This window comes from Puma concolor, chromosome C1, assembly GCF_028749965.1.
Source record: "Puma concolor isolate L17-30 chromosome C1, mPumCon1.1.hap2, whole genome shotgun sequence".
In the NCBI taxonomy this organism is placed as follows: Eukaryota; Metazoa; Chordata; class Mammalia; order Carnivora; family Felidae; genus Puma; species Puma concolor.
The window spans coordinates 16,766,944-17,010,736 of record NC_141674.1 but is presented as its reverse complement, the minus strand read 5'-3'; the positions used below and the strand labels follow the sequence as shown (position 1 = coordinate 17,010,736).

The window sequence follows — 243,793 nt, the reverse complement described above, 5'->3', positions numbered from 1 at the left end:
AGCTCAGTCTGAACACATTCCTGAGGGTCAGCTCAGCCCCCACTTCATGGGTCCTAATCCATGTCTGAGTTGGGGCATCTTATCTGACGATGTCTTGCTTTTTCCTAATCCCTGTCTACGCCAGAACCTCCCTCCCTGCAGACATCAGGGCATAGGTCATTGTGGGGGAAGTGAAGAGATTTCAGTGTCTGGAGGAGTCTCCTAGAGGAGTTTATTAAAAATAGAGGCTGGCCTCAGGGGTTCTGACTTACGGGGTCATGGTGCAGCCCAGGAATCTGCAAGATGAACGGCCCAGAAGATTCTAATACAGGTGGCTGATGGCAAAAGTTTTGAAAGATCCTATGAGGCAGGAAGGAGGGAACACTAAAGGCAGATGGCTTGCTTGGGATGGTCTGGGAATCACCTCTGGGAATCGCTTTCCTCACCAGCAGAGAGGGGATGATAACACCAGTAAGAGCCCCACACAGTGTACCAGCAATTAGTACCCTGCCCGTGGCATCAGCCTCCTGAGGTGAGCCTCCCAGGGCAGCATCCCTGAGCCTTCCTGTGTCCCAGAACAAAGGACAAGTCACTGTCTTTGGTTTCCCTGAAGGGGAAACTGGCCAGCTCCAAGGTCATTCTTCATGCTAAATTATATGGCAGGAGCCATTTCATGGGAGTCTGTCAAGGCCAGCCAGTGGTATAGGCGTGTGCAGTGTGGCTCCCCAACTTCTTTCTGGGTTTCCCCAGCACAACACGCTACTGAAAACGGCAGGACCCCAGACAGACCCTTCCAACGCGTCTGGGCAATCTCGGCAGGGCCAGGCCTCCCGGGGCAGAGACAGGCTTCCTTGGGCAGTGTGCGAGCCACCCACCCAAGCCCGAGCCCCTGCACTCTGCTCTGTGCCCCCAGGGCTCTGCCAGCATGCTGGCCTGCCTTCCCACGCCACCACCGCCATCCGCAGCCACGCAACTCTGGTCCCGAGTGGCAGCTCCCTCAGTGCCCGGCAGCTCTCAGCGGGGCCTGGCGGAAATGGGGTGAGGGTCAAGTGAGTGCAGCTGAATTAGGAACCAGGTAGCACAAAACCCACCCTGCTGTTCCAAGCAGCTGAAATGACTCTTTGGATTATCTGCCTCAGTGAGTGAGGATGGACAATGAAGCAGCAGGGCTTGGATTCTCCTGGAAGAAATGAGGGCTTTTCCAGGGGGCTCTTCCTCCAGGAGGAGAGGGGGAGCTATGAGGCATCCTGCCATCCATCTGATGGCTGGACGGACTCTTTCTGCTAGAACCCAATGCTCCTTCTGCTGCTCTTCTGCTCAAGACCCTGCTGTGGCTGGACTGGGCATCACGCTCAAGCTACTTCACCTTCCTCTTCGGTCAACCCCCACCTCCCACCACTCCTTTGGCTCATCCAGACCTGACTCCTCATGGCTGGACAATTCTGGCCTCTGCATCTCTGGTTATACTGTACCTCCCACCTGGAGTGACCTTCCTCTCAACCTCTGTCATTTTCAAGACAGCCTCCTCCACGAAGTCCTCCCTGACAACCCCAGTGGTTTGAGCATTCTCTTCTCTTACCAACCAGCGTCATCAGACACTGACAGTGTGCTTCATGTCACCCGAGTGTGGTGGGGTGGGCATTGGGAACAGATGACCACAGCCCTGCTCTGTCCCTTCCTGGCTGTGTAATCCTGAGGAAGCTACTTCCCCTCTCTGAGCCTCAGTCTCCCCTCCCCCCCGTCCACCTATGGGAGAAAATAGTCCCTCCTCACAGGATGGTGGCGTAGAAAGTGTTTCGCATGCCTGGCTCGCCCAGTCCCATCTTCTCACTTTACAGATGGGAGACTGAGGTTCAGTGAAGGCAAATGACTTATCCAGATTCATGTCTCCAGTTAGTCATAGGACCGAGGCTGCCACTCTGGGGTCAGGGTGTGTTTCCCCTAGCATCATGGGGCATCCTGTCCTTTGAATGCATTTACCCTATTTGGCAAGAGTCTTCCAGCCTTTTAGTACCATCTTGGAACCCCGGGGGCCCAGGAGAGAGCCAGGAGTGCCCGAGGGCTAGCACTGGGGTGGGTGGTGGTCTGGATCCTGGGTCCTTCCTGTGCTTCTGCCAGGCAGAGGAAGGGCTGGCTGGGCACGGTTGGGAGCTCCCTGTCTTCTGGGATGAGCCCCCGATTTGAGAGGGTGCAAGGCTAGTGACTGCACACAAGGGGGTAGCAGAGAGCTCCCTGAGAGGTGGCAGCATGGGGACCAACCAGAAATGATGGACAAAGTCCAGCTGATGCCATCTGAGCAGGAGGCACCACTGGTTAGTAAACAGCACTGCCCCAGTCCCTTAAGTGTCCCCGACTGCCCTCACATCCCAGCCCCTACTCTGAGGCCTTTTGGTCTAGCACGAAGGCCATCATCTATTCTGATTGATCCGTCCACATTTTACCAGTTGATAGGAATTTTGAATATCATCCCCCAGGAAGAGACCTGCTGATCAACAACAACCCATTCTGGGGGCTTCTGGGGCAGTAGGAGTGGAGTAGGAGTACCAGCCTGGCCCTACACACGTCTGCTTGTCACACCCTCCGAGAGCAGCTGGTCCCCATTTCCATGGTGCCCTGGCCCGTGTTTACAAGGCGGCTTTCTTTCCTCCAGTACCAACTGTGTGCAGAGCAGCCGGAAAGTCCTCTGACACTGCGGGGCAGGTGGGGGCTGGCACTTGGGGAGGTTGAGCCAGGAAAGGATTAGTAACCAGGCAGCGGGAGGCTCGGAGCCGTGTGCCCAGGCGAGTGGGTATTATCAGCGGAAGGCGCTTGGCAGAATGGCCTGCTGCTCCCCGCCGAGAAGCAAGCAAGAGGTGGTGGGGACAGAGCTGCCCCAGCAGCAGGGAGAGGTGGGCTTCTGCCCACACCCGAGGCAGTCACAGTGATACCTGTTACCCTGAAGTGGGGACACAGAGGGTCTGGGTGGCATCCTCACTCTGAGAAGCAGGCACAGGGGGGCCCAGGACCCCTTAAGACTCGGCACTCAAGGGTGGATGGGCAAATGAGTTGGCGAGCAGGCACCAGCCTAGCAGCTTAGGACAGGAAGCCATCTGACAGGAAGCACTGAGTGCCAGCCCTGTGTGGGGCCCCAGAGTAGTGGGGGGCGGGCTGGGGAGACGGAGTTAATCTGAAGAGCATCAAGGCAGCTCCCTCCAGAAGGTGACCTTGTGTGTTAGGACAGCTGCCACCCGTGCTGGGCAGCTTTGGGGCACAAAGGGCAGCTGGCTGGGCCAAGGCTGGCCAGTTCGTGGGCAGCAAGCCAATGCCTTCCCTGTGGCTCACTCTGTTGTTCCCCCCAGGGGCCCATGCTCCCCTCTTAATCCCTTCCTTCCCTTTACATCTCGGGCTCTGAGAACAGGTGAGTGACAGACGACAGGCTGGGCCAGGCTGCCCCATGGGCCACCTGCGGCTGGGATCCCTCCTCCTGGTCAGTCTCCCATGGACAAAGGGGAAGGTCCTGAGATGTGGTGTCTCTGCCTCTCCCTCCTCAGCCAGACTTGATATCCACAGCACACTCGCCTCCCTGCCTCCTCCTTCCACAGAAAGATTTCTGATTACATGTAAATAGGAGCCCAACTGCACAGAGATTGGTGTTGACCAGGATAAGGGGATCTTACCTGTGGCTTTGACGGGGGACGCGTGGCTACTCCAGGACCCTCGCACTACCACTATCACAGCTTACCTGACACCCGGACCCCCTTCCTTTGGCCCAGGAGAACCGAGTGCACCCCTGTCAACCTCCTGCTCCCGATGCCTCCCGGAGCGGCTCATCCTGATTTGCAGGGCATTGAACGTGAATTCCGAGCCACTTCCAACTTGCTTCTTCTGTTGCCCGTGCTTTTGACAAGCCCGAGCCGCAAAGGCCACGTGGACCTTTGGTGTCCTCCATGTGTTTTCTCAGCCCTGGGCCTTCTAGAACCCCGGGGAAGGAAGCATCCCTTAAAAGAGCACCATGGGTCACTTGACATGCCCCAGGGTGCCAGAGTCTCTCTTGGAACTTACAGAGAACAGGGGTCATTTTATAACTAAAGTGTTTATTTCCATTCAGTTCACTAACCGATTGTTCTGCTCAAGTGCCTGCATTTGCTCACAGGAGGGAGTTTGTAGCCAGACCTCGTGGCTGATGGTTTTCCCACGGCCAAGACCTTCAGACCTGGGTGAAGGTCTGGGCTGGGGGTGGGGGGAGGGGCTGGGAGAGAAACCATACGCTTTCCCCCCAGTGGAGGGAAGGAGCGCCTGCACACATCTCTGAGGGTGACACTCTGGAGGGCTGGGATATCACAGTGAATGATCTGGGGCCCAGTCTAGGCTCCCAGAGGCGAAACTGGGTTCTGGCCATCCGAGGGCACTCAGGAACCTCGAAGGGGCCTATTTGTCTAGAAAGTACTGGACAGACTGGGGCAGAGGGCGGGTGGAGAAGTGGGCAAAGTCGTGTGATTCTGCAGCCCTAGGGCTCACTTCTTTCTCAATCTGGTGCTTTCAAAAACAGTCCTGGGTGGGGTGCCCCTCCACCTTGGCCCCTCATCCTCCCAAATCTCACTTGGTCTCTGAACGGCCCAGATGGCCCCGTGGCAGTTGGCTTTGGTGAGGCCTGGCAGCAGGGGGGACCTCTCTGCAGGGGGAGGAGGGAATAGTGTCAATGAAAACCATATAAAAAATCCAGAAATGTGCATATAAAATCTCGCCCTTGGTGTATTGCCTAAGTCAGTAAGCAGAAAGCACCTTCTTCTTGGAGAAGGATCAAGTCCTCAAAAGGTAGGAAATGTCAAAGTGTCACTTCATTGTCATTAAAAAAAAAAAAAAAAAAAACAACCCAACAAACAAACCCCCCAAACCAAATCCACCCCTGACCAAAATACCCCCGAGTCCACGAATTGCTGTAAACAAACCCAAATGCAGGAGCAATCCTTCTCAGTGGCAGTCGTCACTGCAGCATCGGGCCTGCAGGCAGGGCTATGCATCCTCAGGAAGGTTGACCTTGCCGGTGTCCCCGTGGTTTCCCCGACCGAGGAAGACAACAGCCCCCTTTCGGCCCCATGAGCCGACAGGAGAAACAAGTCTTTTTCATTGGAGTTTCTAAAATATTCTCCAAAGACAGAAAAATTCTTCTGTTTGCCCAGTGGCGGCGGGAGCGGAGTTTCCCCGAGTGGTTCTCGTGGCGGCTGTCCGCCCGCCTGCCCCGTCTGCCTGCCGTGTGGTTGCTGAGTGAGGCCTGGAAGAACAGCCCAGGGACAGGAGAGAAGGGTGGCCCCTGTCTCCCCCTTCACATTGGTTTTCCTGAAAGTGTTTCTTGGCTCTGGCCAGGTCGCCTTCCCAGAGGGAGTTGGAGAGAAACTGCTTTTGGTCTCCAATTGGGACAAATCGCGTGGATCTCCCAAGCCCTTTTTTTTTTTTTTTTTTTCTTTTCTTTTCTTTTCTTTTTTTTCCCTAAGAACAATGATCACTTTCCTTATGAGAATCCTCTTTAAAAAATATTCCTTGTATTTCCCGCCCCCTCCCTGGATCTATTTTCTTTTGTCCCCGTTCCCTTTTTTCCATCATCTGAGTTGCACATATTCTTGGTGACGTCTCGTGGCTGGGGCGCTGCTCGGTTCTTCCTGCTGCCCGTGGCCTCCTGGCAGGTGGCTGACCCTGCGGTGGACGTGGACGGAGAACCAGGGGGCTGGCGTGTGGGGCGGAGTGGGGGGGGGGGGGCTGGAGGAAGAGGTGAGCCGAGGCGGATGAATGTCAAACCTCCACAGACTGGATCTGGTTCATCTGTGCCCGCATCACCTGGATACTGTTCAGGATTTTTTTCTGGTGGCCAGCCAAGGTGACCCCAACCCGGAGAATGTCCCTTTAGGAGAGAAGCATGTGCGTTAGGAAATGTGGGGATGGAGGGGACTTTGGGCCAGGTAGAGAGCTGTCTGGGCTTCTCCAGGGGTGTCCTGCTGAAGAGAGCAAGGGAGGGGGGTGAGTGGGTGGATGTCTGGAGCAGGAGTGATGGGCTGGGGGGTGGAAGGAGCGTGTGACTGGGAGTCAGGACACTCAGGGGGCACTGGTCTCCCCTGCTACGGGGAGGGAGGAGGGAACTTGCACTTATGAAGCGCCCGCTCACTTTATATCCCTTTGATCGTCCTACCAATCTCCCGTTTACAGAAGAAAACTGGGGCTGAGGGAGGTTCTGATTGGCCCATGGTCACAGGCAGACCTGGGTGGTGTTCTGAATATGACCCCAAGCTGGCCATCTTGTCCCACACATCCCTACTGGACACTGTCTGTCCCTCACCCTCCAGAGCCCCCTACTTAGTGGGATGGGTGGGGAGGGGTATTGATGATGGTGGGTGGAGGCAGCCGGGCACTTACTCCATCATCATCTGCGACACGACGTCGAAGGAGGTGAAGCCGGCGTTGGCGAAGCTCTCCTTGTACTGCCCCATCTTGATGGCTTCCAGCCACTCATCCACGGTGTTAAAGCTGGTGTAGTCGGGGATCGTGCGGTCCAGCAGCGGCAGGTTGATTCTGGGGGTGGCGTGGGCAACAGAGATGGTCAGGGCATGAGCTGGGAGGGGGGGCGGGGGTAAGCATGGGCGTGGGCACACCCGTGGGCTGCGTACCTGCCCCTGTGTATCCATCTGCGTGAACAAAGGTGAATGAATGTATACGTATGCGAGTATTTCTGTGTGAGAGTGGATGTGAATTTGCACCTATGTAAATGAGCACACGTATATGTGTGGCCATGTGAGAGTGAGTGTGTGTGCAGGACTCCACGCTGAGGCCACCTGGAAAACCCAGGGAAGCCTCTGTGGGGACCCCTGGAAGGCTGGACCACCACGGTGAGGAGGGAGATGCTTCTCCAAGCCTCCTATTTGCAGGAGGAAGGAGTCTAAGTGTGCAGGACTAAGTGTGGCGGGACTAAGTGTGCTACTATTCCGTATTTCCTCCATCCTTCTCCACGCTGGAGAATTTTAATAAATATTTAATAAATATTAAAAAAAAAAAAGTGCTTCCTTTACCACCTTTACCGCTTCCTTCTCCTTTTCTGTGTCCTGGGCTTCTCCACACCCCCAAGGCAGGGCAAATGCCCAGTGAACATTAGTGCTGGCCTTCCCTGACCCCAAGCTGCAGTGTAGATCATCTGCCCGCGGCAGGTGGAGCTTGAGGGAGTGGCGATTTGGAGACAGGAAGGGCTGGCTGGGGATGGGGTGGAGATATACTGGGAGGAGGGAGTGGGGCCAGACCAGAGCCGTACCCGGAGGAGAGGGGTGCCATGGCTTTGAGGCTGTTGGGGTTTCGGATCATCTTGTCCAGCGTGTTGACGATCTGGCCAAACTTAGGCCGGTGGTTTCGGTCCTTCTGCCAGCAGTCTAGCATGAGCTGATGTAGGGCGCTTGGGCAGTCCATGGGTGGCGGCAGCCGATAGTCCTGCTCTATGGCATTGATTACCTGGAAACAACACAGGGGCAGCGTTGGTGGGGTGGGTGGGGTAAGAGCATCTGCCTCTAACCTGTCCTGTCTTTCCACCCCCCACTCTGTATTGCAGGAAAGACCTATTTGGTTGCCATGGCAACTGCTTTCACCTCCTGGATACAGCCCCAAGGACGGGCCTCACCTGAGTTCCCACCGCCTATGGCCTCAGTCTGACCTGCAACCTGGGTGCCTACCCCCTCTCTCCAATCTGTCCTGCCACTAGGCCCAGAATCACTTTCCCTAGCTGGACCGTGAGTCACCCTCCATGCTCAAGAAGCTTCTTCAAGTCCTTCCCGTTTTGTGTTGTTGCAGATCAGAATTTGCTGGCTTGATTTTCAAACACCCCATTTTTGAACCTTATCAACCTTTCTGATCATCTTTCCTCTCTACCGATCCCCAATATGATCCCTCAGTTCCCACCTCGGGGCCTTTGCACGGGTTAACGTTCCCATTTGAAGTCCTCATGTCTCCCAAGTCCTACTACTGTGAGCATCCCACCTGTCCTGTGAAGACTTCCTGATTTTGTTCATGCTGCCCTTGCCTCAACACCTACAGGACTTGACACCTGCCTTCTCCCATTTAACAGCTGATCATAAAGTTCCTGACGACAACATCTTGTTCCTGGAATAAGCGTCCTGTCCCCCAGTTATGTGGAAAACACCTGAGATAGTCTCACTCAGGGCTGACCACAAAGTGAAGGCATCTTGAAGATTTGCTGAATTGTGGATGTGTAGGCCTTTCCTGTTCTTGACCTCTGGAGAGTCCAGGGTCCTGTGTAGACATCTGAATCAGCCACCATTGGGCTGGGAGCTGCCTTGGCCTGGTATCTCAGAGACCTTGCTCCCATTCCCTGGGAGCTCAGAAAAAGGCCAGGAATTCTGGATCTTCCCCTCCCATCTGGCTGGCCACAGAGGCTCTGCCCAGCCCCCTTGGATACTCACATCCTGGTTGGTCATGTCCCAGTAGGGCCGTTCCCCGTAGGACATCACCTCCCACATGACGATACCATAGCTCCACACGTCACTGGCTGAGGTGAACTTCCGGTACTGGATGGCTTCTGGGGCCGTCCAGCGGATGGGGATCTTCCCACCCTGGGGAACACAATGAGGAAAGTTAATGGGTGAGAGGCTGATCCATGTGGTCTCTGCTCTCAATATTCCTCACCCTATGCCCTGTGCGTACCAGTCACACGAAGCCCCTCATTCTTTCTCAAACTCACCATGCTACTTTAGGCCTTGAGAATTTGCACATGCTGTTCCCTCTGCATGAAATGCCTTTCCTCACTCTGCTGTCTGAAAACCCCTTCTTATCCTTTAAGTATCTCTGAAAGTCTCTCCCTAAGTCCCAAGTGCCAAGGAGTTGCTCACTCTTTTTAATCCTCCAACTGGGTCCTCGATCTCTGTCAGGGAGGCACTTGTCATACAGAGCAGTACTGAAATCATTTGCCTGTGTGCTTGCCTCTTCTTATGCTATAGATTCTGGGTTCTTCGGGCAGGGGCTTCGTCTTGCTCCTTTCTGTTTAAAACTCTTCAGCAGGGGACAGTCCTGAGTTTAGGCATTCCAGGTCTCCAAAATCAGCCCTGCCTGCCTCTCCAGTCTCACTGCCCACCACCTCCCCTCTTAGGGTCTGTGTTCCAGTCACAGCTTGGCTTGAGAACATGGCATCTGACAAACTTTTACTGGCCCTTCAGCTTTCAGCTCACATCTCACCCCCTCTTAGCAAGCCTTCCTGGGCCTCCCAAGACTGGTGTCCTGACTTAGAGCTCTGTTACCCCATGTTTCTCTGCACATCTGTGTCCCCTGCCAGCCTGTGAGCTCCAAGCGGGCAGAAACTGTGATTTATGCCTCTATGTCTCTTGGGTCCGGCACACTGCTTGGCATGAGCAGGTGTCAGTGAAAAGGTATTGTAGGGAGAGATGGACACCTATGTCCTCTTTCCTGGCACCATGACCCCGCTGTTCTCTGCCTCCATCTTACCAGTGCGCTGGTGTAGGTGGGGTCTGAGGTATCATCCTCCAGAAAGCGGGAGAGCCCAAAGTCAGACACCTTGCAGACCAGGTTGCTGTTGACGAGGATGTTGCGGGCGGCCAGGTCGCGGTGGACGTAGTTCATGTCTGCCAGGTACTTCATGCCAGCCGCGATGCCCCGGAGCATGCCCACCAGCTGGATGACTGTGAACTGCCCATCGTTTTGCTTTGGGAGAAGTGGAGAAAACACAGTGAATGGGAGGGCATCAATCAGAGCTCTGGATCATCGGCACAACAGGAAACCAGAGCAGGACCCTGCTACCCTGGCCTCATGCTCCCTGTGGGAAGAATTCAGATGCTTGGGGGTCTTAGAGAGGCCCACGAGAGGCCAATTTCACGGTGGGGGAAAGAACATGGGCTTTGGAGTAGACGCAGCTGGTTTGACTCTGGCTCTGCCCTTTGCTGGCCGTGCAACCTTGGACAAGTGACCTAACCTCTTGAGTCTGTTTCTTCATCTGTGTATTAAATGGGGATAAATGATATCCACCTCCCAGGGCTGTCTGAGTTAAATAAGAAGGCGCACAGAGGTATGTGCATGGCACATAGGAGGTGCTTAAAAACGTTTGTTAAATGGCAACTAGTCTAGCAGCACGTTTCTATGCTTTTTGTCTAGCTGGTTAACTGTGATCTCCTGGGGGGTCTGAAAACTCTCCTCTCTTGGCCTTGTGCTCTGGACTCCTCCCACTAGCCCATATGGCTTTGGAGAAATCCAAAATCTGGTGAAAATCCTGGACTAGGGTTCAAGAGACCTGGTTCCAGTCCTGGCTCTCACCCTGACCCCCTAGGTAATCCTGGGCAAACCGTACCCATCTTTGAACCTCACTTTTCTCTCCTGCATAATGAGAAGGTTGGCTAAAAGCATAGATGATAACGGATTTCAGGCTGCGTGCTGACTTTGACGGACTGGTTGTGGTTTCCTAGATTGAAAGGATTCTGAGACTGCTACCTGGTTCGGGGGACAGAGTCCTGGGGTCATTAGCAATGTCTGCCACTGGTAAGAGGATGGAAAGAGGCAGCATACGAGCCCCTCCTGACACAGGTTTTCCCCAAGACCCCGTCAGGCTCTGACAACGTCCACCACTCCTTTTCCTCCCCACCCATGGGCCCCTGGAACTCTTGGCCTTCCCTACCCGGAGGAAGGAGTCCAGGGAGCCATTCTCCATGAACTCAGTGATGATCATCACAGGCGTGCTCTTGGTGACAACACCCTCCAGGTGGATGACGTTGGGGTGGTCGAACTGGCCCATGATGGAGGCCTCGCTCAGGAAGTCCCGGCGCTGCTTCTCAGTATAGCCTGACTTGAGCGTCTTGATGGCCACAAAGATCTCTCTCTTGCCTGGCAGTTTTAGGTGGCCACTGCATACCTCACCAAACTCCCCTGGGACACACACACCAAGAAAGGCAGGATGTCACTTGCCAGCTGGAAATGTCACCTTCCCACTCCCTGTAACCTCTATTCCTGGGTCCTGAATGAACTTTTTCTCCCCAGTGGTCAGCTCATCCTCTTGACAAAGAACCCCTTTGTAGAATGTGGGGGCCCCTAAGGTCTCAGTAAAGTCTCCACAGCTGCCCCATGGTATTTGGCTGGGTATGGGGTGAGGCTGTAGGGGAACCTGGGGGGATGGAGAGAGGGACAGGAAGGACACAGCACTAGACCGAGTCCAGAGAATTGGGTTCTAGACCTAGCTCAATCTCTGACATGACATGCAAGCTCCTTCCCAGCCCTGTGCCTCAGTTTCCTCATCTATCGATGAGGTAGTTTTCCTGGATGACCCTTGAGGGCTTTTCCACCTTGGCTATTCTGAACCTTCAGGCCTTGGAGGGTCCTCTGAGGCTCCTACCCCACATGCTCCCCTCTGCCCCCAGAGTACTCCCCCCTCATGGCTGAGGCCATGGTACCTGGGAGAGCACCCACCACCTACCTGCTCCAATCACCTGCTCAATTTTGACACAGGAGATGTCAATTTCCTTGGCAAACTCCCGCACTGCCTCATTGGGGTCCTCATAGGTGAAAGGGTCGATGTAGATCTTCATGCCTGGGGTCACTGGGGGACAAGACCAGGCTTGGTCACATGCACAGAATCAAGATGCGGACAAATGGAAAGGCTACAGTTAGTCCCTCTGTAGAGGGAAATACACTCCCATATGGCCCCATAGGAACTGGGCAACCCTTTGCAGGTTACTTGACCTCTCTGAGTCTTGGTGAGCAGATGGGCACTGAGCTGAGTAGAAGGGTGAGGAGAACAGAGAGCTCGGCAGAGAGAGCAAATAGGTTCTAGCTCTTGTTCCAACTCTAATTGATTAGTAATGTCTTCCCGAAGGAGCTAAAAGACTGTCAGGGTTGTTTAGCAATGTCTACTATGGGTGTGGGCATAAAAGGATAGATAGGTTTGTCACTCTTGTGTTAGAGAATCAGGGGGTGCAAAGAAAAGGAAGAGGAAGTCAAGAATGAAGAGAGAGATTTGGAAGATATAGAGAAAGAGGAGGCAGGAGTCCATGTTCTTGGGCAGCTGCTAAGGAGCCTTCCCTGTCTTTTAAGGCTTAATTTAAGCATCCTCTCCCTTCAGGGAACTTCCTGGCTGCCTCAGCTCTCCCAGGCAGGCCCCAGAGCCTGGAGGGGCTGCCTACTCACTAGGGTCGGAGGACCCATCACTCGGCCCACTTCCCAGGTCCCCCACTAGTTAGTCTTAAACCACGCCGGATCTCAAATTTCCTGGTGATCAGCATGTGGCTGGACATGGGGCATATTAATTTGATTCTTGATTTGGATGTACTTTTTTATTTGATGCAGAAATTAAGGATGTAACTTGGATATCAAAGACCTAATTCTGATCCTAGCACTGAGCCAACAAAACACTTGGAAGGAAGGGAAAGGTGATCAATCTCATATTCTCCCTCCCAGATAACTCGTCTTCTGCTGCCCAGGCCTCCCTCTGGCTTCCCCATCTCCCTGCCCACATTCTCCATTGCCCCAGGGGCAGCGACTTTGGAGGCAGCAACTCGAGGAGGAGGGAGCTGGAGTCCCTGGACCATAGTAAGGCTTGGCTGGTTGGTGAATGGGGGCATCAATGCTGCTCAGCTGTGTGACCTTGGACATGTTAGTTGATCACTCTGTTTCTGTTGCAGATATTCCAGGAATCTAAAATTGGAACCTCTAACACACAGGTTGGCAAACTGGCCCACTGACCGTTTTGTAAATAAAGTTTTATTGGAACATAGCTGCGTGCATTCCTTTGCCTGGCGCTGCTTTCAGCTACAGTGACCAAGTTGAGTAGTTAACAATAGAGACCCTATGGTATTTTTACTCTCTGGTCCATTACAGAAAAGTTTGCCAACTACGGTTCTAATACATTAGCTGTTTTTTGGATTATTTATGTAGGTGTTTGTCTAGCCCTTTAATTAACTAATTAACTTATTTATTTATTTAGATTTTATTTTTAAGTAATTTCCACACTCAACATGGGGCTCAAACTCACAACCCCGAGATCAAGAATTACATGTTTTACCAATTGAGCCAGCCAGGGCTCCCTGTCTAGCGCTTTAGGTGAAGCTTTCTTAATTTGGGTCTGTGAACCACTTGACAGACCCAGGATGAGTTTGGTGGGACAGGGGAGTCTGGTAACCTCCCAAATGGAATGCATGTATGCATGTATGCATGTATGTATTTATTTATTTATTTTAGAGAGAGAGCACAAGTGGGGAGGGGGGCAGAGACAGAGAGAAGGAAAGAGAGGAGAATCTTACTGGCTCCATGGCTCCATGCCCAGAGTGGGGCTCAACGTGGGGCTCGATCCCACAACTGTGAGATCATAACCTGAGCCAAAGTCAAGAGTGGGACGCTTAACCAACTGGGCTATCCAGGCACCCCTATTATTACCATTTTGAATTAGAAAAGTGACTCATACTCTTTATTTATAGTCTAAAAATTATGGAAATAAATATTGTGAAAGTTGAAGTTCTCCCCAAATCTATCCCCGAGTTTAGATTTTTCTGTTTTATAATTTTATATACACACGTGTATGCATATTTGTGTTTTTCTGGCCATAGGATCCAAAATTTTCAGCTGACTCAGAGGAGCCTGAGACCCCAAAAGAAATTAAGAACCACCACCTATAACTGTGGGAGCCTGGGTGGAGGGGGTGGGTGGGTGCATGGTCTTTCCTCGTTTTTCTCTCCCCTAGAATAATGCATAAAGTTCTACATGGAATATACACTCAGTGTCTATAGAGCTGAGCAGAATCCATGTGACAGAGATAAAAGACCCTTTGCGTCCAGCACTGGGCAGGCTCTTTATATGGATTATCTCATTTTCTGCACCCAACAACTCTTGGAGGAAAGGATCACTATTTTCATTTCATGCATGAGGGAACTGCAGCTCAGAGAGCCTAAGTAACCTACCGAAGGCCACACAGCTAGAAAATGGTATAGCCAGGACTTGAATCCAGGCCTGTCAGATTTGAGCCAAGGGCCACTACTCTTAATCATCATGCCCGTGGCCTCCCAGATGCAATCCAACCAGATCTGGTCCATGCCTTCTCCTCCTCCTGGACTGTTCAGCCATGACCCCTTCTCTGAGTCAGCCCTCCTCAGACTGGGGACATCAGCTCCTGGGAGATGCGCCCTTTCTTGCTCAAACTCTGAGCCTGGCCTGTGGTTCTTGGTGACTGACTTTCAACCTCCCTCCGACAGAACTGGGGGAAGCCCTTTCCGCCAGGCCAGCTGTGGAGGGAGGACAGGAATGGATCAGCTCAGGGAGCTAAGGAGAAGCAGAGCAGGAGCTCAAAGCTGACTTGGGCACTGTCAACCGATCACATGCCATCCCCAAGCCTTGGCCAGGAGTGTTGGTCAGGAGGGCTCTCTATTGCTTGCAGAACAAAGGCAAGTGCCTTCATCTGGCCTTCCAAACTCTCTGGGTTGGGCTCCAACTTCAGCTCCCTGATCCTCTACAGCAAAAAGGAAGTATTTACCCAGAGGTCCCACACACCTGATCATTTCTGTACTCTGTGCTTTTGTTCATGTGGTTACCTCCACCAGGAATGCACTTCTCTTCCTCTGTGTGTCTAGATCAAATGCCACCTCCTCCGTGAAGGCTGCCTGGATCCTTCTAGTGGAGATCCATGCTTTCTCTTCAGGTTCCCGAAGCCCTGTCTCTGCACCCACTCCTATGGCCGTGACATCTGTATGGCTCTCCTCTTTTATGGGGTCTGCCGGATATGCATGTCTACAGCTTCCTGCCACCCCTTTCTGGAACACTCTGCTGCCTGTGAGGGCTCGCTTTACCCTCTCTCCCTCAGGGGGACAGGGGTCATGTCTGTCTAGCTCATGCTAAATGCCAGAGCCTGACCCATAGAGCAGGCTCGAGAAATGCTTACTGAAAGAATAATAGCATTACCTATTGAAATGTCCTTTTTTCTCTTTCCGCCTGTTTCCGGTCATGAATACCTTTGAGAAAAGGTATGGATCTGCTCCTTGGAAAATTATTCACGTGTGTGTCACACTCCCATACCCAGCATACAGTTTTGGAATGCTCACCGGCCCTTGAAGCTCTTGGGGTTTGTGAACCCCCAATTACGAGCCCTCGCTCTAGAATGTTTTCTCTACAGTACACAAGTGAAGGAGCATTCAGTAGATGCTTAATAAACGCTTATTGATTGTATGGCTCTGAGTAAAACTGTCTCTGCTTCTGTGACCCTTTGGTTTCATCTCACCATTAATAACACAATCTACTCACAGTTCAGCGTGGATTCACCAGGCACTAGGCCCCGTTCTGGGTACTTTACAGGCATCTATCCAATTAATCCTCCTGACAACTCTGCCAGGTAAATGCTATTATTAGGCTGAGCCGTATGAAATTGTTAGTATTTGGCTGTTTACGACCTACAAACATGGCAATTTCATTGGGTCCAACCTAATATTATCCCCATTGTTTGGATGCGGACATTGAGGCATAAGAAAGTTTAGATGGCCTGCCCAAGGCGACAGCCCGTTGGGGGCTGAATCCAGGTCGTCTGGCTGTGAGTTGACACTTGTAACTGCCAGCCTACTATTTTCTTCCGGGTGCTTCCCCATCCTGTCTCCTGGAATGGAAGGTGATTATTCAAGGCCTGGCTCCCAGGACAGGTATTTGCTGAACTGAAGTTGGATAAGGATCTCTGCAGTCAGAGTCTTCAGAAAATACTGGTTTGCTGTTTGGATGACTTATGACTGTCAGGACCTGCTGTCCTGGACCCAAATGGGAAATTCAAGTGGAAGGAGGAAGAACCAGACATTCAGAGACCAGGTTTGAGTTCTGGATCTGCCAGTAATAATAGTCACAAAAAAGCTGTGTTATGAGTTTGAACGGAGGATCAACCACTGTATTGATACAGCTGTGTGCCCTTTGGCAAGTTACTTAACCTCTCTGTGCCTCACTTTTTTTTCACATATAAAACGGAGATCATAAATAGCACCTACCTCATAAGGGGACTGCAAGGGTTAAACGAGAATCTTTTTAAGGGGCTAAGTATCGTAGTTGGCAAATAGAAAGCGCCGAATAATTGTTACCTGCTATAGAGAAGAGTTGGCTATTATTAAATATTATTAGGAAGCACTTTAATATCCATTAATTCATTTAATCCTCACAATTCTGTGAAAGAAGCATCATTCTTGCTACTTCCCATATAAAGATGCCAAGGTTCAGAGAGGTTCGATGGCTTTCCCAAGGTCACACAGCTGGCCAGTGGTAGAGCAGGGAAGAGAAACCAGGTTGGTCCCCCTGGTCCACATCCAGGTACCATGGACCTTGGTCCTCACTCAGCACCTGCTGGACGAGGGAACACATGAGCCGGTGAGGGTGACTTCAAGCCAGTCACACACATCTCCGGGCCTCAGCTTCCTCCTCTGTCCCGGCGACACACGGTTGCCGGCGGGGGGGGGGGGGGGGGGGGGGGGTGGGACCCCAAGGCTGGCAGGGCTTTGAAAAAAACAAAGTCCTTTTTCGATTCAGGGAGCAGGAGTCTGAGCTTTAGAACATGTTGATCCATGAACAAATCCTGGGCTCTATTTTAAAAATAAATCCCTGCTGTCACCTGTTTCCTTGTTACCCACTCACACTCTAAATAGTGAGGCTTCCACGTGGCTCCAGGTGACAAAGCATGTGAGCCACCTTCGTCCAGCTTCGGCCACCTTAGTCCACATTTAGTCAGGCGTGGACAGCATGGTGTGGTGAGGAGTGTGGACCTCCGTTCTGGCCCTGAGCTGCTTTGTGATCCTCAATTCCCTCATGCTCAAAGTTGGCAGTTATAAGGATTAAATGAACAAATATATGTACCGCATGAAAACAATTCCTGGGCATACTGTATGCATTTAGCTATATCTACAACCATGATTTTATTACTTGGGGAAGAGGAGGGGGTGATGTAACTTATGACTTTTATTTTTAATGTACAGGTGAATTTTTTATTTCGGTGTAGCTAAATTTGCTTTTTTTTTTTTTTTTTTTTTGAGAGCTTTCCATTGCTTTTATGCTTAGAAAGTCCTTTTCTTTTTATAATTTTTTTCATGTTATTTATTTTAGAGAGAGAGTGTGCAAGCAGGGGAGTGGAGCAGAGAAAGAGAGAGAATGTTAAGCAGGCTCCACACTCAGTGCGGAGCCCTGGATGTGGGGCTCGATCCCATGACCCTGGGATCATGAGCTGAGCGGAAATCAGGAGTCAGATGCTCAACTGACTGAGCCACCCAGGTGCCCTGAAACTCCTTTTCTATCCACATATCCATTACATAGTTACCAAAATTGTCTTCCGGAAATTTTAATGGTTTAATTATTTTTTACATTTATGTCTAAAATGATTTTTTAAGCTCAGGAACTTTTCCTTTAAATTGACTGTTACCCAGAGGCTTAATATCTAGAACTGCTCGACTCGGCTCTTTCTTGCATGCTCCACACATCCAAACCTGCAGGAAACCCAGTGCATCTACTTTTTGGAAAATGTCAGAATCCAACCGCCAACTGCTTCCACTCTGGTCTAGGCACCACATATCTTCCCTGGATTATTCCAGCAGCCACCTCTCAGGTCTCCCTGCTTCTGTCCTGCTTGGCACCCTCCAGCCCCCTCAGTCCATTCTCCACACAGCAGCTAGAGAGGTCCTGTCAAAACTGTAACTCAGAGCACGTCAGTCTTTGGTTCCGACCCTCCTAGAGGTTCCCTATTTCACTCAGAATAAAAACCAAGGCCCTGCAATGGCGGACAAGAATCTGCATGTTGCAACCCCTCATACCTGCCCTTCCTGCCTCCTCACTCTGCTCCAGTCACACTAACCTCCTGAAACCTGCCAGGCACATTCCAGCCTCAGGGCCTTTGCACTGACTGTTCCTTCTGCCTGGGAGGCCCTTCCCTCAGGTATATCCACGCAGCTCACGCCCCTAGCTTGTTCGTGTCTTTGCTTACCTGAAACCCTCTTGAGGCCAACTCTGACTGCCCTGTTTGAAAAGGTAGCCTTGACCCTGAAACTCTGGATCCATCGCCCTGTTCTACTTTGCCTTTTGTTCTAGTGCTTTTTCGTCTCTAGGACACCATGCGCTTTTCTCATTTATTACCTGTGTTTTTTGTTGTTGTTGTTCCCTGTCCCTTCACCAGAGTATAAGTTCCACAAGGGTAGGGATATGTGGTTTGCTTACTTGTGTATCCCCAGCACCTAAAACAGTGCCTGAAGTGGCTACCAGAAGAGTCACCTCTTGGGCCAGAGCCTGGGGTCCTCATCATCTCATTTAACTCATGTGTTTATTGTGCAAATATGTATCTAGTGTCTTCTATGTGCTGGGCAGTGTGCTGGTGTTGGGGGGCAGCAGTGAGTGTCAGACACACTTTCCGGTCTCCAGATGTTCCCGCTATACTGTTGGGGAGACAAGGAAACGGCCATCACGGTGCGGCCAGGTAAGGGAGCGCTGTGCAAACACAGATGGGGCCCTGAAGCCAGGGCGGGATGGGGGGGTGGGGTCCGGGGAGGCCACTCAGAGCGGTTTGTATGTGCCGCGGCTGAGGAAGAGGGGAGAGTTACACAGGTTAAGAGAAGGTGGGGGATGCCCCAGGCAGAGGGGGCAGCATGTGCAGAGGCTAAGAGGGAAGAGTGAGCTTGGCCCATTCGGAGAACAGCCTAACGTTCAGTCTGGCTGTGGCATGGTGGGAGGCAGCGGAAGGAGGCTGGGGAGGCTGCTGGGAACTAAGAGTGAGGGGCCCAAGGGCGCCGGCCCAGCTGGGGTGTACGTACTGTGGCCACTGGTATAGTGCTGCAGCTTGTCCGTGTACTCCGAGTCAGCACGTTCAAACCCCCGTCTTCTGGAACAAGAGCAAAGGGCTGGAGCCACCTGGAAGCCCCCGGGGAGCTGGGAGCCACAGTAGGTGATAGGGAGAGGGAGGGCAGGCCCTCAAAACCACACCCCTGCCAGGGGACTCCCTGCCTGCCCCTGGCCTAGCAGCCTCACCCCTCCTGGCCGCCCTCATCCCTTCCCACCTCTCCCACCTCAAATCCAGGCTCACCATTTCCCCATCCCCTCTCCAGCCAAGCCCTTTGAAAGTTATCGCCCGTGGCCCCAGACATCCCAGGGGCTTCTGTCCATCTGACCTTACAGCCCAGTCTGTTATAAAGTGGGGATCTAAGGAGGAAGAGAGTGTCTTTGCATGATGCCCTGCAGAAGTCAGGAACAAGTCCCACCTCCTGCCTGGGCACATGTTGTGCCGGCCACCTGGGATGTCCCTTCCCCTTCCCCCACCTCCTCCCATCTACATCCTTTCTGTCTTTCCTGCCACCAAAGCCAGTGGGCCTTATCTGAGCTCCTCAACCTCCCCTCTGACACCCCACTTGTGGCCCTAGTCATGTAGGGGCCTCAACATGTAGTCATGTTCTGAGCCCAGAGGGATGTAGCCAATGGCAGCCGTTTAGGTAGCAGGGAGGGTATCCAGGCTTGTGCGAGCCTCTCCCTGGCCCTGGGGATGATGGGAATATCTCCTTGGCTCACAGACGCTATTCAGGAATGGTTGAATAGATGCTCAGCCAGCCCTGAAAGGGGCTGGAGACACCCACCCACCTGTTACACACAATGGCAATGACGACCACAGCAATGAGGAAGACCAGGCCGGCCGCCGAGGAGCCGATGATGAGTGGCAGCTTCTCCTGGATGCTTGTCTGGTACTCGGCTGGGGGAGAAAGCACGTTGTTGTCAGCCTGGCTCTGGGTGTCCTAATGTTCCCCACCTGGCTGGGTCTCCTAGGATCCCCAGATTCTGTTCCTGCTCCTGATAGAGCACCTGTCACATGCCCAGATGGAGAACTGGCTGGTACTCACTCAGAGGTAACCTTGGACAAGTCCATGGACTGCTCCAACCCTCAGTTTCTCATCTATAAAATGGGCATTATACCTCAATGTTGACATGAAAATCAACAATGATAAGAAGCTGACTTATAACTACAGAGAGGCAGTTATAAGCACGGACTCTGAGGCCAGACTCCCTGGGTGAAGTGGCAGTACCACTTACTATCTGTGACTTCTGGTAAAGTGACTTACCTCTCTGTGGCTTAGTTTCCTCATCTGTAAAGTGGGGAGATTAACAGTTCCTAGCTCATAGGATTGTTGTGTAAAGTACTTAGAAGGACATGTGGCAGGTAGCAACCACTCAGTAAATATTAACTATTATTGTTATTGAGTATTTTATGTTTTAGTCACTGTGCTAAGTATGTTATGTATCTTGTTTGATTTTCAGAACAATCTTGTGATTCGGTGCCTAAGATCACCCCATTTACAGATGTGGGAAGCGACACTTAGCGATGCCATGACCTGCATGTGATCACACAGTTACAAAGTGGCCAAAGCCAGCATTTGAACCGAGGTCTTTTTGACCCAAGGCCACGGGCTTATATGAGATAATGCATAAAATGCACTCAGCATTGGTCTGGCTTTTGGAAACCACTCAGTACATTTTCAATGCCATCAACACCATCATTGTTTTTAATTTTATTATTATTACTTCTCATGTACTTCCATGACCAGACAGGAGCTCATTAAAGTCAGGGACCAGATAAGTCCTGGGTCCTTAGCACCAGCACATATTTGTTGAGTTAGTAAGGAAAGCATCTCGGGACAGTCCTCCAAGGCTCCAGGTCAATGACACTCATCCAACATGCAAGAGGTCTACAAAGGTGAAAATGCTGGCCACGAGGAAGTGGGGCTTTATAGAGGAGGTACCATTAGCGTCCTGGAAGAGATGGTAAAGCCATTAGGGAGAATTTTTGTGATAAAACAAGAATTCATGGGTCTAAGCCTCTGAGACATTCAGCTAGGCAAAGGCCAAGGCCCATGGCCAGTGATTGAGGCTGATGCTAAGAAGGGATGCTGGAGTCTGGTTATAAGGAAAGCTGCCTTGGGGCTTCATTGGTTGGTGAAAGGGCTCCCAGACTCACAGCAGTGACAACTATGACATTAACTATGATTTGGCAAGCGCTAACTACATGTGAGAGCTACGGCCAACCCTGTGCCAGGTTCCAGATATTTATCCCCCATCTTTACACTAATTTGATAATGATGATGATGTTGACAATGAGATAGCTGTTATCATCCCCATTTATAGACGAGAAAACGGAGACTCAGAGAGGTAAGGCGAGTTGCTCAGGGACACACAGTTAGGGCTGAATCAGCACTGTGATTTCTCTGTCTGGCTGGCATCAGAGCCCATACTCTTAACTCTGCTGTTCCTCAAAGACTATTCGAATAGGAAGGGTACTTAGAGACCATGTGGTCCCACAATGGGAGACACACAGCACATGGGCTGCAACCTCCCGTTTTCTTGTCCAGGGCAGACATCACTAATCCATCCCAGCACTTCTTGCTGCTGAACTTTAGAATTCTTCTCAATCCAACTGCAAGTCATTGGAGGAGTGTACGGATGAAATAGGCGTGCTCGCAAAGACTGAATATGATGCTTTCATTTTGTGGATGAGAAAAATTTGGACCAGAAAAGGGAAGTGACTTGTTCAGAGTGTGTCTGCAAGTTAGGGCTGAGCTCCTGAGAGTCCTGTGAAAGGGAGTGGCTGACACGATAGCAATGGAGGAGCCCCTATGCTTTCCAAATCACAGAAAATAGCACCTCTGTATGACTGGTTCCCAACCAGCAGGGAAGGTTGACATCTAGAAGAGGGGGCGCCTTTTCTAATTTGTGCAAAGGCACGTTGAAGGAGCAGTTGCCTTTACATGTATTCTGTTTGTGGAGTCAGTGCCCGCCTCTTGCCCTTGGGATGCTGCTTACCTTCTGTCATGGTCTGGAAGTACATCTTGCCACTGTAGCGCCCGTAGCCTGCCACAGTGCGTGCCCGCACCTGGAAGACATAGATGGCGCCGGCTTTGAGGCCCTGCACAGTGACCGTGTTGGTGGGGCTTTTTATGGCTGTGGCGTTGTACTCACTGAGCTCCTGCCGAGGAACAGAGAAGACCATTAGCAAGGTTGTTGCCCACGGTGGGCCCAGAGCCCAGTGCCCACTCCTGCCACTTGTGGTGGGGGGGGGTTGGTCACTGGATAAACATCTGTGGTTTCCAATTCTTCATTCTCTCCCTGTGACTAAATTGCACACCCACACTTTTTGCATGTGACTTCCCAACACCTCCCACAAAAGAAGGCAGAGTGTATTTCTCTTCCTTGTGGATGCCAAATTTGTCCATGGTCTTGTTTTGGCCCATGGAACATTCTAGGGGACATGATGCAAGCAGAGGTTTTATATGTGTTTGTTGAGTTGGCTTGGCCTCTTGTGCTCCTGCCTTCTGCCATGATGGGACTTAACCTGGGTAGCAGCTGGTTCCAGAATGAGAAACATGTAAGGAAGAGCTTGACCTAATTCCTATGCTGAAACAGGGCCACCTCAGTTGACTTGCAGACTCCAACCAATGACCAAGAAAAATAGCCATTTGGAAGCCATCGTATTTAGGGGATTGTGTATTTTGCAGCATTATCCTCAGTGATAGCTGACTGATACACAGATGCTGAGGGGTCACTATGTGCAGACTCTGAGGTCTAGGTTGTGAGTTCTTGGGAGACAGCAGGAAGAGGGCCTCCCTTACCCACTTCTGCAGCTACTTCCCTGCCCCATGCCTTGATAGGTTAAGTGCAAGGACCCCTGTTCGGCCATAGCACACTCGAGTGAGGCAAGATTTAAGGCCCAGACAGGGAAAATGATGCTCAAAGTCACATATTAGTTGGTGGCTGCTTTGGGACTCAAAAGCAGGTTCGTAGGGGTGCCTGTGTGGCTCAGTCAGTTAAGCATCTGAGTCTTGATTTTGGCTTAGGTCATGATCTCACAGTTTGTAAGCTTGAGCCCTGTGTCAGGCTCTGCATTTATAGTGCGGAACCTACTTAGGATTCTCTCTCTCCCTCTCTTTCTCTGCCCCTACATCCCTCCTGAAAATAAATAAATAAGCTTAAAAAAAAAAAAAAAAAGAAAACAGTGGAGTACATGGAGCTACCTCTTATGTCCAAGGCTTTGAGTACCCAGGACCTAATGTTCTTTCCTTTGAGAGATGCAGAATACCAATTCTTTTTTTTTTTTTTTAAGTTTGTTTGTTTGTTTATCTATTTATAAAAAAATCTTTAGTTTGTTTGTTTGTTTATCTATTTATAAAAAAATCTTTATTTATTTTTGAGAGAGAGACAGACTGCAAGCAGGGGGGGAACAGAGAGAGAGGGAGACACAGAATCCAAAGTAGGCTCCAAGCTGTCAGCACAGAGCCCAACGCGAGGCTCGAACCCACAAACAGTGAGATCATGACCTGAGCTCAAGTCGGTCACTTAACCAACTGAGCCACCCAGGTGCCCCCCCCTTTTTAAATGTTTATTTATTCTTTGAGAGAGAGAGAGACAGACAGAGTGTGAGGGAGGAAGGGGCAGAGAGACAGGGAGACACAGAATCGGAAGGAGGCTCCAGGCTCTGAGCTGTCAGCACAGAGCCAGACGCGGGGCTGGAACCCACGAACTGTGAGATCATGACCTGAGCCGAAGTCGGACACTTAACTTACTGAGCCCCCCAGGCACCCTGCAGAATGCCAGTTCTGACCTCAGCACTGCTCAGGGTGACCCAAGGAGCACAGGACAAGGCACAGATTAGCTGCTGTGGGAATGGGGATGTGGTTGAGTTGGATGCAGCTGTCTGCCAATCTAGATGATGCTCATTCGGGCATCTGTCAGCTACCCTTCAAACTTTCCCCAAACACCCTCTTTGCACTTGGCCCTGGGGACTCCAAGGGACTAAGGCACAGGCACTGGGTTCACAGAGCTTAGTTCAGGAAAACAGTGTGGAGACTTCAACCTTGAGGATCATGAACCCCTCTGAGAAGTTGATGGAAGCTAGGAGCCTTTGTGCAGAAAAATGCCCACCTGATTGTACGTGCCAATCATACACACGTGCAATGCACAGAGCCCTTGCAAAAACTCTCTCAAAACAATTAAATTCAGTGGGCGCAATGTTATTACAGGAATCATAGCATGGAAGTTAAGATCACAAACTGGGGGGCGCCTGGGTGGCTCATTCGGTTGAGCATCCAACTCTCGCTTTCAGCTCAGGTCATGATCTCATGGGTGGTGAGACTGAGCCCCGCATCGGGCTCTGTGCTGACAGTGTGGAGCCTGCTTGGGGTTCTCTCTCTCCCTCTCTTGCTGCCCCTCCCTGGCTCATGCTCTCTTTCCTTCTCTCAGAATAAATAAACTTAAAACAAATGTTAAAAAAAAGATCACAAACTGGAGCCAGACTTCCTGGGTTCAAGTCCTAACTCTATTACTTATTATCTTTGTGACCTTGGGCAAGTTTCTCAACCTCTCTTGCCTCCTTTTCTTCATCTGTAAAATGGGGACAATGATAATGGCAGCTACCTCAGAGGATTGTTTAGAGAATAAAATGAATCCGTATGTATAAAATGTGGATATTGGCAGTGTGAGCACAATGAGCACGGGGCCTCACCTGGGTGGGGACAACAGGTGAAGTCCAGGAAAGCTATCTGCAGAGTGGGGCTTATGTAATGGAATTTTAAAGAACAAACAGAAGTCACCCACGTCAAAAAGCGGGAGGGCATTCTTGGCCAGGAGCACCAGGTGCAAAGGCAAGGAGGTGAGAAATGGGATGTGGGGGCTGGACAAGGGCTGATCTGCAAGTGCCTCCTCCCAACCCCCTCACCCTTCCCAGAGGGCAGCAGCACCTAGGAAGCCTCTTTTCCTGAGTCCGCTCCTCTGCCCCCTCCTCCAGGAAGCCTGTTTGACCTCTCAGCCAGATGTGCCTCCCCTCCTCTGAGCCCTGGAGCACTTGCTGTGGACGCCCCAGGAGGGGTTTCTGTTCCACCCCCTTATCCTGGGCTCAGGCTGATCTCACAATCTTGACTGTAAACTCTTGAAGGAAGTGGCTGTGTTTTGTTTCCCTGTACTGAGCACAGAGGCCTGCACAAAGAGACCTGTTCCAATGCCCCCAGGGTAAAGGCTGTACTCCTTGGCTTGGCTTTCCAGACCCTTCATGACTTGCCCTTTGCCAGTCTTGCCTGCCACCCCCCCCCCCCCCCCCACAAGGGTCCTCCAGGCTCCAGTCATACCCAAATGCTTCCCTTCCCTTTCTTGGTAGGACTGCCAGATTTAGCAAATAAAAATACAAGATGCTCAGTTAAATCTGAATTTCAGATAAACAATGAATAGGGTGTTTTTTTTGTATAAGTTTCCCCCATGCAATATTTAAAACATACTTATACTAAAAAATTATTTAAAAAAATTTAAATGTAATTGGTGTCCTATATTTTATTTGGCAACCCTACCTTCCCTGGACACTCTGATACTTTGCAAGTGCTGTTTCTTCTATCTGAAATATCCATTCTCCATCTGCCTGGCAGTTCCCTATTCATCAAGACTCAGTACAAGTACCACATTTGCTGCAGAGACTTCCCAGATGTCCCAGAAAAGATTTGCAGGTCCGTTTTCTCCTCTCCCACCTGTTGTTCCGATATGCACGTGTCTTCTCTAAGGACTGTGGGTTTCCTGAGGGCAGACACCTTGTCCCATCCATCTCCGGGACCCCCAGGCTCAGCACACAGTAGGTGCTCACTAACTACCGCCAGCGACAAATGAAAAACAGGATAGACCATTCAACACCTACGAACCCAGGTTGCAGTACCAAGATTGCCCACTAGGTGCCACCAGCCAACACGGAATCTGCTCGAATTCTGCAGCCTGAGTGGGTGGGTGTCCACTCAGAGAGGATGGAAGTTTTAAGTTCCAGATTGTAGGATGGCGATGCGAGGTAACTGCCAGTGGCACAGGTGCCTCAGATTGAGGAAAGAAACTAGCAGATCCCTTCTCTAAAGCGGGAACAGGACAGAGCGGGGGATTGGGAAGTCATTTCAAAGGCAGATTCTTCCACTTGCTTGCATTGTGACCTTGGGAAAGACTCTTCCCTCCCCTGAGCCCCTGTTTTCTACTTCAGGAAAGGAACACTAAATGCCAACCTCCCAGGGCTGTTGTAAAGATGAAATGTGATCAGGCAGTGTCTGGCACAAAGGAGCTGCTCTAGAGCCCCCTACCTCCTCCCTCGTGGCTGGAACACCTTTACCTGAATAAGGACTAAGGACTGACAGGTTAGGAGAAGACATCTAGTATGAAATCTACCAGTCCTCAGCTCAAAAATCCTTACCCCAAGACTATGGGCCAATGAGGCACTGGGAGCATTTCTTAAGCCCTATGAGACTCGGTCTTCTCATCTTTAAAATGGGATAAAATACTATAGGCCACACAGAGTGGGTATGGAGATTCAACAGGAAAAAAAAACGGGCAAAGCTTTTAGTATCGTTTCTGGTACACATAAGGACTTCACAAACATTTACCATCATAGTTATCGATGCCATGACAGAGCAAGCCTTCCTCAATGGTCATTAAATGGATGAATGAATGCAAGAATAAATGAGTGAGTGAATGGATCTCTCCATGTAGGTACCACTCCACGTACACTGGGCAGAGACCTATGCAGCCTGGACTTTCACTGTTCATCCCCGCCTCCCCCACCTTCTCTTCCCCTTTGCTCTGCCAGCTAAAAATTTCTGTTGAATAAACACCAATCGATGAGGCCTATAGGGACCTGTCTGCCATTGGTGGCCTCACAAATGAATCTTCTCCCGGAGCTCTGGGGGAGCCAAAGGGAGCACGAACCTGTGTGCTTTGGTGCAGCTGCCAAAGGAGGCCACCTCCCCCAGGACGCTGGAACCGATGGAAACAGCCAGCCCTGGTCTGGCCAACACATTTGTCAGTGGCATCCAGGAGCCTTCCAGCAAAGTGGTTTTTTAGCTCCGGGCTCCGGGCAGGCTGGGAAATCCCAGTGGAGCTGGGGAAAGGCCAAATGGAGAGCCCGCTCCAAAAAGAGCCCTTTCTAAAGAAGGAAAAGATAGTGGCGGTGGGGCCCACACGGGACTGCAAGGCTCAGTGCCTAACTTCCCTACCTGGGAAGATTTGGAGCATTCATTAAAGAAATCAATTGCAGGCATCAGGAGGATTCCCAAGTGTTAGGTAAGAGCCGGCTGTGGACTTGTCAGAAGCCATCTTGCATCCTGGAGGTCCCTCCCTGATGGGACAGCCAGGTTGACCTAGGAAGCCTGAGAGGTTGGGGACCGAGACTGCTCCTACCCCTGTGCTGGCATCTCCTCTGACATTTTCATCAACTCCTTTTTCCTTCTCCCCTTAATTCTGCCACACTCTCCTGATTCTATCAGTCCATTTCTTTTTCCTCTGCACACTCCCCTGTCTGTTCTTGGCTATACCTTTCCACTCCTGGCGAGCACCATACCTACACCTGCAAATCGCGAACCCACACTGGCCCCAGGAAAAGGCACCACCATCCACTGGGAGTTGTCCTTCACACTTCCCTGGTCCCCTGAATCTGTAGGCCTCTCACCATCTGTGCTGCCGGCCCTTACTCCATCATGCCACTATCATTTCTCACTCGGTGTCCCACGAGAGCCCTCAAAAGGGTCTGTGTCTCCAGGACTCCCTTATACTCTGTTTTCCACACAGCAAGATACAGGGATCTTAAACGTAATCTGAGTCAGATCACATCATTCCAGAACCTTCCACCGGCTTCCCATAGTACTTTAAATTGAATCCAGACTCCAAAGGCATGGAAGGCCCACCACAACCCAGCCCTGCCTCCCTCTCCAACTCTTTCCCCGCTAATCTCTCCCTTGGTCATATTGCTCCTCCACACTTGCCTTCTCCTGCCCCAGGGCCTTTGCGTGTCTTGTTTCTGCTGTCTGGAATGACTTTGCTCTCATCACTTGTCTGTCTGGTGAACTCCTAGCAACTTTTGAGGCTCAGCTCAAATGTCACTGGAATGAAGACTTCCCCTCACTTATACTCAGACCATGGGTCCCTCCTTGGTGCCTTGACAGATCTTTGCCTGCCCTTCTGTGACTGTGTCACACCCGTCTCATGGCTATTTGTGTCTGGAGGTGTCTTTTCCCCTGGACGGTGAAGGCCCTGAGGCCTCTGGGCATGTCTGGCTAATCTCAGTACTCCCAGCACCCAGCCCAGGGCCCAGCCCAGAGTTGGTGACAGCAAATATTGAATGAACCAGTGTCCATTTCTCCCATTGGCAGATTCCAGGCTGCCCCTCACTGCACCCCAGGCCCAGCAGGAGGGGCTGACAGGGTAGCGCCATGTCTCATCACAGCTGTACCTGAGGCTTGTCCCTCTCTCGCCATTTGTATCTAAGATCCCCCCCTCAGAGCCTGGCCCCGTCCACCCTTTAACAGTCATCCCAGAAGCACCCCTGGGAGGGTGAAAGGGGAGGGAGGAAGCCGGAGAGCCAGGCGAAGAGTGAGAACGCAGGCCCAAATCCTGTTTTCTCTGCCACTTAGCAGCTGGGTGGTCTTGAACAGGTCACACACCTTCTCCGTGCCTCAGTTTCCACTCCCGTCCAGGGGGGTGAATGGCCTTGCTGGAAGGAGGAACGAGACGACGGAGGTGGCGTGCTTGGCACGTGCTCTGTGCTCATGAAACATGAACAGGTGGTGGCCGCGGCCGCTTTAGGGCTTGCTGGGCCTGCCACCTCGGCAGGGGCCTGGGGATGCAGGGCAGCGGCAGAAAGTAGGGCAGAGCCGCCTCCTGGTTCACACCTCCATCAGCCTCCACAGCCCCTCCCGCCTCGGTAGGAAATGGGTCGTAGGCAGGACCCGCGCCGGGATTCCTCATTTCCGCTCTAGTCTTTGGGGACAAACACTTTCAGTTTCGTTTAATCATAAAGCTTCTTAATTAGTTTTTTTTTCCCCCCTTTCTTTCTTGAATTCTGAGGTGCTGAACTGCCCCCGCCAGAGGGGGTGGAAATGCTGGCTTCTGTAGGGCCTGGGGCTTCCTGGGCCTGGGAGCAGCTGGTCTGGCTAAGGCTACAGGATGCCTGGCTCCTTCAAGGCCCTCCAGGGCCCAGTGAGGGGTGGGGCTGCTTCCCTCACATTGTCCTCACCTTGGGCCATCCAGCAGCACCTCGTGAGCACCTACTGTGTGCCAGGCTGGGGAAATGGCAGAGGTAAGGCAAGGTCCCCACTCTGGAGGAACAGGCCGTGGGAGGGGATTCATTCACTTATCCATTCAACCAATATTTCTCAAGTGTCTCTTTGGTGCTGGGCCCAGGGTATCGGGGAGAAGATGGTGAATGGGACAGATGTGGTCCCTGGCTTCTCAGAATGCACTGCCTAGAGCAAAGGATGAGCGAGGAAACAAGCAATCACAGACCGGCTGGGTGAGGCTGGATAGGTGTTTGAAAACGTCTTGAGGCTCACCAGAGTTTGGCTGAGCCTGCAGTTAACAGAGTGGAAGGGCGGGGCTGGGCCTCCGAAGGCTGGGCTCCAGCAGTGGTGGCTGGTACTGTTTCCACCTCTTTTCCTCTCAACCCTTACGAGAGACTTTCTATTCATTTCCAGTTCCCAACCCTCAACTAAAGCACTTTCTGTAGTCATTTACACTTTAGTCTGAATGAGATCCAAGTGACACCTTTCCCAGGGGCTCTTCCAGCCTCTGTGGCTGCTTGATGCTTTAGGCTGCAGGTAAGAAAAGTCTCCACTCAAAAAGAGAGAGTTTTCTGAGCCTCTGATGTCCAGCTGCTCCATCCACCCCCTGGCCCCTACACCATGCAGGCCCCATGTTCAAATGTACTGGCCTCGCCTGGCCTCATGTTGTGTAGCTTTTGCCCACCATGCAAAAGGCAGGGCAGAAGGGAGGAAGGAAAGTACACTCTGTTAGGGCCGGGAGCCATTCTGGGTACTGTCCCTGCCTTTTCTCCTTGACCTGTGCAGCCCCCAGTCTTGCCAACAAGAGAGGCAATCTTGTTTGCATTTGACACAGGAGGCAACTGAGGTTCAGAGAGAGAAAGATGGCTGCCCAAGGTCACACAGCTGTTGTGGTTGGAGCTGGGACCTGAACCTATGGCTTCTCACTCCCAGTCCAATGCTCCTTCTACAACACCAGCGGCTTCTAACCCTTGGTCCCTGGGTCCTAGGGGTCCCTGAGAGAGAATTAAAGGTCTGAATTAAAAGCTCAAAGAGGGGCGCCTGGGTGGCGCAGTCGGTTAAGCGTCCGACTTCAGCCAGGTCACGATCTCGCGAGGTCTCGCGTGATCTCGCGTGACTTCGAGCCCCGCGTCAGGCTCTGGGCTGATGGCTCGGAGCCTGGAGCCTGTTTCCGATTCTGTGTCTCCCTCTCTCTCTGCCCCTCCCCCGTTCATGCTCTGTCTCTCTCTGTCCCAAAAATAAATAAAAACGTTGAAAAAAAAATTAAAAATAAATAAATAAATAAATAAAAGCTCAAAGAGAAACTGCCCACTACAAATGGCACCCAGGCAAATGGAAACAAGTGTTTTAGCTGGAATCAGAGCAACACGGGGAGGAGGCTCCACTCCTGCCCTGTACAGAGCTGTCTGGAGCACTTTCAAATCTCTGCTTCAGAATGGGGGAAGCTTTCTGGGAAACCAGCTCTTTCAGAACATCAGGCCCACTGAAGTCAAGAGGAAGGGGGTCCTGGTGAGGAAAGGGCCCTGACCATTTTACTGAGATTGCTGGCCTGATGCCCCAGACCAGAAAAGCGCAACTCGGAGAGGTCAAGGCACCTGCCTGAGGTCTCCCAGCTGGGGAGGACTGGAGTCAGAATTGAGCCAGGCAGCTTGACTCTGAGGCCAGTGCTCTTTCTGCTGTACCAGGGTGCCCAGTCTCGGAGGAGGGTAGAACCGCAGGCCCAGGGATGTGGAGGTGGGGAGTGGGCCCAGGAGCACAGGTACCTTCTCATAGTACTGCAGCTCATAGTCCAGGATGACGCCGTTGGGCTGGTCAGGCTGGGACCACGACAGGGTGATGCTGTCCACCGTGCGGCTCACCGGATGCATGATGGACACAGCCGACGGAGCTGGAAGACAGGTCAGAGGCCAAGGGTCAGGAGCAGCAGTGAGAGGGTACATACAGATTCTGTCCCAACTCTAGAGGTGCCCAGACAGAGTGTGGGATCAGAGAGGGGAAGGCATCTGGCTGAGGTCACACAGCCTGCCTAGGGGACTGACGGGGCCAGCAGGACTTGTGCAGGGCCGTGGGTGCTGCACCTTCAGATTTCAGACACTGACAATACTGGCCATCCCTGGGGAGCTCAAGCCGCACCAAGTGAGAGACAGATGCACTGGGCCCTTCTCTGGCCTGGCTCAAAGTGTTTGGATGAAAGGTGTTCATTCTCTCTTGCAACTTACAGTTTACTGGACTAGGGAACTTATAGACCTAAGACATGGTGATGGGGCTCTGGGAGAGGGGAGCAGAGAGAGTGGAAGATTCATTTGTTCCTCCAGCGAATGTGCACTGAGGGCCTGCTATGTGCCCTCAGCATTGAAGAAAAATGACTGCCAAAAATAAATACATAAAAATAAATCCATAGCTACTATGGAAAACAGTTCGGCAGTTACTTAAAAAATTAAATGTAGGGGTGCCTGGTGGCTCAGTTGGTTAAGCGTCCGACTCTTGTTTTCAGCTCAGACCACGATCTCACGGTTTGTAGGTCTGAGCCATGGAGCCTGCTTGGGATTCTCTCTCTCCCTCTCTCTGCCCCTCCCCCATGCTCGTGTACGCTCTCTCTCTCTCTCTCTCTCTCTCAAAATAAATAAATAAGCTTAAAAAAAAAGTTAATGGGGCACCTGGGTGGCTCAGTCGGTTAAGCGTCCGACTTTGGCTCAGGTCATGATCTCGCGGTCTGTGAGTTCGAGCCCCGTGTTGGGCTCTGTGCTGACAGCTCAGAGCCTGGAGCCTGTTTCAGATTCTGTGTCTCCCTCTCTCTCTGACCCTCCCCCATTCATGCTCTGTCTCTCTCTGTCTCAAAAATAAATAAATATTAAAAAAAAAATAGCTAAATGTAGAATTACCCAGCATTTGCACTCCTAATTCTACTGAACTGAAATCAGGTACTCAAATGAATACTTACACATGTCAGTACCCATAACGGCAGTATTATTCACAACAGCCCAAGGAGGGGAACAACCCAAATGCCCACCGACAGACAAATGGACACATACACAATGGTATACACATACCATAGAAGAGTATTTAGCCATAAAAACGAAGCAAGTACTAACACGTGCTACAACGCGGATGAAGTTCAAAAACATGCAAAGTGAAAGACAGGCACAGAGGTCACATATTTTATGATTCCATTTATGTGAAATAATTCAGAACAGGTAAATCCAGAGAGCAAGCCGCTGGCAGTTGCCAGGGCTGAGGGTAGGGGAGAAACAGAGAATGTTGAGCGTAGGTTTTCCTCTGGGGCGATGAGAATGTTTTGGGCCTAGATCGAGGCGGTGGTCACACAATCCTGTGAATGTACTAAACGCCATGGAATTGTACACATTAAAATGGTTAATTGCAGGCGGGCCTGGGGGGTTCAGTCGGTGAAGCATCCAACTGTTGATTTTGGTTCAGGTCATGATCTCGTGGGGCATGAGTTCGAGTCCCGTATCGGGCTCTGCGAGGACAGTGCAGAGCCTGCTTGGGATTTTCTCTCCCTCCCTCTCTCTATGCCCCTCCCCTGCTTACACTTTGTCTCTCTCTCAAGATAACAAACTTAAAAAAAAAAATAAAATGGTTAACTGTATGTAAACCTCAATAAGATCAATCCCTCCCTCCCTCCCCCTAGTGTTGCTAGAGCCATCACGGAGGGTGGTTAAACGAAGGAGACAGGAAGTCAGGGGTGGCTTGTTTAGTGCTGGAGGCTTCTGAGAAATAACTTAACCCCATTCCTGCATCTTACTGATGTGGAAACTGAGGTCCGGAGAAGGGTTGTGAGCTGCCCAAGATCACATGGGGAGCTCACAACACACAGCCCTTTTATTGATTCCTGACTTCATGAGGCACCCAGGCCCGTGTCTCTTGCCTCCTTCTCAAATAGACCAAACCTACTATGTGTCAACCACAGCCCTGGGCCCTTTACATGTGTTTCCTGAGCTGACCGTTGGTGAGGGAGCAGTATTAGCCCCACTGACAGGGGAAGAAACCGAAGTTCAGAGGGGCAAGGGGCTCCTGAGATCCCAGCGCCCCCACACCCTCAGTAGGGGAGCTGGGATTTGAACCCAGGTCTGCTAATGCAGTGTTTGCCCCATGATTGGACAGAGCAGGGGTGGATTCCTGACACAGCCCCTCCCTAGGCGGTCACTCCTCATTGCAGTGAGCCTCCCTGCCTTTCCGGGCTCAATGTTTTCATGGTCTCGGGAGGGGCTGAGGACTCACCAGGGTGAAGGGAGCATCTTGGGCAAGTGTGTGACCAGCAGATGCCCTGTCTCGGCCCACACCAGGGTGTCTGAAGGGTGAGAGGGACCCTTTTCCCCCCCACCCCAATCTTGCTTCTCAGCGGCTTTGTCCCAATCTGAGTGTGGAGGAGCAGCCGGTAGGAGCTCATCGGGACCCGAAGCTCACCCAGTCGCTGCTCTGTTTCTGTCCCTTCCTCCCCAGGGTGTTGGTTAGAAGACCCAGGCTCTGCTGTCTGGCCTGCTGCTCACTGAGTGTGTGACCTTAGGCAAGCTGTCTCCCACCTCTGGACCTGGCCTCTTCCTCTGGACCATGAACAGGCTGGAAGGTCCCTGGGGTCCTGCAGCTCGAACGCTCCTTGCCTGCCTGTTCTTCCTGGGCAGCCCTCCGCCTGGAGTTGGATCAGCCCAGAGGCCAGCGTGAGTCTGAGCGGGTCTGGCTTCCCTCCAGCGCCAAGTACCTGTGGGAAACTGGCCCAAGACACCCGAGACAGGGTGGCAGCACTGTGACCTTTGACTTGGAGCTTGGTCCAGGCATCGCTGACAAGCCTCTGTTCTTTCTGCACCACAAGAGTGCTGTCTGGCTCTCAGCTTGGCTCTCAGCTTGGCCCTAGCCTTGCCGGGGCAGCAGGCCTCTTGGGAAGATCAGGCCCCGGCTCCCTGCAGTTTCTCCCTCAGTCAAACAGGGTACTCTGTCTTCCTTATTGCTTCCCAGAGAATCAGGAGACCCCAACGTGAGCTAAGGGGCCCTACTACACGCTGGGCCCTGTGCTATGCCCATGTGGACGTGCATATTACCTCATTTAATCCTCACAACAGCCTAGGAAGCAGACCTCCTTCGGCCCATTTTGCAGATGGGAAGCCTGAGAACCAGAGTAAAGGGTCTTGCCCAAGGCTATCCAGATAGTAAGTGGCTGCGCAAAGCAACGCATTCCTACCAGATGCCTGGGGACGGGAAGTGATGTTTCTCCTGCTCCACGAAGTCGCTTGAAGGGCTTTCAGGGCTGTGCAGATGTGTATAATAATAGCAATGATAAAGCCACTAACCTAACACTTATTGAGCCCTTACTCTGTTCCCAGCGCTGTTCCAGGCTCTTTACGCCTATGAACATAGGTGAAGCAGAGAATTCTCACAACTGCCCCATTAGCTAGGGGCTATTAGTATCCCCAGTTTACAGAGGGGGAAACTGAGGCTCAGAGCTATTGCATAGTCTGCTCAACGGTCATGAAGCAAGGCAGTGGAGGCTAGACTTGAACCCGAAACGTCAGGCTCTTCACTGGTACAGCACTTGCTACTGAGCCGTCAGCCCGGCTCCGGCCAAATGCTCACCAGAAATTGATGAGGTTAATTGTCAGAGCACAAAGGAGGGGCAGTCAGAGCTCTCAGTGTCCCAGTTTCCTCATCTGTAAAATGGGCCTGAGGGCAATGTGCCCCCTGAGGGCTGTCGTGGGGAGCGGGTGTTTGAGATCCCGTCCAAAGCTCAGCGTGGCTGTGACCGTTCACCAGGGTCACTGGGGTGTTGCCACTGTGCACTGAGCAGCTGCCCCGTGTCACCTGATTCGGTTCTCTGGACAACAATGTGGGATGGGGGTTAAGATCCACAATCTGCAGAAGGGGAGACTGAGGCTAGAGAAGCATGGTGACTTCCCCAAGGTCACACAGCTAGTGACGAGCTCAGTTGGGCCTGGAGCTGAGCTATCCTGCCCCCAGCTATGCTCCCTGCTGGCCCTCAGAGCAGTCCCTGCAACTGTGCCCTCATTCTCTGACCCCGTGTCCAGCCCAGCCCCGTCTCTCCCTTCGGAGCTGCCTCTGTGTGGAGCTGAGCACTCTGTTCTTCTGGACTGCTGGAGGCCCCGGCCCCCCTGTGAGGCCAGGCTGTCCACCCTCCTCTCCCGCCTGCTGCAGCCTGCTTCCACTGACAGAGTGTGCCGTCATCGCACGTCCGTCGTATCTGTGGAGCATCGGACACACACAGCACCCACAAGCCTGGGTGAGCAGTATTGCCATTAAGCCACAACTACGTGAACTCAGTCACCTGGCGCTTTCCAAGGAGACACGTAGAATCTTCCCTGGTGGGAAGAGTCCAATCCAGCCCCAGGAAGGGGGTCCAACTTAGTGGTTGGGAGCCGGAGGGTGGAATCAGACCGCCGGCAAATCCTCATCCCTCCCCGCCCCTGTGCTGTGGCCTTCAGCAAGCTCTCTCAACCTCTCTGAGCCTCAGTTTCCACACCTGTCACATGGGGACCCTTACCTGGCAATGATGCTATGAGCATAAAAGGAGAAATACGTGTACAGAGTTCACCACGGTGCCTGGCACCAGCAGGAGGGAGATATCATTAAAAACATTTCCAGGGGCACTTGGCTGGCTCAGTCAGTGGAGCACGCGACTCTTGATCTTGGGGTTGTGAGTTTGAGCCCCACACCGGGCGTAAAACTTCCTTAACAAACAAACAAATAGAAACAAACAAGTGAACATCTCAACTGGGTAGGATGGTACCAGGGGCTGTGGGCCAGGACATGCTGGTCAAAGGGTATAAACTTCTAGCTCTAAGAAGTTCTGGGGAGCTCACGGATAGCTTGGTGATTATAATAAACAATACTGTAGTGCGTAACAGTTAAGTCGTAAAGAGAGCAGATCTTAAGTGTTATAACCACACACCCGAAGATGGCAGTTACGTGAGCGGTCGGATGGAGGTGCTAACTAACCTTACTGTGGTAATCGTTTTGCAATATATACATGTATCAAGACATCACATCATATACCTTAAACTTTCACATGTTATATGTCAATAATATCTCAATAAAGCTGGAAAAAAGATGTCAATTCACAGAATTGCTATGATGCCAGCATGACGCCGGGTTCTGGGGCCCAAGAGAGGAACCTCTCAGGGTCCCTGCCTTCCAGGCGCTCTCAGCCTAAGGGGAGAAAGCATATTTGTTTCACACAACGAGTGTCTGCTCCAGGCTGGAGCTCCTGGGTCCCAGCCCCGGTGTCAGGACTCGGCCAAGGTGATGCAGGCCTGAGAAGGGGCAAGGCTGTTCCCTTCCCCTCTTTCCCTGTGATTTCACCTCTCATCCCTAAAGATGATTGCACTTTTCAAACTTGAGGGGGGATAAGGAGATAACCAGACTTTGTTAAAACCCACATTGCTGGGCACCGCCCCCCCCCAACCAAGATACATGGTGGGGCCTGAGGATTCACGGTTCTAACAAGCTCCTCGGGAAGTTGATGCTGCTGGTTTGTGGACCACACTTTGAGGAGTAGTAGATGTAGGACCAGAGAAGGAAAGTGACTTATCCAAGATCACACAGCAGGTAGGGGCTGGCATAAGATCTCAGACCATCTGAATCCCGGTTGAGTAGATCTTCCATCCACCAAATTACTTCTCACGGCCTGGCATCTGCAGAGACTGCCCCTCTCATCAGCCCAGGCTAACTCCCTCTGGAGCCTGCAGCTCTGTTGGGTCTTAAAGCAGGGGGACAAGAAGTTGTAGGCTGCCCAGGAGCCTGCCTTGTCCTGAAGGCACTGGGGAGCCACAGAAGGGCTGCAGAAGGAGTGGCAACCTGCTCCTCAAATGACATACGAGCTTGTTATCTCGACAATGCCTGTATGCCCCATGACGCCCAGTGGAAAAACGTAAGGAAGGCCCACACCTGACTCTCACCTGTTCACTCTATGCCAGGTGCTTTTCCAAATGCATTACATAGTGAACTCCTTTAACACTCATACTAACCCCATGAGGCTGGTATTCTTACTATACCCATTTTATAGAAGAGGAAATGGAGGCATTGCGGTAGGAAGTAACTTGCTTGCCCAAAGTCACACGGTTATCAGGCGGTGACGCTGGGATTTGAACCCAGGCCCACCCAAGTCCAACACACCCTTCCCTTCTATTGGCTGCAGCTGATGCAGGCTGAGCAGGGGGGTCTGGAAACCAGGGGACTTCAGAGGGCCTCTGAGGACATCCTGGGCCGGCTCCCATCCTGTTGCTGCAAAGCTAACTCCACTCGGCTCCCGCTGACTCACCTTACCCACCACTGCCCGGCCCTCCTCGGCTCCGGGAGCTCAGCTGTTATGGGGGCGGGTCCCACACAGCCATGGGGGTCTGGGCTTGGGGGGCTTAGCCGGCAGGCTTGGGTTACAGGCAGCTAACCCGGGCTCTGATCCCATAAGTCCCGTAACCCTGGGCGTGGCAAGGAGGCGGCATTTGCTGGGAAGATGATCAAGGCGGGCCAGTGGGGGCCAAGCAGGGCTGGCCTTTCTCCTGGAATCCAGGGGGATTAATGGCGGAGAAGAGGGAACAGCTGGATGTTCTCCCATCCCTCCTGCTGTCCACCGCCCACCCTGGGGTATCAGGTTTCCCTGTAAGTTGGTCTTCAGGGAATTCTGGTATTTTTCAATTACCAGCAGGGCACACCGGCAGGGCCCTGGGGTCAGTGGTGCCCTGTGACCCCTGCAAGGAGATGGAGCCCCAGGGAGTAAGCACAAAAGAGGCTTGTGGCCGAGAGGGGAAGAGGGGAGCCTGGCCAGGCAGGGCCTGCTTGGCTGGAGCAGGTGGTCAGGGGCCCTGCTGTCCCCAGCGAGCCCTGGGGGAGTGTCCAGTCCCTTCGTCAGTTGAGACTTGAGGAAGTGCTTTCCGCATGTGCCCCGTCTCCCTCTCAGGGCACGAGGGGGGTTGAGTCAGGTGGCCTCTCAGAGCCTTCTGGGACCAGGAGCCTTTGATGGTCAGGAAGACAGGAGGCCTGTGACCCTGGCTACTTCAAGAGGGAGTGGGTTTGGACCTTGCCCAGCTTGACCTCCGCAGCCCTGAGCTCTGAGGCAGGAAGGAGACCCCCGAGTGTGTTTGGCCTTTCCCCTTTCACCAGTAAGGAGACGCCGGGAGCTTAGAGCAGTGGGGAGAAGGCGCTGAGCACTGGCAGTGTGAGACCCCACCCCAAGCCCCAGTAGCAGATCCCGCTGCATCTGTGACGTCTTCACTGCACCTGACTTCCCACCACCCCCTGAATGACGCACGGATGTCCCACGTGGCCTCAGGGCCCACCTGCCCGGCACCTGCCAGCTACCTGCAACTTGCTCCTTTACTCCCAAGTGCCATCCAGACTGGCCGCCTTTCTGTTTCCAATCACACCAAGGTCATCATTTTTCTGACGATGTGTGCGTTGGCCCCACAGTGTTTCTGCCTGGACACCTCGTCCCCCAGATCTCCATGGCCTCCTCACTCACATCTCAGCTAAACCGCCCCTCCTCAGAGAGCACTCCCGGTCCACCCACCCTGCCCCCCCCCCCGTCACTTGCCTTCCCCCCCAGCTTTCTTTACTTTGTCGCACTAACACTATCTGAGGGCAGGGATCTCATCTCTCTTATTCAACCCTTTATCCCTCGTGCCTGGAACAGTGTGTGGCTCAGAAGAAGCATTCATCAATATACTGGAGGAAGGAAGGAGAAAAAGAAGGGCAGCCTCTCACCTTTCCTGGCACCCTCAGGAGGCTGTCTGAGTCACTGACCTTGGGGGTTGGGACCTGGAGCAATGTCTTCCGGCAGCGGCCGGGGGAAGGCAGCGCAGCTTCTATGATGGGCGTGACAGTTGGCTCTCCCTCAGAGCCCCTGCCCACTTGCGATGTCACACGGAGCCTCCTGCCAACCAGGCAGCCAACAATGCCACAACACTCAATTATTACTGTGCTTGCATTCTCCAGGGTCTCTAGCAGGAACACCTTCCCCGTGACAAGACTCCTAGAATTTCCGGTGGATAATGGGAGAGCTGTTTTGACTGTAGCAATACAGTAAACTCCTGACAATCCAACTGCAATTCTGGGTGGCCTGATCATAACTGTCACAACAGAATTTCCACAAATAAAACACGTCCAGAAAATGGGCCTCGTTTCTTTCTGATGGGACCAAACAGGGCTGTGGACAGAAAAGAAGGAATAGTTGGGAACTGGTGCCAAGGTGGCACTTTTCTACGAAGCAAAGGAGCTCTGTGGCCAAGAAAGAGAAACACGGAGTTCTAGACCCCTGCTACATTCATACTGCACACTCCTTTGTTCAAGGCTCTGAGAAGTCCTGCAGGGGAGAGACCCGGTTAACCGGGTGGTTGAGGTCTCATTTGGCTTTAGAGCCTCTTTTTCACATAACAGCTATTAATGTGTTTTGGAAGTAGTAGTTTGTGAAATATATTTTTGGGAAAAAAAACCCCATAACAACAAAAATCAGGTCCAGGAGATAATATCTCTTTCCTTGAACCTGAGAAAGGCTCCTGTCTAGGGTGGCTGTTCATCTGCACATTCATTCTTCCCTTGATTCGGCATAGATTTAACAGCACCTGCTGGGTGCTACCCAATCAGATGGAGTGGGGTTCATCACATCCACTTCACAGATGAGGAAAGCGAGAATCAGGTCAAGTCTCCTGTCCATGGTACCTCAGCTGGTGGGATCAGGACCCAGGTGGGATCAGGTGGGATCAGAACCCAGGCCTGCCTGACTCTACAGCCCAGGTTGGTTTTTTTCTCCCTGAGTACTTGGCGGGAGCCATAAGCACGATCCGAGGAGGCTAAGGCCACGCCTTGGGCTTGGTATGGTGGAAACATCCAATGGCCCACCTCCTAGGGGGCTGCTGAACAGCCTTGATCTTACCTCTGGCTGCTGAGTGGGACCCAGTCCTACCCCAGCACCTGGACTAGCAAGATGGTGACAGCCCAAGCTTCAAATCCGGTAGCCAAGGCAGCATATCTCACCCCTCAGTGCCTCAGTTTCTCCTCTATAGAATGGGGACAATGGCATGGATGTTGGGAGGTTAAATGAAAACCAGCATGTAAAGTGCTTAGCATAGGACTTGGTCCAGAGTAAGGGGCCGCGGGACGTCGGCCATATGTCGCTGTCTGGGCTGCTCAGACTCTTTTTTTTTTTTTTTTTTTAATTTTTATTTATTTAATTTAAGTAAGCTCTACACCTAACGTGGGGCTCGATCTCACCACCCTGAGATTGAGAGCCGCCTGATCCTCCAACTGAGCAAGCCAGGTGCCCCTGGGCTGTTCAGACTCTTAAGCAGCCCTGTGAGTAGCTGAGAGCTCAGAAAGGCTCTTGAATGGTGGTGACGGTGGTCGAAGGGGGAAGAGGCAGCATTCAGGGTTCAGATCCTAGCTCTCTAATGCCCAGGTGACTGTGTGACCTCAGGCAAGGTACTTTTCACTCTGAGTCCAGCTTCCTCACTTGTAAAATGGGACGTGGCAGATATGACTTACTGCCTACCAAATACCCATTCTTTCTTTGTCAAATTAACAAAACTTGGTTCTTAGCTAGGCACATTGTGCCCAAATAAAAGACTACATATTCCTAAACTCTCTAGTAGCTATAAGTGGCCATGTGACAATATGTGTGCCAATGAGACATAAAGCTAATGTAGTATGTGGGACCTCTAGGAAGTTTTTTTCAAAGGGAAGAGCCTTCTCACTCTCTTTCTTCCATCCTGCTGCCTGGAACATGGATGTGATAGCGGGAGCTCTTGTAACCATTTTGGCCTATAAAGGACAAGAGGCTGTGTGCTGGGGGGCCTGGATCCATCATGATTCCACGGAGTTGCCCAAACTCCTATCTTCTGACATCCCTTACATATAAGAAAAATAAACCTCCGTTTTGTCTAAGCCACAATGGTAGATTGGTTGTATTATTAACCACCTCATTGTATCTATACTCTTTGCCCTATAACTTGTGTAATCCTGCCCCCCAACTCTAGGCTTAGCCATGTGACTTGCTTTGGCCAATGGGATATAAACAAACATAATATAGGCAGAGCTTGAAAAGCCCTTGCATATATCTGCTGGCTGTCTTGGTTCCCTGTGATTGCCATAAGAACATGCCCAGGCCGACCTGATGAAGAAGAGACACAGAGAACAGAGTTATTGCCCTTGTTGTCTCAGCCAGGACCATCCTGACAGTCTGACAGCAGTCAACCTCAAACATGCCATAAGGCCCTGAAAATATCCCAAGAGCTGCCAAATACCCCGGAGTAGAGGGCGTGCAAACGTATGAATATGCCTGCCCACCACCCCCCCACACCCCGCAACCCACCTGGCCAATCTGGAGACCTGTGAGCTAGGTGAACGCTTGTTTTTATGCCGTTGGTGTTGTGGTTGATTGTCAAACAGCATCTCTTACTTTTCTTCCTGTTATATGCAGCCAAACTCAATCTTAACTGCTACTCTAGACCAGCAGTGCCTTCCCCGCAGAAAGCTTGGGGGGATCAAAGAGGCCGATGCGTGCAGAGGGCTCGGCCTGGGGAGGGAAGTGCCCTCTCCCTCTCTCTTCATTTCCCCAGGACTGGGCCTCACTGGGGGCTCTCTTGGCCCATATCTCCTTCTGATCCTCTTGGCCCCCAGGAAGAGAAGTAGGTGAGTACACGCTTGTGCCAGTTCTAGAGACGAAGCCACTGTATGCCCGCCTCCCAGGAGGGCGGGAGGATCAGAGGAGAACACGCTGGCAGAAGGGGCTTTGGAAAGTTGAAAGTCTTTCCATGAGAAAGCCATGTGGAGTGGTGTCACGGGCAGGGGCCGTGACACCGGGCCAGGGTCTGGAGACTGGCTCTGCCACGGACCTGCTGTGTCATCCTGGACAGCTACTTAGGAACCTCTCTGGGCTTCGGTCTTCCTCTCTCTAAAAAAAAAAAAGGTTTGACCTGCAGGGCCCCTGCCGATGCTGATGTGCTTTAATTTGGCTTATGTTACCTTCGATGACAGGCGGACCCCCGAAGATATCCACATCCTAATCCCAGAATCTGTGAATATGTTACCTTACGTGGCAACAGGGACTTTGCCGATGCGATTAAGGTTATGGCCCTTGAGATGGGGAGATTATCCTGGATTATCCAGGTAGACCCAATCTAATCTATTGAGCCCTTAAAGGAGGAGAACGTTTCCCAGCGGAGAGTCAGAGAACCGGAGAGCTGGGGCGTGAAGACACTTGACTCCCTGTTGAAGCTTTTGAATTGGGGGGGCCACGTGCAGGGGCTGGAGAGAGGGTCTTGCGGGCTAAGGGCAGCTGCCAGCCGGCAAGGAAAGGGAGGCCTCGCTCCTACCGTCCCGGGGCACTGAGTTCTGCTGACACCTGACCGAGCAAGGAAACAGATCATCCCTTAGAGCCGTCAGAAAGGAATGTGGCCCTGCCGACAGCTTGATTTGGGCCTGAAGGGATCCAGACTAGTCTTCTGCCTACAGAGCTGTGAGACAGGAGCTGCGTCTCATTCTAAGCTGCTGAGTTTGTGGTATTTTGTCATAGCACCAGTAGGAAACTGAGACACCTTCCGATTTTGTTTGAGGCCTAGCTGACATGTCTTATCCACGTACTTACCGTGTGCTAGGCGCTCTGTCTACACGATTGCTAATCCGGACACCATCTGGCAAAGCTGCAGTGATAGATCAATACCCATTTTGAAGGTGAGGACACTGAGGCTCGGAGAAGAGACGTCTCCCATGCAGCCTGGTCACACAACTGGGAAAGCGCGGTGTGGGACGAGGGCCGAGCTCAGCACCCAGGACGCATTTTTGCCCACACGACCCGCTAGGATGTGACAACAGGGGAGCTTCCTAACTGGCCAACCTACTGTTGAGTATAGGAGATGCCAAAGACTGCATTTGCCAGCCAGGCTGTGGTATGAATGGGCCCACGCGCACAGCCTGCCCCACTTCTGCAGAAGCTTCGGTCCAGCCAGCACGGGGCCCCAAATATGCGGTGATGTTACTCACTCTGCCGCTGCCTGCCTGGTGACTGCGGGCAAGTCCCTATATTCCCGATGCCTTACTGTCCTCACCCATGAGACAGGATAAGAAGAGGACCCACCTCATGGAGTCGATGTGAAGATTCACCGCCAAGGACTTGGGCCCGTGTCTGGCACACAGTAAACACTCGATAGATGCGAGCCATTATTATGACCCGGGTGAATAAAAGACGAGCTCTGCTTTCTGCCTGCTGCAGGCAGGCAGCCTGGGAGGCAGCCTGGGAGGCACCTTGAGACATGACCTCAGAACATCCCAGCCATCCCGCAAGGAGGGGCGGTGACACTCACGAGGAGATGCGTTCAGATGTGGGCTAAGTGACTCGGCTAAGGCTTTGCGCCAGCGAGCATCCAGGCTTGATCCTAAGCCAGGTTTGTGTGCCAGACTCCCAAACCCAGACCCTTCCCGGCCCATCTCAAACTGGGCAGGGGCACGGCTGCCCGGAGCTTGCTCCGGGTGAGGTGGTATCCATCACAGCCCCGGAAGGCGGCCAAGAGTACTGGACGCTGTCCCTGAGGATGAGCCCCACGTTACAGAAGTGCCACACGCGCCCCGGGTCTGCAAGGCCATCACCGCCTTGTGATTTGGATCTCCGCTTAAATACCACCTCCGCAGAGTGGCTCTCTTCGATCCCCTGGGTTGTCTTGCTTGTTTGTGTCGAGGGCCACAGACTCTGGACAGCAGGCTGCATCCTGCATCTGCCCCTTCCCAGCTGAGTGGCCCTGGGCACATGCTTGGCCTCTCCTCGTGCCTGTTTCTTCCTCCTTCAAGTGGGGATGTGTGGCCCAGCCTGGCCTCCTTTCTCCAGGGGGGGCCTGAGAGCACGCGAGAAAACAGGGTGGAAAGGCGTTCCAGGATGACGGAGCGTGGTTCGAAGGTGGCATGACGGCTTTATGAAGTCAGAAGGCAGCTCTGGCCCCAGTGAATGCCAAGGGAGTGTGAGCAAGGCCCAGTCACTTGCCCAAAAAGAATACTTTTTCCTTTTAAGGCAATGAGTTAGATATTTATATGTTGAATTTTAGGGTCTGATTAAAACCGACCACTGAATGCATTTGTCTGGAAATCAAGTCCCCAGCCTTGCTTTCCAGCCTATCGTAATTCTCTACACCCCACCTCACTCCATGCTTCCCTGAGCCCTTCTGCAAATGTTCACTGAGCATTCACTGTGGTGTGCCCCTGGCCAGGTGCCGGGAAAACCGTGGTGAGGAAAAGCAGACCCATTGTGTACCCTCACGTGCTGATGGCGGGGGAGACAGACAGGAACGCCACGATCAAAGGCATAAGGCTAAAATCTCAACCAGGGAAGCTTGAGGGCCATGGTGCTGGGGGTGTGACCAAGTCAGGAAGGCCAATAAAGATGAGCTAAAGTCTGAAAGAAGAGTGAGGAGAAAAGCAATCCAGGCAGAGGGAACATGTGCAGAGGAACAAAAAGAACTCTCCCTTGCTTGCCTCCCGCACTTCCCTCCCCTGGGACACCTTCCTCCCTGCAGGATTCCATCTCTTCTTCTTATAAGCTTCTCCATTCTCCAAAGCCAAGCTCAAATGCCTCTTCTTCCAGGAAGCCTTCCATGACTTGCCCTCCTCCCGTTCTCCAGGAGGAAATGATCTTTCCTGCCTGCGATCTCTCTCACCTCCCCATATATATCCTTGGGCCCTTATTCATTCCATCTTTAATGTAGATGCTGTATCCATGTCTTTCCAACCAGGGCATCGATCCCCAAGGGCAGGAATTCTGTCTTCTCTAGTATAGATTTGCAGTCACATAGTTCTGAGTTTATATCCTAGTTGAGGCTACTTACTCGTGGGACTTTTGCATAAATGGCTCTATCTCTCCGGGTCTCTGTTTCCTTATCTGGCAAATGGGGATAATGTGCTGAGGGCGTGGTGTGGCTGCACAGGCCCCAGCTGGGCTCTGACCATCCTGAGAGAGTCAGCTTGTCAAGGGGCTTGAAACAAAGAGGAGGGAGATAGGGTGTTTGTGATCTAGAAAGCCCCAGGGCTTTGAGGGCATACAGGGGCTTAGACTCGCTTAGACCCGGGTTTCCCGAGTTTGTCTCATGGTAAGGAATACTTGAGCCACTTGTTACAAATGCAGATTCCTAGAGCCCACTCCAGGAATTCTGATTTAGCAGGTCTGAGGTAGGGCCAAGAACTTGTGTTCTGGAAAAGCTCTCGTATAGTTCTGATGCACAATTTGGTGGAAAAATGGAAGCCCTGAGGGAGGCAGTGATTTTCACGAGTGTGATGGGTTGGATCAGTTATCTCAGCTCTGCCTCTTGGAACAGGATTGTGCACCCACACCCTTTGCCAAGTAACTCTGCAGGGCTCATTTGCTGTTGGTGACTGTGTCCCAAGCAGAGGCATGTGTTTGTGTGGCATGGCTTGGCCCGGCCACTTGTGCTCCCAGCATTCACCGTAAGAGAAACAAGCCTGGGTGGCTGCCGGTCCAAGGGGAATGGGAGACATATGGAACAGACTGAATCCAACCCACATTCTGGAGTCCTGCCCAGAATAGAGAGCCCTGCTGCAGAGTAGCTAAACTCTAGCTGCCCCACAGACTAGTGAGTGAGAAAATAAATGTTCATTGTTGTAAAGTACTAAGTTTTGGGGTGGTTTTGTTACGCAGCATTGTTACAGCAATAGCTGACTGACACACCGAGGCCATGCAGTAAATCAATGGCAAAGCTGGGATTCAAACTCAGGTTTGAATCCAGTGCTTGTTTCTCACTGCATCTGTCTTTCAATCCTGAGGGCTCCCCCTTGCTCCTTCTCCTCTGGAAGCCTCTCACTTCCACTCTGTTCCATCTCTAATCTCTGGGAACTAGGGTCCAGCTCAAGCAGCCAGACTCTACTCCTTGCAGCTAATAAGCTGAGGCTTCTTGAGTAGGCCTCCCTCAGGGCTCCCAAATAGGTCCAAGGGAGGCTGCTACAGCCAGGGAAAGAACTCCCTCTCCTCTACCTCCATTCCCCCCGCTACCAGGAGCCTGGGCTTCCCTACCTCAGAGCTTTGTCCAGTTGGACAGCCTCACAGCTGAGGCTTCATAATCTGTGAGGTGTCTTTACCAACAGCTGTTGGTTCTCTCAGATTGCCTGCCTTGAGTCAGCTCCATCCGGATCCCCAATCTGAGTGGGGCTTAAATGCACCCATGACCCCACAAGAACTGCAGGCACGTGCTCACAAATATGCCCTGTTGGCCACAGCGAGACCGCAACCATTCACAAACAAAACCACACTCCTTCTCATACACAAACACACAGAGAGGCAGGGCCACATTCATACGTATAAACTCGTGCTCAAACACACCCCCCTCCAAGCCCCTCACATTCAGACACACTCATGCTCATGAATGCATGTATAAATAAGAAGCCACATGGCCACAGAACATGTAATCACAATCATAAACACATGGTCGCCCAAACACATACAGTGACGCACCCACGCATTCTTACACATGCACTCGCTCTCACACGCCATCAAACCCAATGTCCTCGGACATACCCTGGATTGTGCCCAAGCACAATCTGTTTGTCCTAGTTAATTCCTGTCTCTTACCCTTCCTGCTTTGTGACTCAACTTCTCTGACCATCATCTGTCAAATGGGGGCATGGATGTCTCCTACTCAAGGAAGCTGGGGATATGCAGTGAGGTCATGTATAGAAAGTACCCCTCAGCCAGGTGGAGCTGGTTGGCCCCTTTCCTTCCATGTCCTTGTTCATGCCTTTCCTCATTCTTTTTTTTTTTTTAATGTTTTTATTTATTTTTGAGAGAGAGACAGAGCACAAGCATGGGAGGGGCAGAGAGAGAGAGGGAGACACAGAATCCGAAGCAGGCTCCAGGCTCCGAGCTGTTAGCACAGAGCCTGATGTGGGGCTTGAACTCACAAACCACGAGATCATGACCTGAGCCAAAGCTGGACGCTTAACTGACTGAGCCACCCAGGTGCCCCGTAAGACATTTCTTTCTATCACTCCCTTAAAATTTTTTTTGGTCCTTTAAACTACAGGTCAAATCCTGCCTCTTACAGGAAGCCTCCCTAGACCTATATCTCTGGATCCCCTGTGCACTTACTGTGTGGGTCTCACTTGACATCAGAAGGATAAGGTGGGTAGCCCACTCACCTTTTCTCCTGGAGCCTGGCCTCCCTTGGCTCTTCCTTGGACAGGGCCCCCCAGACCATGCTCACGGCAGAAGCTGGGCAAGGGTTGTTGACTGAATAACTGAGGGGCACACTCAGTTTTCAGCCTATAGGTCCCATGAAGTCCTTGAAAATCTCATGTGGCCCTTGGTTGGGGGATGAGGCTGGAAAGTGTCTCCTGGACCTGGGCACATGGGGGTCACTGGCGACCCAGAGGACAGTGGTCTTGGTGGAGTGGACTGAGGAAGGAATGGCAGCAGTGGTGAGACTGCCTTTTGGCAACTTTTTTTTGCCACGAGGGAAGTAGGGCAGAAGGTGGAGTGACGTGGGGTCCCGGAAAGGATTATGAAAGGTGAGCTGAGGGAGGAAAGTTTGCCTGAGTTGAACTGGAGGGTGCGGGAGGCTCACAGAAGACACCTGTGGAAACTGCTAGATGTCTCCTGGCTGTGTCCCCACCGCCCACTGTGAGAGGTCTAAGGTAGGCTTCGAGGGGTCACATCCCCTGGCCTCCTCCGTGGTTCGGTGAGGCCACATGACCAAGCTCTTTCCGGGGGAAGGTGCACAGAAGTGACAGGTGCCACTCCTGCTTACCCGGCTTGGAACATTACTGTGGCCCTGCGTCCTCTCTCTCCCACCCTCCCCGCAGGCCGGAGCACAGACAGGCCTAGCACCTCAGCGTCGGTCGTGCACACAGGCAGGGGGCATGGGGGGCGCTGACGCACACGGAAGAACCCGGGCCCCCGAGTCTCCAAGTGGATCCGATCTACCCACTAGCCTGGATTGCTCACCTGTGGACTCTCACAGGGGAGAAGCCTGAATTTCTGTGTTAACTTCAAGCCACTGAACCCTTTTTGTTATAGCAGCTTCACACTTACCTTCAACGACACACATTCACCAAACGACAGCGGTTATTATGAACACCATGACAACGGACAGGTAAACGCTTACCCTCCCAGGTGAGTACAGCCTTGGAAAAGCAGAAGCCACTCCACAGGGGCGAGAGGGTCTTTGATGAGGGCTGGCGGGATACTGGTTTGCACAGCAGGGCGTGGCCCCGCCCCCGGGGTGTGCATTTGAAGTGCTTACCTGCCTGGTTGGTGGTGATGTTCACGGAGGCAAACTGAGGCGAGAAGGGGCTCTGGTCGGTGACACCGTTCACGGCCTGGATCTCGAAGGTGTACTGGGTGTGAGCCAGCAGGTCACTGATGTAAATGCGCGGCTCGGTCAGGCCCAGCTGGCGGGGCGCATACTGCACGTTGTCCCCACAGCGGGTGCAGGCGCCCCGGCCTGAACCACAGCTCTTGCAGATGATGTTGTAGACGAGATCCTCACGGCCTCCTGAATCGCGGGGCGGGGTCCACTCTAGCATGAGGGAGGTCTCATTGACACTGGAGATCACCGCCTGGGGTGCGGAGGGGATGGCTGAGGGTGGGGAGAGGTTTCGGTCAGTGGGGGGCTGTGGAGGTACTTTCCCCAAGGGACGGCTCTCTGCCCACTGCCCTGGCTCCAGCCCAGGCCCCCAAAGGCTTCCTTCGCATCCTTTCTCCCCTCCACCCATCAGAGAGATGCTTCTAGAATATAACTCTCATCTTGCTGCACATCTGCTTAACCCTTTCTCCCTGGACTCCAACCTCCTTGGTGTTTGTTACCGGGACCAGGACCGGTCTTTTTGTGTTGGGGATTACACCCACCTGATATCTATTTCCCCTTCTTCCTTCTAATAGCACCCCGATTTTATTTGGGGGGGGCAATATGTCCAGCCAGAAGACTATATTTCCCAGCCTCCTGTGATTAAGTGCTGACCACTGACATACGGCAGAGGTTTTTTGGTTAGGATCTTTCCTTAAAAGGGCACAGCTATAAAATGTGCCTTTGTCCCTTTCCTCCTTCCTCCGTCTAGAATGTGTGTGATGGCTGGAGCTTCAGCAGCAATGCTGGACTAGGAAGTGACCCAAAGGAGAGGAACCACATGCCGAGGGTGGCAGAGCAGAAAGAGTGAGCCGGGTCCCAGAGAACTTCACGGATTTGCCACAATTATCCCAGGGGTACCTATCTTTGGGGTTCTGCGAAGCGAGAGAATAAATCCTTATGGTTTAAGTCACTGGGGTCAGCTCTCTCTCTTGTCGCCTGCAGCTGAATGCCATTCTTGTCTGATCCAGGGGTGGGAGATTGCCCCCGTAGTCACCCCTTTCTTTGAGAACGCTGGCCTGTGATTCAGGCGGCCGCCACCAGGTTAGAACACCGGGCAGCCTCTTCTGTCACAGACACCAGGTTGGCTCTCCTTCTGCCAAGCCTCCCATTTACTCTCCCTTTGTGAATCGAGACCTTGACTTTATCCTCCATGTGACTGGCAGGAGGAGGTAAGGAGCCAGATGCCAGCTCCATGGTAGCTGCTTGTTGGCAATACAACCACCCCAGGATGGTCCTTTTCCAAACAGCTTTTCATTTCCCCTCCCATCAGGTGATTGGCTGCTCCCCTCTCGGGAAAGGCTGGCTGCAGCCCGACGGCTGTCCAGCCCTTGCTCTGAGCTTTCTGCACGTGGACTCGGGACTCGGTCCGGCATTGCTCCCGAGAGGCCCCGAACGTACTTGTGCAGGGCATGTCCAGGGGGTCCAGGTCTGCTCTGTAGTAGCCGTTGCGGCAGACGCAGTTGGTCGCCCCTTCGGAAGTGGTCCGGCTGTTGATGGGGCAGTGGGTGCAGGCCTCGTCCCCTTGGTTGGCCTTGAAGGTTCCAGATGGGCAACCTGGGACAGAAGACAAGGAGAATTGCTGGAGAAACCGGAGGAGGGCTCAGAGGTCGCAAGGCATGGAGAGGCCCTGTAGTTTCTCGTAGATGCCACACGGCATCACGGAGGGGCCGCGAAGTGCAGTTGTTGGGAAGTCCCATCTCCTAAAGCTCCTGGGGGCCTCCAGGCTCCAACCTGGCAGTCCCTTCTGTGCCCAGAAGGTTCCAGGCTACCTGGCGTCTTGTCTCTGAAGCTGTCTATGGGTTCAGCTGGGGCTCCTAGCAATCCTGCTTCAAATACTCCAGGTTGGCTGAGCCACAGCTTCCAGGGTCAATCCTGACTTATTCCGAAGACCCTGAAGGGGTCTGGGGAAGCGCCCATGGCCCAGTCTTGCTCACTAATGTCTGGCCGAACCCTGATTCTTGTAACTAGATTCCTGGCTTCCCGATGATTGAGGATGATTACATTACAGTAGCAAAGTGCGGGGCATGTAGAAAGATGACGTGGGTATAGCAGGAAAGAACACTGACTTTGGAAGTGGACAGGACTGGGTTTGAGTCCCAGATGGGCCTTTTACTAGCTGTGTGGCCATAGACAAGCGGCTTACGCTTTCTGAGACTCAGTTTCCTTATTTGTAAAATCATGATCCCAAGACCTATTTCTGAAAGCCATTGGGGGAATCCCTTGCACAGTGTGGGCGCCCAATGAGTACTAGCTGTTAGTGCAGCAGGTGTTTGATCAACTTATTTCGCTACACGGAGCCTGCAATACCAGGGACAGCCTGAGGAGGGAAGTGTCTGCACTTGATGGGCATGTTCATCTAAGAGGGCTCTTCCAGAGGCTTCGGCCTTCTTCCCTGCTCTGGGGGGGACTGCTCAGGATCTGGGTTCAGGCCCTGCAGCTCAGGGCTCAGGTTCTACAAGAAATGACCAGTCCTATGTGGCCCAGTGTGCAAATCCACCCTACCCTCTTCCTCCTAGCCCTGGGCTGGGAATCGGGAGGCCTGGGGTCCAGGCCCTGTCCCTCTCCTGGCCTGTTTCTTCTCCTGCTTACTGGGGTTCATAATCCCAGCTCTGCTGTGATCTTGGGAGGGAGGATCACGGAAGGGGTAACTGAGAAGGCGGATGGGGAAGAGCTTTGCAACAGGCAAGTTCCTCCTTGGAATGAAATGCGGCTACACTGTCCCCGGGCCAGGGACGCTCACATTCCATGCCTGTGTGCTGTGTGACCTTTGGCAAGCCATCTCTGCCTCTCAGAGCATCACTTTCCTCATATGTAAATGGCTAACATAAATTTCCCTCAATTATTTTTCCAGCCCCAGTTTCCAAGCTTATCCTCCAAGTTCACATCTTAGCAAACTGCCCTCCTCTCAAGTCTTCAACCAGCTCCAGCCTCGGAGACCCCACCCTCTTTGGCGCTTCTGTTACTTGAGATCGGAAAGCTTTACTCCCCTGCCATAATTATTCATCAAGAGGTCCCCTGGCCGTGCTCTTGGCTCCCTCAGGATCGGAGCCCTGTCTGATTCACGGCTCCTTCCCCTGTGCCCAGCACAGAACCCAGCACTCAGCAGATGCTCCATTAACACCGCTTGAAGTTGCCTTGCCTAAGCGGGAAGAGCTTGGGCTTCGGGGATCGTGCGAGTAGGAAGGCAGTGAAGAACGGTGGCTGGTGTGCAGGCTGCTTGGCCAATCCCCAGCAGTATGACCTCGGGCCAGTCGCTTAAGCTATTTCCTTCCTGCAAAATGGGGACAACAGCATCTATGTTCTATAATTGCTGTGAGGATTACACTGGTTAATTTAGGCGAAAATGCCCGGAATAATTCCTGGCATTATTGAACGGTATCTGGTTCAAATACCAATCTGCTGGGTGACCTCAGACAAGTAGTTCACCTTCTGTGAGCTAAAGTTTTCTCATTGCTGAGAGAGCATCTACCCCACAAAGTGGACTCCATGCGATGGCCAGTGTCTGGCATGGGGGTGGGGAAAGGTTGTGGTTACAATCTCAGGGCTTTGCTGGATGACACAAGTGTGCAGTAAATAAGCCACACACAAGTCCCCCTGGGACACTAGGAAGCAGCACCCTCCCCCTGGGGTCCTAGTTTACCTGCCATTTGGAGGGGGCTTCCAGAAGGTGGCAACCGACTTAACAGACAACTACACTGGCTGATGTCAACTGGACCAGGCCCTGTGGGGATCCTGAAGAGCCAGCTCCAGTCCAGTCCTTAAGAAACTGCCAGGCAAGGGCCAAGTCAGGACTTTGACATAACCATTCAGGCCAAGGTGACACTAAGGAGGATGACACTGAGTGCTCTGGGGAGTTATTAGGGCTTCTGCTGTACAGCTGGGGATACCAGGCCTTCAGAGTGTAAATACGAAACAGCCAACATTTACCGAGTAGTTTTTGAAAATGTTTATTTATTTTGAGAGAGAGAGAGAGAGAGAGAGCAAGCCAGGGTGGGGGTGGGGGGGCAGAGAGAGAGGGAAAGAGAAAGGGAGAGAGAATCCTGAGCAGGCTCCGTGCTCTCAGCACAGTGCCTGATGTGGGGGGCTCGATCCCACAAACCACAAGATCAGGACCTGAGCGGAAATCAAGAGTTGGATGCTTAGCTGACTGAGCCACCCAGGCAGCCCTTACTGAGTACTTACTAAATATTGGCACTGTTCTAAGTACTTAACCCATAGTAACTCATCCAGTCCTTACCCAGCCCTGTGATGGAGGGAGTGTTATCACCTGCATTTTCAGATGGAGGCATGAAGGCACAGAGGTGAAGTAATTTGCTAGGATGTGAGCTTACCGTGGCACAGTTGAGATTCAATCTTGGGTGGTCTGACTCTAGAGGCTTCCCTAACCACCACACTACACTGCCCTTATGCAACTTGCATTGTTGTCAAAGGTCTGTGAGTGCTGGGCAGGGATTGGCAGCTCCTGGGCGGGTGCCCAGAGCTCTCTCCACTTGACTGCACTGGCTTTGGGGTCCTGAGTCCTCCTGCCCTCCTTCCTTCTTACTTTCCTCTCAGGCACCAGAGTTTCCCTGCTGTCTGGATAAAGAGTGCCATCTTGGCACTATCCAGTCAGCTCTGGCTCTAGTTAAGTGATTGATCTCTCTGAGCCTCAGTTTCCTCTGCTGTAAAGTGGGGGTACAGGGCTTCTGTGAAGGGGGGATCTAGGACCATCCTAATAGATGCCAAAAGGTTTTGATCCCAAGATCAGGACCCTCCTGGCTCCCTTTCGGGCAAGAGCCGGCCCAGCTTAGCACATCTCTCCCATCTGCTGGTAGTTCCCGGGGCCTGGCTGGTGAGTGGCTGCCCACAGTCTCCTCTGTGCCGCGCCAGCCCCTCCATCTGGGCCACCTTCCTGGCTGTCCTTCCCAGTCACCACATCCTGGTCCCATCTCAGACTCCCCAGGCTGCCTCCTTCAGAAGCCTTCCCTCTTTTAGGTGTCCGGCTGGATACCCCTCCGCCTTCTCACTGGGCGGCTATGGTTTCTGTATCTCTCGGCACCGTGCTTCACAAAACCCACTCTTTCGTCTTGCAAGGTGACGTCACTCTCCACCCAGTCCCCCGGAACCCTGGATGCCTCCTCCCTCCCCTCACCCCCTGCGGCCAATTATCAGGTCTTCCCCCCACTCAGCAGTGCCCCGTCCTGGCTCTTCCCTCCTACTGTTCCACCCATGCGGGCATCCAGAAAGCTCTTCTTACCTACTCCTTAGCCTCTCATGGCCATCTGGCCTCCTCCTGCCCACCCTCTAGAGCCAGCTATCTAAAGTACAAACCTTTTTGTGCCACTTAAAAATCCACAATGGCACACAATGGAATATTATTTGGCCGTAAAAAGGAATAAAACACTGATACGTGCTACAACGTGGATGAACCCTGAAAACACTGTGCTTAGTGAAAGAAGCCAGTCACAAAAGGCTACATGTTGTATGCTTCCCTTTATCTAAAAGTGTCCAGAACAGCGATCTCTAGAGACAGAAGTAGCTTAGTGGTTGCCAGGGACAGGGGAGAGCAGAGAATGGAGAGTGACCGCTAATGGGCAAGAGGGTTTCTTTCTGAGGTGATGAACATGTTCTAAAATTGACTGCGGTGACAGTTGCACAATTCTATGAATACACCAAAAATCACTGAATTGTACAATTTAGCTGAATTCTATGGTATGTGCATCACGTCACAATAAAACTGCTATTAAAAAAAAATCCACAACAGCTCCCCAAACTGTTCAGGGCCCCCAGGCCCCCAGGGCTGGCACCTGCCCGCCTCTCAGTGCCCACCACCCTGAGCTTTGTGCTGTTCTGCACAGTCCGCTACATGTGGTGCCTGCCCCAGGCCTGCCTCCACACCTCCGGCCTCTGTCCACCCTGCCCTCATTCCCTGCAATGCCTTCCCCTTGTCATCAAACTCCTACACCCCTTTAAGACCTGGCTTAGGTACCCCTCTTCCAGGAAGCCTTTCCTGGAGGGAAGGCTTCTTTCTCTCTCTTTTTTTTTTAATGTTTATTTATTTATTTTGAGAGCGAGAGGGTGTGTGGTGTGGGTGTGTGAGTGGCAAAGGGAAAGGGAGAAAGAGAATCCCTAGCAGGCTCCGCACCGTCAGCACAGAGTGTGTGATGCAGGGCTCGAGCTCATGAACTGGGAGATCATGACCTGAGCTGAAACCAAAAGTCGGAGGCTTAACCAACGGGTGTCCCAGAAGTGCCTGTTTTGCTTACTTAGGCATGAATCTGTAAGTGCCTGGCTGGATTGTGAATTCCCAGTCCGATGCCGGGTGCCTAGCAGGTGACGGGTGGGCGAAGTGACAAAGCTGCAAAAGCGTCCAGTGCAACCCCCTTATCCGACGTTGGAGGAAACTGAGGCCCAAAGAGGGGCAGACACACCGGCAGCAGAGGCAGATTCTGATACCAGGTATAGTGTGTGAGCGGGGGGAGGCCCTCAGCTCTGGTCTGCCACCTCTTTGCCCACAGAGAGGTCAGGAACCGCAGCCCGCCCTCAGTGCCCAGTGCCCTAGGGGCCGTGCCACTCCTAGCTTCTCAGCTGGGAAGGCATTCTGTCCTGCCAACATCCGGGTTTCACGCACAGAACTGGGAAGAAAATGGACCTGGAGGCCGTGCGTCTGACAGGTGCCTTCTCTGAGACTCAGTCCCCTCCTCCGGAAAGGGGGCTGATGTTACGTGCAAGGTATGGATGCAGTCAGAGTCTCTGCGTGGCTCTCCCTGACCCACTTCTGCCTCCCCTCTAATCCCCCACACTCACTGGAGAGATCTGAATGAATCGGACCCACCACACTCTGCTTATTCTAAACTCACAGGTGGCTCCCCGTGGCACTGAGAACTATCCCACACCCAGCCCTGGTCTGAGAAGCCCGCCAGGCTGGCTCTGTGGTCTTCCTGGCATTTCTGGACACTTCTCTCACTCAATTGCACTCCAGCCCCTCGGTTGGCAAGAGTGCCCCTGCCTCAGGGCCTTTGGCCATGCTGTCTCTCTGCCTGGAGCACTGTCTCTGCTTCCTATGGTTGACCTGCTTCTTTCAGGCCCCAGCTTTCTTTTTTTTTTTAATTTTTAAAAAATCTTTATTTATTTTTGAGAGAGAGAGAGAGAGAGAGAGAGAGAGAGAGAGTGCATGCAAGTGGGGGAGGAACAGGGAGACACAGAATCCAAAGCAGGCTCCAGGCTCTGAGCTGTCAGCACAGAGCCTGACATGGGGCTTGAACTCACCAACTATGAGTTCATGACCTGAGGTGTAGTTGGATGCTTAACTGACTGAGCCACCCAGGCACCTCTCAGGCCCCAGCTTTTTTTTTTTTTTTTTTAATTTTTTTTTTTTAATGTTTTATTTATTTTTGAGACAGAGAGAGACAGAGCATGAACGGGGCAGGGGCAGAGAGAGAGGGAGACACAGAATCGGAAGCAGGCTCCAGGCTCTGAGCCATCAGCCCAGAGCCCGACGCGGGGCTCGAACTCACGGACCGCGAGATCGTGACCTGAGCTGAAGTCGGACGCTTAACTGACTGAGCCACCCAGGCGCCTCTCAGGCCCCAGCTGTAATGTCACTTCCCAGAGAGGCCCTCCCTGACCACCCTGGCCAGAGTGAGTCTCTCATTACACTCTGTCTCAGTCTGTTTCCTTTGTTGACACTCATCTCGAATTGTAATTATATTAGAAAACAGCTTATAAACATGTGTGATGTCTTTTCCCTGCCTGGGAAGTGCCTGCAGAGGGGAAGAGGAACTAGGTTTGTCTGGCTCTCTCGTTGGTTCCCTAACTCCTGGCAAAGTGGTGGGAGCATAGTAGCTGCTCAGTACATGTACTTGTCGCATAAACGAATATGCCCCTTACAGGGTGTCATGAGAAAATACTTGGCCAAGCAAATGCCAGGCTCAGTGCCACCGTCAGCATGTCAATTTCACCTGGCTCCGTGGCTGCTCAGATCCCACTCCACTTCCCATCTTCTGTCCCCATGGGTCATCCCAGGGGGCTGTCCACTTATGGTGACAACTCATCCTGCTTTTCAAACGGGAAGTCCCGTGGCCCAGAAACGTCCTCGGTCTCTGGTAACCTCTGGTACACTTCTCTGGCCCCATCTGGTCACCTCTCTCGCCTGTTTGCTGTTCCCTAGATGCCCTGGCTGCACGTGCAAGGGCCCCTTTGCTTGAATGTCCTTCTGCCCATCAGGGATGGGGTTCTGACATGGACGCCTCTGGGAGGCCGGCCTCCACTCTCTACAGCAGACACTTCAGACCCCTACTGTGGCACATCAGACACACTCTCTGGGCAGTGGTGTCCTGCTCAATAGCCCTCTGGGGCGGGGAAGGGGGGCGGGAAGCCCTGATTGGTCACCTTTGTCAATTTCGGTGGCAAAGCTCCCACTAGGACAAATTTCAAGCTACCAGTCTGAGATAACTAAACGTGGAGTTGGGAAGAAATGTGCATGGCTGGCTCTTGGAAGCCAGGCTCGTACCAACCAGCTCCATCCTACCACGGACCTCACCCCTCCACCACTTATCTGTGTGCTGCTCCCCGGTGGATGGACCCTGGTTGGGGGAGGGGCTGGGTCTTCAGTCTCCCCAGTGCCAGGTCTGGCACATAATTGGTGCTCAGTCAGCTCAGTTTGCTAGCTGAGGGCAGGTCTGTCTCCCCGAGTGGACGGTGGGGGGCTCAACAGCAGGGGCTATGGGTTTGGTGGGCTAATATCCACACAGAACACACAGCAAGTTCTGTATCATATACGTGTTAGCTATTATTATTCACCCAGGGTGCAAGGGTGGTAATAATTCTCATTTATCATGTGCTTTCCAGGTGCTGAGGCCGGTGCAAGTGATTGGCACGGAATCTCTCGTTAAATCCACCTGCCCACCCACTGAAGCGGTACCATTATCACTCCACCCCCCCTCCCCCTTTTTACTCACGAGGAAACTGAGGCTTGGCAAGGGGGAAGGTGAAATGACGATGCCGAGGTCACATAGCTACTAAATGACAGAGCTGAGGTTTGACCCCAGGTCTGTGGGATTCCAAAAACCTTGCGCTCAGGTATTCCTGGACGGAGAAATTATCGCGCGGCTTGAACGTCATTACTGGAGACCCTGTCGTCAGGCCTAAGAGGGGACAGGGCTTGCCGGGTCACTCAGCAAGACAGAGGCGAAGCCTGGCCCCCCACACCTGGGGACTTGGGACCAAAGCAGCCAGTCAGCGCCTACTTTCTGCAGACGCCCAGATCCCTTGGCCAGGCAACCCCAGGCAGGGATGGCAGCTGGCCGGGAGAGGGAGGGAGGATTATGGGGAAACAGATTTTCTCCCCACCTGCCCCCTGGGCTCCGGGATAGGTGATAATTGACCGAGTGAGCCCTGAGTCAGGCCGAGGCAGGGCTCCATCTGGACCTGGCACGGCGGGGCCGCTAATTGGCACTGGGTGATCTTTGCAGCCTCCCTGCCAGGCTTGCAGCTCCTTTGCTGTCTTCCCAGAGACTCCGGTTTAATCCCCAGACGACTGATGCCACGGTGGAGTCAAACGCTCGGTCAGGCCCAGAGTGCCAGGCCTTGGGGGTGGGGAAGGAGCTTCTCTGCCTCCCTGGGGGTCCCGTAGAGCAGAGGGCTCTGTCCGGGCAGAGGCGGCCTCGCCTTCTAGCTCCCGAGCGCCCGAGCAGGAGGTCTGATGAAACGGAACCTGGGTGTGGACCGTGGAGCCGGCTGCCCGGGCTGAATCCCAGGCCTGCCTCTGGCTAACGGTGTGACCAGGGACAACGTACCTCACTCTCAGCACCCTTGTCTGTATAATGGGGAGAATGATAACACCGACCTTCTATTTGGTGGGGAGAGTACGTGGGTTAATCTAGAAAAAGCACGGGCAGCAGTGCCTGCCTAGGGCGCACTGAGCCCTCCACAAGTGTCTGCTGTTACTATCTCCGTTCATTCTTGGCCCCCCACTTGCTGTGTGCCAGGCCTTGGGGGTACAGAGACAAAAAAGATGTGGTGGTCCCTGCCCTCAGGAGTCTGTGTCCAGTCAGAGAGATGCTGAGTTACGAATTGATTCAATAGGCATGTATTAAGTCCCTGTTATGTGCCAGGCACGTGACACGGAGACAAAGGCCCAGGCCCTGCCTGTAAGAGGCCATGACTGAGCAGGGGGCCGGCACACCTTCCCCTGACCAGACCTGACTGCTGGCCACTCTGGGCAGAGGGCGTGGGCTCCAGGCTCAGCAGTGCCAGGTTGGAAGGGCAGCCGGCTCACTTTCCTGCCTTGGGGTCTCCAAGAAGTTCTGGGTTTGGGTTGGGGAGAGGAGTTTGAGTGGGCGGTGGAGAGTTCTGGGCCCAGAGAGGGGAGGCTGGGCTAGGCTGCCCCTGTGGCTCCCTGTTCCCCTTGCTCTGTGAGCCCGGGCCACTTCCTGCCCACTCTGGGCTGGCCTCTATGGCCTCTCCCAGGTGTGGGACTCCGGCTATGGCCAGGCTCAGGCACCCAGTCCTGGGGTCCTATGTTCTTCAACTGTGGATCAACCGATCTGCGTATTTTCAGGGCGTTGTGCTGTGACTATGTCTGAGCGGAGCTTGCGGTATTCCCATGGTGGAGCAAGGGAGGTTTGGGGGGTTCTTCCTCATGCAAAGTGGCTTTTGCATTTTGCACGCTTCTTCCTCTTGCTACTGAGGTTAAACCAGTGGAGTCAGTCCCCCTGGACTGAACTGGGCAGGGTGCCTGATCCTTTGTGCCATGGGCACAGCCACGCTGGAAGCCGGTGGCAAGCTTCTGGGCTAGGAGGGACTTCCCACCACTGTGTACCTACCAGGCACCTGCCTGGTGCTGGGCCAGCAGCTTCCTCAGTTCCTAACCTCACTCAGTCTGCACAGTCACCCTGTGCAGTAGGAGGTGTTGTCTCCATTTTAGAGATAAGGAAACTGAGGCTCACAGAGAGGAATGCCTCGTCCAAAGTCAGTCAGAGGCTGTGACCCACCGTTCTTCCTAACTCCTGTCTCCGAGGCTCTCAGTGTTCCAGCTTGACGAAGGGTGCCCCCCCCCCCAATCTTCTACCTTTCTCCCTGTCTCCTCCCCTGAGAAGGGGGGCCCTGCCTGGCCAGGTTAAGTCCAGGGAGCGCCTCAGGCTCATTCCCCTGCTGTGGTAGCTCCTACTGGGACCACCCAGGGGATGTCAGTCATCCTGCCTCCGCCGCCCCCCCCCCCCTCAACTCCCCCACATGCCCAGGCTACCCCGGCCTGCCCCTGCTGGGACCTGGGCTCTGTGGATCCCTGCCAGCAGCTGGCAGGACGACAGAAGTCAGAAGGCAGCGGCAGGAACTGTGTTAACACGTCTCCTCTTTCCCTGAGGGGGGGATCCCAGGGCCTCCCCAAGCCAGCCTCCACACCGGCCATCTGTGGCGTCCCTCCTCTGCTCGAGACCCTTCAATGCATCCCTGTGCCTGTGGCGAGCTCAGCCTGCTTTGGCCTCCCCTCCATGGTCCACCTTGCCAGCCGGAGCTCCTGGCACCTCTTAGCCACACCTTGGGCCCCAGTTGCAGCCAGCGGCTTCCAGCTCCCCCGCCAGCTGTGTTCTGTCCTCCTTCTGGGCCTTTGCTCAGGCCGTTCCCTCTGCCCCAGCGCCAGCCTGGCTAACTCCTTTTTATCCTTCTAGCTCGGCTCTACCCAAATCACCTTTTGGCCTTCTTCTAGGATACCATCCCGGACCAGGCCTGGGTTTGGGACTTCTCTCCCATGCTCCTGAAGCACTGTCACTTTGCCTCTGCTGCTGCATGATTAAATGGTTGTAAGTGTCTGCCTCCTGCACTTGGCCCTGAGCCTGGTGACAGCAGGTACCCACAATGTCTGGAACCCCCCAGCACCAGTGGCCGAGAGGTGACGGACAGAAGGCCTCAGGAAGCGTTGTGTATTGACTGACTGACTGAGGTTCAGAAATACAGAATCTTATGCTCAAGCTCACTCAGCTGGTGTGCGGACTGGAGACTTTGTTCTAGGCCTCCAGAGCTCTCCAGACCATGTCAGAGCCCCCAGAGCTCTTTCCTGTGCCCCAGGGATGGGGTCTCAAGCCATCCCACCTTCCTCCTTCTTGGCACTTGGTTAATACCTGTCTCTACCTCCCACCTTTCCACCTGCCCAACTGTGAGCATCATGAGGCAGCCACACCGTGCCTGCCCTGCTCGCTGCCTGGCACAGAGCAGGCCCTCTGGACACCTCATTGAATGACAGGCTAGAAGGCCTGTAGGTCCCACAGCCCCAAAGCCAGAGTAATCAGAACTTCCATGACCATTGTGTCTTTTGACCTCTCCGCCCTAGTTGTATTTGTGTGTATGTGTGGAGTAGGAGTGGAGCTCACGGTCTCCTGGGGAGCCACGCCCTGAACCCCACATCCTGCAAAGGCAGGTTTCACGCCTGGCCTGTCCGGGCCCTGGATCCTATGTTAGGGCCACAGGTCCCGGCTCTGGCCGCCTCCCTTCGTGCCGTCCCCACACCGGGGCTGAGAGCTCCTGCATGCCCCGCAGGCAGCCCCATTCCTCCAATTTCCTCCCAATTAATCAAGCTCTGAACTTTTTAATTATCTGCCTGCAGGGTGACTCCCCACTCTGGTGAAGCAATTAAGGACATTTTCAAGTGCTGAGTGGCTGCAGGCAGGCAGCTTTGACCAGGCCCTGATGGAGGAGGTGAGCGGAGGGACTGGCTGGTGACAGGAAGGGTGGACAGGAATGCCCCTGAGTCGTGGGGCTGCTGGGAGGCTGTCCTGGAGTCCTGGCCGGGGCCATTCCAGGAATCTGGGGCCACACTGTCCAGGGCCACCCCCATCTTCATTCGACAGCCCAGTCTCTGCAGCTAGAATCTGGCTTCACAGGTCCTGGACAGTGACTACGTGCTGGGCACTGGGTTAGGGGCTTTACATTCTTACTGAATCCTCACCTTGACCTTGGGAGTAGGAAATATAATCTCTGTTTTAAAGATGAGGAAGGGCACCTGGGTGGCTCAGTCGGTTGAGCGTCCGACTTCGGCTCAGGTCACGATCTCCCAGTTCGTGGGTTCGAGCCCCGCATCAGGCTCTGTGCTGACCGCTTGCTCAGAGCCTGGAGCCTGCTTCAGATTCAGTGTCTCTTCTCTCTCTGCCCCTCCCCCGCTCACGCTTTTCTCACTCTGTTTCTCAAAAATAAATAAATGTAAAAAAAGAAATTAAAAAAAAATAAAGATGAGGAAACAGAGGTTCAATAACATTAGGTGATTTCGGAGACGCAGGTGGCATTTGAAGCCAGTTCTGAGTCCACATCCACTCTATTCTAATGTCTCTCGGAGATCAGGATGGCCCTTCCAAGTGCCCAGGGTCACTGACAAAGGCGGGGGTGGGTGGGTCAGGGGAAGCCTTTGGAGATGCCACCTGAGCTTGAGATCTGCTGAAGAACATGGCTCTCCACGTGCAGGGTGGATGGCGGGAAAGGGCATTGCAGGCAGAGGGGACAGCCTGTGCACGGGCACGGAGGCATGAAATGGCATGGTGTGTGTGTGTGGGGGGACTACAAATATTTCAGGGTCACTGAAGCATGAAGTTCGAGGCTGGGAGAGGTGGGAGATGAGGCTGGAGAGGCAGGTTGGGGTCTGGGTCACTGGAAATCAGGAGAACCTTCACGATCTTCTGGTCCAAGCTCCTCATTTTATGACTACAGGATACACAACCTAGACGGCACCAGTGACTTGCCTAAAGTCACCCAGCAAATTAGTGGCTGACGGAGACTGGGCTGCAGCCCAGGAATCCTGACACCGAGATTGGAAGGGAAGAGAGAGGGGTGGACGGGTGGTGGCCGTGAGATCACTGCAGGAGCCTCCCGCCTGGTTTCCTGGCCTTCCCCCTTGCCCTCTTACCTCTCTACTCGCCTCTGGCTGCAGTCTGTTCTTGACATATCAGCCAGAGGGATCCTGCAGAGCAGGAATCAACTGTGTGTTGCTCCTCTGCTCAAAGATCTTCGACAGCTCCCACCTCACTCTGACTGAAAACCAATAGCCTACCAAAGCCCCCTTTACCTCTCTGGTTTAATTTATCCATGGTATTTTATGCCGTGTGATGTCATTGTATCCCTCTCACCTCTCTGAACTTACCTCCCACTACTTTCCCTCCTGTCTACTCCACTCTAGCTGCCCTGGCCTCCTGGCTATCCTGGAAACATCAGGCCTCCTCTGGACTCAGGGCCTTTGCACATGCTGTTTCCTCTGCCTGGTTCAAGTCCTAGCTCAGCTACTTCTTCACTGTGTCCCTCTCTGAGCCCCATATCCCTCATCTATAAATGGGGTTAATGCTGCACACCTCACTTTCCTCCCCAGGCTAACAGGGGATCCTAATGAGAAAGTGGGGAACAGATAGAGCTCCACAAAAGCCCTCCCTCCAGCTCTAGGCTATCACTGCAAGAGGGCTTGTAAAGGTCCTCACTGGGTCCTTGAGGAAACAGGCCCTTCGATGAGCAGTGGACTCCAGGCCCCCAGACCTTAAGCTGGATCGGCACGCTGGAGCCTCCCAGCCTGTAATCCTCGGGACTCACAGATGCTGGAGAAGCAAGTGTTAAATAATAATCACGATGTGCCGGAGGGGAAGCCGGATGTGTTGGAAAGCTTGACACATCTGGCAGGGCCAGCCCCAAGTCCCCCAGCACATCTGGCTGCTGTATTGACAGGTGGTGTAGCGGGTCACTGAGGAAGGGCCTTGTGGGCCCAGTCCTGGTACCATGAGGGGCTGATGGCCGGATGGAGCTGGAGAGCATCTCCCAAGCTGCCCACGGACCACAGCCCCCTTGTGGGTCCCCTTCAGGCCTTCCACTGTACTTCAGTGGCTGTGTTCTAAGAGGCCAACTTAGGTCCCCGAACCTGGTCTGCCAGATTCCAAAACCCCTGCCTCGTTTTGTGGGCCCAGCCGCCCCTGCTGGGGCTTGGGGAGCCAGGAAAGCCCCCTCCCCTCTCCAGCCTGGGGGGGTGTATTTTCAGGGTCACCTCATGTAGCACTTCCCTTTCTATGGGATCCAGAAATGCGGTCATCAGCTCCACCTGAGGGAGCCCCCTGGGTTGAGACTGGCCTCCTCCCTCCGCCCACCTGCCCCAAGAAAGCCATGGTCATTAATAAAGGACACAATTAGCTGTCAGCGGAGAACATGTCTGGAATTTTTTACCTGCTCTGTGCGCCCGGTTAAGGCAACAAACCCTGGACCCCCCGGGGAAGCAGCTACCACACACCTTTCGGGGGCCCCCTCGCCTGGGCCCATGGCAGGAGGGGCCTGTGACTTTTCCAGTGTGGGCTCCACAGGCCTGGGCCTGCACGGGGCAGTTTTTTTCCAGGCCAGTGGAGAAAGTGACACAGTGAGAGAGATTTCCTGGCACAAGTTGGTTTTTTCAACCCAACAGGCAATACGACTCAATACAATCTTCTCCCCCTTTCTGTGCTCACTTAGAGTCTTTAGGGCTAGAAGGACTTTAGAGAAAAGCTAGTTCAATCTCTCATTTCACACCTCATTTTACAGCTCGGGAAACAGAGGCCCAGGGAGGGGAAGTGACCTTGTTTGTGGCGCAGGGAAATAAATACGCTTCTCTTTAACGCAACTTGGGTTTGTAGCCAAAGTCCAAAGGCATGTTCCAGAGACTCTCACAGTCACTCTCCACACACCGCCAAGTCCCGGCCGTGCTGAGGCCGGGGAGGAAGAGCGGCGAACGAGGAAGACGGGGGCCCTGCCCTCGTGATGCTGAGGGTCTAGGACAGCAAGGGGGAAAGAAGCACCAGACAAACATAAACACCGTACACGGTTTGTGATGGCCGCGAACGTGACAGCCATGGGCTGAGGCAGGTGTGGGGCGTCTCGGTAGGGAGTGTGGCCTTTCTGAAAAGTGGCATTTAAAAAGACAGTCCCTGGGGAGACAAGCACACTTGGCTGAGCGGGAGCAAAATTTGCAAAGGTGGTACAAGCCCAGTGCCTCAGTTTCTCATTCATTGTAATGGGGGGAAGAGCCGGGTGTTATCGGGCACTTGGTGCCCACTCGGCCCCAGCTATCTATGACCCCACACAGACACTACTATGCCTGTGAAGGCACTTCCTGCTTGGGCACCTCTGCCCTAACAATGCCACGGGGTTGGGATTTGTCACCCCTATTCCGCAGATCAGCAACAGAGGCTCAGAGCAACGAGGGGCCTTCCCTGGGGCATATGGACATCCGGCTCAGGAGCCTGAGCCTCTGATACCTGCCCCTCTCTCCCTGACCTTCTGGGTGTTTTCCCCAGTAACCCAAAGGTTGGTCTGCATGCGCCCTGGTGGCCTGTGACTTGAATGCTAATGAAAATCCCCTTCAAGAGGTCCCGGCATTTGATGCCTCAAGGAAAAGGGCTTAGAAACACAAACAGGGAGAGGGGTAGCTTGCCCACGCTCACACTGAGGCTCTTGGGTTGGGGGCCTGCAATCGCTCTCCTTCCTAGGGGTACAGAAACCGTCGCCTCCTCCTGTTGGCTTCTGGGGAGCAGGAGTGGGCCTCAGCTAACCCAAGCCATAAATCAAATGCACAAGATGTGGCTTGGCAGCCATCCCAGTGAAAAAGATCTGGGGGTTTGAGTTGACCACAAGCCAAAAGCTGCTGAAAAAGCCAATGTGGTCTTACACTGTAAGAGTAGAAGTAGAGTGATAGCCCAGCATCCTCCCTGTTGCTCAGGGAGGGTCAGTCCTGAGTTCCACGTTTTATGGAGGTCCATTGAGTGATAGTGGACACGTTTCCGGCTTGTTTTCCGACTGCAGCCATCTCTGGGTTGTGCTGGAGGGGTTTGGAGTGGGGTCCCAGGCATGAATTCTCCCAAGCAACATTTTCTAGGCCCACAGCAGAGTTCCTGAGCCCCACTTGCCCCAGAACATTCTCTTGTCTGGATCCCTGGGAAGGATGAGTTCTCTCCCTAATGCTCTAGCTCTCCTGGACACTGGAGATTTGAGATCATGTGTGTGGTTTCACTAGGGTCCGTCCTTGATTTGAGGATGGATTTACTCAGTAAAAAAAGCCCAACAATTTTTTTCTAAGCAGTGACTTTGGGTCCTGCTCTGTGTTGGGCAATAGACACAGTCCCTAGCCTTGAAGTCCACTTCAAGAAGGGAAGAGTGAATATGATCAGCGAGGGGTATTGACGAGGGTTTTTCCGGCCATTTGAACTGGGTATTAAAGGATGAGTAGGAGTCCATCAGGGCCAGGAGAAGTGAAGGGCATTTCAGGCAGATGAATAGTGTGTGCAAAGGTATGGAGGAGTGAAGGGCAGGGCAGGGTGGCTAGGGCATGGGATGTGTTGGGGAAAAGGCAAAATATAAGACAAGAAAGGTGATCTGGGGTTACACCACAATGGGCTTTGCGTGCTCGGTGATGGGAGTTTGGGCTTTTATTTTCCAAGAGCAGGAAAGCCAGTGGCAGTCTTGTGTTACCGTTCAGATGGCCACACCAGTGCCCTGGGCTCCTTCCTCCCAGCAGCCTGCCGAGGCCCTCGCCAACTCATGCCCCAGCCCTGCTGCTCTGGCCTCTGTTGGCCCACCCCCCAGTCTCCACTCTTTCCCCATCTCCTCTCCTTGTTTCCCCCTAATGTTCCCCTCCCCCAGCTCTCCAGCCCTTCTTCCTGTGTTGTGACCAGTCCCACCTCTTCCATGTAAAAATCAACTAAAAACTGAATGGAGCTATTAGCAACTCTTAAGTGACAACAGCAGCCACTCTCTGTATTGAGTACCTACTGTGTGCCAGGCTGAGGGCTTCATGTAAGTTTTTAGGGGGCCATGCATCATAGTGGTCATGGGTACGGGCTCTGGAGTCAGGGTCCATCTGGCCTTGAACTCTGGCTTTCCCACTGACCTTAGGCAAGTTACTGACCTTCTCTTTGTGCTTCAGTTTCCCATCTGGAAAATGGGTCTGCCAATAGGACTTAACTTGTGAAGATTCAGAGTTAATACCATAGAGTGTATTAGTGTTCATCAACAGTTCTTTTTTTTTTTTTTAATTTTATTTTTTTCAGTAATCTCTATACCCAACATGGGGCTCAAATGCATGATCCCAAGATCAAGAGTCACATGCTGTAACAACTGAGTCTGCCAGGTTCCCCCAACAACAATTCTTAGAGTAATTCTATGAGGTAGGTAAGTACCACTGATAGTCCCATTTATAGAAATAATTAACGTTCAGTAAGGATACATAACCAGCCCACAGGCAGTGTCAGGGCTGGGGGGCGGTGGGGGGACAGCAGTGGAGAACTCCACGTGAGTCCAAAGGCGGGGTCTTAACTATCACATGGCCTCACGTCTTCCAGGCTCATGCCTGGGCTGGGCCTAGGGACCCAAAGCTCAATGGGCTCCCAGCCTGGTGGGGAAGGTGCCCAAGTAGACAGGCAGTTTCCACACGGTGTGTGATTAGTGCCAAGGCATGCATGGCGGGGAAGAGGTGCTGGGCCCGAGAGCCCAGAGAAGGGACCTTAACATTGTTTCCTGGAGGTGCTAACACTCGAGCTATCTTAGAAGACAAAGAAGGACAAAAGAGTGAAAAGAGAGGCATGTTGGGCAGAGAAACAGTCTGCAAAAGAGTAGAGATGAGAAACTGCAGAGCAAGACTCAGGGCCGTAGGTGGAGCCCTGAATTTGTGAGCACAGGGGTGCAGGAAATGAGGCTGGAGAGACAAGCAGGGGCAGACAGTGACAAGCCTCCCGCCCAGAACTATGTGTCCATGCCTCCGGGACCACCTGCAGGTCAAGTAGTCCTGCGTGTGGCATGACGGTTTGTGAACCCTCAGAGAATCGGGAAGAAGCCTGCCCAGTCCCTGGACTAGAACATTCTTGGGTTGTAAAGGCCCCCATGGCAGCACAGGGACCCGGGGATCCTACCTCCTCTGCAGGGTTCCTTCGAGTCTAATCCCAGAGTTTCCGGGGGATAGATGGCTTCTTAAAAAGTTATTATTATTATTTTTTTAAGGATTTTAGTTTTAAGTAATCTCCATACCCGACATGAGGCTCGAACCTAAAACCCTGAGACCAAGAGTCGCACGTTCCACTGACTTGAGCCAGGCAGGCGCCCCTTAAAAAGTAATTTTAAAACCACCGCATCCCCAAAGCTTACAAAAATCCCACACCTCAGTTTTAAAAGGTCAAAAGTTGAAAATGATGAGCCAACAGCAAGAGTTGCAGGAAAAAATGATCTCTGGCAACAGCCAGAATACTTCATGACAAATTGCCCAGACGTGGTCATTTTAGAGTGATCACCTTTAAATGATGCTCCATCCTCCCCTAAATATGTCCTTTATTCGAACAGTGTGTTTATAGGGCCTGGGGCTGCTGTTCCCAGCTTGCACTTTGGATTTTTAAAAGAGGAGGAAACTGAGAGAGAGAGACAGACAGACAGACAGACACCAAAGCAGAGGATGATGACAAACCTCTAATCTCATAAACTCTTCGCTCAGTCTTTATAAAAATGGGGAGACCTGGTTGTCTCTGAAAGCTCATAAATTTGACAAACAGCTCTAGCACCCACAGGGAAGGAGTCTCATCCTTGGTAAAGACTGGAGATGTAGAGCGGGGAGGCGACTTCTGCTGAAGGGCAGCCTGCAGAGATAGCCCACGCCGTCACCAAGGGAGGGCTTGAGAGCACAGTTTCCTACCTTAATTTCTCTGACCTCATGGCAACCCTGTTGGAGAGAGTCTCCTTGGTTACAAGAGAGGCCAGAACTAATATTTTAACATTTGTAAGCTTCTGATAAATAACAGCTCACACTTAGAGCTTATTCTAGGCCAGGCACTGTTTTAAGTACCTTATGTGGATTAATTTATGTAATCTCAAATTATACTATAATTATCCTCATTTACGGGGGAGTATAGGCACAGAGAGGTAAATCGCTTGCCCAGCACCACTGGTTCAGCGAGTGGTGGCGCAGAGATTTAAGCCGAGGTGGAAATCATGTGCTCTCCTTCGCCCACTGCTTGTTCACTACTTGAGGGGTCGGGCTCCAGACTGGGTGGGGGGCTTTACTCGGCTCTGTCATCTCCTCTCATTACAACAGGCTGACGAACTCCTGGCCCTGTTTTACAGCCAAGAGAATCCACAGCTCTGGGCTGCAGGCTTTGTTTACTTGACCAGGCTTGGAGTGCTCTTCTTAGCCTTGGAGGGCTCTGGGGTCCTATCCCGCTTTGTCTCCTCGGAGAGGCAGTACCATGCAGTGGTTAGCTGCAACACCTCCTAGCTGAGTGACCCTGGGTAAGTTGCATAACCTCTCTGTGCCTTAGTTGTGTCATCTGCAAAATGGGGGCAATAGAGCTATCTCCCTCCTAAGGTTGTCAGGAAGATGGGTGACACTCCTGAAGCTTTTGCAATGCTTGCACCCCAGCAGTAAATGCTCCATATGTGTTAGATATTGCTTTACTGTCCTCCCCTCCCTAACGGGGTGCTCTGTGCCCTGGATCCTGCTGCCAAACCAGGTGGCTCCCGCCTAGTCCAAAAGCCCCTATGTAACAGACAGCGAGTCGGCTGGGTCCGGCCGTCTCTGTCCCTGTAGAGAAGGCAGCACTGGAGTTCAAATCCTAACCTCACTTCTTTCTGGCTGAGGCCTTTAGGTACCATGGGGACAACTCTCAGAGTCTCCATTATTTTGTCTGTAAAACAGGGGTAATAGCATCTGTTTTATTATTTAAAAAATGTTTTAAGGGGCGCCTGGGTGGCTCAGTCGGTTGAACGACCGACTTCGGCTCAGGTGCTGATCTCACCGTCTGTGAGTTCGAGCCCCACGTCGGGCTCTGTGCTGACAGCTCAGGGCCTGGAGCCTGCTTCGGACTCTGTGTCTCGCTCTTTCTCTGCCCCTCCCCCACTCATGCTCTGTCTTTGTCTCAGAAATAAACATGAAAAAAAATTTTTTTTTTAGATTAAAAGTTTTTTTAAGTTATTTATTTATTTACTTTGAGAGACAGAGAGCACGAGCAAGGGTGGAGCAGAGACAGAGAGAGAGAAAGAGAGAGAGAGAGAGAGAGACGGGGAATCCCAGGCAGGCTCCATGCTGTCATTGCAGAGCCTGATGACGTGGGGCTCGAACTCACAAACCATGAAATCACGACCTGAGCTGAAATCAACAGCCACTTACCTGACTAAGCCTCCCAGGTGCCCCACACCTGTTTTAATACCACAGTGGTAAAAGCAGAGACTTAGGCAGATCTGGGCCTCTGCTTCTTGCTCTCTGCATGACCTTGGGACAGTTGCTTAAACCCCTGGGCTCTCAGTTTCCTCAGCTGTAAAATGGGGACACACCCTTGCAGGGTTTTATACTGTGAGGACAAAATGAAGTTACAGCCGGATGACGCCATAGGCCCGGCAGGACTTGTCAAGTGGCTGTTAGTGTGTCTCCTCTAGGGAATCATTCAACAGGCCTGAAGCCCTACTATGTGCCAGGCACTGTTCTGGCCGCTGGGGACACGACAGCAAACAAGGCAAGCTAGTTCCCTACTCGCAGAGCGTCTAATCAAGTGAGGAAGATGGACAATAAACAGCAAATAAATACAGGGTGACGTGCTAGAGGGTGCTGAGCAGGGACTGCTCTAGCCGGGGTGGTAAGGGAGGGCTTCTCTGAGAAGGTGACACATGAGGTGAGACCCAAAGGCAGAGAAGATTTGGTAGTGGGAGTCCATGGGGAAGAGGATTCCAGGCAGACAGCACGTGCAAAGGCCCTTCCTCGGGAGGGACTAAAAAGGCCCTTGTGTCAAGAGCCTCAAGGACGCCTGTGTGGCTGGAAAGGGGAGCGAAGGGCATGGTGGGAGGAGGGAGCTGAACCACAGGAGATGAAGCCAGACTCCGAGTCAACGGAAAGCCATTGCGCCGGGCTCTAAAGGGACCTGTTGTGTGAACAGGTCCCTGCCTGCTGGGTGGAGAGGGGGCCGTGCAGAGAGCGGGGAGTCTGTGCTGTGGTCCAGGCAGAGGTGACACAGGATGGACAGGGTGATGACAGTGTGGGTGGAGGCGTGGTCAGGTGTCATGAGGGCCCACGAGCAACCTCTTCTGCCCCCCGGAGAACACCCCATGCGAATGAGAGGGGCGAGGGGGAGACACCAGGCTCCGCTTCTGTGAAGGAATATGGTGTTTCCTCCATCATTTCAGCAGTGCCTTCTCCCCAAGGACTCTCAATCAGCGAGCTGACTGCCCACTGAGAGCCAGTAATTAGGCTTCTGGGACAGGTGCCCGGGGGGCTGGCAGAACCTCCTCTCTGGGCCACACTGCTCCTTGGCAGAAAGTTGAAAGGGAAGCAAAACAGCTCCCAGCAGTTCCTTGCCCCATTTTAAGGGTCCTCCTGTCGCCTCTCACCTAGCCCCAGGCATGTGACTCCCCAGGCTGCCCCAAGGCCCCAGAGGACCCCTGCTCAAGGTCTCAGGTCTCAGCACACCCCAGTGTGTGCCCTCTGCCCCCAGCTGTGTCTCATTCCCACTCAACTTGGCCCAGGCCGAGAGAGGATGCGTCTTCGCCAGGGAATCAGAAAGTTACACTGTGTGCATTCAAACAGGATCCCTCCCGGAGACACCAGGCCTCCATCCCAGGAGTTAGTCAAATGGTGGACATTTCAGGCATCGTGACAGGTACGGGAGGGGTGACCTTGGGGCTGACAGGGCCCCGGGGACGGCCATTCATATTTCCTATGGTTCCCTACTGCTCCCACCTTCAAGACTGACCCACTCGCTCCTGAAACCAGACGATAAATCACAACTTTCCAGAACAACCCCACCTCCTGTCTCCATGGTTCCTGAGCGTGGCCACAGGTGCGCCTCACAAGGACCTGCGAGAGGGACGTTATTTCTATTCCCCCTGGGACTGAGGAGGACAGTGGGGCTCAGAGACAGAAGTGACTGCCTAAGGTCACACGGATGGTGGGGGCAGAAAGTGGGCCAGGATGTCCACCTCTGGCTTCGATTTGAGCCTGGTCTCCTTGGCACAAGGCCATCTGCCAGCCAGGCTCCCCGCTGCTCTCTAAAGACTGACATGATGGCAGGAGGCTCTGGCTGGGATCAGAGGAATAACCGACAAGGCCACACATGGGCAGCGACAGACAGGAATGGGCAGCAGAGTACGTGTCCTAAGCAAGCTTTAAAACGGACCATGGCCTTCACTTAGATATGACATAGCCATCTCAGATGATTTAGGCACTAGCCACTGCCCTTTGTCTACTGATCAATAGCACTATGAGAGCCTGTCACAATGCTCTAAGGGTGGGTTGAGTGCAGATTCGTTCATTGTTTTGTTCATTCATTCACTCCATAGACAATGATTGAGAACCTGCCACTGAGACAGAAAGAAGTCAGACACAATGCCTGTTCTTAGGTACTGCTACCTAGTGTATTGCTCTGTTTCTTCCACTGGACTGAGAGCTTCTCAAGTGGTTAAGAAAGTGGCCTTAGGAGTCAGACCATGTCCTGGCCATGTGACTTTGGCTAACTTACTCTCTGTGTCTCAGTTTACCCATATGAGAAATGGAGATAATAACAAGGCCTACCACGTAAGGTCATTGCGGGGGTTAAATGAGTTACTATGAGTAAAGCACTTAGAACAGTGTGTCTGCACAGAGTACGTGCTTAGGTCTGTTCTTCCATGTTCTCAGGGACTTGTACGATTTCCCAGCCAAGGTCTTACTGTCCCGATGGGAATCAACGAATTTTATTTCTAACAACTGTTACAAATAATAACTTCAGGCACCCTCCTTTTTTTTTTAAAGCATCCTGGCAGAGAGCACATGCAAAATTCATCAGTCAGGATCTATCTGCTGAGATTACCTTTAAAAGCTAATCATTATCCCTTCAATAAATATTTTTTTTGAACACCAAGCACTATTATAAGGGTTTTAGCTGCATTGTCTTATTGAGTCCTAACAATATCCCTGTGAGGTTGGCACTGTTTCCCCTATTTTGCAGAGGAGAAAACAGGCTTAGAGAGGTTCCATGGTCATCCATCCATTTATCCATCAACCCATCCACCCACCCACTCATCCATCCATTCCATCCATCCGCCCACACACTCATCCATCCGTCCATCCATCCAACCATCTACCCACCCACACACCCACCCACTCATTCATCCATCCACCCACTCATCCATCCATCCATCCATCCATCCATCCATCCATCCATCCATCCATCCAAGATTTATTGAGTACTCATTATGAGCCAGGCACGCACTATGCCAGGGCTAGATTCAAGTCTCAGCTAGTAAGAAATGAGACCCAGTCTTTGTCCTATTAAGGCTCCAGTATAGCCAGGAAAGACCTACCTCCATTAAATAACAGGCAGTCTGATCAGGGCCCCAAGTTAAGGAGTGCACAGGTGAGTTCAATAGGGGCTTGACAGTATATGTTGTTGGCTTTCAGCCTAACTAAGAAAGCAACCTAGAAACTTCCCCTTCTCCCCACTAAGCCACTCCTCCTAAGCTCCATCTTTGCCCCTTGTCAACATTGCAAACTCCTGTTCATTGGGTCAGTGGCTCCTCCTGCAACACTTTCTTACGATCTCTTAGGCCACAGATGTCACTGATCCCCTAGGAAGCCAAATGTATCTGGACTCTATATTGGACCTCATATTTGTCATGTGTTTGCTGGCTGAGTGCTGCTTACCACGTCCCCACTTTGGGAAGTATTCCTCAATCACCACCCAGCCCCCCAACCCTGTCCCTGGGCCATCAGGTTGCTCTCTTCTCTGAGTTCCCACAGGAATATGTGTGTATCTCAACTATCCCCCCATAATTATTTTCCCTTCAGCTTTCTTCCACACGAGACTATGAGCCTGTAAGCAGACCTTACTCGTCTTTGAGTCCAGCACAAAGCTGGGTACATGGTGGGCACTCAATACAAGCTGGTTTCTGGAATAGATGGAGAGGCAGAGTGGGTGAGAACACCTAGGTCTGAGTCCCTACATGGATGATTCTGGTCAAATGGCCTCAGACCAGTGCAAGATGAGGATTTAGGGTTGGTATGCAAATGATTTGGTCTTGACCTCCAACTTCATCCCGTTGATCAGTAGCTTTCTAGAGTGTTGTGTTGAGAAAGATCCTGAAGTAGCCCTGGATTTAGTGGGAAGAGTATAATGATTGAGTCTCAATGTCTGGCTTGGAATCAGGTAGGAATGGCAATGGCACTCCCCGGTTCTGATATCCTGGGAAAGCCATTTTCTACTTTAAGGCTTTGTTTGTTTTTGTTTTTTTTTTCCTGTCTGCAAAATGAGGGGACTAGACTCAATTATATCTGACACTTTATTTTTTTTTTTTTAATTTTTTTTTTCCAACGTTTATTTATTTTTTTGGGGACAGAGAGAGACAGAGCATGAATGGGGGAGGGGCAGAGAGAGAGGGAGACACAGAATCGGAAACAGGCTCCAGGCTCTGAGCCATCAAACCCAGAGCCTGATGCGGGGCTCGAACTCACGGACCGTGAGATCGTGACCTGGCTGAAGTCGGACGCTTAACCGACTGCGCCACCCAGGCGCCCCTATCTGACACTTTAGATCTGAGCCCCACGTCTTCTTCTAGAGTTATTTTTCTTCGGGGACAAGAGCCACATGCCAGCCTAGCCCAGGATTGGTACATAGCAGGTGCTCAGTAAATGCTGGTCGGATGAATAGTCCTCCTTGGTCATTGTGAGACTGTAGGGAGAACAGCCTTTCCACGCAAATATGAGGAAGGTGGGGCTAACAGAGAAGTGAAGTGAAGGTTCATGCCCAGAGTCAACTAGAGCCTACTCTAGTCCCTGGGTCTTCTGACTCCCAGGCCTGTTGTTCCTGCCCCTGGTTGGCTGCAGGTACCTATCTGAACAGATACTTCCCCTGACGCCCATCAAGTAAGGGTCCCAGTCTCGAGCTGTGTTGCATTTTGACTCCACAAAGCATTTTCACGATCATTATTAGGCTCGAGCTGCATAAGGACCCTGGCAAGAGGGAGGGCTGACCCTCACCCTCAGTCGACAGATGGGGACACTGATGCTCAGAGAGGACATGTGATTTGCTAGGGTCACACAGAGCTGGGTCTCAAACCCAGGTCTTCTGTTGTAAATCTCATGCTCTATCCACCTGCCCCTTCCTAACCAGCTCCTCTGTTCCACAGCACTTCTTCCCTCAAGGCCACCTCTGTGTTTTCAGTAAAAACGAAAGAGCAGAGACGTAAAGGCGATGTAGCAGGAGCCAAGCTCTCCTCTCCATGAGGCCAAGCCCCACCTTGGGTCACATCTTTGAGGGAGAGGCCTTGGAGGGGAGAGAGGGGTCATAAGACCTGAGCAGCGGGGCGCCAGCTGGACGACAAGGCCTCCCGGGTCTTCCCTGCGACCCCGGCCTGGGCTCACACCAGCTGGGTAAACAGGAGTCAGCCTGTCCAAGGGCGGGGGGGCATTCCTGCCCCTCTCACGCTGCCTGTCTGTTGCTAAGGATTCTGGGAAGGAGGCGGGGAAGGCTAAGGTGAAAAGCTGCCCGGGAGCAGCCACAGGGAGGGACTGATCTGGAATTGTCCTCAGGAAGACAGTGATGACCCGGGAGCAGACGGGAAAATGGCTAGACCTGATCTGGCATCTACACTCTCCCCTCTCTTGCTGCTCCCTACAAGCTTGGTTTTACCTTATTCTAAATACTCTACAACTCTGGCTATGTTACTTGGCCTCTACTTTCCCATCTGTAAAATAGGCCTAGGGATCAATACTTCAGGACCAGAGATACTTTTTTCTCTCCCATTCCCACCTTCTTGTCAGAGACCCAGACTCTCCAGGTGGAGCAGCTCCTATAAACTTATGGCTCTGTAAACATCACATCGTCCCCATCCCACATAGCAGCCGACCAGACCAGGGAAAGTAGGTGTCTCTGTGTGTGTCTTCCTACCTCCTGCACCCCTTTAGGATTCTGTCTGTATCTCTGAGAACATGAAAAACCTTCTGCCTTTCTCATCAGTGCCCTGGACTACCCACCTCCTGGGACTGTTGGCGTTTAAAGGCAGGGCTCTGTCTTATCCTTCTTAGTGTTCAGCACAGGGCCTAGAGCTTAACAGGTACCCACCACGGGGTAGTTCACTGGACAGAAGAAATCAGAAAGAGGGCTCAACACACCCCCTCCCGGGCCCTGAGTGTAATCTACAAGCTGGCACCAGCTCTGAAATCCCCTCATTTTCTTGAAACATACAGAAATGGTGAGACAAAATGTGAGCCCAGGCAGAGAGGGCTCAGGGCAAGGCAGCCTTCACTCCGTGTCTGGTTCATCCTTGTGCCTCGAGTGCCCGGTGCAGAGCAGGACTTGACCGAGCTTGGGAACGAGTGGCTGACCCCCACACTGGTATGTGAGCCGAGCACTCAGCATGCCTCCCCTCGGACAACACACGCTCTGTGAGTGTAGACGATCAGAAGGCTTCGGGGAAATCAAAAGCAGCTACTCAGGAAAGGCCAGGGCTCCGCTGGAGAGACCGCTCTCTGCGGGGCTGCTGGGCCCCCGGGCCGGTGATTCATGTCTCGCTTGCTCGGGGTGGGAGCACAGGCCGAGTATGAGCTGAATTCATAAGACCTTCTCTGTTTTATCTCACAGATGTTTCTGGGATGGATGTGTCAAGGAAAAAAAAAAGGCTGAAGTTGAAAAATTCCAACTCAGCACATGTCCTCCAGCCCCTGGAGACGTGACAAGGGATTAAAACGCCTTTCTCCTCATTTGCCCAACATCTCAGGAGAAAGCTAAATTGCATCCCCGTCAGGGCTGTTCTGGGCACCTGCTGGCTACGAAGACGACCTCCTCATTAGCCCAGTTTTCCTCTGGAAACAAGCTCACAAAAACGGCGTTATGGGTACATGTGTGAATGTGTGTGAGTGGGCACGGCGTCACGTACCCGTTTCTCCAGAACCTGTTCCCATGCACAATAAAAGCTAACTTCTGAATGCCTACTACGTGCCAGGCAGCCTCTCATTTTATCCTTACTGCCCAATGAGATTTATGTTATTTTCCCATTTTATTTTTTTAATGCTTATTCGTTTTTGAGAGAGAGAGAGAGAGAGAGAGAGAGAGAGAGAGAGAGAGAGACCGAGCGTGAGCAGGGGAGGGCCAGTGAGAGAGAGGGAGATACAGAATCTGAAGCAGGCTCCAGACTCCAAGCTGTCAGCACAGAGCCCGATGCGGGGCTCGAACCCCTGACCCGTGAGATCATGACCTGAGCCAAAGCTGGACGCTTAGCCGACTGAGCCACCCAGGCGCCCTTTATTTTTCCATTTTATAAAAGTCTTGCCTACACGTAAAAACACATGTTCGTGCACATACACGTCTACTTGTGCACAAAATGTGTTCGTACGTGCCTCACTTTTTATATATCCATATGCAAACAGATCTACACACGGCCATGTGCCTTTGTACACACATGTATATGTGTGCACACACCCTCATGTGATGTCCCTCTGAGAGGCTGTCTATTGAGCTCATTCTATAGAAGTTGCTTTGCTTCTATTACTATTCTTTACGTCATCCCTGATCCTGGCAAGGCAAATGGTTTCATCTACATCGAGGGTGGACAAACTACGGCCCGCTGGCCAAATTCACCCTGCCACCTGTTTTTGAAAATAAAATTTGTTGGAACCCAGTCATGCGCATTTGGTTATGTATCGTCTACGGACGCTTTTATGCTGCAATGGCAGAGTTCGGTTATATATTAACTCTCTGGATCTTTACTATTTGCTGATGGCTAATCTACATTTTTCACATAAGGAAACAGACCCAGCTAGGGTGTTTAACTGTCCAAGGTCATGGACCAGGTAAGTGTTTGGCTGGCTAAATACCTGACCATACACCCTCCCTCCCACTTTTGGGTGTCTTTGTTGGCGTGAGCTGCAATTGTGCCTGTGTACTTGTCACTTTCTGTCCCTGTGGGCCTATACATCCAGGGAGAGGTCCATGGGTCTGCATGGCCCTATGTGTGTGTGTCAGGAATAAATGTGCAGTGTTTATTTGTTGGATTCAAGGTTCTTATATTTAGGTCCTTTGAGCCTAATAATTTGTGTCTACTTAATTTCTGAAAAAGCTATGCTACAATATCTTCCTAAGAATGTGAACTCGACAATTGCTTCTTGCAAATACAACATTTCGTGTGTTTTTAAAAAACCGTTTTGATACTGGGGCACCTGGGTGGCTCAATCGGTTAAGCCTCCGACTCTTGATTCAGCTCAGGTCATGATCTCACGGTTCATGAGTTTGAGCTCCACATCAGGCTCTGTGCTGACAGTGTGGAGCCTGCTTGGGATTCTCTCTCTCCCCCTCTCTCTCTACGCTCCTCTGTTCATGCTCTCTTTCAAACAAAAAATAAACATTAAAAAAATATATTAAAAACTGTTTTGAAACTATGTTGGGAGTACACGCAAATTCAGGGTTATTACATTTTCCTAGTGAATTATTCATTTTGTCATTAGTAATGACTCTCTGTGTCCCAATAATGCTTCTTAAAGTCTTTTTATTCCCTAATATTTACTTGCTATCAGTTTTATTACAGAGAAAAATTTCTGATGTGTTGTTTTATATCCCTTTACTTATAACCTTTGTGCATCATTATCTTTTGGGTATGTCTCTTATAAACAGAGATAGAATTTTTCTTCAACTAAACTAAGAATTTCTGGTTTTAAACAATTGAGTTTAATCCATTTTTATTCATTGTGATTACAAATATACAGTTGACCCTTGAACGACACAGGTTGGAATGTGTGGGGCCCACTTATATGTGTATTTGTTTTAAATACAGTGCAGTACTTTAAATGAATTTTCTCTTCCTTGTGATTTCCTTAATAATATTTTCCTTTCTCCAGCTTACTTTATTGTAAGAATACAGTATATATTATGTATAACGTACAAAGTATGTGTTAATTGACTATGCTATAGATGAGGTTTCGGGTCAACAGCAGGCTATTAATAGCAGTTAAGTTTTGGGGGAGTCAAAAGTTATGTGCAGATTTCTGACTGTGTGTCAGGAGGCAGGGTCAGTGCCCCTAACCCTGGTGTTGTTCAAGGGCCAATTGTATTTGACTTTATTTATACTATTTTATGTGTTTTATTCATCATAAATGATGAAATCATTTAAATCTTTTTAAAATCTTTTTAAATTTTTTTAAATCAGTTTTAATCTTTAAATCAGTTTAAATCTTTTAAAAAATATATTTTATTTATTTATTTTTAGAGGGGGTGGAATCCCAAGCAGGCTCCGTGCTGTCAGTGCAGAGCCCAAGGAGGGGCTCAATCCCACAAACCGTGAGATCATGATCTGAGCCGAAATCAAGAGTTGGCCGCTTAACCAACTGAACCACCCAGGCACCCCTGTGTATCATCAGTTTAAAACCTTTTTTCCTTTCTTGCTTTCTGTGGAATTGCTTGAATTTCCTTTAGGTCTTTTAATTTCCTCTACTGGTTCAGCGGTTATATATTCTAGTCTTTTATGGCTGCCCTTACATTTTTAACATGCACATTTATCTCAACAAGGTCAAAAGTTACTTGATATCCCTGTCTACTTCCCAAACAATCTTAGCATGTTTTAATTCCAATCTTATTCCTCCTATCTTCCATTTTATGGTTGTATTTTTGTTCTACCTATTATTTAAAAAAAACAAACAAACCTAAATTAAAAAAAAAAAAAAAGTCACCCAAGGTTTTCCTTTTTTTCCAAGCTTGTATCAATATCATCTCCGGTACTGTTGTGTGTTTGTATGCATGTGGGGAGACGGGAAGCATCCACATCAGCTCAATCTACCACATTCCAGAAAGTTAATCTTTTATCTGTGCACATGTGTACTCACCAACCCACATGCATGTAACTGTGTACATGCAGGACTGAATACTTCTATGTGACTCTACGTAGACCTGTGTGCCCCTCAGCGTGGGAGCAGCTGCAGTCATTAACAAAATATTTATTGCGGCCCCTTCCCTTCTATAAAAAGCATGGGCTGGGCCCTCAGAGTCTTAGGTGGGAGTACCTAACAACTGTGATAAAACAATGTCTGATAAATGCTCGAATAGAAGAAGCCTGGAAGGCTGTAGGAGGAGTACTTACCCAGGCTGTGTGGTCAAGGAAGACTTCCTGAAGGAAGAGGCACCTGACCTCACTCCCGAGAGGAGTGGCCTGGTGGGGGTGGCCCACTCTATGAACATCAGTGTGTTGCATCCCAGCCCAAGAGTTACAAACTATGTGATTCTGACCAAGTCCCTTAACCTGTCTGGTAAGAATCCTTGCCCGCTTTGAAGAAATAATGTGACTCCAATGAGAAAATGGATGTGAATGTGCCAGACAAGCTGAGAAGAACTATACTGGGGTCACAATTTTAAAGTCATGGCAATGGTAACAGCCACCATTTCTTGAGTACCTACTATGTGTCTGGCATGGAGCTGCTTCTGCCCAGCATAAAGAGGTGACACTGGTTTGCCCTTACTACTAAGGAAGTACCTAAAGATCAGAGAGGTGATATGACTTATCCAAGGCCACACAGGAGGCAGGACAGGCATGGCGACTCAGGGCTCTGTGCTTGGACGGCCTCTCCCCTGCCCCTGCTGCTATACCCTAGCCTAGATTCTCTTATCCCTAATTTCTAGCACTTCAACCCTCTCCCCACTCTCTGTTCAAAGAGCCAGGGGCCTCGAAGGTCCTCCCGGACCGCAAGAGAGGAAACTAATGCCATTGGCTGCCTCATTCAGGGCCTGGGGAAGCCCAATTCTTCCCCTCCCTAGTTCCCCACCCTCCTGGGGCTCCCTCTGCAGGTTTATGTGGGGCAGAGAATCAGGTTAATGGAATCCTGGCTGCCTCTGGCTAGGGGGGGTGGATAGCCCCCCTCCGGAACCCATCATGGTCAGCCCTCAGTCTCCAGCCCAGACATAGACAGCTCCTCCTGAGTCCCTGAAGAGCCCAGGGGATGGTGTCAACATTCCACACCTTCCTGAGGGAGCCCAGATCAGCACCTCCCATCAATAGCTACCATGGGGATTTGATTTCAGCGTTCATTTTGGACATTCCCTTTAAACCTCTCAGTCAGCAATTCTTGGTATCTGTGCCAGCACAGCGTGGTGTAGGGTTAAGGCTCTGGATTTGGAAAGCCTTGGATTCCTGCCTTGCTTTTTGTGACATCAGGCAACACCCTTGCTGAACCTCAGTTTCTTCATCTGTGAAGTGGAAATAATAGCGGGCTTGTTCATAAGGTTGTTGGGTTTAAATGAGAGGATTCATGCAGAAGGCCCAGTAGGTTTCCTGGCACACAGTAGGAGCTCAGTTAACTATTCGGTGAATAGATAAATGTCATTACTCTAAAGAGCGTGCAAAGTGCCTGCAGCTGAGTTTTCGTGCAGAATGCTGCCATTTAGAAGGGGTAGGGTTAGCAGGGGGCAGTCACTCCATCTCAGTTTGGGTTTGTAACTAGTGCTCACTTACCCTGACGATAATCCCTCCCAGGGCCTGAACACCTACCATGTGCAGGACATTCTGGAAGGTGCTTTACAGAAATCGCCTCACTTAATGCCCCTCACTCGCCCTGCAGTGCCCCCCTCTGCCGGCCCGTGGGACTGCTGGACAGAATGGAGACGCTGTCAGTGTGGACCTGTAAAGGCATGGTCAGTGCCTGCTGAGCTCATCCGCGGAGCCCTGGGGTTTTTGCCTCTCTTGTCATCCTGAGTTCAGATTTTGGGCTCACACTACCCCTCTTCACTCACCTAGCTCCCCTGCTCTGGGCAACCAAATGATTGGCCATTCTACCTCTGAGATGTCTGCTACAGTTTTCCAACCTGTAAAATGGGGCGGTTGGATTAAACGTTTCTTGCCGATTCTAGGACTGCTGGCATAAAGGGAACAGACATGAATCACAAGCCTTTTGGGGGCCAGGCATCCATTCATTCCTGGTAACCCTGTGGGTGAGGTTCGGTCATCAGCCCTGCACTACAGTCTGGGAAACTGAGGCTTGGGAAGGTAATGTCACTCGCTCAACTAACTCAGCGATGTGAGGCCAGCCTGAGACTTGAGCACAGGGCTGTCTGGCCCTTTTCTGTGTGTGCATGGCCTCCTGCTCGGAGAAAACAACTGCAGAGACTGCCAAGAACTGGAAGAAATCGTGCGGTCCCCGAGTGGGACCTGTTCAATGGCTGAGCACCTCCCCCCCACCCCCCCTCAGAGTATGGTGTCTGCGGCCGGCCTCCGTGGACAAAAGCTACATAGCCAGCACCCCTCAGCACAGCCCTAGAATTCCCGCTAAAGCCCTTTCTCTGTGTTTTTGGAGCCCAGCCCAGGGTTGGCCCACCAGTCCTGGGAAGGAATTTGTAGTCTCTCATTTCTAAAGAAAGGAAAAGCAAACTGTAAGCTCTGGTCCTCCTTCCCACCAGCCAAACTCAAGCACTGTCATGAACCTGCACAGCCATTCACCATTTACAAGTCCCAAACTCCCTTAGCCCAGCACTCAAAGCCTCCACCCAGTGCCTCAACCTACTTCTCCTGCTGCATTTCCATCATCTGGCACCTTTCAGACTGCCTGAGCAAAAGCTCCCCGATGATTCTTGAACACATCCCACACACAGCTGTCTCTGGGCCTTTGTTCCTTCTGTTTCCTCTGCTTGGAATGCCCTCACCACCATCCCTATATATCCAAATTCTGCCTATTTCTAAGACCCAGCCCCGCCCCCAGGAAGGCCTCCACGATGCCCTGGCCATTTCTCCCGCCTCTGACGCCGCAGCGCTTTCTCTGTTTTTCTAAACAGCCTCCACCATTCTGTTCCTTAGGGCAAGGGGCTATTTTGACTCACATCCATCTCCCCAGTGTCCCAGAATAGGGCCTGGCCCTTAGAAGGTTATTTGAGAAAGGTTATTCGAATGTATGAAAGATGGAGGAAGGGTGTCGGGTGAAGATCAATCTGATCACCTGTGGGCCAGACAGGAAGGTGAGGGTCAGGGCAGGTGGCAGAAGGCCTTTGGGAATCACGCACCCATGGCTCCTCACACCCTGGCCAGGAATCTGGGTGGGGCCTGCAGAGCTGACCCCACGAGGCTTCAGGCTCCCTGCCCACACACAGGAAGCGGACCCAGCAGGCCTAGACTCTTTAACGAAAGGAGAAACACCGTCCTATGCTCCCCTGCTCTGGGTATGCATTGGGGGTTGCGAGGGGCCAAGCACGGGCCCAGGCAACTGCTTCCCCCCCTCCCTGCCAAGACTCTGCGCCCGGGAGGCTGGCCCAGCCAGGCTCCTGCCTCCCAGCCCGGCTCTGCCTGTCCTGGAGCTGCTGCTTCATGGCTGCCGTCAGGGGTAATGAGTTAGTGGGTGTCATGTGCTCTGCATGGGATCTGGCACGATACACGTAAGATGTTCTCCCAGCTCTCACATTCCCTAATTCTTGAGTGTGACACTTTAACACCTGAAGATTGACATATTCTGCGATTCTCGACCATGCCCTTCTACTACTCTAGCATTCTAGAATTCCTAAGACTACAAGTGAATGTTCTACGTGTGTGTGTGTGTGTGTGTGTGTGTGTGTGTGTGTGTTTACTGTAACAGGCCACAGTTCCATGACTGTAACATTCTAAAAATTCCTGCTTGTAAAGCTGAATTTTTAATATTCTACAGTTGTAAAATTCTATCATTCTAGGATTATGACCTTTTTTATGCCTGCAACGTTCTAAAACTCTTGCCTCTTAGTGTTTTATATGCTTAATTAGTCTTCTTGGTGCTTCTATGATTACATGATTGTAACATTCTATAATGCTATGATTATAACCTTTCCAGGCCTGGAACATTCTAAAATTCTTGCTTGACTGTGCTTTTAACACCGCACAATTCTGCAGCCGTAGTGGGCAGTGACAGAAACATCCTGGGGGCTTGTGACCCTGGGTTGCCTGACCTCCTACACTCCCCAACTGCCAGCCCCTGGCTGTTTGCATTTCCAGCAGCACTCACGGTCCCTCCGCAAGGTCTCCTGCTTTCTTCCAGAGTCTGGACCCTCTGGCCTCTTGCTGCCAGAACAAGGATCAGGTCAACTAGAAGTTCATCAGTGCAAATGTGAAAGAGTCCTCAGGGGCTCCTGAGGTGGGGTGGGCAGGGCTTGGAGGGTTCTGGAGTAGGCCTGGGTGTCTGGGCTGTTTCCCCGTCCCTGTCTTTGGGAGGGTCCTGGAGCACTGCAGGCCCTGCTGTCACGTCCCACGAGGGTCCACACACAGGCTTGTGTACCCCCTAGAAGCCCCAAGTCAGAAACAGCCAAGCTACCATGCAGACCCCCAAATCCCTGTGGAGCTAAGACCCTGGTGGCCTTTCCTCTCCAGGTGCCGAGAGGAGATCTCAACAGCCATGACCCCCTGGGGGCTGGCTCAACCTAGAGAGAACTGAGCAGGTGTGGCTGAAACCCACCTGGGGAGCCAGGGGAAACGGCAGGATGGAGTTGTCTGCCCCCAGCTCCTGCTGTGAAATGTTTGTCTTCGCCTGGCGGTCGTCAAAAGTGGCCTCCTTCTCCTTATTCTGGGTATGTGTGTGCACATGCACACACGATGGTGGGTGCTTATGTGTGGAGCTCTGATCCATCTCTGTGGGTATCTCTGTGCATGTCCCTGGCATGGAGGTCTCATGCTACAGCGCCATAGGCCAAGGCCAAGGCCAAGGCCAAGGGTATGGTCACCTTTTGGTGGGTTTATGCCCACGGTAGCCTGAGCCCTGGCCCAGCTGTTTCCTGGTGAGTGAGAGAGGGAAAACGAGGGTAGCAGCTCTCACCCAGGGCCAGCCCCTAAACTGAGAACTAGGCTTCTTCTAACTCCACACTGGGTCTATGGGAACCACCGTGCCCCCACATATGGGGGTGCCGGGGCTCCGGCTTGGAGCTATAGTGCTTCCTCATGCCACCACGTCACGAGCTAGTTTTAATGAACACTTACGACGTCCCGGGCCCTTACGTGGATTTCCTCCATGAAGTCCTCACAGAGACGCCAGGAGTGAGTGTTACCATTACCCGTGTTCCGGATGAGAAAACAGAGACTTCAAGAGATGCAGCCCAAACTTGCCAGCACACCGTGGGGAGAGCTGCAGTTGAAACCCGGGCCTGATGGACAACAAAGCCACCCCCATGACCACCACACTATCAGCCAGGCTGGTGGCCACCTGTCCCTCTGCCAAGAATACGGTTCACAGAGCACGTCTGTCTGCCAGCCTGGGGGTGGGGGATCAGTCTTCCACCTGCTCCGCAGGGCCCTTGCTGTGAGCCAGGTACTGGGTGGGGGAGGGGTGGGGGTCAGGAGGGAGTAAGGGACACAGAGATGTGAGCAATTCCATTCCTGGACACGAATGCAGACAACATAGGACAGGAACGGCGGCCCAGGGAGTAGCACGTGCTCCAAGGAGCTCTAAGATCTGACTGACACCTTTGTCTGGGGAAACCAGGGAGGGCTCTCTGGAGGTGGCATGGTCTGAATTGGACCTGAAGAAATGTGCAGGGTTGCCATGGGGCGGGGGGCAGGAGTAGAGAAAGGTGAGGGTTTTTTTCTCCTTTCATGGGAGTTTTGTGCACCAGTGTGTAGGTGGGGGTAGGCGCAGGAACTCTGAATTCCACACTAATTTACTGAGAATTTCAGGAAAAACTGGTTTAGCTCCACTGGACTGAAAACAAAGATCAACTGGAGGTCAAAGGCAGGGGGAGGGGACCTGTGGGGCATCCAGAGAGAGAATTCACCTCAATTCACAGACCCTCCCTAGGTTCAGACCTGTGTTGGGCCATGGGGACGCAGAGTTAAGCCAGAAATAGGTTCGGTGTTGGAAGAGCTCGCTGTCCTGAGGGAAACGCTCTGACAGCATTTCTCAGAGCTGGACAAGGCTCAGGCCCTTTGGAAAGGGGAATGTTCTTTTGTGGACCTTGGAGACCATCTCTCCAGACCTCAGATGCCAGGCTGGGTCACAAGGATGCCTTCCCATTGTGCGAGACCACTGGGAAATTATCGCTGCTTTACAAGTGGTCAAAAACAGGAAAAAAAAAATTTTTTTTGGAACAGCATTAAAATCTAAACACAAACTTTAAGTTCTTTTACAATTCCTAGACCCCTGGAAATACATGTGGGGCACCCCATCCTGGGCTCTGCAGACCCAGTGTGAGAAAGCGTGAGATCCAACCTCTGCCACAAAGAAACTCAGAACATATTCATTAAGCCCAAGGCCATAGGGAGAGGGAGGTGCTCTTTTCTAAAGAGCACACACTTTACATACATTAGCTAGCTGCTTCTGGAAGTCTTGAGCCTGCTCGACCCCCTGCAAGACTGCACTGCCTGGTGCAAGACAGCAGTCCCATAGCAGCCCTCTCTGCCTCCTGTCCCCTTATTCTCTCCCCTTCACTCACCCCCTGCCAGCAGCTAATCTCCTGATCATGCCACACTCCTGCTCAAAACACTGCCATGGCTCCCCAGTACCCTCAGGGTTACAGCTGAACTCCTTAGCTGGCATACCTGCCTCAGAGAGAGCCTCCTCACTCCTTGAGCCTCAGTCCCCACTTCCTGCCCTGCACTCTTAGCTCCTTAGACAAGGTGGATGAGGGGTCCTGACTCAGCTTCTCACTCTTCTCCATATCCTCTGCCACCTGCCAGCCTCCCCTCAGACGATCCTCATTTGTTTAACTATCTTGGCAGATGCTTCTCTGGCTCCCATCACGGGGCAGGCGTGTTGATTTGTTTCCCACCTGCAGCAGGACCTCGTAACCAAGGCAGACACATCCTCCCTGGTGGTGCCTATTTTGCAAGGCAAAGTTCAGAGGCCTCACCCGACCCCCAGGCTGGCCCTAGCACCCAGTTCCCGCCTAGATCTCCTGCTCCAGATTTGGGTTCCCTGAGCCAGCTGCACGGCCATTCTTCAACCCTCATCAGGGCATGAGGGGGCTCAGAGCATCCTATTCTCCCCTCCCCTGCCTCTACCAACTTATGGATGGGAGCGGGGCAGAAGCCCAGAGGTTGAAGGATTAGTAGCAGAGCTGGGACTGGGACCCGGGCCGCCTGACTCCTGCCCCGGTGCTCTCCTCACCCGATGTGGGCTCTAAGTCCCCTCCATTTCTGCTAATGGGTGGCTCTGCCTGGACCACGAGGGTGTTAGGCGTGCAGCTCACCCCCGAAAAACTGCAACCTTGTGGGGAACAGGGTGCGGCAGCTAGGTGATCAGCTCAATTTCACAGAGGCTCAGAGAGGTCAGGTGCTTTTCCCAAGGCCACACAGCTAAAAAGTACCAGAACTAAGATAAGAATCCAGGTCTTTCTGAACGCAGAGCCCATGTCCGGAAAGTGTGGTCAGTTTATGGAGTCTGCCTGAGACTGAGGTATGGTCACAGGCTGTGCTCCTGACTTATGCATGTTCTGGGAGCCACTGGTGACCTGAGAACACTCCCTTGACATGGGGAGGAAAGTGTCCAGTCCTCAGGTTCTCTGCCCCCAGGGCCAGGCTCTCTCTCTTCCCAGCTCAGCCCAACCCTGGGCCGCCTAGCAATGCCCCCGGGAACCTGGCTTTGGCTAGCCCACCCTGCCCTGGCCAGAGGAGCCCTGGGACAGAATGCTCACCGGGCTGCCATTCTGGGCAGGAGCTGAAAATTAAATTAAAACCACGACAGGGACAGTTAATTAAAGCAGATTAGCGCGAGACTAATTAGGGACACTGACACTGGAACTATCGCACTCCAAGATGTTAATTAGCTGTTCATTAATGTCAGCTCCCCGTTCAAGAGAGAAATATGAACAGCCCTTCTCCGGGGCTTCATTCGGGAGCTGAGTAAATGGGCGGCTGCCCATTGGCGGCTCAAGCCCCAACCCATGTTCCCTCCCTCCCTCCCTCTGGCCCTGGTGTCTGCCCACTCCCTTTGTCTCCGTCCTCCATCAGCTTGGGTATTGGTGCTGCCGGCGACCCTGAACCCACGGGAAGGAAGAGCTCAGCGGGGGCCCAACATGGAGGCTCTGGAAGAAAGGTGGCTTATGTGTTTCGCAAGCCAGCCTGGAGCACAGGGAACCCCGTGTCCCTGCCTCATCACTCTCTGGTCTCAGTTATGTGGAGGCCGTTCCCCCTTCCTCCCTCCCTCCTCACCTCCCTTCCTTCCTTCCACACACCGACCCACCCTTTAGGCCCTCCACCAAACATTACCTCCCAGACACACAAATGCACACACATATTCTGTGTACAATTTCCACCCATCTGTCCTTTAGTTTTTCCAATCGTCAGTCTGTCCATCCAACTATCCATCAGTTCTCCCATAATCTCCTATTTGCACACATCAACATTTGGTTACAATTTCCATCCACCCATGTGTGAATCCACTCATCTGTCCATTTGTCTACCATCCACCCTCCCTCCCTCCCTTCCTTCCATCCATCCATCCTTCTACCTATCCATGCACAAATGCATCTGTGAGCCACTGAGTCACATATTCATCCTTTTCACCCATGCACTGATCCCCTCATCGAAAACCCACCCACTTGTCCTACCCACCCCCAAATATCTAGCCTTCTCTCCACTGATCCATTCATCTAGATCCATTGATCCATCCACTCACTCTGTTAACCCATCAACCAGCCAACCTTCCAACCACTGATGCAGCCATCTATCCAACAAACGTACCAGGACATCTGCTGAATGTTCACGTAGAGCAGCCACTGCCCCATTCACTCACTCACCACAATTCATTCGTCTAAATACTGATGCCTCTACCCGCCTACCAAATCACCCACCATCCATTCCTCTCATACATGTCCACTGAACACCTACTGTGTGCCAGGTACTATGCTACACAGTAGGACAAGAGAAGGAATATAGAAATGAGGAAAAGCTGAAACAGTGGGATCCCTACCCTTATCTCCACTTCGCAGATGAGAAAACCAAGGCAGAAAGAGGCCATCCATCAAATTATTCATCCCCCCCCTAGCAATTACTGTATTGTCTGCCTATTACAGACCACTTGAGGATACAGTGACAGACACGGTTCGTAACTATAAGAGCACACAGTCTAGAGCAGTGATTCCCCAGATAACACGGTGAAAGCTGTTACTTCTGCTCCCAGAAATGCACCTAAGCGCACACAGAAAACATTCTGTGGACAATTCTAGTGAGTCCACAAACCTCCTGAAAGCCCATCCACACTCCTCAGGTCAAGATCCACGGTGCTGGTTGGGGTTAGGGGCGCCAATCCTCCGCACAATAGAAAAATCCACGTACAACTTTTGACTCCCCAGAAACTACTAACAGCCTACTGTTGACCGGAAGACTTACTGGTAACATAAACAGTCGAATAACACGTATCTTGTATGTTGTAAGTATCATAGACTGTATTCTTCCAATGAAGTAAGCTAGAGAAAAGAAAATGTTCTTAGGAAAATCATAAGGAGGAGAGAGTATAAATACTGTACTGTATTTATCAGAAAAAAAAAATCTGCATATATGTGGACCTGCATGGTTCAAACCCATGTTGTTTAAGGGTCTACTATAATACAGGAGTGAGGAGGGGTCGTTGAGGGCTTCCTGGAGGAGGTGATACCCACGTTGAGCTGGGACAGACGGGCAGGGTTAGCTGAGTGGAGGCTAGCCCAACTCCGTTCGCATGTTCTGTGCACGTGCCAAGCCTGAAGGAGAGAGGCAGTGGAGAGTGCTGTCCAGGACTGGTGGGGGTGCCAGCTGGGGTGTGACTGCACCCTGCCTTGTGCAACCCAGGTCCCCTGCCCAGTTCTCCCCAGGAAACAGTGAGGACCTGCCTCTGGCCCCACTTTCAGCCTTGCTCTGGGACTGGCTGGACTATATACGGGGCTCAGGGGCTTTCATCGGGGGGGATGAGCCTTGACTGTTCCCAGACTGTCTCTCGGAGGCTCCCGGGCCTGCTGTCCTCTGCCAGGCAGAGGGAGCTCTGTTCCAGGCATCCCTACCAGCATCTGAAGGTAGGAATTGGGAAGCAGGGGTGGGAGTCTCTGTGGCCCTGGGCCTGGAACTGTGCTGGAACCGGCTGACAGCGGGCCAGAGCAGGGCATGGCGGGCACTCCGGGAGTCAGTCCAGGCTCTGGCCCCGAGGCCACTGCATGTTCTGCCCAGGGCTGGTCCCTCCGGGCCAACTCAGCCTTCCCTTCACTCTTGCCTGCTCCAGCCTTTCTCTGTAATGGCAGGCACTTCCAGATCAGTATCCCATCAGGTCAAGGTCACGACACTGGTCGGCTTTATTGGAGGCAACTAGATGTTCCCAAGGAAGCAGGAATTTAGGAGACAGAAAGACCCAGGTTCACATCATACCTCTGCCATGTAGGGGAGACCTGACTCCAAGTGAGTCACCTTACTGTTCTGAGCCTTCACTGTGAAAGAGGGATGATAATGATATTGCGACTCCTGCTTTCTTTTCCTGTCTTGATTTTTAATTTGTTGTTGGCATTTGTTTTTGCTTGGGAGGCCTTTTTTCCATCCTTTCACTTTTGATCCTTCATCATTTTGCTTTAGATGTCTTTCCAAAAGAACACGTAGCTGGGTTTATTCTATTTTTAGCCCTATGGAACAGTCATTGTCTATTATTAGGAGATATAACCCATTTGCATTTATTGCAGCACTGTATTGGTGTCCAGTAAATGCCTAACAAAGATTATTCTTTCCTCCCAGCATCATCTGAGGACCTCATCCATTACCCCTCATCCCTCATCTGCTGCCCCTTCCACAAGCACCCCCCCACACACACACACACAAATACTGCCTCTGGAGCCTCACATGCTGAGGAATATACAGTTCTACTGTCACTAGATTTACATTTGCTAAGCAAAAGCTGCCGTTAGCTTCTGACTATCTCATAAACTGACTGTCAGAGCGGGAAAGATCTTCAAGATCCTCAGACCACAATACCAAGGGCCAAGGTCAGTCATCTTTGGTTCAGATGTTGGGAACAGAATAAAGTTCTTTGTTACTCAATCCAGGGGTTAAAAGAGGTCCCAAAGTGCCACTGACCAAAGGCCCCAGAAAGGGAGAGGGGAAAATGGGAAAATGAGAAGAACAATCCAAGAACCAGAAGAAAGGTCCCGGAATGTTGACAGACACAGGGTGTTGTGCCAAGAGCATGGGTTCTGTTACTAGGACAGGCTTCTGAATTTGGTTCTGCCACAATTTTCCGCTCAATCCTGGGCAAGTCACACCCCCTCTCTGAGCTTAGACTCCTTTTTGGGGCTACCAGGAAGTTAGGTTTGGTGGCTTTCCAGACTGTGCTATAAAATTCTGTTTATATATCTAGAGGGGCAGTTAGAGTGATGCTAATGGACGTCACTAATAATTGTCCCAAATCTGATCTCCTCTCATTCCTTAATCACAAACCCTGATTGTCATCTGGGCACATGGTCTCCTGGAATCGAGTTTACATTTCCTGCCCGTCTTGCACCTGAGTGTGATCTAGTGCTAGCCAATGAGACGAAACAAAAATGGTAGGTGCAATTTCTAGGAAATGTCCTTAAAAGAAATACGCATGTCTGTCATTACCCTCTCCTCTTTCTTGCTGCCTGGGATGTGGATGTGATGGCTGGAGCTCTAGCAGCCAACTCAGATCATGAGACCAAGACAGAGGGAGCATGGGACCCTCATGATGGTAGAACAGCCATTCCAGCTTTGAGCTACTTACCGGGGACTTCATTTAGTAGAGAGAGGAATAAACACCTATCTTGTTTAAGTCACTGTTATTTCTTTTTCTGTCATTCACAATCCAAACTGAAACAGCTGGTTAAAAGCACATGTTGTAGATTCCAACAAACCTAGTTTGAATCCTAGTTCTAACACCAACAATCTGAGTGATCTGACGCGAGTCACTTAACCTCTGAGTCTCAGTTTCCCAGTCTGAAATGGTTATAGTGATGCATACTTCTCAGGAGGAAATGAAATACAGATGCCTAGTCTCTGTTTCATAAATAGGGGCTCAGTACGTAACAGCTGCTTGTGTCGTTGCCAGTATTATCCTCATCAGCCAGTCTCTTCCGTAGGAATCCCACGAGAGCCGTAACTCCTGTATCTCTGGCTTTCACGGGAACCCTCATCTCTGTATACGTGACACGATGGAAAGGTACAAGTAAGAATGGCAAGATGAAGGCTTTGAGTCCAGAAAGCGCTGGGTTCAAACCTCAACTTTACCATTAGTAGCTGTGTGATCTTAGGCGAGCCTCATCTTTTCCTGGGGATGGTGATGCAGGTCACAGTAGCATCGTGGTGAAGTCCCAGCTGGCAACCCAGCAGGCCTATGGTGGGGATCACTCCCGGAGAAGTGGGACCTGCGGCTGAGGCTTTAGGAAGTGCCGGATGGACGAGCCACCAGCAGTGTGGGTATGATCAGCCCTGTGCCTGGCTCTTCTGGAGAGTAAAGTCATGCCATTACTCATCTTTTGGCCTAACTAGCCCTGAGGGGGTGGTTAGGATGCAGGGAGAAAAACCAAAGCTCCATTAAAAAAAAAACAAAAAACAAAAAACAATCAATTTGCAGCAATCCAAATAAAAGCCATTAGATGTGGCTTCCCCACTGGAGACACCCAGGGGCCTCTTCCCCACCAGGATCCCAGGAAATTGATTGGCAATTACTGACACTAATGGGGGCCGGAGAGGCCTGGTGACTTCCCCATCACTCTCTGGGGACAGTGATGACACGCGAAGATCTGTCAGGCCGAGTCCGTCCTGGGGCAGTCGGACCCCAGATCTGGCCAGAGATGGGGCAGCCAGCTGGGCTTGAGACCCCTTGGGAACCTCACCCCTTTACTTATTTATGGCTTCGTTTGACTCCTAGTGAGTTAATGGCCCTACTGGGGCTGTGCAGATGGCAGGTCCCACGACGGGAGGCTGGTAGGGGGATCGGGGAGGCTTCCAGGTCTGCCCTTCGACCCGGACCTGGGGTTGCATGAAGGAGGCCTCAGTCCTCACAGGAAGTCTGGGGGCAGAGAGGGAGAGAAAGGGTCACCAGAGAGGCCGAAACAGAAGTTGTGAGAGGCGGTGGCCAGAGACCAAATGAAAAGGCACACAGAGCAGTGGAGCCAGGAGCATCATGGGAGACCACACTGTGGAACTGTAGAGGAGGCAGGGCCCTGAGCGGACATCTAGTTGAGCCTCACCTTTTTAGTTCCTCAGTGGTGGTCAGGGGAAGGCACTGGCCCCAGGTCTCCCAGCACAGCCCTGGAGGAACTGGGAGGCGAGACTTCCCTGGGACAGGACGCTTGGGGTGAGGAGGACATTCACACTCACTCACTGGGGCCACCTCTGAGCCTGGGGATGGGCGTCCTGTCTAGTGGGCAGAGAGACGTGTCAACAGACGATGACAATTCAGAGGGACAGCGGTTATGACGGGGGTGTGGGAGCTCGGGATGGCCTACTATCCCAGTCTTGGGGAGGGGTGGTTAAGGAAGGTTCCTGGAGGAGGTGAGGATAAGTGGGTGTTAAACGAGTGGGGAGGAGGAGGGAGGAAAAAGAAGAAAATTCTAGGCCAAGAGAACAGCATGTGCGCGCAAAGCCTCAGGGGTAGACCAAAGCACAGCCAGCCGCACAGTGTGGCTGGAGGCAGAGGGGCGCGAAGAGAAGAGGTCAGCGAGGGGGCTGGGGCCAGGACGGTGACAGGCCTTCCGTCTAGGATGGGAAGGAGTTTGAGCTTTATTCTGTGTGCAGTCAGGATGCGTTAGGTAGACACGTAACACAACCAGCTTTCCATTTTAAGAAGATGGTTCTGGAACTGCCGGAGGGGAGGTAGGGGGAGGCAGGGAACAGTCAGAAGGCTGCTTGCTGCGGCACAAATCCAGGGGAAAAGACAACCAGGCCTGGACCACAGCAGGGAGGTAGAGGGATCTGAAGGGGAGGGAGCTACGCCAATATTCAGTAGGGAAAATGGACAGGATTTGGTATCGACTGCATGGCAGGGGTAGTGGTGAGGGAGGGCTGGAGGAGGACTCGGGTGTGGCCGAGGGAGGAGGCAATGGGGGCTGGCCAAGGGCACTGGGCTTGAGGGACAGAAGGGGTGAGCACACTGACGCTGAGTGGGGAGGAGCCATGTGGTCTGGGGGAAAGCTGAAAGGGAGGTGACATGAGGCTCAGAGAGGTTAAGTGTATTATCCAAGGTCACACAGCCAGGAGGCGCCCAGCCGGGTTTAACCCAGAAGCCTACAACGTTTCCTACCACTCAGGGAGAAGACTGAAGGGCCAGGCCCTTTCCACTCAGCAGCCCCACATCTCGTGCCCTGACCATCTATCTGTCCCCGCTCCCCGCCTAACCCCAGGAAGCCTAGGGCTGCATTTTCTCCTGCTTCACCTGTGAGGTATGGAGCTGGCAAGCCTCAGGCTGGCCCCTCCTTGGCTACAGGCATGCCCTCCTGGGGCAGATGGGCAGTGAGGCTGAAGTCACTGCAGTTCAAGGGGTTAGGCCTCTGAGAATCCATGTCGGCCACAGGACCTCTCACGTCCAGAGTGACCTTGGGGGCCAGGCCTACCTTTAACCCGCCTGCTGTGAGCTCTGGCAGCATGAGGCTGACTATGGGCATCGGCGGGGTAGGCGTGTCCCTCAACCTGTCAAGGGGAACCTGGCCAAAGCACATTCCAAGCCCTGAAAATGTAGCTCAGGAGCCTAAGTCCCAGTGCCCAGAGTACAGAGGGGGCTGGAGATGAGGCCCCAAGCGGGCATTCTGAGTGAGCAGGGGCCTGGGGTGGGGGGGGTTGGAGGGTGTGGCCACAGAGTGCTCTGTATGACTAAAGAGGCAGAATACCCTCGCAACAGCATGGACTTTGAGCCAAGCAGGTATGGGTTCTGATCCTGACCAGGATACTTGCGTGCTGTGTGACCCTGGGTAAGTCACTAAATCTTTCTGTGTCACATTATGTCTCTAAAATAGGGATATTAGTACCTGCCACAGAGGGCGGTTGTGAGGGTGATGAGTTAACACACGTTAAACGCAAACAAGCTGAGAAAACACCGTGTGGCACAGTCACTTGCTTGCTGTGACAACGCTGACAATGCCACAGGTAGCACCTCAAATCCACACCCTTCCGGTCTGGCCTGGACTGACCCTGTGGAGGGGAGGGCTGGCCCTATTTATTCTTGGCCCATTCTCCCCCTCGGGGGCTGGCTGTGGCATCGAGCGAGGCGGCCCGTCCTCCGCAGTATCGATTTTCCCGTCTCCCAGGAAGGCACGATGCATTTCGTGCATCAGTCAGCTGCGAGCGGATCGTCCCAGCTGGGAGCCAGCCTGTCCACTCGCAGCTCCGCAAGTGGGTCAGGGAGTTGGAGAGAAGTAAAGCTTCTCAGAGGGGCCCCGAGGACGGCCCGGGACTCCAGTGGGTAGAAGCTCCCATCGACGTCCTTACAGGAGCCCCAGACTGCGGTTCTGGGTTGGCACCTACCTCCCCAGGATGACTTTAGGCAAATCACTCAGCCCCCACCAGCCGCATCACTTCCGGGTTTATAAATTCCGTTCTATCAGTCACCTCAAGTGACCGGCATAACAACCCTGGGAGTTGAGCAGAGGACGACTTACCATCCCCACTTTACAGAGGGGGAAACTGAGGCTCAGCAGGGCTCAGCCACTAGCTTGCCCAAGGTCACACCGCACCTAAGAGGCCTACTCAGACCTTGGGCCACACCAGGCTTACCCCACATGGGTGTAGTGGGGAGTCACCGGCAGTAGGGATTTTAGCCAAGGAGGTGACAGACTCAGAGAGTGGACTGCACCATTGTGGTCAGTGACATGACAGAGGCCATGGGTGCTACTGGGGAAGGAACCAGGGGATCCAGGAGGGCCATGGGGTATGCATGTGTATGTGCACATGTGTCAGGGTGGAAACAGGCATTCGGGGCAGAGGGAATGGCATGAACAAAGTCCTGGACGAAGGTGAAAGCATATCTGAGACATCAGGTACAGGTGGGTGGGGATGGGATCATTGGGCCAACGATAACAATTAGAAGGAAGGGGGAGCCTGGGGGGCTCAGCCGGTTGAGCCTCCGACTTCAGCTCAGGTCATGATCTCGCAGTTTGTGGGTTCGAGCCCCGTGTCAGGCTCTGTGCTAACGGCTCAGAGCCTGGAGCCTGCTTCGGATTCTGTGTCTTCCTCTCTCTCTCTCTGCCCCTCCCCACTTGTGCTCTGTCTCTGTCTGTCTCTCTCTCTCAAGAATAAATGAACAATACAAAAAATTTTGTTTTAAAAAGGAAGGAGGAACACGAGGGCTGGCAGTGTGGTATGGAGAGGCCAAGAAGCAGGACGGGGGCTGTGACCAGAGAGAACCTTCCATGGGGACACGGGCAGGTAGGAGCATTCTGGTCAACCAGGGCCTTCGGCTCAGCCCATGGCCCCTCCCCTGTGGCCGGGCACAGGTGGGCCGGGCCTCAGGGTCAGGAAGGCCTGGTTTGAGGAGGGCTGGTGGTGCAGTTACTTCACATCAGGCTCCCACCCTGGTAGGGACCAGTAAATCCACATCCAGGAGCAAGTGTTAACCAGCCCTGGAGGGGGCTGTGCTCCGACTAATCCCACAAATGCCTGAGACGGGATGGGAGGGGGATAGCCGGGCCTGCAGAACAAGCGGCCTGACCCCCATTTTACAGATGGGAGAAAGGGGGGCCCAGAGAGGTTAAGTAATTGGCCCCAGGTCACACAGCCTGTGAGTGGCAAAGCTGGATTTGAAACTCCGGCTCCCTGCTGCCAACACCCACACTCCTTCTGTTCCTCAGAACAGCAGATGCTCCAGCGGACTCAGTGGTTTCACGGGATGGTTTCCGGGAGAGAACGCCGGGGGCTCATGCTGCCAGGGGCTCCACCCCCAGTGCCCACCAGGGCTCACGGCATGCCTGCGGCCCCAGACCCCCACACTGTGTCGGGGACCTTCGCCCAGGACCTCAAACCGCACCGCAAACCATGAACAACAGCCTTTGTAAACACAACAGATTCTGGAAACTTTAAATAGTTTTTGGAGCCTCCAAACAGCTTCCAGGACTGACAAATTGCTTCCAAAATGTTCAAATGCCTTTGGAATCTTTGAACAGCCCCTGAGACTTGGACCAAAATTGAGAGCCAAGAAGGGCCCAGGGCCAAGGCAGGACTCCGGCCGTCTTCCCAGCCATCAAGCCCTCCTCCAAATGTGAGCTGGCTGCACCCTGGCCTTGGCCCGCAGCGGGGCCCGGCCACACCTTAGGTCTGACTGAGCAGCTTCATGGTGGCCCGGAACGAGCACTGGACTCAGAGGAAGGGGCGACAAGGCTTCATGTGGCGTCTACCTTGCCGGGTGACCTCAATCAAATCACTTCTCTCTGGGCCTTGGTTTCCCCACTTACGGAACAGGGGTGCTGTGGGAGAGTTTTAGGGTGTATAGAAGTGCGGGCCATCTTTGGGATTCGAACCCAGTTCCCTCCCCTCCCCAGCTTTAGCCTGTCCAGAGTCCAAGGGCGGTGGGCTGGGGAAAAAGCACTGCTTCACCAGGGAGAGGAGGCACATGGAACCCGAGAGAGGCATCCCCCACCCCCCGGCTTCTCCCCCAGCCCACGGGGCTCTACTGCCAATAGAGGGGACCCGACCTTTTCGTTTTTCGTGGGAGCTGGATTCAAACCCCCGCTTCTGGCCCTCAACAAACATGTCTCAGGAAGGCCTCTGTGGGTGCCCCACCCAGCATGGCGCCGACCCCGGCACCTGGCAGGCAGCCTTTCCGTGCGGCCACAGAGGGCGGCCAGTTTCAGCCACCCAGAGCCGTCTCCATGGTGACGGGCATGGAACCGAGCTGGGCTTTTGAAGAACACTCATAAAGACGCAAACTTACCCCAGATGAGCCGACGTCGCGCATCTGCGAGGCAACACATCTCGGGCCAGCCCTGTGCCTTGTAAACCGCGGCTGGCCAGTGGCCGCGGCGGGCCTGGCGAGGACACAGCTTCTGATCTGCCAGGCTTCGGAGTTCCTGTTTCCTCACAGTGCCCTTGGGCCCTGTCTCGGGCCCACCCACCCCACCTTGGTAGGTCTGGAGGCAGATACGCCTCAGCTGCGGTCAGCTTCTTGGCTGTGTGACTCAGAGCAAGTGCCTTCACCTCTCTGAGCCTCCGTGTCCTCATCTGGAAAATGGGCCTGAGGAGGCTATAATGATGCACCGTAAAGGGCACTGACTGCGAGATGGATAGAACAGGCACAGCATGGTACAAAGTAGGTGCTGGCTTCCCTCCATGTCCCCCTTCCTTTTCGGCGTCCCCCCTGCAGAGGTGCACGGGGCCCCCTCCTCCTGCTCCAGCGGCACTCTGTATGTCTACCTGCATCAGCACTCCGCACAGTCCACAATAGTCCATTTACTTGCCCCCCAGACGAGCCAGAGTAACTGGCATTGGTGCCCTGCTATGTTCGCCGGGCCACGCTCGAGGTTGGCACTCAACAGGTCTTCACTTACTATTATAACAGCAAATGAATCAACAGGGTGACTATGGGTTCTGAACCCCAGATCTAGGGGTGTGGTCTGGGGAGTGACCGGGGGGGCATATCTTACGGTGGAGGCTGGAGGTGATGGCAGTGGAATTTATACTGGTAACTGATGGGGATACAGCCAGGGTGCCCTGAGCGCTTCTGTGCAAAGGGCTCTTGGATGCTAAGCTCCCTGACTTCTGCCGTAGCTTCCATCTTGCCGAGAAAGAAGCCATGTTTCAGAGGGGTGAAGGCACTTGCTGGGGTCACGTGGCCAGTGGACAGTGATGTTGGCACCCATGTACTTTGTCCAGCAAAATGTGGGCGTGCCCGCCCATCTCCTGCGGCCTGTAGGGTCTGCTGCTGGCCCACCACCACTCTTTCCCCTCCCTCCACCAACATGCCCTCAAACGGCAGCCTCAGGTCGACCTCCTGCGGCACAGGCCCCTCTTGCCCTCACAGAGACAGATCACACCCTGGAACAGGCCTTGAGCTGCCCCCATCCCCTCAGCCTCTGACCTGTGTTACCTAACTTCACCCCTTTTTTCTTGACCCTGCCCCCAGTGGCTCCCTCTCCCTCCTTTAACTCCTTCATGTCAGATCCACACTGCCTGGAATGTCCCATCCAGAATGATCCACTCCAGTAGACAGTGTCCATGAAGACAAAAGACCCAGAGTTTGAATTCTGGCCCTGCCACTTATGAGCTGTGTGACCTGTGACAAGTTACTGAACCTCTCTGAGCCTGGATTTCTCTCCTGGAAAAAGGTGGAGAAGAGGACCTGCCCGATAGGTTGTTGTGAGGGTAAGGTGAGTTCGTGGGTGTGGACATGCTTTATGAACAGAAAGGTACTAGGTGGGTGGGGGGCTTTAATTAAAGAAATACAATGGATTATAATATTGAACCAAGACATAAATACATAATATGCCTAATTATAATTAATTACACATGATCACTTAAAAGGGTAGAGATGTCAGCAGCTGGCTAGGGGGTTGTGGGGGAAATAAAAGAAACATACAATGCAGATTTAAGCTCCTACGCCTGCCCAGTAAGTCCGATCTGCAGTCATTCCTTCCTCTCTTTGTCTGTTCATCAGCCTGTCCATCCACCAATCCAGCATCCAACAATCTGGCCATTCTACCAACACTCATCGAACGCTTACTTGCAAAGCTTCACACTGGGTTAGCATCACAAGCTCTCCCACCCACAAAGAAGATCAATACCAGCTGCTGATCATGGAGTCCAGTGACACCAGGCATGTTCCCTTTAATCTGCACGCCCATTTTACAGATGAGGACACCGAGGCTCAAAGAGGCTGAGGCCAGGATCCAGCGATTTGGGAGGCCCTTCTCATCTCCGTGCCACATCCCTCTCCCTCACTGGCTGGCCCTGTCTTCATTGGCAATGCCATTTCATTGTGACTTACAAGCACCTCACTCTCCACAGCCCCCACTCCCAACTCCCCTCATTCTGAAAGAGCCCCCCCCAACTTAACTGGGTGGGTTTGGCACCTCTGAGTACCAACCCCGTACCCCTTTCCCCTTGGTTTCCAAGGGCTCATAATTTCCATCCCCTCTGTTCCTTATTAGTTTTCTTACAAAATCTGTTCCATGATTTCATTGACATTACTGCTGCCCACTCTGAGTGGAAGACTTGCAGAAAATCCCCAAGTAGGCCCAAGAGGGCCCCCCAGTGACCCCTCCCTCAGCAGAGTTGCTGCTTCCCAGCTTTCTACAAGGCTGTCCACTCTCCTCTGCCAGGCAGGACATCTGGGGCCAGGAGGCAAGGTGGCGCCTAAATTCGCTGTTATTTCTTGCTCCTCCCGATATCCAGAGAGGCAGGTGCCATGCCTGCATTATGACAAATGTCCAGGGGTGTGGAGATGGGAGAGCTGGTTGGCCCAGGGCTGTACAGTTAAGCAGGGCCGGGGTGGAGCCTAAGCCCAGGCCCGACTCTGCAGGCTTATCCTCCTTGGCCTGGCAGACATGGTTTCTTGGTTTTGTTTTGTTTTAGTGTTTGTGTAGTTTTGAGAGAGCGTGAGTGGGGGAGGGGCAGCGAGAGGGGGACGGAGGATCTGAAGTAGGCTCTGTGCTGATAGGCTGACAGCAGCAAGCCTGATCCGGGACTCGAACTCACCAACCGCGAGATCTTGACCTGAGCTGAAGTCGGATACTCAACTGACTGAGCCCCCCAGGTGCTCCAGAGTATACAGGGTTTTTGCCCTCCACTCCCAGTGCCCGGGCAGGGTTATTTTTAGCTCCTTATCTTGGCCAGGCTACTCCTGAGGACAGACTGGCTGGGGGACCAGCCGTACTGAGAGGGAAAGTGAGGCAAAAGACGGCATTCTAGCCTGGACACCCGGAGTGTGGTGGGACTGACGCCACCTTCTCTGTGGTCCTGGTCATCAGGGTGCGAGGGGTCAAAGCTAGGTCAAACGGAGAAGCAGAGTTCCCAAGTGTCCAAGCTGGATTTGGCCCTTCTCCTAGGGAAGCAGTGCACAAAGCACAGGACAGCCGGGCCCTCCCTCAGACCAAGGGCAGCAGAGATGGGCTTGGGGCCTGGGGGGTTCTCACACTCGCTTGGGGCTAAGGACCATTCATTGATCCAACCCGCATCATTATATGCATGAGAAAACGGAGGCTCAGAGAGGACAAGGAACTCACCCAGCGTCACACAGCAAGTGGGCTATCAAGCTAAGACCGGACCCTGTTTCTTCGGACTCCCCACTATAGGCCCTTGACCCCTCACCCCAAAGACAGGAAATAGGACATTTTAAAAAAGAAGCCACTCAGGGCTGGGTGGGCCTGGGTGGGACTGGGGAGGGGGACTTGAGGCTGCCAGGCCTCTGCCTAAATATATACCTTCTTTGGTGTGTCAGGATGTCTGAAAGTCCCTCATTTGAGCTTATCCAGCTTTGGGGTGGGATGACAGCGGCTAAGTGACACCTCAGGGGAGATTAGGTGACAAGGAAGAAGATGGGGCCCAGATGGGGTAGGTCAGGGAGGCAGGGAGTTTGGAGGACAAACCTCCTGCCTTGACAGGTCTGCTGGAGACGGTTGTCACGGGAAGTCCCTAAACTCCCTGCCCCCTTCCCCGCCCACTGGGAAACTCCCAAGAGGCAGAATTTTCTACCCATTTTCTCCAAGAACTCTGGGATCCAGAGGTGTAAGGGTCTCTGGAGACCTCTGGGTCAGTTCCTTCTTTGGCTTTTGGGGAGACTATGGGCCAGAGAGAAGTGACCTGTCCAGGGTCAGAGTGAGTTAGTAGTGGCCTGATTTGGGGAATGAGGGAGGACAGGTGGATCTGTAGCTCCTGGAAGACAGCAAGGAGGAGGTGGCTCAGTGGCCAAGCAGCCAGCTTGTTCCTCCCCCTGGCCACCGTGAGGCCCAGGGAACAGGAGAAAGGCCAGCAGCCCGGGGAAGCAGCTGTGTGGGGAAGTGGGCCCGTCCTGTTGGAGGATGTATCAGCAGCAGCGGGGTTCCTACTCCCAGCCCTGTGCCTCTTCTCTTAGGCTAGTGCCCAGTTCAAACTGCTTAGCCAGGCCTTCAAGGTCCTTAACCACCTGTCCCGCCATCCTCTCTGCTCGCTCGCTCTCTCTCTCTCTCTCTCTCTCCTCCTACCCACCCCCCACTCCCACCAAGTGATCTCACCAGACACCAGACCAAACTGGGCGCCACTTTCCCAGCACACGGCCCACCGGAGAGTTCATGCTGAATTCTGTGCCTGGAATGCTTGTGGCCCATCTTCACCTGGCAGATTGCTATTCAGCCTTCCCAGTCAAAAACAAGGTTTCCTCAGTGAGGCCCTGCCCACCTTCAGGATCCTATTCGAACTGACCAGACCTTCCTGGGCTCATGTATTGTAGAGCATATACTGTATTTCTAACATGGCACTTCCCAGGGTTGGGAAGCGATCTCATATTCATATTCTTCTCTGCACCTGGTGCATATTACTCAAAGGCTGGGAAGGAGACCCACTCTACAGTAAGAAGCAGAACCTTGGAGTCAGATGGATCCAGGTTCAAGTTCCAGCTCCCCTGTGGGACCTGGAAGATGTCTCCTAACCTTGCTGGGCCTCAAGTTTTCTTATCTGTAAAATGGGAACAATTCTGTCCACCTTGCAGAAAACAGGCAAGGGTTGAATAAAGTAACCCAGGTGAGGAGCCTGGCACATAGAGAATGCTAAGTGAATGAATGTATGTGTGTGCACACACACACACACATAAAATATGTTATATGTATTAATACATCATATACTAGGAAGAACGAATAAAGGCCCCAGTTCCCTGGAAACTTGTTCTCAGCACTGATCCCTTGGAAAAACATCTTAGAAGGGTTTTGGTCTGATCTGTAGACATCTCTGCACCCCAGCCTAAGCTCTGCTTAATTGTCTTGCTCTGAGGGTGCCGAGTAAATACTCCAGGCCAGCTGGTGCCTGGAAACCGCCAACTGCCGGGGAGCAGCTCGTTAATTCTCCCGTCTCTGCATACAGAGCCCGCAGCTTCTGCAACTCATCTTGGGAAATTGAGTGAAGCGGGTCAGGCCCGGGCCAGGGGTCGCAGGAAGTGGGGCTGGAGGTGCCAGGGGACTTGAAAGGGCCTGCAAGAGGCACCGCTGGGAAGCAGTCCAGGCTGGAGGAAGTGGGCCTGGAGCTGGCGAAAGGCGGATGGATCCCAGGCCCGGCCTGGCCCTGCCGGCTCTGACTCAGCTTTCGGGTCTCGACTTGGAGGGGTGGGAAGCCGGGGGCTCACAGTGAGGCTGGACACGCAGCGGCCCTCAGGGTGGCGAGCTCTGGGGTCCAGGAGGTCCCACTGCCAAGAGAGGCAGTGTGGTGTCGTGGTTGAGTGGGGGGGCCCTGCAGCAAGGCTCCTTGGGTTTGAACCCTGGCCCTGCAAATTAGTGACGTGTACTCTTAGGTTGGTTATTCAATGGCTTTGTGCCTCAGCTTCCCCCTCTGCAAAATGAGGAGGAGGATGACGACGAGGACTCAGGTCACTGGGGGCTGTGGGAATCAAATACACCCTAAGAGCTTAGAACTATGTCCAGCATGTGGGAATCACTCTGTAAATGCTAAGCTCTTAGTATTATTATCATCATCCCTTCCGCCCCATCTGAAATCATCCTACCTGGAAGTTCTCATCTGCAGACTGTGAGCCTGGACTTGATTCTGCGGTAACACGGGCATGTTACCACTTGAGCCAGCGCTGAGGGGTCCGCCTGCGGCCCTTCTGGACAGGGTGGAGGAGTGAGGTGATAGATTTGTGATGTCTGTCCTGCACCCGAAAGGGAGAGTGGAAGCCCACAGACCCATCACACGCTTTCACTGGGACATTTCATTTACTCAGCAGATACTAAACTGAGCTCCGGCTCGGTGCCAGGACTGGGTTAAGCCCTGGGATTCAAAGGTGAGCAAAAACAGACATGGTTTCCCACTGGCATCAAAAATCTAGTGGGGACGACCCTCATTAAATACTCTCAAAAGTACATGTCAATTCAGAACTTTGGAAAGCGCCGAGAAAGAGAGGTGGGTGCAGCATTGCATGGGGGCGGGGGACAGGTTCCCCTTCTCGCACTAGTTTTCTGTATGATCTTAGACCAGTCACTCAGCCCCCCTGGGCCTCCGACCCCTCGGCCACAATGGGCGAAGTGACCCCTTTCCGGCCTGAATGGCTCATCTTTCTGGCAGTTTGCTTTTCTTTTATGGCCCTGCCCCTTGGCTAGGATGCTTTTGCCCACTGTTCTCTTTTTTGGGGGGAGAATAACTATTTATCCCTGAGCATCAGTTCAAATATTCCCACCTCTCCCTGCAAACGGTCAGTCCTACCTCTGTGCTGCCAGAGAATTCTGCAGAGTCCTCTGCTATTACAGGGCAACACCGTGGCACGGGTCTCTCCTCCATGGCATTTTCCCTTCGACTAAGAGCTCCTGGAGGGTACAGCCATGTCTGTGCCCGCTTCAATACCCAGAAAAACCATAGATTGCCTGGCACAAGGCACAGGCTCAGTCCGTGGGGGCCGAGGCAGGTGGGGAGCAGGACCAGATGACCCTTTGACCCCCAAGAGGTTGGGCCTCTAAGTATGCTTAGATCTAACTGGTACACTCAGGTCAGAAGGCCTGGCCTTGCATTCCTGGTTCTGCTACTTCCTTCCAGCTGTGTCTGAGTTACCGAGCCATTTGGAGCCTTGGCATCTCTGCCTATAAAATGGGGATACCTCAGAATTATGCTGTGCTGGCTCAGAGTCCTAGCATACAGCAGGTGTTCCACAGAAGCCACTTCTCCCTTTCCCTTCCTTCTTTAGGTGGCACTCAGGGCCAACATTTGTGCCCTGCAGTGCCCAGATCAGAGACAAGGTTCTGGAAGAAAACACATGGGGAGCTTGTATTCTAAGAAGCAGGGCCCAGAGGACCAAGGAGATTGAGGGGGACAAAGGAAGGTGGCAGGTCCCTGGAAGGCACCCAGCTGGAGTTGGCACCCATAGGCTGTTCCTCATAGAGTAGGCCCATGGCCCACGTGTGACAGGCCACCCCGGGATCCTCAGCAATTCCCGCTGCCCAGCCTCTCTAGAAAGTGTTCACATCCTTTCCTTGCGTGAGGCGCCCGCCTCTTGGTGCTGCAGCCCGAGTGCTGATAATAAAGGCACCTCTGTGTGTCTCTGGGGAAGCGGGGCTAGGGGCGGTGGTGAGGGGGGGCCCCACAAAGCTCCCGCAGCTGTGTGTTTGCAAACAGGGGAGCTGAGCTGTGCAGAGGGGCTGAAAGCACTGATTGTCTTTAATTAAAGGAGGTTGGAGGCAGTGCAGGCTTTGACAAAAGAGGTTTCCAGCCTGTTAGCAGCTTCAGCCTACGCAGAGGCTGGGCCGCCCAGGCGCGCCCCCGGCTTTGTCCCCATGGGGCCTGGCCCCGTGGAGGGCACAGCCAACACCTGCCTGGTGGGGGTGGGGGTGGGAGCCAAGCACACGCAGTAGGGCCGTGATGAGAGGGCTGGGCTCCGGGGCCTGGGAAGATGTCCCTGTGGCGAAGCTGGCTCTCACTCATTCATTCATTCATTCATTCACTCACTCTCTCACTCAACAAGCATCACTGAGTACTTGCCATGTGCTGGGCCGCTGCTCAGAACTGGGGGCACAGAGATGGACAGTCCCTGCATTTCAAGGACTTCACACTCTAAGAGGCTGCGTGGTACAGGGACTGCAAAGAACAGACTCTGGCACCAGTCGGCCTGGCTTTGAACGCTGGCTCTGCTGCCTACGAGCTGTATGATATTGAGCAAGTCACTTCATCTCTCTTTGCCTCAATTTTCCCATCTGTAGAAGGGGGGTGATAAAAACAGCACAGACTTTATGGGCTGTGCGAGGATTACCGAGGCATCACAAAATGCCCACCAGTGTGCTTTATAAACATCAACTGTCATCATTCGCTCCTTCATTTATCCAACTCTTTACCTAGTTGGAGTCCCCGGAGGCAGTCAGCGAAATGAGGAGAACTGTGGTCTAGGAGGCTGGCTGGGTTCTAGTCCCAGCTCTGCCAGGCACTTGCTGTGTGGCTTCCCTGCCTCAGTTTCCCCACCTGGGCAATTGCGGCTGGGCAGGATGCTGTGTGAGGGAGGCTCTGCAGACATAGACGTCTCAGTGATCCCTCCAGTGCCCTGGGAATTGAGACTCCTCTGAAGAGCCCGCCTCGTTGGGCTCCTGCTCCTGCTGCATACAAATGGGTTCAGCTTCCCAGCCCAGCGGCTTCTTCAGCTCACTCCATTCTTTTGTCTTCTCTCTCCCAGGCTTGCCTTCCCGGGTCCTCAGACACATCTGCAGCCCCCTCCCCAGCAGGCACACGTGCACTGGCGATCTCTTGCTCTCACACACGCACATGCACACACCTGCCTGATTCTCGCCCTCACCCCCACCCCCACCCGATAGAATCACAGTCTCTGTCCTCCTCCCACACTCCAAGGCTTGCTGATTCCCTGGGTCCAGGGTGGGTGCGGTGGGGTGGGGGGAGGGTTGCTCACAGCCTCTGATGGCCTCCAGCCCAGCTGGCTGGGCTGGGTGGTCGCAGGGAGGTGGAGGGAGGGGGCGGAGGGCGCCAGCGTCCTGGGGCCAGACTCTTCAGGCAGTGGGAGGGGAGGTCAGTTCCTGAAAGACAGGGGGCCCAAGTCGGGCCACAAGGGGAGGGCAGGTCTGGAATCTGCACACGACGGGCACTGCTGGAGGTTGGGGGTTTACCCAACACCCACTCTGGGCCTGCGGCCCCTTGTTTAATCTATTCAAAGGCCTTGATGAGGAAACTAAGGCTCAGAGAGGATGGATGTGACTCAAGGACCCACAAATGGGGCGTCATGCCAAACCAGGACACTACTCTGACCCTTCAGAACCCAATTTCTGAAGTACCTTCAGAATGAACGGGCCAGCCCCCCAACACACGTCAGATGATGTGGACTCTCTGGGCAGGGCGACTCATCCCATACCTGTAGGCGACACCAATCCAAACCGGCGGGAATCTAGCCTTGGTGGGAAGGAGAAGAGCAGACGGATAAACTCCATGCCGACCAGGCCTTAGTCTGCATCCTCAGCAATGGCTCCCACTGAAGCCCCCACCGCAGCATCCCTCAGGACTGAGGCTGACCTCTTCCCTGTGACCCCCGACCCCCACCTCTCAACCTGCTCTCCCATGTTGACCTCAGGGGCAGAGGGCTGTCCCAGCTTTTCAGAGCCCAAAGGGGTGAATTCTCCCGGTTATCTGCCTTCCACGGGGCTGTGAGAGCCCAGAACTTCTCGCTTGTCTTCCAAGGCCACCCTAGAGCACCTCCTGTGTGTCAGGCAGAGACACGGAGTGCTGCGAGCTTCACACAGCCCTTCCAGGCCGACTCTCTTGTCCTCATCTCACAGACAAGAAAACTGAGATTCGGGGGCGGAGGCACCTGCTCAGGGCATAGAGGAAATCTGAACCAGGGCTTTGTGAATCCTGTGGAGCCTGGGTTGGCTTCCTCCCAGGCCCCACCTGGGCTGGGCATGGGGCTGGGGCTGCTCAGTAAGTGTGTACAGCAAATAAACTGGTGAGTAAGGAGAGTGTGCTCGGCCTGGCCAGATGATTCTACCAGCTGGCAGGTGAGGAGACTGAGGCAGCCAGGCTCTCTTCCCCCAACGTATACATGTGCACCATGCCCCTCCCCTAAGGGAGAAGGGGGGGCGCTGCTTGACCCCTGAGGGTCTGGGTAGAGGATGCTCTCCAGCCTCCAGCTCACCAGGCCCCTGGCTTCCAGGCAAGGGAAAGAGGTCCCCTTGGCCTGAGGGAAGAAGTGGTGAAGGGCCAGGAGAAGGGGTGAGTCAGGTTGAGAGGAGGCGAGATGGAGAGACGAGGATGGTCAGATGGTACGGCAGGAAGGGCAGACAGAGGACTAGACCAGAAGGTGGATCAAGGCAGACCCCAAGAGAGGAGAAGAAGAAAGGAGGAAAACACAGGAGTAGGGGAAAGAGGGACAAATGGGAGGGAGGAGGGAAGAAGAAGGCGGGCAGGGGAGGAGTCAAGTTCAGAGGGAGGGGAGGGGCGGGTGTGCGGCTGCAGGGAAGGGCTGGCAGGCCAGGGCTGAGCCCAGTGAGGCCTACTGGGAGCTGGGGGTGGGGGTGGGATGGGGTCCCCAGAGGGGCTGTCACTGGAGCTGCTGTCCTAGCCTGAGGCACCAGCCGTGAGAGAGGGTGTGAGTGGGTCCGTGTGGCTGCACGTGTGTGTTTCAGGGTGTGCATGTGCATTTCAGGCCCAGGCAGGTGTGGGAAGCAGATGGGGGTGTCTTTTCTTGCTCTCTCGAGTCCACATGCCCTTCTCATTTTGTATTCACCAGAACTGAGCTGAAAGATTAATTCATATTTAATATGGCCTTCCCTGGCAGGATGGGGGTTGGTGTAGTTTGTGATTAAAAAAAAAAAAAAAAGGTACCAAGTAAGGGAGAATTGATCAACTGACTGATGTTTTATCCATCCACTCAAGCACCCACCACTCGCTCACTGAGCACCTGCCATGTGCTAGCCACTGTGCTGGAGTGAACCAGAATCACCAACCCGACAAACTCATAGCCGCACTGATGGCTGCAGCCTGGAGGGTCTATGGGGTCCTGAGCTTAAGGGTTGGTCCCATAAATTACCCTGCTCTGTGAGCTGGGGCAAGTCCCTTTGCCCCTCTGAACTCATTTTCTCACTTGTAAAACAGGGTGGCGATTCCTACTCCCTGGGGATGGTGTGGGATGAGGAGTAGTGCATGTAAGGGGCTTGGCTAAACAAATGTTGGTTCTCCGCCAGTGTGCTCTCAGGCACTGTGGCCTCCTAACCACTACTGCTGGCCAGGGACCACCCTGGGACTCCCCTGGCTCTCCAGTCTCACCCTGTGGTGATTTGTACTGAAGACGCTGAGCATCCAGAAGCCACCAAGTCTGGCAGGCCAGGGAGGCAGCCACAGCTGTGCAGTCCCACTGGGTCACTAGGGTGGGAGGGGGGTCAGCCCTGCCCAGCCCAGGCAGCTGTGGAATGAGGGTGGGGATGGGCGTGGGCAGGTGCCCCACTCTGGGAAGCCTCACACCTGCCCTGCCTCTCAGGCCTGTGATATCCAGGGCTTCCTCACCCTCCAGGTCTTAGCTCAGGTATCCCTTCCTCCAGGAAGACCTCCGGGACTCCCAGACTGAGTGTGGTCTCATACCCACCCTCCAGGCCGTCTTATGGGTTCTCACAGTCCTCAGCTCCCCCCTGCACACACTCCATCATCTGGGCATCAGGGTCTCATCTCTCCTGGTCTCTCTCCACTATGAGCTCCTGGGAGCAGAGGCCATGTCGGATCCGCCCCCTGCGTTCAGGCCCAGCGCACTATAGGCTCTGGTCATTTCCAGAGGCACTGGGGCATTTGCTGGTCACGGGCAGAGGGTCAGACCATATTCTGTCTGGTGCTCCTGGGGACATGGATGAGGCTGCTGCTTTCCCTGAGGGCCCCAAATCCACTTCCTCAGATACCAGGTATGCCCCCTTGGGGAGGGGACACAGGGACTCTGCTCAATCAAGAGTTTGGGGATGGGGTCGGGGTGACATGGGTTAGGGATATGGAATGAGGAATCCCAGCTCTGTCCCCACTGGCCTCATTTTCCTTAGCTGTAAAGCAGGAGGATAACTTCGTGGTGGCAGGTGGGGAAGGGCAGGGTGTGGCTCTTAGCCTGGTGGCCATGCCAAGGAGTGGCTTGTGGTGGCTGTTTCTTTAGATACCATCTCTCATTGGCTGCCCCCTCCTCGTTAATTGGGATTCCCCTAGCCAATCCTACGGAAAAGAAACTTTAAGACAATAGCCCTTCCTTGCAATCACACTGACCCCCAAATCCCCTCCTACGTGGACATTCTGGTATCATCTCCCACAGTAGGCAGATCCAATCTTGGTGGCCAGCGCTACTTTACTGTAGCTTTGGGCCTTGATCCTCCAGGCCCCAAACGGGGAACCAAATGACCCAACTGGGCCATCACTTCCCCAAGCACCCCCACAGGTCAGGGTGGCCACTCCTTACCAAGCCAGCCTGCCTCCCATCTCCCTTCCCCCCACTTCCCCCAGCTGGATTCTGCACTGAGCAGCGGGGCCTCCCTCTACTCTCCACTGGGACGTGACATTCACCAGTGTCACTTCTGGTCCCATCTGCAGAGTGCCCCCCACCCCCACCCCGGCAGCTAATCCCCACAAAGCCCAGCGCAGGGCCCGCATGACAAGCAGGCCCCGCCAGCCTGCAGCTCCACCGGGCGTGCTCAGAGGGGCCGAGGCGGGATTCCGCGCGGCTGTCACTCTCTCTGTCCGCTCCTCTAATTGGATTCCCAACACGCAGAGGTCAGCAGAAACGCTGGAGAGAAGAGAATCAAAGGGAAGGGGCATTGGGGAGATAAAGAGAGGCATTCTTCCCGGGCCACAAAGACTGCAGCTCGAGGGGTGGGAGGGGACCCCATCTGGAGGGGGAAGGGGCAGGGAGAGCCGGAGCAGACAGCAGAGACCGCAGGGCCCAGCTTTCCTCCAGCCTGGCACTCCTCCCCTCGCTCACATAGCGCCTCGGGCTTGTGTGCCATCCTGCCCTCTGGGGGGATCTGGGCATCCTTCAAGGCCTGGCCTCCTACTCCTGCCTGGAAGTGTTCTTGGAATGTGGCAGGAAGGCTCAGGAGATGGACAGACCTGGGTCCCAATTCTGGCTTGCCACCTGCTACCCAAAGTGGGGTTCAGGCAAGTCTTTGCCATTTTCTGGCTTCAGTTTCCTCCTTTGCGGGATAAGGGTAACACCAGCTGCCACAGAGGGCAGCAGCTGGTGACATTAGTGACACAGAAGTGACATGAGCCAAGTCCTTGGAGCACAGGGCCAGGGCACAGTAGGGGTGCACAGTTCATGTGTGCCCTTCCCTCTCTCACAGAAGAACCACGGCTCCTCCACCGGCCTGTCCATGACCCCGGCTTTGGGATATTGTGTAGACGCCGCCTCTCTCCCAGGAAGAAAGAGAAAGTGCTGCGTAAACATAACACCCGAGACAGATGTGAGAGGAACCACAAGCCCCAGCCTGGGCGGGGACTTCGTCATCAAGCCTTTTCCACCACCAGAAACTTGAGGCTCCAGGAAGTGAAGGGAAATGCCTGAAGCCATCCGACTGGAAAACAGCAGAGCCTGGACGAGGACCCTGACCCCAGCTCAGCACTCTCACTGAATCCCCCCCAGGGTCCCCCATGCTCTTCCCATGAATGATAAGCAGCGTCTGCATGTACATGTTGTCTGCACAACCAGCAGGGAGGCGGACAGGCCGGCCTTCCTACAAAACGGTCCCTATTTGCTTTAAGAGCATTGCAACCGCTGACTTTGGTTCATGAAAGAGACATGAAGAGGACCTCAAAGGGAATTTCTAAGAGACAGAAAAATCAATGGCCCTGACATCCCGGCCCCCAGAAACTGTGTGTGTGTGTGTGTGTGTGTGTGTGTGTGTGTGTCTGTATTACACTCACACACACACGCACACACACACACACACACACACACACATGCACAGTCCACTATCTTCCACAGCATGTACACACACATGCTCACAAATACCCATTTTCAAGGGTATGCATGAATATATACACTCTGGCTGGATCTCCTGTGGGTGGATGTGCCCAAAAGCACACATACCGACCTGACCCGCGATGCACACACCCAAGGACATAGACAGGGACCCTCACGAGCAAGGATGGACGCACACACTTGTTTCACGTGGCACACGCATTCCTTTACACGTACTGGTCCAGCTGATCTAGCACATGCATGAATATGCTCTCCGCTGCACACACGTATGCTGACACAGGTCAGAGGGACAGAGGAACACACAAATACAGGGACAATAATCACATATAGTGGGCTCCAGGGTGACCTGCTCAGACAAAGGCACGTATGTGTCCCACCCCTGAAATGTACGCACCTGCTCATTATGTCCAGAAACGTTCCAGGCACACACGTGGAGGTTGGGCCAGTGGGCGCACTTGTGCACATACAGACACAAACACACTCCCAGCAGGCCCAGCAAACACTCACACACCCGATGGACCTAGCACACACGCACGTGTGTGCGTACACACACACACACACACACACACACACACACACACACACACACGCACGCAGGCAAGCCAGGATGTTCTGCCCTGATGCACGGACCCCGCATGTGTGTATGCATATCCCTCTCAGGCCTCCAGGGAGCTCCCACAGACAGACAGCTCTGACAGCAGGGTGTGGGGGAAGGGCAGCCCAGGGCTAGGGTTGCCAGGGATACGGATGTGGGGCTCCCAAAGCTGCTCGGCCGCCCAGGCAGCACAAAAAGGCCAGCAACCACTCTTAGGTTTTTAAAATGTTGCTAAACAGATGGCAACACCTTTAAGGGAAGAAACTTGAGTCTGGTTTCCTGGAAGGAGCCAGGTAACATGAGGCTCTGGCCCCAGAATTTGCTGGGGACAGAGGGATAGAGGTGGGCAGAGCTCTGACTGGCCCCCAAGTCCTACCCAGCCCACTAGTCAGATCTACTACACAATAAGGTTATGGGGCCTCTTGCTGTGTGGCCTGGAGTAAGTCAACTGCCCTCTCTGAACCTCACTTGCTTCCTCTATAGAAGGGGATGGTGACAACCCTAAGCATTTAGATAGTAAGTTCCAGGCCAGGATCAGCACTGACCACATGCCACCTGCTGGGTGCTGTGCCCAATACTCTCATTATCTGAGTCCTCACAGCTCATCCGTAACACTCCATTTATTGATATACCCACTTTGTAGATGAGAAGATCAAGGCTCTGGAAAGTGAGTCACCTGTTTTGGGTCACATGGGGAGTAAATGTTGCAGCCAGTATCTGCACATAGGCAGCTGACCCTTAACCGATGTTGCTAAACCTTCCTGGCAGGCAAGGTGGGGTCACGATTCTCATGTCACAGATGTCACAGCTGCCCTGCTGGCCTCACCAGGGGCACCATAAGGACCAGGCCGATAGAATCAGAGTGCATAAGAGTCATTCTGTAGACGGTGACACTGAGCCCCACAGGCAGGAGGGGAGGGAGTTGCTGTGCTAAGATCCCAGGGTAAGGAGGGCCGAGCCCAAATTTGGACCCAAGCACCCTGACTCTGTGAGCCGCTCTTGTGCTGTTCAGTAAACCTACCTTATCTAGTCAAAATGCTGCCATTCCACAAGCACGTATTAGGCACCTGCTGTTTGCCCAGACTTGCTTGTAACTGAGAGGGGATTATCAACCAAGCCTTAACCCCAGAGACATGTATACACAGCCTTGCTCCCCAGGAGCTCTGCCAAGGCACTGACTGTGCCCGCCTGAGAAACATTGCTTTCTGGAGCAGGAGGACCCCCTCCGTTCCCCATCTTCTTCTGTCTTCTGAGCCCTTAACTCCTCTGAACCTCTCCCAAACCCTGTGAAGCTGGGACTGCAGACCCCATTTCACAATGAGGAAACAGTGGCTCTGACCCAGTGAGTCAGGCAGCAGGGTCAAGATCTGAACCCAAGACCAGGAAACTCGTGAGCACACGGTAGACCCCTACAAGCTCCTGGAGAGAGATGGGCGCCCCAGCAGGCTCTGTGCACCGCGTACAAACACTGTCAGGCCAGCGCAGGCTGGGGAGCAGGGGCTGGAATTATGTTTAATAATGTATGAACACAAGTAATATGGGAACATGCTCTCTGAGACCCCCAGCTCCAAGAAGGATTTGGGATTGTATGGGAAATGCTGAGTATCAAGAATAAGGACCCTCCTTCCATGCCTACAAACACCCGTCCCAACCACAGAGAGACCTGCTGGACGCCCCGGCCATGTTGGTCCACCCCCCCGCCCCGAGCCCACTGGAGGTGGTAGGAAGAGGCCCGGCCTCACTAAGGGTCTCTGTTGGTGTCTTCATGAACATCAAGCCTGGCAGGTATGGTCTCTCTGAGACTGGGGGAGCGGGGCTCTGCAATAAATCTTTATTTAGAACAGACCCTAGTACTCTAGAGACTGCAAACAGCGGTGAAGACAGAAATGCCTGTCCTCAAGGGGCACACATTCCAGCTGGGAAAGACAAGTAGTAAAGTGACAAACAAGTGAACATACAGTATGTCAGACGGTGATAAGGGTCACTGAGGGAAATAAAGCAGGGAAGGGGACGGGATGCATGTTTCCATGTGTGTGTACCCATGTGCACTCTTTTTAAAACTGGGGCAATGGGGGGGGGGGTCTTGGTGAGAAGGTGATTTTGGGCAGAGACCTGCAGAAGGTGAGAGGGATACCTGACAAAAGAACATTCCAGGCAGAAGAAACCACCAAGGAGACCAGCGTGTCTGGAGTGGAGGAGGCTGGGAAGAAAGACTGGTCGGAGAGAGAGAAGGGAGCAACAGGTCTGTAGGGCCTTGTGGGCCAGTTTTAGGACCTTGGCTTTTGTTCGGTGTAAGAAGAGGGGCCTCAGGGGGTTCTGAGCAGAGGATGGGGGTTGGGAGGGTTAGAGCCTGGGCATCAGGGTCCAACAGGCCTGGCTGTAGTCCCAGCTCTGACTCTTCCCAGCCATGAGCCTCGGGCAGCTCACTCTACCACCTGAGCCTTAATTTCCTCATCTGAAGAGTGGGGGTAACATCCTTTTACTTCCTAGTTTGTTGAGAACCAAATGAAGTAAGAAGTGGGAGAAAATGTTACTAACAGTGAAACACTGTACAAATATTCCAGGGGGAAGAGGACAGCTTTGGATTTCATTTCCGGCACACCATCCATTAGCTGTGTGATCCCGGGTTGGTGGTTTTAACCTCTCTGAGCCTCCACTTGCTCCTCTCTAAAATGAGAATATTACCTATAGCCAACCTCTGGGATCTATAGGATTCAGTAAAGCTGGAGCGCCTGGGTGGCTTAGTTGGTTGAGCATCTGACTCTTAATTTCGGCTCAGGTCAGGATCCTGGGGTTGTGGGATTGAGTCTCACATGGGGCTCTGCACTGGGCATGGAGCCTGCTTAAGACTCCCCAACCCCCTGCCCTGCTCTCTCTCCGCCCCTCTCCCTGCTTGCTCTCTATTTCTCTCTTTGGAAAGATAGAAAAAGAAAGAAAGAAAGAAAGAAAGAAAGAAAGAAAGAAAGAAAGAAAGAAAGAAAGAAAGAAAGAAAGAAAGAAAGGGAGAGAGATAGAGAGAGAAAGAAAGAAAGGAGGGAGGGAAGGCAGGAAGGAAGGAAGAAAGAAAAGAGAGAAAAGAAAAGAAGGAAGGAAGAGAAAGAAAAGTAGTAAAATGCTCTAAAAACCAAAAATGTTAAAAAAAAAAAAAACAACAGGATTCAGCAAAGTATTCTATACGAAGCTTAGGGCATAAGGCCTGGTGACTACCAGGTGCTCAACCTGCCAATGTGTGTCCCTTCCTCCTTGGGCTTTTGTCTTTGTTATATATAGCTGGGGTCTGGCAGGAGGTACAGAGAGCTGGGGTAGAATCCTGACTGAATGCTGTGTCCCTGGACAGGCCATTTCATTTGACATCTTTGGGCCTCAGTTTTCATAACCATGAAGTTGCCGATCAGTCATCTTGGGCCCTTCACTTGAGGGAGCAGAGAGGACAGGAGACAAAGCGGGCGTGCTGTTTGGACACCAGTGTAATGGGAGTGAGTGTGCGTTTGTGGGCCTGTTGGTTGGCTGGGCAGACAAGTTACCATGAGCAGGAAACAAATGCATGTGATGAAAACAATAGCACCATGCAACCTCCACAGGACCCAGTGGGGAAAGGTTGGAAAGGCCTGAGGAAGAAGCAAAGGGCCCGAGATACCAGACAGAGGAGGAGTCCCAAGGCCGACTGACCTTCAGGGAGACCCTGGTGGGTCCCCCGGCCCTGGGTTGCTTCATCTTCAGGATTCAGGAGCCAGTTCACATCCCACCAAACTCACCCCCACGTTCCTTTTCACCCAAACCTTGCATCTGAGCTGCGAGCGACTCATCCCTGGGGTGGACCACCTCTTCCCACCCAGATGGAGACTAAGGTCCCCTGTGGAGTTTCAGGGGGGGGCCCGGGGTCTCATGCCTGCAGACATGGAGGCCAAGGGTAGAGGCTGTCTGTCTCTCCAGAGGGAGCCCATGTCATCTAGTTCCGGTTTTGGCCCAAAGTGTAATGTGGTTCTGGGGAAGTCAGGTCCTCTCTTGACTTGAGTTTTCCTCGTCTCTAAAATGCCGATAATAACCTTCGCCTTGCTTCTCTCATGTGGGTATCATGCAGATCAAAGTATCTCATAGGGTGAGACCAAATGCTATACAAAAGCAGCCTCTAATCTCTTCTGGAACAAGGCAGGGTGTAAGTAAATAAATACTGTGCATATGTAAGACATTATAATTACAAATGGCATTTCCCCCCCAAGCTATGGAAAAAACCCCACCAGTTTGGTATAGTGTGAAGAATTCTCATTAGGACTTTAGGAGGCCTGGGTTCCGATTCTAGCTCTGGACCTGACAAGGTGAATGAGTCACCCCACCCCCTCTGCCCAAAGCCTTGGTAGGGCTCGAACACATGGTGGTCTCAGAGGGGCTCTGTCCGTTCTGCTGGTGAGGAATTAACAATATGATGTCCCCCAAGAAAAGCAGTCTGGGGTGGGAGAAAGGACTCGGGCTTCTCCACGCAGGTCAATTCAAGCCTCTTACCTGCTGTGTGGCCCTGGCCGACAGGCCTGGGAATTCCCCTCTCTGGGCCTGCTCCTCCTCTGAGGTCAAAGTTCATACCTAAAGGTTCGGAGGAGGGGGGAGCAGGGAGAAGCAGCAGGATGGGGGCTGAGGACAAAGGGCCCCGGGGAGGGGGTGTCCCGCAGGGCGGGGTGGAGGCCAGAATGGGGCCTGTGGGGCCTGAGCCAGCTGCCGCAGAGCAATGAAAATCTCTTAACCACACGGAATTGTTAACGGCTCCCAAATCCTGTTGTACCACAGGCTTAGAAAGGCTTAAACTGTTAAATGCATAAACTTCCTCAATAAACGGGCCTCTCTCGCCAGATCCTGAAGCCCAGCCAGATGTAAAGGCAGCGGCTGGAGGGAGGGGAGCTTCCCCAGCTGTTTACGGTCTTGCCAGAGCGCTGTGGAGGCAGCCTGTGACCAAACCATGGGCCTTGGTGCCTTCAGGGTCCCATGCCAGTCTGGGGCCGAGAGGGGACAGCACAGGGGCTCCAGAGTCAGAGGGCCTGCGTCCAGTCCTATCCCTCCATAACCGTGTTACCTCAGACAAGCTGCTTGCTCTCTCTGGGCCTCAGTTTCCCCTCTGTAAAACAGAAATGATGATGCCTAACTCCCAGGGGGGACTGAGAGTCATTGAGACCCAGAGTGAGAACTGCCTGGTCCACAGGAAGCTCCTAACAAACGCGAGCACTGGGTGCCTGCCACAAAGCCTTTTCGCCACCTCCAAGAAGTGGGAGGAATCAGAAGCGGGGGGCATGAGAATGCACACCTATCCTGCCACCTCCGAGGAGTGTGACCGTGGGCCCCAGTCTGCTTCCTAGTCCGCTGGGGGACATTCAACAAGGTTACCGTGCAGTTTGAGAGACAAGGTGAGCATTCGGTAAATGCTGTGTGGGAGCAAACAGACTCTTCTGTTTGGCCAGAGGTTAGACGAGGGGTGGGTGCATGTCCCTCCTGGAGGTCTTCTGTCCCTTGAGCATGAGGAGAAGAGACCCACAAGGGCTTCTCCACCCCTGAATCTCTGCTCTGGGACAGCATTCCATTGTGCCCAGCATCTCGATATGAAAGCAACTCGTCCTTCAAGGCCCAGCCACAAGCTTCCCTCTCCTACCAGGAAGCCCTTCAGATTGTCCCACCAAGGCGGCCCCACAGTCCTGAGTGTAAGCCCTTCACCGCCACCACCTCCGGGGCCCCTCAGCAATCTGGGAGGTGGGCAGGACAGAGTATATCCAGGCCTCACCGCATTCTGGTTAATCAGTTGTTCAGCGGTTGCAGAAAGCCAAGTTCACATTCTGCCTCCGCTGCTTACTGACTGTGTGGTCTTGGGCACAAGACCCTCCCTGGACCTCAGTCTCATCATTTGTGAAATGGAGCTAATAATGATATCAACAGAAGATTCGAAAAGATCCTGGAGCATGTAACACAGCACTGGGCACACAGGAGGGACTGCCTAGCCTTCAGGATTCCTTGCAGCCTCTGCCTCATTCAGCCCTTTGATGGCATGGAGCTAAAAAGCCTGGCAGTCCCTCCACCCTTCTCCTCTGGCCTACATTTCTCCTCTCCCCACCCCCACCCCCAGCCGGCTACACCTTGTTGGGGGCGGGGGGGGGGGGGGGGGGGAGGGGATGTCAGCAAGAGGCCAGGGTTAAAAAAAAGTATCATTTCTGACCATCTTTTTCTGGACTAACTCCTGCCTTTCGTTCCTTTCAATCTCCAAAGCCCTGGAAAAATGGCTCCTCCTCCAGGGGGCCTCCCCAGCTTTCCCCAGACTCCTTCCTAAGTTCCCCAAGGCTATAGTAACAGAAGGAGCCATCTCCCCCACCCCCCCCCCCCCCGGAAGTTCTAGGAAGGCAAGAAGGGCCTTCATCTTCTCTACAGTCCCCACATCTGGCCCAGGGTCTGGTGCACAATAGGTGCCTGGGGAGCTGTTATGAGTACGGCAGGACAAACCTGTTCAGTATTTCCTGCCCAGACCCCCGAGGGGATATGAAGACTATATTATCCCATGCCCTGATATTCAGTTCCTTCCATATAGTTGACCCAGAGAGGAAATTGGGCTGAAGTGGCCCTCCCTTCCTTTCTAGGAATACCTACTGTAGCTGCCTCAGGGCCTTTGCACCTCCTCCTCTTCACCTGGCTAACTCCTGCTCCTCACTCGGCTTCCACTTAAACAGCTCCTCTTTCCAGAAGCCTTCCTCTGACCACCAAGGCCCTGGTTGATGCTTCCCTAGGTAGGTTGGGTGCCTTTGTCTGCTTCCACCTTCACTACCTACAGGCATGTCTGTCAACATCTCTAGACTGGGTGGTCTGTGAGGGCAGGGCCCATAACTGACCTTTCCAAAAACCCCAATGCCCCGCCCAGCACCTGGCACATGACAGGCACTCAATATGTGCTAGCCTCCTGGTGGCCTCTCTAAGAAGCAAAAAAGTCACAAGCTGGTATTCAGTGAATCTCTGATGGCTGGCTGGCTGGACAGGTGAACCAGTGTATGGACAGATGGATGGAGGGCTGTAAACAAAGATGCTTTGAGAGCACAGGGGAAGGGGAACTTCAATTTTTAAGAGCAGAGAACTGAATAGCCTGAGTGTGCTGGCCAAGGTCCCCTCCAATCCCCTTTCCAAAAGGCTGGCCTGTGTGGTCTTGGGCCTGGCCTGAGCCTGGGGGTCTGGAGGGGATGCCTATTACCCCTCCCGCTCCCCCAGCTGGGCGTCTCCACCCTGCCCTGGAAGAGATGTAGCAGAACTTTCTGTGTGGGGGTCTGGGCCTCTCCTCCCACCCAGCATTCCAACCCTCACACCCTTTCCCCAGCCAGCACAGGCCCTGCCAGCTGGAGGCCTCCCTCCTCCTCACCCCAAGACGGACCGCACCCTACCCCACAGAATCGCCAGACGCATCTGGGCCACTGGTCCAGCCTCTATGGGAAGGGCTGGAACTGAAAGCAGGGTATGAAAGAGGCCACCCTGAGGTTGGCCCAGGACCCAACCCTGAGGGCCCAGAGATAACCCCTGGCCCCTCCCTACCTTGGCTGAGGGAGCACAGGATTCTGGGAGGAAAACAGAAAACAAAGCAACAGGCATAATATCTCCTACTGGTGAGCATGTGGGGAAACAGGCACTGTGTAAGTCTGCTGCCAGGAGGGTACCTGAGTGGTCCCTCTCTGGAGGGCAACTTGGCCCTGTGTGTCAAGCTCTAAAAAGCATTTGATCCCACAATTCCACATCTGGAAACATACCTACTCAAATATCAGTAATCGTGCACAAAGAGACAGGGACAATGACTTGCATCCCAGCATTCATTAAGAGCGAAAAATGGCCAGCAATTACATGTCGAACAACAGAGGACTGGTAAATAAATTATGACACATCTTTCCTATGGAATTCTAAAAGCCTTCCAAAATGATGCCAGAGATCTAACATGACATGGGAAAGTGTCTGTAAAATATCAATCAGTCAAAAATCCTTGTGTATTTTTAGCAGGAGTCCATTTTTTCTTTAAAATTAATCAACACGGGGGCCTCTGGGTGGCTGAGTCGGTTAAGGGTCTGACTTCGGCTCAGGTCACGGATCTGACAGTTTGTGAGTTCGAGCCCCGCGTCAGGCTCTGTGCTGACAGCTCAGAACCTGGAGCCTGCTTTGGATTCTGTGTCTCCTTCTCTCTCTGCCCCTCCCCTGCTCACGTTCTCTCTTTCTCTCTCTCTCTCTCAAAAATAAATAAACATCAAAAAATAAATAAATAAAAAATAAATCAATATGTGTAAATACACTTAGAAGGATCTCCACCAGCCTGTTACAGTGACTATCTCTGGGTGATTTTAATTTTCTCCTTTTTGCTTATCAGTAATTTCTAAAGATTCCACAAATGACCTACATTGCTTTTGTGATAAGGAAACGTTTTTTTTTCCTCAAAATCAAAAGCTCATCAGAGGGGGGAGGAAAACATTCACAGCAGAAGACGGTGTTCATAGAAGTCCCTGTTTTTATTTTTATAACACTTTTCTAGGTATTTTCTCATTTACTCTGCACAGCAGCCTTTCTGTTTATCCTGTTTTGCAGATGAGAAAACAAAGGCTGGGAGAGGGTCAGAGCTGGGGTTTGAAACCAGGTCTCCAAGGTCAAGGAGAGGTCACGGCTGGGGAGGTGGGGGGTGGGGTGGGTGGGTAGCAGGGCTAGGAGCTGCCAAGCAGGGCAGGGTGGAGGAGAGGGAGAGGCTGGGAGAAGCCCAGCAGCTGGGAACTGGGAGTCTAAGCTGGAGCCAGAGGATCAACATGAACGTGCAACCGCCCCCCACTCCCAGCCCCTCCCCGCTGGCTCACAGCCCCTCTCCCTGTCCAAACTAAATATTAAAAATCCCATTACACCCCGACAGTACACAGCAATCACGATCACTGTGGAACTGCCTCCAGATCCCTTATAGATGCGGGTCTGCTGCTGGGAGAGAGGAGGGCAGGGTCCCCACTAGTGGTTAGGCTGGGGATCTGATGGGCAGGGGCAAGTAGGAGCTGAGGTAGGGAAGGAGAGACCAAGAGAAACTGGGATACAGAGACAAACTTGGAGAAACTGAGGCAGGAGCACATTCACAATGAAGCCCATGAACATCTGGAAAGAGTCAAGAAACAGACTCGGGAGCTTGGGGGGAGCAGCCGCTGCAGGGAAGGAGTTCCAGGGCCCCCCTCCTGCCCCCAGCCCAACCCCGCCGGCAGATCTGCTGACGGCAAGCCCCAGTGGAGACCATGATGTTGCGGAGACTGGGGACTTGGGTAGGAGAAGGGGGCGGAGTTCTTGTGAAGGAAGTCCCCAGAGTCCCTCACCTGCCAGCTGCATGCCCAGTGCAGGTCCCGATCAGGTACCCAATAAAAAGTGCACAGAGGAATGAACAGGGAGAAGTCACACCCTAGCACCTGCACCCAGTAGGGCACAGGACACCCCCCAAACACACCCTATACCACCATACCTCAGGGCCTTTATTCATGCAGTGCGTTCCCTGACCTACAATTACCTCCTTCCTTTCACCCATCCAAATCCTACTCACTCTTCAGGGCCCAGTTCAAATGTCACCTCCTCCTTGAAGCCTTCTTCAGAAAAGATGCTTTCTTTCTCACATTCTCAAAGTGCTTTGACTGGATGGACCTCATTTCTGGAAAGACCTCATTTCTCCATGTGTCTGAGTCCCCTGCTCACCCAGGAGCCAGTGAGCCGAACCCTGTGTCTCAGGTGCTCTCCGCCAGCCTTCCCAGGGCGGCCCCTGTCACCTCAAGTGACACCTCTTCCAAGAAGCCTTCCCTGGCCCACCTGGCTAAAGCAAGTCTTCTTTGTTCTCTCTTGCTACAGATTTCCCCCCCTTTCATTCATCACAGCCCATAACTATTTTATTTATTTGCTCACTAACTTTTCGCCTCCGTCTTCTCCCATTCACCCACTCAGACTAAAAACTCATTCGCTTCTGTGTTTCCCAGCATCGGTGTGGGCTTGGCTCATAGATGGTACCCGATACATACAGATCTGCCTCAACTGACGATGGGGTTACATCCTGACAGACCCACTGCAAGTCGAAAATATTGTCAGTGGAAAACTCGCTTAATGCACCCAACGTACCACACAACATTGCTTACTCTCACTTACCTTAAATGTGCTCAGTTGAGCAACATCCTCTAACACGAAGCCTGTTATATCTCATGCAATTTATTGAATACTGTACTGAAAGCGGGGAAAAAATGGTTGCATGGGTACAGAATGGTTGTTCTTGCATCACTTGTCTGCCCTCACGATCGTGTGGCTGGCTGCCCAGCATAAGGAGAGAGTAGCAAACCAACTATCACCAGCCCAGAAAAAGATCAACATTCAAAATCTGAAGTACAATTTCTGCTGAATATGTCTCACTAGAGCACCAGTGGGAAGTTGAAAAAATTGTAAGTCGGACCATGGTAAGTCGAGCCTTCTATATTTGCTGGAGGGCTAAGCGGCACACAGAAGGTACTTAATATATGTTTGTTGAGCGGTTGACTGGCTTCTCCAGGCCCCTCCCTTCTCTACTACGCCCCGCACACAGTAGGCAGCAGAGGAGGTTGGTCAGATTGAGTCAGTTTGGCCTGCTGTTTTGTGAAACGCTCAGGGCACTGGAAACTCCCAACCTTTTGTTAACCACCACTGTCTGTCCCCCCCACCCCTTCACCCTCCCAGGATGGCTGCCACTCCCCTGAGGACTCATCTACTTACTTGTCATCTGTCAAAGAGACTTTATCCGGCCTTATCTTCTCCAATTGTATTAACAAAGCAATGGATTTTTTCCTATCAAGTTATGCCTCAATATTAAATGGATCTTCCCAAACCACACTCTCCTGTAGATTCTGCTAATGACCCCTTCCATCCCCGAGGGTGGATGTTCCCGGGCTGGGCCTGGGGTCACCGATCTGGCTTGAAGTCCTGTTTGTCTGACCAAGGGTATGTTACCACACCACGTGTCTGAGCTAATGGTCCTGTTACAGAAACATGAGGGCTGCTTGTTTAAAAATGTTGATTCTTAGGGCGCCTGGATAGCTCAATTGGTTGAGCATCTGACTCTTGATTTTGGCCCAGGTCATGGTCCCAGGGTTGTGGGATCGAGCCCTGCATCAGGCTCTGCGTTGAGCGTGGACCCTGCTTAAGATTCTCTTCGTCTCTTCCTCTGCCCCTCTCCCCTGCTTGTGCTCTCTCTCCTCCAAATAAAAAAAAAAAAACAATACAGTAAAAATGCTGATTCTTGGCCCATCAGAGCCACAGAATCAGACCTGGGGTAGAGGTTTGCACCAGACCCAGGAATCTGCATTTTAACTAACTTCCCAGTGGATTCTGAGGCAGAGTCAAGGCCAAGAATCCCTGAATTGGAGACTGGAGACTGAGAAAGCATGTCGCCAACCACTCAGATGTGAGCTGTAGCCACCAGCCCTACATATCCCGGGCCAGTGGGACCAGTGCCTCTGGGACTTGCGCTGGAGTAGCCCCACATCTGGGTGGCCACAGCACAGGCCACGGCATCGGCTGGTGTCCTTCTGGCTTCCTGAGCTCATTAATCACACCCTGACTGGCCTCCACTCACACCCAGTGGCTGGCTGGGCTAGGCTGGGCCTGGGGCAGGCAGGCTGGCCGTAGGTCTGGGGAGGTGGGCTGGAGGGGGGCGGGGCCTACTTGCACGGAGAAGCTCGGACTTGGAGCACCTGCCTGTGCCAGGCGGCCTCTATGATGGCCTCAGTGACCCCACCTCCTGGCACTCACACCTCACGTAATTCCCTCTCCTGGAGTGTGGGCTGAACTGGGTGACTGGCTTTTAACAAAGAGAATACAGCAGAAGCAATGAGATGTCACTTCTGAGATGAGGTCATAAAAAGACTGTGGTTTCTGTCGTGGGTGCTCTCTCTAACGCTCTCAGGTCAGTTGCTCTGGGGGAAGCCATTGCCCATGTGCATCCCTGTGGCGAGGGACCAAAGCCTACAATCAACCATGTGGGTGAATGTGGAAGCAGACCCCTCCCCGGTGATGCCATCAGATAATACCGCAGCCCCTGGCCAAGAGCGTAGCTGCAGTCCCAGGAGAGGCCTTGCACCAGAGGAAGCCCCCCGAAGCCATACCTGGATCCCTGAGCTTAAGAAACTGAGAAAAACAAATGCTTTTGTTTTCAGCTGTGACGTTCTGGGGCGACTTGTTATGCAGCAATGGGTGACTAGTGCACCTTTTCATCTGGGCACCTTCTGGTGACAGTTCTTCCTCTGTCCCTCCCCGAACCCCAGCCACAGCCAGGTCAGATGCTGTATCAGTCCCCCCTAACCCGTGGTGCTTCATGTCCCCAGATCCTTGTAGATCCATCCTCCAGAAGGCCCGGGCCACCCAGTCAACATATGCCTCTCCCAAGACTCAGCTCCGATGTCACCTCCTCTGGGAAGCCCTTCTCTTTCTGTGCCCACTGCAACCCAAGTGGTTCCAATCAAAGTCAAAGGCATGCCCTCCCTTGTTCATTTACAGTCTGCGTCCCCTGCTACACCGTGAGCTCCTAGACGGCAGGGCCACAGCCGCATTCTTGTCTGTCTCACCCGACGCTCAGCACAAAGCCTTGACACAGAGCAGGCGCGGGCGAGGTTTGATGAGTGAATAAACAATGAGCGAGGAGTGACTGATTCTGCCCTGGGCCCACATGGCCCGCCACCTCCTGAGGCTGTGCACTTTCAACACTCAAGTATAGTGAGTTGATCTGTTATCTTCCCCCAGAAACCAGCTTTTTTCCCCAAATGTCCTTTTCCAGGACCGTCACCTCCCTGCAAGCCGGACTTCACTGTTTCCTCCTTTCCTGCACATGCCATCCTTCTCACTCACCCTCCTCACACCCCTTCATTCTAGCCTGGCTCCTTCCCTGCACAGTGGATGCCCACTCCAGAGAGCCACCACCTCTTGCGAACACGGCTGCTGCTTCCCCACAGGCTCCTGCTGCTGTCTCTTGCACCCCACGTGCCCTCCCAGGCACCTTTAAAATGCTGCTTCAGAGCATGGAGGGTAGGAACAGGGACAGCGGATGTGACAGCATTTTATAAAGGGGAGGGTCACTGCAGCTACCTCAGGCCACACTTTCACCGGTGCTTCAGGGACCCTGGAATAGGGTCCAGACTCTTTGCCTGGCACATGGGGGACCCCGGGACCCGATTGGGCTTTAAATCAAATAGGGCTTTAAATCACCATCACAGCTCACATTGTAGAGTACCTGCACCAGGTCGGGCTTTGTACACGTCTCGTTTAGTCAATATTTATTAAGCTCCTACTGTATACTGCAAGTCATTATAGATGCTTTACAGTCTTGACTTGTTGAGTCTTCGGAAGTACCCTATGAAAGAGGGTTTCATACTCAGCATAGGACAGACAGCTCATAACAGGGGTGGTATTCGAATGCAGGTCCGTCTACCTTCACAGCCTTCTACCACCGTGCATCGCCTCTTACAAACTTCTTAGGTTTGCAAACCACCTCCACGATTCTTCACCATAATAAACACCACCCGTACCACTACTGACTTAGAACGTTTCCTTAAGTTAACCAAAGTGGCACAGTGGCTAAGGGTGGGCTTGGAATCACACTGCCTGGGTAAGACTCCTGGCTCCCCCACTCACTCTCTGAGCCTCGATGTCTTCATATAAATGGCACTTTCTCTCACAGGGCTCTTGTGAGCATTAAAGGAGTTAGACCTAGAAGGTGCTTGGCCCACAGTAGAAGTGGTGGTCAGGAGGCTGGCTCACCTTCCCACCTGCGAGGATCGGAAGTAAGCGCGTGACTTGCCTTGGCCACTGAAGTGTCCAGAGGAGTGTGCACAGCCATTGAGGCAGAACTCTAGAGCCGGCACACAACCCAGCTCACACCACTTCCTTCCGTCCTCGTGATCACAACATTGCAAATGGGGGCTCCTCCATCCAGTATGGCTCCCAGAGGGAGGAATCCTGGAACCGACCCACGAGAGACAGGTAGCACTGGGCAAGAAATAAACATCTACTGTTTGGTCACTTCAATCTAACCTGGCCTCTACTGACCGATCCAGCCAAAGTCCAGTAAGTCTGAACTTACAACTGTTACTTACTGTGACTTATTTCCGCAAAAAGGAAACCACATCACTTTCGCAGATGGAGACATACAGCACCACTTGCCACTGTTAATAGTCATGTAATAATTAAAACGAGAAACGTCTATCCTGGCACCAACGAAAAGCACCTTGCACACTCTTGCCATTCAAGAAGCGCTCTTCAAATGTCTCCCTCCAAGACACCGAACAGTGGCTGCACGTTTGGAAACCCGGCCAAAGAGCGCCTCACGGTCGGCTCCAGGCCACTGCCCTTGCCAGCCTGGGACCCCAGGCCCAGGTCCGCAGCCAATACCAACTCCACGCGCTTGCAGGGGCACCTGCCCCACTGCGGCAGTCCTTACCTCTGCAGACCGTGCCGTTCTCCACGGCCTCGAAGCCGGCTTTGCACATGCAGCGCCCGATGGGTACGAGCCACTCGCCGTCCCCGTTACAATACAGCTTGATGGGCACGTCCACCTCCTCGGCATTGGCGATACAGCTGCCCCGGGCAGCCACCAGCGATGTGCTCTCGGCCCCCGACAGTGTCTCCTGGAAGACGGCGCCATTCTGGATGATGCGGGGGCACTTGCGGTAGAAGACACGCACGGCAATAAGGGACATGCAGCCACCGTAGTCCTGGAAGGCCAGGTAGAAGCCATTGCGGGACACCGGCCCGAAGCTCCGCACCTCGGTGTTGATCTTCATGACCCGGCCACCCAGGTCCACCTGGGAGAAGCTCTCGTCGGCCGCAATGGTGTCCACCTTCACCCACGGATTCTCCATCCAGTTGGGGAAGGTCTTGGTGGCCGAGTCGAAGTCGGCCTCATAGTAATAGAGGTTGAAGGTCTCCTTGCAGGAGCCGGGCACGCTGGGGATGCTGCTGCAGTCACGCACGGAGAACTTCATCTCCACGTGGATGCGGTGGGCACCACGGCGCCGGATGAACTTGGTCCGTAGCCAGTTGTTCTGGCTCGACTCAAACACATTGCACACCTGGTACGTGCGGATCGTGTTCATGTTCTCATCGTAGCCACTCACCTCTTCCCACTGCGGGTGAAACGCTAGTCAGGTGGGGGAGATGGGGCTCAACCCCAGGGATCGTCTGTCTATGGGCGAGACACAGACCCTGCCTTAGGGAACCCTTCAGTCTGCTGGGTGCAAATAGGACTCTGGCCACTGGGGGCCTCCTAGTCTAACAGGGGAGGCACAGCCTCTACCTCGGGCATCTTCTAGTCTGATGATGGAGACGTGAGTCGTACCATCAGAGAACTCCCAAGCTGAGGTGCAGACATGGACTTGGCCCCCAGGAATTCCCCACACTGTGAGGGAGACATGCCAGTCTGATGGGAAGGGCACACACGCTGCTCTTGGTTTTCCCCTGATTTATACGGGCGATGTGACCCTCACTCCAGGGCAATAAAGGAGACATGGCCCCCGCTCCTGGGAAGCTCCCACCTGGAAGGAAAATTAGGGAGAGGCCCAGCCTGAGGGGATTCCTCTGCTGAGAGCAGACACAGCTTTGTGCCTGGGGAGTACTAGTCTGATGGGGGAGACAGAACTTCCGCCTACTGGGAGCTCCTATTCCGATCTGGGAGACACGGTCCTTACCCTAGGGGATTCCCAGGCTGACAGAAGAAGAGCTCTCACCCCCGTGATGGGGAAGACGGGCGGTCTGTTCTGAGGCCTAAAGTGGTTAAGATGGTACCTGGAGGGAGACTCACTCCCTTCCTGCCTGCGGCATGTGCTTCAGCACCTTCCCTGGACCCCAGCCTGGCTCTCGCACACCCAGCTAAGGGATTCCCGAGCCCCACTGCTGGGTGGCACCGGGCAGGGCCACGGAAAGCTGGGGATGAAGGGTGCGGGGCACACGTCTCCTCACACACCCTCACAGGCCAACCCTCACGTGCTGAGCCTTTGTTCACACTTTTGTGCCCTCCTTGAGAACCCTCTCATCTTCTCTGCCCATCCTTCTGGAACCTCTTGTGGTGTTTGCATTCATTGGCTCTCCCTTGGGTCTTTGGGGACAACCGGCCTGGTCTGGGCGGGGGCTGAGTACTCCTGGCCCTCTCGGCCTGGTCTCCCCAGGGGGACCGAAAGCTTACTGAGAGTAGCCATACACCCCCCTCTTTGGCACTGGGTTGCCTTTACCTGGGGTAGACCCAAAAGAGCCCCAACAGCAGAGCACCCCCTCCTAGCCATGCCGGCCTGGGGTGGGTGCTGTAAGAGGACCTCATTTCTTTGTCATTATGGTCACACATGGTGCATATTATTATCTCCATGTTACAGATGAGGGAGCAGAGACCAGGGAAGTGAGGTCATCTGACCCAAGCCACACAGACCCAGGCCCATTCCTGCACTTGTGCACACAGCCTCGAAACACAAGGACCCACAAGTACCCCAGGAGTCCTGGGTTTTGCCCCTGCCCTGCTAACTTGATGTGTGGCCTGGGGCAAGTCACTTCTCCTTGCTGGGCCTCGATTTCCCCAGCTGGGTGGAGGAGGGGGAGGCAGGTGGTGGTATAGAGGTGTCACCCTGAAGTCGGTGTTCCTTGTCCTTTGGCCTCCCTCGGATATCTGGGCCAAATCTGTGCGGGGCAGTGCAGTGGCCTGGGGAGGGCTGATGTTGTGAAAGGCCAATGCCCGTGGGGAAGGCCGAGCCGGAGACTGCTAGCCCAGCCTCTATGTCAGTGGTGGCTCTGAAGCTCCCTACATTGCTTCTTTTTTTTTTTTTTTTTTTTGGTGGCACCATGTGACAAAGTCAGCCCCTTGTTACAACCACTGCTCTTCTTCAGAACTTAATTAGAGCACTTAATTAGAGCACTCTGCCTTTCTCCCCTCTCTCTAATTAACATGCGGAGGCCCTGCAGCCTAAACACCCCAAATAATTGCGTCCGGGGGCCCTGCAGCCCAGCCTGGCCTCATTACTGATAGGGTGGGGCTGTGGGCCCAGCCGCCTTCGCAGATGGAAAATTGGTGACAAGAAAGAGCCACAGAAAGAGGCCTGACCCTAGGGCCCTGCCTATTGAGAACACAGGCCTGGGGTGGGGGTGGGGGGGATGTAGCTCCTTGGGGCAGCGGCCAAGTCCCAGTGGAGGCGCTGGGATGGTGGGGAGGGAAGAGATGGGCTGTGGGGACCCAGGGGAATGAGGAGGGAATGATATGAAAACCGGTGGCGAGGACAATGGTGATGGTGGGACTACTGTAGCTACTTATCACCGGGCACCGTGCAAGACACCGTGCGGGAAAACCTCACACCAATCCTGCGCAGAGGACATGACCAACATCGTTTTATAGATAAGGAAACTGATGCTCAGGCAGGCTAAGGAACTGGCCCCAAATCACATGGCTGGTGAGTGGCAGAGCTGGGACAGAATTTCAGGCATGTCTGACCCCACAGCCTGTATGTAAGCGCTGGGCTGGCTGGTGTGGGAAGAAAGAGGAATCTCAGATTGTGCCTGCTCTCGCTTTTGAGGGGCCCACAGCCTACATGGGCTCAAACCACTGGCCCCAGGAAAGTAGGGGGGCCATGGAAGTGGTCAGAGAGATTTTGGGGGAAGCCTTGTGTTATGGGTACGCAGAAGGCTCGGTCACAGCCCTGGATACAAACCTGAGCCCCGTCACTAACTAGGTGTAAAGTCCCTGGCAGGCGGCTACACCTCTCTGAGCCTCAGTTTCCTTACCTGTAAAATTGAGGTGTTTCCTCCCCTTATTATTGGAGAAGATGTATGTAAACGTGCTTCCTTGATACAGTATATGATAAGTGGGTGCTCAGAAAATGACAGTTCACTTTCCTCATCTGTAAAATGGGGGCAATGCGAATTCCTGCTTCTCAGCCTTGCCCCAAGGATGCCATGGGATAAAGGCTGAAAGCATCCAACATGTTGTCATGGTAACTGGCACTCCAAATAGTAGGGGACCAATAGGGTGGGGCAATGAGAGGCAAGCCCTGGGCCCTGAAAGAGGGAAAGGGGATGGAATTTAGGGGGCATCCAGGCCCTGCAGCAAAACCCCAGGTCTTCTGAGGGACTGGGCAGGGCTTGGGGACCACTGACTCACCCCTGATGGAGGATGCACGATCCAGCCCAGCTCTGCCGTCGCTGTGGTCGAGTCCATCAGCGTTTCTGTGAGGAAAGCAAAGGGTCAATGCCGCCCACCTACGGAGTGCTGTCAATCACCCCAAGACCCCCACCCCTCAAGGGCCTTCTTTACAGAGCTCCACCCACTTCCTTTGCGGCAATCAATCATCTGGCTGCCCTGCCCCATAATCCCACCCACTCCCATGCCCCAGCCAATCGTCTGATGCTGCTCCTCCAGGCTCCACCCCCTTAAAGACCAGCTCCAGCCCCTCTACGCAGGGTCATGCCCTTTGTGAGCCCATCATGTCCCACCAATCTAGCGACTTCCACTTCCCTCCCTTACTGGTGGATTAGGGTCTTAACCTGGAGTCTCCTGGGTGGGCTTCAGGGAGTCCACCAGGCAACTCTTGAAATTTTATGTAAAACTTAGGGTGTCTGCTTTTCAGCTTGCATCAAATTCTCAAAAACTGAAATGTGGGCCTTAGAAAGGTCTCTCTTTGGTCCCAGCTGAGCCCCATTAGTTACCCTACCTTGGCTCTCTGGCCCACACTTCCAATCAGGGACACCTTCCCCCTTCTTCAGGCACCTAGAGTCCTCTAGAGTGTCCCCACACTGGGGCTCCCTCCCCTAGGCCTCGGTCAACTGTGCCCCTAGGACAGGGCCCTAGGAGTGGAGGGGTGTTGAGGGTGAGCACTGTGCCAAGTGAGTCTAGTCTATCACCTGCCCTCTGGGGATTCAGGAAACTCAAATCAGCTTCTGAACCAGCCAGGGCCCCACTCGCCCACCCTCCTCTCTCCAGCAGCTGGAAGGAAGGAGTCACATAGCCTATGACAAAGGAGACCCCCGAGGGCCAGAAAGAGCCCTATTCACCCCCAGATAAGGCTTAGGACCCTTTCCCACTCCCCCTTCCCTGCCACAGGGAATTCAAGACACTTTTGGAGCTGAACCGCAAGGCACTGAGCAGATTTAAATTGGCCCCTTTCAAGCATTCATCCAACAAATATATCCTGATGCCCCTTCTGTGCCAGGCAGTGGGTACCTTGGGAGAGAAAACGGTGAATAGCAAGACCTTACTATGGAGTTGTTCAGTCTAGTAGTGGTGACGAGCCATGTATACATAATGGCCATGAGAGAGTAGGCACAGAGACCTAGAAGCTCACAGCTGGACTTTCCTTACCACCTAGCTCTGCAGGAGTAGGTAAGGTGCGCTGGCCTCTATGCTCCACTTCCGTGCCCAAGCAGACATCACTAATCAATGCCCACACTCTGTGGCCGCACGATGCTCCCACCACAGTGTGCCACGAAGCTGACACCCGCCATTTGAGATGCTATCTCTGGCCCAGCCAACTGCTTCATTTTGGACATAGGGCAACTGAGGCACAGAGAGGGGAAGAGACTTCATAAAAATCACAAAGGAGTTGGTAGCAGAGTGGGAGGTGCAGATCTCCTGCCTCCGACCCTACAAACTTCTAGAGACTTAGTTGGATAACCTGGGCTGGATGAATTAGGGTGAGGATAGTTGGGGCAGGGTGCACACTGCCCAGGTCAAAGGTGTGAAGGTCGAAATGGGAGGAACAAGGTCTTGAACTACGGTGGGGTGGTGTGGATGGGAGGAAGCATTCAGCCAGAGGTGACCCCACTCAGACCCACGAGCTGACAACAGAGGATGCAGCAGTGTCCCCGTGACCGCCTGTGGCTTATGTCTGCGGCCACTATGTCCCTTTGCACTGGGGGCTGGTGAGGGGAGAGGAGGGGTGCCAGGGACGGTGGAGTCCAGTGCCAAGGGTGTCTTTTTGATGGCAAATTGGAGGGAAGTTCTATTGTGCTGCTTTGGAGCTGAAAAAAGGGTTCCTTTTCACACTCCGAATGCTACAGATTTTTCTTCCTGGAGAGAACAAGGGCTGAACTTTTAACCTGTTTTCTCTCATCGGCCTCAGCCAGAGACGCGCCAAGCCGGGCTCTCTGCCTGGGCCTGAGGAACAGCTGCTGGGAGCCGCACGGAACAAGGGAGAGGAGACTCTGCTTGGGACTAGAAAGGGGTCGGGTGGGGGAGGCACGCCTGCCAAGCAGGTGGCCCCACCCCTTGGCTGGATTCTTGGGCTGACCCAGAGGCCAAGCACTAGAGGATTCCACAGCCCAGAGGAGGGGCTGTGAGCTGACATCCTCATTGTACGGGTGGAAACTCAGGCCCAGAGAGGGCAAACGACTTGCAGAAAGTCACAGACTGCAGGCTGGTGCTCAAACTCCGGGCTCCCAGGGAGCTCAGTCTGGGGTGGGTGTTCTACTGCTCCCCTCTGCCTCCCCCTACACCTAGAACTAGCAGGGGGGGAGGTGGAAGGATCCCAAAAGGCCAGCAGTCAATTTGCTGGTTGGTTCACAGAGAGGAAGGGGCTGAGAGGGAGTGTGAAGTTTGCAGGTCTCCTGGGACGGAGGCAGGGGCTCTCATCTCTCCATGCCTGTCCCGGCTTCACCTGGAAGCCTGCCTCTGGGAAAGCTGTTACTCCTCGGGGCTATGGCAGGAGGTGACCCACGGGGGCTCTCCCCGCAGCGTCTCAGCCTCTTGCTTTCCAGTGTTGACATCTCCCTCCGCCCTCTGCACAAAAGGCAGGGAGGCAGAGCAGATAAACTAAGGGTCAGGAGGTCAGAGGGACTTCGATTCCAACACCTGCTCTGTCTCCTATTTGCCTTCTTACCTTGGACCTGTAACTTTCGTAAGCCTCAGTTTCCATACCTGGAAAATGGCCATAGTACCTTCTGAGAGTAGCCGAGGACTGAAGGACAGAGGAGAGGGTTAACTTGGAGTCTAACACAAAGCAGAGCCTCGGTAAGTGCCAGTTAGTCTTTTTTCAGACTGAGTGTGGTGCTTTTTTGGCTGACCCAGTGCCTGCACACACGCCATTTCCTTTGGGCTCATGAGGTGGCTCCTGAAAGTGAAGGCGGGTCCAAGAGGCTCCCCCCACACTCCAGACGGTGCTTGCCAACATCTGACAGACATCAGCCTCTTGCTCCAGCACCACGGCCTCTGGGGAACCCTTCCTGGTTCGTCTGACGCTGCTTTCCTGGGATGCCCTGAGTTTCCTCTTTGTTCCTCTCAAACCAAGCACAAAAGTCACATTCAGTTCCCCGGGGAATCTGGAGTTAGTAGTTCCTGCCTCAGGAACCTGGGTGGGTTTGGGAAGCCAGGCCTATTTCTACCACCAGCATTTCCTTCCTTCTCTCCCTTCCTTCTCCCTTCACCTCAGACGTCTCTCCCTCTAATCCAAAAATCTGCAAAGGGAGAGAACTCATATTTACTGAGACAGAGACCTACCTGTCTGTTAGGAGCCAGAGACCCTCACCAATGTTCTTCCAACATTGCCAACACAGTTGGGAAATGGCCAACAATGCCCCACTCACAGATGGGAAAATCGGGGCTTACAAAAGCTTAGGAACTTGCCCGAGGTCACACATCTTTCGTTCACAAGCTGTGCTCCAGCTGCATAGACTGGTGTCCTCTCACCCCCCAGACCCCAAACATGTGGTTCCTTCTAGTCATCTCCCCCTCCACACCTTTGCCTGTCCCCAAGAGTCAGCACAGGGCTTGGCACATAGTAGGTCGACAGCCAAAGACTGAAATCACACCCCACCCCCAGGCTAGCGTTCTGCTCCATCAGAACAACATTCATGACATCAGCCATTTCCACCTATAACATGTACTATTACTTAGTTACTATTCTTCCAGATGAGTCTTTTTTTTTTAAGGGCATTTTTTTTTAAGGGCATTTTAAAGAGGAAAAAGTTATTATTATAAATGGGAAACCAATATCACTTGCCATAAAAAGAAGGAAAATAAACACAGGACAATTACAATTAAAAACATTCATCTGCAAACCACCTAACATCATTTCACTTCCCACACTTTGGGGACCGCGAGACTGCACCGAACTGCCTCTAAAGTGCTAGAAATGTCCCCAGCCCATCCCCACTGTGACAATGACAATCCCTCATGCAAGGGGAGGCTGTTTTTCGCTGTACACAGATAATTAATCACCACACAATGTGACAAACATTGCAACAGGGATGTGCATGGGGTAGTGTGGGTAGGGGACTGCATGTGGAAGGAGAGGAAGAAAATGCTCAATTTCGGGACGGTTTCCTGGAGAAAGTGACTCTAGATGGAGGCTTGAAGAATGAGTTAGAAGGGAGGCAGGAGGGGTTGCATGGGAGACGGAGGGGCTAGCAGAGGCAAAGGAGGTGAGCAATATGGCATAGTCGGTGGGAATGAATGAGAATCAAGGGTGGACAGCAACAGTCAGCAGCTCTCTGAGGCCCCCTGGCTGGACCACATCCCCTGCCCACGTCCTTGCCAGCCTCTCAGGTGCCACCCTCTCCCCACCCTGCCTAACACTGTCCTTTCACTCGTCTCCAGGCACTCCTATGGATATGTCTGCTTTCCAAGCCCTGAATGCATTCAGTGACCTTTTTTTTTTTTTTTTTTTTAAATTTCCGATGTTTGTTTATTTTTGAGAGAGAGACAGAGCGTGAATGGGTGAGGTGCAGAGAGAGAGGGAGACACAGAATCCGAAGCAGGCTCCGGGCTCCGAGCTGCCAGCACAGAGCCCAACACGGGGCTCGAACTCACAAACCGTGAGATCATGACCTGAGCCGAAGTCAAACACCAAACCGACTGAGCCACCCAGGAGCCCCGCTCAATGACCATTTAAAAAAATCCCAACGGATAGATGAGAAGACTGAGGCTGGGTGGACAGATACAGGAGGAAGCTGGAACCAAGGCCTGCAGCCAGCTACTCGGAGAGCCTTCCTCGGTGGGAAAACAGGGTTCGAGCCATGGCAGTGGCTTTGGCCCTGGCCCCACTGCGCCCACACCCCCTTCCTGGAGACTGCACAGAAGAAAGCAATCAGGAGGCCCTGACTGCACAGGCTGGGGAGGCCCGTTGGCCCCTCTGGCTATGTGTGAAAGAGCAGTGTGCATTTCAGAAATATTTGAGCTAAAAGGGGAGACGCACTGAAGTCGTTAGTCTTGAGCCGACGGGAGGGTGGCTGCACGAGGCCCTGGCGGATGCTTCCATCGGCCCGTTTCAGGCTGGGGCAAGTGGTCGCCCTCTGCTCCCCAACCCACCCCCGGTCAGCTCTGTCTGACCCCCCCCTTGGATAATTCTCTAGGGCCACAGACCAATGACAATGTGTGAGAGTTCCAAAGACATGAGGAAGAACTTTCACTAGGTACCTACTGTGTGGTGGGCACTGAGATGGGCACTCTAAATACGGCTTTAGGCTCTCGACAACCTGTGGGGTATATGCTTTTAGCCCCGTTTTATAGATGCAGAAACTGAGGTCAGAGAGGTGAAGCAGGCTTCACAAGGGCACACAGGCAAGGCTAGCATTTGAAACCACATCTGTCTCATTCTACATCTGCATGATTTTTAAGAATGCTTCAAACAAAGACTTAAAAAAACAGACAATACACACACATACACACACAATTACTGGGGCTCTCTGCATGTGTTTATTCTCTCCCTCTGTGTGGGCCTGAGTGAGGATGGGAGGGGAAAAAGAAAAGGGGGTGGGGCTCAGACTGTCCAGGCTAGAACCTGGGCTCTGGCCCTCTCTAGGTTGTCACTGCAGGCAAGTCTGTGCTCCTCTCTGGCCCTCAGGCTCCCCATCTGTAAAATGGGTCACGTGCACATTAGATGACATCATGTAAGTCAATTCTGCTGATCTGCCATCTCCCAGGGCCCCCATTCTTGGGGGAGCTCTGTGCCTGCCTCCTTCACTACTGTATCCCTAGCACTGAGAACTGTTCTGGCTCGAGGTAGATGTATTCGACCTCCACATGGCAGCTGGGTGATGTTTCTAAAGTCCATGTCTAATTATGCCTTAACTGAGCTTAATGCCCTTTGGAGTTCCCACCTGTTGGTAACAGAAAGTCCTAGCTCCTTGCCCTAAGGCACCTGCTGCTGACCAGGCCAGTTAATTACCTTCCAGCCAGGCTTTCCTATGTCTCTAGTGTCCAGCCATCCATCAGAAGGCACTACGTTTCCGTGGTCCTGGTGCACTGACCATTCTAGGTTTTTCTGCCTGGAATGCCTGACCCTTCCAGCTTGGTTAGCCAGGCTAACTTCTCTTCCAAAACTTAACTCAAAGCCTCTTTCTTCCTGTCCCTGAATTCTCCTGGGTTAAGTAACAAGATCTTGGTCATTCCATGAATATCTACCCTATCTACTGAGTGCCAGACCCTGTGCTGGGCACTGGGGATGTTGAAACGGATCAGCAAATCCTTCTCTCAAGGATCTTCTGGATTAGTGCCTGGCACGTGAACTTTCTACAAGAAGAGGCAGGGTGAGAATGCTGGTCCCGGTTGGGGGCCAGGAAACCCAGAGGAAGATGGTGTTAGCTTTGACCAGGGAATTAGCAAAGGTGTCCCTGGGAAAGTGGCATTTGAGCTGGGAGAAGAGGGCAAGGCATGCCATGTACAGGGCACATAACAGCATCAAAGGCACAGAGGCAGGGGCAGTTTGGATAAGAGTAAAACCTGAGGACTGGTTCTCCGCGCTGAGCTCTGGGCTAAGGGTTTAGTATTCATGATCTCATTTCATTATAACTATTTGTAAAGTAGGTACTTTATTATCTCCCTTTACAGTTGGGAAAACTGAAGTTAGGAGAGATAGTTCAAGGTTTGCATGGCCAGGAAGTGGTGCATCTGTGTCTGCCTCCAATTAGTACTTAACCCTCAACCATGCTAGGGTGTCTGTCCCATGTGGTAGGAGCAAAATGCTTCATGGAAGGATATGGTAGCTTAGGATGGGGCCAGAACTCATAGGGCCTTGGATACGGGGCTAAGGAGTTTGGGGCTTGTCCCAGAGGCAATGGGGAGCGATGGAAGATTCCTGAGTAAGGTAGTGATGTGGTCTGTCTCGAAAAAATGGACATGAGAATATGGTCTATCTTGAAAATGGACAGACACCTAGTAGTTGTTCCGTGGGGTCTTTGCCCCAGACTGGCCAGTAGACCACAGCCCAGGCAGCAAATCAGCGTGGTGCATGACCCAATCAAGAGATGCTGCTCTGGACCCTTTCTGGCAGCTCCACCTGCTCCCTGTTGAGGACTAATAGGGCCGAGGTTACTCAAACACAGGCCTATCTGCCCTACCATGGGGCCATACCCAGGCAATCAATGGCTGGGAGTTGGAGCATTCTTTCCATGGTCCACATCCATGTTAGAAATTCTAAGAAGAGGCAACAGGCAGGAACTAAGGAATTCAAGGACTTTGACAAACTGGGTGACTTAGGAAAGTCACTTCCCCTCTCTGAGCCTCAGTTTCCTCATCCGTAAAATGGGGATCACAAAATCCTTGCTCTGTGTACCTCACAGGGTTGCTTAGAAGATTCAAGGAGGCGTTGGGTGCAAAAGGTTTTTCGAACATGCGAAGGCCAGGTCATGCAAAGGCAACAGTGAAAATTGCTAACACTCGTGGAGGCTAACGGTGGGCAGGTGCTTCATCAATACTGTCTGGCTCACTGTTGCCCCAGAGCAACCTTATGGGGAAACCAAGGCTTGGAGAGATCAGGAACTCCCCCAGGCATGATAAGGGGCAGGGCAGGATCTGACCCCTTTGGTGTGACCCAGAAACCACCAGGCTATGCCGCCTCACAAAAGGGAGGGAAAAACCACGGGTTCATGTACGATGCCCTGGGTGCCAGACCCTGAGCCCATCACTCTGTACACCCTGCAAAGCTAGCACTGTTGTGCCCATCATACGGATGCAAAAACCGAGTTCAGAAAGGCTGAGAGAACTGCTCAAGGTCACATAGCCAGAAAGCAGAGCTGGATTTGAACCCAGAGCAGCCCATTGGGTTCCCCGAGACCCTTCCTCTGAAAAGCCAGTGAGGATCAGCTGCAAAGAGAGTCTCAGCCCAAAGCAAGGCGAGTGGGGTGGGGGTGGCCATGCCACAGAAGCCCTGAGCCGGTTCCAGGAAGACCGTGGACTTTCTAAGGTGAAACCTGCCAACAGGCAGCACGTTGTTTTTCCAGCTCGCCCCCCTGCTCCGCCCTCAGGCTCACGGAAAGGGGACCGAGTTAATGTAAAATCCTTCTGCCCCAGGACTCTCGCAGCACATACCCCTCCTCGTCCTCCTGCCGCTCAGAGGCCCTTCTCTGCCTCGGTTGCCTGCCTGGAGTCTGCTCTTGTTTTCTCAGGCTCAGGCGGAGGAGTCCCCGCGACGCCAGCTCCTCCACTCTGTCCCCCGCCTGCCCGCTGCTGGCCTGGGCATCCGCCAGCACCGGCCGCCCGGCTGAAACCCAATCCTCCGGGCCAGCCGGGTTGCTCGCTAACAGCGGGCCGCATTGTGCGGCAGGGGCTTCGGGAGAGTTTGGATTCGCTGCTTGGGGACCCACTTAACCTCCGCAAAGGACAGGATGATGGATGGAGGTCTGGAGGGGTGGCTGGGGGTGGGGCGGGCGGTAAATGAACACCGGGGCTTGCTGGGGAAGGGGAAGAAGGGAGGCAGGGACGGGAAGGCCCCTGCACACATAAGAGCTTCATTAGTCCTCACGACAACCCTGAGGGATGCCTGTTACTGGTCCCACCGAATGCATAAGGAAACCGAAGCTCTGACAGGTTAGGTGACTTGGCCAAGGCCACACAGCAGACCAGAAATTGAATCCAAATCTATTGCCCTTGAGCCTTCCTGACACACCAGGCTGCCTCAGCATCTACCCGATGATTTACAATCTTTAAGCCCTTTTACTTAAATGAATCCACAGACCCTTCCCACCTAATACGTAGGTAATAAAAATACAGCGATAGCAGTCGGCATTACTGAGCAACAACGGTGTGCCAGGTGCTGGGCTGAGTGCTTTTAGACTTCATTTCATGAGATCGTAACGGTCACCAATTAGTTGAGAACAACTGTCACGGCCACTTAAAAGAAGAGGCGAGAATGTCGACTAGACCTCAGTAACAAAAATTAAGAAAATAAACAAACAAAAAGAGAGGAAACTTGTCACCCTGCCCTGCGACCTTTACTCACCAGCTCAACTGGACCGTGAGCACCTTGTGGGTGAGGCTGAGTCTGGCTTGTTCTTAAAACCATCGGACCCTCTCCCTCGTCCCTACCCCCAGCCTCCCAGACATCAAATGTTCTTTCCTGCTTACACCGTGAGTCTGGGTGTCTGGATTTTTCCTCTGGGAGATAGTTGCTCGGATCAAGATAACTCCATATACTAGATCATTCCGAGTGCTTACTTAGTGCCAACCACTGTGCTGTCACTCCTCGGAGCCTCACAACAGTCCATGAGATAGAATTATTATTGTTCCCACTTGCTTGCCCACCCATCACCCATCTATCCACTCATCCATCCACCCTCTCACTTACCCTCTCTGTCTGTCTTCCATTCCACTGTCCCGATAACCCACCCACCCTTACATCTAGCATCCCACTTAGGTATCTCTTCATCATTCACACATTCCTCCATGGAACCAACTTCCCTTCCTTCCTCCCTGTCTTCCTACAGAGATGGGAAAATGAGCTTCAGAGAGGTGAAGCAACTTGCCCAATGTCACACAGTCAGTCAGCAGCAGGTCTAGGAGTTGAACGCAGGTATGCTTTTAACCCCTCTGCGAGGCAGCCTCTCGCTTTCTCACTTAATTTTTAACCGTCCTACTGCATGCAGGTTGAGTATTACGTCACCTCAAATCCTTCTGGATGTGTGTGGAGTGTAAATTACAAATCAATAAGACACAGGCCACTGTAAGTCCAAGCCAGGGTCTGTCAGGTTGGAGTCAATTAGCAAGCCTGCTCCAGGACCTGCTGGGACTGGATCTATTTGCCTAATTGGCACTGGTTTCTCCCAGTGAAGGACAATTAACTCAAATCCCAGAATCCAGACCACCCCTCTGCTTCTGGGCAAGATGTCAGGCATTTAGCCACATGAAATTTTACTGTTCATTCATTTACCCACTGACCTACACACCCCCTCATCCATCTTTCCAACCATCCAATCCTTGCAATCATCCATAAACTATCTTGCCATCTACTCACCCATCCACCTAATTACCCACCTGCACACCCTTATCCTTCCACCCATCCATCCACGCACTCGCTTACCCAACAATCCACCCACCCATCCATCTATCTACCTACCCATTCTATACACATCCAACCACCGAACCACCAAATCCGAGCAAATATTTATGGGATCATTCTGCCTTCTTGCCATCCACACACTCATTTGCCCGCCCATCCATCCATCCATCCATCCACCCACCCATTCCTCCATCCATCCATCCATCCATCCATCCATCCATCCATCCATCCACCCACCCACCCTCCCTCTCACCTACCCCACCCATCAGTCTATTATTCCATTCCCCAATAATCCACCATCCATTTGCTCCCCCATACATCTAGCATCCTACTTAGGTATTCACCCATCCATCTTCCCAATGAACCAACCTCCCTCCCTCTCTGCTTTTCTTTTCATTTGTCTATCCACCTGACTGTTCACTTACCTGTCCTTCCATTCACACCACTTATATCTCTAAAAATCTGCTACTCATCTATCTATCCACCCCTCCCTGTATTTACTGAACACCTACCACGTGTTAGGCCCATGCTAAGTATTGGAGAATTACAATCAGATACTGTCACTGACCTCAAGAAATGTTCTGATGTGAGACAAACTCACAGGAGACTTCCCAAATATGTAACACCTGGCCTGAACCCCAAATACAGAGGAGACAGCCAGGCTAGAAGGAGGGGAAGAGAGGAGGGAGGGTGTTCCAGGCATAGTTTGTGCAAAGGTTGGGAGGACAGAATGTGCATGGCCCCTACAGGGAACCGCAAGAGGGAGTAGGAAGGCCTAGGAGAAAGAGCACTCCAGACGCCACAAAGAGCCTTGAATGCCAGGCTAAGATCATCCTGAGGGCAGCAGGGTGGCCTGATTCAGTTGTCACTGCATTCTCTTGAGTAACTGATCCATTTTATAGACGAGGAAATTGCAGCCAAGGGGTCAGAGAGATGCAGAGGACTGTCCCAGGCCACACAGCTGGTCGGGGGCAGAGTACAAATTCCACCTTTTTTTGTTTTTTTTTTTTTTAATTTTTTTTAATGTTTATTTATTTTTGAGAGAGAGACAGAGGAGCAGAGAGAGAGAGGGAGACACGGAATCTGAAGCAGGCTCCAGGCTCTGAGCTGTGAGCATGGAGCCTGATGCGGGGCTCGAACTCATAAACCGCGAAATCATGACCTGAGCCGAAGCCAGACGCTTAACCGACTGAGCCCCCCTCAGGCACCCCGTCCACCCCGCTTTTGATGGCTCCAAAGCTCTTGCTCATTCTGAGAGCAGCTGCTGTCTCAGAGGAGCTGTTTCCAAAATGCCTGCATCCCTCCTGTGTTAACACTCCCCTCCAGCTCTGCTTCTGTGGCCCTGGGCAGCTTGGGTGCAGTGACAGGACCCCCAGAGCACCATCTCTGCTCAGTGTGACTCCACTGCTCCCTCTCGGTCCCCGGGCTCACTTGCCAACCGTGCCTGGCATCTCGGGCGGTTAAGCAGACATGGCTTTGCTGGGGCATTTTCTCACGGGTCAATGTTTCACAGGAGAGCCACCAACAAGTTCCTGTCATTGTCTTTGTGATCAGAGCCTCCGTGTCTTCGTCATCAGTTACTATTCATTCCCCGCGGCCTCTGACACCCTGAGAGATGATGCCAGACAAAGAGCCAGGCCTGGGAGCTTCTGGTATGAGCTGCTGGGGCTCCTGGCATGGCTGTGCACAGAAGGACTGATGACAGAGGAAGGATCTGGAAAGGAATAGGACTTGAAATGAGGGGGTTCTTAGTGTGGAGAAGACACGGGGGGAGGGGCACCCTGGGCCAGATACAGGGAATCCCACTTCCATCACCAGCATCCCCATCACCATGGAGACCATTTACTGAGTATCTACTCTATGCCAGGCACCATGCCAAGCAATGGACTGAGTTCATCCAGGCTTCTCCAAAACCTTCACGAAAGATATCATATCCCCATTTTGCACTGAGGCTCAGTGAGGTCAAGTTAGAGGGCCGAGATCTCCTGCAAGTCGGTGAGGAAGTGGACCGATTTCTGACCTGCATGACCCAAACTCCTTTCATGGCTCCCAGGAAACTTGGGCGAGTCTATACAGTCTCAGGTGAGGGCTGAGCAGGAGCGGGGGGTCAGGAAGTGGGGACTTCCAGGCCTGAGGGTGGTGGCATGAAATCGGGGAGTAGGCATCATCTGATCCAGGTGGGAAGCCTTTGCCAGGGAGGGTGAGTGGGCAGGGGACAAGGCCGCCTAACACTGTGCTCTTCCTACCACAACTCGTGGGTGCCGTTGTAGCCTGCAGAGTATGAGGAGGAGGGCACTGCCTGCTCCAGGCGGTACCCGAGTTGGGCTGTGACTGTCACATCACCTGCAATGGGCTTTTCTGGGCTTCTGGTAGTGGGTGGTGGCAAAGGAGACTTCTCGTCCACGTGAGAGATCATTTCATTTCACGAAGTCATGGAAGGCTTCCAAGAGGAGTTGGCCACAATGCTGGGAGGGAAGGGCCTCTCTTCCCCACCTACGATTTTACAGGCCTCCAGGCCCACGCTGCCCTGGGAAACTGACCAGGTGCTGATGGGCCAGGCAGAGATGTTTCCACCAACTGCCCTGAAGGGATGATCCAGACCAGTCTGACATTCAAGGCCTTCTATGGGCTGGCCTGGGCCTCTGACCCCAGCTGCACCTCCCTCCACCCTCCGAGGCCAGCCTGCTCACTGTCGGAGTCCAGGCCTTCAGGTCTCCCACTGCCGAGTCTTTGCTCTTGGTCATACCCCTGTCTGGAACACTTTCTCTGAAAAGATGGGGGCAGGAAGGCAGGCAGGCCGACAGCAGGAGCGAGGCCCAGGGCAGAAGAGAGGAGTTCCTTAAACATGCTAGACTCTCTTTTCCTTCCCTCACCTGCTTAAGCCACTTCCTCTGCCTAGGATGCCCTCCTCCTTCACCTGGAAAATTCCTCTTTACCCTTGAAGACTTCTCAGGCATCTCTTCTTCCAGGAAGCCTTCCCTGACCATCCTTGACCCCTTCCCCAGTTCGGGTAACCTAGCCTTTCTCTGGGCAACAACTCACCGGAGTTTGTCTGATGCCCCTTCCTAGCTGGTTTATTCGGATGGGGCAGGGGTCCTGCAATGCTGGCTGCTGAGCGGAACATCGTGGTCTTTCGTGTCCGGTGTCACCAGGAGATAGCAGCTGCCCCCCGGGCACACGGAGAGGCAATGTCAGACAGTGAGCAGATGGCCCGTGCCAAGCCCACAAACACGACAGGCCAGGCCTGCCTCAGAGCTGAGCCAAGGAGCAGCCTTCCCAAGCCGCTGGCTGTGCCTCCTGGCTTGGCCATCTGGGAGCAAGAAACCGCAGGTCTGCTGGCCACACTCCGGCCAGCTCCCTGCCCTGGTCGGCTCTCAATCCCCCAGGCCCACACGGGCCTCCTCCTCCCCGGGAATATCGGGGTGGCGGCAGCTCAGGGCAGCCTGGCAGAGGCGCTGAGGCTGGGAGCAGGCCTAGGAATTCCTGCTGTGAGAAATTGGATGTGGGACCTCACGTGTCTCCCCGCACCGGTGTGCACCCTGTTAGGACAGGATACTGACTGGAGCTCCTGATCCTTTCCCTGCTGGCCCACTCCTCCCCACACCCACCCCAGGTCTGCAGCCTCAGTGACCTCATCTGAGAAATGGGAGCACTGAACAAGCCTTCCTCGCAGTTATGGATGCCAAGCTCTTAGCACAAGGGCTAGTACGGTCGCCTTGGCTCGGGAGGGGTCGGTTGCAGTTTTTATCACCCCTCCTTGCCAGGGGCCAACGGCACTGAGAACAGCTCCCGGAGAAACTCTGGGTAGGGTGGGGTGGGCAGCTGCATTTGAACAGGGATAATCATCATAGTCCAGACTTCCAGCTCTTGAGTACCTACCGTGTATCAGGCACTATGCTAGCTCCTCCCCACAGGTGATGCCATTTGGTCCCCATTCAACAGATGAGGAAACTGAGGCTCAGAGAAGGGCGGTGACTCGCCTGTGGTCACTAGGGAGTTGGTGGCAGCATGGGGATTCTGAGCGCTGTCTGGGACTTCCCGCTGCCTCCCATCAACGCTCAGAGAGTCCCCCGTGCTGGGCCTGGCAGGGAGCTTTAACTTGGCCTTATTTAAAGTTGCAATTATCTGTCCCATTTCCCGCTGGTTACAGCTGAGCTCTCCAGGGAGGCGGCAAGACCCTGATGGAGGATGCCACGAACAGGGAGTTTCTCAGGAACCCTCCTCCCCTGAGCCTGTGACTAAATGAACACGGAGGACACGTGTTCTCTTCCCGCTCCTGGGCCTCTCTCCCTCTGTCCCTTCCTCAGGGCACTGACCAGGCTAGCATGGGGGCTGGGAGGATGGACAGATGCACCTTGTCAGTCCTGCAGAGGCTGCAAAGGGCTCACACCACAGCCTGAGGCACAAGACAGCGCCCAATGTAGAGATGGGAAGACTGAGGCTGCAGCGTGTGAGGGATACAGACCTAGAGAAGGCCCTCAGAAAGCCCATCGAGAGGTAGAAAGATGGAGCTGGGGAAGGGCCCTGAGGACTGAGTAGAGAGTCACAGGGCTCACAGCACGGATTCAGGCTTTTCAATGGGCTGGAGCCTCCTGAAGGCCTTACAGGGGACAGAGTGCCACGGCGGCCCCATTCCACAGACAAAAAGCCCAGAAAGAGAGGTCTGGGCCAAGGCTGCATGTTGGCCACCCAGTGGTGTGGCCAGAATCAAGCTCAGTGAGGACAAGTCAGTCTGTGGGCCAAGACCCCCTGAAAGCTGGTGAGGAAGGCAGACTTTGATTTCTGGACTGTGTGGCCCAAACTCCTTTCATGACCCCAATCCTGGATAGTCTGGCTCCTAGTCCTCCACCTCCCACTTGGGCACACAATTATTCAGCGGGCGCCGGGGTGACTCAGTGGGTTAAGCCTCCGACTGCGGCTCAGGTCATGATCTCGCGGTCCGTGAGTTCGAGCCCCGCATCGGGTTCTGTGCTGACAGCTCACAGCCTGGAGCCTGTTTCGGATTCTGTGTCTCCCTCTCTCTCTCTGCCCCTCCCCCACTCATTCTCTCTCTCTCTCTCTCTCTCTCTCTCTCTCTCTCTCTCTCATTCTCTCTCTCTCTCAAAAATAAACATTAAAAAAAAAAAAAGAATTATTCAGGCACACAGCCACTCCCCTTTCCCAACACCCCACCCATCTTCTCTCCTCCCATTTCAACATGGCTCCCTCCCTGAGCACCTGCTGTGTGGCCACAGCCCCTGCCTGGAGTCACCCAGACTGGCTAGAAGGGTACCTGGGCATGCAGTCCTGGTGCTTGTCATCAGGTGAGGAGCACACGCTGGGATGTGGGACCAGAGGGGCAGGAGAGTAGGCGCCTGGTGCAGAACCCAGGTGTTGGGTCCAAACCCAGGGAAGCAGCATATGTGCACATCCCAGGGAGCTTCCAGCACGGACTCGGCAGTCAGATCTACATTTGAACCCCTCTTCCTAACCCAGTGACCTCAGGCAAGCCACTTCCTTCCCTCTCTGAGCTGTGGAACGGGAAGAGCGTTAACACCTTGCAGGTGGCTGTGACAATTAGTGAGATCATGCCTCACACGGGGCATGTTTAGCCCAGTGCCTGGCAATAAATAGTAAGTGCTCAGTAAAATACTGGCTGTCGTTACTATAACCCCAATTTCTACACAACTTGGCACAAAGCACTCGCTCAGTAGCTTTCCTGTCAGTGGTAGACAGAACTGTGGATCCCCCAAAGGTGTCTACACCCTAATCCCCAGGACCCATGACTGTTACCTCACATAGCAAAAAGGACTTTGCAAACAAGACTAAGTTGAGGATTCTGAGATGGGGAGAGTTTCCTGGATTGTCCAGGCGCCCAAGATTCCCTGTGAGAGAGGCAGGAGGGTCATAGCTAGAGAGGTGGGAGAATATGAGCAGAGGGCGCAGTGATGCACTTTGAAGACGGAGAGAGGGGCTGTAGGCCAACGAAGGAAGTGGCCTCTAGAAGCTGGAAAAGGCAACGAAATGAATTTGCCCCCAGAACCCCTGGGGGAATGCAGCCCCACTGACACCTTGATTTCAGCCCAGTGAAGCCTTCTGACTTCTGACCTCCGGCACTGTAAGACAGCAAGTTGTGCTGTTTTAAGCCACTAAGATGTGGTTGTTACAGGGACAGTAGGAAACTATTACACCATCCTTAATGGAGAAAATGCTCATCTCCTGCACACCAGCCACTGCTCCATCCCTACTCCCACCACTGAGGAAAGGCCCAGGCCCTCTGCTGAGAGAGGGGTGGTGGGGGTGAGGGTTCCTGGCTGGTGGAGGACAGCCCTCCCTCCAGCACTCCTAGTCCTCCCTGGAGAGACCTGAGGCTGTGGCAGAGCAAATGCCGGTCCCACGTGGCTGGGCACTGGTGGGCCCGGCAAGTGTCTGTTCTGGACTAACAGGAGAGCAGGTAGGGATGGGCTATTCTCGGGGCTACTGCCTTTCCAGTACTTACCATGTGCGAAGCCCTGCCCAGGACCCAATCTTCCCAAAGCCTGGGAACTATTACCTAGCCCCGTTTTACGGATGAAGAAACTGAGGCCCAGAGGATGAAGCAACTTGCCCGAGGCCACCTGGCTTCCACAAGTACAGGCACAGGCATGGGCAGCACCGGCCTTCTCTGGATTCGCTGTCTGCACCCAGGCCGTACGGATCTGACAGTCCCACCAGGCAGCGGCCCTCTGCGGCAGGCCAGGCCGCGGAACCCGGGACTACTCCCTGCCCCAGCACCCTCTGGGCCTCCGGGTTACGGACGGTGCTTCCTTGTCTGCCTCACAGAGGTCTGCACAGTAGCTGAGGTCACAGGTGCAGGAGGACCCTCAGAGAGCGGGGCCCCTCTGGGGAGGAAGAGGCGCTCTGAGAATCACGGAACTAGGGCTCCTGGACGCGTGCCAGCCCGTCCTCATGGTAAGCAGCTGTGGCTCGTGCAAAGCCCTCTCCCATGTGACCTCACTCAGGCTTCCTACAGCTCACCATCACGTTCCCATTTCACAGAAAATGACAAGGACGAGAACAATACCAGTAATGGCCACATTTGCGGAGCCCCTGTCCAAAGCAAGCGCCAAGCTGAGAGCTGTCCTCTTATTCTGTCTTCTGACACATCCCTTCGGAGGACACTCCTGAATCAGGCTCACTCCCAACCAGTACACTGGGCTTCAGGAGCCCCCTCCCGCACCGCTCCCGGGCCTCTGTTAGTATCCTTGCTGTGCAGAGGACAGGATGGGCCCAGAAAGGCTCCTGGCTTGCTCCAGGCCCAGAGAGTCAGTGCAGCGGCGAGGAAGGGGGGGGGGGGTGGGGAAGGGGGGTGGGCGGCGAACCCAGGTCTCTGCCCCTCAGGGGAGTCTGCCTTCCTTTCAGCCACAGGGCCTCCCTCGAGGGACATCCGTGGGAGGCAGGGGGTGCCAGCTGAAAGCCCTGGGGACCTGGGGGTGGATGGATCCGGAGTCTGCCCAGGGGATGGCATATGGCTCTAAGTGCATCTTCTGCCTGCAGCAGGACCCCATGACCCTGGACGCCAGCAGCTGAGAGCTGGAAAGCTGGAACTGGGGGTCCCCAGTGACCCTCGGTACTCATGGGGACTCCGCCCGCACCCTGGCCCCTCCTAGAAGACGTTCGCCTCAGATGACTTCCCGATGCCGGTGGTGCCAGGCTGGGAGGGGGGAGGAGGCAGGCTGGGCGTCTCTGTCACAGCCTCAGAGCCCCGCTCGGAATCCCAATTGAGCTATTTTTAATGCGCTTCAATTTTCATTTTCTTTTATTGGAAAACACAGATGGTGACTTACTTGCCCCTCACGCACTGAGCAAGGCGCCGGCCGGGAGGGAGGCGTGCAGCAGGCGCGTGCACACACACCCCCCCCCACCGCGGGGGGCCTCAGTTTCCCCAGCTGTAAAGCAGGGAGGGCTGAGGCGGCTCCCAGAGCCCCTGCCGGCCCCACAGTCTACGAAGGTCTGGGCTAGAGCAGGGGAGGAGGTCCCAGCTGGACACTGGCAGCAAAGGGTGTCTGTCCAGTGTGAGGGGCACCGTTGCCAGGGCAAGAGAGGTGTAACAGACGGGCGCAGGAAGGACAATTGCTGGCCGTGGAGAATCCCCCTATCGAACACTTCCAGCCACACTTTGAGCATTTCCTATTCCCATTTTACAGATGAGGACATGGAGGCTCAGGAGATCAAGAGCCCAGTAGCTGGGGAAGGGCAGAGCCGGCCACTGACCCAGGTCTGTGGGGGCACATCTCCGGTTCTCATTCTTGCCCCTCTCCAAACTGCTCTGGTCCAGACGCTGTTATTTATTTTCCTCATTTTACAAACAACACACGCTCATTACACAGACTATTTGGAAAAGGTAGAAAAGTCAGAAGGAAATCTAAAGTACAAGATCATAATCTCCCCTGTATTGTCCCTCCACCCCACCCCCACACGACCTACTGCTAACATTTGGGTAGGTTCTTTCCACTCTTCGTTTTTTAACTCCCGTAATTTGTGACGCTTGTAACATCATCTGGTGGCAGCTCAGGGTAGCAGCTGGCTGTGCATCACAGTGGACTCAGGTGCCTTTTAAAAACACCAATCCTGGCTGTCCCTGGAACGAATTAGAATCTTGGGAGAGGCTGGCAGTTGACAGCTGGGAACCTGTGTTTTTGACCAGCTTCTCAGGTAATGCCGAGGCAGCCAGCTGGATGTGCCCACCGGCCTGCACTTAGGAAGACGGTGGCTTCAGCTCCAGCTGTCTCCTGGAAGGCTTTGGGAAGGATGGGAAGCTGGTCCCCGAGGACAGGGATAGAGCCACCTGGAGCCAGGGAAGAGGGGCACAGGTGGGGCGGGGACCTTTGAGAAGGAAACCCATAATAGATGTTGATCAAGACCCTGCTCCAGGGGCGCCTGGGTGGCGCAGTCGGTTAAGCGTCCGACTTCAGCCAGGTCACGATCTCACGGTCCGTGGGTTCAAGCCCCGCATCAGGCTCTGGGCTGATGGCTCAGAGCCTGAAGCCTGTTTCCGATTCTGTGTCTCCCTCTCTCTCTGCCCCTCCCCCATTCATGCTCTGTCTCTCTCTGTCCCAAAAATAAATAAACGTTGAAAAAAAAAAAAAAAAAAAAGACCCTGCTCCTGCCTCCTCAGAGCATCCCTTCCCACAACACAACTCAGACCCTGTCACTCAAGGACTGTCAGTGGCTCCCCAGTACGATAGACGGCGGTCCAAATGAGACTGGCAGTCATTGCCATTCACTTACTGAGAACTCACTTGGTGCCAGGCTTCCAGAATGAAGCTCCTGCCATTCCCTTCCCTGCTCCTACCTGCCCCTCCTACTCCATACACCAACCCCTCCTGTCCTTAAAAAGCAGATGCGCACCGCCATGCACGGAATTGACCTTAGCTCAGCCCACCCTACCTGATCATCCTTCGGGACCTGGCTCAGAGTTCACCTCCTGGGCTCCCTCAGCCCCCTTTCTGTGTGTCCCCACCCCTGCACTCATGCTGGGTTATAATGGTTTCTGAGTGCCCCACCCCCACCAAACTGTGGGGTCTAGGAGGGCAGGGTTGGGTCAAATTCCATTCTGTCTGAATAAACCAAGCACGAGCTTCTTCAGGTCTCAGTTTACCTAGCTGTAAAATGGGTGAATCATGCTATTTCTCTCACCTGCCTCAGTTTGTCATCTATAGCAAATCAGAGGATGTGGATGCATTTTGAAAACTGTAAATAAAGCACATAAGCCTTGGGTTGATGGGCAAAGCGAATGTTGCACGGGTGGGAATTAGGGCAGGTCCTGGAAGGACATCCCCCACCACCACTACCCCCCCCCCCCCCCCCCGCCCTGCTGCTGACGCACACACCCAGGCCTGCTGTCAGCTGGGCCCAAAGTCTGGCGTTGCAGGCCATGGGCTGCAGGAGCCGTCAGGCAAGTGTGGTTGTGGTGAGGGGGCCCCTCCAGAGGGTGCCACTGTCATCAAGGGAGGTGAGCTCCTAATTACTCCATGTGAGAACAGTATTCCCCACACCTCCCCTAAAGTGCTGTCACAGAACACAGCGGGGGTGGGGGTGGAAAATGCTTTGCATTCCCTGCCCAAATGCTCGGAGGCACACAGAAGGGCAGCCCCTCGAGGCAGAGCCACGGAGGGTGTGTGGTTGGTGTGGCCAGGGGCCAAGACAAGACTCCTTACAGATGATGGCACAACACTTCACAGTTCACAAGGCACTTGCCCCTTCACAGTCTTGTACTTTTCTCACAACAGTCCTGCAACAGGGACATGCGTTCATTCATCAGGTCTTCACTGAGCATCTATTATATGCCTGCTTCCTGCCGGAGGAATGTGGTCCAGCCCCTGGGGCAGTGCACATTCTGAGGAGGTGGGGACAGGAAGAGCGTGGGGCAGACAGACCTCCGTTAGGTGCAATAAAGGACAACAGGTATTGTAACCGAGGGGTGCACGGGGGCACAGGGGAAACAAGCCTCAGTGTCCTCGTCTTACGGGCGGCATAACTGATTCAGTGAGACCAAGGGTCTTGCTCAAGGCCCATGGGGATCAGCGGTTCTGCTATGCCCTTTCAGGATGCCTTGTGGCAGGTGAGGGAGTGAGCCAGGAAAGTAACGGGAAAAAAATGTTGCAAGCAGAAGAAAGAGGAAGTGCAAAGGCCCTGAGGAGGGAATATTCTTTATCTGCTTCAATTTTCTGGTGTGCCCACTGGCTACCTAGTGGGTGGGCACCATGGAGTCCTCCCTGAGGATGTCATGTATCGCCCCCCACCGCCTTCGCGAGGTAGCACCCACGCAAATGAGTGCCAGCTGCCAGTGGCTACCTGGACCTGCAGGGCTCTGATCCCAGGACTGACTGCCCGGTGCTCTCACAAGGTGCAGCCAAGCTGTCTGCCCTCGTCCAGCTGCCTCAGGAAGCCCTTCCTAGAAGGAAATGCCTCCCCTGCATGTTCCTTCACACAGTCCATCCTGACCCTCTGCCTTTCCAGGTCGAGGTGCTTTCAAGCTCTGCAAGGTCATCCCCAGCCTTGGGGATCCCCAGACCTAAAAATAATAGCTTACAGGGGTGCCTGGGTGGCTCAATAAGTTAAGTGACCGACTCGGCTCAGGTCATGATCTCACAGTTCATGGGTTCAAGCTCCACGTCAGGCTGTGTGCTGACAGCTCAGAGCCTGGAGCCTGCTTTGGATTCTGTGTCTCCCTCTTTCTCTGCCCCACCCCCACTCATGCTCTCTCTCTCTCTCTCTCTCTCTCTCTCTCAAAAATAAATAAACATTAAAAAATTAAAAAAAATATATAATACCTTACACATCATGGGCACAGCCTTATTTTAGTAACACTTAGGAGAGGATCCCCATTAGATGAGAAAACTGAGGCTCAGAGAGATGACAAAATGTACTCAGGGTCCCATAGCTGGTAGATAAGAGGAAGGGTTTGCATTCACACCTGACTCCAGACTCCACTCTGCTCCAGTCCTTCTAGAATACCCTTGCTCTCTTTCCCATCTAGTCAAATCTTACCATACTTCAAGGGCCACTGCCTTTGGGAGAGCCTCCTCGACTGGCCCAACTCACCTCGATGCTCCCTACAGCCTGTCTGCATGTGGGTCAGCAGGGTCTGGTGGCAGGGTGGGGGGAGTGCTCTCAGCAGAGAGAGGATGGCCCAAACCCTGAGCACCCTCAGGCCCTGGCAGCAGCAGCCCACCCATCACACAGAGCCTGGAGAGGGTCCTCCCCTCTCTCTCTGACATCACACCCTACCATGACTCTGAATTTTAAAACCATTTTTTAAGTGAAAGACATATATGCTTATCATAAGACACTGAAACATCATTGAAGAGTAGAAAATGGAAAGTCAAAGCTCTTTCTCCAGAGGAAGTCACAATTAGGTATCATTGAGGCATTTCCCGTGAATCAAATGTATACCGAGAGGCATAAATGCATATTTATTCCTCTGAAAGTCGCAAATGAACTCATACTCAACATACTGTTTGTAACCTGCTCTCAACGTTATCACTGACATCTTCCGACCCTGGTACAGAAGGTTCCAGCACATTCTTTCTATTGGCGACTGGTAACCTAGTGTGGGGCAGCTTCCCTAAGATTTGCATGTGCAGCCCCTCCCTACTCACCTCTCAGGGTGTCTGTGAGGAGAAACTGAGGCAACAGGTGGGGGTGGGTGCGGGGGGTGGAGGAATGGTGGGTGGAACAGCATGGGGTCGTGCCCCGTGCTGGGCCAGCTGGGTTCCGAGGTGGAAGTGGGGTCAGAACACGTCCACAGACTGGAGAACACCCTCCCACTTGCCTCTCTTCCAACAGGCTTGTCTCCGCGCCCACCACCCCCACCCGCCCGGGCCCACTTCCCCCACACCTCATAAATCTGCAGGCAGCCAGACCTGCTCGACCCAGCCGGGACACCCTCCAGAGCCTCCCAGATAAAGCCGCAAACTGGCAAAGGGAAGGAGGGTTCGGTCTCTAGGGCCCGTTCAGCACCTCGGGCCCAGGCCCTGACCCAGCGGGGCCTTGCCCCCGGCGACCTAGGGGTCACTCTGACTAAAGGCTGCCTGTGCCTGTCTCAAGGGACCTTTCCAGTCCAGCTGCCCAGCTGAGCTTCCTGCCTCCCCTCTGGACCTTTCCACCACCCATCCATCCTGAAACCGCAGACACACAGACCTTCCCCGAACACCCCTTTTATCATGTCACTCCCCGCTCATGGCCTGCTGGTGGCTCTCTGGGGCCTGTGGGAGAAAGTGCAAACTTCTTCCCCCGGAATTCCTGAGCTAGCCCTGGGGCCCTTTCATCCTGCTGTCTCCCCACCCCCACCCCAGGGGCCCTCAACTCAGCTGGTTCCTCCCCCCACGCCCCCACCCCCGCTTTCACTGCGTGTTCCCACCTCCCCATTCTGCCTAAGGCCAGGTAGTGAATACCTGTGTGCCCAGAGCCGGATGTGGGCTGCACCCCACAGTGATGTGACTGTGGGCACATCACTTATGAGGTTGGAGCCCCATCTTCTTATGGGACAAAGAGCTGCCTTTCTAGAGTTGTGTGGATTGTGCAGAATGAGCTATGCAAATCAGAGGCATGGTGCTTGGCCTTTCAGAAGGACTAGATGAATGTTAGTCTCCTTCCTGTCTTGCCTGTGCTGCTGGGTCACCAGCATCAGCATCACATCAGCAAACACACATAGCGCTTTGTGTCGGGACAGCTGGAAACATTTGCACGTATCACTTAATTTGATCTTAATGCTCCTATGAGACAGGCACTATCTTCTCCCCATTTTACAGATGGGAAAACTGAGGCACGGCACAGTGAAGTAATTGTCCAAGGTCATGTCACCAATCGGGGGCAGAATGAAAACTTGAACCCAGGGCACCTAGCTCCCCCAGGAAGCCCCTCCTCCAGAAAGCCTTCTGGAAGCTTAATGAGATGGCCCCCTACTCTGTCTTGTGTCCTTTCTCTAATAGCAAGAATTCAGAGTCGCCCTGAGGACACTAAGCCTGAGTGGAGGGAGGCAGGAGGTGGGGTGTAGGGAGGGGGGACAGATGAGCCTTTCTTTCTGAGGTTCTGTCCTTTCCATAGACCACAGCTTTGCTGAAGGCAGCCTCCTGCCTATTGAATTTTGGGGATCCCCTCTCCTGCATCCATCTAAAAATATCTCCTGTGTTTGTTTTTCAAAAAACTGTAAAAGTGAGCGACTATGAATTTGGGGCAGGCGGGTCAGTGTAGTTGAAAGGAGGACCGAGCTCCTCCAGCTTCCACGTGACTTGGACAAGCCCCCTTTTGCTCCCCTGGACCTGCTTCTCCCAGGCGCAGTCTGCGAGAGGATTCAGTGGGACCCGACACTGCTTCCTGGAACGCTGCACGGTGAGAACATTTCTCCCTGTCCAGCTCTCTTCAATTCCCTGACCTCCAAGAGGAAGTCTCCACTGGGGGTTGCTGAGACTTGAACACCTCCCTGGAACACCGCTGGTCTTTTTAACAGCGAGTAGCAAGTTAGCTTCCCAGTGCCCGTCTGGTCCCCTAAACCCTGCCCCAGGCTCCCCTCCTTTCTGCCAGGGCCCAGCTAAGACAGCGAGCCCCAGACTGGAGCTGGCCCATAATCATCTTGTCCCATCTCTGCTGTATTGATAGTTGGTTACCTTCTGTTGGTGTCCAGAAATATTGGTGTTTCATTTATCGCAGGGATATGGACTTTCCTTCTAACACATTCACTCCAGTAAACAGAGAAGCGAGTCATTTCAAGAACAGCAGTGAGAACATGGCTCGAGCGGGTAGAAATGGAGACCGACAACTGGGAACCACAGGACTAAAAAGGTATCTGAGTCCCTTCAAGCCCTCACATTCTGGTTTGGTCTGGGGACATTCCTGCTATCTTTGTGGGTTGCACAAGCTTCCCGGCTGCCCCACCTCTCTCCTGGGGTGTCCACAGTGGGCCCAACACCTCGGGGGGTGCCCCTGAGGAGCCCACCGACGCCCCGGCATACAGAGTGCTCAGGCTCCAACCTGAAGCCCCCACCCTGACCCTGACCCAGTGTCTTAGGCCCGTGTAAGGATGAAGCCAAGGTCAGGGAGCAGACGTAAGTCCTTCCCTCGTCCCCCCAGCCCCAGCACCCTCTGGGCTCGAGGCAGAGATTTGGGGAAGGCCTCCTCACCACATCTGGAGCTCATTATGCCGAGAAGCTGGAGAGTCTGAGGATATAAATGGGTCCGGCAAGGGTTTAGATAAATACGGGGATGATAGATCCGCACCAGGTTATTGAGGGGAAGTAAAAGGATGTTCGAGGAAGATCCTTAACCTTGTCAAGCTCCTCGACAAACTGTCCCCGGGGGGGCCGTCTACTCAGCAGCCTTGTCTCCTGCCTCTCCCCCACACGCAGCCCAAGTGCGGCCCAAGGCGGAGGCAGCTCCCCGTCCAGACGCCAAGTGCTGATCCCTCTGCCTGCTGTGCTCTTGCCTTCCCCCCTCACCGGGCTCCGGGAAGCCTTCCCTGGCCACCCAGGCTGGGTGTGGCGCCTGGGCTTCCTCCACCAGTGCACGGGACTGATTGACTTGTATGTCTGCCGAGCCACTTGACTCGGCCAGAGTCTAGTGGAGGGCCCAGTGTGTAGTAATTATATGACAACAAGAACTGCCACCATTTAGCGAGTGTCCCCCATGGGCCAGGATGCACACCAAGCTTTCCACACGCATCGACTCATCTAATCCCCACAACGACCTGGTGAGGCAGGCCCTCTGGTCATCCCCATTTTACACACAAAGAACCTGAAGCTCAGAGAGGCAAAGCAACTTGCCCAGGGTCACACAGCCAGAAAGTTGGGCAGCTGGGATGCAAACCCAGGACAGCTGGAGTTTGGAGCTCAGCCTCCTGCTTCCACACCACTAGGTCTCACCCAAGTTGCGGGTGAACAATGACTGTGGACTGGAAAAATGAATGGGAAACCCAGTATCGGCCCGGATCCAATTCCACTGGTCCCTTTCTGGAGACTCTTACCAAAAGAGGGGGTTTTAATTCCCTTGTATGTCCTGTCTGCACGGTAGGCATGTTGCACAGTGATTTTTCCGTCCACACAAGGCATGCAGAGTCCCTTGGGCATTACAGAGAACATTCATCACATAAGTCTCAAAATAACCCTGTGTGGTAGGTGTCATGTGACAGGTGAGGACACTGAGGCCAAGGAGGAGAAAGACCCACCCAAGGCCACGGCCGGGGTCCACAGCCTGTGAGAGGGGCCTCTGCCCACAGGGAGGCATCCAGACCCCTGCCTGATTTGGGGAGAAGCTGGCCCCCACTTGGGGCCTAGGTCTTCTCAGCTCTGTGATGGGGACAGTTAGCCTAATTCATTCCCTTCAGTGGAGCCTTATTTCCCTCAAGGACAGAGGTGGCCCTGTGGCTCAGTGACTCTGAAAGAGCTGAGCAGTGACAGCCATTCCTGCCTTTCTGTGTGGCAGGCACACTTCACCTCAGGCAATGTCCCCGCCAACTGTCCTTATCTTGTTCGTCCTCACTTTACATATGAGGACGGCACCGCCCAGGGGGGCTAAGCCTCTGCTAGAAGTGCGTCCCTCGCAGGGCCACCACCGGAACCCAGGTCGGCTATGTCTCCGCAAGGCAGAGGCTGTGGGACCTTCTGGAAAGGTATGAAGGTGGGAAGGTGACACGTAGCTGAGGACAGAGCTCCGCTCTCAGGCTGCAACAAGTTCTGGGAAAGAAGGTGGAGAATGTGATGAAAGTCAGCTCAGCGGTGGCCAAGATGCTGAAGGGGTGAGGGCCTGTCTGTGCCGGGAACAGCAGACGTGGGGATTGTGTTACCAGGACACTTCCGGGTAGGTGAGTGCACCTTGGCACTCCCGCCACCTGGTGCCCCATCAGCCCCTGTGCCTGTGTGAGGGAAGCAGGCAGGTGGGAGAGGCAGGTGAGAACCCAACCCCACCTGCCCCAGTGGCTTACAGGCTCACCTGCTGTGTGACCTTGGGCGGATCCTGTCCCCTCTCTGGGCTTCGGCTTCCCCATCCTGGTCTACGAGGGGCTTGGACTAGACCAGAGTTTCTCAAACTTTAGTCATTCCTGAACTATCTTGGGGACCTTGGCCATAGCCATGCAACCACTTGAGCTAGGCTTTATTTTGAAGTTGATTCACCTATTTTTTTTGCTGGAAGATGTTCCTTTAGTAAAGGAAAAGGCAGGCTGCTACTGGCACTAGAAGAAAGCCAGTGCTGATTCCTACAACCAGAAGTAGTTGGCGAGGTGCTTGAAAACACGGCCTCCGCCTATTTCATCTGTAAGATGCAGATAATAATAATGTTGATCTCATAAAGTTGTTATGAGGATAAAAGGAGTTTATGTTTGCAAAGCACTGGTATTTAGTAAGTGCTGTATATGTGTCTGTTAAATAAAAAGGCGTACACAAACTATGCACAGTGGTAACGAGACGACGCCCTAGCATTCCAACCCCCCAGTAGGGTCTGAGCCTGAGGCCTGCTTTTCCCTATTGAAAAGAGAGATTAGGGGCTGTCAGAGAGGTGTTAGAGACATGTTGGCAGGAAACAGAGACTTTCTCTGTGAGTAATCAGCAGGCATGGAGGAGAAAGGAAGAGGAACTTTCTTACGGTGTGATTCAGTGTCATTTAATGCCGTTTCCGTGTTCCCCTTGGAGTCTGTGCTTTTGGACACCCTGGTAAACACGGGACTAAAGCACGTCTGTCCCAAGTCCGGTTCTGATGGAGAGAAGGGTGCAAACCTCTGATGCCACACAAGCGTCCGGGCCATGGCACCCCTCTGCCCCACTCCCCTCCTTGTCCCGCCCTGCCCGCTGGAGACCCTCCCACCCCTACCGCCACCACCCGCCCTGCATTTGCCCTGCATTTTCTTGGTCGGCCCCCATTTAAACCGTCCACCGCATTTCTTTTCATGGGGAGGTGGGACCCAGGAGGAGTCAAAGAGTGAGGATTCTGGACTTTGAACTTCTGACTTGCCGCAGGCTCCCTTGCATTTCTTCATCTGCCAAATAAGGATAAAACTACCTGAGAGGGTTAGTGCAGGTAGCTGAGCAATGCAGATTAGGGGATTAGCAAAGGTCCGGGCACAAAAAGAGCGCCCGGTACATGGTAGTGACCGTTGTGACAAATAAACTCCAAGTTTGAGAAAAAAGTCCTATGTCCAACCATGTGCCTTGGTTACAGCGATTAGAATGCTTCACGCATCCCCCTCCTCATACCCTTCCCTCTGTCTGTCTTTCTGAATGCTCCATGAGGGCAGGGACCCAGCTGGCTAACTAAATGTTTGTTGAATGAATGAATGAATGAATGAATGAACGAATGGCTCCAGTGGACCTACGATGCCCCGAGGACAGAGAGGAGGTAGTGTCCTTCCTCTCTCCATCCTGGGCCCCACACCTTCCTTTCACCTTCTCTGAACAAAGAACTACGGGGACAACTTTCCTCGGTGGGAGCAGATGTCATGCCAGGATTTGTGATGTCAGACAACTAAAAATATCTTCTGTTGTCACCCACAGAATCGAACACCTTGGTTCACACCCACGTCTCTGCTGGAGGTTTGTGACATGCCCAGCCCTGGGCTCGGAAGTGTGAGGAGGCAGAACTCCAAAGAAAATGCGTGTCCCAGGCTCTGCCCTCCGTTCCTCTTTTTCCAGAGCATAAGGGCTGGTAACCAGCAGTCACAGGCCCCGACAATAAGGGACACACAGACAAGAGGCTCCATGACATGTGTAGCCTAACCTATCGTGTTTTATAAAATACTATATACTCAGCTCTTTCTATAAAGAATTTGAGGGAAGTTTATAGTTGAAAAAAAACTATATAGGGCAGCTAAATTACATTTATGTAAAAAAAAAAAAAAAAAAAAAAAGCATCCCAAACCCTTAGAGGTAAGGGCAAAAGAATCGTTCCATGAGTCTGGGATGAGATAGTGACTGTAATCAGGAAACATTGTTTGTCCTGAGCTTCCTGGCAGCCAAAGTGAGAAAGGAAGCAGGTTGAGAAGAGAAGAGGAAGGAAAATAAGAACAATAGTCAAAACTTATCGAGTGGTTACTCTGTGCCAGGAATTAAGAGCTTTATGCATGGAAACAATATAATAATAAAATAACAAAGTGACTCAGTGAAAGAGATGAGATTATCTGCTTAGTTTACAGATGGGGAGACTGAGGCAAGAAAGGATCAAGTCACTTGCTCAAGTGGCTAGCAAATTCTGGAGCAAGGATATGAACTAGGAAATTTAGCTTTGAAGTCACAACGGTAGCTAGCCACTGTGCTGCTCCCCCAGGCCTCTTACTCGTGTTTTTTCACTGGCTTTGCTCAAGTCTACCAAGCAGTGTGATGATCTTCCTCTGCCGAATGATGTAACTGAAGCACAGAGAGGTGAAGTGATTTGCCCAAAGTTACACAGCAGGCCGGTGGCACAGCGGGCCCTGGCCAACCTCCCTGTCCTTCCTCTCCTGAATACTGGCTCAGCTCCACAGCACGACAGGTTTTAGAGCTCATGCCACTGACAATAGGAAGCAAAGGAGTTCATTCCAGGTGATGAGACAGGTCACATCTGACTCCCCTGATTGCAGTGGAATCCAAGCAGCTCGCCGGCCTGCTTGCCTACGGGCCACCCCCACTGGCAGAGGTCCCTGTGACTGGCAATGCCAGTTCAGAGGCCACATGTCATCATTCTGAGGTGTTGGCTTTGCTCCCGTGGGTGGGTGAGTATTCTCAGAGCCCCTGCCCCTTGTGGGGGTGTCTGCAGATGAGATCTGGAGGATCCCAAATGCCTCCCAATTTGTCCTACCAGGATCACAGAGCCTGTGGAACAGCCTGGTCAGTCCAGAGTCCACAGGCCTTGACAGAGTTTGATCTTGGGCAAGTCCCTTCATTGCTAGGGGGTAACCTCTGACTACAGTAATTCAGTAAAAGAAATTAGCACAGTGCCTGGCTCATAGAAAGTGGTTAGAACATTTTAGCTATTATTAATGCAATTAACCTGGCCCGGGCCTATCTGTGATCCACAGCTGCTCTGACCATGATGGACAGACACCAGCCGGCCTCACTGGGGCGCCGGCCCAGTGACCCAGGTCAGAGCAAAAGACAGTTCTTTCCCTCCCTACCTGCTCCACCTGTGTTCCTGGTATAGAGCAGCCGGTGCAGAAACCTGAGTCTCAATCCCAGCCCGGCCTCTAGCTGGCTCTGTGATTTGGGGCCAGCCCATCCCCCTCTCTGGGCCTCAGTTTCCCCTTCTATAAAATAAGAGGCTTGGACTGAGGGGCTCTCTACCCACGCTGACTGCCCATCACTTCATCCTTTATTTCATCTGACTGCACGACACCCCCAAGGAGAGGGTTGGTCCTGACCCCCCTCCAGAGAGGAGGAAAGCAAGACTGAGTGAGAAGTGAAGGGATTTACACCCTGAGGCTGTTGTACATCAGAAGGGCGCAGTGGGAAGCGTGTGGACACAGCCTCAGACAGAGCTGGGTTTGGAGCCCAGCCCCTCCACTCCCGAGCTGGAAGGTGGTGAAGGAAACACGTGACGCCCTCCTGACCTGACTTCTCCATCTTAAAGGGTAGGGGTGAGACCCCCTTGCAAGAGGGAGCCAGGAATAGGAGTGTAACCACAGGGTCTAGCATGGTGCACAGCCCACACTACATGGTCAGTCAGGAGGCCAGTTTCACCAACTCCTCTCTCTCCTGCAGAAAACTCTGGAATGGCTTCCTATTGTTACAAGTATGAGGATGTACAGGGTGGGGCTTGACCAAGGGCTACAAGTCTTCCTTCATCCCTTCCACTCCCCCAGGTCCTCTCGGCCACCAATAATTCACACTCCCACTGGGTCTTGACCTAAGCTCTGTCCCCTGCTTGGTGCACTCCCCCTCCCTCTGAGCCAGGTCAGCTCCCGCTCATCTTTCTCCAGCACTTGTATGTCACTTCCTCCAGGAAGCCTTCCTTGGCCTCCCTGCCAGATCTAATCTTCCCTTACAACCTCTTCTGGAGTAGCTGTTTTATGTGGTTGTCCCACGTCCGTGAGGTTTTTTGATGACTGTCGGCTCTGCCACCTGGCTCTAAGTGGGCAGGCATCTTGCGTGGTCTTTCCACCGCTGTAACTCAGCCCCTGGCTCAAGGCCGGGCCCACAGCAGATGCTCAGTCGTTACTGGATCTTGGTGAGTGCAGAACCAATCACTATGTGGCTGGAGGTCCTGTTCCCCAAGCCTTGGTGGCATACAGAGAGGTCAAATTGATCCCACTGTGTCCCCACTTTGTAGGTGATTGCAGGGGTGTGGAAGTGCATGGGGGGGGGCATGCTTAGAAAGATAGGCTGCATATTGTCACAGAAACCAGATGAACACCAGCTAGCCACACCAGTCAACATCCAGGGGCAGATGCCAGGCCCCTCCCGGGCTCACGGCTGCTGACCCATTCTGGCCCAGCCTGGGCCCCACCAAGGCCCCGCTGCTGAGCACCGCCATGGGGCAGGCCCCTGCATGGACTGTAATTATCTCATTAAATTCTCACAACCCCATCAAGTACGGATTGTCACCCTCTTTTATTTTTTTTAATGTTTTATTTTTGAGAGAGGGAGCAGGAGCAGGAGAAGGGGGTGGGGGGGGCAAAGTATCCGAGGCAAGCTCTGCTCTAACAGCAGAGAGCCAGATGCGGGCCTGGAACTCACGAACCGAGTTCACAACCTGAGCCGAAGTCGGACGCTCAACTGAGCCACCCAGGCGCCCCTGTCACCCTTTTAGAGACGAAGGGAATGGAGGCTCAGAGAGATGGAGTCATTTGCACAAAGTTACAATATCAGAAAGTAGAGAGGAGCATTGTTTGGATTTTTTATTTTTTAATTGAGGTATAATTTGTACACAGTAAAGTGCAGATTTTACACGTACAGCTCGATGAATTTCTCAAACGTCTATACCCACATTACTGCTACCTAGAACATTCCTCACGTCCCCTTCCATGAACTGACCCCTGCAAATAGTCACTATCCTGACTTCTATCACCATTGATTAGCTCTGCCTGTTTTTGAAGTTCCTATAAATGAATCACTCAGAGTATATTCTTCGGTGCCTTTTTTCTCAGCATAAAGATTTTAAGATTTATCCACGATGCTGTGTGTTACCAACAGTTTGTTCTTTTCTTACTGCTGTGTGGTATCCTCTTGTGTGGACACACCACGATTTATTTACCCGGCCGATGGGCATTAGGGTCTCTTCCAGTTTGGGGCTATTATGAGCAAAACCTTCAACGAACATTCTAGTCCAATACCTGTCTTGGTGAACACATGCATGCATTTCCTTTAGGCATACAATAGATAGGGAACAGGACTGCCAGGCCACAGGGAAGGCATGAGTCTAGCTTTATTAGAAACTGCAAAACTATTTTCCAAAGGCATATATGACTGATTTTATTCACATCATTGCCCCAGTCTGTTTCTTGGGGAAATCATGGTGTGGGGTGACCTTGTTATTTTGGATAAAAGTGATTTATTGGGTTAACAATCACAGGTGATTTGACTCTTCTCAATCCTACTGGTGATTTCCATTAGAAATAAACTTACAAATCAATTATAAACCCTTTGTCAGACCTCCTGTGTGCAATTTGGGGGTTCAGATAAATGTGGCTGCATTGAGAGCTGACCCGGACACCCGGTCAGGTTTTCTGACTCAGAGCCGGGGGCCCCGGGCCAGAAACAGATGAAATTGCCATTTGTAGAGGTGTAAGAAAAGACCTACTACGTGCTAGGCACTGTATGAGGGGCTTTTATTCATTTCCCTTAATCCCTGCAAATGTATTGTGAGGCAGTAAGGACTACCCCATTTTACAGAGGAAGAAACTGAGGCTCAGAGAGCTGAAGTGCCTTAGCCTGTGTCTCACAGGAAAGAAATGTGTGGAAAGGGTGGCCTCCGGGTGTTGCAGGTCAGAAGCCTATCAGAACATTAGGAAGAGCCCAGGCATTACCGAGCCCTGGGTTAACATGGTCATTGACAGCCACTGCCTCCCCAAGCATGCAATGCCCAGCACAGAGTCTGTGCTCAGTAAAGGCTTCCTGGTAGCTGACGGAGCAAATGACTGTAGCTAATGTCAAGATGGAAACAGAACAAGGACTCTGGGGCAAAGTCGGGGTTTAACTTCTCTGTCCAGACAAACAATATCAAAGTACTTGGAATAGAGGGTCAATAAACACTGTTCCCCTTTTGCTCTGGGGGATGCCTGGGAGCTGGGGCCACTGTTCAGAGCTCCAGCTCCCAGTGTTGCCCCCGCCCCAAGCCCTTCCACTGACATTCCACCCACTACTGCTGACTGGCCCTTTGCCTACCCTGAATGCAGAAACGGCCGTCTGTCTCCAACATGTCTCGTCCCAGGTGCCCTCCTGTATCAGCCAAGCAGTCTCGATGTCAGGGACTCTGGGACATGACCACACCACGAGCCCAGAGCCGTGCAAGCCAGTAGAGCCTCTGGGCTCATCCAGGCCAGGAGGGTGATATGCTTGGACCCCAGGAGCAGGGGCCCTGGGTCTGGCCCTGGCGTGGCCCCCACCACCCACCCACCCGAGGGCTCTCGGCAAGTCCTCCTCTCTGAGCCTGTTTCCCCATCTGTAACAGGAGTTTTTGAGGAAAAACAGTGCTGAGGAGATAGGAGACAGTGATGATGTGCCTGGGCCATGGATGCCCACCCGGGGTGAAATCCCGACTCTACCATTTCCCTTTTGGAGCAGGTGCCTTACCCACACGGAGCTTCAACTTTCTCATCTCTAAAACTGGTAGAAAAATACAGCCCAGCTCACAGATGGGCAAGAAAGGCAATTGCCCCATGCATGACACATTTTAAGCGCTCGTGCAGGTTAACTATTCCTGTCGCTCTTGTCATTACTGTCATTACACCGGCTGGGGCTGACATGAGAAACTGATCAAGTTTTTTGCTGGGAAGAAAACCAGGCTGTCAGAGCAAATACATCCTGCCTTCCCTGAGGCTTTTAGATTTCATTCCAAATCTCCAAACAGGAGGCACAGATGGGCCACACGGCCCATTCATTCACTCAACAAGTATTTAAGTACCTACTACGTGCCAGGAGCTATTCCAAGTGTCAGGCAGTGAGTCCCTAGCGTGTAACTGAGGTGCGGTATCTTTTGGGGGGAGGGAGAAGGGGGGCAGAGAGAGGGAATCCCCTTATCTCTCAAGGAGAGACAAGACGGCTTGGGATTTAGATAAGAGGGAGACTGGTGGGCGTGGACTGGGGGAGAGCAGCCAGGTGTCAGGAAGGGAGGGAAAACAGCTCTAGGAAGTCAGTTTTAAGGAGTTTTACTTAGAAAAATGATAAAGCAGAGGGACAGACTCTCGCGGTGTCAGTTTAGGGAGACCCGTCCCAGCAGCCCCGAGGTGAGTGAGGAGACGTCTCCCAAGGCTGCTTCTGGAGGGAGAGCTTGCAGGGGGGCGGGGGGGGGGGGGTGAGGGCCGCAACTGGATGGAATAAGAGGATCAGGTGGGGGTCTCTGAAGCCATCGCCAGTCCCACTGACCACCTTCAGTCCAAACCCACTGGTCCACATAGCACCCCACACAGCCAGGCTGTTGTTGCTGGGTAGGAGGAGCCCCTGGGGGGGGGGACTGCCCCCTCCACCACCAAAGGGCAGGCAGGCAGCTGCGAGCTCTGTACATAAGCCAGGGTGCCAGTCCCTGCCTTCAGTGAGGGAAGGCCCGGCCATGGTGGGAGCCGCTCACCCTCACCAGGTGCTTACTTGACCAGGCACCAAATTAAGAGCTTTGCACAAACCCCGCCCCACAAGCAAGGGAAGAAAGTTCTACTCTGCTCCTCATCGGTAAGACGAGGCTCAGAGAGCTGAAGACAAAGTCGAAGGCCACACATCAGGAACAGTGGAGGGACCAGGATGCAGCTGACTGGTCTGAACAGGGGCTTCTGGGGCTAAGGAGGTGGGGCTCTGGAAGGGAATGGAGGGGGCCGGGAAGGGCATGCCAGGGGAGGGAACAGCAGGAGCAAAGGGGCAAGGCCATGTGAAAAGGCAGGCTGAGTAAAAGGAACAGCAAGACATGAAGGGGGGCAGGACACGAGGCCGTGACGAGGGCAGTGGGTCTCGACTGGGCACCGTGCCCCCTGGTTGGCATTTAGAGACGTGCAGAGGCCGTTTTGGTTTCGGTTGTTGTAAGGATGATAGGTGGGCGCGCTCTTCCTGACTCCACAGCAGGGCCACTGGCCACCGGCTAGCTTGCAGGACCCCGGGGCCACAGGGCCACCGGGCCACCATTTAAGAACTGTGGAGGCACAAGGAGGGCTGCTATTGGCATTTACACGGGGGAGCCTGGGGTACTAAATATATCTGCAGTGGGCAGCACAGTCCCACAAAAGAACTGTCCTGACCAAAATATGAATAGCAACCTTGTTTAAAAAATAAAAGTAGACGAGACTAATCATGACACCTATGCCTGCCCTCTCCCCCAAAAAAACCCATACCCCAGTAACCCTATTCGAAGAGAATTACAGTGAGGCCAAATGATGGGGGCATCACCCAGATGGAAAGGACCTGGATGCATTGGTACCATTGAAAAAGATCTCAGGGTCCCTGGGGACCTCACGCTGAGTACAAGGAAACAACAAAAGGCTCAGGCAGATCGTTTGGGCCTGAGGCTTCAAAAACGGGGTTTATTTAGATAATCCCTCCCCAGGCCTCCCTGCCTCAGCGCCTGGTTTCTCTAAGGATTTATTTTGTGAAAATGTCTCTCTCAACAAGTAAGTTATCCTACCCTGAGCCGATGAGGGAATTCTTCTCTGCGTTCAAAACCACAAACCCCGGGCAGCCCTTCTGCGGCCCAGCAAACTTTCTGCAGCGTCAGGTTATGAATCACTCATCAAATCCAAGTCTGATTCCAGGCCAGGCTGGGCGTGGGGGCAGGGAGCCCGCACTCCACTCCCAGCTCTGGGGCTGGGCTGCTGTGCCGGGTGGGCTCACACAAGTCTCTCTGATGCTGACTCCCCAGGGGTCATCCATATGTGACAGCACACAAGCCCAGACTGGCGTGGGTGGGACCTACGGGGCCAGGCCCTCCATCCAGATGGGCTCTTTGGGGCGTTGGAATAGCCAGGTGAGCCGGGCAGGTCAGCTCATTTCAGAAACGAGGCTTAGGGAGGGGGGGACGTAGTGAAAAGGAAAAGGTGGCAGCTAAGACTAGAAGCCATGGGGGCTGATTCCAAAACTCTGAAAATGCCTCAGGATGCCAGCCAAGACTCCCACATGTTCTCTCACTCCTGATATGTCGGGGGCATGATCCCCAAACTGTCAGACTGTGGGGACGCCTTGCCCGAGGGATTCCTCCAACAGGGCTTGAGAATACCTCTCCTCCTCTCTACCAATCACCAGGTCTCACTCTAATCTCCTCTCCCCTGGAAACCTCTGCAGCAGAGCCCTGGCACATAGTAGATCCTCAGTAGACATCTGTTGAATGCAAGGCATGATTAAAGGATCAAAGTGACTGATAACAGGAGGCACCTGGGCGGTACAGTTGGTTAAGCATCCGACTTCGGCTCAGGTCATCTCGCGGTTCGTGAGTTCGAGCCCTGTTATCAGGTGAACTTGAGCCCCCCCCCCCCCCGCCCCCAATCAGGCTCCATACTCTCTCCCTCTCCCTCTGTCTCTCCCTCTCCCTCCCCCCTGCCCCTCGTGGAATTCTCTCTCTCTCCTTCTCTCTCTGCCCCTTGCTCACTCATGCTCTCTCTTTCAAAAAAACAAACAAAAAAGCCCCAAAGTGATTGATGATGGCACACAGACTCCCTCAATAGCTACTGCATGAATAAACGCATGGGTTGGTAGCTGCAGTGTGGTCCCCAAACAGAAAAGTGCAAGGAACTCATACGGAGATTTGAACCCCGGCTCTGCACTTACTAGCTGGGCAACTTCAGGAAAATGACTTTGCTTCTGTAAACCCTGGTTTTCTCAACCGCAATACGGGGATGATGGCAGCCCCCACTCCCAGGAGCTGCGAGGGGGGTGCAATGGGATAGGGTGCCGGCAGAGCTCAGCACAGCACCTGGCACCCAGCATGCTCAGAGATGGAAACTATTACTCTAGTGACCATTATCATTATTCACCACTGATGCTTGAGGGCTTGAGACCAAGAACATTTGAGATTTCCTGGCTTTGGAAAGATCATCGGCACAGACACGGATAGAGACAGACATATTTAGGAACAAGAAAATGATAAAGGGAAGAGAGGAAGGAAAGCTAAGACCAGACTCCCAAGTGAATAAAGCCATCTGTGCTTCTGTGAAAATCATCCCCAAAGAGGGGGCTGGGCCCGGGTGGGCTCCCAAGAAGCCCTCCAGCCCCGAAGTGGGGATTTCTCATCTCTGAGACAAGTTGGTATTTTTCACCTGTAAATGGGTTCATTAGGTCTTGCTGAAGGCAGGGCATGAACTCAAGGAGCTTTTGAAGGGCTGGGCTGATAAAAAAGCCACCTTGTTCTGGCCCAAGACCCAGCTCCAGTATCATTCTGGGTTCCGCCTAGTTTTTGATGCATTGGGAACAGCCTGTGTATTATGATCACTTCCTCCCACTTGCAAGGTCTTGAGAGGGCGTCACGCTGAGTTGTAAAAGCTTCTAGGATAGAGGAGGAAGTTATTTTTATGGGCAGACAGTGTCTTCATTCATTCCCTCATTCATAAAGCATCAGTTTAAGAGCCCGCTGGTAACAGACCCTGTGCTGGGCATTGGCAGCCCAATGATGAAGACTGGAAAGTGTCTACATTCCAGCCTGACAGGGGAGGCCAATGTGGACACAATTAGCTACACTTTGGTGTTATAAGGTCACCTATAAAGGAGCTGTGAATAAAGAACCGAGGGTGAGTGCCAAGCAGGATATACTAAGGAGGGGACATTTGAGTTGGGCCTTGAAGGATGAGTAGGAGTTTGCTAGACAGAGAAAGGCATTCATTCTAGGCAACAGCTAGGGCCTGAACAAAGGTCTAGGGGCACAGTTTATGACACATACGTATGAAACCTAGAGCTTACGGATGAAAATGACATAGGACAGGCAGAGAGGTTGGCTAGAGCCAGGCCACCAAGCAGCTGGGTTAGCAAAATCAGGAGAAAGTGTTTAACTTTGCTTTTTTAGACAACGAAGGACCCGAGGTCTGAGCAGGGGAGTGAATGGTCTGAGCTGCAGTTTTGAAGGCTCAGTGGTGATGCTCGTGGGGTCCAGAGATCACTGACACGGTCCAGGAGAAGAAGGGTGAGCTCAGATGGTGGCTGTAGGCATGGAGTGTCAGGGAGTGTTTGGAATGGCCAGGGAGAAAGGCAAGCACAGGTGAAAAGGACCGGCTGGCTCTGGCCTGGGTACTATCCCAAGATCCAGAAGCCAGCCAAGTAAGGAAACTGAGGCTTGCATGACTGGCCCAAGATTCCTAGTCCGGCCAATGGCTGGATTCACAGATACCCAGAGGCCTCTAGGGGGAGTCTCCCTTAGAAAAGAACCATTGCCAAGGTGGCAGCTGACATTTCTAAGCCAACCAGACGCCCCCAGCCCCCCCTCTCCCAGCTCTGATGAGGGGCAGTGAGGGGGCAGGCTGGGTCCTGTGTCTCCATCAACGAAGTTCCATTATCCTCTGAGTCTGGGTGACCCCCTGCCGCCGCCCCACAGTGTGCTGGGAAGAAAAGCTCCTCTCTGACAAGAAAGCCCCATTCCAGGCTGGGCCCGGGGTCTGGGCAGCGCCTTTATCCACGGTGACCCTGCCACAGTGTCAGCGGCACAGACGTGTCGGGCTGCAGAGGCTGCCCCCACCCCCAGAGGGCCTTGCGCTGAAGCTGTGAAGGGGCCTCCTATGGGAACCAGACCGCGGCCTGCAAGGCCCCCCTGATGCTCCCAGGCCCCGTCCCACCCCCCGGGGAATCACGCTGCGGCCAGCACGGTGACCAAGGCGGGTTGGTGGGGGGGGGGGGGCCACTAGACAGAGCCCCTCCTTATGCACTGGGAAGAGGGCCCCGAGGAACTCTTTGTCCAGCCTCCAGAATTATTTGGGAGGGAAGCTGAAGGGAAGAGTCTTTTGTGCCTCGGGCCCGGCCCCTGGGCCTCACTCCCCACACCAGCCAGGCAAGAGGGGCCTCCTCGTCCCCAACCCTCCGCCCTCCCCACCGGCCTGCTTGCTCCTCACTCAACCCCCTCCAGGTACAGTCTTGCCAAGGAGGAAAGGGGGGTGCCTAGCCCTGACCAGCCTCCTGCAGACACCGATCTGGCCAGCACGATCCCTTACACACACACACACACACACACACGCCCTCTGCTTATGACAACTATAATGATGACCAACTCATTAGCCTTATCAAGCACTTCCTCTGGCCAGACATGGTGCTACGTGCCTCTCTGTGCGATATTCTCACCCTCATTTTACTGTCGGGGAACTGAGGCTCAGAGAGGGAAAGCGGCCTATCTAAGGTAACAGAGCACACGAGTGGCTGAGCCAGGATTCAAACCCAGGTCCACCAGACTCCAGAGCCCACACTCTTCACCACCACACAAGACTCCCGTGGCTGCTCTGTTAACGAGGGGCTCTGCTCTAAATCCAGTGACCTTGTCACCTCCCTGGCCTTCAGGCAGACTCCTTTCCCAAGAGCTGTCTGAGTGCCCTGGAAGAATGAGTAGGCTGTCCCGGGGCGGGAGGGGCAGGCTTCCTTCCCAAATTAGATAAAGCACCGTCTGGATAACTCCAAATGAGCCCAGCGTAAACTGCAAATATTCCAGTTCTATAGAACCAAGAGGGGCCATCCCCAAATGAGATCCTTTGGAAGTAGAAGAAGAGACACCATGTTGGGAGCTCCCAGGGAGGTAGAGAGGAGCCGGTCCCCAACCGAGCCCCTGTTCTCGAGTAAGCCAGCACTCGTCTGCAAAGGCAGAGGAAGCTAACCGTGAACTCTGAACTTCCTCAGCGCCTCTGGTTCCTGCCAGGAGCCTCGGGAGGATGCTGTAGCACTGCACCCCCCAGGCCAGAGGTAAGACGGTACAACCCGCAGGATGGGGCAGAGCTGGTTCAAATCCCTGCTGCGAGTGCTACCCTCTCTGAGCCTCAGTTTCCCATCTTGCAGGGCTGTTATGAGGACCGGATGAAAAGATGGGTAGATGGGGTCAAACACTCTGCCTGCCGCAAAGCAGGTACGCAGCAAAAGGACACCACCGTCATTATCATTGGCACCACAGGGCACTACAATGGAAGCTTCGCATCTGAGTTCCCTGAAGTTTTCTGGAAGGTGGGAAGTTCACAGCTGCTTAAGGCGCTTCATGACCCCAAAGAAGTTAAGACCTACAATCAAAGAACATTGATGTTTCCATTGCACCCTCCCGGGGTGCACATACATCTCCGGGCCTCAGTTTCTCTATCTGAAGACTTGGAGCCCTGCCCTGCTTGTCTCAAGAGGAGGTTAGGAGGGGGCACCTGGGTGGCTCAGTCGGTTAGGTATCTGACTTCAGCTCAGGTCATGATCTCACAGTTTGTGAGTTCAAGCCCCACATGGGGCTCTCTGCTGTTAGCACAGAGCCTGCTTCTGATACTCTGTCCCCCTCTTTCTCTCTGCCCCTCCTCCACTTGCTCTCTCCCTCTCTCAGAAATAAACATTAAAAAAAATCCAAGAAAAGAGGATGTTAGGGGGCTCAGTCGAGACTGGAGGTGAAGGGACCCTGCAAACTGTTGGGGCTGCTCCCAAGCCCCACACAAAGAGGCCTGAGAGAGACACCAGCCCCCTGCCCCACCCCAGGCTGAACTCCAGTGGGGGGACCAGGGCACAGCTCTGTCCTTCCTACTCAGGAGCTCCTAATGGGGGTTGCCTTTTGGGTGGAGTTTTGTTTTTGGAAACCAGGAGGCCAAGAGTCCAGAGTCCTGAGTTCCCCTTTTGGCTCTGTCCCCACCAAGTCCCACCAGCCTGATATAGTAGCTTTGAGCCTGGGCTGTGGAGTCAGAAGATCATGGGTTCAAATCCCAACTCTGCTACTTACTGGCCGCATGGCCTTGGGCAGGTACCAAAGTTACCAGAGATTCAGTTTTCTTATCTTGAAGGCAGAGGTAATAATAGTCCTGCTCACAGCTGATTCAACAAGGCAATGCACTAAGCACAGAGTGAGGCTGCACAATGTACTCAAGCCTATTAAGTGAACCCACTGTGTAAAGTCCACACCGTGTTAACACTTGCTGTCCTTCCCATCATTACCCGTCTCCCTGCGACCTTGCACAATAAACCCTTTGTCCTCGCTGGGTCTTGCTCTCCCCATCCGAAAACGAAGGGGCTGACTAGAAAGGCACACAGAGAAGGTGGACGGTCCTGGGTTTGAATCTGAGCAAAAATCCACTTGGGCAAGGGCTTTTACTTCTGAGCCTCAGTTTCTCCACCGGTATCATGGGCTTCATTCTTCATCTGCATTCCACAGACACTGGCTGAGTTTGAGTGTGGAATGTGCCAGGTCCAGGGCCAGACGCTGCTAGTAAAAAAATGCAGATGGTGTGGCGCCCCCTCCCGTTGTGGGTCACAGTGACACCCTCCCCCACCCAGGACCGCACCCAGGGAGAGCCACTCAGACAGGACCTGTGAGCACCCCTTTTAAATTGCAGAGAGCTGCAGCTGTCAGTTTTGGTTAAAGGCCCCTCAAGGGCCTCTGATTGTAAATCAGAAAATAGAGAGGAAGTCCCCTAAATATTTACCTGCTAGGCAAAACAAAAACAAAAAAAAACAAACGAGACACACACACACATACACACACACACCACACACACACACACACACACACACACACACACACACACACACTAGCAGAGGCACAAAACGCAGCTTTAACTTCTGGTCGTGTGTGTGTGTGTGTGTGTGTGTGTGTGTGTGTGTGTGGTGGGGGGCGTGGAATGAAATGAGGTCATATGGAAATGGACTATTTTTGTTTCAACACAGCATTTTAAAAATACTCTTAATTATATGAAGATGGGGGAAAGGTTTTCTCAAAAATTAAAGAGAACTGTCGGATCCGCCCTCTGGCTGCCCCTGAGCCCTCCCAAGTCCTCCTGCCTCTCATCTCCAGGCATCTGCCCACCACCTTCCCTGTGCCCCCCTCACCTTTCCCAGGGCCCCGCAGCCCTCAGCTCCCACTCCTGGGAGGCAACTGGCCCACACATCTGGGCAGAAGGGAGCCAGAATGCACTGAGCCCCACCCTCTGAGCCCTTTCCAAATTTCATCCCCACAGCAACTCTGGGAGGCAGCTCTTTTTATTATCCCCACCGCACAGATGGGGACACTCATCACCCCTGGAGCTCAGAGAAGCTCTGTCCCCAGCCTGGGGTTACACAGCTGGCAAATGTCTCTCGGGCCCTGAAATGGAGCCCTTTCCTCTAGATGGCGCTGGCTCCCGGGCCACTGCTGCTGGGCTCTGCAAGGTCTGAGGCGGGGGGGGGGGGGGGGGGGGGGGCGGCAAACCCTGAGACTATGGTGGGGCCTGAGGATCAGGAAAAATCTCCTTGGATGTGGACTGGGACCGGGCACAGCCTGGACAGAGGCATCCTCTGGCTTCTATGTCCTGCCCTCTACACAGTGATGATGATCATTTATTGAGCACTTACTATGTGTCACAACTGAATAAGGTACGTGTAGACTCTCATTATCCCCCTTCTTCAGGCAAGGAAAGTGGGGTTCTGAGAGGCAAAGCAACTTGTCCTGGGTCACATCTAATAAGAGCTGGGAGCCCCCCAGTCAGCTGCCCTCCACGGCAGCACACAGCCTGGCTTTCTTTAACCATCTAGGACCTAGGGCTATTGTTTAACTCGGTCTTCTCACTGAGACTGACCTCCCTGGGCTGGGCGGGGCGGGGCGGGGGGGGGGGGGGTGTGGGTGTGGGCCACAAGGCTTAGTCCTCTATGTACTGCTCCAAGGATCTCAGCACATGGCAGGTGCTTAATGGGCCTCGGTCCCAGGATGCGGGCCACGCGGTCATGCTGGCCAGGGCAGAAGGTACCAAGTCACATCCTGTCATCCTAGATAGATGAGCCACGGTCCAAAGAGGGAAAGGCACCGGGCAGTCGCCCTGTGGGTCCTGATCAAGGCTGGGCCGGCACCCATGCCAGGCCTGTCCCCTGCCTTCCAGTCCCCACAAGAGCCCAGCACGTGCTGGAGTCACCAGTGCAGCTGCCAGGGGATCGAGTTGTCAATAAATTATTAATTTGTGTTACAAACAAGAAGACAGATACTTTTGCATCACAAATGCCAATAGAGCCTCCTGGGGCAGGGGGAGGGGTAAAAGGTCAGGGCGAGAAGAGAAGAAACGTACTGTGCTTCCTCTCTTCCCCTCCCTTACCCCAAATTGAACGAAGCAGCTCAGGGAGCAAAACCAGGGGCGGTCTATCGCCAAGTCCCCACCCCGCCACCTGACAGTGGCCCCTGTCCCTTCTGATGTCATCTCCTCCTACTCTCCTCCCCTGCCTCTCCCCCATCCTTCCTGCTCCAGCGCACTAGCCTCTTCACATGTTCCTGCCTCAGGGCCTTTGCACTAACTCTCCCGTTGCCCGGAACACCCTCCTCTAGGTCTCCACAGAGCTCCATCCCTTGCTTCATTCAGGCCTCTGCTCAAACATCGCCTCCTCTGAAAGACCTCTGCTCTGCTCGAATTTTCTTCTCAGCATCCTTACCACCCATCAGCAGGACAGTCCATACTGCCTACAGGCACAGGTAAGAGGCTTGGATGTCAAGACACCAGGCTGCAGACCCTCAGAGGCCAGGGACCTATTGGCCACACCCATCCGAGTGCCAGAGAGAAGCAAGGGAAGGGTCGGCAGGCTCGATATCCACCATATCTGAATGTGCATCTGTCCCCATTTACCCACTGTATGGCCCCACCAAGTTTCTTCCCTTCTCTGAGTATCCGAAGCCTCCTCCATCCATCTAGAACAATCCCAGTGGGCTCTTCCTCCCAGGGGGCTGTGCACATCCAGTGTGTGAGCTCCTGAAGACAAGGCCCGTGATGCCTGATTCACTCTGGGTCCCCCACCCCCACCCTGGGGCCTGGCCCTGTGCCAAGCCCCTGCAGACTTCAATACCAGTCTGTTCAATTAAAGAGATGACGGATGTCACAGCACTTTGCCAACTGTCACCCAAAAGAACAACCAGAAGCACATCCTCCTTTCGTTTAACCCAAGAACCATTCGTTCATTCATTCGTTCATTTTTCCAATCAGTACATATTTACTGAGCACCTACTATGGGCCAGGCACTATGTTAGGCCTGGGGACTCTAGTGATAAAGCAATTCAATAATGGCCCCTCTCTTATGGAATTTACAGTCCGGTGGGAGAGGCAGATGAGCACAGAAACACACTAATTATTTGTAAATAATGACTTTGACAAACACTACGAAATATCAACCTGTGGAGCTATCAGGGAACTCAGGGAAACTTCCCTGGAACAGTGGAGGATGGGTGAGCATTATCCAGGTGATTAGTGAAGGGAACAGCATTCCATACAAAGGGACCAGTCACTGCAAAGGAAATGCTGGAAGGGAATCTATGGAATCAAAAAGCCAGAGTGGCTGGAACTCCTAGATGAGTGGGTGACAGAGACAAGACAGGGAACGGGCAGCAGCCAGACCAAGCAGGGCCTCTGGACCCTGGCAATGGTGGGTCTTTATCCTAAAAGAAATAGGAAGTCACAGGAATGTTTTAGAGACACATTCTGGGATTCAAAATCCAATTCCAGGTGATATTCTCCTAACATAGGTCCATATGTTTCTGTGTCTGTGTCCCAGTGTGGCCAGGGTTGGGGGCGGGGGGGAGGGGTGTCAGACTCAGGTCCCCCAATTTGGAAACTTCCAGGCAAAATATCCTCTCCTCCCAGCATCTCAGGCAAAGGTGAGAATTCCCAGCACCCTCAGGACTGAGCCTTCCAAAGGTATCTGGGTGTCTCCTGCCCGAGGTCTACTCGCTGGCCAAGGTCTGCCCAACAGAACAGTTGTTACAGAGAATTAAAATCCGCCCAGAAACTCAGGAAACTCGGCGCGGCTCCCCCTGTGATCCTAACTGGGAGGCATTACCCCGAGTGAGCAGATTATCAGGATGTGTAATTTCTGGAATAAACACAGCTGTGTTTGTTTCTCTGAGCAGTGCTCCAGACAGAGCAGCAGCTCGGCCGCCGCGTGCAGCTGAAGCCTCGCACCTTGGGACGGACGCCATCAGGGAGAAAACGCCCCTCCCGAAGGCCACCGGGTGCTGCCATCCAGGTGGATCCGTCTAGAGGCCAACTGGGGCCCCTCAGGAAGCCAGCAGAGGTGCTAGCATCCCAGGAGGGGAAGTGAGTGTTGAACAACCTCCAGAGGCCTTTCCTCTTTGGATTGGGAGTTGGTCACGACCAGCAGGACAACTGGCCAGAGAGGTGTCAGCTGGGATGGTGGATGGAAGGGGAAGGTCCTCCTTAGCGTGAGAGGTCCCCGTGGAAGGACACTGAAGGGTAATGAGAGAGAAGAGAGCAAGGGACACCACTCATCCAGCTCTGCTTTGTGCCAGGCCCTGAAACAGGTCCAGTAACACCATGGCGTAGGGTCACACAGAGCAGGGTTTCAATCCCAGCAATATCGCTCGGGAGCCCTGTGACCACAGGCAAGTCATACACGACCTCTCTGAGCCTCAGTTTCCTCACCTGTAAAGTGGAGATAATCATACCCACTCAGTGGGGTTGTTCCGAGATTAAGCAGGAATCTGCCCATAAAAGGCTTTGTGCAGGGTCTGGCACACTGCAAGGAGTCCATAAATGATGGCTATTTCTCATTCATTCATTCATTCATTCATTCGCTGATGACTGACGCTATGTCCCAGGCACCATGCTGGACACTCGTAAATAAGAGACAACAATCCTTGCCTTTGTGAAGCTTACGCTCTTACAGGGAGAAAAATGACCAACCGATGCTTTGTTTTTGTTGTTGTTATTATTCCCATTTTACAGCAGGGTAAACTGAAGGTCAGAACGGTTAAGCCATTTTTTAAATCTCCACTATTTACTTTTGTTCTACCTCATTTTCTTTTTTTTTTTTTTTTTAATTTTTTTTTTTCAACATTTATTTATTTTTGGGACAGAGAGAGACAGAGCATGAACGGGGGAGGGGCAGAGAGAGAGGGAGACACAGAATCGGAAACAGGCTCCAGGCTCTGAGCCATCAGCCCAGAGCCTGACGCGGGGCTCGAACTCACAGACCGCGAGGTCGTGACCTGGCTGAAGTCGGACGCTTAACCGACTGCGCCACCCAGGCGCCCCTCTACCTCATTTTCAAAACGGCTAGAGGCAGATATTAAGTAATTTATCCAAGTCTCTATGGCTAGGAAAGGTCTTAATGACTTTAAAGGTCTTAATCTCCCTCATGAAGAATTTTAGGGCTACAGACCTAGCCCCAAGTTCCAGGCCTGCAGCTGACTTTCTGTGACCTCAGGCAGGTGCTGTCTCTTTCTGGGCCTAAGTCTCCCAGCTGTAGTATTTTGAATGCTGGGTGGTTCCCAGTGTGCTGCTTGGGTTGCCTGGGCTCTATGGAAGGTCTGAGCCCCAGCAGCATGCCCACAACCCTTCCCTGGCATGGAGGGGTGAAGTGAGGGGGGGCGCGGTGCGCAGGGGAAGGACAGGACTCCAAAGAGCACTCTGGGAGCTGGAGGGCTCCGGTTGAGGAAGAAGAGGCCAGGTAGCTGCCCTCCTCTGACATGCTCACTCTTTCAGGGTCCCCACCATTCTGGCCCACCTTCCCAGTACATTCTGGGCCCTCCCACAGCCACAGTAACTGGCTGCACGGGATTGCCCCGCACCCAGGGTCTGGCTTATTTGAGGGCAGACCTACGCGGCCCCTCTCAGCCTTGAGCCTGCCTCTCTTTGCTCTGGATCCTTCCCCTGATGCCAGCCTCCACAGCCATCTTCCTGAACCCTTCCCTGCCTTTGCTTTCTTTCAGTGGCTGCCTACTGCCTCCGGCACCGAGTCCAAATGCCCTAGCTTGTCACTCGAGGCCTCTCTTCCCTGGTGTAGACTTCTTCTGCCAGCCTCACCTCCCATTTCTCTCACACACTTATGTTCACTGTGGCTTCTGCACACCTGCGCTTTTCCAGCCTCTAGGGCTGTGCTCAGGCTGTGCCCTCTGCTAAGCATGCCCTTCATTCCATTCCTTGTGTGTCAAAAATCCTATGTAGCCAAATACCCCTTCTCCAACAGCCCAGGCTAGAAGACAGTTCCCCTTAGCGCTCAATACATTCCATCATCTCTGAACCTACTTTTTCATCCGCAAAGCAAATGTTAGTCACTATTATGCACAGTTGTTGAGGGGATTCAGTGAGAGCACATCCGAAAAGCAGCCAGGATGGTGCCCAGCATGTAATAGGGACCCAGTAGGGAGAGTCTGCTATGATGATGCTGTTGAAGGAAGAGAAGAAAGAGAACAAGAAAGGGAAGAGAGAGAAGAGACAGAAAAGGAAGAAGAGGGAGGAGAGCTGTCCTAACCTTCTACTGGGATATAACTCATTGACATCACAGTGTCATTTCTGTTTGATTCCTTTCTGTGTCCTTTAGCATTCCGTAGGCTTTCATAAACGACTGTTAAATGGATAGATGATGGATGGATGGATGGATGGATGGATGGATGGATGGAGGTATGGATGGATGGATGGATGGATGGAAGGAAGGTGGAATATGGAAAAGAAGGAAGTTTGTATGGACAGATGAACAGAAACAGATAAGTCTGGAGGAGACTGAGCGTGCCATCCCAGAAGCCTAGCAGCTTAGCATCCCACTGGCAGATGAGGCTTCTGGGACCAGATGCCAAATCTGTTCCCCCTGGCTCCAAGCTCCTGTGCTCCTGGCCAGTATCAGTGTGCTCTCAAGGTTGAGTGAGTGGAAGCTCAGGGCAGCTGATGCCCAGGGGAGTTCCAGCTCTTCCTCCACCTGTCACCAGCCTCTGAGAGTACCAGCCCCTGACAGCAGGAACATATCTCCAAAAGTATGAGCCAAGTCAATGGGAAAACAGGATTTACTTTACAGAAATTCAGTGTGGGGGCCAACTTCTCCAGAACTCCTCCATGCAGAAAGTTTGGCAAATCCACAGTCAATGGCTCAGAAGGTTTCCTCAAACCTGGAGATTTATGCTGTTGGCCAGCTCTTTCCAGGGCCAGAAACTAGAGAATAAGGAAATATCGCAGTCCAGATACCAAAGGGCATCTAGAGAGGTGGAGAACTGAACTCTGCTTTTGGTGCTTGTTCATTCCTCCATCCATTTATTCACCCAACTATTTAACACACGGAACTATCCTACTGTTATCCAGACAGCCATTCAGCTGTCCAGCCACCCAGCCATCCAACCATCCAGTCTTCATGAAACCATCTTGTCCACCATCCATCCATCCATCCATCCATCCATCCATCCATCCATCCATCGAATCATCCAACCAACCTTCAAATTGCCCATTATTCATCCAACCATCCAATCCATGCAACTGTCCATTCATTTACCCTTTATCTATCCAGACACTCACCCATCCAACTGTAATCACTCAAGCACTACTCCAAATGTTCAGCTGCTCTCCACTTATCCAGCTGTACACTATTCAACCAGTATGGTTGAGGACCTCCCAGTATGGTCGGGGGGAAGCCAGACATGTTGATATAGGACACAGTACTATATCATAGTACACAGTATGGTCTAATGTATGCATTATAAAATAGGTAATATGTTCAAGTTACCACCAGGGCGCCTGAGTGGCTTAGTCGGTTGGACATCCAATTTTGGCTCAGGTCATGATCCCATAGTTCGTGAGTTTTCTCTCTCACAAATAAATAAACATTAAAAAAAAATTTTTTTTTTTAAAAAGGTGCCATCGGGGTGCCTGGGTGGCTCAGTCAGTTAAGCGTCCGACTTTGGCTCAGGTCATGATCTCACAGTTTGTGAGTTCAAGCCCCGCATCAGGTTCTGTGCTGACAGCTCAGAACCTGGAGTCTGCTTCAGATTCTGTGTCTCATTCTCTCTCTGCCCCTCCCCCCACTTGTTCTCTGTCTCTCTGTCTCTCAAAAATAAATAAATGTAAAAAAAAATTAAAAAAATAAAAATAAAAAAAATAAAAAATAAAAAAAGGTGCCATCAAGAACACAGAGGCCACCAAGGATAGATGGCTCAAGACTGTCCACAGAAGCAAGAGGGACCAGAGAGAGAGGTCAGGGCAAGCTTCAAACAAGAGGAAATGCTCAAGTTTGGTCTTTATAAGCAGCAGAAATTAGCCAGAGAGAAGTAATGGGCGTGCCCAGGCAAGGGGGAAACATGAAATAGCATGGTGGATTCTAGAAGTCCAAAGGCCTGAGACCTCATAACCACCTGGTTAACTGTGGACTATGCACCAGTCCCCAGTTTTTCTGAGCCCGCTGGACTCTATAATTTCCCCTTGATTTCTATAAAGAAAGGACTACGTCCCCCTGCGGGGAGCCAAGCTGCCATCTGCTGACCTGGGTTGTGTTCTGGTGGTTATAAGAGGGGTCCATCTGGAAGGGAGACAAGTGGGCCCCCCAAAGTTTTGTGGGACAGGCTTTGCTATCAAGCAGACATAGGTATAAATCCCAACCCCATATTTTGCTGCAAGTTACTCAACCTCTGAGTCTTTCTTCCCATTCTGAAAATGATAAAGACCCTGGTAGCTCCCTCCTAGGCCCAGGAGGACTAGGACTGAACGAGGCAACCCAGGGGGGAAGTATGCTTCCCAATTGCTGCCGATGTTCAACATGTGATCTAAAAGAATGGTTAACAGTGTGGGCTTCAGACATCACTGGATCAATTCTCAGGAAACACCAGTTCTTTGTCCACGTCTATAACGTATGGTCAGACGCCCATACGTGTGTACACGTGCCCGTGCAAAAGGAGATGCAGATGTGGCAAAAATGTTCACGACTGTTGAATCTAGGTGGAGGACACACAGGTGTTTATTCTACTATACCGTCAGCTTCCCTGTATGTTTGAAATATTAAAGGGAACAAGAAAAGAAATCAGCTCTTTGTTGATCTGTCTTGAAGTCAGGCTCCCTGACTTTGGATTCTAGCTCCATTACCGACCGAATGGCTGTAGGCAAATTATTTAATGTCTCCAAGCCTTGATTTTTTTTCATCTGTAGGATACAGGTAATAATAGCACCTAAACACAGTGCCTGGTCTCTAGCAAACCCTCCATAAGTGTTAGCTGCTGATTTCATTATTATTACTATTCTCATGGAACAGCTGAGAAACTGAAGCTACGAAAGGTTCGGTAAACACCTACTTTTCATACATTATCTCTTTTTTTTTTTTAATTTTTTTTTTTAACGTTTATTTATTTTTGAGACAGAGAGAAACAGAGCATGAACGGGGGAGGGTCAGAGAGAGGGAGACACAGAATCCGAAGCAGGCTCCAGGCTCTGAGCTGTCAGCACAGAGCCTGACGCGGGGCTCGAACTCACGGACCGCGAGATCATGACCTGAGCCGAAGTCGGCCGCTTAACCGACTGAGCCACCCAGGCACCCCCGTACATTATCTCTTTTAATTCTCCAAACGGCACCACAGGGTAGGTGCTATCGCCCTCATTGTACAGATGAGGAACAAGGCTGATGACGATGAAGTGACTCACCCAAGGTGTCACAGCTGGCAAGTGGAGAAGCCGGGATTTGAGCAGTCTGCCTATCTCCCAAGTCTGGGATCTTCCCCCTGTGTCTCCTGCTTCTTCCACATCCCTGGACCCAGGCCAAGGGGACATCAGAACCCTTTCAGCTCCAGAAGGGAGTCCCAAGCTTTGCTGGCACGGCTGGGCTTCCGGGCCAGCTCGGGGACACCCAGCGTCAGGGCCTCCTTGGCAGCTCAGGAGCCCTTTCGGCTGTCCTCCCGAGAGCCACAGGAGCTGCCATCTGAGGCCGTGGGGAATGACAGCTGACACTGATGGGGCACGCAAGAGGACGTACCGGCCGGGGCCCTGACTCAAACAGACTCCCTGGGCCACGGTCTTTCGTGGGTTCCAGAAAGGCCCTGCGGGCTCTGGCCGAAGCTGTTCCCAGGCTCTGCCTCCCCGTGAGAGGCGGAGAAGCCCCATTCAAGCGGGACGCATCCCACTGTGCGCTAAGCCGCTTTCTCCCCACTTACACGTTTCAGATGCTTTTTGTCCTTCCGGCTTCCCATGGACTCAGGCCAAGTGACAAGTTGGTGCTGTGGACATATGTCGTCGCCATAATGGGAATGCTGACCCCACGCTCTCTCCCTGCTGCGGCCAGGCAGCTTGCACCCCGCCCCGGTGCTTGGCATGCCCTGCTCTCAGCCACACGGGACTCCCTCCAGCTCCCTGGAGCATCACACACTCAGAGGCCTCCCACCCGGACCTTTGCAGATGCCGTCCCATTGCCTGGGAAGCTTGCCTTGTCGCTTCTTTCCTGGCTCTTCCTTAAGAATCCTCTAAGAACTTTCTTCCTAGAAGACCGTCCTAGCCCCATTTCACAGAGGCTCAAAGAGGTAAGTTAAAAGAGCCATGGTGATGCCGTGAGTCAGAGCCAAAGGTCCACCGTGGCATGGTTCTATTGTAAGACCATGTACTTTCAGTTCAGCAACTCTGCCCCAAAGAAGAAGCCCGGTGGAAGACACGCCCTCTGCCTTCGAACATGGCAGACACCTGCAAGAAGGAGCTTATGCTTCTGCATTATTCTGGAAGGCAGGAAACAGGAACTGTGGAGGGAGTTACAGGAAAAGAAATGCCCCCAATTCAAGGTTAAGAGGCATTTCCAACAACCTCACTACCTACCAGCTGTGTGACCTTGGGTAAGTCACTTCGGCTCTTAGAAACCCAGTTTCTCATCTACAGAATGGAGATAACAACGCCCTTGCTATTTCACTCTCCCCAACACACCTAACCTAGAGCTTGTAAGCTGCCCGCCAGTGAACCAGACCCAGCCAGCAAACGTGGTTTGCTTTGGCCAGGACTATTATTTTAGGATAAACTGAGCAAACGTGTAAGAAACTCATTTTTCCATAAACATCAAAACTTTGAAAATCAGAAGATCTGGCAAAACTGAACCCCGATTCTGGCACGGCAACACGGTCAGGAGTGGGTAGCACCTGCCTTCTTTCGAGAGGTCGTGTGCTGTCTCTGGGGTATTACCATCTAACACCCAGCTCACCTCACTCATTCACAACCAGGGCCAGCTTGTGAGTCTGGGGTCCTCTGGCCACTACTCCTGGAATTTATTATCTGTATTATGTTGGGCTTGATTCTCTGTTCAGTCGGCAAAGAGAAGCCCCATTTCTTTCCTTTTCTTTTTAAGTTTATTTATTTTGAGAGAGAGAGAGAGAGAGAGAGAGAGAGAGTGCACGCAAGAGCCTGTGAGTGGGGGAGGGGCAGAGAGCGAGGGAGAGAGAGAATCCCAGGCAGACTCCACACTCCATGCAGAGCCCTATGTGGGGCTCCATCCCACAAACCTTATGAGATCAGGACCTGAGCCGAAATCAAGGGCCGGATGGGTAACCGACTGAGCCACCCTGGTGCCCGAGGGAAGCCCCATTTCCTGCTCAATGCTTTAACACATAAAATCTGGATTCTGTGTTGCTCATTGTGTTCAGCAGGTCTTTGGAGGGGATGCTCAGAGCTCAGTGTCCCCCACCCACCCACTTCACCCCGGCACGTATCTCCAAGTGCTCTGAGCCAACCTGCGGTCTCAACTTAGATTTGCTAGCAACAGGCCAATGCCCCTGGACTTTGTAGTTTCCTCCAATGCTTCCCTACTCCTATGGTGGCCCCTGGCCAAGGTGGGAGCGACAAACCACAGTCACACTGTTACGGGTTCTTTGGCAGTTGAATGGAGAACACAGTAGCTTCTTGCGATGGCCGTCTGAGGTGGGTGAAATCACGATCCTCAATGTATTGATGAGGAAACTGAGGCCTCAAGGGGTGATGTGTCCTGCCCTGGGCCACAGGGGCACCTTGGCCCCATTCTCCAAATTCGGTCCCACCAGACCAGGGCCTCCTTCTCTGGCCTCTAGCCTCACACCAGATCTTGAAGAGCTATGATTTCCGGCTGCTGTTTTCAATTATTTGTAATTGACTGCATAAATATCTATTTCGTGCCTATCATGAGCTTTGTGCTGGGTGTGGGATAAGGTGAAGTGGAGAGTCCTGCGCCATCTCAGGGGAGACAGGTAACACTGGAAGCCAATGCAGGGAGGTGGTGCTGGGGTGGAGAGGGAGGGAACAAGCTTTCTGGCTTCCTGTTACCCGCACCCCTGCACCAGACTATAAACTCCCTGTGGCAGATCGTCTCCAAATATGGCCACCAACAATGCCTTCCATTGCTAAACACAAAGCCGCTCCTCCCATTGAGGGGGGTCTGAACCTAAGTCTGGATCACAGGTTGGCTGAGGGCGCATGGAGACGTGTGCCGCGGTGAATAGGTGGGTGGGGGACACCGAGCTCTGAGCATCGACTCCAAAGATGTGTTGAACACTACGAGTAGCGCGGACTCAAATCTTATGTGTCAAACCTTGGCCAAGAAATGGGGCTTTCCTGGGAGTGCCCAGCTGGCTCAGTCAGTATAGCATGTGACTGTTGATCTCAGAGCGGTGAGTTCAAGCCCACGTTGGACATAGGGCTAAAAGGAAGGAGTAAGGGAAGAAGGGAGGGAGGGGGTGGGGAGGAGGGAAGGAGTGGGGCTTTCCTTTAACGATTGAGCAGAAAATCAAGTCCAGTGTCTTTTCCTGTACACTGAACCTGATGAGGAAGCCTGGGATGAATCCGAGATGCTTTGTGACTTTTTCGGCGGCAAGGGTGATGTTTCGTGATGTTAGAGCCCGGGTCTTTAGAAGACTGGGAAGTTTCTGCTTCTCCATCCTGGAAGCCAGCCATCAAGGAAAGCAAGCCAGTCTGGACTACTAACGGTGAGAGATCCTGAGGAATGGGGCCAGCCCCTGCCATCCCTGCCAGGGCCTCAGAGAGGGCATGTGAAGCCAGGATGGGCCTTCCCCCACAACCCAGCTGAGTGTGGGCTTGTGAGTGATCCCAGCTGACACCAATGAACGCCCAGCGGAACCCAGCCAATCCACTGAATCAGGAGAAAGAATAGATCTCTGTTTCAAGCCAGTAAGTTTTGGGGTGACTTGTTATGCAGCAAAAGATAACTGATACACTTTCCAGGAGCAAAGCCTTGTTACTTTGTATAGGTCTCCCCTCCATTGCCTGGAGCCTGGCACTGGACATTGAATCCTGGAGCTGGAAGGGCCCCCAAAACCACCGAGTCCCACCCCCTCGTTTTATGGAAGAGGCAGCTGAGGCCCAGAGAGAAGAAGGAATTTACTCCAGATCACACAGAGAGAGGGGGGCAGATCTGGCAGGAAGACTTGCACCCACAAGGGTAAGAAGAGTCACACAAATGTGTGATGCAAGTTGGTAGCAAGTTACCCCTAGCACTCACATGTTGTCTGAAGAGGCAGCCACGATTCGGCTCCAGCCAACTGTGGCCCCGTGGGACGTGGGCCCAGCGAAGCCAGATTGTCTGACTTTTCACAGAAGCCAGAAAGAGGATTTCTCTCTAAAATCTCTTGATTTCTAAATGTTGGCCAGGAATTCAAGTTGGATGGATGATCTCTGGGCCATTGAGACTGGCCTTGGGCTTCAAGCTTGGTCTGGCCGCTGACCTTGGGCAAGTAGCGTTATCCCCTCAGGCCTCAGTTTCCTCATCTCTACAATGGGCCCCATGGCTCCTGCCCACTTACTGGGTTGCTACGAAAACCCGATGAACGAATGGATTTGGAAGTACGAGCTACAAATGGCCCTGTCGCTGTTCCATAGCCTCAGTTCTCTGTGGAGGCGCCCCTCACAATGTAACGAGTTAACACCCGATTTGTCTAAGTTAGAACAACATTATTCTGGCCATTATGACAGAGATTGCATTTTTATGGCAGGTTTGTGAGTTCCAGAACCCTCCCGCTTGCATTATCTCAGGATGTTGATGGAGTCAGAGGCTGGACGGCTGCCCTGGAGACCCTCGCCAGAGCCAAGCCCTTCCTCTGAGCCGGGAGGTACATTCCAGAAGCGGCTTGAGTGGCAGTGCAGAGCCAAGAGCTTCAGAGTCGCCCAGACCTGGGTTTGAATCCCGGACTCCCAACTGCCTCGCTTTGTGTCCTTGGGCCAAAACTCTGAGCTTCGGTTTTCTCATCTGTAAAATGGGCATAATAATAAAACCGCCTGGTGGGGCTCTTGGGGCAAGTGTATCAGATGTGACATACTCGATGCCCTTAATCGAGCGTCTGGCACAACGATTGATGGCTGATGTCATTAACACGGTATGGAAGTTGGTGCCAAGAAGGAAAGCATAGCTGTAGAAGATCTTACCCCCTTCCTAAGATTAGGGAGGCAGAACTGGGCCAGGGATGGGGCCTTTGAGGAAAACCTGGATGGGTCCCAGACAGAGAGGCTGGAGGGGCCTCGCAACTATCCAGGAAGAGTCAGACCCTTGCCCTATAAGGCTCGGAACTTAACTCTGTGTCTTTGGTCTTCCCCAGAGTTGAGTGAAGAGGCGTGAGGGAAAGCCGGAGACAGAGTCCCCCCAGTAAAACAGCACCCACATTCCCCTACTCTGAATCCAGTTTCTGGCTGGTCTCGAGTAATACCAACCAGCTCATATTTACTGAATGACCATCGACTTGAGGCATGGACTCGGCTTTATCTTTTTAGGGATCAACACATCCATTCCTCACAACCATCTCAAGAGCTGGAAACTACTGTTATCCCCATTTTAGAGATGACAGGTTAAGTAATCAGCCAGAGGACACACAGTAAAGGGCAGTCTGACTCCAGAAGGCCTTCTTGTAGCCCCCAGGCTATGCTGTTTATAGAGCAAGAGAAAAAGGGGTCAGGGCTAAGCTAGAGGACTGTGGGAAGTGCTCTGGTGGGGAGCAAAGGTACTGACATTCCATAGTAATGACAACTAATGAGTATCAGTCCGGCCACGGGTCAGGTTGCACTGCTGGTCACTGTATATAGCATCTCATTTAATCCTTGCCGGCAGCTTTTGACAAGCAGATGCATTTACATCTCCAGTCACAGATAAGGGAGTTAAGGCTCTACACATCACTTGTTCAAGGCCACGGAGCAGGGAAGGTCTCCTCCCTGAGGACACCCGCACCCCCAGGGGGCTGGAGCAAGGCGACAGATGGTTCCAGGAAGCTCACCTAGCATGGCCCAGACTAAGGTGGCCTGGGCAAGCTACCCAGGTGACACAGGGGCGCCAAAGAGACAGGTGTCTCTTCTCCCACCCTCCAGGAGGCAGCTGCCTTAAGAGGCCCTAAAGGGCTTTCAAGCAGCCTTATCAGACTGAGCCGATCCCAATCAGGAAGCTTCCAGGTGCTGTGGCACGACGGCCCGCCCCACCCCTGGGAGCTGTGCAAACATTCTTCCCTGCCCTCCCCCAGCGCAGGCTCTCTGTTCACCAGCAGGCAGGCGGCCCGGGCAGGTGGCGCTAACTCTGATTGATTTCACTTCATTTCAGTCTTTTCCAGTTTACCGCTGAGGTTTCTCTTCCTCTGTCCCAGGAGTCCTGTGTTTTATCTTAGGCCTCTGGGGGACAAATCTGCCTGCCAAATGGAAATGACCAGGGGAGTATACTGAAGATACAGATTCCCTGGCCTTGTTCCTGATCTATTGACCCCCCAGCTAAGTCAGGCAAGCAGGCCAGGCCCACCTCGGCCAGGATGTCCTGATCTCACCCCTCCACCCAGGGAGGGAGCAAGGGCTCCCCTGCCTTGCCCAGTCCAGGCCTCCTATCAAGCCAGCTCCATCCACACCTTTCTGCAGGGGTCTCTCTGTGTGAAGGGGTCTGACCAGTGGCCTAAGACCATAGGTGAGCCCTGGGTGGCCGAGTTGCCCAGCACAGCTGCCCAGAGAACCTTACCACACCCCTGCTCTGAGGCTGATGCAAAACCTTGATGAAGGGGTGGGGTGGGGGTGCAAAAGCCTCAGGAAGGACAACCCCTGGGAGGCACTGGGGCCACAGCAGGGCAGAAGGGCTGGCCGGGGTGGGAGCGAATCTGGAACTCCAGAGTTAGGGGTAGCCAGCCCCCCACTGTGTGCCCAGGTGTAGGCTGGCGTTTTCACCATTACTGAGAAACTTCTGAAACTAAGGCCCCTCTTCCTAGGAAAATCTGCATTAACATCCAGTGTTCAATTACAATTTCAGGGTGATCACAGATCCCCAGACCTAAGGAGGCCTCTGGACCCATGTTGAGCGCTCCCTTGGTGTAAGAACCCAAGTATTTGTCCACAACAAGGCCCTGGACGGGGAGGCAGCGATGGAGCTCTGGGCCCGCCCACATTTGTGCGCTTGCCATCCCAAGACTGGGGGACTTTGGGAGCCTGAGTGATGGGTTGAGAGAGACACTGAGGGTTGACTCGTTGCCTGGATAATCCAAATGCCAAAAAGGGGGCCAAATTAGGACACAGCCATCACTGACTACGCCCACGGGTGCTCTAAGGGAGGGGCACTCAAAGGGCCAAGAAGAACATCTCATGTTCATGGCTATGTGCTTGAGTGCCTGGCACTTTATGTGGGTATCCACAGAAACCCCTGGGGAAACAGAAGTCCAGGGAATCTGAGTTCTTTGCTCAGGGCACATAGCATGCTGGGATTTAAACCCAGGTCTGACTGCCCTCAAACGTTGCGTTTCTTCTCTACCCCACACTATTAGTTGGCTGGCCCTGTTCCCCACCAGAGCTAGAATCCCTTCTCCCTGCCCAGCCCCTGACATGGAATAGGTGCCCGCGGATGGATGGGGGAATGAATGAATAAGTCAACTTGCTTCTGAATTCTACCGCATTTGGGTTTTAAATCTAAGCCCAGATTTCCTGGCTAAGACGGATACATGAAAGCAGCCTCCTTTAGAAACGAAAAGCAGAAGAAACAAGCATAAAAGGAAAACCAATTCCAAATTAATCCCACTGAAGGTCGCCGGGTCTTAGATAGGTAATGCTCAAGAGGTGGGCCCAGGAGAGAGCTGGGATGGGGGTGGGAGAGACAAGAAGGGTATGGGGGGGGGGGGGGGAGGGCAGGCTCGTGTCTAGAACATAGCTGCTGCTCCACCCATTTGAATCCTCAGCTCTGGCTGAACTGCATCCTGTGTCCCTGTTGAAGCCAGCCCATCTGCCTCTCCCTCCAGGAAGACTTCCTTCATCTCCCTGGCCAGGCAGACACACTCCTTCACCTCTGTATCATTCTCCTGATATTTATCACATAACACAATGTGATAGATTCGTTCATACGTTCACTCGACACATATTCATTCAATGTTCCGTAGCTGACCGTGTCATTCAGTGACTGGGGACCCATGGGGCTGGGCACAGTTCTAGGCGCTGGGGACGCTGTAGCAAACGCGGCTGATAAAACCCTCACCCCTACCGGAATCTATAGTCTAGCAGGGATGGTGGACACAAACAAGGAAACTAACAAAGGTCTGATACTTTTTCGGGTGGCCATGGGTGTTATGAAGAAAAATAAAGACGGTGGGTTAAAAAGTGGCTGAACTAAGCCTGTTTTAGATGAGGTAATCAGGGAAGGCCTCTGGGGAAGTGGCATTTGAATCGAGCTCTTTTTACCACAGCTGTGGACATAAAAATAAGCCAGGTGAGCTCCCTCAGGGAGCTGACAGTCTAGTAGGGAACAGATAAGCTGGCCTTTTAACTGTGTGGGACCAGGTTTGGCTCATCGGAACATCCCACACCCTGGAAGTCCGTGATTTTTCCAAAAGACAAATCTAGCCAGGTCCCTCAATGGCTCAAGAACCTTCAATGGCTCCCCACTGCCCTCAGCATCAAGTTCAAATTCCTCAGCCTTCCATCCCAGCCTTTCAGGACTTGCTCTGCCCTCCATTTTCAGCCTGGTCTCCCATGGCTGCCCTCAACACCGATCCCCCTCAGGTGCACCCAAGCAAGTCCCCAGTCATCATGCATCCACGTCCCTGACACAGGCTGCTTCTCTTTCCAGGTAAAACTCTCCTCATCCTCTACAGTCCCGAAGGCACCCTCCTTAACTTTTGAGAACACAGTTCTTCAGTGTGATGGGTGGCTGTGAAAGCTTCATGGCAGGGAGAAGGAAGCAGTGAGAAAATGAAGCCAAGAATAAAGCCGTAAAAGACAAAATAGCCCTCTTCCATCCTAAACCGCCTCTGCTGCCCCAGGTGGCACACAACTTCCTCCTGGCAGCACTCTGGGACACACTTATCACATTATATAGTGCCAACTGTTTTCTCTATCGGCTTGTCCCCCTCTCCCTGCTGGCCCCAGGGTCCAGCACCACACCAGCCAAAGAGGAAGCTCCATAAATATTTGGAGATCAAATGAGCAAATGCACGGAGACCGATTTTCTCTCCACTTCAACCTTTGGATTCCATCTAGTGGCTGGTCTGTCATTGGCCTCTTCTCTTGTTGGATGTGTCCCCCCCAGGGCACTTCCATCCCTCTCTAAGCCCCCATTCCAGATGCTCCAGGCTTGTGTTTCCCTCTTGGGGGGTAGGGGTGTCTCGTGGTTTAGGGGGGAGATACTCAGCTCACCATACTAACCCAGGAACCCCGCAGCCCCAATTCACATACCCCCTCTCCCTCCCCTCTCTCATTCCAAAGGCTAGGGCTTTCCCAGGATCTTAATGCTTGGGATAGCCTTGGTACTACGGGGTATGAGAAGGGGGGGAAGGGTACGCCAGCCACGTGGCTCAGGGGATCGGGAACTGCAGGGGCAGCCCTCAAGCGCCCCAAGCTTCAGACCTGTCTCGGCAGACTGTGCTGCTCGCAGGTGGACCCCGTCTCTTCTGGGAGGTGCCACAGTAGCACTGTCCATCCTCATGGTCCACCCCCCGAAGGCCACACACACTTCAACGTGGCCTTTTCTCATCGGTTATGTCGTCTGAATCTCACAAACACCCCTGTGAGACAGGGAGGATGGGCACTATGGTAACTGTCATCTAACAATGGAGAAACCGAGGCTCAGAGACAGGAAGTGAGTGGGTGCATGTCATGGAATCCCAAGAGATCACCCAGACCATTTTACACCCAGGGAAACTAAGGCCCCTATAAGGGAAGGAGCTGGCCCAAAATCTGATAGTAAATTAGAAGAAGGGCCCTAGACCTCTACCTCATACCATATCCCCATCCATGGGCCAACTCCTCGTTAACCCCTAACAGACTAGACGCCTTAGTGTTGGGGGGAGGGGCAAAGAAAGAGCCTGAAGCAAGGCTTGGGGTGCCCTCCTCCCACCCTGCCCCCAAGTGGCAGCCCAAGCAGCCATCTCCTCCTGTGATGTCAGCAGCTCATCAGCCCAGTGTCAGGCTCACAGTGCCACCAGGCCACAGCTCACCCGATCCCAACCATCCCCAGCCAGGGCCATGGCCGGACAGACATGGGCCTTCCATCTACCCCACGGTAATTAAAAACACACCCAGGCCTCTTCCAACGTGAAGAGGGGCCAATTTTCTTCCCCTCCAGCACCGCTGACTGCAACCTAAATAGCAATATTTATGCCAAGCTCCCCATAATACTGTAAACATCCCAATGTATAGCGGGCCAACACATGAGTCATTTCCCCAAAGCCATAGTTAGTAAGTGGTACCTCAGCCATATTCCAGGGAGCTCCCGCCAGCAGCCAGGCCCCAGGGCTGCCCTCCACACCCAGGGCCCCGTGGCACCCTCGCTGCCCCAGCGGCCCCACTCTGGGAAACCACAGGCAGCCGCCAAATCCTCCAGGAGCCGGAGGACAGCTGCCTCCGTTCAAGAAACCGGCTGCCATCTAGGGACACCCCTCCAAACTGTGGTCACTAAAGCGCTCATTTACTCAAAGAAGGACTAAAGTTACAACACAGGGTCCCCTGTCACACCGTTTGCAGAGCCCCATGCCCGGTCTGATCAGGTTTTTGTTCTGGGGTTTTTTTTGAGCTGCCTGAGAATGGTCTTCCCACCAGCCCAAAGTGGCCTGAGATGAGGAAACATACGCTTCACTCCTCAGCCCATGGTGGCAGAATCCTAGAAGGGGTCACCCTGTTGAGGGGCAAGAAAACCCAGCAGTATGAACAGAGCCCAGGCTCCGGAGACCTCAGACCTGGGTTCTATTTTTATCGCCCAAGGGCCATGAGTGAGCCACTGACTTTTCTGAGCCTTGGTCTCCCTTTCTACTAAAAGGGAGTAAGAATCATACCCACCTGGCTTCGGTGGAAGACTTATTTTGGGGAATCCAACGAAATTGTGGGTGGGAAAGCACTTTGTAAAGCTCAAAGTACCTTGTCAACTGTGCAGCACGTTGTAAACCACAGAGAGCTGCCTGCAGTGCGAAGTACTTCATAAACTGTAAAGCGGTTTGGAAACTGTAAAGTGCAGTACACATGAGAACCATTATTCATGTTCGTTTCTTGCCCTACAAGCTTGGCCATTTGTGGTGGACACACCCAGACCCCTCTAACTTTCCCTGCAGAGCAAGCCGGCTCGGGGGACCTGGCAGCCACCCTGAGCCTTTGGGGGTCGGGTGGTACCAACACACGAAAGCCGTGGGGAGAGGGACCAGCGACCCTGGCCAAGGCCAACACATGGCAAGAGCATCTGGTCCGGCCCTGGCGGCAGCTGGAGAGTTCCCGGGGCTCCAGCGGCCACGCTGAGCTCTGCCGCCAGCGGGGCGGTGGCCGGCAGGGGTGCCCGGAGACCCCGCGCAGCGGAGAGATGCCCACGGACCCATCCCCCCCTCCCCGTAGTCCTCCCGGGGAGGGGACCCCATTGTACGCCGCGGGCGATGGGCAGGCACCCGCGCGGGGGGCTGGCGCGTTCACTTCCACTCTGCCAGTCCTCCGCTCTTCGGGGCGCCGGCTGCATCCCGGGGGCGCAGACCGCGCGGGCCCCCACCCCGGCCAGCCGCGGTGCCTCCCTCCCTCTGCTCCCTGCCAAACTTTCCGGCCCCGACTGCGCGCCGGGCCCCGGGGCCGGCGCCCCTCCACCCCGTGCCGAGCCAGGCCAGGCCCGCGCGAAGGGGGTGCCCGGGCCGGGGGCGGCGAACGCGCGTGGGCAGCCCCCCGGCCCTGGGCGGCGCTCGCCGGGCTGGCTACAAAGCCTCGGCAAGATGGTCCCTTCGCCTCCTCCTGGCACAGTCAATCAGCGCCCGCCGCTCCCCGGGCGCCCGCGGGGCCCGCGCCTCCCGGCGCGGCCGGACACACCTCCCCGCGGCCACCTGCGCCCGGCGCGAGCCCCCGGGCAAACTTTGCGGGCCGCGGGGCGGAGGTGGGCGCCGGCGGCCGCCCGTGCCCGGCCGCTCCCCGCCCCCATCGCCCGCCCGCCCGCCCGCCCGCTCACCTTCCACCGCGGCGAGCAGCGGCAGCAGCAGCAGCGCGGCCCCCAGCCTCCGCAGGGCCATGGCTGCGCTTCCCGGGGCCTCGGGCCGCGGCGCCGCGGGGCCCGGGCGGCAGCGCGCGCCCCGGGCTCGGGGGGCCGGGGGGAGCGGCGAGGCGCGGCGCACACACAGCCGCCGCCACCGCGCAGCCAGCAGAATGAGCCATCCAGCCCGGGCAGAACGGGGACCCGGGCTCCGCCAGCGCTGGGCACGGCCCACCTGAGCCGCGGGCGCGGGGGGAGCCCGGCCGGGCCGCCGCCCCCCGCGCGCGCCGGGGACCCCAGCCGGCCGCGCGCGACCACCGAGCCCCAGCCCCCTGCGTCCGCGGGGCCGCCCGGGGGGCGGCGCGGGCGCTGATGCGCGGAGACCTCGCGCGTCCGGGCGACGGAGACCCCGAGCTCCCCCCGCGCAGCAGTGGTCTCTCCCGGCGCTGTGGCTCCTCCAGATAAAGCAGCGATTTCAGCCCAAATGTTTCTGAATTTTTATTGAATGCTGCAAAGCCGGAGAGCGTCTGGCGCGGCTGACAGGGGCAGGGAGAGGGGACTCGGGGCGGGGGGGGGGGGGGGGGGGGTTGGTGGGGGGGTGAGGGCGGGGAAGGGGCTGCCCAAAGCGGAGACTGGCCCTACCTGTCAGGGCCTGGAGTGCCACCCCCTTGCCTCAGCCCTGCCACCCAGGTCTCTGCGGCTCCGAAAGGGACCAAACAGCAATGAATGAAAAAAAAAAAAAAAAAAAAAAAAGAGAAAGAGAGAGAGAGAGAGAGAAAGAGAGAGAGAGAGAGGAGGGGGGGTGGAGATGGGAACAAAACAGGCGGCTTTCCCAGGCGCTGGGGCTGGGCTGGGGCCTCTGCCTGGGAGCGTGGGCCTTGGCGCTAACGCGAGGGCCTGGGGGGTGGGGAGTGGGGGGGGGGGTCACTCCTGCAGGGGTGGGCCGGGCCTGGCAGACAGACCCCAGGCCTACCCTCCCTGCCTTGTTCTGAGCGAGCCCATGAGCCCCTCCCTGCAGACCCTTCTATCTGTACATTAGGTTTCTCTTTCTCTGTACATCTTGTTCTTAATGCAGTTTGGGGGTAGAAAAGGCAGATGGGGGTATCTGGGGAAGTCTTCTTCCCCCCATGGGATGGACCTCTCTGTGCACCGTGGTTTTGTGCATGGCTGTCCCTTCAGGGAGAACGCAACCCCTTTCCCATCCCTGTGGGCCCAGCCCTGCTCTGACAGCCTTCATCACCATCATCATTAACAGGCTTTGCAGAGGCCGGATGGTGGGCCGGCTGCAGGGGGCCTGCGGGAATCACCCAGGCAGGGCCCCTGGCCTTTGCTAGCTGCCTCCTGACAAACAAAACTTAACCAGGAGCTTCCTGCTCTGTGGAGTGGGTGTCAGTGCCCAGTAGAGGTACAGATGGTTTAAATTCAGTCTACACCACCCAGACCTCTCCTGTCCCTTTGTCCCACAAACTAGCAAAATGTCCCAGCAATCCCTTCCCTTCAGAGCCCATCCTACAGTCCATACCAAGAAAAGGGCACCACGGACTCTGAGACCCCATCTAAGGTTTGGAAAATTGGGTCATCTTTTGAAGCCTCAGGAGTCCAACTGAAAAGGGCATCATCCTGGAAGGTCACCAGGAGGAAGTGGGCCCTGAAGGCTGGGAGAGGCTGCTTGGGAAGGAGACAGAGGAAGAAGGAATTGGGGGGTGGGGATTTCCCCCTCCCGAGCCTGTAGACTCCTCCTTGACCAGGGTCAAGATCTGCTGGGGTAGGGCTGGCCTTTATTTTCAGTTCTTGCTTGGCAGACTTTCCAGGGGACCCAAGGTTTGACAGACCCTGAGCTTGGCCCATCCTGGGGCAAGACTCCCTCTCCTGGGCAGAGCTGCCCCGAACTACTGCCCTCACCCATGCCAACACCCAGGTGCCCTGTCCCTTCCCAACTCAACTAATGTTTCTTGAGCACCTGTTACCTTGAGCTGGGTGGATGAAGCTCTTTTGCTGTGTCTGTCCCCTGGGGGCCCTTGTCACGCCTACCCACCCCAGTGGTGCCTCCCTCTTTGACCCAAAATAGGAACAGCTGTGGCATTAATTGTGAATTTTGTACCAGGCACTAGGCTAAGCTTTGTTTATACATTGTTCCCTTAATCTCTCAACCTTATGAGATAGGTGCTGACCTTTTTGGAGGATGAAACGGAGGACCAGATAACTCGTCCAAGGTCATACAGCAAGTTAGAGTGAGGATCCAACCCCAGGCTTTCTGACCCCAGCTCAGTTCCGTCTTGAGCCTTTCCTGGATGCATAGAACTCAGGGAGGCATTTATCAACTTCCCCCATCCCCTCTACATAGATAAGGAGACCGAGGCCTAAAGAGAGAAGTGACTTCTTCACCATTATGCAATTAAATACACATCAGTCCAGGGGCTTTAACTGACTACAAAGAAAAATAGCGATAATAATAAAATGAAGCTCCCTTCTCTCCCATCTTTTTCTCCCTAAACATTATCTTATTCCCCATTTGGGATCCTGGCTGGCCGGGACTCTCCTCACTGGTCTCCAGCAACTGCCTTCAGTGGCACCTTTGTCCCAGCTGTGCACCTCCTCCACTCTAATGGCTGAGATTTGACCCCACCCCACCCCCCACAGAGCTTTAATTGACCTTGGCCTCCAACCCCCTCACTGAGCGTTTGCTCTTTTCTGTTTCCTGAAGGATGATGGTCAGCCCCACGCAGCCCACAGCCCATAGCTGGTGTCTCAGATTGTTTGTTTCTGATTTGCATCTTATCTCTGCAACCCCTGCAGACTGTGAGCTGCCTGAAGGCAGTGCCCGGACTCAGAACAATACACTCGCAGGGCAGGAGGCCCCAGAGAGCCTCTGACCCGATCCCCTCAGCAGCAGAGGAAGAGATGGCTTAACTTCATTTGTCTAATGACAACAGCTACTCACATTTGCAATCACGGCTTTAACAGTTTACAAAGCAGTGTTCACACCCATCAGCTCGACTGATGCTAATTCAACCAGCCTATCCTGCCAGCCAGCCTGGCAGCAGGGGAAGCTCCATTCTTCCGAAGGGGAAATTGGGGCCCAGAGAGGGAGAAAAGTACTTACCCAAGGACACACAGCAGACTTTAGGGGTGGGGGTGCCGCTGGAACTAGCCTTCGGTGACCTGATTTGTCCATGTCTCTTTCAATCAAATTTGATTAATAAACATTAATCGAGCACTTCCTATATGCCAGACACTGGGGAGGTAGGGACTGCCATGAACTTCTAGAACCTACCTTCTGATGTATAAGACATACATATGGGCAAGATAATTAAGATAATGATTAATGCCAGGAAGACACTAAACCAGGATGGGACCTCGGGTGACTGAGGGAAGGGGGCTACTCTAGCCAGGGGAATCAGAGAAGTCCTCTTTGAAGACTGAAACATAAACATGACAGCTGAAACCGGGATGATGAGGGGTCTACCAGGTGGGAACTGCACATGCAAAGGCCCTGAGGTGAGAATATACTGGGTACCTCCTAGGAAGAGTAGCTGAAGCATGGCAAGCAACTGGAGTGTGGAGAAGATTAGGTCAGGGAGAAAGAATATAGATTGTATTTTAAGCGCGATGGGGCACCATTGAGGATTATGAGGAGAGAATCTCTGTGTGACCTTGGGCAATGCACTTGCCCTCTCTGGGCCCCACTTGCCAGGAATGCAGAATGAGAGCACTGGCTGAGGTGCGTTTTCTGAGGCCACTTTCAGCTATGATCCTCCATTGTTGTGGATTGACTGTGGATTCCCTTCTCTTTAGGGAAGAGCAAGGCCTGTGTCCTCATCTCCCCAATACCAGGGGATGCCACCGAGTTCTGGGCCCCTCAGTTCTCCCTGAGGCTTTCTGAAAAGAAAACATGTTATGCTGAGTGACAGAGGTTATCTGACATTATAACTGGGTCTCTGACTCCCATCCTAATGCCCCTTCTCTGCCCAGATGCAGGACCGATGGGAGACATGGCCAGTTGTGGGTCAGACCACAGCTGGAACGAGTGCCGGGGGGTGGGGGTGGGCAGGGAGTTCAAGTTTTGGTTCTGCCCCTAGTTTGAGACCTTGGACAGGGCCTTTCCCCTCTCTGGGCCTGAGCCGACAGAGTCACAGATCTTTCCTCATGAAACTCACAGACCAGTACGGTCCAACAGCGTATAATACAAGCCCCATATGTAATTTTTATTTGCTAGTAGACACATTAAAAAAAAAAAAAAAAGAAACAGGTGAAGTTTATTTTAATATATTTATTTAACCCAGTATATCCAAAATATTATCATTTCAACATGCAATTAATGAACTATTTTACTTTTTTTTTCATACTTTATACTGCAGTATCTCTCAGTTTGCACCAGCCACATTTCAAGTGCCCTGCTCTTAGCCACATGTGGCTAGTGGTTCGTGGTTACCATATTGAATAGCATAGATTTAGACCCTGACATCAATAATAACCCTATGGAGTAAAAAGTGCTCCTTAATACAGGCTGTCCAAACACTCAAGGGGCATAGAGGAGGAAGTCACTACCTCTTCCCAGAGGAGGAAGGCTTCCTGTAGGAGGTGCCAATTGAAAGACAAAAAAAAAAAAAAAAAAAAACAAAACAAACAAAAAACTTACTGATGGCTAATGTCTTTCCTCTCTCTTTGAAGAACACTTTTTCTACCTCATGATAAAAGTGGAACATACCCATTGGTAAAAATAAAGAAGACATGAAAGAGTTAAGAAGGAAAACAAAGAACCACCCATTATTTTCCCAGCCTGAGAGCCACTGATAATGTTTTCAGGCGTTTTTCTAGACACAAGTATTTTGCACATAACTATAATCTTACTGTATGCACAGTGCTGTGTCCTAATTTTTACCCACTCGGTACTGTGCAGCGAGCATTTCCCTGGGTTGTGAGAAAGGCTCATGCAACAGTATTGCTATCAGCTGTGTACTATTCCAGGGAAGGGATTGGCCATAAATCTAGCAACCTTTTGTGTCTTTCCACGTCACCTAAAGGTACCAGCAAACCCAGCTCCGCTTTGGATGCCCCTCTGAGCACAGAGGCTGCAGCTTTGTGGCGAGGAGCAACCAGGAGGGCAGGGTCCCCTGAAAGTCTCGCTGTGTTTCCCTCCTCACCGCCTGCCCAAGGGTCTTTGTGACTTGGAGCTGGAGGAGGCTGGGCTGGGCTGAGGCTCCCAGCAGCCAGTCTCTCCACTGCCACCTGGCGGCCTTGGAAGTTAATGCACCTTCCAGGAGCACCAGCAGAAGGTAGGGTCCAGGCAGGAAGTGCGGGGGTCCTGGGGGGTTCCCTTCTGGCTCCTGTGTCTCCACCAGACTTTGTGACCAACCTTTCACAGTACAGGTCATCTGAATATCTATTCTGGAGAAGAACCTCCGTCTTGCTCTCATTCTGAAGGGCCGTAGTTTTGGGAGCGGGACGGCCAGTGTTCAAACCCAGCTCCCCCTTTGATGAGCCCTGTGACCTTGGGCTAGCCACTCCACTTTTCTGTGCCTCAGTTTCCTCATCTGTAGCATATGCTAATAATAGTATATATCTCTTAGAGTTGTGAAATGAGACATCACACGAAATGCCACAGGGCCTAGTCCACAGAAAGAAGTCAGTGTTTTAAATTATTTGACATCAAGGGCACCTGGGTGGCTCAGTCAGTTAAGCGTCCGACTCTAGATTTCGGCTCAGGTCATGATCTCATGGTTCATGAGTTTGAACCCCGCACTGGGCTCTGGGCTGGCAGCATGGAGATTGCTTGGGATTCTTTCTCTCCCTCTTTCTGCCCCTCCCCAGCTCTCTCTCTCACAGTAGATAAATAAACTAAAAAAAAAATAAATAAATATTTGACATCAGGGGGAAGCTAAATGCAAAGTGTAGGGGGTGGAGCTTATTTAGCCTCATCCTCTCTCTCTAGGTCTCTGTTCATAGGCCTCCAGCCCCTGGAAGGCTTTCCTAAAACTCTAAGTTTTCAGTGGAGCCACTTTCCTGCTCAAAAGTCCTCAAAGGTTCCCCATTGCTTCCTGAAGTAAACACAAACTCTGCAGCTTGATATTTAAGGTCCCTGGGAGACAGGACCCAGCCCACCTCCCCAGTCTTGTCTCCCACTCTTCACACCGTAGGTCGGCAGTGCTCCAGGATCACCCTCCATTTGCCCCCCTCCGGGCTCTTCTCATACACAGCTTCGCACCGGACCACATTCTCTCCATCCTGTCTTCCGAATCTTCGTCGTCTTCCAAAGGCCTGGTCACACACCACCTCCTCCAGGAACCCTTCCACAGGTCAACTCCCCCCAGTGTGTGTGCTGATCGCACACACCCCAGTTTCCATTCATCCTTGCAGCCTCATGGGCTGGGAAGAGTCTGGACTTTGGAGCTGGGGGAGGTATGTGTTCAAACACTGTGTAATCTTAACCCCTTTGAGCCTCAGTATCTTTATTTGCAACGTGGGCCTAATCCTTACAGGGCTGTTATGAGGACAGAATGAGAGGGCGTAATGCAAAATGCCTGCCACTGGCAGGTACCTGTAGGACATGACTTTCCTTCCCCTGCTAATTCATACTACCTCTAGGCAGGAAGCCCCTTGGGGGTGGACTGCATTCTGTTCACCTTTGAACCCCAGAGGGCCTGGCACACGAGTACTGAGTAATTTTGCTTGCTATGGTGAGTTGAAACTTCTCTCCCAGCAGCAGAAAGAACCTGCTTGGCCTTGGGAGCAGGTGGTAAAATGCTACTCAGTACCCACGAGCCTCAGGAGTTACTGCTTAGAGCCAGAGACATTTCATCCTGGGAGCTGGGGGGTGGGGGGAGGAATCGCCCAGTTCATAGCCCAGGATACTGGTACAGGTGGGTGGCTATGGCTTGCAGTGGTCAGCCCGTCCCAGCAAAGCCTGTTCCCACCCATCATCTGCTTTGATCCCCACGACAATCTGGCAAGCCTGGCAGCCTTCCCCATTTCATGGTGGAGGAAACAGCAGCCAGGAGAGGAAGTGACTTAGCTACGGTCACTCAACAGATTCACGAATGCTGGGCTGGGAGCCAGGTTTCCTGACCCCCAGATTAAGGCCCTTTTGAAGCCCTTTTGAAGAGGCATCACGTTAAATATTAGGAGACCTGAGTTCAAGTCCTGGTGCCGCCGTTTACTTTCTGCATGACTTTGGGTGGTTGTCACATCCTGGGCCTCAGTGTCCTTGTGGCAGGGGCCCTGTTGGGACATAAAAGACTCCAGGAGATGGAAACCGCCTTCACCTGGATGCCATATCCAAGCAAAAGGCTGTTACAGTTGCCCATCGTGCCTGATATAGGACGCTTTGATCTCTGCGCCACTCAAGACTACACAGGGTTTTTATCGCAGCTCACCTGGCCGGCCGTTTCCCAATTTACCTTTTTCTTAGAGTTTGAAAGGGCTGTTTGGGTGGGTGCCTGGAAACAGAGGTGCAGCAGGGTGGGGTTGCTGGGCCGGTGAGCTGGGCGCTGGGCGTGGAGCCACTGAAGGCCAGGAGAGCTGCTCTCCTCCAGGTAGAATCAGAAAAGACCCAGACTGGGCTGTGCACTAGGGTTGGGGGAGCACAGAGAAGGCTCAGGCATTCTTTAAGAACCATTGTACGTGAACAGAAAAAGTCATAGAACCAGGTGTAGCCCAGCTCTCTGGAAAGGTTCCTGGGGAAGAGTAGAGCCCCAGCAGGGCAAAGATTATACTTGGTTCACAGTGAAACAGGACCAGGCACAAGGAGGTGTTAAAGAAGTATTTACCAACCAAGAGAGTGGATGGATGGATGGATGGATGGATGGATGGATGGACGTGTGGATGGGTGGGTGGATGGGTGGCTGGCTGGCTGAAGAGGAGGGAGGATGATGACAAGCAGGTATGCTTCCAGGAGGTGTGACGACATATGAGCTGTGACAATTCCGTGGATTGCAAGAAATTGACTCAGGACACATCTGGCAATCAAAAACCAGGCATCTCTCCTCTGTGATCAGGATTTAATAGAACCTAGCAAAAGCCTCAGGAGGCCTGAACATGATTTGTGATTATTCAGAATCTAAGGCGTCTCTAACCATTGAGATAATGAGAATAACGACAATAGCTGCCAAGGGCTGTGCTGGGCATTTTGCAAATGTTATCCCATTCGCTCCTCAAAGAATTCTCTCAGGGTGCTTGCCTGAGGCTTCTGTGCCCTTCCTTCTCTCTGCAAGTTGTCCCCTCTACACCCACCCTGACTGCCCGACTCCACGCTTCTTGGGAGAGTCTGAGATTGGCCCAGCCAGCCCTCCAGCCCAGTATGAGCAGAGTACCCATGCCACCTCACAGGCCCCTGGCCAGTTCAAAGTCCTGCTGCCCTTGGGTCTGGTGCTGTCCAGGGTCTCAGGTGGGTTGGAGCAGGGTCAGGACCAGAACTTGGATCTCCCGGTGCTTTTCTCTGAGCCCAAATAGGAACAGGCATCTGGGGCCCAAACTTCTCAGGCTTCCCAGACTTCCCATGGACAGACATTGAGACACGGTTCTCATGATGGGCCTCAGGACAAGCGGGGATGAGGATAGAACCGGAGAATTTCTTTTTTTTTTTTTTTAATTTTGTTTAATTTATTTTTTGAGAGAGAGACAGAGAGCGAGCTGGGGAGGGGTAGAGAGAGAGGGAGACACAGAATCCAAAGCAGGCTCCAGGCTCTGAGCTTTTAGCACAGAGCCTGACACGAGGCTCAGACCCCTGAGCCGTGAGATCATGACCTGGGTCAAAGTTGGATGCTTAAACCAACTGAGCCACCGAAGCACCCCTAGAACTGGAGAATTTCTAAATTCAGGAGAGCCTGGCATCAGCCTCTCCACCCCTCTCATTTTATAAATGAAGGAACTGAATCTCAGAGAAGGAGAGTGATTCACTCAAGGTCACACAGCAAGTTAGTGATAAGATGTTCCCTGGGTTATGGAATAGAATTAGCAATTGGCTTCAGACTTCCAACTACGGGGCTGGGACAAGGAGCTCAAGGCGGGGGGCGGGGGGGGGGGGGGGTGGGCAAGGAGACCAGGCAGGTGGTTCTCATCTTTCTAGGACCATTGTGAAGGCTGAGTGAAGTTCAGCACTGTAACTGCCCGAGATAGCATTGGAAAGCAGCCAGCTTGTCAATTCTACCTATTAACTAATAGTCTATTATTTTCCTCTGGGATTAATTTTTAAATGCAAACGGTATGTTTTATCACACATTTGAACATTTAACATCCACCGATCGCTGATCTTTGAGCGGGGGCCAGGCCTTCCTTCCTCCAGTGGCTCCATAGGCCCAAGCAGCCCCAGGGGAACACACAATTAAGGGACACATGGCTGCAGGTTCAAACCTCTTGTTCCTGAATTCCGATTCTGCACCATACCCATGGCACATTTGGGAGGGGCGAGCATAAGGGGACAATGGTTGAAAATCAGGAGCCAGTCCTCCCTGCCCAGGACATTTTCCTCCACATAATTAATATCACAAAGAGAAGCTGAGTCTGCATTGGATTGTGGGGATTATGCAAATGAGGCCATAGAAAGGGAGCTTTCTGAGCTCCTGGTGGTTCTGGCTGCAGTAAAGTCCTGTCCAGAAAACACCCAACTCAGCCACGGCTGGGACTGGGACCCTGGGGAGGCAGTTGGAGGGACCCTGACTTAACAGGGCCCAGCCAAGGGCCAGAAATTCTAGAGGGAATCTGGAGGCAGGTTTTCCCAGCAGACAGGAGTTTGGACTGATCATCCTTACAGGAGCACAGCCAGAGAACTCAGAGCTTAGTTCTTCTTCAAGCAGACAGAAGCAGAGGAGAAAGGGTGAAGCCCTTGGAGTCAGAACTGGGTTCGAATCTCTGCTCTGCACCCTGCTGGCGGTGTGGCCCTGGCTGTGCCATTTCACTCCTCAAAGTCTAGCATCATCTATGCAATGGGGGCAGGGACAGCACCATCATGGAGTTGATGTGCGCATCGAAAGATATAAAGTGCATTAAATAGTGCCAGTTCTGCCTCTCCTCTTCCACCTGCTCCCTGTGGAGTGAATGCCACAATAATTCTTGTAATATAATAACAGCAGTAGTATAAATAATACAATAACATGACATCAAACTATATGCACACACATACACACACGTAACAGTGATCAATAATGTAACGGTGAACGCTTGAAGAGTACTTATAGGAGCTTGAGACTGTTCTGAGCTCTTTACGTACATTAGCTCATTTTTTTTTTTTAATTTTTTTTTCAACGTTTATTTATTTTTGGGACAGAGAGAGACAGAGCATGAACGGGGGAGGAGCAGAGAGAGAGGGAGACACAGAATCGGAAACAGGGTCCAGGCTCTGAGCCATCAGCCCAGAGCCTGATGCGGGGCTCGAACTCACGGACCGCGAGATCGTGACCTGGCTGAAGTCGGACGCTTAACCGACTGCGCCACCCAGGCGCCCCTACATTAGCTCATTTAAAGGTCATAGCAGTCCTGTGAGGTAAGTCTTAATACACCATTAATGTATTAATGCACCCATTTTATGGATAAGGAAACTGAGGCAAGTTAAGAAACTTGCTAAAATCACGTAGCTGGTGAGTGGCCAAACTGAAATGACCAGCAGATTTCTGAGTGTGGGCCGTGCAATCACGTTTCTCTCACCCTCCTCAGTCAAGGGAGAGGGTGGCAGATACCATGAGGTCAGGAGACCTGGGGTCTGGGCTCGGCTTTCCCTCAGAGTGCAGTGACTGGGTGTCCTAATCTGGCATCCCCAGGAGTGTATACGTAAGGAGGGACACATCTGTTATGCTCTCACCTCTGAGGAGAGCTTGGCTGGTCAGGGGCCCTCATTACCAACTGTTTGGATGCCACAGAAGGGCCCTAACATTCATCAGGTTTGAACTGTCCATTTTACAGTTGAGAAACTGAGGCCCAGGGAGAGAAAATAACCCATCCAAGGTAGCAACTGGGGTTACCAGCAGGTCTCGTGTCTGCCAGCCCAGAACTTTCTTCCCTCCCAGCCCCCACTCACACAGGGGAACATATTTCCGAACCACTAACTGCCTCACGGGCTGAGAATGTTTGCTGAGCTTGAGTCATGAGCTCCGAGCTAGACCCTGGGGTGGGGACAGGCACGAAAGCCGGACGGCCTTCACACTTGTCTGACCACGGAGAGAGGCCCAGACAGAGAGGGGAGCTCTGGGTCAGGTGCCGGGACAAGGGGTAGGCTGTTGGGGGGCTGGGGGGGTGGGGAGGGAGGCTGAACAGATCCTGGGTCCTGCCCTCCAGCAATACGTAGCCTGGGGGGATAGTCAGAACTGTGACAGTATCCCCACCACCACCACAAGTGGCATTTATCAAAAGCTTACCCTGTAGCGTGCATTGTGCTACAGGCTTTATGCTCTTCAACAGTCTTCCCAACAATCACTGGCTGGTGTAATAATAATACCTAAAATAATGATATAATAATAATGTAATAGTATCACATATAGAATATAATATCACCCATGTAATAATACCACATATAGAATATCACCGCCGTTTTACAGATGAAGGCATTGAGGCCCAGAGAGACTGAATTACTTGCCCAAGGTCACCCAGCACTGCAGCAGATGCTTCTGCAGGTCCCCAGGACCTGTGTGCTCCTACTGCTTTGTCCAATGTGGTGGCCACGGGCCACATGAACTATTTTTGCAAAATTTCTTTTAATGTTTATTTATTTTTGAGAGAGACAAAGAGAGAGAGAGAGAGAGCATGTGCATGCAAGCCGGGGAGGGGCAGAGAGAAGGAGACACAGAATCCGAAGCAGGCTCCAGGCTCCGAGCCATCAGCACAGAGCCCAAAGCAGGGCTCGAACCCACGAACCGCGAGATCCTGACCTGAGCCGAAGTCACACGCTTAACCGACTGAGCCCCCCAGGTGACCCGAGCTATTGAGCAATTGATATGTGGCTGGTATGAATTGAGATAGGCCATAAAGGTAAATATACACTGAATCTCCAAGAGTTGGTAAGAAAGAAAGAAAGAATGTAAGATACCTCATTCATTAATAGTTTTTTAAAATTTTGGTGACATGTTGCAATAATATTCAAGATATACTGGTTTAAATAAGATGTTATTAGAATTCCGTTTCACCTGCTTGAACTTTTTTTTTTAACGTGGCCACCAGAAAATTTAAAATCACATACGTGGCGTGGACACTGATGCTCTAGACCTATCCCGATAGAACTTTCTGCAGTAACAAAAATGTCCCATTCTGCACGGTCCAGTATGGTACTACTAAGTGACATGTGGCTATCAAGAGTTTGAAGTAGGACGATTGCGACGGAGAAAGTGAATTTTTAATTTTATTTCACCGAATTTATATTTGAATTTATTTATTTATTTATTTTTAAACGTTTATTTATTTTTGAGACAGAGAGAGACAGAGCGTGAACAGGGGAGGGGCAGAGAGAGAGGGAGACACAGAATCGGAAACAGGCTCCAGGCTCTGAGCCATCAGCCCAGAGCCTGACGCGGGGCTCGAACTCCCAGACCGTGAGATCATGACCTGAGCCGAAGTCGGATGCTTAACCGACTGAGCCACCCAGGCGCCCCTATATTTGAATTTAAGTAGCCCTATGTGGCTAGTAGCTACCTACAGACAGCGCGGCTCCAGACAATTAGGCTTTCCCGCCCCGTGAAAGCAAGCATCGCAGTGTGTTACAGGCTTCCTGATAGATGTGTTTATTCTGGGGATGGGGCACCAGGAGGGGCTCAGGGGATGTCACTGTCTCCGCGTAGTTGTGGAAATGGAGTCTCAGGGAGGTTTAGAGGTTGCCCAAGGGCACACAGCTCCGGTGAGCCTCACTCCAAGCCCCAGGCTTGTCCTCAAGGTCTGTCCCCTCCTTTGCTGGGAGGACTGTCTCCCAGGGCAGTGGCCTGGACCGCCCCACCCCAGAGCCTGCCCAGCCTCCCATCAGCCTGCTGCAAACCCTCACATGTGATCACTTGCATCCGTCTGCCCTCAAGTGCTGCTGACACCTGCCAAGACCTCTCTTGGTCACCCCTTCCCGCCCGCATCCCTCAGCACCTCATGCTCTAATGGCAGCTTCTCTGTGCCAGCCACACCCTGTCTCGTCCTGTTCCTCCTGCGTGCTCACCAGACCCTTTCCATCCTGTGCCATCCTCTTCTCCTTGGAAGAGTCGCTGCCTTGCCCGCAGCTGGCCAGATTTCTGTGGCTTCTCAAACATCCCCACATACTTCAGAATACAGACCTCAAACTCTGTCCTGTGGGGAAGCAGTAACAGGAGCAGCAGCCGGGCTTGCTGCTGTCCTCCCAGGCTGACAGTGGGCTCGGTTCCAACCCCAGCTCTGCCGCAGAAGTCTGTGTGACTCTAGGCAAATCATGTCTCCCTGAGCCTCGGTTTCCTCACCTGTAAAATGGAAATAATGGCACCAAAGGTTCTTCTGAACATTAACTATCGTAAGGGATGCGAGGAACCCTGTTGTTAACTGTAAAATGAAATATAAACATGGCAAAAGATTATGGCATTCACGGCGAACAGAACTCACAGATCCCCTGCTAAGCATTTTCACACTGTTGTGGTTTAGAAATATGTCCCCAGATTCTTAGGTCTTCCTCCCTTCAGGAGGTGGAGGCTAATTCCCTCCCCTTGAGGGTGGTTTAGGACTTAGCGATCTGCTTCTAACTCCTAGAGCAAAGCAGAAGTGATGCCCGGTGACTCTGGAGACTGGGTCATTGGCTTTCTCCTCCTGCTCGGATCACTCATTCTGGGGGAAGGTAGCTGCCATGTCCGAGGACACTCAGGTACATATCAGGGACCCGGGTGGTGAGGAACTGAGGGTCCAGCCATCGGCCACCTGAGGGAGGCATCTGGTGATACCACCCGCGCTGCCGATGTTCTGACCTTGACCTGGTGAGACCCTGAGATGGAACCACACAGCGAAACCACTCCTGAGTTCCTGACCCACAGAAACTGCCATATATTAACTGTTTGTTATCTTCAGCCATGAAGATTGGGGGATAATTTGTCACACAGTAATAATGAAAACACACATAGAATCTCATCTAACTTTTGTAACTTAAGGATGTAGGTGTCATTATCCCCATTTTATAGAGGAGAGAACCGAAGCTCAGAGAGGAGGAGACGCTGGCCTAAGGCCACTCAGCAAGGAGGTGATGGACGTGACCTCAGCCCCGGTCCACTTGAATGAAAATCTGCTGTGTGTGGAACCATATGCCATATATCTCCTACAGGTGCTCCAATGACTGAATGCAGGTCCTTCTGGGCTCCACGATAGGCCACTGTACTCCCGAGAACAGGGGCTAGAACCTGTACACCTTGGCCTAATCACCCTACCTAGCAACAAGCAGGTGCTCATTAAATGCACGTTTGAGTGAGAGACGAGGCATTTGGCTCATGTGTGGGCCAGACCCTGCCCTTGGCTGAACTCATCCAGACATTCATGGGGTCCAGGGCAAGATACCAGTGGAGTTCCTCCTACCATATATCTGAACATTGAAAAGCTGGAAATCAAACCAATCAACTGTAAATGAGTTATGACAAACATACCTTCATTACAACAAAATATAAAATACGTGTAAAGCTATACGACTGAAAGTCAGCAAAATCTCAAAGATTACTGGACCAACTTATTACCGCACATGTCTGGGTTGTCTCTCGAGGAGGGGCTGATGATATTTGAATGAGTGATAACAAATAAAATACATGATTCATAAATTATATATTTATTCTATCAGTTTTGCTTTTCTTGCCTTTATTTCAGAAAAGTCAGTAACTGTGTTGTTATAATCAAGATTTTCACATGATTTCTGTTCTGTTGATAGTCCTGTGAAATTAGACAACTTTTCTCAAGTCATTGTCTTTCTTAGATGGTTTTTAATTAATTTCAGTTGGGAAACACTTGCTCCATTGAGAAGGCAGCAACGAATTGTCATAGTCAATACTATTCTTAAAGCAATATTTAGATTAGGAAATGAGCCGTGAATTTTACATGGCAAGCTTAAATGTTGTAATGGGCTTGCCGAAGTTATGATTATTGTGGAAAATATTACAAACAGTTGAAGTTCTTCATATAAATCCTATCAAGTGCATCTTGATTTTTACTCTCTGTCAAAGCAACATCTAGACCCAATAATCATGTAAGGCAATTGGTGTCATGCTTTAAGCATGTTACATCTGGACCTGCAGATATCCAAATTTAAGAGTATCATGAATCGGGGCGCCTGAGTGGCTCAGTCGGTTAAGCGTCCGACTTCGGCTCAGGTCATGATCTCATGGCTCGTGAGTCTGAGCCCCGCATCCGGCTCTGTGCTGACAGCTCGGAGCCTGGAGCCTGCTTCGGATTCTGTGTCTCCTTCTCTCCCTCTTTGTCCCTCTCCTGCTCACTCTCTGTCTCTCTCTCAAAAATAAACATTAAAAAAAAGAGTATTAGGAATTACTTAATATTGTGATATTGTAAAATGTTCTTCAGCTGCCCTGTGCAACTCTGGCAGATACCGGGCCCCTTCTTGACTACCTCTCGAACCACAAATGGGAACAAGAGAAGCAAGGAAATCACGCTTGGTCCCACTGAAAGTTGATGGCATCTGTGCTAAGAGGAAGGACTTAACGAGTTAATTGTTTGATCTTTTCTCTTCCCTAAGAGCAAAGGCTTTCCTCACACTGCCGAAAGCCTCCCTGCTCTCCACCGTAGCGTCCCCCTGCAATGTCAGCCGCCCCACAACCCACAAGCGTTGGTAGCATCTGGATGCCACCATCCTGTGTGTCGAGGACACAGAGCGAGAGACAAGCAGAGAGCGTTTCTCTCACCTCCCTGGGGCCTGAGCAGCATCAGTCACCAGAGCGGATGTGGATGGCGATGGGGGGCGCTGAGTGCCAAGTGACTCAGGCTCCACGTGCTCCTTAATCAATCGTTTGCATTTGTGACATAGGGGACTCTGTGTTACTCCCGTGTGGTCTGGTAGACTGTGGCTGGTGCAGGCGCAGGGCAGAAGCCCGGACTGTTTAAAAACTTCCCTAGCCATGTAGCAGGGGTGCTCCCTCCAAGTTCACGTTGATGGTTCTACTAATCCCTCTTCTTATAATTATTTTATAAAATGTTCCAAGACAGATATGTTTCTTTCATTTCTTGCCCAATTTTAGTGCCATAGCTTTGTGAAGCATTGACTGTCATTTCTTTTTTTTTTTAATTTTTAAAAAATGTTTGTTTTTGAGAGAGAGAGAGAGAGAGAGTGTGTGTGTGAGCAGGGGAAGCACAGAGGGAGAGGGAGACACAGAATCTGAAGCAGGTTCCAGGCTCTGGATGTCAGCACAGAGCCCGATGTGGGGATCAAGCGCACGAACTGCGAGATCATGACCTGAGCTGACGGTGGATGCTTAACCGACTGCGCCACCCAGGCTCCCCTTGTCATTTCAAAAGAGTACTTTAGGGCGCCTGGGTGGCGCAGTCGGTTAAGCGTCCGACTTCAGCCAGGTCACGATCTCGCGGTCCATGGGTTCGAGCCCCGCGTCAGGCTCTGGGCTGATGGCTCAGAGCCTGGAGCCTGTTTCCGATTCTGTGTCTCCCTCTCTCTCTGCCCCTCCCCCGTTCATGCTCTGTCACTCTCTGTCCCAAAAATAAATAAAAACGTTGAAAAAAAATTTTTTAAAAAAAGAGTACTTTATATATCTATATAAAGTGCATCTATATCATTGCGATTTATAAAACATTTTTTTGTGTGTGGCAGAAAACACATAACATAAAACTGACCATCTTGGGGCGCATGGGTGGCTCAGTCAGTTTTGCATCTGACTCTTGATCTTGGCTCAGGTCGTGATCTCACGATGAGTTCCAGCCCCACATCAGGCTCTGTGCTGACAGTGCAGAGCCTGCTTGGGATTCTCTCTCTCTCTGCCCCTCCCCTGCCCCTGCTTGTGCTCTCTCTCTATCTCTCTCTCTCAAAATAAATAAAGTTTAAAAAAATATTAAAAGAATCATTAAAAAGCAAAACGGTCCTTTGTAATAGTAGTTTGAGGAACACTGCTCACAGGGTGTAGGACGGGGCCCCTCTTGCCCAGGCAGGTCGAAAGGTATCTCAGACTTACTTTACTGCACCTCGGTTTCCCGAGTGCAAAAAATGGGTGCTGAACAGCAGTGCTCTGAAGCCCTTACAGCCAAATCACCCTAGGATGCTGCCGACATTGGCATTCCCCCTCTTGGACTGGCTGACTAGATGGGCGGCCCCCCTCCGATCCCTCCCAGTGGGCTTTGCTCCAAGTCCCATTTCACTCACTGAAGACTCCTTTGTCTCCGCTGACACCTGGTTTCCTGCCTCTGGTGTCACAGAAGGGCCTTCTCATATATGACACACACCACAGCCTCCACTGCTCACGTCCAGGCCAAAGGTTCACAGCACTCCCCCCACCAAATCCACATTCCTCTTTGGTCGACTATGACTTCTGTTGGCCTGATTCACAGGAGGGCTGGAAGGGAGGAGTTGAGGTTAATGAGGGTGCAGCCAAGGAGGGGCCCCCATCCTAGAATTTTGGAGGTGAAAGGGACGCGATTCTATTTTTTCTCTTATTTCACAACTAATACACAACCACTGCAAAACAACTCCAAAAGACAGTATATGTATACATATATTTTTAAAAAAATAATTATTTATTTATTTGACAGGAAGAGCATGTGTGCATGTGTGAGAAGGAGAGGGACAGAGAAAAGGAGAGAGAGAGAGAATCCCAAGCAGGCTCTGAGCTGTCAGCGCAGAGCCCGACGTGGGGCTTGAACTCACAAACTGAGATCATGACCTGAGCCATCAAGAGCATTAACTGACTGAGCCACCCACGTGCCCCCCAGTATACATATATTTTTAAAAACCACCCATACTCCCAGAATCCAATGATAACCATCTTTAACATTTTAGTGAATATTTTGCCTGTTGTTTTCAAACATACATTTTAAAACAACAACATTAACAGCAACGTGTTACCTGTGTTGTTTATAATCTGCTTTTTTCCATTCGACATTTTTTCTACATCCATATATGCATTGCTACATCATCAGTGCAAGTGGCTGGAGAGTATTCCATGGTGTATGTGTTTGGCGATTGACAGGACCAATGTCCTTTGATTGGACACTTATTCTCTCTCTCTTATTTGCCGCCTCACCGTTATAAACAATAAACAACATTCTTGAAGTCAATTTTTTCATTATTTCCTCAGAATAACCTTCAAGAAGTGAAGTCACGAGGCCAAAGGATATGCATACCATATTTAAAAGACTATGGCTACAGGATTCGAAGGTATTGACAAACACCACTTTCATCAATATTTCATCATCAAGATATTTCATCAAATATCAAGAGTGCCAATTTCAGCTCACACCTGCCAACACTGGGTATTACTGCTTTTTGTTTCATTGTTGTTTTAGTTTGTATCTCTTTGTAGGATGTTGGACATGTTATTAGGCTTATTGGTCAGTTCTACTGGAAAATATTTTGGAGCTTATCTATCCAGCCCTTTATTGTGCACAGAGGTGGGGAGCTTCTTCCCCAAGCAAGTTAGGGACAGCCAAGAATGGACACCAAGTTTTCTGATGTTCAAGTGAGGGGGGTTTCCCATGATCCTGGGGTCCCCTGAGTCGACAGAGAGAGATGCAGGGTTATGAGTCAAGAATAAAAAGGCTCCTTGTGTTTCATGCCACCATGTGACACGAAGTAAGTAACTCCTCCTGTCTGAGCCTCAGTTTCTCACCTGTAAAATGGGGAGGCTGGATGAGTCAGTTATGCAGCTCTTCTCAGCTCTGAGATTAAGTCCATCCTATCATCTCCACGTTCCTTCCCATTGCTAATAGTTATAATGACTTTACAGGTTTAGAAAATCTGAATCCACCGATATCTATCCACCTGACTCTGCTATTCATTCAGCTGCAGGATTCACTGAGAACCCACTGAGTGCCAGGCCCGGTGCCAGGGGTTAGGGGTACGGAGATGAGCAAGGAGCTCGTAATCTGGGGAGCGAAACTGCACTGAAACAGACCCTTTCTTTCTTTTTCTTTTTTTTTTTTTTAATGTTTACTTATTTATTTTGAGAGACAGGGAGAGAGAGGGAGAGAGTGCGCACGTGCGAGTGGGGGGGGGGGCAGAGAGAGAGGGAGAAAGAGAATCCCAAGCAGGCTCTACGCTCAGCCCAGAGCCCGACTCGGGGCTTGATCCCACCACCGTGAGATCACAACCGGAGCCAAAATCGAGAGTTGGACACTCAACTGACTGAGCACCCAGGTGCCCCCAAAACAGACCCTTTCAATAAAGGGTGACAGGTACCTTGAAAGAAGGCAGCATGACGGGAATGCAAGCTGGTGCAGCCACTCTGGAAAACAGTCTGGAGGTTCCTCAAAAAACTAAAAATAGAACTACCCTACGACCCAGCAATTGCACTACTAGGCATTTACCCACAGGATACAGGTGTGCTGTTTCGAAGGGGCACATGCACCCCCATGTTTATAGCCGCACTATCAACAATAGCCAAAGTATGGAAAGAGCCCAAATGTCCATCGATGGATGAATGGATAAAGAAGATGTGGTATCTGTATACAATGGAGTATTACTCGGCAATCAAAAAGAATGAAATTTTGCCATTTGCAACTACGTGGATGGAACTGGAGGGCATTATGCTAGGTAAAATTAGTCAGAGAAAGACAATTATCATACGACTTTACTCATATGAGGACTTTAAGAGACAAAACAGATGAACATAAGGGAAGGGAAACAAAAATAATATAAAAACAGGGAGGGGGACAAAACAAGAGAGACTCATAAATATGGAGGACAAACAGGGTTGCTGGAGGGGATGTGGGAGGGGGGATGGGCTAAATGGCTAAGGGGAACTAAGGAATCTATTCCCGAAATCATTGTTGCACTATATGCTAACTCATTTGGATGTAAATTTTAAAAAAGAAAAAAGAAAATTAAAAAAGAAAAAGAAAAAAAAGAAAGAAGGCAGCGTGAGGGTAGTGGAAGCCCACCAGCGGAGATGAGAGATATCAGGGCAGCCTTCCTGGAGGAAGTGATGCCTGACTCTAATCTTGAAGAGGGAGTAGGCGATAGCCAGATGAAAGACAAAGAGGGTACTGGGGGCAGAGAGAACAGTGTGGGCAGAGATGGAAAGACAAAAGAGGGAATGGTACCTTTGAGGAATTTTAAAAAGGTCAGGGGGCTTGGGTCAATCTAGTAACTGAGAAAACTTAGAAATATTTACTTATTCATCCACTTCAAAGTAGCAATAACAAACCCATTACACATTAAAATAAATAATATATATATTTAAGGTTTCTTTATTTGGGGGGGGGGGCAGAGAGAAAGGGGGAGAGAATCCCAAGCAGGTTCCATGCTGAGAGTGTAGAGCCTTGATGTGGGGCTTGAACCCACGAACCGTGAGATCACGACCTGAGCCGAAACCAAGAGCCAGACACTTAACCCACTGAGCCACCCAGGAGTCCCAATAATATATATATTTTAATTAAAAGTAACTGTCCTTTCCAATATAAAAGTATTTAGTGGGCAGAGCAGCATTGTTGTACATTCTTGGCTTATTATCATGAAAAGCTTTTGATCTCACAAACTCCCTGAAGGGGTCTTGGGGATCCACACTCTGAGGCAGATGAATGGATGAGGGCATCCTGGAGGCAGAGGGGCCAGTGAGGAGGCGGCTTTTGTATCCCATCCCCCCACTCCCGGGAGCTGAGGCAGAGCAGTGGCTGAGGGCCCCCGGGGACAGGGAGGAAGAGGTGGGGCTGACAGGTGTTCCTGGGGCTGGCATGCATAGTCTGGGCGCCTGCTTAGGTGCTGGGGTGCTGGCTGCCGAGCCGGGCTCTGGTGGACAAGCAAGTTTGGGGAGGAGATGATAAATCGTGTTTGGAACTTTTGGGGCTCCGAGTGTGGTTCCCCACGTGCAGTATCCACAGACTGGCACCTGGGCCTTGGAGGGGATGGGTTTGTGTGGGAGCAGAAGTGTCACCGAGGACCAGGGGGACGGTCTCCAAGCTGGGATGCACCCACCGCTGTTTTGGGACCTAGGGGAGGGGGTGGGAAGGGGGGTGTGGCCTGGATCCTGTTCCCCAGCCTGCCAGCACCCCCATGGGGGGGGGGTGGCTGTGGGGGTCTGTCTCCTCCCAGCTTTGCTGAGCAAGCAATGCATAATCCAAACCAACTCCACCGCGGGACAGCCAAGGAGAGGCTTAGTGAGGGCTCAGAGGGGACACAGTGAAGGGTGAGCTGGGGGCCCAGAAGCTGGGTGGGGGTTCTGAGGGGGTGCCCGATGTGTCCAGGGATGGGGGAGATTCAGGAGAGGAGCACGTTCAGGCCTTCGGTGATGAAGAGACTAGAGAGGGTTCTCCTCATCTTTGAATCGCTGCTGTGTTTCGAGAATGTGGACACCTTGCCAGGTGGAGGCAGGAGCTGGGCCAGCTACCCCCAGCGTGGGCCCTTCCAGCATGAAGCTGTGCGCCTGACCTCAGCTCTCCGCTCGGATACTATTCTGTGGGGTCTCTTACGGTTGCGTTGGCTCATAAGAATGCCAACCCCGGGCTGCCCTGGTCCTTCCTCAGGCAACGGGGCACGCTCTGCCCGTGCGCTAGCCCCACGCTGAGGCAGCTGGACCCAGGCCCTCACGTGACGTCAGCAGCCACCTTGCCTCAATTTTCCTCCCTCAGGGCTTTGTCCTCACACAGTGTCTTCCCATGTGCTGGCAAGATGGCGTCCTCCCTAGTGAGCCAAGTGAAAAGAGGACTCCCTTTTCTCAATATCTGTGCACAAAACTCTGGACAGACTGTTGTCGTTGCCTTGACATGAGTCAAGTCTTGAACAGGAGAGCATGGCCCAAGAATAATGGACTGTGCTGATTGGCCCGGCCCGGGCTGCGCGCTCAGTCTTGGGGCAGGAGGGGGGATGGGTGGGGGCAGCAATGTCAGCCCCTCCCAAGCTACATGGACTGCCAGTAGGGACAGGAGTTCCCCCAAGGAAAACCCGGAGGCTGCTGCCAGCAGAAGGGGCTAGACCCCAGGCGGGTGACAGCCATTCCCTCAGGCTGAAGCCCGTGGAGCCCAAGGCCTTCCCCGCCCGGAAGTAACAAATGTCCATCCCCCCTGACACGCAGGGCAGAACCGGGGTACCCACGTTGCACTTGGGCATCCATCGGACTTGGCTTCCACCTTGGCCCCAATCTCCTGGCTGTGTGACCCGGAGTGAGTCATTTCTTCTCTCTGAGCCTCGGTTTCCTCCTCTGTGAAAGGGAGCAAATCTTTATAAGAAGAGGCGAGGACACTGAGAAGAGGCTGTGTGAAGACAGAGGCAGACGTTTGAGGGATGGCTTGGAGAGAGATGAAGGGATTGGCTGTCACAAGCCAAGAAAGGCCAGGAGCCTTCCACAAGCTGGAAGGGCCAAGGAGGGGTTCCTCCCTGGTCTTCACAGAGAGCACGACCTGCCACACTTCGGTTCCAGACTCTGGGCCTTGGGGACCAGGGGTTGATATGCTCTGGCTATTCAAAGTCACCCCGTCAGCAGCAGTTTGTTGCGGCAGCTCTAGGAGGTCAATACAGTATCTGAAGTGATTTTACTTATTTGTGTGTTCATTCTCCCTGCTTCTCTCCAAGGGGTCAGCTCCGTGAGGCCAGGCATCATCTGTTTTTGTCACTGCTGTGTCCCTAGGATCTGGAACAGTGCCTGTTGCATACTAGATGCTCATGAAACATTTGGTCAAATCAAAGAACAGGTGAATGCACAAATCCCCCACCTGGCATTCTCAGAGAACATTTTCTCAGCCTGGTACCAACCTGCCATTCCAGCCAGGCCCTTCCCAGGCATTTTGCGTTGACAAATTGCTGTGGTGACAGGCCATGTTCCCATCCCCTTCTCATCCTTAGATGCACCCATTATGCCTACACGGGCAGCGCAGTCTAGTGGTGACAGCTCAAAAGTGTGGGGGACCCCAGACCTGTTTTAAAGTCTGGCCCTGGCTTGCCCAATGATGTCACTCAGACTAATCCCTCAGCTCTCAGTGCTTTCCTCTGGAAATGTGGATAGGCTCCACATCCTTTCAGTGCTTAGAACACAGTAGGTGTTCAATAAACGGTGGCTCTGGTCACCTCTTCTCATACATCCTATTTTCCCCATGAGCCTGGCCTGAGTCTTTTCCTCCTGCAGGAAGCCCTCCCAGACCACCCCCACCCTGACCCTGGCTCTCCGCAGCTCAGACTCTCTGAATGGCTCCCTTGCTGCTCAGCACGGGCTGCCTGGGATCATTAATTCTCTTTTTGTGCATACGTGGCCCGTCTCCCTGGCTGCCTCAGCCGTTGGCCATGTTTTAATGAGGATTTCTCTTTGTGAATAAAGAAGTAGGCCTTTGATCTCCCTTCTGGAATTGGCTGTCTTTGATAGTCTGCACTGAGTAACTGCTAAGAGCCAGGCCAGGATTCAAGTCTGGGCACTGCTGTTGCTTGCTGTTGGACCCTTGGCAGGTGGCCTTCCTTCTCCCAGCCTCAGTTTCTCCATAAGTATAAAGGGTTCATGCTAAGCAGACACTCTGTTGTATGTAAATTAGCGAATCCATGGAGTCAGCGAAGTGTCCCCTTAGCCCCAGCTTCTTTTGTAATATCTGCTCCTTAAATTTCAGCTACACATCAGCAATTATCCCCAGCTTACTGAGGAGGAACAATGAGGCCAGGAGACTTAAGTATCTTGTCTCATCCCCTTAACCAGGTATGGGATAGAGGCGGGATTTGAACCTCGGTTGCTTAATTCTTAGTCTCCCTTATTCCCATGACCCCCAAGGCCAAGGTTAACGGAGAATGCTGTGGTCAGCTGGTGACATCTTGGGGTGAATCAGAGTGAGGACCCAAAGGCTCACCGTACTCTGGGAAGGGAAAGTCTGAGAGCTTTGGGCAGGAGGTCAGGTTGGGTGAGTGAGATGGGCATTCCTGGGGGCACAGGGCATGGGAGGTTTGTCCAGAGAGGGCTGGAAGAGACACCAGGATTTGGAAGAAGAACCATTGCCAAGGGTGAATACAGCTCTGATCCAACGTCTCAAATGACTCAGTGGTCCCGGTTGTTGGGGACAAAATGTTTGCGAGGCCACGCACTCCAGCTGGGTGCTCAGAGGAAGAGAGCCTATGAGAAGAGCAAAGAGCTGCCTGGGGTTGGTGGCAGGCTGGAACTGGCCTCAAACCATGACCCAGAGGGACACGACCAGTCTGGGGAGCTCTCAGGAGAGCCCCTGGTGCAGGGAAAGGGACACACAGCCAGGTTCCCTGGGGAAAGTGTGCCATGGGTAGGCGTGGGGCAGGGCGAGAAAGAGAGAGGACAACAGCGTGAGAGACAGGAGAGACGGTGTGCGAGAGGAGAAAGAGAAGTGGAAAGCAAGCCGCAAAATGGTAGGAAAGAAGGGGTGCTTGGGTGGCTGACTCGGTTGAGCGTCTGACTTCGGCTCAGGTCATGACCTCACAGTCCGTGAGTTCGAGCCCCGCGTCAGGCTCTGTGCTGACAGCTCAGAGCCTGGAGCCTGCTTTGAATTCTGTGTCTCCTTCTCTCTCTGCCCCTCCCCCACTTGTGTTTTGTCTCTCTCTCTCTCTCTCTCTCTCAAAAATAAATAAATGTAAAAAATTTTTTTAAAAATGGTAGGAAAGAAAGCAGGAGGGGAGGCAGAGAGGAGAGAGAGAGGAGAGAACCATGGACTCAGTTCCATCCTCTAGCAGAGCCCATTTCTGGAGCTGGAGAGTGGACAGGCTGGGACAGCGTACTCAGCCAGTTTCAACCGGAGCCCCGGGTGGCTCCCCAGTGGGCAAGGCATGGAGGGAGGCTTGCGGATCCAGAGCCAGATCCCCTCTGGGAGGGGAGAGGCTGGCTGGAGGCCTGGGCTGTGCTCAGGAGCTGCGTGATCTTCCAAGAGGCATGGCCCCTTCCCTGAGCCTCAGTTTTAGCATCTGTAAAACGGTCAGAGTGGGGCTGGGGCTGTGTGTTTGTGTAGAGGATAGCATCTGGCCTCTGATATCCTGGAGTCCACTGCTTCTGGGCTCAGGGCCTCACCCGGGTGGGAAGTGGGACGTGGGGGCATCTGGTCCACAGGCCCCCCCTGGAAGGGATTCAGTCTGGGCCTCAGCGGCTGCCTCCTTCCCCCTCGCCCGGCTCCGCCCTCACTGCCGCAGACAAATCCCAACCGTGGGAAAGATGAATGTTTGGGGCCAGCCATCAACAGGCAGAAGCTCGTTTTCTTTTCTTCCCATTCTGGGATCCATCCTGCTCTGGGCCGTTTAATACCCACAGTGGCTGCCAGTATTGAGCACCTACTGTGTGCCAGGCCTGGAACTAAAGTCTTGAAGACACCGTCTCACCGAGCCCTCAGAACGACCCTCTCCGCAGGTGCCCACTTCACGTTTGAGGAGAGCGGGGCTGGCGGAGTGCAGCGACCAGCCTGAGGATGTAAGCCAGAGACAGCAGGGCCGGGCCGAGTCTGAAGCCGGGGCTCCCCCCAGCACCACCCCAACTCTGGGGGGTTCTGCACAAGCAGCCAGAGAGGTGACCTCGGTCCGGGTTTTGTTCCTACCCTCAAGTTCATCCCCCTCCCCCTCTGAACCTCAACTGCTTCATCAACAAAACGGGGCAAATAATAACAGCTGTCCATTCCTCAAAACTGTTGCAAACACAACCAATAATAGCTAACACTGTGGGACACTTAAACGTGAACCAGACACCATCCTAAGCGACTGTAACTAACGGTTTAATTAATTTAAGGCTCGAAACAGCCCTATGAGGCGGTTAACCCTATCCCCGCTTTATGGGTAAGGCTCATAGATGCCAGCTTGCCCAAGGTTGCACATGGAGTTATGGGGGCTGAGACCAGAGGGCAGGGCAGAGCCAGGACTTCATCAGGTCTGTGACGCTGGGCAAATCACCTTCCTCCCCTGGGCCTCAGTTTCCCCGTCTGTCTAAGGGTTACCGTGAGAACCGGAGGTGGTTGGAGAGCTCTGGCTGAGCCCCTGTTGGAGAGCCCGTGTAACTGCAGTTACATGACGAGCGAATTTAGAATCAGCCCCGAGCTGAGATCCCAGCTCCGGCCGCGTAGCAGCCGGGTGACGTGGGGCAAGCGCAGCCTTGCTGAGGCCAGGGAAACGCGAGGGATGCGTTTAAAGGCCCCCACTGGGAGCCTGGCACGGGAGGGAGGACCTCGGATCGCAGCCCCTCCCCCCACCCCTGTCCCTGGCCGCAGCGCGGTGCGCGGGTGTGGGAAGGGAAGGCACAGGGCAGGCGGGGATTAGCCCGGGGTCCCCCTCCTGGGGCGGTGCTTTTAAGCACGTTCTCCTCTCGGCTCGGCCCTGCCCCCTCCCAGGCCCCGGGCCAGGCCTGTGTTTGCCGTGGGGATCTGGGCCGCCCAGGCCCGTCTTTCATTCCTGGGCAGCTTTTGCTTGCTTTCTGCCGTGGGGCCGGCGGGCTCTGCCCGGCTCCCCGGGAGCAGATGGGCCGCAGTGGGAAAGCGCAGCGCCGGCCTTAAGAGGATTGGCGTCTTTCTTCCCACCCTTTGTGCGGCTCCCTGCGACCGCCCGCGCCCGGACCACAAAGGCCGCTTGTTTGACTGCCTCTCGGGGCGCAGGGGTCACAGCTGACAGCGGCGCCCTTGGAGACGGCGGCGGCACCCCATGTGCGCCGGAGCACCCAGGCTCTGGGAAGGACCAGAAGTCCTGGGCTACACCCCGCAGTTAGCGGAAAGCACTCTCCCACGCAGGGAGTACGGGGATGCCTAGGGCAGGTCCAGAGAGGGCCCGCGTCCCCTCTCGTCCCCTCGCTGAGAGTTTGAGGCCCGGGGCGGTTAGAACTTAGCCCAGTCTCCCGGTTCTTGCTCCCAGGGCCCCCAGCACCCAGCAAAGCTCCCTTCTGTCACGGAGATGGGCTCTCCCTTTTCCGCGGGCTCATTCCTCCTGGGTGTGGGGATCAGGGGAACCTCAGAAAAGAAAGATTGGGGCCAGCAGAGGCTGGAGGCACTTGGGAAGCTGAAGCCTGGAGACCAGGGAGGGGCCCCAGAAAGAGGCACCTGACGACCGCGTTTGAGACCAGGCTCCACGCGAGAGGTGGCAGCTGGGGAGAGGAAAGGGACAGGAAGTATCTCACTGAGGAGAGAATGTATTTAAAATTTTTATTTAAGAAAGTCGTTGAGCCCCTACTTTCTGGTGGATGCTGAGGAAACAGAGAAAATAAGATCAGATTCCCCCTCAAGGGCCCTCCGTGTGCAAGGGGGACAGACTGGAATGTAACAGGCTCCAGACTAGAGTTTCTCAGTCTCAACACTACTGACGCTTTGGGGCAGATAATGCCTTGTTGTGGAGGCCGTCCTGTGCATTGTGGGAGGACTACCCATATCCTTGGCCTCTCCCCACTAGATCTCAGCAGCACCCGCCGCCCCCAACTGCTGTGACAAAAGTGTCTCCAGACATTGCCAAATGGCCCCTTGGGGGGCAAAACCACCCCAGTTGAAAATCATTGGTCTAGACTATAATCCTGTCATTTGTCTGGTCGTTTGTTTGACATAAGTTTCCTGAGCCCCAAGTGTGTGCCGGGCAGTCTTCTAGGGCCTGGGGGTTCAGCTGTGGAGTTATAGGTGTCGAGTTCATGCCTATTGCCTCTGCCTGCTGGAGGAGGGAGTAAAACATTCCACGCGGGGATAAAATTGTGGACCAGGGTTACCAAAAGGCTCCGGGAGGTGACGTTCAGCCAGGCCCCGGGGGGGATGAACGGAAGGTACTAAGACAGAGAAAACGGGAAAGAGGACATTTTAGGTTGAATAGGATGGGTTGGCCATCCTGGGTTTGTTCCCCCGAGCTTCACGGAGGGCCTGCTGTGTGCAGGGCATGTCCGAGGGTACAGATGGACCAAGACGGGCCCTTTCTGGCAGGCAGACAGGTCAGGACAGGCAAAGAGGGGTCTTCACCCTGTCTGCAGGCTGCAGAGGGATCAGGAAAGACTGCCCAGAGAAGCAGAGAGAGGAGCCAGGTCTTGAAGTTGAGCGAGCAGGGGAGAGAGAGAGAGAGGAGATTGGGGGAAGAGGGAGCCGTGCCCGCATAGGCTGCAGAGCTGGAGAGAGCCTGAGGCTTTGGGAGACTGAAAGGAGGCTGCTGGATCAGGAGCACAGCAAAGGGAGGCAGATGAGGCTGGAATGGGAAGGGGAGTAGAGCGAGACTTAGCTACAGAGCCTGGACTTTTATTCTTGAGGTGCTGGGGAGCCATGCAGGGTATTTGAGCAGGGGAGTACTTTTATTTTAGAAAAATCACTGTGGCCACAGTGAGGAGGTAGGGCTCTGCACGGAGCAGGGCGGGAGGCAGGGGGTGGTGGCAGAGGTTCGGGAGTGAAATTAGGGTGTCAGTGAGTCTGGAGTGGACAGGCCGGGTCTCACAGACACTTAGGAGGTGAAAGCATTAGGCTATGGTCTTGAATGTGGGGCTGAGCCAGCTGGAGGCAGGATCCAGGCAGAGTGTGGACGCCTGGGAGTGCCGCCCTGCAACAAATCACCAGATAAAAGACCGAATAGAGAACGATATGCCTATGAATCTCAGAATACAAATTATTTTTGAAACTTTGCTCTCATGCATCATCTTTAAATATTAATAGCCAACGTTTTTTAAGAGTTTAATGTGGTGCCAGGCACCGTTCTAAGCACTTCGTGCATTCACTTGTTAAGTCCTCACAACAACCCTATGAGGGAGATACTTTTTATCATCTGCATTTTGCAGAGAAAGACGCTGAGGCACAGAGAGAGTAAGCAACTTGCCCAAGCACACAGCTAGCAAGTGGCTGAGCCAGGGTTGGAAGTCAGGCAGTCTGGTTCCTGAGTCTGTGCTCTCTGCTGTTAAATGCCAAAATGTAGTTTGTTTAAAGTCTGCTTCACTTCGGCTACTTATAAAATCCTGTAACCTTAATATAAAGGTTAAAAAAAAAAAAGCAACAGCATTATATTTTATAGGTTGCGGTGGAGGAATATAAACTGGAAAATCACCTTCTGGAATCCCAGGGAAACCTTACACCTCGGCAGTGACTACTGCCACCTGGTGGCGGTGTACCCCGAAACGAGGAGCTGTGATACAGGCCAAAGCCCAATTTTATTTGGGTGTCAAATTTATGAAACCCTAAGCCGGGGTGATGAGAACTTGCTGATACAGGTGCTACTATTACGAAAATATGTCTTCCGCTGGACAGGAAGAAAGAGGTGAGGCTCCCAATGGCCAGGCCGCAGGGTGTGTGTTCTACGGGACTATGACTGTGGTACTTGGGATGGGGTTGCCAGGCCCCATCCACACCCCTTCGCCAGTTCCCTAGACAACCAGCATCAGGCATTTCTGAAACAGCTGGTGGGAGCTAGGGGTGGGGTGGGGTGTTACTTTGCAAACATGGGCTGTACCCATGACCCCGACCTTCTAATCCCAGGGCTTAACTGACTTCATTAACTCCAGGGGGCTCGAAAGAGACCCCCCAAATCATTCTCTGTCAAACCACATTCATAAAAGTCCCATTCCTGAGGGCTGTGCAGGAAAACCTCCCGCCTAAAGGCAGAGGACTGGAGGTGGTGACCCTGGGATGTGAACCCTCCGTAGGCTGGTGACAGGGCAGGATTGACCCCACCCCCCTGCCTGCCGAAGGGCAGCGAGGGAGAAAACTGGGTGAAAGCAGAGCATGCTGGGTAGCCTGGCCAGGAGATGAGAGGTCCAGCCTCCCACCCCCCACGGTGGTTGCCATGACAACCGAGTGGGGGAGGGAGGAGAAGAGGCGAGACCACTTGCCCCTCAGACAATGGGAACCTATTCTAGGTCACCCTTGGCCTTGCCTTGAGGGACTTGGGGTGGTCAGGAGTTCGGGGTTCTTCATACCCTTCAGTATGAGGATTTGGGGGAGCGGTCTGTTCAGGCCAGGCCTGGGGAACCCAGAATGAGGGTCACAGACAGGATTCCAGCCCCTGAAAATACCCAGCCCTGCCAGAGCCTCCTCCCTCCTGGGCTCCCCAATTTCCCAGCATAGACTGATTCTGCGTGACGTTCGGTTCATATTCTCTAAGCCTCCTCCCCACACTGAAGAACTTGACCTGGTCGGATCGGGGCGGGGGGGGCGGTGAGTGGCAGGCGCAGGGAGGAGGCAGCAGCCACTTTGGGGACAGGCCAAATATTTTATGAGTAATTTAATATCTGGAGCGCGAACCACTGAGCAGAGAGCCCATCAGCTGCCGGGAGCAAGGAGCTGGTCTGGTCCTCATAATGCAGGGGGAGAGGACGGGTCTGACAGGGATGATGAGGGACTGTAGGAAAGTTAACCCTTTGACGGCCCTGGGAGAGAGCCAGAAGGGGGCAGGATGGGCTCCCACGTTGTGGGGTACTGGCCATGCCCCAGATTCTTTGCGCTTTTTTTTTTAAATTTTTTTTCAATGTTTATTTATTTTTGGGACAGAGAGAGACACAGCATGAACGGGGGAGGGGCAGAGAAAGAGGGAGACACAGAATCGGAAACAAGCTCCAGGCCCTGAGCCATCAGCCCAGAGCCTGACGCGGGGCTCGAACTCCCGGACCGCGAGATCGTGACCTGGCTGAAGTCGGACGCTTAACCGACTGCGCCACCCAGGCGCCCCCTTTTTTTTTTTTTTTTTAATTTTTTTTTTTTCTTTGCGCTTTTGATGAACACTTGAACTTGGGAGGGAAGATTTGCCCTGTTGAAACACACTGGCTTTGTGACACAGGGACCTGAGTTTGCTTTCTGCTAAGTGTGTGCCCCTGGACTAATGACTCCACCTACACCTCAGTTTTCTTACCCATAAAATGGGGATGATAATACATCACAGATAAGAACTCAGTGACAACAAATACAAAGAATGTAGTGTGATCCCAGGACACAGCAGGCACTCAATAAAGACACCTGCCATCATGACTGATGCTGTGTGAACCTCAAAGTTCCCAACTTCCTTTGTGGGGGTCTCCCCATCACCTGGCTGTGCCCTGGGCCCCTCCTCTCTGGCCCTGGGGTAAGGCTTGAAGGGCGTTCATCACATTCTACACAGCCATGGCTGTGTCTCTCCTGATACCTGCTTTAGCACCCCCTCAGGCTTTCTGGGGAGGTGTCTTGTCCAGCCTGGTGGCGTAGAAGGGGCACAGGCCCTGGACACAAACAGATCTGGGTCAGAATCCCGGTTCAGCCACATTCCAGCTTGTTGACGAGGGGCAGACACTTCATCGCTCTCGGCCTTCATTTCCTCGTCAGCAAAATTTGATTAATGGAACGCCATCTTCATAAGGATGCTCTTACAATTACAATGACTAGAGATCATTCTATGATGATGAATATTTAGAGCCTGTTACACAGTAGGTGCTCGTTAAATGATTCATCATCAATACTTCTGGAGAGCAGCTCAGGGGCCACACTGTTTTAGTCCATGTCGCAGCTGCCATGTACTAGCTATGAGGTCTTGGCCAAGTTACATAGCCTCCCTCTACCTCAGTTTCCACAGCTGCGAAATGGACACAATACCAGTGAGTGCCGCATAGGAATTAAATAAGCAAAGATATAGAGAGTGTTGAAAACAGAACCTGGAACAAAGGAGGAGCCAGGCAATGCTAGCTGTCTCTTCTGAAATTAAGAAGCAGTTTGTGAATGGAATCTTCACTCCCCTCCCCTCCCCTCATCCCGCCATTCCTGGGTCTGGGATACAGGTTTCTTCTTTCATCTGGAGCTTTTTTCCTCCTTTATCTGGAACTTGGGCTTGTACCACAGGGAGCTCACTCCTTGCTCTGGGTGTGTCTTTCAGCGCTGCTGGGGGAACTCCAAACACATCCAGGGACCTCTCCTGCCACGCATTTCTGCCCTTTGGTTAATCATTAAACTGCCTTTCCCCATAGCCCGATCCCAACCATAATTTCACGTCCTGGAAGAAATTTGATGTGCCCGAGCTCAAGTGACCTAGAGATCATCTGGGCTGGCCTCCTTGTGCTGCAGATAGGGAAACTGGGGCTCGAGAGGGGAAGGGTGGTTCACAAAGCCACATGCCAAGTAGATGCCCAGGTCAGAACTTGAACCCAGGTCTCTGACTGCCAGTCCAGTGCTCTTTTTCTACACCAGGCTGTCTCTGGGGGCCTGGCAATATCTAAATGCCCAGTCCTGCTGATGCAAATATGGAGGCCCAGAGACGTGAGGGGACTGGCTCATAGTCCCGTGGCTCATGGAAGGAGGTCAGGATTCAAACCCAGACCTGGGGAGCACCAAAATCCAAGCACGCTCTATGCCCTGTTCATCAGGGCCAGGAAGGACCTGGCAGGCCAGTCTTTGGCTTAATCACAGTGCTCCAAAAGAGTCCAGCAGGCCAGGGATAAGCCCCCCATTTTACAGATGAGGAAGCTGAGTCCCAGAGGGTAGAGTCACTTACCAGAGGTCACACAGCAAGTCAATGACTCTGGGACCAGTGCTTCTGAACCTTATCTGCCCCCATTACCTGTTTTCTTTTTTTAACTTTATTTATTTATTTATTTTGAGAGAGAGAGAGAGAGAGAGCGTGAGCAGGGGAGGAACAGAGAAAGGGAGAGAGAGAATCCCAAGCAGGCTCCATGCTGTCAGCACAGAGCCCAACTCAGGGCTCACTCTCACAAACCATGAGATCATGACCTGAGCCTAAATCCAGAGTCTGATGCTCGACCATCTGAGCCACCCAGGAGCCCCCTCCCTCCCATGATTTGTTTTTAATGTCATTTCATGAGGATCTCAAAGTCCTTACTAGCTTGGATCCAATTAAACGGATATTCACTGAGCACCTCTGCATACAAAGCGTGCAGCTTGATTTCCCAGCGTCTGTGTTTTTGTTTTCCTGATTTGCAGTGAGCCCTTCCTTTGTGCCAGGCACTACCCTGGGTACCTTATAACCGTGATTTTTATCTTCTTAATTTCTTTTATCTTTTTAATTGTCCCCATTTGAGCGATGAGGACATAGGCTCTAAGGGGAGAGGTGACTCCAACTCACGCTATTATCTCCTGGCTGGAGGCAGACCGCCCTGCTCGCTGCTCCTCACAGGCTCTGCACCAGCTCCTCTCCCTACAAACCACTGTGTACGAGCTGTCCACGGCTTAAGCCATGACGGACTTAGGAACGAAGACCTATTTTTCAGGTCTCCTTCCCCGGGGAAACCAGCCGGGGTGGGTCCCGGCAGAGCTGACATTTATGTACCGTCTTTAGTCACATTAGCGGCCGTGTTCCTAACAAGGTGTGCAGACTCCTTTTTAACAAGGGCCCAGCTGTTTCTCTCAGGGACACCCGGGCCTGTAGGGAGAGTGGCCCCAGAGGTGCTGACTCAGGAACCAAAGCCCACAGACAGGTCTGCACCACGGCGGGTGCAGCCCACACTCCCTAGCCACCGGCCGACTCAGAACCTTCCCGTTTGTGGAGCTTTTTGTTTCTTGCAGCTCACCCACAGGAACCTCACAAAAACCACCAGTCTCACTTTACAGGTGACCGTGCTAACGTTTGTTGAGGACCTACTATGTATTAGGTGTGCCACGTGGTTCTTTGTCACAGCCTCTCTTGGCTGTGTGCCTACTATGGGCCAGGTAGGCACTTTAGAAATGTTGGCTCATTAGTGCTCGCACCAATATTAGCTAATCCGGCTCCATTTTACAGCTGAGGAAGCAACAACTCAGAGCTCGGGTAACTTCCGTGCCCAAGGTCCATCAGCGAGGCTGGGTTTGAACCTGGTGGGGCCCCCGTGAGAAGCCAGTGAGGGAAGGTGCACAGAGCACAGGGCCCGGGGCCCGGCACACGGCAGGTGCTTTGGTTCTTCTGCCCTCATTCTGCCGTCAGCCTGTTTACGTCCCTCCTGCTCCCCAGATGCTGTGAGAGCTCACAGGGTCCAACACAGACAGGATGGCACAGAGGAGGAGACTCTGGGACAGACAACGGGAACGCAAGGTGGGGGAGGCAGGAAGGTCAAGAACGGAAGCGAGGAAGGAGGCTCTCAGGAAACTGTGTTCCATACAGACCTGCATGCCTGCGGCAGGTGCATCCCTCTGGAGGTTTCTCAAGCCTCAGTTTGCTGCCTCGGGGTTGGGGAATAAGCTGTAGTCTCCTTGTCTCTGAATGCGGGCAACGGCACCCATGTCGGGGTGGGGGTTGTTGTGAGAATTTAATGGGCCCGTTCGTGACCTCGGTTACTTTTCTCCCTGCCTGCCTTTGTTTCCCCTGGAGATGCCAAGCCTTCCCAGCCAAATTGTGCCAAGGGCCCACAAAACATTATTACATGGCCTCTCCTTCCAGGCAGGACAAAATTTTGACATTCCTCCCATTTTGCCTTTCTTCCTTCCACTGGACTATTTACTGAACATATATTATGTATATCTGTCTTCGAGTCCTGTATGCTCTGGAGTAAGAAAGATTCATCAATCAATTAATGAATCCATACGCCCATGCTTTTCATTCATCCATCCAATAAACATGAATCTTCCGGGCTCTCTGGGCTGTGACACGTCCCTGTCTGGCCTCCTCTGTTCCCTCCTGTGTCCTCGCTGTGTTCTGCATAGGTGGGGCTGTCGGATAAGTGAGGTGGGTTGGGGGACGTGGCCCCAGCTTCCTCCCTGGGTGTGACCCTGTCAGAGCTCTTCCCCCTTTTCCTAAGGGTATCACGAGCTCTGCTAGGTTTCTGATCAATAGGTTTGGGGCGGGGGGCCTGAGAAGCTGTGTTGTCTCAAGCGAGCCTAATGCCGCTGATCTAGTTCAACCTCCTCTTCTGTGGGGAAGTCTGAGCCTCAGAGAGGGGTAGCAACTCATCTGAGGTCACACAGTAAGTCAGGTTCTGAGGCCAGCCCAGAAGTGGGAGCTCTTGACTAGCCATCCGGGATGCTTCCAGCTCTACTGGGTCCCCTCGCTGTGGGTGTCCCTCTGTGGGTGGGCCCTGCCGGATTTCTTGAACAAACACCCCCCTTTTCTCTTGCATCTGGCCAACAGGGTTGTCTCTGAGAACGCCTCCTGGCTACGTGCAAAAATAAACGCAGCTTGCAGCTTGCTCTATAAGGAGGGCATGTGTTTGTGTGTGCGTTGGGTGAGGGGTGGTTTAAGGCAGGGCACCTGGTGCCCTGTTGCCAGCAGACCAGAGAGGCGAGGATGTGGAGGAGAAACGGGGCGAGGCCCGCAGCGCTCGGTGGCAGGAAGCCGACTGCCCGCCCTTTGTCCTTTCCTTTGTCTGCCTGTGAACTCGCTCACCACCACCATCAGAACGTAATCACCACGACCACAGTGGCAGCAATAACCGTAAGAGGTTAATCACCAAGTGCTTGCCCATGTGTGAAAGAAATCCAGTTCGTGGCTATCAGCGAGCTGAACCAGTGTTCCGAGCCCTGGCCACTTCCAGAGTGCTCCCAGGACTCCCGAATTAGAATATGCGTTTTACCGCCTCCAGGTGCGCATTAAAGTTTGAGGAACCCTGCCCCTTCCAGCACCTCAGTTCCCATCACAACCCACCAGGAGCTAATACTTGTGCAGGACTTCCTGTGTGCCGTGGGCCTTGCACATAGAATCTCATTTCAACCCTTATCAGCTTTTTGGGGTGGATATGATGATCACCCCCATGTTACAGATGAGGAAACTGTACCCAGAAAGGTTAAGTAATTCGCCGGAGAACAGGGGTTTGCAACACACATTTTACAGACAAGGGCAAGAAGACCCAGAGAGTTTTTCTGTCAATGTCACAAGGCTGGAATTCTGCAGACTAGCCTCATGGAAGGTGCACCGGCTTGGGAGTCAGCGAGTTGTGGGTTCGAGTTTCTGTTCCTCTTCTTCTAAGCCTAGAACCATACCTGGGTCTAGAGCGGGTTGGCAAATCTAGCCCACAGACTGTGTGCAATTTGCTACCGAAGAATGGCTTTTGCATGTCTAAATGGATGAAGAGAAATCAGAAGATTGTGACATGTGAAAATAATGTAAAATTCTAATGCCAGTGTATGTAACGATTTATTGGAACGTAGCCGCCCTCATTTGTTTATATGTTATCTGTGGCCGTTTCCAGGCAGAAGCAGGGCTGAGTAGTTGCAACAGAGAGTATATGGCCCACAATGCTTGGGATAGTGCCTGTGCGACTCTACAGGAAAAGTTTGGCCACCCCTGGTCTGCAGCAGTAATTCTCACGCTTTAGCGCCATCAAGATCACCTGGAGGGCTGTGGAAACACAGACTGCAAGCCTCATCCCTGGAGTTTCCGAGTCAGCCGGCTTGGGGCTCGGGAATCTGCATTTCTCACAAGCCCCCAGCTGACGCTGATGCTGGAACCACTTTGAGGACACGGGTCTTCAAAGCCGACCTTCTGCCCCACCTTGGAAACCCATAGCCCAGGCTGAGAGCGGGGTGCGCCTGTCCTCTTCCAGGCTGCCCCTCTCTCCGTGTCTGCTCCCCCCTGGTAGCAGCAGGCCTGAAGCCGGCCTGGCATGTTCAGCCTTAACTGCCTGCCCGTCCCTCCATTTGGAAACACATTTCAAAGCTTTCAAAGTTTGCACAGCCTTGCCCTTAGGGAGTCCACTTCTAGGAATTTAATCTGAGAAAAGAATCAAGGATGCGTGTGAGGATGCTCTTGGCCACATTGTTTGTTTGTAAGAGCGTAAAATAGGAAACTGGGGCAATCACTTGGCGGGGTCACCTAGCTGTAAGCCCAGGCAGGACTTGAACTTGCGTCTGTCTGATTCAAGAGCTGGCGCTCCTGCTATTCTACACAACCCGCCAGGATGCTTCCCACCTGCTGCGGCAGAGCAGCGACCGAGACTGTGGTCTCTGGGGCTGAATTGCCCTGCGTTGAATCCTGGTTCTATCACTTACTAGCTGTGCCATGTGGGGAAAGTCACTTACCTGCTGTGTGTGTCAGTGTTCTTATCTGTGAAAGGGGAACATAATTGTACAGGTTACAAGAGTTAACATGAGTGTGCCGCGTGGGCGGTGATTACTGTTGCTCGCAAAGCCCCCACCTTCCTTCTTCTTTGCCCGTTACCCCCTCCCCCTTTCCTCTTAGCCGGCTCAGAGCATTGTGGCTCACGTTTGGGTGAAGTAAGGTATGGCCGGCTAACATGTCCTCGGCTGGACTTGCAGGAGCCCTGGATTTCTGGCAGATCTGGGAGCAGGAGGGCACAAAAGGGGCCCCTGTTAAAAGGGCCCTGCCTGGGGAGGGGGTGGCTCCGGTGGGGGAAGGGCGGCAGGGTCAGGAGTCAGAGGAGAGTAGGTGCTGCAGGAGGGCCAGCTGGCTTGAGGCACCACTGGAGACAGACGCTTATTTCTTGCCCAAGGCCGGCTTTGCCTGGGTCCCTGCAGCAAGACCAGCTTGACCAGCAGGTAGGTCCGCCCGTGGGGTGAAGCAAGGGCCATACAGACAGAGCCAACTGCCAAGGCTCGAGAATCCCTAAGGTCCAATGGGTTTGGGCGAGGGCCTTGGGGGACTGCGGAGGAGGCTTCACTCCGTGAAGGGGATCCCAACGCTGCTGGTCGCCAAGGAGGCCGGGGGTCTACAGGTCCAGCAGGAGCTTTGAGACAAACAGAAGCAGACTCCGATCCCCGCTGTGTACCTGCAGCTACTGACCCTGAGCAAGTCACTTGCTCTCTCTGTGAAATTCCCACCTGTGAAATGGGGACAATACTTTGTACCTCCTAGGGTTTGCGGCGGAAACTGGATGAATTGATGTACGCGACGCAGCAGGGCACGGTTACTCGGCTGCGGTGTGGTTATTATAGAGTCGAGTCAGAGGCCAAGACGATGGTGTGTACTGAAAGGATTGAACAGCAGAAAGAAGGCCCAGGCCCTGGACTAGAGGCTCCTGGTCCCTGTTGGAGAGTCTGGGGTTGGAACGAGTCATCAAGGCCAGGCCTGAGGCCCAGGAGATGGGCTGGAGCTGCACCCAGTGATCGGAGTCCTGAGAAACAGGCCAGCCTCCGAGCCGGCTGGTTGCCATGACCCTGTGTGATAGGCCAGAGTGCCTTAAATCCCTCCTACCCCAGGTCAGGATTGGTCTTGGTGGATTGGGGCTAGTAGGAGGGGCTGCAGTGAGCAGGTGGGGGTTGGAACTCTGGAGCGGCCTCTGCCCATGTACTTGGCCAACGAGGCACCGCTTCTTTATGGAGTGGCCGCTGTGCACATCGGGCTCTGTGAGGTTGAGAGGTGGACAGGGTGGGGAGCCTCCCGCCTAGCTGGGCAGAAGGCGTGGGCACGCGTGAAAACCAGATGCAGGCCGTATGTGCTCAGGCCTGCACACATAAGGAATGGGGTTGGGTGAGGTCAGAGGAGAGATAAGAGTGAGGGCAGGGATGGCCCGGCTTCAGGGAGATGATGTGGCTTGAGTGAGACTGTGGAGGACAGTAAGATAGGCAGAGGAGAATGGAACCGTGGAGTGTAAGGGCACTGAGGTGGGACGACTTTCCTGGGAGACAGAGGGCCCAGGGGTCCGGAGTCAGATTGTCCGGGAGAGGGAATGAGACTGGAAAGCCAGTCCGTGGAGAGCCTCAAAGGCCAGGCTCAGGGGCTGGGACTATATCCGGTTGGCAGTGGAGAACCGCTGAAGGTCACTGAGCAGGTTATTGAAAGTTAGGGCGTTGGTTCTAACGGGATGGCTGAGCTCATGCCAGGCTGGGAAGGTTTTGGGGGGGGGGTGCATGTGGGGAGGATCAAGAGGGAAGGGTCTTGGTTTCACGGTGAGTTAAGACATTGGAGGAAGACCCCTGGATCCCTTGGCGGGGGCGAGGTATGTGATGTTGTAAGCAGGAAGCTTATAGTGGCTGACTCGATACGTTGCCTCGAAAGAGGTCTCGGGTCATCAGTGGACAGAGCCAGGTCTGCTTGTGTGATTGAGGACGGTCCCTTCATCCCTCCGGTGCTCAGTTTTCTCCTCCGTAAACTGGGTGCAATGCAACCTGTCTCCCGGGATGAGGGTGAGGATTCATGAGAGAGTGAAAAGGTCTAGCCCAGTGCTCGGGGCATAGAAGTTGCTCCCTAGCTGGTGTTCCCTCCCCGTCTCCCACTATGTGGCTGTCACAGAGCTGGGCACAGAATCTGGCTCTGCAGACACCTCCAATCAGATACAGTTTCTGTTTTCAGAGGTCATTCATTCATTCATTCATTATTGGTTGTACAGTCGTCCAACCAGCATTTAAGCAGCATTTCTGGGCACCTACTATGTGCCAGCTGCTGGGACGCAGAGTTGAATTAGACCACTTCCTTGGCCTTTGAAAATTTTATTTACTCATTCTTTCAGGAACATCCATGGAGCCCTTCTGTGTGTTTTGGCTGGGTGGGGGAGTGGTGGGGGTAACGTGAGCACTGCTGGTGGGGGCGGGGTTGGGGAGGGAGGCAGTCAGCCCCACAGCTCATGCCTCCACATCTGGGAAGAGCAGGAACCCAGAGAAGATGCTGTTGGCACCTTCTATGCCCACCAGGGAGTTCTTGTCAGTGGCCTGCAGGAAGACGTTCTCCCCCTGCTTCAGCTTGAGGACCATGCTGCCCGTGGAGACCTGGAAGGTGTTGTGGACGTAGTCGCAGAAGGTAACCACCTTCTGCATTTGCTCCCGGCCCCGCATGAGGTTCACGCAGAGGTTTCCTCGCGAGCTGGCATGGTAGGTGAAGTAGTAAATGCCGGGCACCCTGCAGGTGAACTTGCCGCTTCGAGATTCGTAGTTGTTGTTCAGGTTGGTGATCACCTGGTCGAAGCGGATGGCCTGGTCCCGCCGAAGGGCACTGTTGATGGTCCTCTTGGCACTGAAGGCGATTTTCTGTGTGGCCTTGTAGTCTCCTGATTCACCCTTGGGGCCGCGGGCTCCGGGGGGCCCTGGGGAACCTTTGGGGCCAACGGGGCCCTTGGGGCCTACTTTTCCTGGATTCCCAGGAATCCCTGGGTCTCCCTTCTCCCCAGACTCGCCATGGTCTCCAGCCAGCCCTGGCAGCCCTGGAAAAGGAGAGACGGGAGAAATGATGGGCCAGAGAACCACGGAAGGAGCCCCGGGCTGGGAGGCAGGGAGCCTGGCCGTGTAACTTCTGACATGTCCCTGCTTCTCTCTGGGCCTCAGCTTCCCTGGCGGTGGGGGTTCTCCTTCCAGCCCAGCTTTCTGAGTCTGCGATGTGCCTGGCAGCAATGGGAACTGACGCCCGAGGTGTGGAGGGTGGTGTCTCCTTAGGGAAAGTGCTGGGCCTGCCCTCCTCACCAGCTCATCCAGGCTCCCCTTGTTTGGGCTTAATGCCTGGAGCGGGGATAATGAATTCTTGGCACATGTGCTATCCCTCTCCACTCGCTCCACCAGGGCAGACATCTTTAATCAATCCCAGCATTCTTTCCTGTGCAGTGGGCTTCCAGGGGGCCTTGGAAGCCTTCTCACGGCCACTCCAAGCAGCCGCTGCCCCTTGGTTCGGCACAGCGCGAGATAAAACCTCTTTTCCAGTAAAGTGGTGGAGTATAGTGGCTGAGAGCACAGGCCCAGGGGACAGATGGATGTCCTCCTGCCCCACCTGCCATTATTCATCGGGTCACCTTGACGGAGGCACGTTCTCCGGGACTCAGCGTCCTCCTCTGTACAACGGGGATGATGGTAGTTTGCGAGATTGTGTGGGTTACACGCGGTTATGTGAGGACGGTGGTTGGTTTTGGTTAAATGAACGGATGAACGGCATTTTCTGGGGGTGGGGGTGGGGTTTCATGGCAGGAAGTCTCCTTTGAACCCTGTGACAACCCCACAAAGTATCTGCCTGCATTGTATGGGTGAGGAAATAGTTGAGAGCTGGGTAGCCACTTCCCGGGGAGACAGCCACTGCAGTGGTTTTCTGTCTCTCTACCTGGAGTTAAGGGTAAGAGAGCCATGGCCTGATCTCAGCCTCAACATTTACTGGGCTCCCTTGGGCAAGTTGATAGCCTTCCTGGGCATCAGTTTTTCCGGCTGTAAAATGGGAATCAGAATCCCCTCCTTGCAGAGTCGTTGCAGGGGTCGGGGTGGGGGGTGGGCCTTGGCAAGCCGATGGATTTGTGGGGGCTTGTGCGATCTCTCAGGTAGGCAGCTGTGACTGGGGGGGCAGGAGACAGGGCCTGGCTCGATGACATGGGAGTAACCCCAAAGCCTGCAGTACCTTTCTCTCCTTTTATCCCTGGGGTCCCGGGTGTGCCAGGAGAGCCCGGTGCCCCGGGAATGCCCGGGATGCCGGGGATGGCCGGGTGCCCGGTGCAGCTGCTTTGGGCCCAAGAGACCTCAAGCAGAAACAGCAACAGCAGCAGCAGCAGCAGCAGGGATGCTAAGACGCCATCCCTCACGGTCTTCATCACTGGCCCGGCTCAGCTACCTCCTGCAGGGGTGGGGGGAGAAGGTGGAGTGGGTTTTACCACCATGGAGACTCCTCGCGTTTCTTCACTCATGCATCCGCTCGTCTGTGCGTTCACCGAGCGTGTGCCAGCTACCAGACCGGACCCCGCGCTGGGTGCTGGGGTAAGAAGGATACGGCCCCTGCCTTCACGGAGCTGGCCTTCGAGGGGAAGGCAGGCAGTAAACAGGTCAACATTCAAGTAAATGGAAAGAGAGACAGTGCAGAGCGATCTGTGAGAAACGTAGGGTGCCTGGAGGCAGAGTAACCAGGCTTGAGGGGCGGGTGGATGGTTTTCTGGGAGAAGAAGTCCTCCCATTAGGAACGTCTTCTAGATGGGGGCAGCATCTCCGAGAAGTGGTGTTCAGGCCAGGACCCAGAGGTTCAGAAAGGGCTGGGGCAAGAGTGTTCTGGGAGGAAAGGAAGTGGAGGCAAAGGCCTAGAGGGAGGACAGAGAGCCTGGAGTGTTGAGGGCCAGCTGGGAGGCCAGTGAGGCTGGAGGGGAGTGAGGGGTCAGAGGGATGGGAGGTCAAGGCTGTGATTTGCGGGCTTTGGGCCACTTGACATCCTCAGAGCGGCCCTGCCTGGAAAAAGCTATTATTTTCATACCGACAAGGACCCTGAAGCTCAAAGAGGCCAAGACACTGGCTCACGGTCACACAGGAAGGACTGTAGCCAGGATTCAAACCCAGGCCCGTCTGGCTCTGAAGCAGGCATCCCTGCCAGCACCCCAGGCCATCTCTGCTGATGGGATGTTCTCAGGTCCCTCCGCAGGCCCCGGCGAGTGGGAAGGGCCGGCCCCTGCCGAATACCAGGGAACTAGGAAGAACCGAGCTGGTCGGCACAGCCAGAGCCCCTCAGCATGGATTCTCAAGACGGAAGGGCCCTTAACATTCTAGTCCAAAGTTTTTTGAAAAATTGAGGTGACATTCACATAATATAAATTTAACCTAAAACGATTATCTTTGCATAAGTACCCGTTCCTGGAGGTTTTACAAAATGACAGATTTGACAACTTCAGTAATCCATGCATTGGGCACTTAGCCAGGCTCTGGGCCAAATACTTTATGTGCTACTATCTCATTTAATGTGGTCTTTACAACAGCCCCTCCCGCCCCAATAAAGCCCCCAGCTCTCTTCTTCTACAGATGGGGAAACTGGGTACTGGAGAGGGCAGGAACCTCCATCAAGGTCACACAGCTGCCTTGTGGCTGGTATTCCAACCAGCCTTTCCGAGCACCTACCACATCCACTAGACCTTAAAACTCACGGGGTGTTCTGCTAGGAGACTGTTAAGCCTGGTGGTTTAAAACGTGGGCTTTGGAGCCAGACAGCCTGACAGGGGCTCATGAGTGGCTGTGTTTTGAGCAGCACTGGGTACGGGGCTGGCGCTCGGTGAAGGAGGCTATTTTATGGTTACTGTTCCTGCTGCTGTTGCTGACCAGAGAGCAGGATGTGTCAGAGGCGGTGGTGAGAGGTCTCTGGGGTCAGAAGGACAGCCGCGCTTCCAGGGTCCAAATCAGGGTCCACTCGCAGGGGAGGGCCCCAGGCAAATCGCTTCTCCTCTCTGGCGAGTTTCCCCTTCCATGAAATGGGGATAATACTAATCCTTGCCACATAGGGTTGGTGGGAGGATAGATGATGTAGGCCCTGGCACGCCAGAAATGCTAAAGGAATATTCGCTATTTTTGTATTATCCCTGCCATCCAGGAATCCCCAAGCGTTGGGATATGATGGAGGATGGTTGGAAAAGTAAAGCAGGGGCCAGCCCCTTTGGGAGATAGGGCTCAGGGAGAGGAGATCTCAGGTGGGTACAGCCCAGGGGTGGAGAGCGGCAAACAGGGGGTCGGGGTGATGGGGACAGCAGGTCCAGTGAGACTCAGGCTTCCTAGGGAAGCAGAAGGTGGCAGGGGGAGTGGGAAGATGCATCTCAGGGGCCGCTGAGTCTCAGAGCTGGGCATCTGGTCCGAGCCCTGCCCTCGCCATCCATCACCACCGTCGGCCTTGCCCCTCACATCTTTCCCATGTCGCCAACCCTCCCCTCTCCTTCCGGCCCCGACAGCTCCTTTTCCCCGACTTGGAGTCAGACCGACGAGACTTCAAACTGCCACCTCGCTGTATGGCCTGAGACAAGTGCCTTAACCTCTCTGGGCCTCTTTGGCAGAGTTAACTGCTACCCACAGGACCGCCAGAGGATGGCAAGAGATGGCATCTGAGAGGAATGAGGTCTCTAGTGTGGTGTCTGATCCCACGCCCACCTTTATAAACATGCAATTAGTTATCAGACCAACTAACCACTAATCGCAGCTCCACCTACGAGGCAAATTCGTTCCTTGAAAGAGTCAAGCTGAGCTATTCTCAGCAGACGGAGAGCGAATGAGAGAAGGCAGGTGCTGGAAAAGTGCTGGGCTGGGTGAAGGGGGGCCTGGGTTCTAACTCCACCTCGGCCTCTGACATATCTTGAACCAGGTAGTTCGCTAAGCGCTGAGTGAGCTTAATCTCCTTCAGGGCTCCTAGGGCCCCTAGAACGTTCCATCATTCCCAGAGAGGGTCTAGGATGAGAGAGGTTACCTGACTTGCCCCAGGTCACCAGCATCTAAGACACAGAAGCAGGACTCAGCTTGAGTCTTGGTGATTCCAAAGCCCTTATGTTGGTGGCTCCCATTTTAGGCTGCTCCCATCACCTGGGGTCCCGGGCAATAGTAGATACCCAAGTGCACCCACGGGAAGTTTGGTTCCCCAGGTCTGGGGTTGGGCCTGGGGGTCCACACTGTTAATCGCCCAAGGCAGAGATTCAAAGTCTACACTTTGGGAATCATCACCCTCCGCCATATTGTCCGGCTGGCCAGTCCCCCCAGGTCCTGAGCCCCGTCCTCACCTGGGAACCTCGTGTCCTGTGGGGTCGCTCGGCTGGGCAGCAGTGGGGCTGGGAGCCAGGAGCCTGCTGCTCTCGGTCCAAAGGGGAAGTTCCATTCCCCAGAGACAGGAAGGGCCTTCCCCTGAGGGCCCCCTCCCATGGGCCCAGCAGGACGGCCCCCTCCACTCTCAGCCCATCCGGCAGTTTCAGGCCGCATTTCTGCAATCGGGAGGGGTTTACTGTAAATGCGGTGGGTAGGTGGCCACTTTGGTTTCGCCAGCTCAGCAGCTGTTGGGGGAACAGTCTGTCCTGGGAGAATGTCCACAACCGGTGGCTTGCGTGCCAAGGCCCCTGACCTTGTGATCCCCTACAGCAGACGTAGCTGTTCCTCATTGAAACGAGAACATGGCTGGCCTGGTGCCTGAGCCCTGGATTTGGAGTCAGGAACCTGGATCCGTGATCTGGCTCTGCCACTCATCAGAGTGTGATTCCTAAGGTCTCAAACGGGGGTCTGAATGTTCTCAGCCAAGAGAACCCAAGGGATCCCCCATTTCCTCTGCTCTGTGGTGGGGCTATACCTGCTCTATAGACGGCATGGGGCACTGGGGAGCTCATCTGGGATCGTGGAGGGTAAAGCGTAAAGTGCAGCACACATGTCAGTTGTTAATATCACGCCATGTCTCAGGCTTCCCTTTTCTGGGTTCATCTTCTCTGCCTCTTCCCATTCTGTACTTCTGCTCTTGCCCTGTTCTCAGAAAATTATCTAATAATGAATTTTAAATGTGGTTATTATTTATTTATAGCCCTTCCTCTGCTTCCAGCAGGGCTCGACGCTGATGACAATAATGGACAGAGGCAGGGGCTTATTGCTTGTTGATCCTGGAATCACACCAAGTCAGGGCTGGAGAGGGGCTTGGAGGTCACCCAGCTCCTTCCCCTCACCTTATGTATGGGAAACTGAGGCTCGGAGGGGAGAAAGAATAAATAGTTACCACGAACCTCTCTGTGCTAGGTGCTGGAGACAGACCCACAAGCAAACCAGCCATGGCTCCTGTCCCCAGGGGAATTGCTTCTACTTGGGGAGACTGGTGTTCAACATTGAATGACACAGTGGTTTCATGGCTTCTGTGACAAATGTCAGAAAAAGGAAGGGACTGCCGGAGCCCACACCTCATACAAGGGGCAGGTGCAGGCCTCAGAGCAAGGCACCCCTGGCCCCAGACTCTCAGCCTGTTTGCGGAGGCTACATCTAAGGCACCGTGATGCCCCTCACAGGGATGGTTGCCCAGCTGGCACCAGGAGCTGCCATAGGTCAGGAGGGCCCTACTTGTGCTTGGAGATAGAATATCTTTGGGCTTGTGGATGCTGATTGATGGAAATTAAGTGTTACCTGCAGTGGGTGTTAGGGAAGGAAAAGACTTATTTGATAAAACCAAAGGGTCTCTGGGCTCAGCCAACTATAGACGGGAAGGGACTCGGGCTGGATGAGGAGAGAAAGGCAGTGTATTCTGGGCAGGGAGAAGGGTGGAGCTGTGTACCAGCTGGTCTCTGAACCTAGAAAATTGTAGATTCGTAGGTTGCGGTTCCGGGGTCCTTCTGTGGGTTCCCAATGGCAATGGGAATAGGTGAGCTTGAACTTGGGGTAGACAGTTTGAGACTAAGAACAGAAAGCAGCAGGGAGCAGAGTATGGGCCCTGCCAAGTTTAAATCCCAGCTTTGCCTTTTTCCAGCTATGTGGCCTCAGGCACATTTATTGGCCTCAGTTTCCCAAATATGAATGTGGGGGCATGGGTTGTGGGGGGCCAGTGAGGTAACCTGGCATGTCCGGGGCTCAGCTTTTGGTAGGCCCCCGATGCAAACCTGGGGACAGTGCTATATTTATGAAGAGAAGGCCGAGTTCTTGGAGCCTGGGAGCATGGGGAGCCAAGTGTGGATCAGGGACCAGGCGCAGAGGGGTCCCTGGACCGTGGCCCCTGAGTAGGAGCCAGCTGGTCTCTGTATCTGTGAAATCATTGCTCGCATCCCTGATATAGGGGGGATGATCCCTACCCAGGGTGGGAGAAGAAACTTATAAACCCTCCATATCTTGTGGTCAAAAAGGCATTCCTTGCAGCTTGGCGTGTCTTTTTCCTGTCCCTGTCCCAACCTCCCTTGCCTGCCCCCCCTTAGAGACCCTCGCCAGGTTTCCCTCAGCCCAGCAGACAAGCTGGCATTTTCAAAGGCCTGTCTCTCCTGACAAAGAGAGAACAACAAGGAAACAATTATGGAAAACAAAAATGGCAAAAAAAAAAAAAAAAAATTGTCGCTTCCAAAGTACAGGTTTCTGATCTGACACTGTGGCCCACATAAACGGTGTATTGATTTTTTAAACAAAAGAGAAATGAGAAGAAAGATGTATCACTCGGGGCACTGCTGGGCAGACTGCTAAGTGGTTGATGGAGGAGAGTCATGAAGAGAGTGGCCCTGCGACCCGGCCAGAGGCACCCCGTGAACCAGGCTGGGTTCCTAGGCCTTTGCCTCTGTTCCCTCTCTCTCGCGCGCGCGTGTGTGTGTGTGTGTGTGTGTGTGTGTGTGTGTGTAGCCCTCCTTCCTTCCCATATGGGGTATTTCCCATGCCCCTCCTATGTGCTAGGTGTCTATCAAAGTGGCCTCAGGGATACTCACCGTCCAGCGGAGAGGGCAGCCGTGTCAGTGAGTGAGTGCATGAAAACCAGCTAGAGGACCATGTGCTTTATTTTTTTTTTAATGTTTATTTATTTTTGAGAGTGGGGGAGGGGCAGGGAGAGGAGGACAGAGGATCCAAAGCAGGCTCTGCACTGATAGCCGAGAGCCCATGTGGGACTCGAACTCACAAACCCAGAGATGATGACCTGAGCCAAAGTCGGATGCTTAATTGACTGAGCCACCCAGGCGCCCCGAGAGCTATGTGCTTTGACTTCACCTGGCCAACGACCTACTCACCCATATCCCTGTCCTCTGCAAACTTTTATGAAAAAAAGCCTTGATTCCAGAAATCTTTTTTTTTTTCTTGTAAACAAATCTGCAGATGATTTTGCTGTGCCACCAGATTGGGGAACCGAGGCTCTAAAAAGACAGGAGTTTGTGATCCAAGGCTTTGGAGGTCACTGTGGAGACACAAATGGGAAATTGGGGAAGGTTCCGTGGAGGAGGGGTGATCTTTGTGTTGAACCCTGACAGTTGAGTGTGTATTGTCCAGGTGGATGAGGATTCGTGTGAGTGGGAGGGGGGGGCTGTGCAGGATCACGGCAAAGGCGTGGGGGGTGTGAAATGTCTCCTCTCACGAACAAAGGAGCCAAAGTGGACGGAGGTAGTCGTGGAATTAGTCCGCAGCCGCCTGTTGTTCAGCCCACCTCAGTGGGCTGGTGCCTCTGTGAGCTCCACGGGGCCTTGTGGAACCAAGCTGAGATCCCAGCTAGGCCCAGGCAGGTTCTCCTACGCCTGAGCGAACTTTGGGTCTCCCTGGGCTCCGAGGCTGGACTGGCAGTCTGCACAGGAACGTTATGCTTTCTATCATTTTTGAATTTGAACTGTCAGCCCTTCTCATGGTCACCACAGTGGAAGTGCTGTGGCTAGTGTCTAACCTCCTGGTCCTCCAGCAAGGATCATACTTGCTGGGCCCAACCGTCAGGAACCTTGCAGGGGAAGCCTGGTGGCTTGTGGGCAGCAGTGGTGTTAGTTGATCTCTTGGAGGCTCCCAGAGTTTGCCAGTATTCGGGGTGAAACTGGGGACAGAGTCTCACTGCCTCACTGATTCATGCCCATCTCAGAGCACCGTGATGAATATTAATGACTTAATAGATCGGTTAGCATCATGCCTGGGGTATAGTAAGTGCTCAATAAATACAAGCTATTAAGATTTTTTAAATGCACTCATTCATTTACTCTGCTTTTAGTCACTCATTTACCCACTGTTCATTCATTCATTCACCCCCATTAACTCATTAATTGGGTACAAATCCATTACAGATCTGTTCTTTGTCTACATTGGGCTTACCTGAGCCCACAGGTGCTTCCAAACTTCAGCATAGGTCAACATAGGCCTCGGAATTCAAACACTCCTGTTTGCCTGTGAGCACAGATACCTTTAATGACAGTAGCACCTGTCACCCAAACAAGTGACAACAGATGGCACATTGGGGACCTCTTGCAGCCTTTAATCACACTGGAGCATCCCTCTCTGAAATGGCCACAGGACGCTGAGTGTCTTAACACTGGCACCAACCTTTAACTGAACACCAACTGGATGCTCTGAGTCTAGAGCCCATGGGTGGCTGTGACAGGTGCAAAGCTGAGGATGAAGAGGCCTGCTCCTTTGAGGACTTGGCAGTGAGAAGCCTGAACCGTGCCACATTTTTCCATTTATTTATTTATTTATATATCACCTTGCCTTTCCGGAGACTTGGGGAAAAAAAAAAAAACATCGACAGGGTTAGAGGGTGCTGGTTAAGTCTCAAAGCAGTGACTCCTGAAGGAGTTCGGAGGAGGGAGAGAAGTTGGGGCAAGGGCGTCAGGGCGGGCTTCCTGGAGGAGGAGTCCATCAGGTGGGGAGAAGGGCCTGGGCACAGCGGTTCTTGCAGGGAAGCTGAGGGGAGCGGGGCGGCCCCGGGCCTGGAGCGGGCCTGGCTGCCCTAGTCAGGAAAGAGCAGGAAGCCAGAGAAGACGCTGTCCGAGCCTTCGGTGCCCACCATGCCGTTGTAGTCATTGACCGCCAGCCATACCTGCTCACCCGCCTGTAGCTGCAGCAGCACACCGCCCGAGCTGACCTGCTTCCTGTTGGACAGGTGGTCACAGAAGGTGGTCACCCTGACACCACTCCGGTACAGCAGCACGCACAGGTTGGCCGTCTGCGACGTGTGGTACACAAAGTAGTAAAGACCCGGGACTCTGCAGGTGAACTTGCCGGTGCTTGTGTCATAATCGCCCTGCGGGTTGGTGATGGCTACGTTGAACTTGACCAGGCTGTTGGCCGTGGGGTACTGGGATGTCTGCCGTGTGACCGTGAAGACAGACTGGTGCTTCTGCTTGTATCTGCCCTCCTCGCCCGGCTCCCCAGGGGGTCCCATGAGGCCGGGAACCCCTGGACTACCAGCCGTTCCCGTGGGGCCATTTTTCCCGGGATGCCCAGGTGTGCCGCGTTCTCCCTTCTGACCCTTGGGTCCTTGAGTTCCAGGGATAGCTGGGATTCCTGGGGAGAGAGTAGGTGGGAAGGAAGTGATGGGGCATGGGACAGGAACAGGGACCCTGGGTGTCCTCCAGGGGACGTGCCACCAGAGTTTGGTCTCTGGAATGTCCTTCTCCAGATGGACTGGATCACCTGGGGGTAAGCATGCAGAGAGTTGGAGGGAGGCCCTGGTTGGGGTCCGGCCTCCCCCATGGACTTGTTCTCCGAGCGCTAAGACGCTCCCCTGTCTCTTGGCTTCAGTTTCCACATTTACGGTGGAGAGGGTGGGACTCGCCAGCCTCAGGAGGTGTCAGAACCGGGCAGGGTCTCAGAGAGCACGTCAGAGGCCTTGACTGTCAACCCACAGCCAGCGTGTGGCCTCAGAGAGCTTCTGTGTGGCCTGCACGGTGTTTTCTTAAACGTTTTATTTAGAGCCCAACATTAACAAATCCAAACCTCACCTGACAGTTTTGCTTCTGAGTGTTTCTTGACAAAAATCAGAAGATTGGTCGGAGGCCCATTTCCTGGAAAGCTCATGAAACTTATTCTTTAGGCCCCATTAACTTGCGCTGGCCCCTTCAAGGCCCTTTGCCTAACATTACTCTTAAAATTTTGTCGACTTTTTATGTTGAAATAATTATAGATTCACAGGAAGTTGCCAAGAAAAAGGGGGGGGGGGCAAGAAGAGCCCATGTATTCTTTGCTTAGTTTTCCCCAGCAGCACATCTTGCATAACTAAAGTACGATATCAAAACGGGAAAACTCACCTTTGGACGATCCACTTTGCACGTGCATTCATTTGCACGTGTGTGTGTGTATAGTTCTAGTACAATCTTGTAGCACGTGTAGATTTGTGTCACCACCCCCTTCCCCGCAGTCAAATGTACCTATAATTTTGTATTATTTTTTAAAGAGAGGCCTCAATATTTTATAAGGTTCAGAGCCCCACAAAACCTGTATCCCTTCCTGAGATGGAACCACCCCAGGCCGGCTTAGCACATGGGAATCATTGGATGGAGCCCAAACAGAAGTGGCCCCCACCAAGGGGGTTGATTTCTCCAGCTCCCCCGGCCCCATTCAGCCCACTGGAGCCCCTATGACGCCTGGGCTGGTTCCATTTCTCTCATATTACAGATGAGGAAACTGAGGCCAAAGACTTGCTCAAGGCCACGCAGCCATTAGGAGGTGGAGTCAGGATCGAAAATCAAGTCTGGCTGAGTCCCAGTCAGAGGATGTGATTCTTGTGACAGCCCTGATTATCTGAGCCTCTGTGAGATTTTTCTCCCCTCCAAACTGTACTCATCTTTTAGGGCCTGGCTCTAGTCTCCTCCTCCAGGAAGCCCTCTTTGGCCAACTCTGCCAGCCCTCATGGCCGTTTCCTACTTCCTTAGGGTTGGGTGTCTGTGCAGACAGACCTATTTGTGACAGATCCTCTATGGCTTGTGAGCCTGTTTGGTCCTGGGGTTAGGAGAGGGGGTTGAGGATCCAACAGATCCAGGCTAAAGCTGTGTGACCCTGGGCAGGTGACCTCCCCTCCCCAAGCCTCTGCTTGCCTAATTGAGGAAAGGATATAATAGAGATCCCAGAGAGCTTCTGGGAGCTTGGAGTGGGAGAAGGCATGTGCTGGGCACCTCATAGGAAGTGCTCCATAGGGTCAGCTCCTGGTGACGGTTGTCAGTGATGCAGGGCCATGTCTCATCCCTCCAGACAACTGATTGGGAGGGGGAGGACATGCACTGGGGAGGGGCCTGAGAGGCAGGGGAAGGTAGTGACTAAAGGCACTTTGGAGCGGGACAGGATTCCACAGTGTGACTTGGGCAAGTTCCTCCAACTCTCTGAACCTCAAGTTTGACATTTGTAAAATGGCAGTCAGGCACTTTTAAAAAGGATTTTGGCCTCAGTTTTCTCACTTGCAAAACAGAGTTAACAATTTTATCTACCCTGTAAGGTAAGCATATGCTGAGCATTTGGAACCATGGCTGGTATGTAGTAGGCGCTCAATAATTGGTGGCCATCCGCCACTGAGCTGTGAGATGGCCAGAGGCAGCGTGCGGTATGGGATCTCAAAAGATGGCAGAACCGAGAGCCTTATTCGGCTCACCTTGAATGAGAGAATTCCTTCTGGAATGTTGGCAAAATCCCATTCTATTGCCAGGAGAGAAGATGACGGTGGGGAAATCCCTAAGGACGTTCCTTGCCACCGGCCTCCCACACCCCCACTGCCTCTGCCAACAACCCCCTCCATCACTTCTGCCCAACCTCACCCCAGTCTCACCCACGCTGGCTCCAGACACGCTGCATCCTGGATACGCACCTTCTGACAAACAAGTCGCCCCCAGACTCTGGTGCTTGCTCAGCACCAGGGCCCCTTCATGTTCTCAGCCCCCTTGGCTCATGCTAGGGCTTGCCCATCAATCTGCAATCCTGACTTCTCACCCCCCATGGCCCAACTACCCAGGATCCCAGGGAGACGGGTGAGCACAGATCTCCCATAAAAACAGTGAGGACAACAGCTATACCACGCAGAGCCTACACTTACTGAGACCTACCATGTGCTGGATGCTGCTTTAGTGGGAACTCACTTAATCCTCCCCTTACAGCACCCTGTGCAGTAGGTACTATCTCCCCATTTTATAGATGAGGAGACTGAGGCGCTCTGCACAGGGAAGTGGTAGGGCTGGGAACTGAAGCCCAGCCCTCTGTGCATTGCGGACGTTCCCTACATGGGCCCCCCCCCCCAGGGGTCCGTGTTGCAGGGCAGGTGATGGATGGAGGAGCTGTAATAAACAGCACAGCACTTTAGAGTTTGTCAAAGGTCTTCAGGTGGGTCATCTCCTGTGATCCTCCCTGCCACCTTCTGGGGCAGGTGCTTTTGTTCTCTCCCTGGTGTCAGATGAGAAACTGAGGCACAGAGAGGGGAATATGGAGGACCAAGGCCTGGGCTCTGAGAAAAGAGGGGTTACACCTGCTGGGAAAGCTGGA

The 243,793-nt window shown here is 53.1% G+C and overlaps 3 protein-coding genes across 7 annotated transcripts in view; all 3 read right to left on the bottom strand.

Moving 5' to 3' along the window:
• Positions 1 to 4,032: 4,032 nt before the first annotated feature.
• EPHB2 (EPH receptor B2) lies at positions 4,033 to 191,595 on the bottom strand. Of its 5 annotated transcripts, none has more exons than XM_086715992.1 (16): positions 191,414 to 191,595; positions 129,488 to 129,552; positions 125,795 to 126,479; positions 49,778 to 49,933; positions 48,275 to 48,610; positions 30,791 to 30,915; positions 21,769 to 21,838; positions 19,558 to 19,666; positions 18,741 to 18,808; positions 11,417 to 11,557; positions 10,625 to 10,872; positions 9,445 to 9,660; positions 8,409 to 8,558; positions 7,250 to 7,443; positions 6,364 to 6,519; positions 4,033 to 5,854 (listed from the first exon to the last, which is right to left on the bottom strand). In XM_086715992.1, the coding sequence occupies exons 1-16, from the start codon at positions 191,472 to 191,474 to the stop codon at positions 5,746 to 5,748; spliced, it is 2,889 nt and encodes a 962-aa protein (XP_086572118.1). In that variant the 5' UTR covers positions 191,475 to 191,595; the 3' UTR covers positions 4,033 to 5,745. The 5 variants fall into 5 exon arrangements, with proteins under 5 accessions (XP_086572118.1, XP_086572116.1, XP_086572117.1 ...); XM_086715990.1 differs by having other exon boundaries at positions 18,741 to 18,805; positions 21,769 to 21,931; positions 191,414 to 191,593; XM_086715991.1 differs by having other exon boundaries at positions 11,417 to 11,539; positions 21,769 to 21,931; positions 191,414 to 191,592.
• A 39,057-nt stretch (positions 191,596 to 230,652) lies between these two features.
• C1QB (complement C1q B chain) lies at positions 230,653 to 235,815 on the bottom strand. Its single transcript, XM_086715989.1, has 3 exons — positions 235,651 to 235,815; positions 232,545 to 232,757; positions 230,653 to 231,375 (listed from the first exon to the last, which is right to left on the bottom strand). Exons 2-3 carry the CDS (start codon positions 232,732 to 232,734, stop codon positions 230,801 to 230,803), a joined length of 765 nt encoding a protein of 254 aa, XP_086572115.1. The 5' UTR covers positions 232,735 to 232,757; positions 235,651 to 235,815; the 3' UTR covers positions 230,653 to 230,800.
• A 3,896-nt stretch (positions 235,816 to 239,711) lies between these two features.
• C1QC (complement C1q C chain) overlaps positions 239,712 to 243,793 on the bottom strand; it is a 4,873-nt gene continuing 791 nt past the window's right edge. Inside the window, exon 3 of the mRNA XM_025935028.2 lies at positions 239,712 to 240,835. Within this exon, the coding sequence (XP_025790813.1) occupies positions 240,279 to 240,835 (557 nt within the window). The 3' untranslated portion in view covers positions 239,712 to 240,278. The remainder of the gene's footprint in view (positions 240,836 to 243,793) is intronic.

What these genes read in the sequence shown, in the direction of transcription:
- EPHB2 (XM_086715993.1), bottom strand. Translation starts at nt 191,474, where the DNA reads ATGGCCCTGCGGAGGCTGGGGGCCGCGCTGCTGCTGCTGCCGCTGCTC. An exon ending in CATCACCACCAACCAGGCAG is followed by an intron (nt 30,916 to 48,274) that starts GTAAGCACTTCA and finishes CCTGTCTTCCAG; the next exon opens with CTCCGTCGGCTGTGTCCATC. An exon ending in CTTCCAGACCATGACAGAAG is followed by an intron (nt 19,667 to 21,768) that starts GTAAGCAGCATC and finishes TTTCTCCCCCAG; the next exon opens with CCGAGTACCAGACAAGCATC.
- C1QB (XM_086715989.1), bottom strand. Translation starts at nt 232,734, where the DNA reads ATGAAGACCGTGAGGGATGGCGTCTTAGCATCCCTGCTGCTGCTGCTG. An exon ending in AGGGATAAAAGGAGAGAAAG is followed by an intron (nt 231,376 to 232,544) that starts GTACTGCAGGCT and finishes CTCCTTTTCCAG; the next exon opens with GGCTGCCAGGGCTGGCTGGA.